The sequence below is a fragment of the Sylvia atricapilla genome, chromosome 1, assembly GCF_009819655.1.
Source record: "Sylvia atricapilla isolate bSylAtr1 chromosome 1, bSylAtr1.pri, whole genome shotgun sequence".
Classification (NCBI taxonomy): domain Eukaryota; kingdom Metazoa; phylum Chordata; class Aves; order Passeriformes; family Sylviidae; genus Sylvia; species Sylvia atricapilla.
This window is the reverse complement of record NC_089140.1, coordinates 54,831,898-55,114,563: the sequence shown is the minus strand read 5'-3', so window position 1 is coordinate 55,114,563 and position 282,666 is coordinate 54,831,898. Positions and strand designations below refer to the sequence as shown.

The following is a 282,666-nucleotide window of genomic DNA, read 5'->3' as shown; positions in this document are numbered from 1 at the left end:
TCTCCCACAGGAGAGGCCCCACAGTCTCACAGGGGAAGGTCTCCTCACCCAGAGCAGCAGAACAAAATATCAGAACTGACCAAAATCCCCATGCTCTGTCTCCACGCACTGCTGGTGGGAAGGAGGGAGGGGCTGGGGGGAAATGGTGGTTTATTTTACTTCTCATTATCCTCTTTGGATTCTGTTAGTAATAAATTTCACTTTGCAACCTTAAGTTGAGCCTGTTTTGCCCTTGAAGTGTTTTCTCCTGGTCTTTATCTCAATTCATGAAGCCTTCGTTAACTTTTTGTTCCCTCTCCTCTGCTCAGCTGTGGCAGGGGAGGGTGAGCAAGTGACTCTTGTTGGTGCCCGGCATTGGGCCAGGGTCAAACCTCGACACCATCCCAGAGTCTCCTACAGCCGAGGTATGATACAGAAGCTAAGAAAAAATCCCATATTGAATTCTGAATAATTTTCACCACATCACAAGAGTCCTAGATCTAAGTTTCCCAGTACAGCCTGCTGTCAATGCAAGCATAGAAAGTGGGCCAAGCAGACCAATTAAACTAAAGCATAGATTGAACAAAACAGACTTGTGAGATCAGCCCTGTTTATTCACCTTCTGACACCAAAGAGGGTGAATTTTATCATGGATTACCTGGCTTGCCTCAAATAGCAAGCTTGTATCTGTCCCACACAGCAAACAGCATCTCATACCTTTATAATCTTACTTTGATACATTTCACAGCTTCACAGCAAAAACATGATGAAGGTCATGTACAGGCCATCTCACACCATGTGGCCCAGAGATGGCATTGAGACAACTCCTCCACAAGTCCAGAAAATGAAGGAGTAAGAATAACCCTTTTGCTAAATCTGCATCTCCTGCCCTATGATGAAAGGCTGTCTCTCAAAGAAATTGAGAAAATTAAGTAAAAATAATGCCTAAAAAAAATTATCTTTAAAAGAGTCATTATCTCAGCTACATGATCATTCTCAACTTTTCCAAGAACAGAATAAGGAAACTTGGGTTATATCCAGTAGGCTTACATACCTCACTAGGCTTACATACTTCATAGGTTAAAGTTCTCTGTAGTAGAGCTTCTGACACCAGAACAATTATGAAAAAGGACAAAGGATAAAGAGGGTTCAGTTGTGCCCTGGACAAATTCATCTGCATTTCTGCAGTACACTGAGTTACTACATAGCTCTGGAATGTTAAAACCTAATATGTGAACTACTCATTTCCAATACCAAAGTTAAACTAGACATGTGGGCCACACATGGGCTTAAAAACACTGTGGGATTATGACTTGCCCCTTTTGAGACTAGAATCAAAGACAGGCTAAGGAAGCCAAATGAAAAATCAAGCAGTTGCCTTTCCTAAAACCCTGTTACTGGCATTGAACTAAAATACAGTAGTATTAATAGAATGATACAGCATCTGCTTAAAAGTTATCTCAGCAGAATAGAAGAAAACCTGGTTTCAAGGACTGGGTTGTTTTAAACAGCTGAGTCAGTTGTACATCAACTATATATATTGTTCCTTTGGTGAACTGCACTACTGAAAACTCAGAGCTACAAGATCTGACATGCACTCACATAGCTCATCTGTTTCTCTACTGGGCTCCTTCTTGAATGAAAGCATAAACAGACATAAGGATCAATGAGTAGAAATTACAACTATCTGAAATGTAAATCAATGATCCATCTGTGACTTAAAGGTATCAGAGGACATTTCAAAAGAATGACATGTATCTACTTCAGATATAAGTATTTTATTTGTGCCTCTTTTTAATGTTGCTATAAGCAAAAGAGAATTTGATTACCTAAGCTGCATAAAATTATATGGATTTTACACAGATTGTTTTCATCTTATGAAACTTTTTTCCTGCGTGATTGTTCACCATTCAAACAGCACAAATAAAAATACCAACAGAAAGACTCATCAGCAGGATACCTGAATGCATTTGAACCAGATCTGTGATGTATTTTCATTTCTCAAGCCATGGACAGGAATCAGAAGAAATTCTCCAGCCTATTCCAAGGCACAGTGTAACAGCTCTATACACTCCAGCATATTGCAGAAAAAGGGCAATGAACTACACTGATCGTTGGACTGCTCACCATAATAATTCCTACTGAATTATGAGTTGACACAATGAAACATGTATGGATGTTTTGGATGAGAACCACAATTTGCATAATCTTTTGGCCTCTGGCTTTAGAACGATTCCAAGTGCAGAAAATATTCATGCTTTATATATAAATATCTCTCTATGCTATTGTGTATCAATTCCTGCAGTAAATATTAATTTAAAATATTGGTTTAGTTGACTCCGCCTAAGAGATTTATTTCTACTGCAAGCATCTTTTTGTTTGAGAGCAAATATAGTTTTGTTTTGTATACTGTAGTCCATAAAAATCCTGATCTGTTCCCCTGTGTAGTGTAACAACAGGAGTCCAGACAGATGTGACCCTTGCAAGTAGCAGTGTCTGCAGAACTTAGAAATCTCAGCTTGCTTTCTCTCTGACTCTTAGCTGCTGGAAAAGCTGCTCCCATGATTCTTTCATACAACATTTCAGCCAAAACTGCCAGGCTCTGTAAACAATTTCACTGTAGGGCTCTGTAATGCACCTCAATTTTAACAAGTTTGTTGGGCCCTTGGATATAGAGTTCTACCTATAGAGTTCTACCAATCTGCCAGGGAAAGAAAGAACTAACCAGGGCTGAGAGATTATCTTCCAACTTACTTAGATTCAAGAAAACAGCCCTGCTCATGGCCTGAAAGTTCCTTGTACAGTTGGGCACTCTATCCATCATTTGGTCTCTTTTCATAGCAGAGAAAAGGCACATAGCACATTTCTGCTGCTAAGAACTCTTTAGAAGAAAATACTAAATGCATGTAAAGTCATTCATGTCTCTCATTCATGTGAGAATGAGGTATAATTGTGTCTTAGTGTAAAATTTTACAGGCATACATTCTGAATGATCACATTCAGAAAATTGTACTTCTACAATATCTCAAGACTAGGAGTTCACACAAAGCTTTGTGAGGTTAGCACCTAGCCCTAATCAGCACTATTGCCACTAACTGTCTTTTGCACACCTGCCTGGGCGAATCAGAGCTGTGTCAACACTCAAATGACTGTGTTCCACTACAAATCTATGGGGACAATTATTATATCTATATGTAAGTACTACTACTTTAAGTATTAGGAAAGGAGTTTGCCTCAGCTGACTGAAATAATGTATGTACTTCAGCTCCAATTGTAGCATAGTTTCATAATTATGCTAGAGCTTTGAAACAGCTTCCTGAATGAGTACTATCCACAGGCAACATAATCAAGCACAACAGACACAGCAGAGTGTAAAGGCTTCTGCATTAATTCACACCTACCACATTGTGAAGCTCTGTAGAAGTACTGTATGGCATGACCAAGTAGCACCTAACACTTAAGTTTTTGTATGTATGTGGTCTATTTACTCTAAAGAGATAGTAATATGCAGAGTAGAAAGGAAAAACAAAACAAAACGAAAACAAAACAAAAAACAAAAACAAAACAAAAAACAAAAAACAAAAAACAAAAAAAAAAAAAAAAAAAAAAAAAAAAAAAAAAAAAAAAAAAAAAAAAACACACAACCTGGCAGCAGAGAGAAAGCCTTCAGAGTGGATCTCCTGAGTTTCTCCCAGAAATAGTTAAGATGCAAGTGATCAAAACTGAAGTAAAACTTTCACCACAAATTTAGAGCACCTGTTAACTAACAGAAAATTATATGCATACAATTCTTGAATAGAAAGTGAATATTTTCTGCTAGTCTTTAGCTGAAACAAGGAATTCAATGTATTTGTTTTAAATATGTTAATATTAAGAATAAAATATTCCATGAGGAAGCCCTTTAAATGTAAGAAAATGGAAATGGCATAGCAACTAGAAAAAATAAGCTAAAAGATCAATTTCATACTGAACACAATACAAGAATTAATATTATCCTTGCTGAAAAAAAATATCTCTTGACTTTCTGAATGCCTCTGAATACAATTCAGTCTATGAAAATTTTGTATTTCCCTTTATTTCTCCCCTGCTTGATTTATAAACGAGCAATGCAGAGTTCATTTCATTGTTTCTAAAAACTCAGTGGAGGAAAAAATAAACACTAGTGGTCCTAATGAGTAGCTAATTTCACACAGTAAAGAAACCAAAGTGCATACTTTGAAAATGGCTAGCAACAAATGCTTTGTGAAGATGTGATACAAATAAGCAGCCACAAGCCAGAAAATAAATCAAATAAATCAGACCAGGTAAAAGAAAAAAGATTAAATAAAATGAAATTACTTACACTTCTGGTTACATGATTTTTAACCACCTCAGAGTTATTAGCCTGCAAAAGGAAAAAAATTAACACAAATTACTTAATTCTCCAGATAGTTTAAGTATGTTCTAAGAAATCCCCTCTTAAAGGCACATACATACACACACACACACAAAAAAATCATTCAGAAGTACATATTCATTCTACAGTATTAATAAGCTAACTACCTTTCAAACAGATATGGAAAATTTATTAATTTTGCATTATCATCCTGCATATTCAGGTCTATATGGCAGTACTCAGCTACTGAGAGTGTTTATTCCAAGGTACAATATCCATGAAGACATACATTGCTAACCACTTATTCCCTTTTGCATTTTTACCCAATTGCGAGGATTGTTTGAACCTTCAAGGTTCTTCTCAGCAGATTAAAGGTGATATATAGGGCAAACAACTGTATAACTATAATTTAAGTTACTGTTATTTCAGTCTTAGCATATCCACCACTACTTACAAAAATACACAGACCCAAATAGAAAAAGGCAAAATACAGTTTCTGGATTCACTTGGAAATCTCCATATAAAGAGATTTCATGAGGTGGACCAGCAGAGCACTTGGAAAAACACACTGCCCACCCCACTTTGGCTCTTCACCAGAAAGTTCATACTTTAACTGAACTCAGCACCCACCCATCCACAACAACTAGGTAACCTATTTGTGTAATCGCATATAGAGACATAAATGCAGTTTACATGTAATGTGTGCCAGTTAAAAGCAGTTTTGCCCATGCACTTCTCAGTTTGGCACTGGATTGGTATAGTCTGCAAGTTTTTTCAGATAGCCATAAGGTGGAATGTGGAATAAAAAACAAGAAGCTCTTCTTTTTCTTTTTTAATATTTGAAATTGCTGTCCAGTTTGTCAAGCTTTTACTGAAATGTCTCATATTCTCTCACTAGAAGCAATAGCTCTCTCCACTTTAGTACTGAGAGGAAAAACAGTGCTAAAAGCACAGGGCTTGACATAACTATCTCAGCTTGCAGGATCACACTGTTTCCTTTTTCTTATGACTTAAGGGGAAGACTGCTGAAATAAGTTACACTGAAAGAACCATCTCAGGTAAACAGATGAGTTTGTACACACATAGAGTGTCTGTATAGATGAACATAATAAGGGTTCATACTCAAGTTTTCATATGTCCCCTTCACAGCTTTAAAATGGTTTGCCCCAAGCCAAATAATATTCCTGCTGCCTATTCATCAGCTCTAAGACTAAAATTACAAATAAACTTCTTCGCTGGCTAACTACTGTGGGACATTTGTTTGAGATGTGGACAATTCAGCTTCAAGTCTCTGACTGGACACACATGAAGAGCAGCTTTGAAAGCTAAAGATCTTAACCAGGACTATCAGCCCCACTGAGATTGAAGACTTAAACTTCAAATTCCTAAAGTTTTAGTGAACGCTTGACAGTTCTTTTGAAACTTCAACATTATTTACAACACTGGCATGGGGTGACCACTCTAACCACTCTAAGAGATGCTGTGCCAATTATAATTTTTTCTGGTTTTAAGTCCTAAAAAACAAAAACAGAAACAAAAAAAACACACCAAAGAGATCAAAGAGATCACACATAAATCTACGGGACATCCAAGTGAAAAAAGTAAAGAAACAAACAAACAAACAAAAAACCAGAACTGCCAAACCGTCTTTACAATCCCTGTAAAAAAACTGTGCAAGTCCTCCCTTCCCTATTCATCTCATGGCTGCTGTTTCCAGTTTCTGAGTTCTCTTCCATTTTGAAAACATACTGCTATGGGCAAAAGATCTGTTATCTCACACAGAAAACATCATCATATATTGAAGTATCTCACCACATCATTTTTGGGCTGTTTTTTTCTAATACTATGTGTAAAAGGAGGTTTCCATGGGGAAATTGTGACGTGTATTAGGAGAATTGTTTTCCGCATGTAAAACTAGAAATCAGAAAAAACAGATTTGAGGCCTATCACGTCATTAGCCCCATGTGCAGTCATTATACTTTGACTCAATATAAGATATTGAACACCATGATAACAGTATACTTAGTAAATTATGGTTAACATGCTGTCCTGGTTTAAGGCAAATTTGGGAGGAAACTTCCAAAGGGGTCCCTCTAGAAAGCAGATTCAAGCAGCCCCTCCCCATACTGGTTTGGGGAAAGATTTCCTTGGAGAAAAGTGGAAAAAGCAAACTGTGTACTTCTTTTCTCCCCATTCACTCTCAGAACCTATCTTAAAGGTGCAGAACTTAATATCCAGCATAAACAGAACAGGCAACTGGGGATACAAGCACCATAAAGTCACCCTAGGACTTTATGAGGACACAAGAATAACACGTATGTTTATGACCTTACTGACATCATGGAAATATACTGGGACAACTCCTGTGACTGGAGTTTTGGAACGGAAGGGTATAGGCTCTTTAGGAAGGACAGGCAGGAATGATGAGGAGGTGGTGTTGCCCACTCTGTGAATGAGCACGGAGCTCAACCTTGTGATAGATGAGGGGCTGATTGAAAGTTTACAGGTCAGGATGAAAGGGGAGGGCAGGAACACATGACATTATAGTGCAGGCCCGCTACAGAACACTTGACCAGGAAGGCCAAGTTGATGAAGCCTTCTGCAGTCAAACAGAATGGCCTCAAGGGTCACAAACCCTGGTCCTCATGGGGGACTTTGAACAATCTGTTGGAAGGATGTCACAGCAGGACACAGGCAATCCAGCAAGCTCCTGGAACACACTGATCCCTTCTTTCTCCAAGTGACAACAAGGAAAAACACTATGCTGGATCTTGTTTTCACCAGCAAGGAGGGAGTGGTGGGGAACATGAAGTTCAAAGGAAGCCTGTGCTGCAGTGACCACAATGCGGTGAAATTCTAGATCCTTGGGGTAGTGAGGAGCATGCACACCAAGCTCACTACCCTGGAATTCAGAAGAGCAGACTTGGCCCTCTTCAGGGATCTCTTGGTAGAATGGTGTGGGCTTAAACCCCTGGAAGGAAGAGAGGTTCAAGAAAGTTGGATAAAATTCAAGGATCATCTCCTCCTGGCTCAAGAGCAATGAATCCCTACCAAGAAGAAATCGGGCATAAATTCCAAGAGGGCTGTATGGATGAACAAGTTGCTCCTGGACAAACTCAGACACAAAAGGGTACCCTCTAAAAGGTGAAGGTAGAGACAGATAGCATAAAAACAAAAAAAAAAGTCTGAGCAGCCAGGGGACTGACATAATTAAATCTAGCCAAGAGCATCAAAGGTAACAAAAAAGTTTCCATAGGTATATTGGTGATGAAAGAAAGACTAGGGAAAATGTGGGGTTTCTCAGGAAGGATATGGGAGACCTGGTAACTCAGGACATGGAAAAGCCTGAGGTACTCAATGAAGGTAAAGGCAGGGAGTGGAAGAATGAACTGTCTGCTGAAGGAGATCACAAGGTCCAAGGCCATTCAAGGAACATGAAGGAGCAGAGATCCATGGGACATGATGAGATATATCCATGGGTCCTGAGGGAACTGGCTGAGGAAGTGGCTAAGTTACTATCCATCACATTTGAGAAGTCGTAGCATTCCACTGAAGTTCCCACTGACTGGTAGAAAATGAAACATAACCCACATTTTTATAAAGGGAAATAAGGAACATCCAGGGAACTACAAACCAGTCAGTTTTACCTCAGTGCCTAGCAAGATCATGGAACAGATCCTCCTGGAAACTAAGCTAAGGCACATGGAAAATAAGGTGATTGTTGACAGCCAACTTCACTAATGACAAATCTCATCTGACAAATTTGGTGGCCTTCTATGACAGCCTTACAGAACTGGCACATGAGGGAAAAGTGACTGACACCCTCTACCTGGTCCTGTGCATTGCATTTGACATTGTCCCACACAACACCCTTGTCTTTAAATTGGAGAGACATGGATTTCACAGATGGACTACTTGGATGAAGAACTGGCTGGATAGTCGGTGCTGCAGTCAATGGCTTAATGTACAAGTGGAGACCGATGGCATTCCTTAGGTGGCTATTGGGACTGGCACTGTAATATCCTTGTCAGCAACATGGAGAGTGGGATAAAGTGCACCCTCAGCAAGGATTTGTCAACGACACCAAGCTGTGTGGTGTGATGAGCGTACTGGAGGGAAAGGATGCCATGCACAGGGACCTAGACAGGCTTGGGAGGTAAGCCTGTGTGAACTTCATGAAGTTCAGGAAGGTCAAATCCAAAGTCCTGTACCTGGGTTGGGACAGTCCCAAGCAGAAATATAGTCTGGGCCAAGAATGGATCAAGGGCAACCCTTGGAAGAAGGACTTGGGGGTGTTGGTGAACAAGAAGCTTGGCATGTCTCAGTAATGTGTGCTTCCACTTAAGAAAGCCAACCATATCTTGGCCTGCATCAAAAGCAGCGTGGCCAGCAGGGCAAGGCAGATTGCCCCTCTGTTCTTGTGAGAACCCACTTGGAGTGTTGCATCCAGCTCTCGGGGCCCCAATACAAGAAAGATGTGGACCCACTGGAGTGGGATTCAGAGGAGGTCTGTGAAGACGATCACCTCTTCTATGAAAACAGGGTGAGAGAAATGGGGTTGTTTAGCCTGCAGAAGAAAAGACTCCAGAGAGACCTTAAAGCAGCCTTCCAGTACATAAAGGAGGCCTACAAGGAGACTGGAAAGGGACTTCTAACAAGTTCAAGTATGCAGTGATAGGACACGGGGGAATGGCATTAACTGAAGTACAGTAGTTTCAGATTAGTTATTAGGAAGAAATTCTTTACTGTGAGGGTAGTGAGGCACTGGAACAGGTTGCCCAGAGAAGCTGTGGATACCCCATCCCTGGAAGAGTTCAATGCCAGGCTGGATTAGGCTCTGAGCAATCTGGTCTACTGCAAGGTGTAGAAACTAAACAATTTTTTAAGGTGCCACACAACCAAACCATTGTGTGATTCTATGGTTCTACTTCTGCACCTCACTGATCACAGCATTTCACCCCCCAATAAAGGCAGTTCAAAGGAAATTAGATTGACATGGTTAGAAACAAAAAACAGTTTTCCATGGAACAAGCTAAAATCATTCCAAAACAAATTATCCCATCTCTCTTCCCTATCATTTTTAAAGAAAACCATCACAGATTTCTGACAATGACTCCCTTGAAACAGTCTCTCTGAAGGAAAAATAAAGTCATCATTATAGCAAAAGATAAAATGACACCGTTTATAGTTTCTTCACTTTTGTTAACTTTGTTTCACTCATCAGTAGGGCCACCTTACCCTGAATGCTTCTCATTTGGATTGCACTTTAAAGACATCCCAAACCCCATTAATTCCCCCTTTCCACTCTTGAAGTCTGCCAGGTGGTGGAGTGACATTTCTCCAAGAAACAGGCCTGAAGTTTAACTCCAGCACTTAATGAGACATTAAATGAGAAGAACCAAAAGCCAGTTCAGGTGCAACATTTCTGCCACACCATTTTACTTATGAGCAAGTACTAAATTTTTGCACCTATATGAAAAAACTAAATTAAACAAGTATGATTTCTGAAATGATAGAGAACTAAAATTGAATGGGATGCCAGAGGTTGAAGTTTAGTTAAGCAATAAACAAACAGAATACACCATTATACAGCAGTCAGACCAAACATCAGAATTTTACCGAAAATATTGCACTTCCTTCACTGTTGTCTCTGAAGAGAAGGGTCCACATAGACATATGATTCACTGTGCTTATTACAATGAATTCTGACTATAAGAAAAACTGATTTTAAATTAATATTAAAAGATTTGTCTTTTCCTTTTGAAAGACAAGTGGCAGTCCTTGATTACATTGTAATAACTAATGCCACAGTCATTTATTCTTTCAATATTTGGCTAGCATACACTTATATCAGTGGCATTAATACTGTCCTGCCCTTTTACACCTTCCAGTGTTGAGAAAGCATTTTCAAAAATTAACCAGAGGCATTTCCACAAGGGACATAAGATCTGTCACTCTCAGGATAAGCTACAAAAGAACAGAAAAGTAGGCAGATAAGCAGAAAAAATACATCCTGTAGTGGGTATTTCCCTTTTCCAGTGTGAGCTGTCAAGCAGAACCTATGCAAGCCCATTTCCTTTTTAGTGAAGTCAAACATGTAAGGAAAGTTTCTATGCCATCGGAAAACTATCAATACTGAGAAATCTGAAACATGGATAATTTTTCTTTAGAAAAAGCTGGGAAGGCAGAAAGAAGCATGTTATACCTTGGAAGAACATCACACTTCTGGATTTATCTGCTATAGTAATTAGTGTCCCACTGCTGAAAAGCAGCTGCCTTGCAAAAGTACCACACTCAGAAACATTTGAAGTCCATTTGGAGAAAATAAACAAGCAGGCAAACTTGGCTCTGGAAATTACCAAATCTTTCTCTCTTGCTGATTCCCTGTTTCTGCAGATTATTCAAAGCAAGCCTGCTGTTCATTTCATTTTGGATGAATGCCTGGAACTGAAAATACTGTATTATAACAGAACTTCATATTCAAATTCCTATTAAATCTTGTATTTCTCTAACATTCCTAGAAACTATGTGAGCCCTCCCTCCTGGCAAATGCAATGACTAGCTTTTGAATTTAGTGTGCCTTGCATAGCTCAATTCAGGATCACTGCATGTCATTAATACAAGGGATTGGAGTAGCCAATTCATGCAGTTTTAGTCTCCGTGCCCTCTTACAACTAAGTCAGACACATTTACAAACACGGCACTGACTGCACTTAAAACAGCATTTTGGAACCCCAACTCTGCATGTCTCTGGGGTCCATGGCCTTACTCTGGTAAACCTGAAATCTAAAACTAAAAACCAAACCGGACAGAAATGCATTACAAAGAGGGCCACACCAGCCCCCTGCTGGAGAACTGGAATCCAAAAAAAGTTTGAAACATAACCATGTCAAGTATTTCAAATCAGGCTCACAGGTTTTTGCAAGAGAGGGTCTCATCAGTCTATTCTTCTGCATATCTACGACTAACAAATAAAGAAACTAAGAAAAAGCAGAATATTTTTAAGCTGAAAGAAAAAAAATAAAGGAAGAGAAAAGCACAGGTCAAAATTTAATAAAGCAAAACTGAACAGCAAGAAAGAGAGAGCTTTAAAAAAAGGTTTCAAGGCACCTTTGCTTCCTTGTGAGTTCAGGAAAGCTGTATGAACCAGAAGTGAAGAAACATCTCTCCATAAACCTTTCTCCAAAGCCCACAGTTTTCATGGAGATATGAGCACTGTGGTTCTGGATGGTGACAGAGCAGGAACTGAACAGGCAAATACAAACCTCCACTGGATATTCCCACCCTTTGCAAACAAGCCAGAGAACAGAACAAGGCTGTTGTATTTCCCTTCCCATGATGTGTAGACACACACACAAGACAGACAGCTATAGCCTGCAGCACCTCCCCAAGAACCTCTTTAGTGACAGCCTTGAAAGGAGTCAGGAAAGTTCATAGCAATGGGAAAGTGTTGGGGGTTAGGTTTTGTTCGTTTTTACTCTAAAGAATTTTTTTCCTCATAAGTTACCAAGAAGAATAAGTGTCATACTTAAGACTATTTAACAAAACAAAGGGATGGTCAAAAGCTCGGAGGGGGGTGGGGGTTTGAGGCAAGTAACGGGCAGAACTTCAGGTAGTCTGTCTGTCTGGTTTTCAGCATTTGAAGAGAAAGCACGGCTGGGTTGGTGCTCCTGCTGGAGGATTTCACTGCAGTCCAGTCTTAGGAAATCTGCCATCATCTGCTCACCCTGGAATTCTGAGCTTCTCTGCCGCCCTGTGAGAGCTGGGCCAGCCCTGCCCTGCCGCCGTGGTTCCATCATTGCTGCTCCTCTGCTACAGCGTGACCCTGCATCCCCCTGCCCTGCCGGGACCCTGCCCCTGCTCTGCCGGGACACCCTGCCACTCCACAGCTACCGAGACTCTTTTTCCACTGTTCCCAGCTTGGTGCTCTGAGGATCCTACAAAGGCACCGAGACCAAACTGCCCTGAGTTTTTGTGAAACAAAGTCCTTGAAGTTCTTGGTACTGTTTTTGTTATCAATGCTGTAGCTGGTTTTTTTGTTGTTGTTTGTTTGTTTTATACATACCAGTAAAGAACTGCTATTTCTATTTCCAAAATCTTTTGCCTAAAAGCTTTTAACTCAAAAAATTATAATTAAAAAAGGAGTGGTGGTAGTGGTTTACATTCTCCATCCAAGGGAAGCTCCAGCTTTCCCTGGCAGATACCTGTCTTCCCAAACCAAGACAGAAAGTCTGATAGATTTAGCATGTCCTTCACCAAATCATGCCTGCTATAAACATATAATTCTTGTTCTGCATGCATCTCACAGGTCCTGTGAGCTAAAATTTGAATGTAGCTTTTAGGAAAAAAGGAAGTTTCTCTAAATAATGGAGCTGGGCATGTTTTGTATTTTTCCATAAGCCTTCCAAGCTATTTCTTGAAAGAAGAAAGACAAGAAAGCATGAGAACTAATTAGCCATTAGTCACAGACACTTACTGCAAACCAAACCCACTTGATAAATTTTTCACGAAAGCTTTTACTGATTTAAGCCAGAAACAAAATTCAGAGCTGGCAGAGCAAAATCATTGTAACATGTCAATTTCTAGCTCAGTTTAGTTACTGTCATATTCCACTGTTTGGAGGTCATGCCTGACTAACCAAATTTAACATATTGTATCTTCTAGTAATAATGAGATCCCACTTAAAATGAAATTGGAGAATGCAATCCTTCATCTACATGCACAGACTTTCCTAATACCACAAACAATTATTCAACTTCCCATTTTGCAAAAAATCTCTTGCATGCCCACATTAAAAACAGATGGACTGTGTTCCATGGGAACAGCAAATCGTCTTAACAAATCGTTTTTCTCAACATGTGTTTAAAAATGAATGCAGTAGGGATAAAAATTCATTTTTTCATATTCACTGATCTTTCTCATACAAAGCCTCTGGAGAGGATTGCATTCAATAGCATGAAAAAAAGGAAGGAGGGGGTTTTTTGCAACAGGAGACAAGCATTCTTTCAAACTGTTAAGAGTACTGAATTTTCTTGAAGTTTCCTGTTCTCTTTCTCGCTTTACTCATACATAGCTGGGAGTTTGTATGTATCAACATATTTATGTATCAACATATATTTTCAGTTCTTAGTTTTTAACTTTGTTATTTAGAAAATATTGGTACTAGTTTGAATGTATGTAGATGTATATATAAACTACCATGGATTTCAAGTAAAAAATGAGATAGGCAATTAAAATGAGGCCTTTGTGACTTCACACTCACTTCTTCTGCAATTTTTTTCAAGGTATGCTCCTGATCCTTTTAAAAAAGCAAATGAAAAACTCACATATCCAAAAAACCCCCCAAACAAACAAATCTCCATTTCTCCCACAATTACTTTTATTCTGTTCTCCTCCTATTTTGAAACAGTACAGAACACAATCTGACTCACTGTTCAAAATCAGATTTTAGTTTGTTAGGAGGGGCCTGAATGTTCAAGTCTTTTATTTTTCTCTCTCCAGGCAGAAAAGAGGCTTGCATAATTAAGAAGAAGGGGGTGGGAATCCAAATCATTGATAGTCTTCCCTGGTTTCTATCAAAATTATCAAACTTCCACTCAAGACTTAGCAAAACAGCTAAACAAATTTCAGCTTGAAGTGACTGTTATGGTAAAATATACATTACAGGTAAGTGCCTATTTAATCTGTCTGCATTATAACAGCCAGTTATGAAAAGTGACATTTAAATGGCAGACTAGAGATACGCAGAATTCTTTGGTAACCATTTGGAAAAAAAAAAAAAAAAAAGAACAAAAAGGGAAAGAGGAAAGAAGAAAGGCTATTAAAGTTAAATCAGAAATTACTGTGCTGAATCACTCTTTAAATGTGTCTTAAAACCGACAAGTCATGCTGCCATTACTTCATTCATCAATGAAGTAATTTTAAGATAAGAATCCACATACATAAGAGTTTTAGGTCTTCACACAACATTTCATTACTGCAAGAAAGTTGGCAGCATAGGTGATGGGACTCTGAGGAATTAAGATTTAGTTTGCTTTATTCTTTTCAAAGATACACTATTATGAAGGACAAAAATTAAATTCAGTGAAGAAGACTAGCTTACTGCCCTTTTGAAGCATCTTAAACTACCCTAGACTATTTCCTGGAATCTAAAAATTATCTCTGAAATAATAACCTTCCACTGGCTTTCCTTTTAATTTTTATCTTTTTTAAGTAATAGATGAAACAAAAAGTATTCAGAGCTTTACAGTTACAGAGTCAGTTGGGACTACATTATCAGCATTTCCCCATGTACACATAAATGAAGTTCAATCAGAATTATTAATGACTAGTAACATATCCCACATATTGCTGTATGTTTAATTATTTTTTTCTGAACCACCGGTTTTAACTGGTTTTCCATTTTTAAATAACTGGTTTTCCATTTCAGAATCAATACTTGGGCTGTGTGCACAGCACAAAAAAAAGCAACTGCAGTTGCGAGTACACCCCTAATACTGTGAGCTGCAAACAAAAGAAAGGGTTTCTTTTCTACTCATAATTTTAGCAGCGATGCTATACAAGATCCTCAGACTCTGACATGGGTTAATTTATGAAACTACTGGGTCAAATCTAGGAGAGACTTCCAATGAGTTGATACATTCCTCATGATACCAGAAATTACTGATTTAGGTTCCCTGGCTTTGCTTTACAGGATAATTTTGAAAGCACCTTTTGACTTCTGTGGTTCATGACAGGAAAGTACCATTACCTCTGTCTTTCCAGCAGGGAAATTAAGACACAAAAAATGTACAAAGTGACCTGGCCAATTCACACAGCAATACAGAAGTGAGATGTAGGATTCCTAATTGCCAGTGGTTGTATCACTTACCTACAATACACAGAACTCTTGGCTGACACTTGTGCATCAGCTGTTGGCTGCTTAGTCCTAGTCATGACACTAGCAGCTGCCAGTGCTGGCTCAATAAGTAACTGTTACAATCCATCTTCCCACCATCGCTCATAATACCCCTGGAGCTAAAACAACCAAATACAGTCATGCAAGCCAGAAAAGGCTTAAGGTTTTCCTATCTTGACCAAGTATGGGTTCAACCAGCAACAAAAATAAAACAGGCCCTAAACAAATCTTACACTACTTGTACTTACAAACTGACATGAGACATCATTATGTTGAAACAAATAATTACTGAGGATTTTTTTATTATTTAAAACACATAAATAAAAGCATAGAATGTGGTTTCTTGCATAGGACAGGACACAGTAACAAGCTTCAGATCCTTAATTTGCCAAGCCTTCAGGGAGGAAAGGTGGTAGCACAATACTGAAATAATAAGAGGTTATAGTAGACTACAAGAATCATCTAACCTATAACCTAATAAAACCTGATGGATATCAGTAGTGCCAAAAATACTAACCAGCTTATGGCTGAATAGAAAAAAGCAGGATGTCACAACCTGGAATAAAAAATTAAAATAAGATAAGGAAAAAAAGATACTACCTTTGGAGATGTCCCAGCTGCATTGTTTGAGTTGCATTGATTCTGTCCAGTCAAAGAGGCACCAATCAGATCAGGTGCAGAACCTGAGTATCTACTACTGCTCTCAGCTGTATTATCTACTTTCAGCTCCCTAAAAAGTTAGCACTAGCTCAATGCAAACTCAAGTGTCCTGCTCACATATTCTAATCACTGAAACAGGTTGAAGAGTAATGCCTTCACTCACGTCACATATGCAGGGAAAAATTAAGGGTTTTGTCCTTTCCTCTATCCTTTATAACATTCTTTAAGCATCACTTTAGTTTTAGTTAATGAGTAAGTATTCTGCATTTCAAGAAATCTAGAACTTCAGCAGTTCCCAACACCTTACCCTTGTTCTAGAACTGACCCTGGGTCATGAGTTTAGCAGACCAATGAGAATAGATATTCTGTGGACTCACGTATCTTCAGAGATTTGTCTGCAAATTAAAAGCACTTCCTATGAAGAACACAGTCTGTATAGATCACAAAAAAAAAAAAAAAAAAAAAAAAAAAAAAAAAAAAAAAAATCCAAACCTTATTTTGATATTCAGAAACCAAAATATAAAGAAGGCCAGGAAAAGCATGGCTAACTTGGATTACATGATGACCTAGGGGAAATCAACTACTGGATTATTTCTACAATCGCATATAGCAGGCACCTTCAAATCTCACACAAAAAGTCATAAGACTGTGGGCTCATCCATTTTCACCACTTAGTTAAGCTTCAGTAGTAATCATGCATGCTCGTTTTAACAAGTACCTTTGAGGTTAACCCCAGTGAAAACTGTTTCATTTAACATGTTCACCTTCAAAATGATGGCTCTCCTGGACAGATTTGCCTCTCAGCCAGTAGAGTGGACCCAGAAACTCTGCAACAACACCTGGAGAACAAAGGTGGAGTTCTCTTTTAGAACAGCAGCTGAGTAATATGATGACTCAATTCATGGTACACAGACTGGCTTACTGAGTAGAGGAAGGCCTCATGCCTCATGTCATTTGTAATCCTTAGAATAATAAAAAGAAGATGCAGCCTATGCTACAGAGCAAGCTGCAAGAACAAAAAGAAACATCAGTTCTATACACAGCACAGGCTGTGTCAGAAGGGCTACTACCTGATTATACAAGGACAACCCACTCCAGTTTAAACACTCAGAAACAGCTTTTAACCACTAACATGAAAGAGACAGCATTTTCCTCCCTAAATAATTATGAAAAAGATCTATCTCCAGTTCTCAATGGTTCTTAAATCATAAATTACTTATCAAAAGGGGAAAAAAAAAAAGTAGCACATTTTTCCTCAACTCTCAGCTCGCTCATGACAAATAGACTACTCCTAAAGAAAACAGGACAGACTGAACTCCTGCAGTTTGTCTGCTCTACCCTCTGACCCCTCAGTGGGCTTGCAAGTCAGAGGTTTTAACATGTTGCACCTCTGCAGCTCATTTTGTGACTACCACTCATGATTCACTACTCTATCCAATCAAACACCCATACTTCCATACATGGAAGATGTTAACTAAGCCATCATAATAGCATGCCTACTGCTGGAAGGAAGGACATCATCTGCCTTGGTGCCCTCTTGCCAGACATAGCATGTAAAACTTCATATGCCACCTTGAATTACAACCACCAACTCTCCTTTCAAGCCAAAGTGACAAATCACCAGGCAGAACAGTGCCCAGCTGCAAGAATCAAAGCCACATGCACCCTGCACCACCACCACAAGCAGCAAACACCTGCATCTAGGGAGGAAAGACTGTCCTCAGTTATCCTGACCATGTAATTACCTCATAATTATAAACTGATATTGCAAGCGTTCTCATTAGCGACACCTAAGGTTAAAGTGGATAAACATGAAATTACAATTACTTTCCACTCACTGCATATACTATGAAGAAAAAATTAGTGGAAGGACCAAAGGAGTTGTCAGGCTGGCTGAGTGGTGCAGTGGAAGAGATGAACTAACATGCTCATGTAATTAATAACTGGAACCACTGGGGAATAAAATTGTCATCACTGACATACATAAATATAATCTCTGCTCTCTCCCTTCCATCCACTGATCAAAACTCTTGAGGAATCAAGCATATCTTTACCCCTTTGGCTTACTAAAGCACAGTTCTGCAGCAATGTGCTTGTTAATTACAGCTGACTCACTGCCTAAGAAAAACCCCTTTTTCTAACACAAGAACACTGGAGACATCCCGTGGACAAGAATTTCAGAAGATAATTGCAGATCTCTGCAGATTTGTGGCATCTTATTCAGGCAACCTGGGACTGTGAGAAGATGAGAGCTAACACTAAAAAAAACACTTGAATTTTTTCTTCCTTGAGCTCCCCCATACCTGAAACAGCCATGTATAGCAAACTGACTTCACAAAAAAAATTCATCTTTTTCTGGTTCTGTGTCTTCTGCACTTCTTTTTTACAGAAATCAAGACCCATGTCAAAGACTGTGATGTTCTGCTGCTGGTTTTGAGCTACAAAACTCAGTGAGCCCCCCAAGATGCACTGACACTTTTTTTTTCTTCTAACCCCATATACAAATAGAATATTTCTTCCCAGATGAAGCAAAATATTCAAGATCTTGCTGTATCGCTACTTCAGTTCTCATGAACAGTTGAAGCAAGTTCTTCCACTGTTAATCCAGACACAGGCTAAAAGCAAAAGTTTTTTAACCTGCTAACAATTAACAGAGGATATTATGACATCCAAACAATCTAAGCTGAGAATTTATGAGTGGCTCTAAGTCTTTTTTGCTAGTTTTCAAAGGTCTGGGACATACTAAAAAATAAATTTTAGAAAAAAGTATAGAGCTAAAAAGCAAAACAGCAAGACCTAAATCCAGTGACAATGCAGAGATAGAAAACCAAGTATAAAGGTCTCAGTCATTGGTTTAAAAAGTTTCACACAGTGTACCAACTGCACAAAACAACAAACTTCAGAAAGACTCTTCTGGTCCACCTACTGAAGCTACAGCTAATCTTAAAGACATCTACAATAACCTAGTGTGTCAGCTTTCTTTATTATTTTAAGAAATGTACTGCATATGTGTTAATGTATTATTTCACAGCTCCACACCAAGGTGGATTTAGCCTCTGTACATTCATGTATTAACAAGCAATACCAGAATGTACAAATGCTTTGCCTACTTTCAGAAATAGTTGTCTCTTTGGTGCCCAGCACATAGACATAGAGGTACATTGTTAGTTATTCACAAATAATTGAGCAACTATTTTAAAGACAAATTACCTATTCTTGCATACACAGTTAATATGAAAACATTTCCCTGGCGTGGTATTTCCTGCATTGAGCCTTAATTTGAAAAAGTCCCATATTGATTAAAAAAGATTAAAAATATTTTTTAAATGAAGAATTCTGATTCCAATGAATCTGCAGGTAATTTTTCTTCATATGACTGTAACATCAGTCACATCAGTTAATGAGTGACTGACTAACATGAGATAAATGTTAAGTCAAACAAACAAACAAAAGTCAACAAATGACAGGATACCTGGTGCTAGGGAAATAGGATCTGTCCCCACTTGCCCTTAACAGGAACACAATAATGCCCCAACACACAACAGTATATTGGCTGGGATAACCAACAGTTACATTTCGATGATTTTTTTTTCACTTCCAGATGCATATTTAATTTTAATCTTCCTTCCTTTTAATTCTCATTTTGCAAGAAGTATGTGATTTTTCAAAGGAAGAACCATCTTTTAAAAATTAGGCAGTTATTACAAAAGCTGCATTTAAAAGTCCAAATCTCAAACACTATTATATTGGTTTTGCAAAAGCAATTTAACCATGTAGCTATATAACTTCCTTTCAGTGAAAAGTGAAAGGTTGAAAGAATCACTTTCTTTCAACGTACAGTTTTATCAAGTAAGAAATTCTGGCATGCTTGCCACAGGTTATGTATAACAAAAACTATGTACAGGGGGAAGAATCTTCACCTATAAAGTAACCTACCAAAAAACCTGTTCTAAGTTCTAGTAGTGAAGTCTAGTTCACTAGTTCACTATGCTACAAAATTGAGGAGAAATGGTGAAAAGACCAGCAAAATGAAATCACTCACATCCTATGAATAGCATGAAGTTCTAGTCATGTTAGGAGATTTTCTGAATGTTACAAAGATGATTGTCAGAAGCCTATATGGTAAACTCATGGATGCATTTAATATGAATTTGTATATACATGCATACACACAGACACACATTTCTACATATACACATTTTTTTTCTTACTTTTTCTCTCTCTTTTTTTTTTTTTTTTTTTTTAAAAAAAAACACACACCTATTTATTCTAATCTACACCTTTGGAGTTAAGCCTGAAAAAAAATATTTCCTCTCAGTTTTCTTCTTCTGGCATGCCTGTCAGTTATTGTTCCCCTTCTCCAACCTACTCTCCAAAACACTCATAAGAAATGCTGGCTTTCTTTCATGCTGTGGCATTCCATTTTGCAATGTCACAGTCCTGACCTACCTCATGAAAGTTCTTCGATTCTCTGAAGAATACATACAAGGTAAAGACACTTGGTACATAGGTTATTTGTGGAAAAGATTTTTAAAAATACTATAATGAAAAAGAAGGTACTTGGAAGTAAAAAAATTGATGAGTTTCCTTTGATAAATGTAAACTAGTAAACAGATGAAGTTCCCTTCTTCCTCAAATTATGGGATTTGTTCCAAATGAGTTCAGAAGCAAAGGAAAAGAAAGTCAGAATTTCTGTGTTGCCAACAGGGGTTAAACCAGACAGCAGGGACCTTAAAACTAGATTGTACTGGACTTTGCACTAGCCCTCTGTACTGTGGTTTAATTTGCCAACCTGAACTGTAAATACCAGCTAGTGCCCCACCTGATTTAATCTGTGTAACAAATGAAAGAGCTTTATAAAGTAGATTGAAATTATTTGACAGAAATAAGTGCAAAAATACAGTATATTTGCTCAAAATGTCTCCTTTTGCTGCTTCTTCAGAAAAAAAAAATCCTAATTTTGACAATTGTATGTATCTGTTTGAGACTTAACTTCTCCTTTCTTTGTATCCAGTGTGACATCTCAAAGCTTTATGAGGCATAGATTATTCAGGGAACTATGCTACCCATTAGGGATTCCATGTGTATGTATTTTGGTACAATCTCTAAGAGAAAACATTCTTCATTTGAAAGCCAAACATAACTTGCAGCATTACCAGATAGGGAGTGGGCCAGGAAGCAGAGGGGTTCTTTGTTCTGCCAAAATTTTCCTCTCCCAAAGAAACAAACTACCAGCACGAATTGAATTTTCTTGAATGGAAACAAACTGCATACCAGACTGGCTGTATCGCAGAATTCTGGACCAGTAACATAAGTATCGGTCTGGTTTCTTAGGGTTTCAGTCTGCTTCCAACATCCGAGTAATAGTGGTAAGAGCTACAGGCATTATGGTCCCTATTGCCATAAATGGCACTTCAGTCAACAGTATCCGAAGTTTTAGGGTGAGGAGAGAGGAGTTTTGTCACAACAAACTGCAGATATCACTGCTCAGCCCACAGATTTCACTGCATTTAGTGTACATCTGAGACCTGGGATAAATCTATGCCCATCGAATAAAAGGATGAAAGATAAGATGAAAGCAGTATTTAAAAAGTAAGCACAGGTTAAAATGGGGGAGAAGTGTGGTCTGGTTTTCTAGGTTTTTAATACATATTACAGGGAAGAAAGGAATGTGGTAGAGAAGGGCACCAGATGGCAGCAATTTCAGTCTTTTCTGCCCTACATCACAGAAAGATATGAAGGGAGAAGACACACATCAAACTTGATGGTGAAAAAGCAAAAACCAAAAATTATTTTGGGGGCCATTTTGGTTTTTTGCTTTATCTCCCTACAGTTGAAAACCATCCATCAACAGGACGACTGTTTGCATCTCCCTAAGGTAAATTCAATGCTTAAATGTATTAAATCATAAGAAGGAAAAATAGCAATTTGCATCAGGCAATACTAAGATACAAGATGCATACAGCAATTTAGCACAGACCTAATTTCAGTCTGTTACAGAAGGTCTGCAAGAATCATGCCAGAGGCAGTGACATCTCCAGCAGGAAGTTTACAGAAAACATTTGCAAACACTTCTGGAATATGCTGCTTAGCAAGCCAAAGGAGGCTAAATTAGCTCAAAGAGTTGTGAACAAAGCAGGACCCTTCCACTTCTCCACAAAAAGCAGGAAAATGCCATGTTGTAAAAACACGGTTCCCTCTATGAGGACGCAATTTGCCCCATTTTTGAGATTGAGAGCATTTTGTTGGAGGTTGACATGGAAACACTTGAAATTCATGGCATTATTTCTAACTTTTATATATCACAATACTGACTTAAATAGCTCTCTAGTAATTTTTAAAAACTTCCCTTCTCTCATAACACATTAGAATAAAGTCATCAACATTTACATTCCAAATGTATCTTCCATTTTCCACCTATTCAGAAAAGAGATAATGCAAGAAAATGGTACAGAATGACATTTAAATACATATTTTATCATCAAAACTAACTCTCCCAGACTATGAACGAATTTGTTTTGTTATGTTTTAACAGTAGGAAGTATTTTAAATGCTTTCCTCAACTACTACCAGGGTAGCAGCCTTTTAGAAATAAATACTAGTAAAATACTATTAAATGCTGTATTATCACACAAAAGTAGTAAAAGCAAATTCTAACAAAGCTCAGATATTTTAGCTTGATGATAAAAAAACAGGGATAAAGCTGGGATAAAGCTCAGTGTTCATAATGGATAATATTGTCATTCTGTTTCCACCAAATTGTGGTTATCAGGATGTCTGTCATTCAGTTTTCAATCTTCTATCAGGCCAGTAAAGCAACTCCTTGCTGTTGGAGGTTAGAATTTTTTTTTTTTTTCCGTTTCTCTCAGGGAGTTTTCTCCTATGTGTTGCCTAAAAGATGGCAACTACAACACTTAAAAAAGATGTGGATGGGAGGAGGAGGGGGAAGGGTGAAGTTTGCTACCATCTCTTAACTGGGCAGCTTTCTCTTGGGATTAGAGGGGAGACGGTCATGGTCTTAATGTGGGACTGCTGCTGCAGGGAGAATTCGCTGTCACCATGGAATTCTGTCCTGCACAGATTCTCCTTACTGAGAGTGAGCCTTTCCTCGTAAGACCAGCCGTTGAACTGGAACCTTTTCAACACCTGATTGCACTGAAAAGGACCCCTCACCATCAGCTCAGGTGCCACAGGGGAAAACCTGAGACCCTGACTCCTCCTACCTCCGGTGGGAGTGTCTCCCATCTATCTGCGGGAGCCCAGCAACCAGCACTGCCCAACCCCACTGTTTTCTGCCATTGCTTTGGGTTTGTTTGGTTTTGGTTTTTGTTTTGCTACACTTCAATCCAACACCCTGCATCTGCAGGGACATTCTGTGGCTCCTGCTATGGCTTCAGAATTTGCTAGACTTTGTTTGCCACCCTGGGTGTGCCTGCCTCTGCTGTTCCAGCCTGCTGCTCTGAGGCTCCTGCTACAGCCCATCCAGAGGGGCACCTGGACCAGGTGCTCCTCCTGTGAGACTGTAAAGAAAGCCCCTTATCTATCTTTCCTGCTGACTGAGCTGTCATTACCCAGGGAGTGAGAGGGAGCTGAGCTTGTGCACCTGTGGACGAATCATTGCACCTGCCCTGCCTGGCCAGGGGCCACAGTGCCCCTGCCAGCTGTGACAGTAACCACACCAAAGGGGAACATGCTTGATGGCCAAGAGAAGGCTGTCAATGGGTTCCTGGGGGGATTTTCTGTTTATTGTTGCTGCTGTTGTTATTGTTCGAATTCTTATGTATGTACATGTGTGTATACATGTGCATATAATTGTATACATATGTGTGTGTGTGTATATACTCTAAAAATGAACTGTTATTACTTTTCCTATATCTTTGCCTGAAAGTTATAATAATTATAATAATTTGGAGGCATGGGGGTCATATTTTCCATTCCAGGGGAGGTTCCCACCTTCCTTGTCAGGCACCTGTCTTTTAAACCAAGACAGTTGCAATATCAGGCTTGGGTGGCTCCAACTTTTTCAAATGCAGTACTGCAAGAGGAAATTCAACCAGTTTCTATGTGTATGCATGCTTCATCAAAATACCCTGCAAAAACAACATAATAAATAAAAGCAGCACAGCAAAAGCAATACAGTATGACACAGCAATGGTGCAAAAGGCTATACATCACCAGGGCCCAGTACATTTTGCCTGTTACCCAATTACAGCCACTGCTGATGTTCAGAGTACCCTTCAAGATGTTGCTATTGCCTTTAGCTGTAATAGTGGATGTGCAGGCAATGCCTCTAGTAGAAGCTAGGAGTACAACATAAGTATGGGCAAACAACTTTTTGTAACAGAAAGTGAAGAAGAAAGAATCGTATATTCTTGTAAGCTACTTAATTCCCATTTCCCAGAAACAAATGTGGCATGAGCTACCCAATACAATCCAAGGGAGCATTCCAAGCAGCAGCTATGTAAAATGCATCATTCATAGGTTCTTTGATCCCACTTTCAAAGTCAAAAGCATGTCTTTCTAAATAAAAAAAAAAAAAAAAAAAAAAAAAAAGTTACACAGCAAGTCTGTGTGAGAGCTCTTGCATCTACACAAAAAGGATCAGAGCAACTCAACAAATAACTGGACCAGTAAAGAGGTTCTTCCCCAAATCATGCAGGACAGGATAGGTCATGGGAGGATAAAACAACACCAAAACAAAACAAAACAAAACAAAAATGCCTCTTAAAAACATTCTAAATTATACTAAGATTTCTAGTGGGAAGTTCACATCCATCATGAAAAAGTAACTCATCCATATTTTGGTGGAGAACAAGGACAAGCAGAAATAATTTTGTTTCTTTTCCTCACTAATATCATCTCAATATCTTTTCCCCTTGCCAATAGATTTTATTTTTAGTGAAAATCAGCAACAAAAAAAACCAACCTCAAAGTTATACATGTATGCTGGAGGTTAGTATTTTTCCTTTTTTTCTTTTCTCTTAGGGAATTTTGTCTCATTTTTTCCCTAAGAGATGATAATGACCAGTACCTAGGAGAGAGAAAAGATGTAGCCAAGGAGGGGGGGGAGGATTGCAGCTGGCTGCACTTTCATAGCTGAGGGTTTTTTTTCTTGGGAAAGGCAAAGATAACAGCAAGATTTTGGCTGGGGGTGAAGGGTTGGGCTTGGCTTCTCTCTCTCGCTACCAGGATAGGAAGTGAATGGTCGAGTTCTTGCTATCATGGGAAGAATTCACTGCCGCCATGGAATGCAGCCCAGCTCTGCTTCTTCTTTACCATGAGTGAGCCTCTGCTCATAAGGCCGGCTGGTGAACTGTGACCTGAGTAACACCCAATCACACTGGAAAGGACTCTCAGCATCTACTCAAATGCCTCAGAGAAAAACTTGGGACCCCTCCTTGCTCCCTGAGGGGCACACCTCACCACTGCCTGTGGCAGCTGCTACCGAGAAACACAGCTGCCACTGCCAAGCCTCACTGCTTTCTGCTGCTACCTCAGTTTCTGCTACATTCTAACCCAACAGCCCAGGTCCTCCTGACCACCCGCCCCCCCACCCCAGGTGCCTGCTAAGGCTGAGGAATTTTCTGTTACATTCTGTTTGCCACCCTGGGGTGCGCCTGCCTCTGCCACTCCACCAGGACGAGGTGCCTCCGTGAGGTTGTAAAGAAAACCCTCTCTCTCCCTCTCAGGCACACCCCCCCATTACCCACATGGAGAGAGGGGCAGCTGTGCTCGTGCCACAGTGCCCCCTGCAGCCGTGGGGGACTCACCGCACCTGCCCTGCCCGGCCAGGAGCCACCAGCGCCCCTGCTGGCTGTGACCGTAACTGCACCAAAGGGGAAAGTGCCTGCAGCCGAGGGAAGGCTGTCACTGGGTTTCTGTTTGTTTGTTGTTGCTGCCATTGTGGTTGTTTGTTTGCCTTGTTACACATACATACATATATACATACATACATACATACATACATACATACATACATACGTAAAGAACTGTTATTCTTTTTCCCATATCTTTGTCTGAAAGCCCTGTCAGTTTAAAGTTGTAATAATTTGGAGGGGAGAGGGTCATATTTTCCATTCCAAGGGAGGTTTCCACCTTCTTTGGCAGACACTTGTCCTTTAAACCAGGACAATGTACCAGCTGAGTCCTACACTACACAACCAACTACCTGAAACTACATACACTGATGGGTGCAGAAGTCATGAGCCTTAGAGAGTAGTCAGAGAAAAATAAAGACTCATAGAAAAATTCTGAATGTAAACTATGTGCTGACTGACTACTTCTCTGAAAATCAGAAAATAAACATCTTGTATGTATATTTCTTTTAAGAAATAACTGATTCTTGAATTTGGTCTTATTTTCATAATTTTTAAAATTCTATAACAAATGCTAATGATTTTAGTTATTCAAAAATCATAAAACATGCCCGTCAGTATCTTGAAGTTAGGCTACTATATATTTTTGGCACTCCACATACTACTCTTTTCAACAGTCAACACCCAAATGGCTGAGAGCTGACATAAGAGTTTACTGTTTTAAACATAAGGCACACATATGAAATTATTCATCTCCAAAACAAGTTTAAAGAATGATAACAGTTCCCAGAATCATTTAAATATCATCATTTCTAGAAACTCTAGTTCTATGTAGCACCTACCCAAGTAAATCTGTGAGCTACCAATGTGATCTACAAACCAGATTCTTTCTTATACGTATAACTGGCAGAATTCCTTACTGCAAGTACTATCTGGAGAACCAAAACTACTGTGCAAAGAGGGATCAATTATATCATCTGGTCTAACAAAAAGTACATCTTTCTACTAAACTGCTTTGCTTCAACCAATAGACCACCATTATTATAGTATTATTACTAATCATTATTGAATGTATATAGGTGATTAAATCCTTTAAAAGGTAATACCTAACTTAAAAATTTAATTACCACTGTGTATTTTATCATCTTACCTCATTAAAAAACCCAGAATTCTGCATTTACCCAGTATACCACACAACACAGCAATTTTCAAATGCACACATACAGCATCTTTACTCAAAATGGGAGATGCTCAGCCAACTGACATTTGTATTTACTAGAATTTCCCAAAATGTCCTGAAAAATCTCTTGAGTCCTTCACAAAGGAAAGATTCTTCTCTTGAATTTAGCTATACACCTTGGATGCTCTGAATCAAACAAATGCTTGCAAACATCAAGGTAACAACACAGATATTAGGTCTAGATCTTTGGTCTCCAGAAGAGAATATAAAATAATATATTATATATAAATTAAATATATATATAAATAAAATAATATATTATAATATAAAAAAATATAAATCTGTCTTAATAGATAGCAAGTACTAATCAAAAGTTTAAGTTAAAGAAGGGAATATTACCCACAAAAGTTATTCTGGCAAAATAAAGCCCTCCAAGACTGCTAGATTTAGACTGAACCTGTGTTTCTGATTAACACAAATCCAGCAATGGGAAAAGTAAGTCATGTGAGACCATGGAACTACTGCTCTCATGTGACAGGAACTTGAAGATTTGCTAAAGTAAGAAAAATCTAGTAATGAAACTGAACTGGGGTAATCTATATCAATCACTAAAAATTAATAATGTGCTTATACTTTTTATAATCCAATGTGAAAAGTTTGCCTTTAAATCTCTGTTGCTGTACAAATTTTATATATTTGTATAGGTGTGTGTATACACACATGCATGGGGGCTGATATACAAGTGTGCATGTATCAGAGACTGAAATATTATAGATTTTGACTTAAACATTTTCATGAAGGACTTTTATAACTGTATTACAAAAGCTGCACAGAATACCACCACAACCTGAATAGGCCTTTGGAGTGAGGCCCTGGACTGTTCCTTGATGCAGATAAGATAAAGGTAAAACTCAGGAACAGGGACATTCACAAAGCACAAGGTTAGCACCTTCAGGAGGAGACCACAGCCCCAGGGCCACCACCTGCCATGCTCAGACAGACCCTCACACTGAAGGATGTTGGAAAGGGCTTTGGTGAGAGGTACAGTGACCACTCATCCTCCAATGTGCAGACCAGCTCAGCTGAGAGGTCCTTCTCCAGGGGGAAAGCTTATCCACAACAGAAAGGGGTGACACAGTTCATCAAAAGGCCCACTCAGGGGTCCCCACACCCTGCACCAGAGCACCAGAGATGATGCAACACTCAGTGTTGCAAAGGACAGTGTCAAACTGGCACCCTGCGAGGGAGGCACGTGGGCATTCCCACCTGTCCCAAAGCATATATTAATCCACAGAATTTTATACTCTTCGGCATGGTGACGTGGCGTGGGACCCTAACCACCAAGAAGACCAGATAGAAGGGAGCAACAAGACATCACTGGGACCCTCAGATGGGTGATATGCTTCCACCTAATGCCTGTCTCTCTCCCCCCCCCCCATACACACTTATTTTTCTATCTTTCTCTCTGCCTCTTCTACTATTAAATAAACTACATCATTTTTTTGGCACCAATATCTAACCTTGTAAGATTTTAATCTCATTTTTGGGTATATTTTGAACCTCTCAAGTTCTTTCCAGTTTATAAACAGAGACTTAGTGTTCTTTGCTTTTCTGGGTTTAAACTGGATCATAACAGCATGCATACCTTATTCATTCAGATACATTTTTTTCTTTTGGCAGAACTGTGTGGTTTGTATTTCATCCACTTAACTTGATGTTTCAACTTAAACATCTCTTCCTGTGGGAAGAATGAAAAACTTAACCACTGGTGCAAATCTTTCAACTATATTGGGAATTTTTTTTTTTTTTAATTAATGGCAAGGACAATATCCCAGCTAGCCATCTTATTCTTAATTAGTTCATATAGATTTTGTTGTCTCAACTTTGAATACATGTAGATCAACAGCAAGAAGGAAGGCAAAAAAACATACTTACCTTTTCTTCACATTTCCTGTGGCAGGCATATATGCAAACTTAAATCAGAAAAAACACACATACACACACAAAAAAAGAAGACCAAAAGAGTAGATGGATTGTCCCCTCCTTTTCTTTTGATCAGGTTTCTATAAGAGATGTGGCCAAACTCAAGTCCGTATCTATAAAAAGATTTACAAACTTCAGAACAAAACTAAACTAAACATTTAGTTTTCACCCATTTCTGAAAGATTAGTTAACTGCAGCAGTTACCAGATTTGTGCATTCTATCAGCTCATGATCCCATATGTCTGGTTAAATATCATGGGATGAAGCTTACCTTTAAAGGTAGCTTCACATATACCAGAAGTGTTACCATTTAGATAGCACAGATAGTAAGATCAAATTGTTCCTAGCGTAACCTCTCAATCTTAGTCATATCAGCAGCCCCAGAGATTTAAGAAAAACAGATTGACTTCAAACTCACAGGCAACTAGTACTGGCCAGACTGTTATTTCTGATTATGAAATTCAGGTTATACAGTCTTGCAGACATGACTTTCAAGAGGTAAGCACTTGATTTCTTTTAAATTCCTTCTTCCTAAGAGCAGGAAAGGATGAATTGTACCAGCAATTTTAGATTCAGGAAACAGCATTTAACTTAAAATGCAGTCAGATGAGCAGCGATGCAACTACGATGCGAAGCACAATAGCTAGAATCTGACACGACGGTTTTTACTTGATTTTCCTCCTTTACTCTGAAATTTGCTTTAATTCCAAGCAGTGTCTATCCATGAGTTAACCATGAGCTAACTTGTATTATAAATTCAGGAAAAAATTACTTAGTCAGTCTCTAAGATCAGTAAGCTGCAGAATACCACAGAGGTTTGACTGGAAGATAAACTGGAGGGTGTAACCTCAGACCACTAAAGTTGAAATCCATGCTTGTTTCTTGGTGCTTCCACAGCAGCCTGACCCAACAGGAAAGATACAACGACCAAGGTGTGAGGTCAGCAAATTCTCATACTCATTTCAGATTCAAGCGCAATAACTGCTGAATGAAAAGCCCTCATGCTCCAGTCACTGCTCAGAGGAAACAAAAAGTAAGGCTTGCTTTTCTATCTTGTACATGCTATGTTCACTTATTTTCCCAACATGTAAGTTAGAAGCAAGTTCTTTGTTCATAGTGCTTTACAGGATCAAGTTTCTTTATTCTCAAAATACATTTGAATTAACGTTCACACAAATATACCATTAGCATTGATAATGATCTACACAACTTAAAAACCCTATCAACCTTAAAGCAAATGGAAGACTGCTTTTAACCCATGAGGAAAAACTTAATTTTCTTGCATGACAGCATAGGAGATGAATGGCTACATTCATTAAGTGATTTCACATACCAAAATTGTCTATTTAGTAGAATCCATACTTTAAATCAGTGTGATCAGCTTTAATTTTGCAAAAGGTTAACAGATGCTCTAAAAATACACATACTGTCTGTTCATTGTGTAAGCTACCTTAAGATATCCTCCAAAAACAAAGATAACCACAAAAAAATTAAACAATAAAATGGTAAATCTGTCAGAAAGCCCTGATACTACAGATATCATTTATTTTATAGATGCTTAAACCTAAATTTCTGTGATGCAAGATGAAATAAATACAAAACAGGTTTCATTCCATGACTACTTCCATGATTTTGCTACTGGTTCATGTCAAACCAAATCATAAATATGATCAAAACACAAAAACACTATTAAAGATGTTGATAACTGTAAATGCAAGCATTGATTTTTTTTCTCTTTTTTTAATAGTTTTCATGTATAAGAAAATCAGTGTTTTCCATACTTGTGTAACGCAACGGTTCTTACAAATTTTCTGGAAACAAATCACTCAAGTCAGATGTGAACTCAGCTGGACAATAATTTGTTGCGGTGTGAAATTTAGTTTAGCAAATTTCTATAAAGTGGTTTGGTCTACCCTACCCCCTGTTCAAGTCCGTGGTCTTTCCGTGGTGGTGGGTTTTGTCAATCACCCTGTAATCCTGCCCAGAAGCCTGGAAAATTCTGGTGGGGCTGCACTGTGATTTGGCAAGGTCTCTGTTACCCTTCCCTGTTTTATGAATAACGTGTCCTGCTAATTGTCTTCTTGTTCTGGTCACTCCCATTCTACCTGTGATGGTTCTAGATCATCCCCTGCCCCTTTCCACACCCTCTGTACTTCAGCTGAAACCCAAAGCCCAGGAGCCACTTTTCACATGGGCTTCCTGGGGACAATAAACCTTCGCTCCAACCCGCGTGGAAGTCCTCCTTTCTTCCACGCGATTGCCATGCTTCTGCTTGAGGCTCAGACCTACCAAACAAAAAAGAACAAAGCTGCACCCCTGTATGCGGACCCGGTGAGTGAACAAGCCAGTAACCCGTCCTGGACACCCGCATAACAACTTTCAGACTCAGTCTTTCAGGAACATCTCATTCAAATTCATAAGCAACACAGAAATACTGCATAGAAACTCCATACATAATTAAAGTGAGAACACTTCACAAAGCTATACTGCTATATTTATGAGATTCAAAGGATACAAAGACTAAAGCCTCCAGAGGTAATTAGTTAAATACAGTCAGGCAAAGCTCTCTGACTAAAACAAACTGTGTATTTTTTTCAGGTTTTTAGATTTATAACATTCTGAATATAGAGATCTGATTCATAAAGACTGCTTCCATCCTCCTCAGCATCCAGAAATATTCTAATAATATCTAAATTCAGTACTTGCATGGATTAGACTGAGTTAAGTTATTACCTTCTCTTCTTCACTATCTAGAAAAGCTGATTATGGTAACAAAAATGGATAGAAATAAGTGCTTCAAAATGAGATCACTGACAGTGCAGATCCCGGGAGCAAACAAAGCATTCCTTTGTGCTCAGATGCAGAAAGGAGGTTCTCCATCTTCCCTCTTAAGAGAACTTCAAACTGCTCATACGTTCCATACATTGCTTCTAAAAGGCACACCAGCTACATCCCAACAACAGAAACAGATTCCCAGGCATAACTGATCCAAACTCTAATTCCCTTTTCTTGACAGGTCTGAATTTCACTAGTTACTGCCCAAAACAACAAAACTTTAAATGACTGGGTCGATTTTAATGGACTGTTCTTTGCATTTACCAGATCCTCAAGTGTTCAAAACATAGTATATAATTTATGTACTGAGAAACAGCAAGCATCACAAGTTTTTCTTTGCTGGTAAGGTACTATTCTTAGGAATATAAGGTTCTATATATGTGTCTGGATATATTTACATATATATATATGTGTGTGTGTGTGTGTGTGTGTGAACATATGCACACAAATATAGAAACACATACATACACATACTCCAAAAAGCACAGAAGTCTTGCTTATAGTAAACATACACTCAGTGGCTAAAACCAACCTTGGCAAAACAGCTGAATGTCTGCATCCCACACACAAGCTCTCATCAAATACCATACTTCCAAATTTATGTTCAAGGATTCTGGCATTAGCTCCAAGAACAACTGTCCTAGGCTGGTTAGTAGTAACATGGAGACCAAGCCATATTTAGTCACTTTACTGCACTTCAAAACAATACAAGTTGTTCAAAACAACAAGTTCTTAAACAATAGGGAGAAAAAGGCAGTACGGGTAAGATATTTCTTTGTGTCAAAATGAAGATGTATTAACACCTGCAAGTTACAATATTGCTCCCAGGGTAAAGAGAGAACAGTAAGCATAGTGAATCATATTTTTTAGAATTAAGACCCAAAGATTTTGTAAAATGAAAGTTCTGCTTCTTACATTCTCGTGTTTAAGAAGCTCTCTGAAAATCAGAAGCAATGTGTTTACAAAGTAAGAAACTACTGGTATAAACTAACTGCAGAATGATTTATGGTTTACCAGGACAAAGAGCTTAACCTTTTCTCTATCTGGTAAGTGCTCTGCACCTTGAGACATTTAAGGATTTATAGAACATAGGTTATGGCAGTATGTTTCATATATTCCATCACACTGCACACATAGTTAATATGGCTGGTTTATAAAGACAACCTTGCACTTAACGATAGCTTTTATCAAGGGATTCTCTGTGACAGGTTTTTGTGTGTTTGTTTTTAAACAACACCATGTATGGCAAGGGTAGAAAGATGATAATACAGGAGTACTCTTGGGCTAGAAACTTGCATATAAACAGAGAATCAAAGATATGTAATCCAGTATAATGCCTTTTTAATCCCTAAGAAAAATTACTTGTTCCAAAAACACACACTGGATATTAATTTTTAACTTCCTGGTGACAAAATAAACTGAGATACCAGATCACAGGCTTAGATGTTTGAAAGATGCTTTCTTTCCCTCAGATTTTGTGAAATAGCCATGGGAAAGGCAACATGATATGGGAAGTTCCACGAATGCAGATTCTTCTGGGCAGGCTGCTTTTCTGTGAAAGTTACCAAACAACAGGAGGGAGGAGGGACTTCTCTCTCTCAAAGACTGAATGAATGACTGTTTTATAAGTGGTACTGACCTGGAGTTCTGAGTTCTGCCTCTTTACATTGTTTGTAGAAAATGAGCAGTTTGTGGTGGGAAAAAGGGTTGGTTTAAAAAAAAAAATCATTTGTGTTTCTTTTCTTATTTTCCTCTCTTAGTGTATGTTAATAAAATCGATCTGTTTTTACTTTTAAGTTGAGCCTGTTTTTGCCTTTTTCTTCCAACATCCTATCTCCCAGTTAGTGAACGAATTCAGCAAATGCAAAACCACCACATAAATGGTGCCATGACTCGGATAAGCAAACCAAAACCACAACACCTGCCAGTCAATTAGGAAGTTGTTAAACCTTACTCCAGTTTAGAAACAAACATTATTTTGAGACCTCCTCCCTCCAGCTAAAAAGATAACCCCATGCTGCAACATTTCATCCATAAAACCATTTCAACCAGACTGTGTTTTACTGTAGACAGCAACCCACATGAAACCCAAAAAATGGCTGGACTGTCTCCAGATTTTTCTTCTATCTTCAGCTGCAGACAGTGTAAGATCTCAAGAACTTGCCGGTCTGTGATGAGACTTGAAAACATATCCTGCATAAACTATGCTAAGAGCAAGGATCAAATAAAAATAAGAAGAGATCAGCTTAAAGTGGGTGATCTCCAAAATGAGTAAGAAGGCAGATGTTGCTAGATTTTGTGAGTAAAACCTTATGGGCCTGAAAGTTCTGATTCAGAGCTCCTTAAGCTCCTACAGAAAATGTAAGTGACAAAGACCATCACCAGATGAGAACATAATATAGATTATGAAAAAGAAATCATTGATATGATCTGAATATCGTCAATATGATATGAATAAGTACTTAGTTGTAGGCATGCTTTCTAAGTGTATTTTTTAAATCTCATTAATGACAATAGACGGAAATGCTGCACAAAATCTGTTAACAACTCTTCCTCTTATCTATTTATAGGGTTCAGATCCTGGTTGTATCTAGGAGTTATGCCTGCAACCTGCCTTAGCATCTTGTTTTCTTCTGGCAGTTGTTCCTCCTGCCCCACCCCTTGTTTTGAAGCCAATTAGAAAGATGAAGTTGTTTCTGAAATGCATCAATATTTACTTTGAGGCTCCTCTCCTCACATAGCATATCAATTTCATCACATTCAAATTATATACTCTAAAGATTCTGGCATTTAATTTCAGATTTTCCCATTAGAGCAGATAATTCTAATTTCCACATACCCTTAGGAATTTTACATTTCCTTCAAGTGGACTAAGCTTATAAAATTGCAGGAATATCAGATGAAATAGCAGTCACTGGCTCTGCTTGCAAAAACTGTAGGGTAGGGGATCAAATTTACTCTTTATGTGATTATTTATTAGCCATAATAAGGAGAAGTTGCAGCTTTTTAGAAACCTTAGGAGCACTAAGGTTAAAAGTAAGATTTAAATGCTAACTTTAAAAATCACAGATCAAATTCTGGTATGATTAAGTTGGTGCTTCTGAGGTAAACAAATAGGGAACTCAGGTTCTACAGACAACTTTCTGAAACATCTTGTAACAGCTGTGAACATTAAACATTCCATAGAGGTCTTTGCCTTGTGTTGTAGCAATGGGGAACAAAGGCACAGACCTCCTTGTGCATGCCAAAGGGAATCACTTTACTGCAGAAGATACCCTCCTTTTATACCTTTAGTCTCAACCAGACAAAATCCAAACATAACAGGAGAAGAGTATCCACTGGCTGGCTCAGCTGCAGTGCGCTGTCCATGAGTCAGAAGTATCTCTCATCCTCCACCTGTCCAACCTGCAGATGTGCCTTCTTACAGGGCCTTCTATAAGCCTTAATAACTTTAACTATTATAGTCCCATATCCTACACTGTGCATTTTTTATTTTTAGGTTAGTATTACTTTACTTTAGAGATTTCTGCCAATATTTCTCCCCTCTCTCCGAGTTCTAAGGTAACAATATGCCATCAAAGGATGTCAATTCTACTGTCTCGCTCAGCTCCAGAGTGGGTGCATTCAGCTAGAATGCTTATGTACCAGTTGTGTAATGCCCACTGATTACAGTGGCCTCTTTTGTATCTCTATATGCTCCAGTAAGTCTTAATCATCCTTCCCTTAAATGTCTTTGCTGTTGTTATGCACGTAACTCCCATGATGCACATAGTTTCCATGTCTCACTAGCTAGGTTCTGCACTGAAACATTAATGCATATCTTGTAGAGTTGTGTTAGAGTACATTTCACTAATCCAGTGGAACTTGCTATTTACTGTGTGCACCTTTTGTCTAGAGAAGTGGGGCTCACAATCCCAAGGTTCCAATGCCACAGATGTGCTGCAGTCCACATTTCTTTTTCCACTCTCCTCCTTTCCAGGACAGCACACCCTGTGTCACTCATATCCAGGTAAACATCCACCCATTTCTGAGGAGTCACTAGAAAGACTTCTCTTTTTTCAATTAATGTAGTCTCACTTGGGCATCCTCACAAACAAGACTGACAGTCAAATTAAATTTTACACCAAGAGCCTGGGTCCCTACCTAACTCAACCTTGCTTAGGCAATTTTTAATCTCTTCCTTAGAGTTCACCAAAGCTATAAGTTACTAAACTGTCCTAGGGACAACAACAGACCATGCCATTTGATCCTATAACCAGCATATCCTGCTTTAAATTTGGAGCTAATTAGCAGTGAATTACTTGGGAAAAATAGTATAGTTTTCTGGTTTGTTTTCTGCTGTTTCTTGGTGAGTCTAAACCACACATACATGAGATTCAAAGCCATCTTAAAACAGTCCCACAGAAGACAATGATTTGCTGGATCAGTCCTCAAGAGAACATGTAAGTGTACAAACACCACACAGAGAGTAAATAGTGATATGATGAAAATCCCCTTTAATTTGATAACAATTTTTCATTCTTTCAAACATTTCCCACGTTATAACATTGACATGAGTATATGGGTTTTGTTGCCATAATTAATGATCTTATGGTTAATCTACCAATGCCCATTGCCATAATTAACTAGAACATAGTTATAACATTAGTTATGTTGAACTTACAGTGTGTGTATATATATATATATACTAGATAGATTGATCTCATAATACAGCCATGTAAGCACCTTACAGGATCTTATTTCACAAGAATCACTCAATGGAAATCACACTGACACAAACACTCCTACTGCATTACACTCTTCGCCATTTAGAGCCAACTGTAATGTCACTAGCCCAAGCAGGATAAAAATTCTAGCTTTTGAATTTGTCAATTCAAATTAAATTTCAAGCTTTCTAGTTTGTCTGCCAGGACTGTAACAAGAGACATGCTTTGCACATTATGAAGATGCTCATAAGTTGTTACTGGTCTTAGCACTTACTGAAAAAGAGAGTATATAAAATCACCTGCAATATAATAATATAAAGTTAAATATGCATATATTTACACACACAGTATACCCAAACAATTTGTCATCCTGTCCTGGTTTGGAGCAAATTTGGGAGAAAACCTCCAAATGGGTTCCTCTGGAGAGAAAACCCTACCGGGGTCCAGGAGGACCGGCTTTTTTTTCCTCAAAGAAAAGTGGAAAAAACTATGTATTTGACAATCAAAATGCCCAGAAGCATGAAGAATGAACAATATGAAAAAATAAAACCTCTCGCTGCTCCGAAGAGAGATGGCAAAACTGAGAGAAGTCCTTGCCAGGAGTTAGCTCGGCTCTCTCAGTCTCTTATCAGCCCCAGTCCCTTCAGCACTGGAAAATGCCGAGGTCCAGGCCCAGTGGGCTGCAGGCATGAGATCCCAGTGTCTCTCTGAGTTTTTCAGTCCACGACAGGTTTAAACAGTCCCGAGAAAAAAGGAAAGAAAAAAAAAAAAAAAAAAAAAAAACAGTCCAGGGAGCTTCTCTGTCTCAGCTAGCTAAACTAACTAAAAGCAAGAAAAACCTCTCTCTGGCTGCTGTCCATGCATCCAACAGACACATGGTCCTGAGGAAGAGGAAAATGCAGAGGAGTGAATGCTGTTTTTCAAAACAAACTGTATGCTCCTTCTTTCCCTGCTTCACTCTAAGAACCAGTCTTAAAGGAACAGAACACAACATACAGCACACATAGAACAGACAACTGGGGATACAAGCACCAGTCACCCTAGGACACATCTCCATATGAGTCTTAAGATAAAAATGTATTTTGACTTGCCATATGCAATGAATTTGATTAAATATAGAGGGTTTTTTCAATTGAGTAACTCCAACTAACCCAAAAGTGAGATATTAAGTGGATCACTAAACAATCACAAGCACAGTCACAAAGAAGCAGGTGACTTTCAAAGGAAAATACCAAACTTCTTAAAGAAGAAAAATAGGTCCAATTGTTTTCAAATCTTGATCTATGATCTGTAAGCATGTGAAAACACTTGATTAGACACAGATATTTCAAATTGGTAAGAACACAAATTCTATCATTAATCTGCTCAATAAAACAGTCCAGGAGTTAGTTATTCCAAGACAGTTAACTGAATGAAACATATGCTAACACAATTTACAATTTCTATTTACAGATGTGTAATATCTTACAAATAAGACAAGAAAATTAATTCTATTATTCATTACACTCAGCTTGCACATAATACCGTGGTAAGCAACTGTTTGATTAACCTAGACTAACAGGAGTCAAACATTAACCAGGCAGAACCAGAGGATCAAAAGGCCTATCCCTGGACAGCTTGCAGAAAAGACATATTAAGCTTTCCCAATATTTAATTTTATCACAGGTATCCCATGGAGAAGAGGAAAGGATGTGCAGTTCTACACAGCAAAGTAGAAGAGTGAGGGAAAACAGCAGTAAGGTGCAGGCAGGAATGCCGCAGGCAGAAAATCTCTAGTCTGTGTTATCCAGGAGATCTTTATTCTTTCTGTGAGTGATTAGATAGAAGGACTAAGGATCAGACAGAGTATAATGCAAAATGAAAAAATTTAAGTACATAGACAACTGCTCTTGTGATTTTTTTTTTTTTTTTGCAAATTATCACAGATAAATCCTTCATGCCTCAGGAGCAAGGGTCATACACTTCCTCATTTGTAGACTGAATTCCAGAGCCATGTGTCATCTACTGTGCACACACCATTCATACGCCCCTCACAGATCTTCAGCAGGCACTGCCTTATTCTGTCTGAATAGCATAGTAGTAAAAGCACATGATTATGCAAGTCCAATTACCTACTACATCCTATTACCTGACAGTAGCAGGGAACATAATTGTAAAAAGGAAGGAAATAAACCAAAGATAAGTTAGTTCAAGGGGAATTACCAAAAACATGTATTCCTAGAAACTTCAATGTTAATATAAAACTAATTTACTTAACAAAGCAAGAAAGGAATACTCACCTCTGCAGGAAATTCCTTGGCTATCAGTTACATTTTTGCAGATTCCACATATACTGGATTTCTTAGAATACTTATATTTGAAGGTCTGAGACCTTGAAGTCTCTGTTTCTTGCAGCTGGAAGCAAGAATAACATCAGACCTTCACTCAGCTTTTGAGTCATAATTTTAAGGGAAATATAAATAATTTTAACATAAAAGTAACAGTGTTGTTATACATAGTAGTATATATGTATAAATTAATTTAACAGTATACTTTTGTATATAGTACAATTTAACAGTCATGTTATATTCAGCAGTATAATAGTAGTAACATGAAAGTGCTCTCTCAGCCTCATTCTTGTTCTATAACTAAGCTTTCCACTCTCAAGTGTGGGAACACTTGAGAACAACAGAATGTGAGGAGCCTCCTTCATATCAGGACATGGCCACCGCAATTCGTTTTTAATCATAATTTCACAATTCAGTCTATAACTTATCTTTTAAGAGGAAATACAAAATAATGTCTATGATATGATCTAGCAGTCTTCCAACCTATGGTTTTATCTACATAAAAACTAGCATTGGTTCAGTTTAAACTGGTTAAAAATATCGTACATACTGCCCTATCACAATAGCCAATTTAACTAAAGCTAACTGAAAAATCCCTTTGTTTCATTCTTGCATGAGAAACATACACTAGTTTAAAGTAGCATTATTTCCACGGTAGCTGAAATATCATAATGAAATACAATGCAATTATGTAATTTCTAACTGGGGGCAGAATTCAAAAAGTTAATACCATCTTTGCAATGGGTATTTTATAGCTTCTACAACTTACAAAACATTTAGGTAGAAAAACAGAGGAAGTAACCAAAAGCCTTTACAGCATTTATCTGTTTTAAAAGGTACAGAACAACATTCATGTTCATTGGCACACTTTTGGGAAATACCAGTTACCTATACAGAAATAAAAATACATTTCACCAGACCATGAAAACTTCCAAACGCTCTTCATATTTCTTCATTTTCATTTCACATTTGCACTTTCCTGTCCTTAAAATACTGCAAATAAGCCTGCATTCAACACTAACACCTGTGCTGAGCTTTAGCAGCAGAAGTGTCTAAGAAGCAGAAAGCTGTCCCATGGCTGGACCATTGCAGCATCAGATTTCCACCAGTCTGTCAGCTGAGAACGTTTCCCAGCATGATGCGATTCACAAAGTAACATGGTAAAGAGGTATCACAAGATTTCTTTGTGGCTTTAAGCAACTCGGCATGGCTCTAGGCAAAAGGTTTACTGACTCCAAATATAACTACAACACTGCTAGCTGACAGGCACAAGAACATCATAAAAATCTATTACATTTTTCAAGTACAGCCTCCATAAGGGCCTATACAAAACTCCACAAAAGCCCCAAGGAACACAAATTGCAGCAACTGACCACACTGAGCAGTCTAGGGGCTCAGAGTCTATGCTCATTTGGGGTTCACAGTCAGCTTGATCTTAAGAACAGCTTCAGGAAATATTGTTGATCTTACCCACAGTGTAAAGCCAAGATAATTCACCTATGTCCATAAACAATAAATTAGAGACTACAGGAATAAACCTTAGTCTGGACCTTCAGGACTTTCCAACTGTAAGGTGTATTAATCAGCAGAAATTAGTGAGAGAAATAATATACTAGTCCACATCCTTGGAAGTCTGAAACGGGATGAAACATTTGAGAAATAAAACTGAATTGCATACATTGCTTCATAGTGTATTGGGTTTGCATGACCAGGTTTTGGTGGGCAGGGTGGCTACAGCAGTAGCTTCTATGAGAAATTGATGGAAGTTTCTTCCATTTCCAGTACAGTCAATGCCAGCCAGTTCCATCACAGCCACTGCTGGTTAAGGCTGGGCCAATCAGAAATGCTAGTAATGCCCCTATGATAACATTTTTAAGAGGAAAAAGTTATTATGCAGATATAATTTTGGCCAGAGAAGAGCAGGGTGAAAATACGTGAAAGGAATCACTCTGCAGACACCAAGTTCAGTGGAGGAGGGGGCAGAGGTGCTCCAGGCCTGGGAGCTGAGATTCCTCTACAGTCCGTGGTAAAGACCATGGAGAAGTGGCTGTCCCTATGCAGCCCATGGAGGACCACAAGGATGCAGAAATCCACCTGCAGCCCTCAGAGCAGACTCATGCTGGAGCAGGTGGATGCCTGAGAGGAGACTGTGAACCTGTGAGAGACTGTGCTGGAACAGGCTCCTGGCAGGCACCTGCAGACCCATGCAGAGGAGGGAGCAGGTTTCCTAGTAAGAATTGTGACCCCACAGACGACCTGTTGGGAAAGATGAGACAGGAAAAGCTTACAGACATGATTGCTTGGCAAGAGATTCTGAAAGTATAGAGCCTGTGAGTGAAATAGAAATGAAAGCAAGCTTTGAGATGTAAGCATGGCAGGCAGGAAGACAGTGATTAGCTGGAGGTGGGTTGAGTAATAGCAAAGGGAAACCTAGGGGCCCAGGGGAGGAGCCCCACCAAGGCATCAGGGAAAAGGTAAATTAGGAAGTAGCCTTTAAGGTTTAGAATACAGAGTGATATGGTAATATAGCAGTTCTCATAGGCTGTATGTAAGTTGTGTAGGATTTGTCTCTCCCAACGATTAGTTACCGTAAATTAGAATATTCAACACAAAACGAGATATAATGCATTGTAACAAGGATCTAGCGCTCTCTTTGGGGCAACCCCTCAGCCGAGGCTGGTGGCTGAGGGAAAGACTCTTTCACCCACGACCTATGCAATAAACCGCGTGTTCCAAGAGCCTCCCTGGTCTCCAGAGATCTCTGTCCCTGACATCGTGGGATCTTCCTACAATGACCCACACTGGAGCAACCTGTTCCCAAAGGAGCCATGGAACAGTGACACACATTACAGCAGTTTATGGTGAACTGTAATCTCTGGGATGGATTTACATCAGATGAGTTTATGGAGCACTATCTTCCATGGGAGGGACCTCATGCTGGCGGCAGAGGAAAAACTCCGCTCCCTGAGCAGCAGCAGAAACAACTTATCATCAACTGGTGTTAATCCACATCCCCCATCTCCCTGCACTGCTGTGGGGGGAGGAGGTAGGGGTGGGGAAAGGTATTTTTAATGTTTAACTTTATTTTTTCATTAGCCTGCTCATTTTGTTAACAATAAATTCAATTAACATCTCTAATTTGAGCCTGGTTTGCCCGTGATGGCATTTGGTGAGTCATCTTGCTATGTCCTTATCTCAACTCATGAGCTCGCCCCTGTCCAGTTGCAGAGAAAAGTGATAGAGAAGCTTTGGTGGGTGCCTGTCCTCCAGTCAGGGTCAACCCACTGCAGTCTTTTTGATGCCAAACCCAGAAAGAGGTCTGCTGTGATTTAAGCCCAGATGAAAATCAGCTACCACACAGATGCTATGTCCCCTCTTTCCCCATCCTGAATGGAATGGAGAGAAGAAATGACGTGAGGCTTGTATGTTGAGATAAGAACAATTTATTAATAATTACTATTGAACTTTACTTTCTTTTCAAAGGTAAATAAAAATGATTATAAAAAAGAAACGGTAAGTGATACACGATGCAATTGCTCACTACCTACTGACTGACGCCAGTGGGCAGTCAGTCAGACCACCCTTCCTGAATGCAGACTGACCACCCTTTCAGTAATTCATCCCAGTTTATATATATAGAACATGATGTTTTATGGTGTGGCATATCTCTTTGGTCAGTTCAGGTCACTTGTCCCAGCTACACTCCCTCCCAGATTGTTTTGCTTACCACCTCACTGGCAGAGCATGAGAAAAAAGGGTGAGAAAAAAGTCCTTGACTTAGTATAAACACAACTTGGCAAAACACAAAACATCAGTGTGTTACCAACACCATTTCATACCAAATCCAAAACACAGCACTGTAACAGCTACTGAGAAGAAATGAACTCTACCCTAGCTAAAACCAGGGTAATTAGACACTTCGATCACTCCTTGCAGAAATCAAAGACACAGATTCCCCTGTATGACATTTGCAGCTTGTTACTTCAGGTTAAATTGGAAGATGTCGTCAAATGTATAATTCATATCAAAAATAAACAATAAAGAAAAAGAACAGCTGAACTCTAGAATTACATAAGAACATAGCTGATGGGAAACAGATCAAAGTTATTAGTTTTGAAAAATCTCTGTCATGATTTTTAATTTTGCCTTTGAAACTACAGGAGATGCTTTTAAGGAAAGAGGTCTAGGAGGAAGAAGTGTCATTGCATACAGGTAACTTCTTTAATCCAACCCAAGGAGGTTCTGTGCCATACTGGGTTTGGGCATTGTTCCCAAAAAAGCTGGGAGTCCCTCATTTCCACAGCCTCTTCTATATTATTTTTTAAAAAAAAGCAATATCCACTGGTTGCCGCAGCTTTTCTTTGTAAACTTAGAAGCAAAAACCCACAATTCTCATTTTAGATTTAACCTCCCCTCTTCCCTGCAAAGTTCCACTTTTGAGACATATTTGTGACTATCTCTGAAAATGAGTTTAGCAGGGCTTGCACTTTTGAAGAAATTAACGGATAAACTGTGTTGTAAATTTATTCTGTAGCTAGGCCTGCTTCTCCTTATTTACTACCTAACAAACACTTCTCTGCAAACTTTGGCACCTACATTATTACAAAGAAAGACAACTGTCATAATTCACAGTTTATATACTGGAGTACAGTGTAAGTAGGTCTTAACATTAGTTAACCAACTGGTCAATCTGTCCATTTAATTTATAACATCAATATGAAATGCAACTTTTCTCTGTGGCATTTAAGAAATACTCTGCATTGCAGCCTTGGCATCTGCATTTAAAAATATGTGTATTTTGTTCTCTACTGTTCATTCTAGGTATATTTTTCTATGGGCTCTCCAAGCAATTCAGTTACACAGTTCATCTAGGAAATTCAGTATACCCACAACTTACAGTCTCCTTATACAAGAACTCAGCATAACCTTCTGTGAAATCTACAGAAGTCTAAACAAAGATTTCTTTGTTGTCACTTGGTATAGCTTTAGTGGAGAACCACAAAGAAAGACACCAAGGAAAAAGCTAGGAGGAAAAACCTGGAAGAAAACAGTGCAGAACCAACAGGCTCCAGACTCAGGTTTTGCCCAAAGAAAAAGCTGGAATTACATGTGATGTCAGTTGACAGCATTATGAAAATTACTCTGGAAATACTTTGCCATGCTGTGCTCTCTGTCGCACACAGAAATCTAATGAAGCTGGAACTCTGTCCCAGACTTACAACAATGTAACTCTGCAGACTGTGTAAAAACTTACAGATGCATCCTCAGTTATGATGAATTTCAAATACTACTCATGACAGAGCATTTTCATTAGGTAGCTACAGGCTAAACACCATCAGATGCAAAATTCACAACAACTCTGCCAAAGGCAGTTTACAAAAAAACTCTTCAGACTGAAATTAAGCCAATAGAGATTAAAACAGTCAAGATCCACAACTTTGTTTTTGGCAATACCAATACAACAATTTCTTCTTGACAGAAATTTAGCACTGGTTCATTACACCTATAGAAGAGGTATTTCTAACACTATTCCCAAATATCATACCACAACATAACAGTTAATGTTTCAATGAATAACAGACCTAAGCAATATTAGTTTATTTCAACTTCATGTTTCCAACATGTAAACTGCAATTGTGATAACAGTTCATTCTTTAAAGAGGCAGCCAGAGGGTCTTGATCTTTTATTAAATAATCAAGGAAATATTTTAAAATAAACCTTTTCAAATAATCTTCAAGAAAACCATATAAACATATTCACACACATACATGCTCCACTAAAAACAAACAAACAAACAAACGCACTTAGCTGAACAGAACTGGTTCCCTACAAAGTCATTTAGGCAGTGACTAAGTTATATTTATGAGAAAATATAAGCAAAAAATTATTACTTTTGAAATTAAATCATTTATTTCAGGTGTTACTCTGTGATGATGAGGAAGCCAAAACCTGTTTGTACATTATTTCTCCATTTCCAAAATTTTCCAAAATCCATGTCACATTCCAGCTAAAAGAAAATTATACATACAAATCCCTATTAACTTTCCCTATGGCAGACTCTAGTCCTGCTGAATTTTACATGGCCTCAGCATAACAGCAGAATCATATAAAGCAAAAATATGTTTTGCTCACTTCCCACCTGTGGTCATACAAATTCCTTTTCCTTATGTTCTAACTTACCAACAGCCTATACTGCAATTTCCTAGGACTCTCGTTGTGCATTCTTCTACTCTCCAAGGTAGCTTTACATGGACTGGATGATACAATGCTTACAACTATTATTTTAAATACATGGAGGGAGAAGCTAGCAATGTATTAGCATAATAGGCATTTCTCCATCTTTTATAAGCTATAGAGATGTCCATAGGCGATAGGATCAGATAAGTATTTCATCACCTTTTATAGGCTATAGAAATGTCCAGTAGAAAGGTTCAGATAAGGTATGACTGAAAGAAGTCTTCATGAAAAAGCTCAGCCCCAGTTCAAAAAACAAAATCCATGCAAAACTGAGCTATATAAATAAATCACATGACTAACGAAGAAGCAGCACACCGAACAGAGGAATGTCATGTCTCAGCCCTTTCTGTTAAGTTTGCTCAGTGTTACTTCTGTTACTTTCCAATTCCTCTCTTCCTTCTTACCTGAAATGCACCACAGAAGTTGCAAGATTTCTGCCCAGTTACTTAAAGATCCCAGGGAAAAATCAAATTATAAAATCCCTTCAGGTTACTCACACTTCCCCATAGCTAGCATTCCTCAAACAAATACTGACAAGAGCTGCCCAGAATACAACAGTTGATATTATACCAATGAAACAAAATAGTTTTGTGTTTCTCTACTTTCCATGGAGTAAAACAGCATTTTTTAACTTTCCTCCTCCTGAACCGGTACTGCAGGTTTCATTTACAGAAAAATATTTAACAATGCCTACTGTGCATACAGACCAAGTAATATACTATCCATCTCCCCCTAAACCTGGCTTTTAGAACAGAGCTGACCACAACTTCTTGGTGACTATAAAAAGTGATTATGTCAAAAGCCTCACACAAGTGTAACATGAACATGCAATGAAGAACTTCCCGGAAACAGCAAAGAGCATAGCATATGAGATTCTCTGTAGCTGTCATTTATGAGAATCTCTTGGAAAACATATTATTGCTTCAAAAGTAGCACTGCATTTTAGCCAAATGACATCAGCTAAACCTATCACTCACATTTAAGTACATCCACAAGTACCACCAGTGAATATATAAATATTGCAGAACCTATCTACATAACAAGAATATGGGATGGTGGCAAAAGAATTAGAACACCAAAGTATTTTTATACTGGCTGAAATAACTTTACTGCTTCCTAATAGAAGAGAAGATCTATGCCTCATGTACTATTCTTTCATGCACATTTGTTCTTTGTAGACAGTTCACCTCAGAGGAGGTCCTTCACCTAGGCCAACTAGGTTCTTCATCAACTGCAGGTGCTTGTCTCAAAGTTCTAAATTCTTGAGACAAAGCTCTATCAGCTTTCTTTGAAAAATGATTTCTACAAGATGCAAAGATGATACAAGAAAATAAATTGTTTTAAAAAGACTGATAAATTTCTTTCCTCTTTTTAAACTTTGAAGTTGACCACCTCCAGCTTTGCCAACAAATAGAAACTTCATCATGTTTGCAATTTTCCAAAAACAACTTCTCCTTATGATCTGGCTGAGATTTCAGCCCAGAAAATAGTAGGTCCAGATCTGAATGGAGGTGGGTAATACCTGCTGAAGAAAAACAGCAAGCAGGTTTGTCTGAATACATGCCCATTAGTAGCCCAACATTGCTTCCAGCAGACTGGAGGCAGAGCAGCAAGTCTGCTGGAGAGACACAACCTTCTTACTTTTCTCCAGCCAAATCCTCATTGCCCTCTTTTATCCTAATATCCCTAGGAAACAGTCACCTGTACAGAGCAATGGTTCACTCCCTCTCCTCTCAATAGGAACAAACAGGGGAGCCTGAAGTTCACTCCTCTTGCATAAAATAGCAGCAGATCTCACATCTTTTCATTTCATCACTTCTTTGCATTTTTTTCAACACCTCCATTGTTGGTGCTCCATTTCTCCCCTGCTCATGCATCTGTATGAGTGGAACAGCAATTAGGAGACAGATGGACAGTCCATTAAGACAATCATTACTTCACCTACTGAAAAAACTGTCTATTTTATCCTCTTCTTATTGGTAAACGAACATTTTCTTTTGTATGGGAAAACACCACAGAAAGGAAATGTCTGAAAGCAGTAAAGGACTGTCCTTTGCATTTCACAAAAGTCCAGTGTTTGTCAGTGGCTATTTTTCTTCATCAAATGAACTGACCTTGTCTTCTCTAAGACTATAACACTGCTTTTATTACATAATACCTGGAACTCCCACATAGTTGGAACTAGACAGCTGAAGACTAGAATTCAAGTATTTAAATAACAGAGAGAAAAAAAAAAAAAAAAAAAAAAAAAAAAAAAGGCTATATCTGAACATACTTGGTTTATTCTGTTCACAGAAGAAAAAAATGAAAAGCCTAAGAAAAGTTAAAATTCCGATACATCAGGCATCTACCCTCAAAATGCTGCCGGCGAATGTTTTGGGGTTTTTTAAATTATCTTACGCAAAGAACCTCCAATCAAATCTTTTCCCCCTGCAGATCAATTTGCGCAGGTACACAAACACATAGTGTGCCTGTTTCCAGAAGTAACAAAGGACTGCAGCAATGTGCAACCTACCCCTCTTGTGACATAATGCAGATACAAGGCCAAATACCAAAGAGCTACCAAGAGTTCTCTTGTAGCAATTTCTGATGTGCTAAGAACCAGATATTAAAAACCAACAAAACAATAAAAAAAAAAAAAAAAAAAAAAAAAATTAAAAAACCACAAACAAACAACAACAACAAAAAAAAAAAAAAAAACCAGGACATCTACCAATGAAACAACTAGGAGCAATCTAACAGGAACAAACGAGAAATTTACCAAATTCTGCAAAGAAAGGAGAGAAAGCAAAAAAAGAGGTCAGACCTGCACTAGAAGGACAGACAGAAACAGCTATGTGTAAGAACACTGGACAGAAAAAAACCAGCTGAGAGGAATGCAGATGTACGTCACTAAATCAATCACTAAGACATAGAAGAAATATTACTAATACTAATGCAGTGAATATTTTTACCCATTTCATTTAGGCACACAGCCTGAGTTTTCTCTCCTACCCTGACAATCCTGCTTCAGGCAAGTGTGCTGCTTGTTGAAGTTGATCAGTAACATGAAGTTACTTAGCACTTCAAGCAGGTAATGTGTGCAGCACAGAAGCAGTATCTTTCAGATATATCTTTTCTACCCACTATCCTCCAGAAAAAAATCCACATCCAAGACAGAAGTACACAGGTAAGGAAGTTGACAATTGCACATTGCATATATGTGTGCATTCAGCAGCTACTGCACTAAGGTAAGGAAGCATAAACACTGGAAGTGCATTTGTCAAGGAGGTCATCAGTCAGGTTATTACATCTTGAAAAGCAGAAGATAACAAGCTTTTCAAGTCTGCAGGAAGATCTCACTAAAGGTATTCAGCAGGATGAAGAGATGGCAATCTCAGATCAGTTTTCTCCTCTCCTGACACACACCCTTACGTACCTACTTTATTTTAAACCAGGCTATCAGCATGGCTCATAGGACCTAGTGAAAAAGACATTATTAATGACTGCATGAAGTCTACCTGGCTGTTATACTTTGAAAGGCTGGAGTTACAATAAACAAGGAACAGAGTGCAGACCAGCATCTATGCCCAAAACCTTTTTAATCAACATCTATGCTCTCCACACCGAAGCAGGTACTTCAGTTTATTGCTCTAGGTCAGAGTATGGTATGGTATATGGTATGGTGTATGCTATGGTATGGTGTATGGTATGGGGTACACTATGGTATGGTATGGGTTATGATATGGTGTGGTGTGGTGCGGTATGGTATTCCAAATGCTCCCGTTGCAGTGTGTAAACAGCTGTAGTTAATTACCATCTGCACCAATGATAGTAACTCATATCGAAAAGAACACTCTGTGTATGCCTGGAATGATGTCCTTATCTATTTCCTCTTTTTATAAATTTATCTTATTTAACGTAGTGGCAACTGTTCCAAACTGTAATCTAAACCAACATATTTTATTATAACAACTTAACATAGAAATACTTTTGGCACTTCATCAAGCCCGAGGACTCAAAATTTTTGGCATATAAAATTTTGTATTCAGTAATTTAGGAAGCAGGATAAAACCTCATGTGGAAAATTAAAATCTCCATTGCGCACTTTTGGGTAAAGCTTAATTTCTTTCATAACATCTAGTTTCACTTTTTCCTGCTCTTTTACTGAAGCTTTGACAATTTTCTTCCATAAAGTGATAATCAACCATTTTCAAGAAACAGAATCTAATTAGTATTACACAGACTTCTACAAAAAAATTACAGGATAAGTGCCACTCCAAAAATCAGAAATGTTTACTCAATAATCCTCCAGGATGCAAATTCATTAGTCTCACTTGAGAGCAGACAATTTGTGGTTAGTAATTTATTTTGCATTTATTCTGGTACTTTTGTGTGGTCTTTGAAAACATAAGCTGATAAAAAACATGCTACTTGCAACTGTAGATTTTGCATATCTTCTGTATTTTCATTTTTGATGTTATAAAATTGGTGGTACTGACCACTGAACACATGTATTTCATATTAAAGCAGTATACTGGATCAAAGCCTTGATTATTCCCTTATTGCCATGAATTACGGATAATATACAGAACCCATACTCACCACATAAACAAATCAAAGGAGACTTTGAAATAGAGCAGGTACTAGGAAGATTGTACTTTTAGTGAAGAACATGAATAATACACACACACACACACCAAAAAAACCCACACACACCCCAAAATACACTAAAACAAAACAAAACAAAACCACACAACCACCACCACACTCAAACAAACAAAAACCAGCAAGCACTAGTGTCAAAACTTCCTGGTTAAAACTATCATTGATATTATGACAACATTTTCATGATGCACAACTGTTTTTAAAAATGCAAAGGGAGAATCAATGTTCACCTGATGGTAACAGACATATCGCTCACAGTGACAAACAGCAAAATAAGGCTCCTCTTCCAATCTGCACACTGCTTCCAGCTCTAACCATCCTTTATACCCTGGTACCTCAATCAGTACTATGGAAAGTAGGCTGTTCAGGCTTTGACTGACATACCGAGCACAAGATGCAACTCACGCTTTGCCATACAGAAACGGAGAGCACTTGCCATGTCAGGTTTAACCTTTACCTCCATTTCAGAGAGCAAATGTAAGAAAAATTTAGCAGCAAAGCGTACCATGTTATGGTTAAAGAATGCCATCAATAGCAAGCTAATAATCAAAATTATACCTACTTCTGCTGAATCTCAAATTTCTATACATAAAAAGATTTTAATTAAGTAAAACTTATTCCCACCTTATTAATAATCATTTTCACAGTCACTTCAGTCACAGGCTGGAGATAAGATAACAACCTTGCCAGCCTGTCCAACTGGTTTCCACCTTTTCAGTTAGCTATTCCCATTCAAATGTTTACCTCTAGCAAGAGTACAAGAAAATAGCCATCTTGACAAATTTCATAAATTCAGGTCACTGACTAGTGCAGGCTGCAACCAACTGGGACCATTCTGTGTTCTCAGCCAGGAAAAAATGTTGTTGCTACTGGCCTGAGGTTTGGAACCTCAATTTCTCTGCCACATGAATGAACCAGAACAAGGTAAAATGGCGTAACTACAAGGATCACATTCAGCTATAAGACCTAAAGCTCTTCTGGAAATGGAACTCAAACACAACAGATGCTTATGAAGTTATTATATAATGCCTGCTCTGTAGCTGATTAACTTGGACACTCACCCAAGGACAAATAGTTAAACTATTACAGCAAGAAAAAACTATTACATAAAATGCAACTGTTGCTTAACTCAACCTACATGCTCTTTCCTTTTGGCTCGAAAAGCTATGCACTTTAAACTTCTAAATACCTATCCTAGCTATTTCTGTTACTAAAATTAGAATCTGTCATCACAGCAAGTAAAGAAAAACTCACCGAACACATGCTTAACTTGATTTTCATTATCCTTTTCAATGGCCCAAAGAATCCACTTGAAACATCAAACTCTTCCTTCTACCAACCACAAAGCTCCACAAACTCTCACTCTTCTTATAAAATTCAAAAGTATCATCCAATTTCATCAGTATCACTTCATCAGGGATTTTCAGCACCATGGGTACTTTCCTATTGGCATATTGGAAAAGTACTCTGTTTTTTTACTCTTTTCTCAGAAAACAAGTTTTCTTTTAAAGGCTTCACAATTTCTACTTTATCACAGGTTAGATTTTTTTATCTTGCACTTTTAGAGGGTTTTATTCATTACCAGGTTATTACTACTCCTTCTCCCCCACAGAAAAGAAAAACAGAAAGCACTTCTAGATGAGATTATTCAAGTGAAGTAATTTTTTAGATCACAGCAATTTACAAAAGCAATAGCCTCATGATACATTTACCAAAATCTGAAAATTCATGGAAATTTCTAACAAAAAACATGTGAGACCATAGAAAGATTATTTAAAAGGCTTAGTTTTGACATACAATTATTCCAGTAACATTTTCATTACTACAGAGTATATCACGTAGTGTATCAATATTGCTGTTGAAATCAACTAAAACTTCTGAAGCATCTTTATTGACTGACATGTTTGTTCACAGGTCTGTTGACAAGGCAGGTCTGCAGGCTGGTATTTTTATAAATGTTGTTAATGGAAAGCACAAATTTTGTTTTATCAAAACCTGCAGTATGTCTGCAATCATCTATTAATGAAGAAGAGGTAATCTTGGGGAAAAAAAAAGCTACCAAGTCTTAGTCCAGCCAAAAGTATCAGCAGGTCTTCATCACTCAACAGATTTCACCCAAAATGCTGGATGGTTAGAGGTTTTACTCTCTCAAAATATTTTTATCTGGCAAAGTAGACTTCTTAACAAGCAGCAAGCCATTTGATAAAACCAAGCAACTAAGAGCAAGCAGTGATTCTGCAGTATTGTCAAAACACCACCTGGAAGTGTAAAGTTAGCTACTCAAGATTTGTATGCTGACCTTTCTTTGTATAATGCAGTTCAGGGTAGGAAAATATGTAAAATTTTTCAACTGTCACTGTATATCAACATAGGCCCTGTCCCTTGCTTTACAGCAAAAGTAGAATTTCCAAACAAGAACTCACTTTCTACAAACACATACAAGCATATCAAGCAAGAGTGTACATAAGAGAAAGGGAAAAATAGCGAACTCCCTCTTCACAATGCTCTTTCATCAAAGATTTATAATGCCTTAATGTTGCCAAACAAACCTGATACTAACAGCCAAAGAGATCCTACTGACTATATGTTTGTTTCATTTGTTAATTTTCACTACACACAAGATTGCAGGGCAGAATTTTTTTTTTTATCAGCTGCAAGGCTGAGCAGTAGAGAAACCACAAGGAATGCACAGATGTGATTACTTTCTTCCAAGTCAAAAGCATTACTTCAGGAACATCAGCATACAAAATATGTTGAATCACTGATGAATGAATATACCTCAGTTTGCCCACAAGCCAACTCTCCAGATGAACTGCTGTGAGCCTGTTTTAAACAAAGGGTTGTTTTAATTAGTGAAATATTATTAACTCACAAGGCAAATTCCAAAAATACTTCACTACAGTTAGAAAACTTCTTCCCTCACTAAAATAACACTTAACCACTATACGGCCACATAGGTATGCTGTAAGTATATCCATTTCTCCTCTGTACATCAAAAAAGCAGTTAAGCAAGAAATAAAAATGTTTGCCAAAGCATCTGAAAAAGCTTCCCAATATTATAATCAGAAATTAAGGCAACATTTCATTTCAGGCCTGTATCAGATCCCACTAGGCCTGAATTTTTTTACAGGGAGCAGAAGGAAGGGTGGTGGCACAGGGTAATGTGTAAAGGAAAACAAAATGTCAGGCAGCTGTTCGAATCAGTTTTCAGTTCAGCTTAAGTTCAATTCACAGCCTGTTATTACAATGACTGCAACTGTCACCTTCCCCTACCTGCAATTGTCTACCATTTTGCTTTCCAGTTATTCTTTCACTACCTTAACAACCTAAGACACCACAGTTCACCATGTGCACCCAAAACTCCAACCTGCCCCCAAAATGTCCTCCATAAAGTCACAAGCATACTGTGTTTATATCTGAGGGCAACCTGGACTCTGGAAATCAAAATGTACTGCTGTTAGAGCAGGCAGTAAGACATAAATACGAGCGCAGATATTTTTAAACAAAGAAGTACCATTTTGCAAGCAAATAAAAATGAAGTATTTTTCTTAGAATAAGTGATAAAATTCTTTAAAGTTAAGCCAAACCAAATTCTGCAGTTTAGTAACCTGAACTACTGTATTGTATTCACTCAACTGTGACTAATTAACCTTTTCCATGCAAACCGTGTACATATACAAAACCTATTAATTGTAGAATTCCTGTACCACAGCATACAGATTCCCTTTTTGCTCTTACTGCTTGAAGGTGCTGCAAGTACAGACAGATGTCTTCAGACTAAATGATATGTCTTGTCATAGTAACATTTTGCAGAAAATTTATTATCTTTCTATTAGTCTGCCTCTTGAAGGATGGCTGTGTTTAACTGTCTCTCTGTGACTGAATGAGCTTTGTGAAAAATAGAGAACCCCTTAAAGACTTCCTGGTTTATGTGAAGTATTCTCCAAACATCAGGCTGCCTGAACTAAGATTAAGATTTCATTCATGTAACTCAGTGTTCCAGTGAACTCAGTCTCAGGAAAGCAAGGTGATCCTACAAGGATCCTAAGTGAAAATTTCTAGCAGAATCAGATGACCTGGAATTCAGACTTCTAGTTGTCCAACTCTTGTCATCATTTCAAAGCATTCTAGTCATCAGAAGCTTGTATAGCTTATAATATACTGCAATGTATAATGTACTGTAATGCTTACTTGCATTACGACCTATGCTAAGACTTCCTCTTCACCACTGACTGACATATCTAAATCCAGAAGCAAATACTTCCAACAGAGACAGCAACAAACAATTAGCTTCCAAGGTTCCCCAAAGGTCCTCATATAACAGGTTCCAATACCTACCACAATCCTCAAAAAACAAATAATTTTTACACGTATTGCCCAATTCATTATCTTCGATTCACTCAACTTCCTTTAGTTATCAGCTTCTTTTTTAAAGAAACATTTGTTAAGAAGCAATTCAATTACTAGAAACCACTCACTGCTCCTGAAAAATGGTAGTAGATGGCAGAATTGCTAGGTTTGGGGTTTTTTTCACTATTGTATCATCCAAGATCTCTCAAACACAAGAAAACCCCAAAAATTTTTTACACAAAAAAATTTTTACTCAAATTTTTTACACAAAAAATTTGAGTAAACTGCTTTATTCAGTTTACTCAAATTTAACCTCAAATACACAATCTCCAGTTAGCAGAGGCCCAGCTACCAGCAGGTGACAGTCACTGTGAGTTCAGGAGGTTTCAACTGCCCCTGCTTTCTTTTAAAAAGACCTCTGTGAGGTGGGCGAGAAGAGTGTTTAATATTCTTTCCTTAGGACCTCAATGCACCTAGAATGAGCCACAAACTATGAACGCATCAAGGTAAGTCACCTAATCTGAGCTAGACAGACTACATTTATTCATCCTCAAACACAGCATTTATCAAACATACTTCTGAACAAAATTCTGTGAGATCTTAAAATGATCAGAGTGATTCCAGTCCAAAGAAAACTCCTAAAACCTTTAAATGTAGAAGCAACACTGAGGGAAATTCCGCTAAAAAAAGATTATAAGCTTATGCCAAGACTGTAGCCCTGGTTCGTGCCTGAGTTGGTTTTCTGAAATTCTTTTCTCAGGGAATTTTCTGTAAACAAGAGAAGTGTTTTTGTAACTGTTTACATTCTTTCCCTAGGAGGGACTTCTTCTTGATATCCCTCTGGTCTGACCAACGTGATTGAAGAGGTTTGTCTTGGTTTCACCAATCGGACTGGTCTGTGTAGAATAGTATATAAAGGAGACACATCCCAAAAATAAAGGAGTCATTTTCAGCCTTCTGAAGTCGGAGTTTTGTGTCATGGTGTACAACAGCATCACAAGGACTCTGATTTATTTATTGCTAGTTTCTATCTTAATAAGAAATAAATACCCTCAGAGAGACAAAAAGTTCCAAATTACTCATGTGCACATACAAAACTTTTCAAAATGTCTTCTGGGGTGCAGAAGAGGTAGGGGGTTAAATATCTCTAACCAGACCATTGCTATCTTACCTGCAAGATAAGCAGCCAAGCAGAATTCTGAGAAAATACAATGCAAAGAAAATTCTCATTCTTTTGGAAAATCTTGACTTAAAAGAACAACTGGAGAGGAGGCAGGGTAAATACAAGTTCAAAAGAGAACAAGCTTAACAGCCTTTAAAATGTTTGGTTGAGAAGCAAAGCATAAAATTCGCTATCACCAGCCCCTTGACTATTTTCAGGTCACCTAAATGTATATGATCCCTTCTACCCATATTTAAGAGGTCTGAAGTTGAAATAAACAAGAAAAACATGTTCATGAGAGTGAACTATTGTGGATTATCAATAAATGAAATTTTCCTAAACTTACTAAAGTTTCTTGCAGTAACCAAGTTCTACAGACAACCAAAACATTATACACTGAGACACAGAGGAGGCTCAGAGTGCTACTGAGCAATTTTTCTTCCCTCATCCTGCAGAATACATGATGTTGTTCTGGACAGTTAGTGAAAATTCCTTCAAGAGTTGTAGCTTAGGAGTTGTGCAGCCCTGCTTCCCATCTACATTCTTCTTGCATTCCCTCTATCTAGTCTGGAACTCCATGTCAGCAGACAGAAAAATGCCTTCCTGCAGGCAAGAATGAACAATCTCTCCCCAATTACAGAGTCATGTGTGGGCTACAAGCAATTTTCCAAACATAAAAGGAAGGCGAGAACTTGCTATCCCTGTATCAGCAAGCTAAAACAAGCCAACCTGCAGATGGAAAGGATCAAAGCATCTAGGTCACCTCAAAATTAATCCCCTCTAGGAATGTTAAACAACGTCCCATCCACACATACTATATCCTCCAGTCCCTCCCAGGGCAAAATGTCAAAGTCTTTGAAATTAGAATGATTATCCAGAATACTGTTGTGGTTTGACACTGGCCAAACGCCAGGCACCCATGAAAGCCGTTCACTCACCCTCCCCTGCTATAGCTGAGCAGAGGAGAGAAAAAAAATTAACAAGGGGTTCATGAGCCGAGGTAAGGACTGGAAGAAGACACTCCAAGGGCAAAATGGCTCAGCTTAGAGGTACAAGAGGGGTGGAGGTTTTGGTCTGTTTGTCACCCCAGATCTTCTTCCATTGCTCAGGGAGAGAAGTCCTTCCCCTGTAAAACCTTGGGGTCCCTTCCCACAGGAATCAGTTCTCTGTGAACTTCTCCAATCTCATGGGCAGCAGTATTCCCAAAATCACTGCAACGTGAGTCCCTCCCACAGGCAAACACTCCTCCCAAAACTGTAGTGGCATACAGCACTGTTCCACAGGGTGCAGTCCTCTAACATCAGGCTGCTCCAGCCTGGAAGCAGGGACCCCCTCTCTCCACCGTGTCTCCCACTGGATCACAGCCTCCTCCAGGCATCCACCCGTTCCAGCATGAGCACCTCCTCCACAGGTTGCAGGTAGATCTCTGCATCCCCCATGGATCCCCATGGGCTGCGGGGGCACAGCTGCTTCACCGTGATCATCACCATGGCCTGCAGAGGAATCTTGGCTCCAGCACCTGGAGTACCTCCTCCCCCTCCTTCTCTACTGACCTTGGTGTCTCCATGTTGTTTCCCTCAGATGTTCTCACGTTCTCCTCTTCTCTGGATATAAAAACATTGTGCCCCCACTTTGTTTTGATTTTCTTCTTAAATATGTTATCACAGAGGCATTACCATAATCTCTAATTGGTCCAGCTTTCGCCAGCGACATATCTATCCTCAGACCCATCAGGGACTGGCTCTGCTGGACGTGGTAGAAAGTTCGAGCAGCTTCTCATAGAAGGCACCTGGGTGATCACCTGCTACCGAAAATGAGGCCATGCACAACCAACACAACTTTATTCACATTTCAGTCCAGCTCAGCCTAACCAAGTTTTCTGCATTAAGCAAAGTAACTATGTTTTCACAAAATCTCATAGTCTCACTTAAAAGCACACAGATAAAGGCACTAACCTCAGTCTTTATATGAAGCGTTAATTCACTGAACTAGGGGCTCCCTTCTTCACAGCTGAGGACAAGCCATCAGAAAACAATTCTCAAAGATTCTTATGATTATTTATCAGTTCCTTCTAGCAACACATGATCTTTTACCACATGATCATTGACCATTTTTAATCTATTGTCTTAATCTAGACTGAGAAGCAATGTTTCAGCCCTGGTTTTCCGCGCAAGTACTGTTCTGTACTTGTGGATTCAAGATGTCACAGCTGAACACAGACGCTCTTTCCCAATTAGCCCCCAAATCCTCTTTCTTGGTAAGTGATATACCATCTCCTGCAGGCCATAATGAAAGCCAGAGCACCTCATTAACTAGTCTCCAGCTTTCAGGAAAGGTCAGTTTGTCGACACACAGTATGACCCTAACATACAAAGAGAACAGCTATTTTCTTTTCACGGCAGAATGAGCATCTGCATTTCAAAACAAAATAGAGTAACAGCATGTATACACACAGGGAATAGTCAAAGTGTTTCACTGACACAGAATTAGAAAGCTAAAACTGCATTTTTTAAAATTCATTTTCTTCAAAGTACCTTTGCACAGCAGAGAGAGCAGGTATTAAACAAAAGGATACTCCCAGCAAAAGCAAAAAGATTTTGACATGAGACTTGCACTTCCTAGGGAATAGAATTTTAACCAGCTTCTGACATAACTGCTCTAGAGGTTCTTTTCCTAGATGGAACTATAAATCCCATGATGCACTTTATCAACACTAACAATAAAACTATTATGCTTCAGCAAAGATACTACTTAGAGCAAAGTCCAGTTCTTATCAAGGCTGGGGGTGGGGGAAGGGGGGAGAAAATATCACAAATTAAGCACATTCCAGACAGCAGCACAGAAGTAAAAGCAAAATATTAGACTGAAAAGGCAGAATTTTTAAGCTGCAAAAGGCAAGAACTCTATGGAAGAATATTAAGTGTCAAGCCAGAACTAAATCTATTTCCTCCTCTACCCTATCATTAAGTGTCTTTAAACACATACATAACTTAATACAGACACACAAATCTTAACATAAGATTCAAGCTAACACATTTAAATATACTTTTGGAAGGCAGGCAGCAAAGAAGCGGTAGGGCAGCACCAAAATATTCTGTGTAACCACAGTACATAAGACAGAAAGAAATTAGGCAAGTAAAAGAATATTAGCATCCATAAAATACTGCAGAACACAAAAAGCTCTCAAAATAACACAGAACATAACTGCAGCAAGGCCACTGCTGAATACCTGCTGAAAGGGAACACCTGCAAGGTTACAAAAAACACAAAACATGCAACTCCTTTGAAAACAGCTACAGAATTGTCAGTCATTTCTTTCCAAAGTAATAAAGTGTGTAAGACTTGCCCATATTTATGTGCTATGTTTCACTTATGGATTGAAGATGCACTTCTAAAACATGCATATTGCTGATATTTAAAAGATTTTTTTATTTCAACAAACCATATTCAAAGAGCAAGAGCAGCTAAAATAATAGAATAGCAGGGGTTTTTTTTTTGATGCTTATAACCTTACAGATAAAAAAATCCAATAGTGGGGCTAGACCAGACAAAACAGAGAGAAATTTTAAGAAACAGGCTAATAACAATCTCAGTGGTTCCACTGAAATCTAGTAATCTAAACATTTATTACTTAAAATCCAGTCTACTACTAAAAAACCCTACTTTTTCCCCCAGAGTTTGATCGTAAACACCCTAACATACTGAATTTGCCACTGGAAATGCCATGTTTCCCAGAACCTGCAGTAACAGGCTGTACTTGACTATTCATCTTCCAAATGAAATCCATCTCAACTGAAAATAAAAATAGTCCTGAAGACTGAGTCTGGCTGACAACTGCAAGAATAATTGAATGACTGAAAAAAAAGCATGCCTCAGAAATGACTTATTTCTAACTTAGTGAAATACTTTGTGTTCTTAAAGGAAGTGTTTTCAGAAGTTTTTCAAGCACAAATTAAACTGATTACGTACTAAAATCAACAGCAATTAATTAAACCACAGACCTAGGTTATAATTTCTTGACCACTACAACAGTCTATGTGTTTTATTAGCTATAATCAGGTAACAACTCATTCATCAAAGCCAGAGGGAACAGTTTGTTACCAAAATCCAGGCAGCTAAAGTTTCTTCATGTATATATAAAAAATTAAAAAATGGCAAATCACCCATAACCTGGCAGATGTACAGTATCAACCATTTGCTAAAAATCACATTTCAATTGCAAACACTACAGAAAAGTTCAGATCCACCAGGTAAACAAAACCTAGCACATATTTTCAGAAAATTAGATGTTCCCAGAAGTACACAATACCCACAAAGATATTCTTTATAGCTACTACTTCCAGGAACTGTCAGAAAAGTATCCCGTAAGAAATCACTATCACCCATTCATCAAAAGCTTTCATGCACAAAGGCTGTATTTCCATGACTAACTCATTTACAATTAGGGGAAAAGTCACACCAGGCTGTGGAACAGGTCATGTCTCCCTCTTCACTAGCTCCATGAGAGGCAGAAAACAAGGATGCTCATGATGTGGTACAGAATTTAACACTGCAAAAGCTAGGCATTACAAACCACCCAGCTCTGAAAGAAACCTCTAATGGAATAATCCACTAGCTTGTGGTTGGTATAAAACAGCTAGGAATGCCTGACCTGAGCACATCTCAGTCTCTCCTGTGACAGCAATTGCACTTAATCCTAAAGCACTGAAGCAGGAAGGGGATAATCTGCAAGTACAGCATACTAAGAGGCAAGACTGGAAGACCTCTAAGGTCTCCACTGTTCCCTGATGGGAAGGCTCATCTTCAAGCTCCTTCTCACCTTTTCTTCCAGACTGCAGATGGGCACCCCAAACACAACGCTGTGGTATCTGTCTCTTCTTGACCGTCGGTATACTGGATTATTTACCACAATGGTCTAGTCTCAGATTCCATCACTGGTTTTACTCCCACTTCTTCACAGTGGGTTGCCCTCAATTCCCCCTATGCTACTAAACTACCAGTTTAGCTGTCTCACAGCAGCAAGCTATATCTCTGCTAACCGCTACAAACACAACCACAGCCCAAAAAACAGGAAAAAAAATCAGTATATCAGAGGATTGAGCTACCGACACTACTGCTGCCAGAGGAATGGAGAAGGAGGATATAGCCATTTCTGCAAAACAAGAAGCAACAGAAGCATCCTGAATAGACCAGCAGCATGAAAGAAGGTACAGAATGCAGATCACAGCTCTCTGGGCCCACCTCATCCCCTCCAGAGAACAAGTGGCAAGTCAGATGGAAGTCTCCCCTGGGTCACTTTCAACCGCAGCAACTTGCTGAATCACTAAAATAAGAGATGGAAACCTGAGTGAAAAAGGCCCATAATGCACTAATCAAAATGAATAAGGATGATCAGGACACTAAAATGTCCTATTCTGGCAACCAAGAAGCCTTGCAAAAACCTGAAGTTTTTATCTGCCAAAAGATATAAGGTGCAACATACTTTATATGGCCCAAAGAACCACTGATAGAGAAAGTATTTCAGCAGAGACCCTGGTATCCAACAAGGCAATATTACACAAATAAAAATATCCCTCTTCATATTACACACTAGTGATCTTTTCACCTTATCTTCTCAAAACAATTTTAGTAGTACTAGCTGCAGAAAAAGAATAATTGCAGAATAATTACCTATGGAAGAAGGAAGGCCACCTATTTTACTTCAACTAAAAAGACAGCTGTAAATACACTTCTATTGATCAATAATAATGTGCTTACAAAGCAGAGTCTGAAAAATGGTATTCAAGGTACACAAGGTAGTATGGTACATTGAAAATTTTATATATAGTCTAATGTATATTCTTCCTTGTATTGAAAAGAGCTCAAACTCACATCACAGGATCCCAGTTTCCCCAACTAAAACTATTTCCTTCAAGAAAAACCATAATACAGCATTTGAACTGAAACTAAAATCATGTGTCTACAATCACCTTTTCACTCTGTCTGCAAGCATATAGATTTGACCAAATGGGGAGGAAAAAAGATGGCCTCTACTCTGCTTTTTTTTGTTTCTGTGGTTAAGAAACAAAATATATCATCACCAAAGTTTTGGTTTTTCCAGTAAATTATTTCAAGACACAAAGTTAAATTTCAAAAGCTAAGCTCTAGAAGTTTCTCCTGAACATTTAAAACCTAATAGACTGTTCTCCAAACACCACCATTCTTTTTCTTATTCCCCAAATCACAAATAAATACATTCCAAAACGGATTCACATCCTCCTTCTGCCATACCCAAAGCTAAGACAGTGTCTATGCAGCTCACAGAACTACAAAACATAACAGCGTCTTCCCTTCCTCTGTCTCTGAGGCTGCTTAACTTTCTCTGATCCTTTTCAGTGGATGTACACTGAAAGCAGCCTGCATCAACACAACTAATCATTAGATCGCTGCATATCAATCTGCCACCTTATGCCTCAAGCAATTAATTATCTCAATTCTGTTACCTCGCAGGTCTGTACCTGCAGGGTAATTAAACAGTAGCATGGTGGGGTGGGCAAGATGAGAGAGGAAGCAGTGAGCAAAAGAAAAAAGAAAGGTGGACACCAATGCCTGTGAAGCAAGGCAATGTTAATTTCCTATCACTGGCAGATCGCTACAAGAGACCTTGCAGACTATGAAAATTCTGGCTTAATATATCAAGCACAGAAAAGCTATACTCTTTTCCAGAAGTTAACAAGTTCTGACTATGCAAATCCAGTTATATTCCTAAGCTGTGAAAAAAAAAAATAGTGACTTTAAAAGCACAGTTACACTGTGAAATGCATCAATACAGAAGACTACCAAATCAAGTGGGATGAAAGGGTGAGGGGGCACTTACATGCATTAAGTGTATTACCACTATCACTGCATACTCTTTCACACTACCATAAACACAAGAAAATCTCAGACTCTCATTTATCAGAACAGCAGGCTGCTTTATCCCTAGGAGTAAAATATGATATTGCAGATTGTTTTTCTAAAACTCAGTTTTTATTCATCACCAAACGGCAAGCTTCATTTTGGGGACATTGACCTGCCAAAACCTTTAACAGCTTTGACATTTCCCACATGCTTGTTTTCCCTACCCCTCACTAAAATAATCTGCTGACAAACACCTGCAAATACTTATACAGGAATCCCATTACAGGCCTGCTGTGTAAGAAATAACTAAGCAGGAACCAAACTTTCAGAAAGGCTATCCAGTCACCTCGTTTGCTTCTCACTTTCTACCCACAAAGGTTCTACTAAGACCAGGAGAAACAACAGAACAAAAAATCCAAAACACAGTCCAACCAAAACAAAACTTAAAAAACAACCAAAAAAACAAAGTTTAAAAAACCCAAACCTGAATCACTTCACTCCCTGCCTTCCACCTCACATATCACACATATTCCTTCTCAGCTGGAGAGTAAATCAAGAGATATTTTCCAAGAGACTCTTCAGCAATAGCTCAGGTGTGTAGCTGATACATAGACTGTCATTATGGTAAATTCTGGTTACTTTCAGTCCTGTATTTGAGCCCTCTGCATGGAGGCACAAGAACTAAGGTTAACTTGATCTGCAAAAGTTCTTCTTTTCTAGGCTTCACTTCCTTGTTGCTCATCAGGCTTAGCCTATAGATCCACACTTAGAGCTAAAAATATTGGACATTTCCAGATGGTAAACAACAAGAATTGCTCTACACTGCCATTTCACTCAAGCAATACATTTTCACTCTCAAATCACCAACATGAGTACCCTACTAAACATAGAAATACTTCCATTGTGGTCTTCCTAATTTTGCTCAACACCAGATGTCAATGCCAGTGCCAGAACTAGGACACAAACTGAACTGTGCAATATTTTAAGTTGCACTGAAAGGGCAAAATTGTGGCAAATAAATAAAGCTGTAAATTTCTGACAAGTTTTGTGAAGCTGATACATAAGGCATATTCACTGCCGATTGCTACAGGAGAAATTGGATAATCTCAATAGGTACTCAGTAAGGATCAGAAAATACTTCCAAAATGCAAATGAGTTAACAATCCTGTTCTGCAACTGGCAGAAAAACACCACTAGACATTCTCACCAGGAATAAAACTGAACTGTAAGCCCTAAAATTAAATGCCAACCAATTATTACATTTCTATAGTATTTTTATTAACTTCTAAAATAGTTTCCTTATATTGGTTTTCCTTCATTACACCTATTCTGCAATTTCAGAACTGCTCTATTTCAGTTACCATCTCTCCTTTTGTTAAAGAGCATATTCTAGGAGACACATAGGCAATTCTACTAACAAGGTTTTACCCAATTAAGTGCCACCCATCTCTCACAAATACCAACTCATTCTCTGCCATTACGGTCACTTCCAGAGATGGAAAGTCAGCCAAGAGAGATTAAGACACTCCCCATCAGCTTTGTCAAATGCAAAAGAAATTGCTGTATTTTCCAATATTCTGGATTATTATATCTCTATCTCTGTGGTATCTTCTGATCTGCTAACCATAGAGCTTATAGTCAGAGGCAGATAAACCTGAGGAATGGACTCACATGCCACCCTGCAAGCAGCCCAGAGAGAGAAAAAAGATCCCTTTTGTGGATTCTGTGTTCCAGGTATAAATATTTTCTGAAGGACCACAAAACAAGAGCAGGCTAAAGAAGTTAATGCCAATAGTGATGATATCTCAAAACATCACAGCTGTTTCAGTAAAACAAAGTGTGACCTGCAGAAAGATACTTTGGATTACATTAGAGATTGCAAGGAACACTGATTAATCTCCTTGTTGCCACTGCCTTCTCTAAATAATAATTCCCTGGGACACACACAGAGTCTAAACTGAATCACGTATAATTATATAATTAAACCTTCCAATAAACATTAGGCATTAGAAATAATCAACTTAGTTACACACAACCTGCCCCCCCCCCCAAAAAAAAAAAAAAAAACAACCAGGCAACCAATTCTGGCTATGTAGGATGAAAAACCCACTATTTTCAGTACCTCAGAGGTTCTCTTCCACAGCTTCAAACTCATCAGAAATCTCATTAGTTTAAGCAAGTCCTGCTTAGCCTAGACTAATTGTAGCTGTTTCTTTTAAAAATTAGCCAGCTTAAGGCATGTGTAACCAGTTGAAGTAGAGCAGCATACAGAAACTTCTTATCAAATATACATAATATACATATATGCATTATACACATATATACATAAAATACATATATATAGAAAATAGTACCAAAGCCCTTGTAGCTCTCGCTACTGTTTCATTTCATATCTAGCAGAAAGTAAACACGGCAATTACAAGTGTAATGACTACCACCAAGCACTTCTCAGTATTAAAAAAAAGGTGGTTGAACATATAAGCAGCATTCCAAAACAAACAAACAAACAAAAAAAATCAAGTTACAGAAAATACTGTCGTTTTCACCTAATCCTAGGCTTGGAAATTTGACTATTGGTTAAGGTGCAACTCCTTAACATTCAGGAGACCACTCTACATGGAGGATCACAGCTGTGGAGCCTGAGCCATCCAGCCTGCGCTATTGCCCAGCACCAATGCCAAAAGCTGTTTAAAACCTAGAGTTTGTGAGAGGACACGCGAAGATCCTGAATCTCGATCCTCAGTAAGGATAATTTATCTACAAAAAGCACCAGAAAGCTTCGAGCAGCTGGAAATTTTAGCCAGCGATGGCAAGACACTGCCAACAGTTATATAAATCTGGGCATCGGAAGAGATTTCCTGGGTGGGTACCAAAGACAACACCATTTATCATCCACACCAAACCAAGAGATGTGCTGCAGAGCAGCCTCAGCAAGGGCTGCCTGCGGCCGGCGAGCGCAGGAGCCAGCCGTGTGGAGGGGGCTCCACGCCCGGCCGACGGGCCCCAGCCCCACACCGGCCGTCCCCCTGCGCGACAAACCCAAGGCTGAAGAAACTTCCTAAGAGAGAAGCGCGTGCCTGGCCACTAGAAGTTGTCCAGCATGGAGAGAGCTGGCCCGACTACGGAAATACGGCGGTGCCTGCCCGCCCCCTCGGCCGGAGCCTGCCTGCGGACGGCACGGCCTTCAGCGCCGGCGCCATCCTGACTTCCCTGCGGCGAGGGCTGCACCGCCTCTCCCCTCCCGGGAATAGGGACCCGCCAACGCTGTCCCAGTGCACGGCGCTCCCAATCCTCCGGACTTCCCGAGCCCCCGCCTGGCCCCACCACCGGGAACCGCGCCCCTCCCGCCCTAAGACGCTCCGGGCCGAGCGCGCAGAGGCGCGTTGCCCGGTCGCGGCGACTGTGGGGGCCGCCGCACGTCCCCATCCCCTCCGCGGCCCGCCAAGGGCCTCCTTCACCTCCCGCCGCCCGATCGCCTCCGCTCCGCCAGGAACAAAGCCCCGCGCCGCACACCGGCCGGGCGCCTTCCTATTCCCGTGGATCACGACGACCGACAAAGTTTACCTAAGTTTTCCCGGCTCCGCGGCTGGACGAGGCGGCTCGGCCGGTGGGCGGGAGCAGAGATCCCGCTCCCCCAGCGCCACGCACCCTTGTTTTTATTCCATGCGCTCCCTCCCGTCGTGAGAAGCCTGCAGCGTCTCGATCAAGGCTGAGGAGGAGGCGGGGAAGAGGCCGTGGCGCTGCTCCCGGCCTGGGGCGGGGGTGCGGGGCAGCCCTGCCGGGCCGCGCTGCCCCTCAGCCCGAGGCGGTGACACCGGGCCCCTCCTGTGTGCTGCCGCCTGGCGCCATCTCCCGCGGCAGCCGGACCGCCTCGTTCGGAGGGCTGCTCTGCTTGGGGACGGGGTGGGGGCTCTTCAGCCCAGGAGAGCGCCGCCACCCCTAGGGCTCTGCATGGCTGGGCTTTCCTCCCTGTGCCTCGGCGGCTTTGAGCTTAAGTGCTGGGCTAGGAACTGCAGCTTCTGGAACAAGAGCATTTCCCTCTCTCCGGGCCGGCTTGGCGTGGCTGCCGGCAGAGGAGTCAGGCTAACACCCGTGAGCAGCACATGCAAAGCGGCCACAGTAAGGAGAGCAAAGTCAATTGGGTGCCGAGAGGTCTGCACCTGTTACTCACTCAGCACGGCACCAGAGACGCAAAGATGATCCCTAAAATCACTGCTTAGATGCTGCCTGAGGCTGTAGATTCCCTGTGTACATTTGTTTATGCAAGTGCAGTTCTTTACTGCACTGATATTTATGCTGTTTGCACACCAAGAATTACCTTGCCCTTGAAGTAGCTCAAGAAAGGGCAGCTCCACACTTGGAATCCCTGCAGGACACACACACGGCGCTGTTCTCTGTACTTGCTGGTTCATAGCTGCTGCCACTTGCATAAGGAGTAACTTCCATGACATAGCACAGCCAAAGACAAGGGCAGGGTGGAAACAGAAGTACTACTGTCCTTTTGCTCCACATTTCAGAAGGTTTTACCCCAGATGCAAAAAAAAAAAAAAAAAAAGAGAGAGAGAGAGAGGAGAGAGTTTTTGTCTTTCTTTTGGTGTAGAATTTCACCTCCAAAGGTACCCTGAAATTTAGCTGAAACAGGTATAACTTGAGGCCATTCCTTGCATATATATATATATATATAATAAAATATTAACTGAAGCAAAAGGGAATTTAATTAATGGGATTGGGTTTGCTAACACACACCACACTATGAGATGGTAACTGAGGCCTCTCTTGAAGTGAATGCATATTACTAGTGACAAAGAATTTGAACATGCTTCATATGACTAGGACCCAATTGTAAACAGTGTCCACACTGATGTGACCTTGTTGTAGCTTGTTCCAGAAACTAGCTCATAGAAGTGATAAGCAATAATGAACACTTTTGTTTATTACTCTTAGAGGCTAGATTTACATCCAGCCTATTCTAGCACTAAGCACTTCTCCTGGCTGATTTAGGCAATACAGTTGTTAATATTTGCAATTCTACTGCATTGACGACAAAGGACCACCAAGAAACAGAGATCTCTAGAGATCCCAGAGATGGGTTTCAAAGTTCAAAGCTAAGTCTGTTTTTTGCAATGCTTCATATTATGGGAATAGACAGTCAAAGTGTTTGCAACACCAACAAAACAAAAGCAGAATTACAATTACCTTCTAGCTTTCAAGCAAAAGTGTCAAAACTTGACCTCCAAGGAGAGACGGCAGAAATTACTACATTTTTCCAAATTTAAACTATCACGATTTAGCACTCTGACACATGGTTTTGAAATGCTTGCACTTAGGCAAACTTAGGCAACTTCACATATATGCAAATACCAGCTTACAGATGCACATATTTTACATATGACATTAGCCAAAGAAAAAAGTATTTTTGCATGACATCTGCAATGTGAAGGCTCAGTGCCAGGAAGTTCAGTGTGTAAGGTTAACACTACAGTGTTAGCCTAACGTAAGTGTTCTTTATATTTTATAGTATGCCTGTAGTAAATATCTTCTTATATGTTTACAGTTGTAATTATCACCTCTGTATTGTGCATTTCTCCTTTCATTGCTTTTTCCTAGGAATAGGGAAGGATAGGAAAGGAGAAAATCTGTGTCTGTGTTTTAAGGAGGTTTCAGTGGTTTTGAACCTGCCTAGTGATGTTGCCACTGACCACATTAAACATTCATCTCAGACACAAACTTGATGAGTCAAGGAATCTGTTGTGTGCTATGCTAACCTGCTATCAAAATAGCCTTGCCTTCTACTTTAATGACACTATGAAATATTCCAAAGAATGGAGTAAGAGTAGTTAGGGTAGTAACTCAACTTTTACACACTGTGTTACCATTTGCCCTGATGTGCTTTATTCTTACTGTTTTCTACAGAAGCAACCAAATTTGAGTAATGTATCAGGTGAATAAATAAAGGTTTTCTATCAGAAGAAAAAGGGATTGTTTGATCAGTTATTGCTGTGTTGAAACTAACCGTCTATTCTTACCAGCAACCAAGAACTTGGAGAGAAAGTTATGCAGAAATCGGGGCACAAAAAAATTATTTCAGTCCTATTGCTATTTTGCTTAAATAACACAAATATAAATTAGTAGTCTTCCATGTGCATAAAATACATATAGTGATGGTATATGCTATAACCACTCATAAGGCATATATATATATCACATTTGCATCAAGAGTACTTGATAGTAACCAAGTTTCCCTTGAGCAAGCCTCCTAAAACTTGGTGCAGTCTTTCAAATGAGGGTATTTAATATAATTTTTTAATCTGACTTCAGTGTTAGAGATCACTAACTTTAACTAGCTCCAAATGTAACATAAACAGTAGCATAAGAACTTACAGTGTTTCATAAATATCTCTTCAGTAGCTCTGTATTCTAGCATGAATAGAACCACCACATTTTTATTTGCAACAAGAAAAAAAACAGAGTTCTCTGGTAACTGGTTTTATTGTTTCTTTTCATTTTTAGCAAAACAAATCTTTATAGCTGCAGTGTTGTACAAGTAATAATAATCTCATTCATGTACTGTTGATAGAACTGGTGATCTGTAAGGTTCATCACAACCCACACCATTCTATGATTTATGAATTGCCCTGTCATATGTCAGCTTTGGGCACTAAGTCTCCATTTCATGAATTTTCAAGCTACCAAACCAACTGACCATATTTAACCCCATGTTCTGTGTTCTAGGAATGAGCCCAACTGAGGTATTTTCCATCACTGACTTACTAATACAGAAGATACATGGTATCTGTGGTGGTTAAAAAGTTAAAGTTAAGTCTGCTGACTTATCAAACACACCCATGATTGCGTCACAAGTTGCAGCAATGAAGCATCCTTCATTAACCGGCATTAACAGGTTAATTAAGAGGTTCATTAACGTCCTGCATTAACCTTCTGAAATGTTCAATTGGTACAAAATCAAAAGAAATATACAAAATCTCTAAACTGTGAATAACTTCAGTCCACACCTACAGTGTGCTGCAGAAAAATCTATCAATTATCTGATTCTTATTGGTACTCTGATTCTTTAATAAAAAATGGACAAGAACAAGAATCTTGCTCAGTATTTATAACATTTTCTCCCTGTACTGATTTATCATGTTCCCAATGAATTATTATATTTTTGCAGGTTATCAGCTTTCAAAGCAAGCCCTTGTAAATGCATGTCTACCTTGCCCACTACAAGACAGTATAGGCATGCTGAAAATAATTGTATGGGACTGTGCACTTTTAAGGTTGGCTCATTTATATTATTATGACACAATTAGCACTGTATGTGTATTCATGTAATCCAATACTTGATACCCTGTGATGTAAGAAAAAAGGGTACTTTACCATTCCAGTAAACATTTTGCTATTCTCCAGTTTCCTAGAACTGCTCCTTGGTTTTTTTTTCTTGCATTAAGTAGCACGAAGAAGAAACTAGAGAGAAACACTGCAACTGGCAAATTTAAAAGTAAAATTCTGAAGGCTGCAGAAAAGCCTCTAATATACTGTGTAATTGATGCTTTTTTTAACATATACTAGCACAACTGTAGCCCGAAAAGAAAACACCAGCTCCAGAACTGCTTTCAAGGAAAGTCTGGGGATACTGAGTGAGTGAAGTTGTGTTATTTGATACAGAGGAAAAAGAACTAAATAAAAACTAAAACAGTTGCTGCTTTTTACTCTTCACAAAACTCAAATCAGTTCTTTCATAGGACTCAAACAGAAGTTCCACACACAGGGATCAATTGCACAATTCTTCAACTCCTGTGATGGGAGGCAACTGAATCAAATGCCATGTATCATATACTTAGTGCAACATGACTGGAAATTCAGTGCAGAACATGCAAAAGTTCCTGTAACTGGCTACATAAAGTTAAAAAAAAAACCCAGAGTACTTAGAGCATGATGTTTCAACATGCCTCCTCAAATCTCAGTGCATTGCTCCATGTATTCTAAGCATTGGTGACTTCTGGGATTTTTTGATGGCACAGGAGCTTCAAAATAACGTATTTCTCTTCCTCCACCTCCCTTTTTCATACAGTGAAACAGGGCCCAACAGAACAATCTGTAGAGATACCATTTCTGAGACAGGATCTGCTGTACATGTTGAGTGTCTATGAATAACATTAGTGTGTACTAGTTACACTAGTTATTAGTGGAGATGGCAGGATTTCCTTTAACTGAAGAGAAAGCAAGCTTTTGTCAAGCCTGTGCAGAGCATCCTACCTCCTAGTTATGGTCCAGAAGTATCAGCTACCAATTACCAGTGAAGTCATACAACATCTCACAGATGAGTAGCCATGAGTTTGCATGTCCATTTAAAACCTTCATGGACTGCAGGTTAGCCACCACTGTTTTCTAGAATATGGAGACAGACAACTCAGGTTCCAGCCCTTAATTTGACATTGAGATTCTTTAGATAAGGGTAGATAGAGCCACACTCTTTAAATACCTGTTGTGGTTTAGGAGTGGTATTCCCCAATTTAGTGTTCCCACCAAAACCCAGGCACTGCTCTACGCAGTCCCACTCCCCTCTCCATCTGGCACCTGGAGAGGAGAACTAGAAGCACAAAAATAAATATCAAATAAGAAAAATTACTGGACACAGCAATGAAATAAGAAAACAAACAGTAACAATCCTAATAACAGAAGTATACAAAATAAAGAGTGATTCAGAGAATTCCTTCCCACATCCTAGGTGATGAGGTGGTATTGAATACCACATGAGATGGTACTGAATAACCTCATGCCCTCTCCTGCCTACTGGAAAAATTAGCCCTGTCTTAGCTGGAACCAGGACAAACTATAAACAGGAAATTTATTTAATGAAATACAATAATAATTATCCCTTCTTTTACATATTACAGAGACATAGCATAGTATGCTATGTCTCTGTAATATGTAAAAACCAATGGCTGTGCCCCAAGGAGCCAAAATTTTTGTCCAGTGATTCAACTCCTGGCTGCTTTTTACAACCCTACATACCATCTCCAGTTTAAGGAAGATCCCTAAACTTTCATTACAATGTCAGGTGTACAAAAATCTTTAAAGATTTGAATGGCTCATCTATGATTTACATAAATCTTAGGTCTGGTAGTTACTCTTCTCAAGGAATATGATGTGTTCTTTTTAATTTGTAATGACATGATTCAAAGAATGGAATCCAAAGAGTAGAATCTAACCTGCAAATGTATATTATGAAAGGGAAATGCAGCAAGACAAAATTTTTTTATCAAACAGCTTTCTATGAGTTGAGACATGTCTATGAGTTGAGACATGGCTCCAGGTACCGAATTCTGTTTCAAACTCCTGTATCCTTTCCCTTCCACTCCAGTTATAAATCAAGACAAGTTTTTTTCTCCCTAGCTTGAATTATATGGGGAAAAAGGAAGACACAAATTTTGAGTTTGGTGTGAGTTTATGCTGTCCAATAACATCAGAAGATTTGCAATAACATAACTGTAGCCACATGAATTAGGAAAATACATTTTTGCTATAATAAAACAGAGGAACAACATTGCTCTTGGTGAACACGAGACACAAATCAGGCTGTTGTATTTTCCCAAAGCTTACATTCAATTCTGCTTGACAAACCAAAACTATAATTGCTGAATGAGGAGGAAAACTTTTAGATAGTGGCAATTATAATGCACATGAAAATCACATTACTTACTTATTCAATACCAAACCTCAGCATAGTATCCAGTCAAGAAAAATCTAGGATAAAACATAATGAAAGACTTCATTGAAATCCATTATAGGGATAGAGAATGTTCTAATAATTCCTCTGCATCTTTGGTGCTCAAATTGTCTTATTGTTCCCACTGAAGACAATTTAAAAAAAGACCAAACAGAAACCTTACTATTTGTCATTTCCTGTAGAAGTTTCTGAAAAGTTGCTTTCTGCCTACCTATTAGATTATGCCAGTTTTACACAAGTAGAGATACTGGTAAGTTATTTATGACAAGTGGCAAGAAGCACTAGCATGAGCTGTTTCTAGGTTCACTCAGCCACCTGTAAAAGCCCTTAACTTTTTGAGCGGAGCTTAGGAACCACTTATTGGTGCTGTCCCACACTTTTCACCCATTTATGTTGACACAGCTTTGTATCACAGACTTACTTTGCACTGGTCTACAGGATGTCTTTTTCGACTACAACCATCTCACCTGTTCAAACAACATGTACCACACACAGAGAATTACCCTTCTGCTGGGAGGCCTCCATCTCCACTGAGGCTTTGTCAGCAGTGTTCGATCAATTTAGAAAAAGGTATTTTCCCTAAAAGAACCCCCATCTGACATGGCTGAGCCAGTCCAACTTTGCAACTTTAAAATGTAGAGCAGGACAAAATTCTGAGATTAATTCCCCTTTATCCATGATAATCTTAATTTTAATTCTCTTTCTTTGCTATCTGTTTTGTCAGCCTCGAGATTTCACATTTTCAAGCCTTTATCCTGAACCAGGAACTTCCCTTATAATACAGAAAATCAGGATTAATGTATCATATACTTTATATACATTATATTATATATATATACTTTATATACAACAGCCAGTGTTTCTGCTGCTGTCACAGGTTGCTGTCCCAAAGTGGAGGAGTGGGGAGAAGAAAGCGGACCCATGGAGCACTAAGAAACGGTGGCCCCAGCCCCTACAAGTCCCATCTTGGTACGGCAGCTGCAGAAAGGTATTCACTCTGAAAGAGTTCAGGATTGCAAAATTCAGCTTCTCTGATTTATAATCAGAGACCTGCCCAAAGCAACTTCCTTGGGAGCCCAGAGAGTGACAAGAGAGGTCTCTGTGTGTCTGTTAGTGGTCTTTAAAAGAGACCTCGCACCTCTCCTTTTCTGTGAACCGGGGTAAAACACATAGGTTCCATTTTCCAGGTTGTCGGCTCTAAGCGACAGTAACATGAACTGTGCAGATGAATGTAGAGGAAGTATGGAATACAGTACACATTTTTTGGGTCACCTAGGATACTACCATGATGCATTCTAGAACTAAGTTACAATATGAGCAGCAAACATGTCTTCAAAGTATGTTAGTTAGCACCTCAACAGACATCAAGAGGACTCTTCTTTCACATTCAACTAGCTTATTGGAGTGAATGTAACTAGGAAAACATCATTCCTTGGCTCATGTGTGCTGGTTTGGGCTGGGTGGGGTTAACTTTCTTCACAGTGGCTGGTATGGGGTTATGCTCTAGATCTGTGCTGAACACAGAGATGACAGACAGAGAAAAACAAACAAACAAACAAATAGAGATGTTTTTTGTTTTGCTGAGCACTGCTTACGCAAAGCCAAGACCTTTTCTGCTTTTTGTTCTGCCATACTGGCATGGACGTTGGGGATAGCTGGGAGGAGACACAGTCAGGATAGGTGACCCAAACTGACCAAAGGGATATTCCAGACCATATGACATCATGCTCAGTATATAAGGTGGGAGGAAGAAGAAGGATGGAAGGGACATTTGGAGTGATGGTGTTTGACTTCCCAAGTAACTCTTATGCATGGTGAGGCTCTGCTTTTCTGGGGATGGCTGAACATCTCCCTGCCCATGGAAAGCAGTGAATTAATTCCTTGTTTTGCTTTGCTTGTGTGCATGGCTTTTGCTTTTCCTATTAAACAGTCTTTATCTCAAGCCACGAGTTTTCCAGCTTTCACCTTTCCAACTCTCTCCCTAGTCTGGCTGGTGAGGGAGTGAACAAGTGATTGCATGGTGCTTGGCTGGGGTTAAACGATGAAAATGTGTTGAGTTTATATTTACCCCCCCCTTAAAAAGTACCTCTCAGTGACATCAGAAGTGCCTGAGGTTTTTAAACATAGCTATTACAGAGCCACCGTCATGCAAATTTGCTAGATTTTTCTGACTCAGCTCTGGCTGGAGATGTTCATGTATTCCCAGAAGCCTCATGTATTCCCAGAAGTAACAGAAAGAAAATAATCACTATAAAACACATTCTTGTTTAATTCTTGATAAGTTGAAAATTCACAGCTAGGTGTAGTGTGAGGCAGGAGATCTAACCAGGAACTAGGCTGTGGTGGCCTCACATAGTGCATTTGTCTCTGCTTTATTTTTATCTTGGTTTTATAACTATTATTTGTGAGTACAAAAATTACCTTGTTTTAGATCTCAGTCTTAATAATTTTTCTCTAGTAGTTTTCCAACGCAGCAACTTCAGTCCTGGATAGTTCATTCAGATTTCCTGAAAACAGGAAGTAGCTGAAGGATGCAAACTATGCTAATGTCTCGGTTTGAAAAGACAGGTGTCTGCTAAGGAAGGCAGGAGCTTCCATTGAAATGAAAAACGTAAACCCTCCTCCCTCTGAATTATTATAATTTTAAAATTAAGCGGCTCTCAGGCAAAGATATGGGAATAGGAATAACAGTTCTTTACTAGGAAAATTAAAATAAAAATGCAGTAGGACAAAAAACTACTGAAAGAATCAGAATACAACCTGACACCTTGTTGGTCAGGGTGTTGGTAGTAGTCCAATTAAATCATGACTGCAGTCCTGCTGGAGTGATAAATGTGGTTCTGTTGAAGCAATGATCCTATATAAGGGTGTAGTTTCCTTCTGGAGGTCCAGTGGTGGTGTAGATGTGTCCAGTTTTCCTCTGGGAATCCAGTGGACACAGGCTGCTGTGGTGTTCCAAATCTCAGATTTTTATCTAGGTAGGAATGCTTGGCTAGCATCCCCCTGGATGGGGCATCTTACAAATGGATGATGTAATTTTATCAGTCATGCAGTGATACTCAATAGCTGATTAATAGAAGATGTCCCCCAGGAGTTATGAGGGATGATTATGGAAGAGATAAAGATCACTGCCCCACCTGGTTTTAACAGATGGTAATAGAATACATACTTTTGGTTACATCTTGCATTGCAACCTAAGACAGATAATGCCTCCTGAGAGGGACCAATCTGATTTTTATTCATGCCTCAACATATGTTATACATGACTGGAGAATTCCTATAAGGCTGTACACGTGCTGGCAGCCATGTCCCAGGGGAGACTTTGCTTGGCAATTAATCGGGAGAGAAGATTCCATGACTGGGCTGCAAGTGACCCCCCACTGGCCAGTGGAGCAGATGCCTGGATGCTTGTCTTGGATTGTAATGCAAGATGTATTCTATTCCCATCTGTTGAAACCGGCTGGGGAGGTCTTTTCTTTATCTCTTCTACAACCCATTTCTCATAAATCCAGGGGCGAGAGGGGGCAGGTGTCTTCTGTTAATGAGCCAGCTGTTAAAACCAGGTGGGACGGTGTTCTTTATCTCTTCCATGACCCATCCTCCCTCCGGGGGATATCTTCTGGTTTTGGACCATTAAGGCTCACTGCATGACTGATAAAATTACATCATCCTATTGTGAGATGCTCCACCCAGTGGGAGGAGCCAAGCATTCCTACTTGGATAATCCTGAGATTCAGAACAGCAGGATAGCCTATTTCCACTGGATTTCCCAGAGGACAACTGGACCCATCTCATCACCACTGGACTTTCAGAAGGAAAATATACCCTTCTACAGAATCATCCCTGCTCAAACAGAACCACATCTGCCAATCCAGGAGGACTTATTTGGACTGCTACCAACACCCTGACCCAACAGGGTTGTATTCTGACCCTGTCAGTGTTTTTTAAATTTTGTTAGCGTTTTTTTTTGTATTACTACATTTTTATTTTTAAATATTCCTAGTAAAGCATTGTTATTCTTATTGCCATATCTTTGCCAGGAAGCACCTTAATTTCAAAATTATAATAATTTGGAGGGAGGGGTTTTACATTCTCCATTTCAAGGAAGGCTCTGGCTTTCCCAGGCAGATGCCTGTCTTTCCAAACTAAGACAATGCCCAGGTAAAAAATGCCCTGGGAAAAACGGCTGAAAAATCAGGCTGTGGGAGGAACCTTGGAACATAAAAGCAGTTTAGCGCGACACAACTGTGGGCCATTTCTTTTGGTTTTCCTGGAGGGATCTGGGGTTCGCTTGGCAGATCAGCTTGGCTCTCCTCCCCCTTTATCACCTTTTACCCCCTTTATCACCTCCTCCTCCTTTATCACCTTTTCCTACCTGTTGCCCTGCCCTGCTTTGCCACCTCTGTGAGGCAGCTCGTGGCCACGATGGCTGGGCACTCCACTGCTTTCCCAACGATGGAGCAGACACCACCTGCATCCAGCCACAGAGGCCGCAGATGCCACCACGTTTCCAGTGTTGGCTGCTGCACCAGCCTGCTGCAGTACCAGCCCGTGGTGGCCAGACCAGCAGCCACTCACAAGAGCTACACAGACTCACCACGGCTTGCTGCTGACGGTTGAGACACGCTGTGCAGCCACTTGGAAATCGTGCCCTACCACTCACGAGAGCCGCGTAGGCTTGTTGCAGCTTTGAGCACACGTACTCCCCATCTGCCAAGCTGATGCCAACAGTGTGCATGGGTTCTTGCAGTTTCTGTCTTCTGTTTCTCTCTCTGTCTCTTTTTCCATCTCTGCTCTCTCTTCTATCCCCTTCAGTAAGAACTGAACCCTTCTTTATCAACAGTTCTCAGATATAATTTTGTTGCATTTGCACTTCATTTGAGTCTGAGAAATCTATCAAAAAAGAATCCTCCCAATTTGTAAAATCTCTCTTTTACAGCAGTACGGGACACTTCCATCAATACAATCCTGAGAGCACATCCTTGTACATCGAGTACTCGAGAGACTGACCTCAAGACATTAAAGCTCAGGAAAACAGACCTAGTTAACTTTGCTGTTTATCTTTGTTTTAAATACACTTACTTGTGTTTCTTCCTTTCCCAAACCAAAAGGCATTCACTTAATTGACTCTCCACAGTCCAAAACACAGTATGGAAACACAAGCTTCAGCATCTGGAGTACAAAAGAGAAAAACAGTGTTTGCCACAGCTGAATTCAACATTAATGTTGTCCTTAGACAATAAGAGGGATAGGTATCAATAAAACAGTTCTTTCTTTCACAAACCTGCCATATATTTGGCCTCTTCCTTCCCCTTAAAAATCAGCTGCTTTTTAATCACCCCATTCCTGACGAATTTTTTCCTCCTTACCTCTCCCTCTGGAGGCATGATGATAAACTGGGTGAAAGCCTGGGATAGTATCTTTAAGACAGCTGAAGTCCTCTAAGTGAATCCTGCATTAGTGAAAGTTTTCCTCTTCTCTTTTTCTTCATATTCTAAGCAGAAGTTACCATTAAGCAATAGCTTCTGAAGGAAATCTTCACAACCTATGTGTTGTGTGGACCAAGGGCAGCATCAAATTACAAGCACTCTTGAAAAAATAAGCTTTCCTGTATCTCATTCAATTAATTTAGATAGCAAAAATAATATAACATTTGAGACAAGATTCTCTCCATCAGTGATGAACATGCAACCTCTAATGTATTGCTGCTCCTTTTCTATTGTCAGGGGAATGAAGAACCAGTCAAACCCACAGACATATAAAATGTAGGGATGTACAGAAACCAGCAGATAGAGACTAACTTGTTTAGGGTTAAGCAATGGCCATAGTAGCCCAATGAGAGAGATTAGAAGGAGACCTGGGATTATTCACAGTGTTCACCTCTTCAGACTGAAGAGTCAAAATTTAGAAATGTCACACTATATATAACAGTCAGGCTATCAGAGGACACATTTTATAGAGGTAGCTTTCTTACAAGTTAAAAATCAGTAGGAATATCAATCTGGAAAAGGTAATAAAGGAGGTATGTAATGCTGAATACCTCTATGCTTGCAAACCAGAGTCACTTCCCCTGACTTCCACCTGTGCCATTTTAAATGATTCCAAGTTTGAAAAAAAATCGGTCAGACTCTTTGGCATGATGCATTTAATCCAGTGAGATGTGTCTCTCTGGTGCAGACAGCTTTTAGCACATGTAAAGAAAAGAACATTCGGTATAACCAAAAGTAGAGTATATTACAAGAACAAAAATTATCACAAAACGTTCTGTTTCTGGAAACATTGATTAAAGTTCTTTTCAGAACAGGTTGTGGTCTAATAGATACCAGACTTTCTCTTCTCAGCATTTCCATTTTCTCCAGAGAAATCTTCAAGTTAAATGGACATTTACTTTTCAGGTTACTAATTTATTTAGGCTAACTACAGATTGCAAGATAGTTATTTGTAGGCCTAAGAAAAAATATATTTGCATCTGTTCTTGGTGGTGAGCATGGTTTGGTTTTGCTTTCCTTTGGGCTCTTTGCCTGGGCGTTCTTACTGTTGCCTTTTTTTTACTTACATAAATATTATCTTATATATAGGTGGTTTGTATAGGATTGTTATGGTTTTGCTCTTCTATCTTGGCTACAATAAATAAAATATAGCACAGTCACCCTGAAAAATAAGAATAAAGGGGAGTGCATAAGTATACACAGGGAAACGAGAGGCGTTGATAGTTAATTAAGGAGAGTGAAAAGGATGGAGTAATAGTGAAAGATGATCAAGCCACATAAACATGTACATGTTGGAATACAATTAAAATGAGAGGTTACCTTATTAGTCCTAAAATGACGAGATAGCTTTTTGATGTTCAAAAAAAAAAAAAGCAAAAATTTCAAGCTTTGTCCTGAAACGTTAAAATATTTCCCAGAAATGTGGCCATGCCTCAGGAGTGCCGACGCAGTGAGAGGACTGCAGTGCCCTTCCATGGTGGCAAGCACCCACTAGCAGCCAGCTTGCAGCCAGGGACAACCCTTCTACTGTGCTTCTTCCCTGCAACAGCAGATGACAGATGGTACACTAACCCTGAAAAAACCATGTGCTCTCTTCTTAACACACATGTTAGACAGAGTTCACAATTATTGATAATTAATTAGAATTATTTCTTATTATTAATTAACTGATTGATAACTACTATACATTTTTATCTCCTCCAGGATTAGGTCAGTGCATTGGCATGTGACATATGTTTGTACAAAATTTGATGCTGTTCTGAGCAACAGAAAACACTGCCACAGCTTCAGTCAGCATGAGGATGCTGGCTGCTCAAACAGGACACACGTAACAAGGAGTACTGGAGCATGCTGCAGCAGTGTCCAGAGAAATAGCTACACAAAGCTTCAATTTGGAGGATCAAGCACAAATTCACACATTGCACTTTTTACAGATTTCATAATAAAAATCACTTAGCACAGATGCAGAAAACACAGAAGTTGCATTTGGCTGTGTCAGGATGTACTGTGCAAATTTCATTTGCACATTTCAGTCTTCAGAGATGTAGGGAGGAAGACGAGACATTTAATGCCAAGGCCATCTATTTCAGTGAGCAGTTCTTTCCAATGTGAAACTTTGCTTGCCTACTTAATCCATTAATTTCCCATGGAAATATTCTACATGCTGTTTCTTTATATGTGTTTTAATCCTTCACATATGCAAAATAACCACATTGCTTTTTTTGCCTTTGCTTAGCTGAGGCAAACATTAAAATATATTTCTGACTTTGCAAGTAAGAAGGTACACAACTGAACCTAAATCCTGTGATAGTCCTAAGTGGCCAAGACTATTCACCACATTTTAGCAAAATTATTTATATTCGTTTTCTAGTGGGTCCCTACTCAAGACTTTTTCAAGGAAGCAAAAAGAAAAATTCATAATACTCCACCACTTTGAAACAAGAGGACTGAGAAACACTTGTCCTTACAGACAGACATTTAAACATAGGAAAAGTGTGTGCATGTGAAAAATTCTTCATTTCGCCCCTCAAAAACAATTAGCAGTGATTTTTTCCCACAAGTATTCGGGATTAAGACAACTGAATTCACAGCAATACTTCCCCCTTCTCAATTGAAAGACAAGCCCAATGTTTTCAGTGCTGCTAGATAAGAAATCAGAAGACAAAGAAATATATTTAGATCCTTTAATTCACATTGAATAAGAATAACTCAGGATTCTGTTCTCATATATGGCAAGTGAAATTTTAGGAGATTGTAATTACAAATGTGAAGACTGGAACAGCTTATTAAGAGAATTAAGTTTTATATATAATCACAATTTTTTTTTCTCCATTCTAAGGCACTGTGCTCAGACATCTTTCCTATACTTATATTTACACCTTCACAATTTGGCAAGATCCCTAAAATGCTAATAGAGTTCATTCTGTAGTGATATGCAAAGCAAAACACAAACCAAACACTGTTATAGTCCTTACACATGGGTGAAGAAAAAAAAAGTATGTGTCAAGTTAAATTATTTTGACACAAACAGTTCTTCTTTCTCCCCAAGTAAGTTTGCTGACCAAGTATATTTGATTCAAGTTTCATCCTGATCCTATAAGAATACCAAGTTATTTCTAAAAAAGTCACATCTTTTACTCTTAAAAGAATTCCAGCCCTAATACACTGTGTAGAAGTAATTCTGCCAAATATGAGCCAGCTAAAAGCTGGTCTTTCAAGTTTAAACTGAGCTCCCCCTGTAGTCAGCAAACAGCAGTAGCCAATTTTAGAATGGGTTGAATTTATTATCTTCTGGAGTACTTAAGTAGGAAGCCTAGATGCATAGCTTCTAAATAAACATCTATTTAAGCCAGCACATACATATTACAGGAATTTATGCATCTTGTGGTAAGTTATCTTTTCTTGCATTTTCATCTTTTGCTCAATCTCCCCGTCGCTTTCTCACCACATCTTTAATTTACTCAGCTATTTTTTTTTTCACTTCTCTGACACTTTTCTTTGCAGCTCTTGCCCTCACATCCAACTTTTGGTCCTTCCTGTTCTGTAGCCTTGTGCCTGGAGATACGGCACTTAGGACTCTAGGACCCCAGGGGTTCTGTCGCCTAAGTAGTCACTGCTGGTCAGTGTAATAAGGAGCGAAGTAGGCTTCACATGCAGTCTGAGATTTCTTCATTCACTTGCATACCGTGAAGAGATGAAGACGGGAAACAAAGGCTAGACCACGGGTTTTAAGGGACAGAATCGGGGTGGAGTTTGGGGTCAAGGGGTCAACAGGGAGAAGACCAGGGAGGGGCACAAAGTGACGTTTACAAAGCATAAACACAATGGGAAGGCTAATGTGATGAGATTAAATAAACAGACCAATGAGGCCTCGAGGAATAGGGGATTCCCCCAAGAGGCAGTCCCGACAGGGGCTGGTACCAGGAAGGATTGGCAGGGAATATTTGGGAATAAGGGTAAGTATCAGAGAAGATAGACAACCCAGGCTAAACCACCATCCCGGGGTGGGGGAGGGGGTGGGGAAGGAATAAACCATTGGATACTAAATGCAAAATTACACATGGCAACACTGTTCAAGGTCTCCTTTGCTCTCTGCCTTCCTCTTTGAATTTCTACATACAAAAATGCCTCCTACTTCTGAGTCCCCGCTACTCTGTCCTCTCTCTTCACTACTCTCTCCCAGTCACTGAAGGTTTAAAGTCAAGAGAGTGATCAAGAAGTTTCATTACACACAGGGGTAGGAAGAAAACAGAGGGAACAGTAATATCTGCCAAAGATCAGGTTCTCCTTCTGTTAAGAGCTGAAAGGACAATCAGGACTGAGCCTGCTTGCACAGCTACCAATCAGTAGTTTAATCAGTAAAATTTCTTGCTTGACAGATGGATAATTCTTAACCAAGTCTAATAAAGGTATAATCATAAAAGGTACGTGGCTTTGGATGTGTTCTCCAGTGCCTGATGACAAAAGACATCAGTAAACACAAAACATCTGCTTCTCTGGCATCTTTAGATATATAAAACTTGTTTATATAAATTAAGCATGGCTGGATGGACCAGCAACCAAAATTGTGCCTTTCAGGAGGCACAGATCTGCCTGCAGACTGTTGAGGAAGTCAGAAATAAAATATCCTTCCTGTAGTTACAACAACTGAAAAGGAAGGAAATTATTAAAATGGGTTTTTACAAAATATTCAAGTGTGCTGGAACAGGATGTAAAGAAAGAAAAATTATAATAAAAATTAGTTACAAACAGAGCTACTTCTTTATTCCTCCTGGCTTATTAATACATTGTGGGTTTTGTTCTTCTTCCCTCTCTTAATACAGCAACAGGCTAACTTTTCATAAATTATCACAGTTTCAGTGAAACTTTTCTCATGATTCCAAAATCAGTTTCACAGGGATATCTTTTAACTTCCCATAGCAACTCATTTGTCCATCACAACCAGGTATCCTTTAACAACAATGCATGCATTGCAAGGGACAGGAGAAAGGCTGAACTGTAGGAAGAAGGCACCAATGGGACTAGTTTTCCTTTGCTCTTCACTGACCAAACTGTCACAGCCATGTATTAGAGGTAAGTAAAACCCCGGAAGACTTTCATATTTGTATGGTTATTTCCCTTCATCTCCCATTTCATAGGGTTTGGTTAGAGCAGATTTTATCCCCCAAATGCTGAGAAAACAGTACTATCTTAAGCGGCCCTATTTAACCATAACTCTGCTGTTCACTTTTCTTCTTTTGATACTTCATCTTAATTATGATGTCTTAATCATGAGCTGAAATGTTGGAAAACATATTCTTGTTAGGGTTTACTTGCTTTCATCCACTTGTAAGGAGAAGGTCTTTCTTAGAATTAATTTGCTGTTTTCAGCTGGTGTTTTCTAGTACCATGTGCTTCTAGATGGATGGTCACAGAATTGGCTCTTAACTCACCAACTCCCTGCTACATCTATCTGAAATCTAATGGAGAAATGGGAGAAAATATATTAAAAATATAATTTCTGCATCATGTAGTAAGAGGCCATATAATACATAAAAGTGTCCCAGACACAAGCGTGTATGGCAATTCCAGATGGTTCCATGTGGCCATATTTGGTTGCTTCCTGTTGGGGAAGATGAATCAGGGAAACCTTATAAATATGATTGCTTAGCAAAAGAATCTGAAAATATGAAATATATAATCGAAATAGAAATGAAAGCTTACTTTGAGTTGTAGGATACTGAGTCTTAATTACTATATAACCTGAAAACAATAGCCTAGCTAGCTGAAGGAGAATCCCTTTTGATTGAACAATACCTTTCTGCTGGCTAAGGGATCCAAAAGTCAATGTAGCAAAACAGAAGTCTAAAGAGTAGTTTTTACAGTTTAAAATATAGCACAGTATGGTAATATAGTAGTTCTTATAGGCTGTATGTAGATTCAATAGGATTTTGTGTCTTGTATTGGTTGGTCACTGTAAATTAGAATATTCATCACAAAAGGAGATATAATGTATTATAACAAGGACCTCTCTTAACCCTTTTACCTCTTACCTCTTCCTGCTCTCCTTCCTGCTACTCTTACCTCTTACCTCTTAACTCTTACTCTTACCTCTCCCCTTAACTCTTACCCTTCCTCTTCCCCCTACTCTTGCTCTCTCTTGCTCTCTTCCCCCTGCCCCCTTGCTCTCTCACTCCCTTCTCTCTCAGCTCTCACCCTGCTGTTCTTTCTCCCTCTCTCTTTGGGACTTCCCTCCAGCCCAGGCTGGTGGCTGAAGGCAAGGCCCTTTTACCCACGACCCTTGCAATAAAACCACATATTCTAGAATATACAGGTCATCAGAATTCCTTGTCCCAGCCGTCTGTGGATTCGCCTACAGCTTCCATCTTTAGCCCTAGTGCTGGACCCATGCTGGTTAAAATTGCTGGTTGCTGCAAATACCACATCCCTCTGGTTTCACAAGGAAAACAGCTTTCTCAATCCATATCTCCTTCCTAGCAATGCAACACTTTCACTACTAATGATGCATGTTGCAAACAGGTACCACAGCTATTGAGGGATATCCAGATCTCTAACAGTGGCAACAATCAGAAGGGAGAGGACAAATTATGGGGTTTTTTTACCTAGTGAAAGGTCTAGGGTTGATGTTACAGGTCTAGCAACCCAAGCAGAGATGTGCAGCTCTGGGGAGGAGTCAGGATTTCCTGCCCTGGATATTTGTATTTATCTTCTAGCTAGTTTTGGAAGAGGCTAAAAAATAATAATAAAAAAAAAATTGTCATCTCCTTGAAATTTATTTTTTGTACACCTATCCTTTCAGATGGTCACAACACTAGAAGAGTGTATGCAATATGCGCTAAGGCAGGAAAAGTCAGAGGAGAAAAGCCAGAGCATTTCTTTGCTGATACCAATTATTCAGCTCCCAGGCACAGGGTTTCAAGAATATACAATAAACACAGAAAACCAAATTGCTGCACCAAATTTTGTCTTCAGTCTGTCTGAAAGCATGACATGATGCTAACTTTTGCAGTTTTTGCGATTGACGGCACCATATAATCTTGAAAGCCTGAACTCTACTCCTGATAAACACTGCAGCTAAAGCAGTTATGTTCATGTTGTTTGCACAGAATGAAAATATGTCCCTGTGAACTTACTTTTGGATGCACTCTGCCAATTACATTTGCAATCTCTGATTTCTGCTATGTCCTGAGAGCTGTATATATCTGACATTGTAATCATCAACTTTTCCTCATCTTGCACATTATTCTGGTATCTCAGATGTCATCTATTTGGCTCAGAAGACATCTCTTTCTATGGCAAACTTTCTGGTTTTCCCACACTCTGCATGCTATTCAGCTATGAGAACTAGGTTCACACATATTCCACAGTTCATGGTGTTGTGTCCCAGTTAAACATTTATATGTGTGATTAAAAAGAAAACCAAAACAAGTTACAATCCCATATGTTGCTCTGTACCTTGTCCTAAAGTAATTTGTTTCTTGTGTAGGTCTCTGCATGACATCTTTCCAGTGGATAAAAAGAGGTCAGACAATGAAAGTCAGAATAAGTGTGCCTCAAAATATAGTCCAGCAGCCCATAAGATGGCATTATAAACAATACTTGGAGGTGCCTCTCCAGTCACCATGATATCATGGCCAGGAAGCCATGGGTACAATATTACACTGGGTACAATATTTTTTCTCAATCCCCCCAATCTCTGAGTGCCTTTGAAGAATATACAGCCAAAGGGAGAAAGCTCTCTCTTATGCAAAAAAGTCCTGTATGAATTTCTTGCCCATGTAAGTAAAAACTGTACCCAAGAGTTATTCCAGTAATGATATGGACAGTACCAGATCTATTTGATCTAGCCACTACTAAGAATGGATATACTGCAAAAACTTTGAAGGAAGCACTCAGTGAGTCCAGCCCTCTTCAACTGTAAAGCAGCCTTCTAGCAAGACTTTTAGGGAACATGTATGTTGACATCCTACCTCCTTAAGATATATACCTGAAGTTCAAAAGTTGTTTGAAAAGTTTCTCCTGAAGAGTAGGCTGTAAACTAAGCAAGATGGACAGAAGTGGTAACTGTTGTTGCAGCTAGCATTTTAATCTGCAGATCACACACAGGGATAAAAGATTTTCTTACCTGGTTGGACCAGAAGATGGATAGTTGTATTTCAAAATTATTGGTATTATCAAGCATAGCAGCAAGAACAACTTATCAGGTAAACTATACTTACATTTTTAAACCATTATGTCTTCAACACCCAAACACAGAGAAAGAGTAGCATTTTCCTGTAGTTTCATTGAAGATTAAGATACGAAGTCCAACGTCATGATTCTGGATGTTGATGCTGAGGTTTTTGGTTAGTAAGTCTGATATTCTGGTGTGTAGATATTATACACCATGCTATTTGGAACATATCAAAAAGCCAAAGCCAACTAGCTGTGAGAACTGGAATTATCACTTTAATACATTGCTATTCATTGTCCCACAGTCAGTCATGATCAGCCTTTATCCCAAAATCTATATGGGAACCAAAAAGATATATCCTGCTCTATATGTGACAACTCCTGAAAAAATTACTGACTTCAGTCTGTGTGTAAGGCAGCATATCTAACAGCATAATTTAACTCTTAAATATCATGACCTAAGGAAAGGAGCAGCTCTGTGGTATGCCCAGAGAAGATTCACCATCTTCATGATTTAATACTTAACGCTGCATTATTTAAAACTAATACTCCACCAGTTTAGCGATGTGTTAATATGCATTCTGGTGTTCAGAAGTAACTTGAGATATGAATAACAATCAGTGTGAATACATTCATACATGTGCTCTCACATAGAGATTATGTGCTGTGTTTTGTGAAAACATATGCATTAATTTTTTTCAAAATAAACTCTTGCTACTGAAACTGCTTATATTCATACACAGGCAGTAAAGGTACAATTAAGATTACTATTATAATCTAAATGTCCAAGAAGTAACAGAGAGATCCTAGCTTTGGTGACTTTGAAAGGTATCTAGGACATAAGTACCTTTTCTTAAAGACTACAGGGTTGAAAAGTGGTTTAGAAAACAGAAACTTGTCTCAAGATCACTTTTATATAATCACTGCTCCTTATATTATCAGATGGCTGAAGTTGGAATCAAGAAAAGTGGGGTCAAGTAAGTGTTAACCATTTCTCAGAAAGGGGTCCATGACCAGCTGTATGAGGGTTAATGGGAAAATCTACAAACCAAGTACAGCAGCCCAACAAATACTTGGATTAACAGCAGCATTCTCAAGGAGCAAGTCATACTCAAGGCTGGTCATCACACGGTGTTTGGCAATAAGCTCTGCTTTTAAAAGCCAGTTCAGACATACCAGACAACCATATCCTGATCATCATGATTTAAGGTGGTCATCCTTGTTAGAGCAAACTCCTGAGGTCTAAAGGAGTCCTTACAAGAAAATGAACTTTTTGGCTGAGAATAAGTATAAATCTCAAAGACTTTGATATAAACTTCACTTTACCCTATCACCATGAAAATTTCTTTGCTTAGTTTTATGTATATGCTAGGAAATTAAACAAGCCAGGAAAGAACGAGACTGCCTATTCACTTCAGTTAGCTAAATTTAGTTAGGTCTGGCATTATCCAGCTTTTTCTCCCCGGATTTTAAACAGCTCTGATAAACCATAGTGGCAGTTGACTCTCTAAAGCATTTCACTGACTGAGGACACACAACTGGCACCAAGAATTGTTTCAAGCATCAGCACTTGATTATTCCCCAGTACAACATTTTATACCATATCTCACACATAACACCTGTGTGTCCTTTTACTCTTTTGTGATTGGTAAATACGCATCAGCATTCCATGCTTCTTACCCTTCAGTGCTTCACCTGTCTTATACAGTTGCAATTTATGGGGGGCAAGATTGCCTGCAGCACTCTCTATTCTTTTACAATCCATTCTCCCACAACTCCCCCACTTTTCTTTTAATTACAAAGTTGCAGTATCTCCAGAAAGACATTATGACACATTCACATATTTCAACTAGAACTAACAGTTATACAAATCTTTGGGCAACACATCACAGTAAGAACATCATAGAGCTCATTTAAATTAATCGGATATTCACCTTTCTTCAGAACCAAGAGTGTTATTTCACTACTTAAGTTTTTCCTCACATATGAAACTATATTGTATGTTAAAACTCTCTTGGCTGCCAGGTACTCTTTATCTTTCTTCAGATGGGCTACCTGTGTCATTCAAAATGTAGACTCTGAGGGAAAGTTTACAGTAGCATAATAACCTTTTCCAATTCCTTCTGCATTCCTTTCTCATTAATTGTTAACACTATCTTTTTGTTTGTTTTGGTTTAATTTTGCTTTTAACAATTTAGAACATCAATGATAGGCCTTTCATAAACCATTCCAAATAACATGGCTGAACCAATCCAGCTGCTCAGACATCTTCTTCCCACATCTCTCTAAATGCCATTCTCTGCAGGGCCCTTTACAGAAGATAGTAAACACAGTACAAGCATCTCTTGTGTAGCTTTGATTTATTTCCTAAATTCACACAGCACACATCATCCCGATCTTCACACTTTTGCCTAGGACATATTAAAAAACACGTATCATCAAAGTCTTTACACTTATACCTATGGAATATTAACCTTTACACTTATGCCTATGGAATATTAACAAAGATTAATAGTTGCAATTCATAAATACAATATACATGTTTCACCAGCAAATAAACACCTTGTACTGAATAATGGAGCTACTCTGTCTCCAGCTCCCACTGGTGCCTTAATAAATTCTCTCGGTTTTTTTTTTTTTCACCTTTTGTTGTTTTTGTCTTCTGCAATTTCAGTTCTTCTATCTGCTGATGCAACAACTCTGCTTTCTGCTTCTCTCCCTCTTGTCTTATTCTTTTCAACGCTTCCCCTCGTGCAGTTTCACACTCGTTTTCATAAGGTTTCTGCTCTTTGAGTCCAGTCAGCTTTTTTTGTTTTGTGCATTAGTTGGTTATTCCAAGTTTCTCTTACGTGCCTTTTGTGCAGCTCCGACTCCGCCTGTTGAAGCTCTGCGGTGGTTTTGTCCCAGCGCTGGTGCAGCAGTGACTCAGCCCTTCCTCCCGCACTCTCCGTGGGCCGTGCTGCCCCATGAAGGCTCTCCTGGCGGCCCGAGCCACCACCGCTGCCACAGCTCTCGACAGAGTCTCGCTTCTCATCTAGCAGCCTCTCCATCTGTACTGCTGCTCCATCCGCGCCAGCCGCCTCCTCCGTGTCTTGTGCCACCGCTGTGCACACTGGCGCTCCAGAGGAACCTGGCACCGCCCGCGGCCCCCCGCCGGACTGGGCAGAGCTCGCTCCACCACGCCTGCAGGGAGCAGCGGGCAGCGGCATAAGCGAGAGCGCAGCCAGCACTCTCCCACATTTAAATAAAAAAGGCAGCTCGTATGTTTGCTCCCAAGCCACCTCCTTTATACCAATAAGCAAAGTGTGCGGCTTAACCCCGTCTTCTTTACACCAAATAAAGAGGGTGCGTAGCCTCACTCTATTTCTTTTCTTCCAAGTAAGCGAAGTGCGCAGCCTACCGTTCTTCGGCACTGAACAGCTGCAAGGCTGGTCGGGGCAGCCCCCTCTGAAATGCCTTCCCTGACCACACCGAAAACAACTCTTGGAAACCTGCACAAATTCAGTGACCTGTCCCGCAAGCTGCTCTAGCTGATATTGTGTCGAAACAAGCTCAAGTAGTGGACAAGATTCGCCAGCAGCTTCTGACCGTGGGGAGCCCCACTCATTCGTCAGGGGCCTCCGGGCAGCCTTCACCACAGCGGCCCGCGGGCTGCAGAGCGCAGCCGGGGGCTGCCCGAGGATGCTGCACAACCCACCAGGTCACCCTGGGGCCTGGCAGCGCCAGCTCCGTCTGCAGAGGCAGCGGCCGGGAGCGGCCCTCGGTGAGCCCCACGCCACCCCCGCACAGGCAGAGGTGGCTGCCTCCCAAGGGAAACTGCAGCAGCCAGCAGCGCCTCCCCAGCAACCCGCGCAGGCTCCCGGCCACCACTGCACATCTCTGCGCGACGCCACGCTCGTGCAGGCGAAGGGGTCACAGCAGCTCTGGGCCAGCGCCACTTCCTGACACCTTGGAATTTCGTCATCGGTATCCCAAGGAAGAGGGCAATTCTCCGGCAATGCCGTCAGGACAGGACCCTTCGCAGAAGGAGCAGTCACGCAGAGAGAAGACAAAGGGGGCACGGCCACAGCCGGGGTGTCGGCTGCTGGAACTTTTTAAAAAATATATTTTATATAAAATATATTAATTGATATTAATATTAATTAATATATAAAATATATAATATCTTTTATTTTATATAATTTTTATATATATTTATATTGCGGCCGGGACTGGGGAAGCAGCAGCGGCGGCGTCTACAGCTGCCGCCTCTCTATCAGCTTGTACCTGTTGCAATGAGCCCCAAACTAAGCACCACATCGTAAGCAACGCTGTTGCTATTTCGTCCCCCTCACAGCTGCCTCCCACAACACATGCCCAGCTTCTTCCCATGTCTCGCCAACGAGAGACTTGTCTCAACAAGTCTGTGTGTTTGCTTTCATGCCATTATTTTTACACCAAATGAGCAAGGTGTGTAATGCCTACTCCTCACACTTAACACCTTTCCTCTGTAAAATTCACAGCAGAATGTCCAGAATAGATTCCTCTTCTGATTTGAGCCCCCATTAGTATGCTTCCCAGTCGCTCACCTAGGGCTGATGTCTCTATTGTCATAAGTAGTCCGGTCGTTCAGGCTCTCTGGTCCACCTCTTTCCCTAAAATAGGCTCCTCTAACAGCTGCTCTCTAGTCTGCAGTTCTCTGCCCAAATCACGACAGGCTCACCATTTGACGGAAGATACACAACTGATGCCAAGAATGGTTTCAAGCATTAGAATTTTATTCCCCACTACAGCCTTTTATAGCTTTGTTCTTACATGCATAACACCTGCATACTCTTTTACTCTTTTGTGATTGGTCAATATACATCAGCATTCTGTGCTTCTTCAATGCTGTTCACCTATCTTATTCAGCAGCAACTTATCAGGGTGAGATTGCTTCCAGCACTATTTCTATTCTTTTACAATCTGTTATCTCTCATTTCACATCTACATTATTTGGGATAACCCAAGAAAGGAAAACCCACAAGGAACAGGTATTTTGCTTTAATTGCAAAGAACTCTGAGGAATAAAAAATAATTTTAAAAAAGCCATTAATCCTTTAGTGCAGAAAGCAATATTGCCTGACAGTTGAAGCAAAGATAAACTGCAATTACTGGCAGTGCTAGCAAAATCATGTGATCTATGTACACACATTAGAGGGAAAAAAAAGGGCAGTGAGCAAGAAAGCTGGTTTTGTGAGCCTCTCTGAGAGAGCACAACAAAGCAAAAGAAAATATCAAATAGGTATTTCTTTGGAAGAAGAGAGATCATAATGCTAAGTGTTGCTATGTTTGAGTAGAAAGGAGGCATTTATCATGACCATACATGTATCACTCGGGGATTAAACAATCCTAAATTTAACTCATCTTAAGTTATCTTTAAAATTCATTTTCATTTTCTAGAGATGTCATAAGATCACATAAGCCTGTGTTTTATTGTATAGGAACAGACTTGACAAATTTTTTGGCGTCCAAGTGTTTTGTTGAATTAAGAACCCAGTGCTGCTGGATCTAAGTAAATATCCAACCATGGCAGATTCATTATTACCTTTTACGAAAGTAGAGCTGAGTGAAGGGGGAAGGGAAATGCTGTGAACATTTTTTTAATGAAAGAAGCCAGGACTGCTCAGGCACCAGTTTTACTCTGGTAAAGTTCCAGAGTAAAGTTCCTGCAGAGAGCAGGAACTCTGCATTCGAAGGGTCAAGGGATTTGCATCAACCTTACGGTCAGGAGGAAGAACCAGCTAAAATAAAGGAGAAATAAGAATAGGGTTCTCATCCGACATATGATAAAACCTCACATGTTTTTACTAACAATTATGATAATTTATTAATTGGTTTTGATGATTAAACACTGTGCATCAGTGATCTATCTGCATTCTGAGCCACTGATTCAAAGAAACAGCTTTATAAAATGGTGGTGTGACCAAAACTAACTTCCTTGCTTTTAAGCAGATAGATTTAAAGCAGATTGTACATGCTTACATTTTTGGATTCAATACATTCATTTCTCCCTCACTTTTCTCCAAGACACCTTTATTCTATCAGTTTTCTGTATAACCAAAAAGGCCATCAAAGATTCAGGAAACACTCATATTTAAACTTTAAAAAAAAAAAAATAGAACCATCAATGAAGCATTTCTTAGAATAATATAATTTATTGAACAGAAGTAAAGTTTGTGGAAAGAAAAAATCTGGAATTATAAAGCAACAGCAATGCTCAAAGTAAACCACATACTCTAAAACAAAAAAAGTATTTTGTATGCAAGCATGTAAATTTCATAGGAAAGTTGTTCATCTTACCAAATAACTCTTGCAAGCAGTAACTCAGCTGTTGGGGCAACTTTCTTTTTCCTACTTGTACTAGTTTGAAAGAAAACCAGTGGGAGATCCTAAGTTAGAAAAACAATTTAGTAGGAAAATTAAAATAACTGCAATAATACAGAGTCATAATACAACCTGACATCCTGTTGATCAAGGTGTTGGTAGCAGTCCGATTAAACGGTGACTGCAGTCCTCTTGGAGTGACTGTGTTGTGGATGTGTTGAAGTAATGATCCTGTGGAAGGGTTTGATCTTCCTCTGAAGGTCCAGTGGGGGTTATGGAGCTCTTTTCCTCTGAGAATTCAGTGGATAAGGCCGCTTGTGGTGTTCCAAACCTCAGATTATATGTCAAGGAAAGAATGCTTGGTTCCTCCCCCTGGGTAGGGCATCTCACTGGAATGATGCAATTTTATCAGTCCTGCAGTTATACTCAATGGCCCATTAACAGAAGATATCCCTCTGGAGGGAGGATGATTCATGGAAAAGAACACTGCCTCACCTGGTTTTAACAGATGGTAATGGAACACCTACTTTTGGTTACATCTTACATTGCAACCTAAGACACTACTGTTCACTTAATGTTCTTCTGGAAAATAATGTGTTTTAAATCCTTCTTCACTTACCAGTTCCTCTTAAGTTTTTGGGGGTTTTTTTCAAGTTTTGAGGCTGCATTTATTTTCCTAAAATAAAAAAAATATTTCCTTTTTGCTATTGAAAACCGCTATTAAACTGGATCCTACAGATTGAAAACTAAACATGCTATTTTCCCCAGGACATATTGTAGCCATCAGACAGAAGGGTGGATACTGAAGATGTATGTAATTCTTTCAAGTAACAGCCATCACATGTTTCATTGTACTTCACCTGTCTGAGACCACTTGGAAACTTAACAGAAAGAAGCTAAAATTACTTGAAGTTTTAAAAAGCTTTTCCCCCTTCTTGGTCATTAAAAACATGATAGACAACTTGCTTTTAAGGAACCAGGCATTGTGCTGAGGACCTTGGAAAGAATTCCAGCTACATACTGCTTTGTAATCTGTATTAGCCTAACTCTCATTTTCCTCAAGATTGTCATGTACTCAATAACATTAGTAACAGGTACACAATTACATTTATTAACCTGACTTGTTAAATAATAATAATAATGAAGTCTCAGGTATTTCCTGTCCACATAAAATAACAAAACTTATGTCACTTTCCTCCAAAATGCATTCATTAAATGAAAGAACACATTTAATAACAAAATGGTGATTAGCCCACAGGATTCTTCAACATCTTGAATAGAATATGACTACTAATGACCCCACTGTCTTCTACAGTTGTCATTTTGGCCTGCAATCTGTGAAGAGGAGTAAGCACAGGCAAAAAAAAAAAAAAAAAGAATTATTGCTGGTTTATTCTAACTTTTCTGTTGCAAAACATGATACCATGAAAAGACTTATGGAGGTGTGAACATTTTGAGCCAAAGCAGCTATTTGCTTGTTATTCAATGCATAAACCCTCTATTTTTTTTTCCCCTGGAAGAACTACTTTTCTTCCTATTCTTTCTACATGTACAAATAGGTTATCCATACTAGAAGTCAGAATATTGCTGCAGGGAGATTATGGGCTGCATAATATTGGTGACTGCACTCTAATGTACATGTCATGGGTTGAAACAGTATCTCCCTGCTAGGACCTTAGAATTCTCTGCAAAGGACAGGGATCTATGGAGGGACAGGTTTAGGATTTCACATGCAGTTCTGACAATTCAGAAAACAGAAGGCAACTTTTGCTAATACCCATATAAAAGCTGAAGCTGGGTTGGAGATTTCCTCTTTCTCCCCTGTCCGGCGAGCAGGAAACACGTGGGCTGGCTGAGGGGAGCCTGGCTTAGGCCCTGGCTGCCCCCAGGGTGTCCGGGGCTGGCCAGGACTCCAAGAGCTTCTGCCCACAGAGGAGGACAGGCTGCAGTCCAGCAGGATCAGCTAGGACTCCAGAGCCACTGCCCACAGAGGAGATGAGGCTGCAGTCCAGCAGGATCAGCTAGGACTCCAGAGCCACTGCCCACAGAGGAGATGAGGCTGCAGTCCAGCAGGACCAGCCACGTGTCTGGGGCCGCGGCGGGGATCAGGGTGGGTCATGGCAGGACAGTGTCCCAGGCCTCCCTGGCTGCCAGCACCCCTGGCCCAGGGAGAGGGTAGGATCTCTCCCTCCCCCACTCTACGCTGGGCCTTACAGAGCAGCTGCCAGTGGCTGGTGCCATCACATCGAGGAGCAGAAGACAAGCTATCCATCAGCCTCCCCTCCACCGGCATGCCTTTGGAACATTTGCAGCTGGCGGGACAGAGATCACCTGACCACCACAGGCCTGGGCAAGCTTTAACTCTTTCCTGACAGAGATTGAGACTTTAAAACTCTACCCCTTCTTGGAGGTGAAATGTTGGGATTTTTTTTTAGAGAGTGTTATATTTGGATTGATTGAGGGTGAGCATTTCCAGACTGGGCCCTTTGGCCTGCAGAGCCTGTAGGCCCCTGAGCCCACAGGGCCTGCAGGCCACAGTGATGCAATTAGAAAACTCACAGCTTATATTAAGGTGTTCTGGGAAGTAATGGGTTTCTAAATGTAGAACTGTAGTTCTAACAGTTTAGCCACCTTGAGACTTAGATAAATAAGGGTTGTTTGCATTCTTTGTATAGCCTGTGATTGTAAACTATGTAGTGAACCTATATAACTCGCTGTGGGCTGATAATAAAGGGGGGAATTCGACATGGAAGCCGTATCGGCTAGGTGTGTCGTCTGTTCCATCCGATCTCCTAATAGTCAGGGACCCTTGCTACAATGAAAGAAAAGGCCAAGTTGGAGACATTTAAAGGGACAATATGGAGATCTCAAAGTCAGTGAAGGAAGAGTGATTCTTAAGTGGTAGAGATGATGAGTTGCTTTGGTTCTAGGCTGAAAATCTCCTATGGATTTTGGTAACAGGATAATCTTTTAAATCATGGACAATATAATTTGGGAAGATGATTTGTGGATTTGAGCAAAGGTGTCTGTGATGAACTGAGTGAACATTTTTGTGCCCTCATGAGAGGTTGAAGAGAGAGAGGTGAGAAGAAGCCCTCTGCCAGTGAAGAAGTGAGAAGACCATCTCTGTCCCCTGAGTTGAAAAAGATCCTTTCTTTTTTTGAAACAGCTCATTTTTTAAAGGTATCACCCCAATTTTGTGAGATCTGTGGCCCATAGGTAGTCATGGGAAAGGCTACATGATATGGGAAGTTCCACAAATGCAGATTCTTCTGGGAGGGCTGCTTTTGTGTGAAAGTTACCAAACCACAGGAGTGACTTCTCTCTCTCAAAGACTGAATGAAAGACTTTTATAAGTGGTACCGACCTGGAGTTCTGAGTTCTGCCCCTTTACATTGTTTGTAGAAAATGAACAGTTTGTAGTGAGAGAAAGAGTTGGTTTTAGAGATTAATTTCTGTTAGTTTTTTTCCTTTTCGTATTTTCCTCTCTTAGTGTATGTTAATAAAGTTTATCTGGTTTTGCTTCTAAGCTGAGCCTGCTTTTGCCTTTTTCTCCCAAAATCCTATCTCTCACTTAGCCAACAAATTCGGCAAATGTAAAACCACCACATAAATGGTGCCGTGACACAGATAAGCAAACATAAACCACAACAATATAGTATTCACATTTGCACATTTTCTTACAGATGGAGATACTAAGTTACAATACAGAAGCCTACTGTACAAGGGAAATTGCTATAAGGATTCATCTAGACTCTTCCCTTGCTTTGCACAAGTGATAACTCTGTAATTAAAAAGTAATGTGCTTCAGTTAAAAAGCATTACAATGAGGATCAGAAAACCTAAGGTCTTTTATGTATTTGCTAGGCAACTCTGAAAAAGTTACTTTATTTGCTTTACTTTGCACTTCAGTTTTCCCTCTTTTTTTTTTTTTTTTTTTTTTTTTTTTTTTTCTGATGTAAGACAGCAGGACTGATATACCCTTTTTTTCTTTCAGCAATACAAAATGCAGGTGTCTATTATCATAAAATGTTATGAGCTAAAAAACACCAGACATTGAACTGAAGTTATCAGAAATCATATGTGAACAATTTCCTGTCTCCTACAGTCAACTTCCAAGGGAAAAAAAAAAAAAACCCAAACCAGAAACATCACAAAAATGGCTTCTCAATAAAGTCTGATCTCACAAAAGGTTGTTCAGAGAGTTTGATCTCCCTTACAATATTACACCCAAAGAAATTACTATTTAAAGAGGAAGTTAAAAGGTAAAGATTTAAACAATGAGTTTTCAGGTAACATTAGGATGTGCTGAGGAAGAATTACCTACAGAAATTGAGTCACGGCTGGTCCTTGCATTCAGGCCTCTCACAGAAAGCTGATAAAACACTCAAGGATGAGGCCTAACAAAATATCATAACTGCAAAGCTCTGGCATTAGTGGTAATTTTAAGTAAATTTAATTCCATTTTTTCCAAGAGAAAAATACTTGTCTAATGTAATGACACTGGAAAAACCAACCACTCCACTTGAAAACATAAGCAAAAACAACTTAAGTCTTTCAAACATTTTCCTGGAGTCAAAATCATGCTATTTTCCCTTCAGATATATATTAAGACCTTTTAGCATATTCTGAGGCAGAATGTCTAATGTTACAATTATTTCAAAAACCCAGTGATAGAAATTCAGATGGCCTATTGTATAATTATATATTTTCCTGCTGGAAAAGAAAGATCAAGAGCAACATAGAAAGCTAATTTTTAAGCCATTGCTTGTTGCCTCCTTTTTCATGTTCCAGAGGCAAAATAAAGCCACTGATATTAATGCATCTTGCCCACATGTTTTCTATCCTATAATAGCAGCATGGAGTCTATGCCAGCTTTTTAGACTATTCCACCATCTGAACTTATTTTATAACTAATAATTTGAGAATTACTAGCTCTGCTTCATCACTCATGCTAATTTAAAACTGATGAAATGCAACTGGTTCTTTCAAAGAAGGAACTCTTGGTTTATAATGACATGTAATAAGAGAAAAATGCAGACCACTCGTTTCATGTAAACCTTGTATGAGGGTGGTGAGCTCAGCTTACCCCAGCTTGTAGTAAACTCAGCTTAACCCCAGCGAGCCCCTGCTACATCCCTATAGACCAGAGTGTGGAGTCCTTTCAGCCGCTCAATGTAATACCCGGGGTCTGGCCTTGGCAAGACAGACCTTAGCTACCCCTCCTGCCTTAGGGGATGCTTCCAGTGTGCTCTGTACACAATGGTTTGGTCAGTTCTGCCCCCCCTCAATGACCTTGGCCTTGTGGTTCCTTCCCCCTCGGTGTGTCTCCATTGGCTTCAGGTCAATGCCCTTACCTGCCCTTTGCCCTGCCCCCAGACCCTCTACTTAAGGGGAGACAGAGCTGGGGTTCTCTCTCTTGCTCTCACTCTTTGCCTTCCTCTCCCTCCTTGGCTCGGGGTGGGGGAGTGGGAATAAAATGGACTCTCGTGCTTAACCGAAGAGACTTGTCTCATCTGTTTCCCTGCCGGTGGCTGTACCTCCCTGGACACAATGAACACTGTAGCCATGCAAGGCTACAACCCGCACCAAGGCAAGTATGAGATTTCATTATCTTCTTGTTTGATGTTACTTCCCCCTGTCCTTTTAAATGTGACATAAAAAGGACTTGTTCTCTTGCAACTAGGTTCGCTTGACCATTCAGGATATCTTAAAAAAGGAAAAGAAGAATCAAGAACAAACATGAAAGCAAAACCTAGCTTAAAAGGAGTAACATTAATACCCAGAGAGCCATCTGAGCAGCAGATTCTCAATTAGCATCCCCAGGCATCCACAAAGAAAAGCAGCTAAGTACAGTGGGGCAAAACTGTCATGGTGAACAGGTACCCCAGCAGTGTGACAGGGTTACCCATCCCTCACTAGGTTCTAGCAATATAAGTGCTGGTATGAAAAAGAGAACAAGATCTTTGCTCCCAAAGTCACATAGAGAGATGCCTTCTCTCAATGTGTTTCAAGACCATCCAGCAAAATTGGGACCCTGGTGCCAACTGAGTCACGGTGCATGACTAAGGGTAGTCTTCCCCCTACATTCATTAAGATTCTAAAATCAGACCCACAGTGATGGAGCGAAGAGTTACTTGAAAGTCTATATTTAACAATCCCGGAAAAAAGTTTGTTGCATTAATTTTTCTTTCAAATGTAGAATTATTTGTTTTAGATTTAATATTGTGCTGATGCTTATCAAGAGATCAGTGGAGATCATTACATATGCTTTCAAATGGAATCACACTCATTCTTCTAACTCTGAGAGATGGCAAAAATTCAGCCCTTTAAAGGACTCACTTGTCTATTATGAATAGTCTCAGAGGAAAGCAACTCTGGCAGAAAAACATACACTCAGAAATTTCCTTGGCAATTTTTTATAATACAATGGCTATTTGAAGCTACTTGGTTGAAATGTTAGATACAAGACTGACAGAGATATTTTCACAGATACAGTGCACACATGAGATGGTCAAAGGAAGCTTGAAACCAGTAAAGATTACTGAGTGTGTACTATATACCTGTGTGACATATTGTTGGTTAATTTCTGGGAAACTAACCCTAAAAGGGTACAATAGAAATGGGATGTTTTTCAGAAAGAATTTGAAATTAAAGGGGTTGCTTCCTTAAACATGCAAAAAAAGAGAAAGGCTGCTAAGCTGAACCCAAGTCAGCAAAAATATTTAAATGTGTGCTTAAAATTAATTTAAGTCTGTTGTCGAATCCAACTTTCAGAAGTAACCCAGAAGGAAGTGCATGGAACTTCAAAGGTCCAGAATTTTGCTTAGCAAATCAAAACCAGAGATGATTGAATGAACCTCTGGAATGAGTTGTGTGGCTTGAGACTCTCAGATAATGCTCTACAGATTTCTGGTAAGTTCCTATTTTCAGTTGTGCCTTGAATCTGCTATTCTGTCGGTTTCTCTGTTTTTGTCCATTGTCATAAGATCAAAGGGAATCCATCACTCAAAGTCAGAATTATTTAATGTTGATCAGACTTTCATACCCATTAAAAGCCAGTATGTGTACTTCAGGACTGGCAACCTATTCTCATTTTTGGACAACAAAAAAGAGACAAAGCCCCCCAAAAAAGAGCTTTAGATTCATATTAAAGGCAACCAGGAACATTTCCAAGACTAGGCAGGCGAACACGTGCTGTGGCCAGCTGCAGTCTGTGTTACAGGAAAGCAGCACGCTGCTGCTCCAGCTCTGCGGGCACAGCACCCATCATCGGAGCAGCGACAACCGCGAAGTTCCGCGGACGCGCCCCGGAACCGAGCGGAGCTCCGGGCCCCGCCGGGTCAAACTGGCCTCCAGGAGGCCTCCAGTAGGACTTGAGGAGGCGGCTAAGCCGCCGCTCCGCAAAGCCCCGCCTTGGCTTTCCTCGCCACCGCCGAAATAACATCGCAGTGGTGTTGCCGCTGCCACGTACAACCCGCAGCGCCCCGAGAGAGGAGCCCCGGAGCAGAGCGGCCGCCGCAGGGAGCGGCCCCGGGCTCGGCAGTGCCAAAGCCGCGCCGCCGCGCCTCCGCGGCCCCGTACCGGAGTCACTGTCACGGCCCGTGCCGACGGGGCGGGGGATGCACCTTCCTCCCGCGGCACTTCAACTTCGCCCTGCCGCCCATGGCACAGCCCCGGGCACCCCCCGCCTCGGCGCGGCCCCGTGGCTCCCTCCTTCGTCCGCTCCTCTCCCAGTATCGTCAAGCCATGAAGCCTCCGCCCCTACGCCGCTGGTGCGAGGCTTCCGCGGCCTCTGCGAGCTCCCCTTGCCCTTACCAGCTCGACTGCGCTGCAAGCCCCTTCCCTCTTCGCTTTGCCTTTTGTTACCGGGCTCTAGAGCTGACCACAACGTGCCCCTTCCGTGGCCAGGACGACAAATCAGGGAGATGCTGCGGAAATCTCGGTCTCCAGCTGGAAAAATTCAGCCTTCCCTACTCTGCTGGGAGGGCTGTTGGATCACTGAGTAGTATGGATTCAATGACAACGAAATTAGTGACTTGCAAAACGGTCTGCTTCGGAGGGTGTGATGCTTTTGTGCAGAAGAAAAGCAAACTTCCCAGCAGTCTGCCACTAAAGTGAGCTGATAGTACCCGAGTAACTTGAGACTGAAAACCGGGTAACGTTGACACCAAGAATGACTTTGAAAACAGTTTCAGAAGAGGAGAACCTACAGGAATTTCCTGCTTTTTTTGTGTAATCTGCCTGTGTAGATTAATTTCAATTTAGTTTTTAAGAGACTTCCTGCGTGTGAAATGATGCATACTGCTAAGAAGCAGAAAGGATAACCATGTGATGGATGTATGGCACTGTAAACTTAGTGACAAAGACTATGTTTCTTTCTTTGTCAAAAAGTGTTTCTGGCCCTGTGCAACGTAAGTTAGCAGAAATGTGCTATAATTTTACATGTTTTAATTCTTAGATCTCCATCTTTAGGAAAGGGACAGCTGCTTTACCCACGCTGCTGAGAGTCTGTAATTGCCGTCAGAATGTAAGGCCATTACTCTGGTTAACTTGGTTACTATAATTAAGGGATTGTGGGCAAAGCTTTTCAGCTGTCCTCTCCTTGGGTTACAGAGTTTCCTCCAGTGCAACAAAGGGAAAGGTATAAACCAGTGCTACCCTGCCTCTGACGCCTCCTGAGAAGTTCAAGGCACACTTATTTGCCTGTCATGCTGTAAAATATGTCTGAACAGCAGAGACTTCACCACCTATTTCCAAACATTTGAATTTCAGTGTTCAAGCAGAGGCATTTTAAAATAGGTTTAGAGGAACTGGATCAACCTGTTTTGGTTTTCCTTAAGCAATTCAAGAAATGAGAAATAGTTTCTAAACCTTTGCGTTAAGATAGCAGCTGGCATGCTATGATTTAGGTTTAAAAAATGTCTTTTTTGAAAAATAATAAAAAAAAAAAAAGGAATGGGGTTTAACACTACTATTATTTATTTGTACAATTTGAGTGTTCTAACTGTGTACTTGGCTGCCATTATGCCAAGCACTTAACTTCAAGAGACTTAAGTTATTTTACTTCATAAAATGAGTTGATCTTGTGTTGGGAAAGATGGGACAGGAAGGGCTTATGGATATGATTGTCTGGTAAGAAATACTAGAGATATAAAATCTGTGAGTGAAATAGAAATGAAGGCCAGCTTTGAGATGTGGGCATGGCAGGCAGGAAGATGGTGATTAGCTGGAGAAAGGTTGAAGGACAGAAAGCAAAAGGACCCAAGAATGCAGCCCGTCTCCACCTTGCCAAGGCATCAAGAAAAAAGTAGATAAGAAAAGTAGTTTTCAGAGTTTAGAATATAGGATGATATGGTAATTTAGTAGTTCTCATAGGTTGCATGCAAAGTTTGTAGGTTTTGTATCTTGTGCTGGTTGGTCACTGTAAATTAGAATATTCAGCACAAAAGGATTCTGTATTCTAACAAGGTCCTCGCTCTCTTCTCACTCTTTTTTCCTCTTGCCTCTTCACCCTTTCTCTTGCCCGCTCTCTCCCTCTTTTTCTACCTCCTTCTCTCTTACCGCTCTGACCCCTGCACTCTTCTTGCCTCTCTTACGCCTCGTAGCTTTTTTACCTCCCTTACCTCATACCCCTCTCTATCTCCCTCTCTCTTTGGGGCTTCCCTTCAGCCGAGGCTGGTGGCTGAAAGCAGCCCTCTTTACCCACGACCCTTGCAATAAAACCACATGTTTCTAGAATATCTCAGGTCTGCAGAGTTCCTTGTCCCTGCCATCCAGAGATGCCTCTACAATCTTGTTCATGAAGGAGTTCAGATATACACCAAGTAGCAAACAAGGGGTAATTTCTGGATTACCAACTTAATTGCACTGCATAAATCTTCTCTGCTTTTCCCCCTGCCCTCCATTGCCTGAACCCTGTGTTCAAAGAGTCTGAATGCACAAGCGAGTTATTTCTTTAGGGTGAGAAATTGTTTTCAAACCACAACACAGCCCCGGGCCAAGCTGTGCGGCAGTGCTGCCGCCGTGTGGACTGAGCGCAGTACTGCAGTTCTAGCCCGCGGCAGCCTTTCCTGGGTTGTAGTTTAGGATGTATTCTATCACCATCTTCAGTTAATGGCCCATCAATGCCTTGTGCATGACTCATAGATAACCCCCTCTGGGCGTTATCCCTTTTTAATGGGCCATCAAGGACCTCCTGGATGACTCATCATCCCATTGTGAGATGCTCCGCCCACAGGGAGGAGCCAAGCATTCTCACCTGGATATAAGCTGAGATATGGGACAATACAAGCAGCCCTCGCCCACTGGATTCCCAGAAGACTGGAGCTACCAGACCTTTCTACGAGATCACTGCTTCAAGAAGACCACGAAACCTGTACTGCTTCCGTCACCCTGATCAGGCTGTATTTTGAATCTGTCAGTGTTTCAGTGGGGTTTTTTTTGTATTGTTTTGGTTTGGTTTTGTTCTTTTTTTTTGTGTGTGTGTGTGTGTATGTTATTGCATTTATTTTATTTTATTTTATTTTATTTTATTTTATTTCATTTTATTTTATTTCCTTTTCTTCTCATTAAATTGTGTTTCTGACTTGGAGCCTCTCCCTTCGTTTGTTTTCAAACCACACAGCCCCGGGCCGAGCTGTGCAGCAGTGCTGCCCCCGTGTGTCCACAAAGCGGTACTGCACCTCTAGCCCGCGGCAGCCTGTCCGGTAGTAGTTAGGATGTATTCTGTCAGGAAGTGGGATAATGCTGCAAGCCGGTTTGGGGGGCCTTGGTAGGGGCTTCTGTGGCTTTGATCAAAACAGGAGCCCTGTGTGCTTTCTGTGCTCTCCAGGCGCAGAGAAAGCTGTTGAGCATCGTTCGTGCCCGTAGTGGCACGGGAAGAGGGAGAATGTTGCAAGCCAGTTTGGGCGGCCTCGGAGGGGGGTTGTGGGGTTTTGCTCGAAACAGGAGCCCTGTGTGCTTTCTGTGCTCTCCAGGAGAGAGCAAAGTGAAAAAATACTAAGAGGTAGAGATCTTTAGCTAAGTGATGGTTAAATATAGACAAGCTCCCTTCCTCAGTGGACAGATATTCGCTGGCAGTCAGAGTCAGGAAGAGGAAGAGCAGGAGAGAGACATGAGCTGGGGTTCCAGACCTTTTGGAACTCTGGCTACAACTAGAATTGAGAGCAAGAATTTAGATGTTGCACCTGTTCTGCTGTATTCCTTTGGAAAAAGAGGTGTTAAATTAAGATTAGATTATATAATACAATGTAGAAATTATATGGACTTCCTAGAAAACTTCAAAAGCACCACAGAAGAAACAGCTTCTTTGGACCAAAGGTTTATTTTTAATGACACAGCACTGGAAAACATAAGTTACAGATGACTTTTTGATAGAGGATACATTATATATATCTTACTTTAAAAGGTTCTGTGAAGGTACACTGCATAAATACATATAGTGAAAATATATTGTGTTTATTTATTCTCAGAGATTAGTTCTGGTTTTTTTTTTTTTTTTTTTTTGAAAATGTGTTCAGCCAATTAAATAAAAAAAGTATAGATTAGCATCATAACAACTCTCCCCTCCAGGTTATCTCATTGTAGCTACTGCAGCTGGAAGAGGAGACCGAGCCATGCCTTCTCAAAGGTTAGCAGCTTTGAACATGGTGTTATTCATCATCTAAGAATGAAAATTTCACATTACAAACACAGATATTCTATCATGTTTTGGCAATGGAGCAGCTAATTTTGCTTTGAAGAAAACTGTTCCCTGTAATGCCAGACAGTGAAAGAGCAATGCATGTACTGGATGACACTACACAGCTAAAGAACTACAATGAAGTTGTGAAAATGCATATATAGCCATATGCACTTATATATACACAATGTGTATATATATTATACATGTCCAAAAATAACACTGAAAAATGTTGCAGTTGTTAACTACCTTAAACACATGAAACTTATAACAGTTTGACCTCATAACTACAGGATAATTAATTAAATCTTCTGCAGTGCAACGGAATACAATACACTCAGTGCAGAGAAGTTAAGGTTTTGGTATTGAGGAAACTAATTTCAGATTTCATGGGAAAGGATCAAATACAGGATCACCATAGCTCTGACAAAGCACAAACAAACCTGTTGCCACATACTTGTGAACAAATAAGGACATTTCATTTTTATCTGACTTTTTTTTCCCATGTACTGCTTCAGAAATTACAGCTTAACTGTTTTCATTCATGCTCATTTGATATGTTTCAACTAGCTTTGTCTGGCACCAGTCTGTAAACCGTTAACAGCTTAAACTACAAAAAGATGGGCTCCTGTGTTTCAAAGAGGTTAAAAACCTACTGAGTTGAGCTTCATACTACATTTATCTGACTGGGAGAACTACTCCAGACGGAGTGTGAAGTTCTCTGGGAAAAGTCCTTTATAACTATTTGCATCTCTGTACTGAAGCCACTCGGATTCCTTAATGCCAGTCAACCAGCCAGCCTCCTGCAAAGAAAAACACAGTGTCTCTTAAATTTCAGCTCTCATCCCATTCCTCACTATAAGGTTCAGATCTGAAGATGTTTCAGAATAACATGGCTAAAAGACTTGGTGTTTTGGTTAGAAAGCAGCCTCTAATTTTGCACATACCATCTTCTCTGTTCTGCCAGACCACGGTTTCATGAGACCAGGTGATGGCAAGCATGCAATACAGTTTTTAGCCCATATATCTCCTGGCTGAACCTAATGTTCTAGGTGGGGGAAGAACAGTTCTGAAACCTAATTTTTTCCCGATATATATTTTCTCTCATTTATCTCATGTATCAACAGTCAGAAGAAAGAACATTCTTGCTGTCTCAGGAGTTACTATCTCAGTCAAATATATAATTTTTTTTCAAAAAACTCTCGGAAACCTAAACCAGGATTTGCAAGCAAAATATCAACAAATCACCAGTGGTCCAAGCAAACAAAAGAGAGATTTCTTATTGGAAAGTACTGGATTCTCTTAAGTGTCATAAATTCTACCTAGAATAAAATAAATTTGATATTTTTAAAAGTGACCAATCTACTCTCATCTCACTAACTAAGAAACTCCATATCTTTTTCCTTTAAAGAAAAGGAACTGGAGCAAAGCTATAGAAAATAGAATTTCTAATGCTGCCATATTAATATTGCACAGACTGTACAAATGGAGACAGAATAGCTTGAGCAGATCATCACCTACACCATCACATCATGATTGTGGGGTGGCTGCATGTGCTGGTGGGGGCTGTCTGCCCCTAAATAAGTATCATTAAATGCAGATCCAGCTTATCTATCTTACTATCTGTGTATATTTAAGTGGGGTCATGGTTTTGAACCATGTGGAATATCTAAAAGATAGAGGAACTTCAGCTCTTTAGCATATCCAGGTTTTACTGGATAATAACTTAAACACAAATCTAATGGAAAAAGTCACTGGCTTGCTTCAAATGGAGGTTGATGTTACCAGGTGTATTGGAATTACAGCTTTAGTCCGGTCAATTTTGAAAGAGAATAAAGAATAACAAAGATAAGCCTCTACAGAAATCAACAAAGTACCTGGCAAAAGATGAAGGTATTTACCTTTATGGTGATGTTAAACATGAACAGGGGAAATACGTAACACACAATAAATATTGAAAAGAATGGCATCAGAAACACAAACACATAAAGGATTTTTAGGCATTTTCTTCATCACTGCGCACAATTTACTTCAATTAATGCTAATGGGAATTTTAATGTACACCAGAAGAAGAATTATATTTCATGGACTCACCAAGCATTATCTTCCCTTTAACACCTAATATCCTTGCAAAACCCAACTAAAGTCAGTGAGCATATTTTGCTATCCTTAAAGTAGCGTGTTATTCTGCAAATACTGACAATGAAATCAATTGAACTGCCTGTGAGGTAAGACAGCATAATTTGAGCAGGGATAATAGATTTCATTCCAATAAAAAGAGCTATGTACCTACTGTAGTATAAATAGTTTGTTCTGAAATGACTAAGAAACCCCCACTCACAAAAGCCAAGTATTCTTCTTCTTGAATTAAAACAAAGCACAGCTGAGAGGACTGATAATTACCTACCTTTGAACAGCATCAATCAGCAAAACAATTTCAATCACAGCTCTCAGGACATACATGTGCTTAGAGCATTAGTATTTAGGCCTATTTAAGAGATATTTTTCATTCAGAGCAGTGCTTTTAGCAACCTGATCAGGCAGGATCCAATCTCCCACTTCTCAACCCCCAAATCAACTGGGAGACTTCTTAGCAACACTACAGGCACTGACAGATGCCCATGGGGTGCTAATAGTGTACAGTACAGTCTTCTCTTTTAAAGCAGCAGCCAAAATCAACATACTTCACTGCAATTCAGTTTAACATATGGAATACAATTGTTTAAAAATTCACCTGAAATGCAATGTTAGAACAAAATTAGATGCCTTAAATGAAATTAAACTGTTGTTTAATTCAGGTCCAGGCTTCCAAGGGGCAAGTTTATCAGAGGCACATAACACAGAGCAGCCTCTCTATACTTTTAGGCTATAGGACACCACAATTTGTGTGCATTCTCAGTGCTCTCTGTGTGTGAATTTGCATTATTTCTACAAATCACACATAAAACTCTGAACATCTAGGGAGCATGTAATCAATTCTACTGGAATGTTAAGACAACATGATATAGAACAACCTAACAGAGTTTGTAGGTCATCCTCTGCATGAAAACTTTGTGTACCTGTGTGTCAGTATAAAATCCACTGCAATGTGCAAAAAAAAACCCCCAAAAATCCTAAAAATTTGCTGAGGTCAGATCCTGCTAATAACATGTATCTGTGACTTCAGGTGTAGTCAACTGTGCCATTTAGTCTCAAATGAAACTACAAACAAAGACATAAGTAAAATCTTTGTGTTTTCTTACAGTAATTTAATTTTGAATACACATTTCCATTAACTATAATCTGTAGGAAAAAAAGGTTGAGACAAAGGAAGATGTCAACAAAGCAAGAAACACATGTCTTTACCTGATCAGCTGTGGTCTCAGAAGGAATCACTAGCACAATATCTCCTCGTTTTAAATCAAGCTCATCACTGTTAGCTGCCTCAAAATCATGTAGAACTTCAACCTGAAGAAAATAATGAAGATGCTTTCTCAACAAAATAATCTGTTAAATCTGGATCGAAAAGAAATTGGTCTTTATGCTAACATATGGCTATAGACAAGTACATTCAAATTACCATAGAATCATGGAATGCTAACGGGTTGTAATGGACCTTAAAGTTCATCCAGTCCCAACATCCCCTGCCATGGGCAGCGACACTTTCCCTTACACCAGGTTGCTCAAGGCCAGCCTGGCTTTGAACACTGCCAGGGCTGAGGCATCCACAACCTCCCTGGGCAACCTGTTCCACTTTCTCACCACCCTCACAGTAAAAATTTCTTCTTAATATCAAATCCAAATTTACCCTCTTCCAATTTGAATGCATTACTCCTTGTCCTACAAGGAACTACAGCTCCTGATGAAGAGTCCCTTCCCAGCTTCCCTATAGGTCCTGTTCAGACACTGGAAATTTGCCATGAGGTCTGCATGGAACTTTCTCTTCTCCAGGCTGAACAGTCCAAATTTTCTCAGCCTATGTTTGCAGCAGAGCTGTTTCAGTCATCTTATCAACCTTGTGGCCTTCCTCTGGATTTGTTCAAACAATTCCATGTCTCGATCTTATGCTGGGGACACCAGAACTATATGCAGCACTCCAGGTGGGATCTCACAAGAACAGAATCATCTCATTTGATCTGGCATGAATTTGTAATAAAAGGCATTGAAGCAGGGACAACATAAGGATAGTTTCCTTTCCTGAGACTATCAGAAGAAACTTAAGATCCTTTCCCAAGATTACAAGATCTCAAGGACAGATGATACTGCAACATCCCTCAAGTCCTACCTCTTGGACAAGGCCTGCCACTGTCATTCCTCCCATGTAAGGAACTTTCTTCAATTACTCATTATGTTTATGAGATCTGTGAGAGGGGTGGCAGGATTTTACAAATGAAATTGAGAAAGATTCTCAGGAACTTTATTCTCTCATTCTCTTTTTGTGGCCAGTGTTGTATTACACTTCTTGTGAACATCTATAAAAATTTGTGTCAGTCATATAGTACCCATTGCAACAGGTAATCAATGAGGTGAGTAGTGGGAACCCTACTTAATGATTGCCTTGGAAGAAACTCCCACTTCCCAGAAGATGGGTATGCCAAAGATATCTGTTTTTCAAAGGGGTGAGCATTTAAACATTGGCAAGATCAGCATGTCACTGTGAACAGACCATTTTAGGTAAATGGTTTTATCTCCTAAAAAGATAGCTAATCTAATTTTCTCAAAGCAGTGACAGTTTCATTATAACTCTGCTATTATGAAAGAAAGTGGCACTGAAAACCAGATTGCAAGCATATATTCTGCTCTCCTTTTCTACGTTTGACCCAAGAGAATGGGATGAAAAGCAAAAGATGAACTATGTCAGCATGTTTGAGTTGCATGATCCTGATTACCCTACTGTTAACCATAAAGTTTGCAGAAAATATTGAGCAATGAGAATAGACAAAAAATAATCCCATACTTAGAGAGTGCTATGGGACAAATTAGTCTGAACTATGCAAATTATAGTAGGAAGCATGTAAAGTTCATCCATCCTCAAGGAGCTTTTTTGCTGCTTAGTGATTCTAAATGAAAAGTATTTTCAAAGAACCTTGTGAACCAGGAAACCCTGGGGTTTTTGCCAGTCAAGGAAAGAATTTCTCTTATGCCTCTTTAAACTCTTCTGTTTAACTATCTTTATTTTATTACTGAAGTTACTGAATGACATTTTGGCTTCATTACCATTAATTGTAGCCATGGGTTTCGATAGAATCAGTACTTCCACGACAGATTTTCAGGCCAGAAATAAAGCCATTTTTTAAAATGATCATAGAATCATAGAATGGTTTGGGTTTGCAAGGGACCTTAGAGATCAAATATATATTAAATATATTGTTAGCGTATCAGTTTTATCATCAGCATATATCAACAATATTCCTGATTAACTACGTGGCATTGCAGTTTAATTCAATATATTAATTTTCAGCAGTCATTTGGTGAAATTCAAGGGTTCTTGTACTTCAGTGAATCTTACAGCCACATAAGGATATGCACAGCAAGCATGCAGAAAATATATCTTCTCAGACTTTATTCATGAAGCAACAACACTATTACAGTTGTAGTTGCATGTATTTGTGTGTGTACGTGGCTGATAAACTAAGAATCCTTTGCCCTCAAAAACTAACGACACTATCTGTGCAGATAAGACTCATCCACCGGAGCCAGAGATATCTAAAAGAAGAATGGAGAAGCAGACCTTATAGAGGAAACCAGGTGGCATCGCTGAAGCTGCATCTTCTGCTGGAACAGGCTGATCCTGAGAAAGTACAGCCTGGATTTCTTCAGCAGGTTTCTGACCATTTCCAGCTTGAGAAGTTTCACTGAGAGAATTGTCAGTGACCTGAGCGCCCACCTCTATTGTGGCATCTTTGGACTCATTCATGACGACCTCGTGTTCTTCTCCCTCCCCCTCATTGTTTGAGGCTGGCTCTATTACTACTGAAGGGATGCTGCTGACCTTTTCCTGGGGAAAAATAAAAAGAAAAAACAAACCCCCTTCAGAAAAGAAATGCAAAACTATTTAGTACTTTATTTCAAGCAGGAAAACACTATTGCTTGTTTATTGCATAGGGCATATATGGTCACGAGAATTTATTTTTTTCTCTACCATGAATTCTTAAGACAGAAAGCATATTTGTGCAAGAATGTCAAGGAATAATCCTCTCCCTTAAAAATTCTCTGTAGTTAGCTTTGGCTTCATTTTCAGTGTTCCTGGAAATTACCAGACCTTTTTCCTTCATTCTGCTCTTTAGTTTTAGCAGGTTTGAGTGAAGCCAGTAGTTCCAGTCGTCACTGTACTGTTTTTATTTGGAAATCGAAGTCAGCAGGATAACAGTGGTAGAAGGTGATGAAAGAACGAAATATGACCAATTTCTTTGACTGAAGGGATCTCTCCTGACTCACAACAATGTAACTGGGAGCACAGAATGCAAAGAAAATCTAAGTAGGATCTGACCAATAACGAATTCCAGTAAAAAAAGCATTTAACAAAACTTGTTGGAGGACCAAAAATGAACAAAACACGTTCACTCTTTCAGACAATCTTATCCTGAAGCACAGATGAAACAGAATACACAATGAAATCAGGTGGTAACTGTCAGTCCAGCTATATAGTCTGCTCTAGCAGATGTTTGCCAGCTCCTCAGAGGTTGCAGACGAAAAGGCAGCAGGTCAGATAAGGATACATGCTTGACTGCCATGACTTACAAAAAACAAAGAAATGCTATTGATAGGATATGCTGCCAGGATATAAAAAAAATCCAATTATTTCTCTGCCTATTTCTCTGTTAGAAACCCCTGCTATGTTATGTGATAAATTTTATCTCCACAGAGGAGCACAGAGAGACAACAGTAGGAGACAGCCCAAACAATATACTCTCCATGCTGCTCACAGGGCCATCATATGCACCATCATGGGGCAATCAAGTCTCATCTTCACAAGCCTAGGGGAGTACAGCGACACAAAGGCAGGCACAACCCAAAGAAAGGACTTAGAAGAAAGGATACCCTGTGTGTGGATACCTTCCTTGGGCCACCCCAACCATGCTACTGGTTGAACCTCTACTGTTTGAACCTGGGGAGACAGAGCTGCAGTAGCCTTGCCCCTCAGGCTGTCCTGTCTCGTAATCTGTCCTGATTCCCCTAACACACTCTCCCATGCACTGATATGAGTTACCTGAGACATATCAGCCTCTTTTTCTTCTCCCTGAGGTTTGTCACCTTCAGCAACATCCTCCTGCTCAGTGGTGGCAGCTCCTGCTGCCACAGCTGCACTGTCTTCTGATGCTGCAGTCCTCTCACCAACAGGTGCCACCTAAAAACAACAGAAGGGAGGGACCTTCCAGGATATGAATTACAGATACTTGCTGGAGACCTCTGCCCTGTGACCTCCCTGTGTGATGCTGACCTACAGTCTTGAGCTCACTGGTGTTCCTCTTGATTTATGGAGAAGAGCAGTGCTGGGGAAGAAGCTTGTTCAGAGAAGCTGATTAACAGGTGAGAGAGACACATTATGATACCTCACCAGGCAACACTTAGCAGAGTCCTCAGGTGTTATTAGTGGAGTAGCTGTTTGCCAAAGCTGTTTTCCTTCCATTGTCTTCCAGCTATATTGTGGAAGAAATTTACCACTGGTTTCTGCAGAGGAGGAGGAGCTTGCAAACTGTCCAGGGGTCCACAGCACCCCACTAATGGAATCTGTTCTTCAGAAGAGACTTCAAGCCTTCAAGTCACCTACCTCACAACACTCCTTCAAGTCACCTACCTCACAACTGCCTGGCTTCAAAAATCTTGTAATCTTAATTACACATTCCTTTCTAACAGAGAGCCTTAAAAATCAGGCTATGTCAGGAGAAGTAAATATATTCTACATCTGGCTAAATAGAAGAAAAAAATTAACCACAAAGATCCACAGTTATGTCAGTGTAAAAAGATACATAAAAGCTTATTCAGTCTGGCTGTGACTGAATAATTTCTGATCAGTCTGTGTTGAGAAGTTAATGCATCATTTATTCCATCTCTTGAAAGAATTGGAAAAGCACACAGGAGAGAAAGAAAGCATCATCCAGTATAATGAGGGGTGTGATAGAACCACAATTTCGACTGTTTCAATTGCATAGAGAAGTACCTGCCTACTACTAGACCAATGTTTAATCCTTCATACAGCAGCAACTGCTACTGTCGTGGGTAACTCACAAGGTTACTCTATTCCCTGTTTCCCAAATCGTTACTGTCTCTTTAAAACCCTGCAGCTAGAAAAACGGGCAGGATGCTATTGTGGGCACTATAAAGTCTGCTCTAGCCAGCAGACTGTCCCCTTTTGCTGCATGGTTTTTGCTTTGCTGGCTGCTTCATCTTTTCTTAAGCAGAGGCTTTTTCCTTTCTGGGTTCTCTTTTCATATTTTTGTCTTCTTCTTCCTTGTCTTGGAGAGACTAAAGTTGGAGGCTTTGAGCTGCCTTGGGATGAATACTGCAGGTGCCTCTCTGCAGTCAAGGTATCGCACCCACAACAGTGGAGCAGCCCTGGTTCTGGCCTGGGTTGCTGTCAGCCGTGAGTGGCCCCTGCCCAGCTGCTTTGCCTGGCCCTGCCTCCCCTGCTGTCTCCTGCTGTGAGAAGGACACTGACCTCAGAGGGGCTGCCAGGTCTTCATCTGCCACTGGAATTGCTCCATGAGCTCCTGCCTTCCTGGAAGGGATCAGATGCCATCTTGACCCTTTGTCTTTCCTATGTAGTTGCCCCTGTTGGGCGCTATCTCAGGAAAGGGGGTTTGCTGGTATTTTGGATCTCTCACTATTCTCACAGGTTCATAAGATTTAGCTGTTTTATATCTAGCAGTTATTTATTGTTAGCTTTTCCTGTTGCTGTTTCATTTATAGGTAAATTGTTATTTTTTCACTTATATCTACTCACATTCATTTCTTTGTGGTGGAAAGGGATTGGTTGAACCTATAAAGCGAGGCAGCTCATTCCAGAGTGTTCTCCTTTTAAACTGTCTTAAGCCAAGGCAATTGTGATCTAAGCATCCTCCTAACATTTGCATTGCTATATACTGCCTACAGTAGCATATTTGGTATATACTTACAATGGATTAATCTTAAGGTTTGGACTGTTGAACATAAATGACAGAACTCATTGTTTTAATCTAATTTACTTCAGTTAGTGGAATTTTTACCTTACAGCAGATGGCTCAAGGATAAAGAAAAAACACTGAAGGAAAACTCTTCTTGATATACTACCAATGTCCAGCCACAGTTAGCAGAAATCTCTCTGATCTCCAATGAACACTCTGATGCTCTTTGTTTCCTCAGTTAGATCTTTCCCCCGTGGATGAGGTTAACTCCACTACCTGAACTTAGCAACTGTTCAAGGGCACTCTTCAGGCATTGTTTTTTAGCAACATTAAATATTCACCACTACTCCTATTTGCTGCTATTAACTGATGTGATAAAGAAATCCTCCTGAAATCTGTGAAGACAGAAAATATTATATGGATTTATAGAAAACACTGGGGAAATTTAATTTGAATTGAAACTGCTGCTGCTGAAGGATGCTCTATTGTAAGAGGAAATAATGTCAACAGATAAGGTCAGATGTTGACATTTTCTCCTATAAGGCATGCAAGTCTGCCACTCATAGTATTACCGATTTCAGCAGTCTTGATCCAGGAAGATATACAAACAAATTATCAATGTTAAAGTCCTGAAAGAGGCTAGAAAAGTGTGGGAATACAGTACGCATCAGACTGATTTTACACCATGCATTTCTAAGAGCATGCATCAGAAACTGGTCTTGCTATCTATTCTGATTAAGATCAACAACTTTTCTATTTACTGGATTTGTATAGACCACTTTATTTTACTGAGGAGAATACCGAGAATACTAACTCGCATGGATCAGCTTACAAATGCCCCACAGCGAAAGGATGCCATGATATTCTCACAGCCTGCAGTCATGAGTTACTAAATGTATCTGTGTTAATCACAGTTACTAAATGTGATTAACACAGATACAATAATTTTTTCTTGTGTCCTAGAGTACAAAACCAATAAAATCTAGATGATTAAAAAAGGTTTTTATAAAAAGGCATGTGAGGTAGCACAGAATGAACCTCACTATCAGCTTCAAGTATCTGATTAGTACAGAAGAGAAAAAAAAAAAAAAGCAGGAGGTTGAATTCATACCCAGCTATGTTGAACCACATCCTTGCAGATACAGCTACTTGTATTACCTGAATTCATACTGAAAATCACTCCTACAAATCTCTTATATATGTAATTAATAACATTAGGCAGTCTAATAGTATTCCAAATTAGCTATGTCTAGCAGTATTATTGAAATTTGGACATCTGTCCCATTACACCAAGCACACAGGAGAAAGCAAGAATCATCCAGTATATAATGAGGGGTGTGACAGAACCACTCCACTGTTTTAACTGCACAGATGTGAATTCTTCTTTAGCCAGGATGTAGCTGATCCACACAGCTGTACTCTCATTAATGCTGGTCTCAGATCAACACAATGCCACAGATTCAGTAGTAGCAACAATGAGCCCAGAAAGAGGAGAAGGGGTACCAAGCCTGCTGCTGGGGTCTGCCAGAGGAGCTCCCTCAGATACACTCGTCTTCCAGAACTGAAGCTCTTGCCCCATGGCTGGATTTAGAAAGGAATGGATAATTTTTATGGCAGCTGGTTATAATCATAGCTAAGATAGCTAATGTCGAGAGAGACCAGTCATCAAGCTTTAGGGAATGCATCAGTAGCAAAGTCTTGGATTTCTGAAGAATTTGTATGCAACTTACAGAGTATCAAAGGGACCACGCTCCATTAATAATCAAATACTGGCTTAGCAAATAGCCTCATCTCTTACGGCAGCTCTTCCACATACAGTAATACTGTTTTAAACAGAACACAGGCAAATTCACTCTCAGATAAGAGAGTGAACAAGTAGTATTAGAATAAAGGGGGAAGATTTCAAAGACTTAGCCTTGGTGCTAGCACAGTGAGGCATTTCTTGGATATTTCTTGAACCAGACTTGTTGGGAGTGACAAGGCAAAGCCAGAGGAACAACACAACAGTCTCTTGCACTGTGTCCACACCAAGCTGGGCTTGATCTGCCACTCCCACTCTGCGCTTTCTTCCTGTGCAATTCTACTGGCTTCCACGTGGATGTGGCAGTGCTGGTGAGGAATACAGCACCAGTGAGTCTCAAATTCACTTCCAAATGACACTGATATGCCCTACAGCCACAGATAAACCCTTGGCTCTAGAAGTTCTAATGCTGTTTTACAGTAAGGTTATGAACCTAAGCCTGGACAGCTGAACTTAGCATGTTCTGAAACCAGTTCATTACCTTTTTGTATGTATCATGGCACCAAAATGAGTAACAACAAAAAAGCAGGTTGCTAGCACCTTGAGATACATATCCTGAGTGATTAGTAACTCGGAGTTATTTCCCAGTCCGAGATTCTATCCCTGATTCTATCCCTGAGTTTAATATGCAGCTATTCCTCTTGTGCTGCCCTCTGTGTACATTTTATACATTGCAGTTTCATTTTAGTATACAAGGATTCGGAGTAAGGACTTTTATCATCCCTAAAGAAATACAAGCAATATGCAATCATTCAAGTCCACATATGCACAGCCTAAAGTATGTCACTGAGCTTTTAATTTGCTTTGTAATTTGATTGTAACTGTATCTAATGATCCCAGACAGTGCTTTAGCAAACCAATTAATAACATGATTATTTCCAAGTATCCCTTCTAGCTCAGGGCATATTGTGCTAGGAAAAAGAAACAATTAATCATAGGGTTTTTTTATAAAGAAATTTACTGGAAGGCTAGGCAAACAGATATACAGAAATTGTAAAAGCTACTGGAAATCGATGCAGTGCATTTCTAAATGTCAATAGAAACAGCATTATACCTCCTTTAGCCATGAAGCTGCTTTGTCTGCTGCCCTGAAATATCTATCACTCTATACTGCTGCAACAGGCAGTTTCTAAGATAAATCCTGCATTGAATGAGAGGTGATCTGTTAGAATATGTGCCATGGGTGCAGATATATCTGTGCAGTGTAAGACTTAGATACCACAGATAGGTGACAGTTGCAGTATTGGGCTGCCTATTGATGACATGCAAATGGAAAATTTTTTGCAATGGTTGAAAATATTAAAGTACAACCATACTTGAGTATATTCATATGTACCTCGCTTTCCTTCTCAGTAACTCCAGTTGTCTCCTTTTCTCCTGCCTCGACACTCTCCTGTTTAAAAAGGAAATATAGTCATGACCTTACCTTATTTATGCTTAGACAATGGCTGCAGAGAAATTGGTATTAATCATGCTAATAGAACCATGCCATGTATGGGATGCAATGAAATGAATGACTAAATGAGCTAGTATATACTATCAAGCAGAAAGATACTGCCACATATAATCAGAAGTATTCATATACTAAAATGAATAACCCTTTACATATGTCATCATCATCACACTAGAACTGTTAAGGACAATTCTACTGACTTTTACTACCAATATTCTCGTAAAACCAGCTTTGAAGAATTATTTAGTAAGCAACTTTGCAGTTCCCACCAAGTTCAAATTTCTCCCACCTGTTACTCAAACTGTTTCCATTATCACCTGCTGCTCCTGCAATTCACCAGGGGCCTCAGTGTAAACTTCATAAAATACTACTTCCACTCATGCTGGACTGCAGCTCATTTAAAGGGGCTGTTCAAAATATGTTGGGTCACAAAGTTTGTGGGTTTTTTTGTTTTTTGCAGAATCACCTTACTATAGGTCCATATCCAGTGGTACATGCAGCAGGTGCCTGACATTAAAAAAATTAGACATCAGTGGCTTTCCAAATATGACACCCATTTAGGTGTTCAAATGATTGCATGCGCTGACCAGCAACAAGCTTCTCCCAAACAGTACTTGTCACCTGTTACCAGTACCTTTTCTACAAAAGGTCAACAGTCAAAATCACTAAAATTCAGGTTTGGTTTGGAATAGTTGGAAGTGGTTTTTTAGCTGTTCAGGTCTGACTCTCTGCAGACATGACTATTTCTAAAACAAGCTAAGCAAAAACAAGTCAAAGCCCTGTTATGGAAATCAATTTTGCTAATAAATTTTGACACAGCTAGGTCAGATTTTTCTGCAGAGCTGTAAGGGTTGAATAGGAGTTATGCAAGCATACTTGAGGGCATGGTATACTGGAGTGTCTGCTTTGGCAGTCAGAAGCCAGGAAACCTCACATACTCAAGCTCCAGCTACCTGCCTTCACACACACAACTGTCATGGTAGAATTTCTTAAAGTTTCAGCTGAAATGATTGCATGTTTCTTTTTTTATAAAAGAATGCTGAGTTACACGCAAACTTCATGTCACCCTTTTTTTTCTTTTTCTACTCTAGCCTAATATTGTTTGCAGTCAGTCATAAGCCCCAAACATACCCAGATGACAGGACAGGGCAGTTGCTGACAGAAGGGTTGCCACAGAAACCTCTTACAGCCTTATCCCTCTTAAAACTGCAGTGTTATATAACCTTTTAAAAAATGATTAATTTGTTGGGTTTAAGTTTCCAAGCCTCTGCTATGTGGGCTTCAGTTTAATAGTAAATTTGAGAAGGCTGTAGAGGGTCTTAAATAGGAAACACCACATATCAACAGCAAGATATAAGTATTTCACACTCTAGTGATGTATGCATGCACAGAGCCACCCAAAGAATTTTTGTTTGTTTGTGGTTTTTTTGTGGGTTTTTCGGTTTTCTTTTTTTGTTTGCTTTGGTAGAGCAGAGGTATACTGTTGCCCATCAAAGCTTTATGTGCAACTGGAAGTCAGTACACAGATGACTTCCTACTGGTGCTATTAAAACGTGCTTAATTTCTACCAGCAGCTGTAGTTACAATTTGCCTTCAGAGATTAGTATAATCTTGCGCTTCAAAGCCAGGAACGTGTCGGCCTTTTCCATTTTCTTAATAATTACCTGGCAATATTTTCTGGTAAGAATCCCATCAGCCCAGCTTTGGGTATCTTTGCACAATGATTTAATATATACATATGCATATTTTAAAATAACAACTGTTTTCTTATTACTAAAAGCACAATTTTGGTTGGAAAGGTGAAAGTAAGGAGAATTTCTCTTATTTCCAAAGCTTGAGCTTTCCTGAAGCTAATTTGATTACTGTGTATTAGTCAATTTAGTAGCACTTTGCTTTTCTGATTAGCTGGAAGTTGGGATTTTGTAGGTAATGGAGTTTGAGAAGAGAGGCATCATAGCATAAACTGCGCCATTTTTAGAGCATGAAACCCTAGTAGAAAGGATGACTGGAATAACATTAGGAAACTGACATCCTGGTTCCAGAGAAAAAAATCTGCTTCTGGAGACTTCAACAGAAAGACACTATTCTATATCAGTTATCTCCTGAGAGAACCAGAAAAGAGAGCCATGTATTCCTAATGGCCTTATGCTCCCATTTTTCACCTGCACTTATCTTCATGCTCAGAATCCGCACACAGCTGACTGCTCTTCTGTATGTAACCATTGTTTTGCTCTCCCAAACTACGTGTTCCACCATCTGGGCACTGGGATTAGCACCTACAGTGGGACTGAACCCTAATTAGATACTCCTGGCTGCAGGCTGTTCCCTGGCCTCTGCTGTACTCACTGCAAAGAGCTTATCAAGAGGTAGTTTTACATATGCTTATATACTGCTCTGAAAACCACAGTATTTAGCAAATATCTGACTGCTTTAATGGAAAAATATCAGAGTCCAGGCAGGCATCAGACCCAAAGCACTGAGAAGCTCTTTCCAAACTAATAAGTGCAGTGGAAGCAGAAGAGCTGATCTCCAAGCACTATGTCTCACAAGTAGGAACAGAAGAAAGGGAAACAGCAACATTTCATAAGCATTTGCTTTATTATGATGTTCTCATGTCATCTTTGTTTGAATGTGAAAAATTGATGTGGTGATAGGGGCAGTATTATTTGAAAGATAAATAAGCCAGTAGTTAATGCATTATATCCTTCAGACTATCTTCTGGATTTACAGCTGCCTTTGGGGATGCTATAGAAACAGAAAACCTGCTCTTTCTGTGTGAAGAATTCCATGCATAAACTGTTCAGCCCATGGTTAACCTTTCTTCTGTTGGCACACAGGGTCATCCTGTCCCTTCATTACCAGACATTTTACCCCCTCCCCAAAAAGATCAAGTGTAGAGAGCTATTAATATAAACCTTATTTTTTCTATGGCATCAAAGATCTGAAGGACCAAGTCAAAAATATGAAATGAGATCCTAGGCAGCAATTCTGACAAGCTCTTCTAATGAAGTTTTGGCAATCTTGATCAGGCGGACTATGAAACAGCAAGTAACTGAATCTAAAACACCCTGACAGGCAAGTCCCTATCCTCTGGACCATTTTCTCCATAATTTAAACGAACACCCTACCACAAAATTTACTGTCAAGTTCCTATAATGAGGAATTCATGCCATAAATTTTCTAGATTGATGGGATGTGACAGGAAATTAAGCACAGAAAAACTGAACTGAGGACTGGCTATCACTCAAAACTGGAAGCAATTAAACTTGATAAAAATTCCTGATGAAGCAGTATCTATTAATATTTTACAGTTCTACTGGTAAGGAAACTGTCACTCATAAAGCAAATGAATGTAGAACTGCTGCTGGAAAGTTACATTTTCATCTTTTGCAATTCAGTGTACTTTTCCTTAGCTTTCAACATATTTCTTATTAATCCTAATCTTCAAAATTCTTCTTTGCAAGTCTTAGAAAACCCTCTCTAAAATAAAAACCTTTCAGAATCAAATGCAGTCACTCCATTTCAGGCATTTTTAAAATCAACACTTTGGTTTTTTTCCCAAATTAGTAAGGACAACTTCATTTTGAATTAGTAACAAAACATCAAGAACAAACCCTAATAAACTGTTTAACTTCTATTTACTGCCTACACTTGTCCTCTGGGGCTGGTCTTAAATGGTCTGTCTCTCGCCTTGTTTCTCTCTGCCTCTCTCCCATTAGATCTGCACTCCTGCAACTCAGCCAGAGCAGCTGACAACAGACCATGGACTAAGAACTCCTCAGCAGCAGAATGGATCAACTGGAAAGTCATGTCAGCCTGCAAGCCAATGAATGGGACTGTTGACAGAGACTGTTTAATTAGTGCTTAAGATGTGCAACAGGCTTCAGAGCATTGCTTTGTCTCAGTGCAGGACAAAAACGTTTCTGTTTGGAAAAATGGGGTACTTTTTTTTTTCTTTTTTTTTTTCTCAAAATAAAACCACCTTTCTGGCTTCATTAATATTTGTTCTTCCCCATTATTCCCTGCCATGCATTTATGGGAAAAGAAGAGCACCAGATCAATGACCGATTTCCCATTCCTTCTCTGTCCACCTTCCCTCCCACTTTCTTTATTTCAAACCATCCCATTTACATGAGGCATTTTTCCCAACAGTTTGACAAAACAATGTGCCTCAAAAAGCTAATTTCATTTTTTGCCTTCCTATAGACTTGAAAATATGAACTGAAAACACATAGAAAGGGAGAGCCTTGGTCTACACAGACCATGAAGCTTTCTTCATCGAGTTATGTTAGTAGAAGGGCATGATCCTGAAATAGTTTGCTCCAGTGTGTACCACAGAACCAAGCAAAAGTGAATTAAAATATGAAGCACATACTTAAAGCTCATGCAAGTGTAATCAGAACTAAGCCTAAACATAATTCTGGGGAACACACTGTGACCACTTCCCTCCATAGGTCCAATGCTGCTGGGCATCCTCAGAGAACAGGTAAAGTTGGACAGAGATAGCTATTATCTGCCCTTTCCCCTAGAGTCCTGCAGAACAGCCCATCTAGCACTGCCCACCTTTCCTCACACAGTAGATTATTTTTCTTATGTTAGGAAGAGCTCATTAGCTTGATATCTGATAATCAGACATCTATGCATGCTCTCTGTTGCCACATTTATACGTGCATCTATAGACACTTCCACTTTCTTCAGCTAATTTGCACCTGCATTAGCTTAATATTGATAACCATATGGCAGTATATCAAGTGCTTACTGAAAACCACCTATTTTTATGGTAATTTGGGTATCAGCATCCCTGCTTAGCAGCATAAGACACACAGGGTCTCCCCCAAATTCATGTGCAGCTCAGCAAGCTTAAACCTTCTCTTCTAAAAAAACTTACTGCTCCAAATATGCCTGATAGACAAAGAGCACAGCTATGTATCTTCCACCAGCTTCTGTGGCAGAAGAACCAACCCACAAAACAACCCCTTTTTTCCATCTAGTTTTTCAGTGGTAATCTTCATATTCTACCAGCAACTTGTTAGAGCCTTTTAACATGTTATTGTCTTGAGGAAAACATGAAAGATGTCGACTACAAAAACAGATGCAGTTTTCCTACAGAGTTTCTTAGCCTGTGGGTATCATCCACCACCAAGACCTTCTGATAATAGTGTGTAGGAGAGGAACTTCAATTAGATAAAAAACTGAGCTAGCTGTATAAAAAAGGATGCTAGTCAGCAGATAAAACCCATGCTTATTGTCTCAGATTACCTCTTAATTTGCAGTGATATTGGATGCCCTGCTTTTTTCATGCAGAGCTATAACTTCTTCCTTATTTCCTGAATGCTGACATGTAAAAAGTCTCCAAACTGGTGTTTGGTGTTCCCTCTTTGGCTCACAACTGGCGTCTAAAACTGTGAGCCTTGTAGACCTATTACAATAACTTTTTTTCTGGAATTTTCATGCTCTAGTAAGGACCATACAAGATATTGACTTAGTGCTTGAAATGAAATGAGAAAACTGAAAATAACATAATTTAAAAATGGCACTAATTCTTTCCCCCTCTGAAGTTCATCTGGCATCAAACAATTTGTGAAACCACAACCACTCAGCCAAACTTCAGTCTAAGATGCCAAAAGTAAGATGAATGACATTTTAGGGCTGAAAGGAGAATGTGCTGGAAAGGCATGCTGTCACACAACCCGGCATCGGAGAAACTAGCCATGGAGGATGACAGTGGAAAGGATGGCTGAAATGCAGCAAGCACATTTACCATAACAAAAGGTGGCTCTGATGAGGCCTAGGGGATGGAATGGAGGACAGATCACTCACCACAGCCTGCTCTGCTGGCTCAGCAGGGGCAGCCTCCTTTTCCACAACAGCAGGAGCAGCAGCAGCAGGTGTTTCCTCAGCCTTAGATTCCCCAGGTGGAGTTTCTTCAGCCTCATTCTTTTGTTATTGTTTTTTAAGTAGATAGTGAAAAAATTGTTGAAGAGCATAAGATGTGGGGGATGAAGAGGGAAAAAGGGAACAGTGCCTGGCACAGCGTTGCTTCAGGCTCAGTCTTGCCAGGCTTTGTCCCCAGTAAAAGACAGCATGCAAAGGGCATTTTCATCATCAATGTCCACTATGCAAAATGAGCCAGTACTACATGCCTCCCTCACAAGTAAAGGAAGCATAGCTTTCCTGAGTTATAGTGAGAGCTAATGGAAGTGGGGGGAAAGCACTCAGTCTGCTAAAAAATGCTCCAGAAACTGCTGGCAAGGCCAGAAATTGAAACTGGCACTCATGTGTATCAACCCTAGTCTTCCAATGTAAGTTTTAAAAATTACCTCCTCCTCCCTGGTTCTGTCTGTTCTCAGACAATATAGTGCCTCCTCCATTGAGGGAAGAAGTAATGAACAGAGAGTGAGACTCAAACAGTTTTCACATGCACAAACTGATTGAATTCTAGCAATGAATTTGAGCAATCATCCCTGGTTTCTCATTAAAATGCATTCCCTCTTGAGCTCTTAATCACCTACAAGGCACCCATTTATCAACCTACTATTGGGATTTCCACCCTTTTAAATTCTGGCCTCAGCTTGTTTTCCAACAAGAGGATCTATGAAATATCACCAGCCCTGCAACACATTCAGTCTTGTGGCAAAATAGCTCACAGCAGAAGTGCAATCTCCAACGGAGACATTACTCTGCAAATACATGCACATAACAAGGGAGAGCTCCAAGCTCTGCTCAGCATATTCGATTTATAAAGATGGCTGACTCAACCAGATAGAATAAACCAAATAAATTAATTTGCCACTAATAAATTGCTCAGCATAATATGAAGCTCAAAAGCAATTGCTTTGCAGTTGTTAATAGGTTGCTGGCCAGCATGTGATATCTCCTGTGATCAAGAGACAGCTTCTATGAAATTCTTTAAGATACTAAGACCACCTTCTCCTGATATTTTTCAGGAAAAAAAACCCCATAGCCTCTCAATTCTTTGCTCATATTTTCTTTAAGCAGGCTGATTTTTAATGAGGTACAGAGAAGTTTGCCTATGCAAGACCTTCGGGATTTGGCACAGCATTAAGCAGCATACACTCATTGTATATTATACCATACTGTGCAAAAATTTCTCTGTGCAGTATATTAATGACAACTCTAGAGAATTTCATAAGAAGAAATAGGACTGAAATGAGAAACAAAACTAATGAGTTTCCTGAGGTTTAATGCTGGAAGATTATTTCAGACTTCAACACAATCTGCTTTATGTTATTTGTGATTTTATGTGCTTCAAGTCACTTGTTGAAAAGCATACTTCAGATGAGATACCACATTGTAGCTGCAAGTAAAAATACTCTCACAATATTCAGTAACCATCAGGGGCACAAACATGACATTATATAGCATTAAATATCACCCTGCTATTAAGTAACTATAGCATTCACCCAGCAATGCTGTTATTCTGATCCTTGCTCCAGGCTAAGCAAAGACTGTAAGAGGAGCTAAGAAACTGCCCAGGTATGGTCACGTCCAAAGAGACTGTGCCCTCCTTAGAAGTAGACTGTGCCTACTATTAATATGGTGGTGAGTAGATAAAATTACAGCAATTTTGGAGATATGTAACAGCCATCACATACTATCATGTCCTTGCTGTACGCTACACCATAGTACTCATTCTAGTAATTTCTTAAATGCAATAAAAACAGTTTGACTACGCCTTTATAAAATAAACACACCTTGCAATATTGGGGTTTTTTTCTTTTGCTCTTTGCTATTCTTGTGAAAGGTTTTTCAGTGACTATGGATTTACAACTACAATTATATCACCCACCAACTCTTCCAAATGGAAGAATTGCATAGTGTGGTGTGATTTAAAGGATGGGAAACAAAACAAAACAAAACAAAGTGAAAATATTATTGAACAAAGGAAAAACCGTACCCTTTTTGACATGACATTTTAAAAGGAACCAAAAGCCACCACTTACCAAAGGCTCTGCCACATTCTCATTTGATTGCACTGCAAATGCAGAGATATCCTAGATAGAGAAATTAAAAAAAAAATGTAAAAATATTTGAGACAGGATATTTGCAGGCATCCATCAAAAACCTCATTTTTATTCAGGTAAAGTCACTAAGTACATTCACATAGAAGAAGATGGCAAATGCAACTTAACTAAAAATTATTTTTTATATTTATTTAGATTATCTGAGTACTATTAATATTAAAACCATTGTTTTTTCAGTTTTACATTCAATGTTTCTAAACCAATATTTTTCACCTCACTAAAGGTAGTGAATACATGTGATTCACACCCTTCATTGAATACATGTGATTCACAAGGACTTTGTTTAAGGTGCAATGCACTTCTAAGTTGTGGAACTCCAAATCCTTTTTGCAGACTATACATGGCTGTGCCTGGAGAGTATACCAGCTCTAAGCTACTTTCTTCTTGATCATGGGGTTTAATTTGAGTGATAACTACAGTAATTACAAATCCAAAATTTTACCTGCATTAAGAAAGTAGAAAAATGGAGATGTTTTCCAATATCTCACCCATTCAGAACCAATTCATCTGCAAAACACTGCTGGGCCAAATTATTCTTCTACCACAGAGGAGACAGAAAAAACTTATTTTCTCCAGATAAACATTTGGCCTTAATTATTAGAGCCTTTTTCTTTTCCCCTTCCATCTGGATCCTCTACTAAACTAAACAAAACTGGAGCAGAACAGTGAATCATGTGAAGATTCATTTTCATCCTTGTAGAAGCTGGACCTTTTTGGGTACTTTTAAAATTTGGTGTACAGTGTGTGCTGTGGTTGAGCCAGTCTCTAAGAGAACACTGGAAAATAATAAGGCCCCAGATTATCCACCTGAAATTTGGGATCTTGTCACAGCCCTGGAATCTGAAAGCATAAAAATGGTGTCTTTACATGCTGTATCTCTGTGGTGCATACCACAGACTCACCATCAGCACCACAGCAGATAAATAATTTAGGTTAAACTTTGAGAGTAAAATATAGCATAACTGAAAATGAAGAAAAAATAAAACTCACTACATATTTATACACAGAGTTACTGAAAATGGGTGAAACTAAAAACGTGCTTTACAGGATTTTGGGATTGTGAGGAAAATAATCCACAAAAGAGTACAGTAAAAAAGCTAGGCCAGCCATTTTAGGAGGAAATAGCTGTCCCATTAAGGTAGTCAGATTTTTACTAGTCACATTTTTACTAGGTAGTCAGACTCAGTCAGCCAAGGGTCCTAAGGGTATTAGAATCTTTCTAACAACATCTAAGAATTTCTGACAACACACAAGGTCTGGATTTGAGACAATATGATGCTGCTATGCAGCTTCTCTGTAGAACAGTTTTTCTGAATTTGTATAGCCAGTTCTAATGCCTTCCTAATAGCACAGAAAAAAATTACCTCAAAACCTGTTTATTTCTTACCTGTCCAAATCCATTAAATGCTATGGTGGAGGTGGATGCCTAAGTAGAAGTGAAGACCAGAACAAATTATCATTTGTTTACTAAATCCATACATGAGTCAAAACACTTTTATTTGCAAAATAAAAATGTAGGCCAGACATTAAAAAAAGGAAAAAAGAGAAAAAAAGAGAGAGAAAAAATAATAAAATGACGAATAAGGCAGCAAGAAATTTTACAACAGTGCTATTTGATAACAGACATCACAGGCTTAAAGAAAATGACAAAAAGAAAAAGCAGAGTACCTTAAATATTTTTAAAAACCAATAATTTAAAAAAGACCAGGTGCATTTAAAGATCTACAGATAAAACACAAAAGCTGCCAGACCCAATGCGTTTTCACAGTTCAACGCTTCATTCATAATTTTGAAATGTATTTCTGGCAGCCTGCTTGAAGGGCTGAACAGCACCACACCATGAAGAGTTGCATGGCAATTTTTCAAAAAAATAATAGCATGGACTTAGGAAGGGCAGTAAGAAACACACAAATGGAATGTTTTTAAATAACAAGATTATGCATGGCCTAAGGAACTCTTTTTCTAGACTAGGCTACACACTGGGGTAGGTACCTCTTCTTTATCAGCCTCAATTTCCTGGTACAACAATCCATATCTCCGGTTAGCAATTTCATCTTCAGATAAATCTGAGTTGTTGGTCTCATTGTCTTTAGGACTAGTTGAACTCTCGGTGCTAGCATTTCTGGAATTTCCCATTTGAAACAGAGACAAGGGTCTAGATGTCTCCTTGCTCAGGCCAGGATTGCTAATGCCTGCCTGCTCCCCAGGCAAACCTTGTTTTACTGGTGTCTCCTGAATTATGTGGCTTGTGATTCCACCTACTTCCCCCCAGTTGTTATCAGTAGTTCCTAGGTCTTCTGTAGACCATTTACTACTAATGCCAAACCAAACATTTTCCATGTTACCTTCCTCTGAGTTTTGCTGCTTGGGGAAAAAGGGCCAATTATCCAGTCCATTGGCTTGGTTATCTGACAGACTAGAAAAACCCCAGGAATCATTAGTAACTGTTGGATCCCAGTTTGCCAGCCAAGGCTCTGTTTCCAAGGCTTCAGGAACACCACTGCTAATCACTTCAGTGACTGCTGTTGCTGTCCTACCTGTCACTTGGTCATCTGCATCATCTAGGTAAGGATTATCACAGCTTGTGCTAGCAGCATTAGCTGCCTTGGGCAGCAATGCCCCCTGTTTTTCAGCAGCAGCTTGACCTTTAGTTCCAGTACTACCATTTGAGAGGTGGCTGATGCTATTATCTTCCGTTCCTTTACCAGACTCTTCTGCACTGAATAATTCAGCATCACACAGATCACTTCCAGTATCTGAAGAGTACTTTCCTGTGTGGTCAGTTATCTCTAGGTCAACATGTGCCCTCATGTTTATACACTCCATGGATGTACTCTGTCCAGTACCACTGTCAGTTTGGTCTAAAGCCTCAAGTGTATTTTCATGGTCCTCATCCCAGATACCAAGGACTCTCTCAGGTTCAGTGCTTTCTGTAGTCTTACAGTTGTACACCACTATTTTGTCCCCATATTCCAGCCCTGTGCTTAACAACTGTGTTTCTTTATCGGTCTCCTCAACGAGATTGACCTGTTTGAATTCTTCTTCTGTAGAGTTTTCTAGGTTAGCACCACTAGCTCTCCCAGTATCCCCATAATTATCTTCAAACTCATGTAAATTTTCTACCTCTGTGCTGACTAAAATTTCAAGATCTGATTTGGCTAAATCCTTATGAAATTCTGCCTCACTGTTTCCTTTGGTTGTTTCACAACCTTGCTCTTCCAGTTCCTCTGTATCTTCTACCTCCTTGTAGTTAGCTCCAGTCTCTACCTTTTTACTTGGCTTGACACCTGCCCACTCGTCTTCCTCAAGTTCTTCCTCTGCCTTTTGCACATCACATGGGAGAGGTTCATCCAACAAGCTATCAGTTCCCAGGATGGGTGTCTCAAAACTGGTTATGTTCTCTAAAGGCTGATTGGTCACCACATCTTCCCACGTGACATTTTTGGCATCCAACTGGTCCTCCAGTGAAGTCCTCTGGTTTTCGCTTACAGAAGCTGACCCTGGTGCAGCATCCTCCTGCTCACCTACTGCAGGCCAAACACTAGCAGGCAGAGTACCTGTGGATTCACTTGAGGTTTGCTCTGCCCTGGGGAAAAGCAAAGAACTGCCTGCAGTAATTTCCTGGCTGATACTGGGTGTGCTAACATCTAGGCCCCAGTTGAGTGAACCTAGATCAGTTTGAGATCTGTTAGTATCTTCTGCTGACCCACTGTTTGGGGTTTCCTCCATGATCAGGTTACACAGGGAAAGACTTTTTGAAGAATCAGGCTTTAAGCAGACAGAAAAGCAAAGAAAAAACACAAGATGAAAAAGATAAAGGTGGACTTGATGAAAAAACACAAAATTTATATTTTACAAGAGCAATTTTAATCTAAAGAATGAAGTGACTAAAGCAATTTAAGGAAAAGCTATGGATTTGCAACATCTAAAGGCAATAAATTCTAATGCAAAGAGCAGCACTGATACACAAAACCAGGAAACTATGTATTACACCACAGTGATTTAAGAACTCTCTAGATTGGCTGCAATTTTGGGGGGAGGTTTGCTTACCGGCTGCACCAATTCGCTGCTTGTCTGTACAGAATGAAGCCATACACATAAAACACAGAAAAGAAGAACATGATGTACTTTGATACAGCAGCAGTTCATTAATTATCAGCTCTCTAACCAGCTGCAGATACCAAACTGGGCGGGGGGTGGGGGGGAAGGAGCTGTGGCTTGCTCTTTCCTGCCACTCCACCCAAGACTTATTCCAGGCCTGTGAATTTTAAACCTCTGAATTACATTATAAAAAAAAAGTTCTTTATGTATGTTGAATATTGATCACCTCTTGCTTTCCCCTGTGAGTCACTGACATTTTTATTTCAAATGTTTAGCTGTGCAATACACTGGCATTTTTAAAAAATAGAGCAAAGATGAAAATAATTATAATACAGAATACATACATAACATTAAAAAACTATAAATAAAACTGTGCAAAAAGAAGTCATTGATAAAGCTATCTAATCTAAGTTTAAAGCAATACATTGTCACCATTTCTGGGTCATTTTACCTAGCTATTTGCAGCCTTGAAATTTTGGCTAGCCTACATACATGACTGTTTTTATCAAGCTTTATTTAACCTCACTCAATATAAGGAGATAAGCATTTAATATACATCGTATGTGGCATGTGTTCACAAAACTGTGCTGCAAATCTGAATACATGACAAGCATTCACAGATTTCTGTGCTGACTGAAGATACAAAAGGTCAAACATGAACATATCAGGGTCCATGTCAAGTCAACCCAGCTAACTCCATTACATACAGTCAAAAGAAAGCTCACAAAAATGGGTTGTTTAATTCCTGCAGATCATTTTATCTGATTTGGCAACAGGAGGAAGAAGGAAGGATTCATGCAGTTTCCTACAGTAGCAGGTTTTTTGTGAGTAACTCCAGTTCACTGTCTTGCCCACAAAGACAAGCTAAATTCTGTCTTTACACCTAATTTTGAGAAAATGGCTGTCCATTTGGTTAATGGACACCTTCAGATATTTAAAACAAGTGACTTACATCCATTACTATCTTCTAATAGCTGCACTTCAGGCATATTAAAAGCAACACAGCTGCAGTGCTTGTGGATCTTTTAGCCTAGATTTCTGAAATAATTTAAGTCTTGTAGGCTAACCAATAGATGTTTTTTGTTGTTGTTTTTAGTTTTAAAAGATACTCAGTGGTCTCATATACTTGAAAGAGTTTTTCATGGTCTGTGAATTCTTTACCTCGGCTTTTGGTTAAAGAATTGTATTTAAGTTGTTACAAAATCACAGGCACAGAAATACAATTATGTATGTCAAGCTTACCGTCCATAGATCCCATGGCAATGTCTGAAAAAAGTAGTGGAAAAAAGAGCTTGTCAGAAAAATACCATTCCCTGTACTGTATGTCCAACATGCTACATAACAATGTTCATTCAATAAAACAAGAGAACTTATTTATATGCATACTTACAGTACACACATATTTTATATGTTAGCGCATGCGCATATCTGTGTGTATGTATCTGTATGTATCTGCATCTATGTGTATGCATAATACTTCTGGTTATAAAGGATGGGCAGTATACAATACATGGTGGTATTTCCCACTTCCAAGTAGGTGTTGCTTTACAGCAAACTCAACTTGCTGTGTGCATGACTAATGGTCAGATTCTGAGCTGATGACTGAATGACTTTCAACAGGTAAATGAAACTCTGCAAGCTGTCAGCTTTAAAGAGCTTACAAAGTTGGGTTTTTCTAGCCAGTTAAAAATGACACAGCTATCCACTGAGAATAAATGGCTTTCTCACAACACTCACACTAGAAAGGAAAATGGCATACTGTTTGGAAAAGGAAATAAGAAAGTTGACCAATATTTTCTTTTTCTTGTCCAGTCTGTTAATAAATGTTAGTGACCTCTCAACAGAGGAGCTAAAATAGACAAATGAAAGAAAAGCAGCAGACTTCATACCAAATATTTATAGCCCATCACATGAGACAGAACTCTGCTGGTTCATATCAAAACACAAGAAAACCTGGCTGGTTTAGAAAGATCCCTTCTAACACAGCCACAGAAACAGAAAAGCAGTTGAGGACGGACAGACCAGGGCTCACATGCTGTGGTTGAATCACCCTGGCAGAGCAGTGGGGGGAGGTAATTAATTAAATTAACAATAGACAAGTCATGCCAGGCTTTCCAAGGCATCACACACAGATGACTACTCCTGTCTTCACATCTTCACAAACTTAAGCTGTTTGCTGAATGGAAAATATCCATGACTGAGGCAAAACTACACAGATACAGAAACACCACTTAAGGCTCTCTTCTTAATCTCCCTGCAGGCACAGGGCTCTGCAGCCACAGGTTTCATTCTCTCTATACTGGCATAGTAATGACCCTGTCAACTCCAGTGACACCAAGACCCAGACTGCAGGGCTGTCTTCCCTTCTCAAATTACAGTGTTCTGACTCATTCACATGCTCCTGTAGATGTGGACCATCCTTTCTCATATGCTTTTGTTCTGCAGAAAGATGAAAGAAGTGAGTAAAGGGGCTCAGTGAATGCCTCCTGTGCCCCTAGATGAAAAGTTACGATGTACTTTTCTACATAGAATTATATTTTGGGTTTCATGGCATAGTTGAATATAAAATAACTGTTTTTCACTAAAGTAATAAATTTTTCTACAATCTATACAATATAATGTCAAAACAAATGTGTTCTGTCATAAAAGTTAAGTATCTTGTTTAATGATCCCACTGTTCTAATCAGCATTACAAAAAAAAAGCTGAAAAAGTAGTAAGCAAAGTTACACTGAGTGTTTTCTGTCACTGCTGAACGCTATGGAATTACATTTGCCTTCCCCTTCCTTTTCTCTGTTTAGAGGGAGGAAAAACTAATAAAATGCACAAAGCTTCTGCTAGAATGGAACACTTCTTGTAGGAAATCTCAATGAGAAAATTCAGCTAACGTTCAGAGTGCTGACAGCGCATAATTTTTCTGACAGCACGTATCCTGTCAGAGACCACTACAGATCTCATTACATAACTAGGGCTCCACACTGAAAAAGAAATTAATTAACTGAGGAAGACATCAGCAGAGAATCAGGACCATCTCAGCCTTAAAGCTTCTTGTCTTCCCACTCCTTTCCCAGTGCTGCCTTTCTGAACAGCTGATTAGTCTTCTCATGTCTCACTGAACAAGCCAGATTAATGATAGGTCTTACTAACAGTGTATTAACATCGCTTCTTTGTGTACAAGACCAGGATACAGACATGCTGGCAAAGAGATCTTCCCTACTTTCATACCTGCCTTCTCAGTAGTAAGGGTGAATTCTGGATTTTAAAATAGCATGTCCTGTAGGATAAGCCAATGAATATCAGCAACTTGATATATTAGCCCTTTTTAATTTTTTATTTTTTTAATATATTGCAGCAAAAAACTACCATTACAAATATTACTATTGAATGTAGACTTTCGGTAATACAACATTCTACAAGAAAACACACTATTCCATACTCGTAATTTTCCTTGAGATTAGGTCTAAAGTAGATTAGTAGCAAAATCACTCAGATCATACCACTGCTTGATACAGAAACTCCATCATAGTAAAGCAACTGTATGCTGATTCCATGAGACCTAGGTCCCCTAAGGCAACTTTCCAGACATGAAGAATCAAAGTCAGGTCAGAAAAGTTGTCAGAAAAACAAGCACTAGAGAATAATAAAATTTACACTAAGAGTTTTTCTAAAAATGGAAAACAACAGCATGCTAAAGTCAAGGCCAAGGTACCAGCAACAATTCTCATCTGCAGACATCTCCTTTTAGCACCTAACAACTTCCTCTCCTTCCAGTACATCATCAAGTACAGGGTTACTGAGGCAGAATATACCAGGCTGACTTGTGCTTCTCAGGAAGATAAAGTTTATCAGGAAGATAAAGACACTTCTTATTAATACATGAGACAAACCTTTTCTACCAAACACAGTACATGGCATTCATATGCTTTGCCTATGTGTGGAGGCAAAGCGATACCTGAGACATGGGTGAATGACTAACTCCTGTTGATACAGCTTCTGGCTTGAAAGGGTCAAAATCCAAATCCAGTAATGATTCCTCTTTCTTAGCTTCAGGTACTTCATTCTGTTAGAAGAGAAATATAACTCTTAAAAATCTTATCTTTTAAAAGCTGTCCTGGGCAGTAAAATATTAAAATAATCAAGAAAAAAACCCCAAACACCCCATAGATTTACTAGCTGTGGTGCACACCAGAAGGAGAGGAAGCTCTGAAGATTTTCCTGAGCTTTACTCTAAGTTTTATTTTTATGAGATTCACTCTTATGATGTTTTTGGTTTCTCTGTGTTACACTTCTGTCTTTTCAGGCTAAGCAGTCACAGCCCTTCAGAAAAAGTGTTGAGTGTACACCACTTGAGAGGGAAAGCCCTTCTAAAGTGCTTTGAGACAGACAGCAAAGTCAAAAATTACATAAACAGCATCCAATGTCCATACATTCTAGTAAGTTTAACCTCTCCCCAAAAACAAACATTAGTAAAAAAGCCAATACAGAAGGATCTAAATGCATTTGAATAAAGTTTTAATTCTGAACATGTATACCAATTTACAATTAATGTTGTCTTGAGCTCTAAACTTTAGGAAACATCTGATAGTAAGGCACTGGAACAGGCTGCCCAGAGAAGCTACAGATGTTCCATCCCTAAAAGTGTTCAAAGCCAGGTTGGATGGGGCTTTGAGCAGCCTGGTCTAGTGAGAGCTGTTCCTGTGCATGGCGGCGGTGGGGGTGAACTAGATGATCTTTAAGGTCTCTTTCAATCAAAACCATTTTATGATTCTATGATATGCTCTTGTTAAACTGGATTTCATGGTAGAGCCTTTTTGGTTGGCAATTAATAAATTAGCCAAGGCCTCTGAGGTCACTATAAAAATATATACACCTATTTATGTTCAAGGGGCTACAGGTCTGTTCTGCTGTAAAATAACTGAAAAAACAATTAGTCTGCTTCAACATAAAATACTAATTAGTGTGAAACTGCAGCTAAAATTTAATTATTATTAATTATAAATATTCTAGGCAAGCACCTTGGTCTTACAAGGCTAGTACTGCCTACAACTAGTGGTTCAGAGAGAAGCTTGTACAACAGGGCAAGTCTACCACAATACAGCAGGTATAAACTCAGCAAAACCACGAGACAATAATAATGATGATGACAATGATAGTAAAATAAATGAGCAAAGACTTTCTATTAATAAAACATTTAGAAGTATAAACCTTCCAAATTAGTGTTACTATTGGTAAATAGACATTCAAACTTAGGTGATTAATAGCTTCCATTATGCCACAAAACACCTTAACTCTCTGTGTCACCTGCAACCATGGTCAAAATAGCTCCCCAGCTCACGTGTTAGGAATGACAGACCTAGAACTCTTCAGTCCATAAGAGGTGTGCTAGGGGTGATGTGAGAAAGGACTATACTAGTGTGAGTGGCACAGGGGTTTGGCTGCTCCCTGATTCTTCTACAGCAGAAAGGCAGTTGGTAGCAAAGTTGATGGGGGCAAATGTGAAATAAACAAGTGATGCTGCTCCGTGTGGCCTAGGGTCCTGGGAACCTCCTTGGCTTCAGGTAGTGAATGTGAAAAACATACAAATGCTGAAAGACAATAAATTTGTGGCAAAGTAGTCTGTTGAGGCTTACTAAATAGCTAGACATCATGTTGAGGAAGCCCTAGAGCAGCAAATGACTGGAGGCTGAGAGACTGTAGTAGAAGGGGGTGTCAGGAGTACCAACTTTGCTTGCCTTAATTTATCTTCTTCCTTTATCTCCTTCCTTCTGCAGCACTAGTGATGACAGATAACTGGTCTGACACACTGAAGCCAGTGTTACAGTCTCACACTTTAAAAAGTCAAACCTACTATTCCCACTAGTAACTAACATTACATTCATGCTCTCATGCCTTCCATCGAGTGTATTTGAATTTCATCATGTATATTATTGAGGCATTAATACTCATATGGTCATACAACTTGATGAAACAGCATTTGCTGGCATATAATCAGAATTGGATGGAGACATAAAAGATAACTACCGTTCACTGAGGCTTGAGAATGAAGTTGCTGCCTTTGAGGACTGAATCAAATGAGCAGGAGGCTCACTTAGGCCATGAGTGATGACAGCTAAGGTATTGGAAGTGATAGGGTACTGATTACTGATAGCGGAAGTTATCATGTACCCATGACCCTTGGACCAAAATGAAGAGAACACTCAACTTTAGTGACAAAGGCCCAAATAAACATACAAGTACCTAAGATACCACATTACAGGGAGATGCATGATTTACAGGAACCTCAGGAAATCCCTCAATAAGGGAAAAAGCTGTGACAAGAAGGTCTGTCAAATATCCTGTATTTATTCCACCACAGCATGATGAAACATGAATAAATTAAATATTTGAAAGAGGCAGGTGTAGCAGAAGCAAGGCTGTACCTCTCAGAGGTATGTACAAGGAATGAAGAAGGCACAAGAAACCTTCAAAAACTACCAGAACTGGTACCCTCTCTCTGTACACAGTCTATACAAGTCTTAAAATAGCTTTAGCAGTTATGGAGCATTCACTGTAGAGCTTTCAGGCACACTCAGACAAACTATGTATCTGTAGAGGGGATATAAAGGCCTACAAAGCCCAAGGTAGAAACTGGGCACTGGGGAGAAATGTGAAGTGAAGAAAAGGAGAAATAAAGTGAGGAACACACATTTCTGAATGATCCTTCCATCTAGTCACTTAGATATTTCATCTTCTCACCTCCTTTAACTAGGCAGTAATTAAATCCATTTTTGACAGTGAATAACCTGGATGTGTGAGACAATTTGTTGAATCAGTGCACAAATATTCAACAGCACAAATATTCAAGTAAAGCTGTTTTTTAGCATCTTGAACTAATGCAGCAAATGCATCAGTACTGCTTGGTAAAGAAGGAGGAACAACAACAATTACAGGATATTCATGTTTCAGGAAGCAAAAGTGTTTGGCATGATTGTAATCCTTTCCAAAACACTGTATTAAAGCAGCAAAGCTCTACTCATGAGAATGTTTGCTTTGTGCCTCTGCATGAGCAGTGTCTGGGACACCAGTGATGGTCCCTTGAGAAGTCCTGTACCATTGGCAGGCTCCGCAGGCTTAATAGCTTTCTCCATACTGCTAAACAAGGGCTTTGGGAGTATAGGAGAAGCCATAAACACCAAGGGGAATATTTCCTGTGGATTTCATGCTATATATTTTCCTTAACTGGTTCACAAACATGAAGATAAAAAACCTATACATCACATTGTTTGTACAGATTGTACAAGACATACATACTCAGAGATCTCAGACACAGTAAGGATGCTTTAGTGATAGGGGTGGGTTTTATGGAGGGAGAAGTGCAGATGATTGATGAGAAGGTGGTCAGGAAACAGCTTAGGATAGTCCCTGGTCATTGTCTGTGGAGGAGGGAAGGACATAAATCACTCACTAAAGGGAGATCCATTTTCCTTGAAAGACAAGGAAAAGAATTCAGTTCTCAGAAGCATGCCCACTTTTATTATGCCATTCCATTTCTAGGCCAATCTCTCATAGAAAGGTTATAAGGATTCTGGAAATGTGACTCACACTAATTTAAAGCCTTGTTCTGGTGTCATCTCTTAATGGAAAAGCAAACTAGCTCAATTTCTGCTTCCCTGGATGGCCTGAGTATGCCTGTTAGTTGGATACAGTATTTAATGCAAGGGGCCATATCTAGCACAGCTTACACCAACTCTTAACAGGGATTTCAAGGCTCATGCTCCTTGAGTATTTAATTCCTATGAAGGTAGGGTACAGTGATGCAACACACCTGCCATCTCCCTTCAGAAAGAGTGCTTACCAGCAGCTGCATTCTGGGAGTAGAAGTAATTCTTTACTTACATGGAGACTTAACCATAAATAAATCTTTTCCAAATAGATCCCTATACACTACAATGCCTGTTTCTCCCTACCACAAGAAAACAGAGCATCACATGCTCAAATTGTATAAAATACATTTTTCATTGCTGTGCCTTCATTCTCCTGTGTTGTCAAATTAATTAGAACAAAACCAGTAATTCAAATGAAAACAGAAATTCGTAAATACAAGCTTCAGATCTCCATATTTCTCTCCAATCTATCAGATGCAGGCCCAGATTTCAGAGTTGTAATTACCATGAAAGAAAGGGTCCATTATTGGACAAAACCGGCAATCACTATAAATATGTAAGAGCTGAATAACTGAATACAAATTTTATGGACTTATTTTGCACAATTCTGGCTTTTATGTTTATTATATGCAACTTCTAAAAATATCATAATAATAAGATAAAATTAATTTTGATCCTTTGTCTGCTGTGCAGGCAAAGCCAAGTGAATGAATCATCTAGCTGAAGCAGTCTTTTATACCTGTAAAAATCAGACAAGATCTATTTTTAAAAAATCAGAAAGAAGGAATACTTTTCATGGTTTTGATGAAAGAAACAGAAGTAATGAAGGATCTCTGTAAAGTTCCACTTGGGATGCTTAGCATTCAAAAAAACGCATCTTAGATCAACTCTCAGCTAGTAATGCAACCTGGATGCATTTAAATCTCAAACATGACTGTATCACAGTATTTTCAGTCAGACCTCTCAGTAAATTGCTCTTTTTTTCAATATGTTAGCAGTCTTAGCCCTTTTGAGTGATTATGTGTGACCTGTTCAAAGGCAAAATACCATATGTATAATTCTTTCAAGACAACAGAAAGTGGTAATTGTGCCTCTGCCTTCTACCTGCACCCTCCTCCTCCCTCCCCACGAAAATCAGCCCCAGGGGCACTATCTTGGAGTACTGAGGGTGATTACATGGTTTGACCTCTAAACAATTCACTGAAGCTTACCTGTGATGGGGTTGTCACATTGATTTCTGGGACAAAGTTGTCGTCAAATAAGTTAATTATGTTCTCTTGTTGCAACTCCTTCGTGGGTGTGAGTTTAGGCAGTGGTGGGACTGGCGGACCTTTTCTCAGCTAGGCAGACAGCAAAAATGTCACAGAGTAGTTCAGGGATAAAATAAAATCTTTAAGCTAGGTCTAAACAAATTGTCTAAGGTTTTTACTTTGGCTGCTTCACCCAAAATAAGCCATGGGAATAAACCACGTATTGAAAGGAACTGTTTAGCTGTTCACCACCAAATGCCTTAAAATAAACCTCATGGGAAGAGAAAAACAACCCTATGTTTCAAAGTCATTAAAACTCAAGGTTTCAGATTTGATACAAAGGCAACCCTTGATTGTATTTTTTCTGCTGTGATAGGCACACAGTGCAAGATACTAGCTCCTCTATATAGCCATTGGTTGGAAGGGTGATACTGCACAGAAAAAATGCCTCTGCAGCTTTTTGGTTTCTTAAGTTCATTTGTGTTTAGCTTTGGGATTTTGGCCCTGCCCATCTGTTGCTAGCCTCAGAGTGTACTTAATGCTAAGAGCATATCATTCCAGGAACTATAGCTCTTCAAAGGTGCTTCATTTACTATATTCCTCCTCCTCTCCAGCAATTCACATAACTATGACAAACTTAACTGTTTGGAATAATACCAAATAGTATTGCTTAATTTTTAAATCTAACAAAACCCCAAGAAGATAAATACACAAAAAAAGATCCTCAGGTGGTATAGTGATGTTTCGTGCCATTTGTACCAGTGAGGCTGAATCCTACTCAGGCAGTGAGTTCTCAGATTTTGGGAGACCAGAGAAAATAAGCATGCTCGCTAGATACAAAATTAATTTTCTTCTGATATGCAGACAGCATAGAAACAGCAATCAGCACAGAAGCTATCCCAATTCCAAAAGATCCATAACATCAACACAAGACTTTGATATGCATGTGAAGTATCATATACAACTCACGCTACAAATGGAACTGATGGATGAACTGATGAATAAAATAAATTATTTTACCAATACCTGGAGAATACCAATACCAATACAATGGAGAATAGAAATCGGTTACAACAGTGTTAAACTTCCCAACCAGTGTTCAAAGCAACCAATAAGACTTTAATTATCAGTAATTAGCAGAGCAGTAGTTCAGCTAGCTTTATTTTTCATTGTTTTAGAGACTGGCCAGACCACTAATACTCACTGGCTAATTCTACCCAGGGTAAGCATAAATTTGAAGATGAATGAAGAGCAGATATATATAACGTACTTGTAATTCACAAGGAGGTTTTAGAAATAGGCTTTCCAAACTATCACTGCTGGTAAATGGGACCTTAGAGACAATGCAACTTTTTAAAGAAGTGTTTTGCTTTGTCACTGCAAGTCCCAACAATCCACCAGGCACATAAAATTTTCTTCATTCCCCTAATATAAAAAACATTTCCTCTTCATGTTGTGACACAGGGATGAACAACTGATGAACACAACAGATTGCAACAGAACCAGTGGCTTCCCTCCCATTACTCCGTTATAGCCTAGATGAAAAATCCACCACATACATCATCTCAGTTACCTTTCACTGCACAACAGGTCAATCTCTCTGCTAGGTATCTCCTTACCTGTGTGGGTGACTTAGGCCGGGCTGGTGCTGGAGATGCTGGTGCCAGCATATGATTGGGACTAGCAGTAGGGCTGGGTAGGGGAGAGACCTCCTCTGGTGGTGACGGTGTTTTTGCAAAGCGGAGTGGACCTGAATCACTGGACAAAAGCAAAGGAATGGCAAGGACATATATATCTTGCTGACTTATTACCTTGAAAATCTGATGCAACATTTGAACTGCATCCCTGATGTAATGTCAGTGACCACAAAAGAGAGCACACACTGGAGATGAACGGAGCCATTATATAGCGACTAAAACTAAAATTGCAATTAAAGACTAAAAGTGCAATTAAAATTCAGTATCAAAGGAAGTTTTAATTTTGAATGATCTTGATTTTTGGAACATTTGTTTACCTGATCATTGTAACCTGAAGAAAACAGAGTACCTGCATTTTTTCAGATTCTGTACTTGAAATACAATTTCACTTATAAATTTATAACTATCATAAAATGTGAAATGGATTTACTGTCTTCATTTCACATGCTTCTTGGAATAAAAGACTAAAGATAAAAACACCCACAGGAAGGCATCACAACTAATAATGCAAGTAATTTTAAAAACTCAGCAACTTCAGAAAGGTTTCAATAAAACAAAACAGTCAAGATTATTATAAAGTTAGAAAATAATATTTAGAAGGACAAATCACAAAAATTATAAACAAGCAGCAGCCTAGTGACTTCAAGAGAGCTCTGCTGATACTAAGAAAAGATCTGATGAAGTCGTAGAAAGCATCTGCCCTTCTCATGAAAGTACCTGGTGCAAACACGGAGAAAATACTCAGCCACCTAGATACGCCGAAAGCTTACAGTGAGGGAGGCTATGAACTACAGAACTCAACAATCACAGTACTCAGTAAGAGCAACTCCTACACATTCTCAGGGAGAGCGGAAGCACTACCTGATTGAGACCACAGCATTAACATAATGCTAATGCTAACACAAGAAAAACTGTTCTTTGGAAGGACAAACTTAGCTCGCACTCACCACCTCTTTCTGTGGAAATATCAAAAGAGAAAAAATAAGCAGTCATTAAGAAAATTATGTTCCTAGTACAATATTTGCCTTCAGGATAGAGTATTCAGTAGCATACAAGTTTTTAAGAAGTTTCTTTTTATTCAGTTCTTTAAAAGAAAGGCTAGATACTGTACTTGTCTAGTATTAACTTCTTATCCATCTAAAATGGAAAGCTGTTTTATCTCATGAAGAACCATTTTTAAGTCTTTTAGAATATCATCACTAGTAAGGCAAGTCAAAATCTATCCAGATTTTCACACAAGGCTCTGCAAACAGCACAGCAAAAGACAGTAACAAAGTAACTGAAAAAATGGATTTTTAGAAATCTTTTTCAAAGTAAGTTAACACTACATTAATGACATCTAGTAATTTGCAGCCAAAATAATTTTTCTTTTTTCTCTCAATGATGGAATGAGTAATTCAGTGGGAACATGTGCATGTTGGACATGGTCTAAATGACACAGGCAGAAAAAATACCTGCTGTTTACAAAAAATTCTCTAAATCTTCCAACACATTATTTTACATTGCATAAAAGTATTCTACAAATCCTTTACAGAAACATAATCCAGTTTGTGAATCCATCCTAAATGGGCCAAAGTTAAGAGCTCCAAAGGGAATATGTAATATACAAGCATGATTATCACTAAAATAATCTAAAACACAAATTCTAGTGATGTCCTTATAAGATAATTCTGAATTTTGCATTACGTCAGAAGTTTCATTTCATTCTTTGTTCTTCTGAAGTGAGATGAAAACAAATGTAGGAATATCTGCCGTATTTTTGAGGCAGATATTAGGTTCTTTAGTCAGTCTTAATTGTTGCTAATCTATCTCCATCTTGGGGACAAATTAGCAGTAGCTACGTGAGAAACAAATTTATTTTTTATTAATGCGTCAAAACTATCCGGCTCTTGTGCGATAAACCGATTTTCTGACATTGGGTGGTAAATTTCTCCATGGGCTGAGCCCTAACACGCAGCACGTGCAGAAGGCGGCTGGCACACATCAGGGGGTGGAGACCGCTGATAGTATAGCCCCTAAGCAGGCAACCCTTTGGAGAACAGAGACTTCGCCGGGCAGACAACTCCCACACTGCGCTGAAAGAGACTCCCTCTGCAGGCGGGGAAGCGCCTGCTGCCCAAGTAAAAAAATTCCCCTGGCTAGCCAATGGTCGTCCTCAAAGGAGCGGAGTATGGGGGCTGCCTGAGCACATCAAAGCATTTAATCGCGGCTCAGCTGCTCCCCGCTGTCTCAGTTTCTCGGCCGGAGGGTTTGTCTGGAGGCTTGGCTCGGTCGGGCCCCGGCTCGCCCGCTCTCTGCGGTCCTGCGTCTCCCATGACCGTCTGTCCCGCCCACACCGGCTCCGTGTGCCCCGCCCACACCGGCTCCGTCTGCCCCGCCCACACCGGCTCCGTCTGCCCCGCCCATACCGACCCCGCCCACACAAGCTCCGCCCACCCCTCAGCGTCCCCGCAGCAGCCGCCCCGCCCCCCCGACGGCGAGCTCCCGCGAGAGCTGCGCAGCTCCGCCGGCAGGGGGCGCACGCATCACCCGCCCATGGATGCCGGCGGCGCGCCCGGGATTCGGGATGTCACGTTCTGACCCTCGCCTCCTTTCTCTCCCTCCGTCTTCCTTTTCCCTTCTCTGCTTAACTTTCTATTCCTCTGCAGCAGGGACACATATACTTCTTTATCAATAAATAGTTCTCAGATATAATATTTGCCTTTTCGTCCTTGATTTTGTCCAAGAAATCTATTAAAAAGAATCCCCGGCAGGTTCCCGTAGAGTGTAAAAAGCTGTAACATTGTTCGGATTGCTTATGACTAGTTGGGAGTCAATGGAAATTCAGGCTTTATATATTAACTGTAAATATCACTGTGTCTTGGTAAATCTTACATTTCAACCTTTTCTGCACATCAGTGTTAGAAATAAAATTATGGCAGAAAGGCTACATTTTTTGAAAGCAAAAAATCAGAAATACCATACTGGCATCCACTGACCTTAAGAAAACACCATCTGATTTTCAACACCTTTTGGTTTTGTGCTTTAAAACAAGATTTCACTTGAAGGTCTTTAAAAATATGGTGTTTTATGACATTATCTTTATTTAAGCTTTTCTGCTTTTATGATGCACCCTTAGATCTTTACTTTTCCCCTTAAGTAGAAGAGATAAAAGCTGACAAAGGCTGGGATTCTCATCTAATAATCGGAGCTAAAAACATATCTCAATATTTCAAGGCTTTAAACAAATTATGAGAGTTAGCAACATTGCTGTAAACTAAGCATCTAAGAATAAATGAACTTAGGGTTAGTGCAAAGCTTAAGTTAGTGCACTTAGTGCAAATTGATATGTCTACAATGAACTTGGCTAAATTAAAACAGCCTTCATTCTTTTTCTGTTTAGGAAAGGACTTCCTAGAAAAATAGTCAGTGAAGAAGGAAGCTTTCTATCTTTACTTCCTGTTGAGAACTTCATTCCAGATACCTGCATCTACCATCCTGAACAAATAATACCATTTTGTGCAGCAATCACTACACATGGTGTAGGTGATTACTACACATGCTGAAACCTGCAAAGTCTACATCAATGTAATTCATTAAAAAGGCAATAAATTCACCTTGGTGCCCCTTGAATGGTGAAGGCCTTGTCTGCATGCTGATCCCCCAGCTTTGTCATCACTTCATATAGTTTGTGACATAACTGTGAAAAGAAAAGAGTTGCCTGAGTTTATGTGAACAACTATAGTCATGATTAAAAATGTAGGCGATAAATCTGGTCTGATAAATACCTTGATAACTTTATGTTACAGTATAAAACCTTGCAAAAACTTTCAGTGCCATATATAGCAGAAGTCTAAACAGAAATCCATCAAAACCCATAGAAACAAAGATAATAGCAGTTCTTCAAAAACATGAGCCAGTTTTTAGAGAAAAAGTTCATAAGTGTGACTGACTGCTAGTGTGAGCTCTGATGAAGGAGGTTATCTGAAGTTTGAAGCAACATGGGCAGCCAAGAAGATCAATGTTTTCTCCTGAAAAATCTAATCCAAATTTTCATAGAGCTTTAGTAAAGCAAGTTTTCAAAAAAAATTTGGTTCTAATTTGAAGACTGGTATAGATAATATGCTACTGTTTAGCCAGGTACATTCAAAAGACCCTCAGTATAACAGCTTGATTTGCCTTACAGTCACAGATAAAATATTGCATTGCTGACAATGTATACAGCAGACTTGAAGGGAAGGTTTGACACGTTTTTCTTGTACTGATTAAAACAAGGAGGTGCTTAGCAATTGGACACAGCAAAAATACTGAAGGCAACAGTAATTATCAAAATAGAAAGTGAATTTAGTGCTACAACTGATAATGCACTGCAATCCAAAATTGTAGGGGCTGCTCCTTCCTTAAGGTGAAAACAAATATGGCAAGTAGAAATGAATATGATGATTATACCACAAATCTGGGTGTATGGCAAATTTTCATGTGTGCCTCTGCTAGATTTTTACTCTAAGACATTTTTAGCTGTCATGCGTATCATAATCCATTATACACGAGATAGTCAGTTTTACTCACTAAAGCTATTTCCTTGTGAAACTTGGCTTCAAGGCTGGATACATTTTTGAAGGTGTTCACATAGAAGCCAATTCGTCTATGAAGGATGGCACAAAGAAAGGAAAAAAAGAATAAAAGATATGTGTAGGAGGGCCACAAAGACAGATTAATTAATTGTTTTCTGGACTACAAGCAACATTTTTGACTATTACTCTCAGCAAAGCAAATGATGAAATGTCAAAATTTCAGACTAGTTTGTTCATGTTTATTTCCATTAGTGTTAAGATATGTATTTCACACCGTCCTATCAACCATGTTGAGACTACTTCATGTCAGATGTCTTCAGCCTTTTTTAAAGAAGAGTGGAAGAGGATGGTCACAAGTGCAGCACAAGCACAGGGAAGCAAGATGCTGTGGGCATCCATCTCCCACCAGACAGCACACAACCGTTTCTTGAAAGGAGAAAGGTATTCCAGCACTGTGAGCCTCTGTGACCAAATCTTATGACAGCATCAAGGTGATGCACTTGGACCTGGAATCAGCCTTAATGTATGCTCAGTACAGCCCGGGTGTGGGTGTCCCAAGCTCCGCTCGGAAACACATGCACGTGTATGTAAGAGAAAAAAAATTAATATAGCCTAGACATTTCTGTGCATGTAGTCAAGAATCTGCTTATTTGGGGTGAATGATTACATACTTCTACACTAATAGTAGAAGCTGTTTTCTTAGGTTTTGTTTTACTCTTTTTCCTATTTAAAACTTTCATGTATAATTTCTCCCAACTTTTATTAACAAAAATTATCTTTGGAATAAGGATAAGCCTACAAATTGTCAACTTGATAGACATTTTGCTTCCTGAAAAATTGGAATAATGAAAATAAATGACTCTGAAAGCAATTGCTTTCTGTATTACATGTATTGCTCAAATTAAATCTACCTTTCCCTGAGAACTGGATTCTGCTTTTTTATACAAAATTTACTGAAGTAAAAGGGCCTTCACTCTAAGTCATTCATATGCAGTTTTACTTTCAGTAGGCCCATAAAACAAGTATCTTGAAGTGCTAAGAAGGTTTACACTGAAATAGGCAGAAACACAGCAGGAAAATCCTCTATTGGTCTGAAATTTAACAGGATTTAATTTAGAAGGCAGAGAAGACAAAGGATACTTCACATTTCCACTCTAGATTGTCAGTTGTTAAAGAACGTAACACACTAATGAGATGCTTATTTTTCTACTGCTTTTGTTTTCCCATTCACATTGTCTGCATTTTCCATATAAACACAATTCATGATTAAACATCATAAATGACCTATGCCATCAAATCATTTAACATCACAACATAATCAGTGCAAAACTATAAAATGTGTCTTCTGGTGTAGTTAAAATAAAAAATTACCTACAAATAGATGCAGATCACCACAAACTACTCTGTGCTCTAGCATAATTATTTACTCACAAAATGGAAACCTTTTTGCATCTCTGAATGAAGATATGGTAATGAATCTTAAGTGCCAACAAACATTGAAAGAAATAAGCATAAATACACTTACAGTACATACATTTTTGGAACACTTGCATACATTTTTCCTTTTATTATTTCAAAAAGGTAATGAATGGGAATCTTCAAGAACCCAACAATCCATTTTCTATCAGCTCATTAAATTCCCCTGATTCCCTTTCCTTACTCCCCATTTAAGGCCTCACATACAGTATCTCCCTAGGCTTACCGTGACCACAGAGATGGCAACTCTTCTTGCAAGTCAGTGTTAAACTCTTCGAACACTTTCTGTGCTTTTTGAAATTCTTCTTCTGCCTAAAGCAAAATGAAACAGGTGACTTCTAAAATCGCTATGACATGACAAAACCAAAATTATTTTTCTGTGGTTTTCTTGGTGGGTCTTTTATATTTTTATTAACAAAGGATGTTACTCAGTCCCACACCATGGAGGCCAATACAGAATTTGCCATCCCCCCAGTCTCATCAAGAGAGCAAGTTAGATCTCAAACAGAACTCCTTTGAGAAAGATGCTGAGCATGCCTACCACATGAACCAAAGTACTCAGTACACATTTAGGCTTAGAGATATCATTTCTAAAAGAGCAAAAGCAAGAGAAATTTTCTGCTTTGTCTCTGTACAGAAAAAAATGCCACCCAATCTCCCCAAGTTTTCTGCCAACATGTTTCTGATTGCTACCTTAGTGATTCTGCCCTCATCTTTTCTTTTTGAGCTCTGCAGAGCTTCTAGATGATGTCTTGCACTGTCGTAGTCCACTAGCTTTCTGCTTCGTTTTGCAATGCGAGTCTGTACAGGGGTAGAAATGAAAGTAAATATAAGGAGCAGTTTTTAAAAAGCAGTTTTTACTTATGTTGCAGATTTAGTTTTTGACACATTTTTATTCTCCCTTCTCTGTTGTTCATATCTGAATTATTCTATCAGGTAGGAGGAACATGGAAATGGTAAAAAAAGACAAACTAATCACATTATTTTAAATAAGGAATCAATTGACATACAGTTTGGAAAGGGTTTTCATGGGTGTACAGATTACAGGGCTTAGAGGTGAGGTATCAGTGTTACATAAAACTTTCTTATGTCTTAAGTCACATTTTCTAGAATCAGTGAACCTGTTAAACTCATAGTAACACTATCTTTTCCTCTTACATATAGTGTGAAAATTCAGCAATTAATGCAGTTTTTCTAGAGTTGGAAAAATGCTAAAATATGCTCTATATAGTTGTTCTGACACATACCTAAAATACTGGAGCTCAAGACACAGATATGAATATATTTTGATACAGACTTTACAAAACTATATACTATATGTAATATCCACATACTGAGAGGGCATAAACCCAGTTTGATTGTAAAGTGAGTTTTGGACTGTACATCACTAATGGTATTTTTTGATTATTTTTCCTTAGTCCTTGATGTAAATTACAAAGGGGATGACTGTGCATTACCTACTCAGTTATAAACCAGCACACACACACACAAATGAATCCAGTTATGCCCATACAGTTATATTCAAATATAAAAGCATCTACCTCTCACCCATAGTTCTTCATTATCCTCACACATTTCATTTAGCAGTCATCTCTCTGGACTGTACCCGAGATGGGCATTTGGCAGAGCCTAGAATCTGTATAACATTCTCTCGTGATGTGTATTACAAAATCTTTTTATAACTAATTAAAAGACAGGAACCATGGCTTAGATAAAAGGAAGATACTCATGGGTACACCTAACCAATAACAGAAAGCCTGCTTTCCATGTGATTTGTCTGGCATTTTAACAGCTGAAGAGTTTAATGTGTCCTTACTGAAGCTGGTTAAAATTATCTCATACCAAAGAAACAGGAGCAGAAAAAAGCATACAAGTTTCCGCTACAAAGCCTAATTACTTACAAGGACTGCTGCATGAAAAATGTTTTTGTTCACTTGCAAAATCAGCCCTGCCCAATGTCAGGAATTCACTTACAGAACAGTATCTTGTACATTACAGGAGAGCTTGACTTCCACCTCCCACTCTTTCAATTTTTTTTTTGCTTGTAATCTAATTTTCAATTTATTTTACAACTCAACAGAACTTTAAAACTTGTTTTTTATAGAAAACCATTACTCTACTTTGATATCAGGAAATTGTCCTAGATATGTATCCAGCGTTAACAATGACCCATCCACCAGTTTTTGATGGAAGTCTTCCCAAAGTTCATCACATTTCTGAAAAGGTAGAAAGGAGAAAAATGTACTTAGTAGTTTAATGCCACTCTCAACCTAGGACAAATACAAATGTAATTGACGAAGATTAATCTTTCTGAAGTTTTAAAATGTTCTTTACAGAAATAAATTATACTATAAACATAAGGTGAATGAAAAGGAATACCTTGATGTTTCAAGTTCAATTTACAACAAATTAAGATTAAACTCAATAACTAGTTTGTGTTTTTATTATTTCAAATAGTAACTGCTATGTAAAAATAGGAATGCTATGGATTCAAGATGTTCCTCAGAGTTTCAGGTCCCTGAGGGTCAGTAATGCAGAATCTGAACCTGGCCTAGCTCTTGTGTCTAGGTATGTTCACTGATGATGAACCTCGCTTACAGAGAAAGGAAGTACAACAAAAAATAGAAGTGAAAATAAAGGGAAAGATCTTTCCATCTCATTCTTTTTGTGCCATTAAGATACATTTGATGAAACGGCTGATGCGGACAAGAACTCTACCTTGTGCTGCTGGAGAACTGGAATGACAGATACAAAACATCCCAACTTCAGCTGGCAAAATAAACAAAATCCACACCCCCACCACCCTCCTCTGCCCTGAAGGTACAGTGCTTTTCCCCAGTCCTCTTTGGAGCTCTGGGGTAGTGATCAGGAGAAATCCCCTGTACTTTTCTGATTTTTATGAACATATCAATGCAGCTCATGTGACAAGGACTAAATGGGTGAGATTCCTAATTAGAAGCTAATTCTGTCACATAGTGCTGTTACATAGACATAGTGCTTGAGGTCCTGGGTTTTCTACTGAACAAATCAGTAGCATATGGTAAACATCCTGATTCCCCCTTTCTTTGCACATTTCAAAAATCACTTAACATCCTTCCCTCTGATGAGAGGGAGGCTAATGGGTGTAAGCATGGATGTTATCCTCACTGACAAGCCTGGAAAACTATTTCCAAGTGTTTGTTTTATCATAACCTACTATACGGCATATTATAAATGCTGTGTGATGCCAATTTTCAGTTCATTCATTTCCTATTCTAACAGAGTCCCTAATGAATTATTAGAATCTATTAAACATGTTTAAAAGAAATCCCTCATTTATTAACACAGCATTTAATCACAGTGGTCTACAAAGCACCACAGCATTAGATCATAGAAAGCAACTGCCAGTTTTGTGTGTGTGCCTTTGTATCTTGCTGATATGTATTTTGAACAAATAAAACAATGGAGATTTTCTGAAAGCTAATGGACTCAAACAACATTGTGGAAGGACTCTTTAAGCTATCATGTTTCCTACCATACAGAATAAGATCTTTTAAGTGGATCCCTTTTGGAATGATCATTTATATCCCAAAATGAACAGATACATAATTCTTTTTTTACTTAAGGCTGAGATCACAGAATTACAGAACTATCTTGAGATCACAGAATTACAACTAGCTTGGAAAAGACCTTTGAGATCATCAGGTGTAATCTATGACCTAACACCATCTCATCAACTATAACAGGGTACAAAGTGCTACATCCAGTCATTTCTTAAACACCTGCAGGGACTGTGACACCACCACCTCCAATGTGCAATCACTCCTTCTGTGAAAAAATGGCTGGACATTCTTTCTAATGTCCCCTAATGTTCCTAATGACCCCCACTTGGCAACAACCACCTTTCAGGGAGCTGTAGAGAGTGATAAGGTCTCCTCTGAGCCTCCTTTTCTCCAAGCTAAACAACCCCAGCTCCCTCAGCCATTCCTCACAGGACTTGTGTTCCAGACCCTTCACCAGTCTTGTTGCCTCCTCTGGACATGCTCCAGCATCTCAACACCCTTCCTAAGTTGAGGGGCTCAGAACTGGACACAGCACTCGAGGTGTGGCCTCACCAGTGCCATGTATAGGGGAAGAATGACCTCCCTGCTCCTGCTGGCCACACCATTCCTGATATAGGCCAGGATGCCATTGGCCTTTCTGGACATGTGGGCACACTGCTGGCTCATGTTCAGCTGCTGCCAGTCAGTGCTCTCAGGTCCCTTTCTGCTTGGGCACTGTCCAGCCACACTGTCCCCAGCTATAGTAAGGCAGAGGGTGGTGGTGGCCAAAGTGCAGGACCTGGCACTTGTCTTGTTGAACCTCACATTGTTGGATTCAGCCCATCAATCCAGCCTGTCCAGGTAGCTCTGAAGGGCTCTCCTTCCCTCCAGCAGATTGACACTTGCACCTAGCTTGGTGTGAATACAAATTTGCTCATAGTAGACTCGATCCACCGATCCAGATCATCAATAACAATATTAAGCAGGACTGGACCCATACACAGATCCTTGGGGGACACCACTAGTGACTGGCCACCCACTGGATGCAGCACCATTCACCACCACTCTCTCGGCCGGCCATGAAGCCAGTTTGTAACCCAGCAAAGAGTGCTCCTGTCCAAGCCATGGGCTGCCAGCTGTTCCAGGATTATTGGTACCACAGGCTTGTGGACATAGAAGTGGCTCAGCAGGTCACTAACTGCTTCCTTCTGGATTACAGGGGATCTATTCTACTCCCTGTCCCTATCTACATCTTAAGAGGCCATTTGTAATGAGGAACAACTGTCCTATTGTTGACAATTGAGGCAAAGAAGGTGTTAAGTACCTCAGCCTTTTCCTCATCTTTGGTAACTATATTCCCCACTTACAATAAAGAAGGGAGGTTTTGCTTGGTCTTTCTTTTGATATTATCGTATTTATAAAACCACTTTTTATTATCTATTACAGAACTGGCCAAGTTAAGATCTAACTCAGCTTTTGCCACTCTAATTGATGCATAAATCTATCTTTGTGATTATGTACCAACAATAATCAGGCGATTTTGAAATATTACCCATGAGTCTCTTTTTAAGAAACCACACCTAGAATTTATCTTTACATCTAATAGAGCTTAAGAGCTAAATTTTGGTCCTTTCACACTCAACTACAAATTTCTGAGTGCAAAATCTAATAGTCTATAGATAAAAGATAAAGTGCTACAGCAAGATGCAACATGAGGTTTTACTGCTGTTTAACCTAAAACAATATGAAAAAACCTAAACCAATCAAACACAAAATATGTATCTTAAATTAGGCAGTGTGGAAGTTGAGTGCTTTTAAAATCAAAACCCTTTGCAGCAGGGAAGGGCAGGAGGAGGCAGTCATAGAGAAAAAAAAGCAATCTGTACGCTGCTCTGTATTCAGGTTTACTGTTAACTGTATTATCAAGGAGGCCTTGCAAACTGAATGCCAGTTGGTTAAAACCTTCACTGATGACCGTTTGCACTTTCTTGTCACTACCAACGCATTTGCTGACAGACTTCCTCCAGAACTGAGGCTCTTTAAGCAGCCATTTACAGCACCTCATGTTAAATTCCTGCTGTGTTGTCTGAAAAAACCTATTCTTCTCTAATCATTGGAGGAAGGTAAAAAGTAAAAATAAATAGTGTCCTGAACTCTAATTTGCCTTTAAATTCTATGCTCTTTTCAGAGAGAGGTGAGTGTCTCATAAGATATCTTGTTTAGTACCACCGGCACAGCACAAAAGGATAAGCAGATTTGGTAATTTTTAACATTCTTTTAAACTGAGAATCCTGACTGTGAAATTGCATGTAAGATACCTTTTACAAACTTGTCAGTCAGATGCTGTCAGGACCAATTCTGCTCACACTGATGTTGTGTCAGTGGGAGCTTTTATCAGCTAGTTCATACAACAGACACTGCAAGTGCTGCATTTGGCCAGCAGGAGCTGCTTTTCACAAGATCCATAATTTGTATGCTGAGAAAACAGGATTTAACATGACATGAAGGATTAAGGTCAATTTTGGATGCACACTTCTCCTCAACAGCTCAGATTAATCCATTTGCATCCAAAATACTTTTTCCCTCTTTCCATACATCTTACCTCTCCAATCATTTTCACATCTTCACGTCCATACCAGTCTGGCTCATACACTTCATGGAGAGACTCTGTAAGCTTCTTTGAGGCATCTTGCATTCCTGCAGTTAGTCAGAAAGAGGAACATAGAGGTGCAAACTACAAGAAACAGTTGCTGTATATCTTTTGCTATGTATCTTTATTTCAGTCACGTGTACCCATGATGCTACTCCCTCTGGCAAATTTAGAAAAGAGATACCTGAACTTGGGGAGAGTGCTGTAATGGACGTGGTTTTATGACGAATCTTGTGCGGTCACCCAGTAGGTTTAGAAGTTTGTGGAGCCCAGTGCTTATTTATGTTTGCAACAGGCGGATGCCTGTAGAGGATTGTGTGATGAGTTACCAAACTGATCAGTCAATTTTGGAACTTTTGCTACCACAGCTGGAACGAGAACAGAGACTATTGATGGTTATCACTCTGTAATACACAGAGGAGCCGGCTAAAATGTAAAATAGCTGGCTTAAATGTAAAATTCAATGATATTATGAGAAAGGCCCTAAATTTATCCTCAATGAGATCAGTTTGACTCCCAATAAATAAAAAACACCCTCAGTGAATCCATTAGATGCTGAATATGATTCTCAATCCAGTGAAACCGTACTCATATCACCTAACTTTCTAAGAGTTCAGAATAACTAATTTTAAAATGACAACTTTTATTTCAACTTCTTTTTCAAAATCTCAACAAAACTTGAATTTCTTACTTAGCATTAACTTTTTGTTTAAAAAGCTCATTTTCTTCTCTAATCAAAATGTTTGTTATCTTGAAAATATCTCTAAATATGATCTGCAGATTTAGCTGCTCAGTGAATGAATTTAGGAATAACATAAATATTTTTGGTTTTTGCACAAACATTCACAAGTGGAAAAGGAAAATTAATTTGAAACTTGAATGTGTAGAAGAGCAGATTTGATCTAGTCAGTTGGTATTCCATCATGCACTCCCAAAATACATGCTATAAACGTGATAGGGAAATAAATGCAGGACTGCACACTTCCTAATAAGAAAATGGTGGTCCACGGAATGGCTAAGATAGGAAAATCGGATACTGAAAAAGCTGGAAGTACATGCCTGTTTTCAGTCTTTGAGTATAAAAGAGAGAATTGCATGGGGAAGAACAAGTACAAAGGAAATATTGGTGTTTAGAGGGTATATATGCTTTCACCGTTAAATCAAACTGGTACTGAGTACCAGTTTGGTACTGAGCCAAAACAGAATATTTGATCTCTTCAGAAATTGTCTTGGGGGTGGTTTTTAATGACAGAGCACATATGAGGCTATTAGGATAGCACAGGAATTTAGATGTATTTCTTCCTTTTCTCCTTCATGATTAATTCTTAGAATGATGTATCTGCAGCTGAGAAAGTGTTCCCATGAATAAAAAGGATTTTTTTTTGCCTTAGAAGATACCAAATTACAAATACAGATGATCTTCATGTATATTTTCAGGGAGGACTCATTTAAAATCTTTATTGTCACTGCAAATGAATCAACTCAAGAAGTAAGGCAAACCCAATAGAGCATCTCTTTGCTTAAGAAGGCTGCTTCTCTCCAATCAGGGTGAATGTACAAACCAGGAGGGTTTGTCCATCGCTGCTCACACTTGATCCTTTCTGATACCTGAACTTCTGCCCTTAAGCACTCTGTGTGGTAAACCTGTGACAGAGGTTCCTGTGGCAGGCAGGCTAGCACAGCTGCTAGACACACCCTCCTGACGCTTGCACTCAGCTTGGTCACAGACCACACTGACACCTTTTCCTAGACTTTCTTTCTTAAGTATTACAGGACTCAGGCATACATCTGCTTGAGAGAATAAGAAAAACACACCTAATATGCCATGCCTGAGTCATATCAAAACTGCATCAACTTTTACGCTTTTTTCTGTTTTGAGAATTGGATAATCATTCATTCCACCAAATTCCTGAAAAAAAAAATCAGTCAAATCCAGCTGCAGTGTCAAGCAAACGGGCAGTAAAGTATTTGGCTTTTTCAGTCAGGGGCTCTAATCTGAAATTTCCAGTCTAAGATCATCCATTCTATTCCCTCTGACTGCATCTATACCAGGTTTAGTGCAATACACCAAATGAGTGTAGTGGTAAATACCAATCAAGTGAATTCTCATTCTCTTTCACACGTCTGGACATAAACTTTCAGTGTCCAATGATGTTTTATTTGGCTGGTTTTCACATAGAATTATTTCTTACACACTGATATCTTTTATGCATTATTCAGCACTAAATTTAAGAGGATTAATGTCTTAGAGATTGCTCTCTCTCTTGGCGGTTTTTAACTGCTATCACTGAGAAAGATAAACTGTTAAAAGCAACTCATTAAAGTACTAGGAAATATGAAAAGTAGTAAGAAATTTGATTTTTTACTGCTGATGAGCAGCTAGAAATTTATATTTAGTATCAATTGTTCCATTTAGTACTACTTGTTGGTAATTGGGCCCTTTATTTAATAGCTAAAAGTGCCAAAATTTTTGAGTCACTTAGGAAAAAATGTTTCTAAATAATCCAGTAACTGAAGACTGAGCTTCTCAGATTAAATGATCTCTAGCCTCCAACTCCTCCAATGAGAGGTGGTATGAGAAAGAGAACACTTTCTCTTCTTTCACTGCATACAGTGCTCTGTTTAGTGCGTCGGAATTACAAATGTCTAGTAGGATTTAAATGACTGATTACTTATCTCTCATATTTAAGCACTGGTTGGTGAACTTCTGCTGCTTGGATTTTCAATGTAGTATCAGGAGACATCATATTTGACTTTTAAACTTAATATATATATATATTAAGTAGCCAGAAATAGATGAGAAATCACATTATGACAGGGAGCATGGTTTTGGAGGAAGCTCGTCATCCAACTAGTAATAACTAGTCATCCAATGAGTAATAAGCAAGAAATCCCTTGCCTTGCATGAGGTACTTCATATTCTAGCATTTGCAAAGATGAATAACAAGGTGTGTAGACTTTGTGGGTGCTGAAAATGCATGCAACATGAGAATCTGGGCAGTGGAGGATGCACACAAAGGACAGTCAAGGATGCAAGACTGTACATACATGAGTTGACATTGAAGGTGCAGAATCCCTATTTTGGATTAAAATCCAAAATTTTAAATGATTAGGTTGAAGAGAATCTTACTTGTATTTGTCTTCGTATACTTTAAACAAGCTTTTCTCAATTTTTAAAAAAAGTTTGCTTTATGAAAGCAAGATATAAAATTTAAAAATCACCTTTAATGGCTGCTAAATATCCTCTCAGTTCTCTCTGGAGTCTGGAACCCTCTGCCTGAAAAAGAAGGAAAAAAACCCATGGAAGTGAAAACACATGTCAGTTATTTTTAATGCCTTGAAACATGCATGCAGTATGTCAAACAACAACTAAAAGCAATTTAAGGAGCTACCTGATTCATAGTGTCACATGTTGCAAGCATGCACAGATTCATATAAAAAGGGGACCTGGAAAAGAAGGCTTGCATAGTGTACTCCTTAGGCTAGAATTTCTGGGTTTATTTTATCAATCATCTGTACAGGGAAGACTCCACCAAAAGAAAGACAGCTATATTTCACAGCTAAAGTGCAGTTCAAGTCAGCTGGGCCTATGGCCTAATCTGAAACACAGGAAGTATAATAAAAAATGGTGAACTTCCACTGGAAACCACTCAAATGAGGTTCCACTCAAACCACTCAGTCTACACCTGAAGAAAGTTCTACCCTTACACAAGTTGCTTACTAAATTTGCAAGCAATTTCCCAAGTATTCTAGAATTATAACACTTTGCAAGTAAATAACTACTGAACTGCAACAACTTTAGTTACTTTGTTTTGCTTGATTAGTGCATTTTGTAGTCTACTGTGAAATCTTGACTGTTCCCTTGGAAAATACACCACATTTATCTTTCTTTCTCTTATACCAACAACCTTTGAAATACTCAAAGAAAACAATGGATTTTGTTACTTTATCTCTGACTGTTTGACAAGTTGGACTTGTGTCACAGTTCCTAGGATTTGCAAAGAAACTTGTGCTACACACATTATTGCTAAAAATACACTGTCCAGGACACCTTCAATCACCTGAAAATTTTTGAAACAGTCCACATTTGCCAGTTTCCAATATCTTTCAAATTATTTATCTAAGCAGTTGGAAACAACAGGAATATCAGCTTGCAGTCACATTTTCTCACACACAGCTACACCATATGGAAAAATCAGCAGCAAAATATGACTGATGGCTTCAAAATATGACTGACTGTTTTGGAATTTCTCTCATATTTTTCATGTGAAAATCAGAACCTAAAGTGTGCACATGAATAATGTGAATACTTCAGAAGGCAGAAGGTATAAGCTGTTATAACTACACTTAACTCGAAGGACGTCTGATCTCAGTAAAGGATTTGCCACCAGCAACTTCAATGCTCAGAGCATTCAGACACAAATGATCATAAGAAAATCAGTTTGTTAGGGGTTATCTGATGCTTAAAATCCATCATAGCTGCAGCCATGTTAAGTCAAAATTGTGGTTCTGAAAAAATACTTGTCTCACCAGTACACACAATACAATCCAGATTACACCCACCAAACTCACTTCTCCCAGCTTCTTGAAGGGAACTGTAGGCCTTTAGAATGGGATCATCAGCAGCCCCCACCCCCATCTCTCAAATTGTAGTGCACTATAAGAAGAGAGTAAGTCTTTAACCTCCTGGAAATATTGAAGTATTTGGAAGGTAAAAATGCCTGAGTGGGCTTAGAAAGCCGACCAAATTAAGTTTATGGATTCAACAAACCGAAGCTTGCTTTTACACTAATTTGATTGTAATCAAGTCACTTACAGCTCTAAAGCCTGGGCACAGGAATAGACCCACCAGTGTGGTATCTGAAAAGCTGCTGGGTAACAGCAGGTGTGAAGGAGCAGCCAGCCTACCAATCATTTTCTGGTTTGGAACCATATTCACTCCAAGGAAAAGACTCCAAGGAAAGGCAACCTCTTCCTCTGCTTTGGAATCAAAGCTGCATATCAAAACATGTACCAGATAGGTGCAGGGTGAGTATCAGTGGATTTAACCTCAGATTTAATTACTTATAGAAAACCAGAAAGTTCTGGAGCAGTAGCTTGATGTTATTTCCTTTAAGAAAAAGTGTCATTACAACACATTATTTCATGCTACATAACACAGCAGAAGCTAACTTCATTCTGTGCTCAAGTGGTAGGCAAGGGGATGACAGATGTTATCTGTTTTCTGTGGACCAAGACATTAAGTGGTCAATGCTTCCACAGAGGAAAAGAGATTGTACCCAGAAGCAAATTTCTTGATCTCATGTCTGAAGAGGAGGATCAGCAAATACTCGGCAGAAACTAGATGAAAGTTCCCCTTTTATGCATGTCAGTCTGCTCCTGGGAGGATCACTTGTACTGTGAGAAGTAACATTAAGGCACAGAAGTTATCTTTTCACTTCATACCTTCTTTGGCCTGAGCTATTGTTGTTATAAAATGTTTTAAGAGGGGTTCCTGTAATTGCTTGTTGTTGTATCTGTTTCAAAGTTATAGAAGGGAGAATTGTTATGAAACGTTTCAAGAGGAGGTTCTGTAATTGTTTGTTGTTAGTTGTATCTGTTTTAAAATTATAGAAGGGGAATTGTTATAAAACGTTTCAAGAGGGGTTTTTGCAGTGAGTCGCCGTGACAGCATAGGGGTATAAAGTGCTATGTAACAAGGAAAGGGGGAAACCGAGTTCACACAGGTTACATCACCCTGAACCATGACTGGTGGACACGAAAGACCAATCACTCGACACCCTTGGGAAATGATTGGACAGGAGTGACTCTTGTTAACGACCAATCAGAGCCCTGACAACTAACCAATCAGGGTGAGAGCCAAAATGCACCAATCAGGAGGAACCAAAGAGGATAAAAGGGACTGTCAGATTCGGGGCGGGGGGAGTTTCTTCTTAAAAACCTGGAGGGTCTGAAGGAGCACTCTGTGTGGAGTCACACTGTTGTTGGATTTCTGGCTTGCTGAGAGGAGCCTGGGCTTATCCTGGGTTCCTGCTCCCAGTGGTCAATTACAGTTAAAAAACCAAGTGCCTTTTCTCATCATTACATCCGAGTCCTGGTCTCATAACGTGGTAAAAATAGAAGGCACAGAAACTTGGTTCTTCATCATGGTTCATCTGAACAGGTGACCATATGGTAACAACTTTTAGTTATTAAAAAATCTCTGGTGTTCTGAAAGAGGCAAACCACAGGAGGCTGAGAGCCTCCTTAGCTGATTTCACGTCCAGTTTTATTCATACACATGATGTTTTGTCGCTAGGACTAAGCAGCACACCACAAATGTCAGGGAAACACTTTGCTCAAACATTGTTTATAATTATGCTACTATATAGCTTTACAACTCCTACCCTAAACCACTGCTAGATCTGTTGTGCTTGGTTACCATTGTGCATCATCAGCAACTGCTGTTGAGGGAAATGAGAAATAAGAAAAAATGAGAAATACAAAAAAGTCAAAGTAGTAAAACATGATGTGCTGCTATGAGTTCTGACACTTCATTCAAATGAGTAATTTTAATATGCATCTCCCACAGTCTAGGTTATTAAACATTTTTAATACAACCATTAATGGTGGTAGTAAACCACCTGAAGTAAACACCTGAAGTATCTAAGCATGATAGAGTCATATGATTTTCCCTCATTATCAATTGTTGTGTGATGTGAGACTGAAAAATCCATGAGCAAGGCCCAGCTCCTACCAAATTTGAGAGAAAACCTCTCAGTTTCAATGACAACAAAATCAGACATTTCTAAAAATACCACAGAAAAAATCAGCATGAAAAGCCCTCAGCCCTGTGAATTCTGAAAAATGTGCATCTGGTGTATACATTTTCTATAGTAAAGCCATTATTAGTGAAGACAGATATACTTTTGTCACCTAACAGACTAATTAAAATTCATAAGATGAAACTACTGCACTGCTGACTATGCACATCTTGCAATACAGGTTTTAAAAAGTACTTTTTAAAAGATCGTCATGTATTTAATGCTTTTAATGTTTTTAATTTATTGTTGTCCCTTTAGGGTGTTTACTGGTGCACTCCTACTTTCTGGTCTATCAAATTAAAAGTGCCAGTAGCTCTGAAACCACTACTCCAAGTATCTTCATTAAAGCCATGAATTTTGTTAAATGAGATGCAGCTTCTTGAGGAAGAATGAAAGGTAGGTGCCCTTTCACCAATGTTGTATCCCTCTGAAATGAAATTTCTCAAGACAGCACTGACACTTCCTTTATAATTTCATAACCTTTTCCATTTATTCAACATAAGTCAGCAAAATGAGTCAGAGTTTTATAAGATGTAAGAAACGCCAGAGGAAAATCTCAATAGCAAACTTCTCACAACCAGTTTGTTTGATAACACTATGCATGTTCTATCAGACTCCAGCACAAAAAATCAGTGTTCTTAGCTCACCTGATCAAACTCAATACACAAATCACCAAAAATCTATTACATAATCCTGTTCAATTTCGCGTAAGAGCAAGGGAGGCATGTCAACAACCCAAACCAACATCCATTTTGGGGAAAGTCAACACAGCTCTTCACAGCAATGTCCCAAATAATAGTCTGTTGCTCTGAGCAGTGTAGCCTATCACCTTTCTACTCTCTGGTCTCATCGTATGGTCAGTATTATAAAGCTGTTAAAGACACATGCAGTCAGTGAGATAAGAAGGTTCAGTGTTTCAGGATCTAGCAATCTACAGCCACAGGCCTTATATACACTGACAGCAGCATTAGGCCTTTTCAGCACTACTGATTCTTGGGTATGTTTAGTTTTGGTTTTCTTTTAAATTCATAGCATTTAAGCGTATCTTAGCACTGGAAGTAAGAAAAAAGAGAGCCATAGCACTGTTGGCTGTGAGACTGATGAGACCTAAAAAAAGTTAATGATGAAAACTAAAACTCCATAACTTCTGTTTAACCAGCTTTTGCTTCCTGATGGATTAGAAAAACGGTTGCACCCACTCAGAAATTAAAGACCACCTTGCCTCCACGAAAGTTGTAACTGGATGATCTATTTGCCAGGAATCATGAATTTACAGCTTTCCAGTTAGAAGAGTTTGATTTTTCTATCATGTCACGTACAGGATGTAAACACAATACCTCTTTCCAGGGAAGGTCAGCACATGAATAACACACAAAACCCACATATATCACTCCAATTTAGAGAGAGGCAAGAACATCGAAAATTTTGAACCTGGAGCACAGGGTAATTAATTACAAATATAATAATAATAACAATACAACAATTAAAAATTAAAATTATTAATGCAGCTCTAATTGATACTAGAATTTTGTAATTCCATTTCTAAGACATCAGAGAAATAGCTGAAAAGGAAACATTTTTTGTATCACCTGGAAGACATTCTTTATTGTAATGTGCTGTTACTTGTCACAGGGTTCAGCAGTGCTGTCTCTTTATTCCTAAACACTTTAGGTACTATTTACTGGTCTTTTACAGAACTCTGTAGTATGAATGAAAATAACTATTACATTAAGAGAAGCTTAACATAATAAAATGCTTCTTGGACCAATCTGTAATTCAATATGAAATCTATCTGCTTGTCAGAGTACTCTATTTTACCATTTATCAGTGTCCTGGTTATATATACTGCCTTGGAATGGAGAATATGACCCTCTACCTTCCAAATTATTATAACTTTGAAATTAAGGGGTTTTCAGACAAAGATATGGGAAAAAGAATAACAGTTCTTTACTAGTATATATATAACAAGACAAACAACCACAACGGCAGCAACAACAAACAGAAACAGAAACCCAGTGCCAGCCTTCCCTCGGCTGCAGGCACTTTCCCCTTTGGTGTAGTTACAGTCACAGCCAGCAGGGGCGCTGGTGGCTCCTGGCCAGGCAGGGCAGGTGCGGTGAGTCCCCCACGGCTGCAGGGGGCGCTGTGGCGCGAGTTTCAGCTATCTCTCTCCACACGGTAATGGCAGATGCAGCTGGCAGAAAGAGATGGAGAAGAGGCTTCCTTCACAAACTAATGGGAGCAGCTGATCCTAGTGGCCCCTCTGGATAGCAAAAAGAGCTGTAGCAAGGGCTTCGGAAGCAGCAAGTTGGAATGTCAGGGATGAGCAAGATCCCAGGATGCTAAATGAGATGTATCAGAAACTCCATAGCTCTAGCTGGAACTGTGGGGCATCCCACCAGGCAAGAGAGTGTGGAGCCACAGCAGAAGCAGGACAGTGTTGGGCTCCAGCAGTGGCAGCAAACTCACCTACCCCAGTAAGCAGCAACTTGACCGTTCTCCTTCAAAGCCGAGAGAGCAAGAGAGGTAGGAGCTGTGCCTGGACCCCTTTTCCCCGGTCCAGTTCTCAAGGTATCTCTGCCCCTCCAAGACAAACCCCCCCAGCTAAGAGAGTAGCCAGCTGCACCTTTCCTGTGGCGACTTCTTTTGTCTCTCTTAGGTATCGGTCATGACGGTTTCTTAGTGACAGATGGGACAAAATTCCATGACAGAAAGAAACAAAAAGAAAAATCCTAAACTCCAATAATCAGGTTCCTTATATTCCCTAGAACTGTCTCCCAAATTCTTGAATCTTTTTCTTAAAGAAGTGGGTTGCCTTTTTTCTTTTTAAGCTCTAAGAGATTTGGGTTTTGAAATATTTATCTAGTGCATCACTTGAAAAAATTGGGTTTGCAACCTTCTCTGGAAACACAGAGGTTTAAGGCATACCAGTGTGTTATAGAAGGGTAGTGTAGTGATTGGCTCTCGAAAATGAGGAATGGATATTGTGTGTGTTGTGGGAGGTTCTGTTGGGGTTTAAAGTTCTTTTTATGTGTGATTCTGCTGTTGTATGTTGGTGATCCAGGTTGTTTTTAGGCCCTTTCTTGTTCTCCCTCTAGTCCCGTCTTCTCCCCCCTGTACTGTTGCCACCAGACAACCCTGGCCATCAGGGCTGTCAGAGACGTGGGAGGAGGATGTGTACACATTCTCCTTGCAAGGGGAAGCTTGTCACTGGAGAGACTTGGCAGGGCAACACCTCATCTCCAATAATGTTGCAAAGAAGGTCTTTGCCCAGTGGACGGCAAAGAACTGGCAGACTTTGGGAGGAGCAGTGTTGGCTAATGCAATATCCAGAGTATATAAGGAATGTTACTGTTATTGGAGTTGTGCCTCTGCCACGTGCCTGGCTGTGCCCCTGGCTGTGGCTAAGCACTCTTTGCCTTGCTTTGCCCCTTGTTGTAGTTTAATAAACTTCTAAAAATTTTAAGGAGTCTCATTTCTCAAACAGTATCTTCCAGGAGAGCATCAAATTTGTGGCCCAGCCACTAAGAAGGCTGAAAAATAAGAATTTTGTTATTCCAGTTATTAAGTAGCATGTTGAATTGATGTAAACTGCATCAAATGAAACATGCCTCTCAGATAATTTACACTAATCCAAAAAAAAAAAAAAAAAAAAAAAAAAGAAAAAAATCAACTCTAACGGCAAGAACCTGGGAGCTCTGCCTTGTGTTAATAGTGATGTCCAAGTTAAGAAAGCTCTGTGCCTGCAGAGACACTAAACCAACCCTTTTACTGAACCATCATTTTCTGTTTCAGATGAGGACTAAACAGAAAATTATGTGGCACTCACCTTAAGTGAAATTACAACCTTCCCTCATAACTAAACCTCCCCCTCCCTAAGCAGTTCTTCACAGTTACTACATCATCCTTTAAGCATACTCATGTCCTCAAAGTAGGGCCCAGAATGCTTTTAATTAAAAATTGGAGTCTGCAGAGGAAGCAAGAATCTTCCAAGTTCTATGGTTAAAAGTAATCTATACACATTTCACGTCAAGCTAGTCTTTCTGAACATCTGCTTGTGCCTCTATGCCTACAGCTCCATAGCCATAACTACATTTGTAAATAATGTACACAAGCTCTGTATTACCAGATCATGTAGGAAACTGTCCAGAACTGTTTGTTGTAAACTGCATCATGTCTAATCCCATGTCTTAAATCTTTGAACTGCGCTATGTTAACTATCCCCACGGTCATTTATCCCAAAGGGGTTCTGAAGAAACATATACAGGTCTCCTTTAAAAATAGCCAGAGATAACTTTGAATATTCAACTACACTAGGGAAAAAAACAATTAGTACAGTTACTAAAGCTGCAGAGGCATAATAGTTTATATCCAAGGGGCAATCAAAACATGCACAGAGTGAAAACAGTTTGGACTCTGGAATTGGAGCAATCAATGGTCAGAATCAAAAAAAGAAAAAACATTGCATCAGCTGCTCTCTCTTTTTTACTGAGGAATCAGTTCAAGTGCATCTAGGCTGTCCAGACAGTGATAATTTTGTAGCATAAAACAGAGGGCCTCACCTTCTTGAATATCTTGCCTGATTGGAAATGAATGAGGTTGAGATGAGATTTAATGGTACATTATATTTCTTCTTGTCTTGGGAAAAATGGCCCTTAAGACATAAGGTTAATTAAATTATTAAACACATATTTCAGGATGGAATGGAATAGCAGAGAAATCCCTCCCATGATCTCAAAATACATTGTACCTTTGTGTACATTGTATATATAAAATGTATAGAGTGTATTTAGTTTAGGGATCATCCAGCATCTGAAGTACACTCCTGGTTTACCCCAAATGCTTGTCAGACTCAGTCTCCCTGAATATAAACGCTTGTTGGTTCACAGAAAAAAACTCCCTCCCTTTAGTCTAGACTGTGTTTTCCTATGTTGGGTTTAATGTAGAGTATCTACCAGAGACACTTGGTATCACTTTTATTTAGCAAAAGAGTCTTTTATGGACAGAACTGTACAGAACACGTAATAGTTGTAGTTTAACAAGTACCAAGAATCCCCTGCAATTTAGTATTAGATTCTACAGACAACCAAGAAAATCTGCGCATCAGCTAAGGAGAAAGTGTGTCACCCATTCAGAGTCATTTTAAAGCTCCCATTTTTTGTTTACTGCCTGGATTCTTTAATCCATCTGTAGTGGTTTCATGTTCGCCAAATTTAGTGTTTGCTCTTTTTTACCTTGGGAGATAGGATTTTGGAAAAAAATGCAAAACAGGACTCACTTAAGGTAAACAGATAGATTTTATTAACACACACTAAGAGAAGCAAAAAACACCACACAAATAAAATTTCTAAACCAACCCTTTCTCCCACCACAAACTGTTTATTTTTTACAAACAATGTAAAGTGTCAAAACTCAGAACTCCAGGTCAGTACCACTTATAAAACAGTCATTCATTCAGTCTTTGAGAGAGAGAAGTCTCTCCTGTTGTTTTGATAACTTTCCACAAGAGAAACAGTCTGCTTGTGGCTTCTAAATCACACAAAAGCAGCCTGCCCAAGAAATTCTACAATCGTGGAACCTCCCATATCACGTAGCCTTTCCCGTGACCACACATATGGGCCGTAGACTCACAGATTGGGGTGGCACTTTTAAAGATAAACAACTTTGAAGGCAAAGAATTCTTCATCCCAGAGAACAGAGATGTCTTCTCACTTCTTCACTGGCAGAGGGCTTCTTCGCATGTCTCTCTGTTCAAACCTCTTACGGCATCACCAAATCACAACTTCTAATTCAATATTCACTCAGTAAATCACTGATATCTTTGCTTTAAAATCCACAAATCATCTCCCCAGTTCATATTATCCACGATTTGGAATACTTTGGTATATTCGGCATATTCGTATTACAGTCAGTTACTAAAACTCCCAGGAGATTTCAGCCTAGGACTCAGGCAACTTGTTATCTCTTCCACTTATGAAGTCACTCTTCGTTTATTGACTTTGAGATCTCCATATTGTCTCTTTACATATCTCTAATTTGGCCTTTTCTCTCATCTCTGAGAAGGGTTAGAGTTTAAAAAAAGTCTCAGTCTGTGCCAGGAAAAGAGTTAAAGCATGCCCAGGCCTGTGGTGCTCATGTGATCTCTGCCACAGCAGCTGCAAAGATTTCAAAGCCATGCCCGTGTGGGGGGAGGCTGATGGATGCCTTCTCTTCCACCCTTGATCTGCTTGCAGCTGCTGCCTGGGGCCCAGCATAGGGTGGGAAGGGGATCCCATCCTCCCTCCAGGCCAGAGGTGCCAGCAGTCAGGGGGTCGGGGCACGGTCTAGCTCAGCCCCCCTCCACCATGGCCCCAGACACGCGGACAGCGCTGCCGAGTGGCAGCCCTCCACCTCTCCCCCGCTGGCAGCCGGGGGAAAAGGGGGCTCAGCCAGCCAAACCACTCCCCCTGATGGGCAGCAGCTCCTGAAGGCCTGGCCAGGTCCGGAGCAGCGAGGCCTAAGCCGGGCGCCCCTTCACTGCCCACGATATTACCTGGTCACCAGGCGGGAGGAAAAGGAGGGCTTGAACCTAGTCTCAGCTTTATATGGGTATTACCATAAGTCACATTCTGTTTTCTGAGTGGCCAAAACTACATGCCAGTCCAAGAACCAGCCCCTGATAGATCCTTGTCCTTTCCAAAGAATTTTAAGGTCCTAGCAGAGCAATATTGTATTAACCAAAAATAACAAACTGTTTTAACCTATGACACCATCTCAAGACCATGTACAAGACCTGTAAAATGAAGGGGTTTTAAATGGGGGACATAAGATCGGTTTAAAGTTGGTTATGTAGATATAATTAATAATTCCTAGAGAAAAAAGGATTTTGCAAAACACAGATTGAATTTAATGTTGTTATTTGTAATATACATTGAAGCTCCCTGTCCTGGTTTGTATTTTAGGCTGTATTCTATCACCATCTTCAGTTAATGGCCCATCAATGCCTTGTGCATGACTCATAGATAACTCCCTCCAGGAGCTATCTCTCTTTAATGGGCCATCAAGGACCTCCTGTATAACTCATCATCCCATTGTGAGATGCTCTGCCCATGGGGAGGAGCCAAGCATTCTCACCTGGATATAAGCTGGGATTTGGGACAGTAGAAACAGCCTTGACTCACTGGATTCCCAGAGAACTGGAGCTACCAGACCTTTCTACGAGATCACTGCTTCAGGAAGACCACCTTGTCTGGACTGCTTCCATCACTCTGATCAGGTTGTATTCTGACTCTGTCAGTGTTTTTTTCTTTTTGTATTGTTGCATTTATTTTATTTTATTTTATTTTATTTTATTTCCTTCTCATTAAATTGTATTTCTGACTTAGAGCCTCCCACTTGGTTTGTTTTCAAACCACAACACTCCCTTTATTAATCATTTCCTTCATCCAGCTCTAGATTAAGACATGACTGTCTACATGAGTTGACTGTCTCTTCTTGTCACAGAACCAATGTAGATCTCTTAAGAGCAACCTGTGGAGTCAGGAGAGAAATTAAGAAAATCTAGTAGTCAAAACCATTCACTCCAATATAGTTACCTAGTGCTGTTTGTGATACATGCACAAATAGCAAACACAACCGGTCCTTAGAGACCTACCAGCTTTTCTGAACAGCAGCTGGAAACCAGGGAGGACACGCTAGGGCCTTGCAAGCGGCAACAGATGCCAACATTTAGACAACTAACCCAGAACACTCACAGTTGCTGGGATTGTACCAGGAGCCACGAGTTACTCCAGTGGAGGCTATGCCTCCTCCAGAGTCTGGGACAGGTGGGCAGAGACAGTGACCCTAACCCGTAACATTATGAGGGTTTGGACCAGGTCCAGGGTTTGTCTGAGAGATCCAGATGGGAGCATCAGGAGATACAGCTGAAACAGGGATTCCCTTGGCATGGGAATGAGTCTATGGTGTAACTTATGCCAACGGCTGAGGTAAATTTGGATTCCTGGGTCTATGTGCAGGATTAGGGGACCCAGACAGGACTGATCAGACATTAAGGCCCACAGATGCCCCTAGGAAACTGACGGGTTTTTGCTTTGCCTGCTGCCCAGTTCAGCACAAGCATTGAGGGAATACCCAACTTCTGGAAACACAGTCTCCCATATTCAGGTGTGGCAATCTAGAACTGGATCACTCTCTATGCACAAGGTTCAGCTGCCAAAATATATGTGTCTGTTGCAGCTGGAGATGCCACATGGTATTCAAGACAGCAGGTATTATACAGAACTGTGGTCAAAGCCATACATCTTTTCCTGGAGCAATGTCTGGGGGCCAGGTGGCACACTGTAAGGCACATCTGGCAACTATGTGTAGGTGATGAATCTCATCTTGGGTATTTTAATTCATGACTAAGTTTTAAAAAAATCATTGGCACAGCTGATGCAAAAAGAACACTTCAAAAATGTTAACTGTCTACAAACCAGCTTTTAAACAATGTCTTGACACAGCTGTAAGGCAGCCAAGCATGCCTGTGTGAAAGAAGATTTGGACAGGATAAGCCTTTTCAGGAACCATAACAATTGCACCCAATGAGCAGCTCTTACAATTAGGTGCACATTAAGTAAAACAGTTCCCAGAAGCAGATTCTGATCACTCAACAACAGTTTAAAAAAGCTCTTAATTTTCACCTAGTTCTATAAACTAGCAACAACAGCCTTTGACATTTTGCTTTTTTTCTGACAACATGACATGGGAAGCTGGCTTTGTAGTAGTAACTGTTATATCTCCTCTGTGCACATACACAGTACATAATATTTATGGGTTTAAGCACTAAAATATATTTTCACTGTGGTATGTGTGATATATGGTATAAAATAATTCGTGCTTAAGAATTAAAGATTTCAGGAATTGTGAAACCACAGGCAGCAGCAGGGGAAGAAACCGATTTGCAATAGAAAAGAGGGTGACATCGACTGAGGATGAGCCTCCTCCAGGGATGGGCCAGAAAATGCCCCCGTGATAAGCACTGATATGCATCTGTGATAAGACAACCTGCGTTATAAAAGGCATGCATTCCAATACCAGATTCCTGTAAAAAGGAACCAAGTATTCATCCCTTCCTGGAAAACTTTTTGACAGACTGGCAGCAAGAAAAAAAAGGACATGATTATGTTAGAAGAACAAGATGGACAAAATAATGAGAAAACACCTGCCCAGCCAAAAAAACCTGTATAAAAAGGGACCCTACGAAGGCAGAATTTGTGAACAGTGGGAGGTTCAGGGCGATAGAGACTGAATCCAAAGTTCATCCAGTGCCGATCCTGGGCTCAGCACCATTTGCTTGTGGCTTTCTCAAAATTTATACTCCAATTATTCAATTATTCAATAATTTGGCTAATCATTTATTACAGTCTGTGAAGTAAAAGAAGTCTCATAACTACATGTAGAAAAATAAAGAGAGGTAAGTATGCATATACATGAAATAGAATATTGCTCTCTTAGAGCAATAAAGTGTGACTTTTAATGGCTGTGAGTCATTAAAATATGCATGGGGATAAAGGTAATTGCTACTGCATTTCCTGTAAAGAAAAAGAACATGCAAGATACAATTGCTTGAAAAACAGAATACAGACAAAATTTCTGGTAAATTCTCACTGGCCTTTGATGATAATTTCACAAGATAAATGAGAAAATTGTGCAGAAATTCTCTTTTTTTCTCTCATTCTGAACTTCAGAGTCAATTAAGAGGCTGAGCATATTCACAATTAGCTGTGCAACACAAATGTTTAAATCCCAAGAAATTTCTTGCAATACAATGAAAATCTGTGTCATACTGTCATATAAGTTGATAAATTTTCTTTGTTCCACAAGAACACTCTTAATTTAGAGTGGCAACTTTCAGTTTACAACTTCAGTGGAAAATGAAAAACTGCTGTATTCATTGTTACAAATATAAATGCTTTTACTGTTGGCATCAGCTGCAGGAGCTTAATCATTTTGACAGAGAAAGTCCTGAGGCTCTGCAAAGCAACTGTGCTCTGTTGTCTCTGGACATGGGATGACTCAGCTTCTCCATGGTGATTCATCTGGGTAATCCAGCTCTGGGTTGTTTAGTCCAGAAGAGGCTCTTATCCAGCTACACTCAGAAAGAGATGGGAATGGATGACTGGGGAAACTAGATGATGGTTTTCTCCAGATAGATCTCTGCACTGTGTTGGCTTTTGCATGGCCTTGTTTTTGTTAGCAGAGAGCCACAGAGGTGCCTTTGTGAGAAGCTGCTGGAAGCTTCCCCCATGTCCAGCAGAGCCAATCTCTTGACGGCTCTGAGGATGGACATGCTGCTGCCAAAGCTGGGCCAATGAGAGATGACGGTAATGCCTCTGTGATAACATATTTAAGAAGAAAATCAAAACAAAGTATGAATGCGCAGTTTTTTGCTAGCCAGAGAAGAGGGGGTGAAAACATGTGAAGGAAACAATATGGAGACACCAAGGTCAGTAGAGGGCAGGAGGTGCTCCAAGTGCTGGAGCCAAGATTCCTCTGCAGGCCGTGGTGAAGACCATGGTGAAGCAGCTGTGCCCCTGCAGCCCATGAGGATCCACGGGGGATGCAGATATCCACTCACAGCTCATGGGGGAGGTGCTCATGCTGGAGTGGGTGCATGCCTGGAGGAGGCTGTGATCCAGTGGGAGAGCTGGTGGAGAGACTGGGCCCCTGCTTCCATGCTGGAGCAGCCTGTCCTTGGGGGACTGTACCTCGTGGAAGAGTGACCCACACTACAGCAGTTTTGGGAGGACTGTTTATTTGTGGGAGGGTCTCACATTGCAGCAGTTTTGGTAGGAGTGCTGCTCATGAGATTTGGAGCCATGCTGGAGAAGTTCACAGAGTACTGTCTCCCGTGGGAGGGACCCCACAGTGTAGCAGGGATGGACTCCTCTCCCTGAGCAGTGTAAGAAAACCTTGGGTGATGAACTGACCAAACCCCCATACCCTGTCTCTGCTATTGGTGGAAAGGAGGGAGGGGTTGGGGGAAAAAGATGTTTCTAAGGGCTTATTTTACTTCTCGTTATCCTCCTCTGACTCTGTTAGTAATAAACTCACTTTCTACTTCTAAGTTGAGCCTGTTTTCCCTTGGAGTGTTTTCTCCCAGTCCTTATCTCAACTCATGAAGCCTTCATTAAATTTTTCTCTCCTCTGCACATCTGTGGCAGGGGAGGGTGAGTGAGCAGCTTTTGTGGGTGCCTGGTGTTTGGCCAGTATCAAACTATGACATGCACATATTACACATAGCCTTCTTCTGAGTTTGGCACAGACCCACCATCTAATCTGCTATTCAGGCAAATATTTCAGATTTTCAATTTTCTGTTTCCTGGATAATCAACACTATGCTCTTTCCTTTTTCCTTTCAGCGGGCTGAACTGGGAATCCTCATTTATTATCTCTAGAGAGTGTTAATAAAAAGATCATTCTATACTTAAGGTTAGTTGACCTCTCAAGGGTTGTTGCAGGCTCAGTAATGCAGGCAAACAAGATAATCAGACCATTTTCCCAACTTGCTGCTTACCAGGATCCCCAGGGCACACATAGCATCACCGGCAACAAAGAACTTGCAAGGAAGAGAATTAGAATTAGAATTGAAGTGATAGTGCTCCTCAGAATGAACTGTGGGTAGGTGAGGTGGCCAGGGAACAGACAAATCATTGCTAAGTGAGATTGCAAGAAACAAGGTAAAGCTCAGACCTGCTCTCAAACTTCCTCTGCCATGGCCTTGTTAGGTCAATGACCACCAGAGGAACAAATAATCCTGGAGGGAACTGAAAAAAATGGGGCAGACTCTAACAGGGTTGGTTGTTCTTGCAAGCCTCCTGAATGGCCCACATCAACAGTCTGGTGAACCTCAGCACAGGGATAAATCTACCAGACTGCCTTTAATATCTAGAATTTGACTTTTATCTAAAGCCTTTAGAATTGCAGAATGAACTTGACAGCAGGACTGAATGTAAACCAAGAAAACCAAGAAGAGATGGCTGCCTGAGTTCACAGAAGGCAGCAGTTCTGCATGGCATTAGTCAGTAAGAATGATAATTCCGATATACATTGTAATGCTTCATACCTTTGCATTGCTAATAAATTGTAAATCAAAGCATGGACAAAATTTAGAAAATTTGAAGTATTTATATGCTTTTTATTTGTGAACATGGCAGAAACAGTGCTTTTGCAGCATTTCCCCCCTTGTATTTGAAGACTTGAGTGCAACAGAACTCCTTGAAAACACAGTAAGCATGTGTGAGTAGTTCAGTAAATATACAGCCTCTCCCCTTTGGTGTGCCACTGTGTCACTTAGCCCGATCTGATGTGACCATCACGGTAGTTGTAGTATCTCCTTTTGCAGTCACTCCTCCCTACCCAATTCCCTTTCTGGTCCCAACTCACATTTGCATTTAGGATTTAGCATCATGCAGTTCCTGCAGAGTCTTTACTGTTTATTACTACCTCTATATACATCAAAGAATGAGGAAATAAAAAGAAAGGAATGCTAATATCCTCCTTAGCCCTAAGCAAGATTTTCAGCTTAAAATCACCATTACAGTAAATTCTTGGTAAAGGACAGAAAAAAAACCAATACTTGAGACATAATTTTGCTTAAAAGGACTTTTTGTCTTTCCCCTCCTTTTTTTTTTTTTTTTGTCTGAGAATTTTAAACTAAAAGAAAAAAGTACCACAAATTCTGTTTCTTCGTGGGGATGCTCCATTTGCTCCTATACTGAAGAAACCCCTCAGTGATGTACCTCATTTCTACAAACACAGTTACTAGCTGTGCAAAGAGCTGGGATATGGACAACAAGAATAAGCAACAACATCAATTAATCAAAAAGTCAAATCAAGAAAACTTTGAAAAGTGGAAAGGGAAGAAAAGGGAAAAGCAATACAACATCTCTGTAGGGTTTCAAAACTTCTATTAAATCCCACCATCTTCCTGACCTCAAGAAAATTGGGGAAGGAACTACCCTTCTCAGAGAAACAGATTCTTTCATTTCCCAGTATTTTCTCCTTGGTGAAGAGGAAAGCTCAGTAGCTCTTGAAACCTCCCTCTCTTCTACACTGACAGGAAAATAAAGGCTAAATGACAGTAAGATGCAAAAGAGTTAATAAGCATTCTAGCAGTAAGGATGCAGGCTTTGTGTTTACATAGAAAGGAGGAAAGTGCTATTCTTATTCCAGTAGGAAAGTTCCTATTGGTAGAATAGGACTGATCCAGAGCAGAAACTGTAAACACTGACATAAGCCAAATTTTACATTGTGTAAAATCTGTGGGAGTAGTTCTCACTCTCCAGTTCCTTTCTATAGGAGCTCTAAATAACAGCTCACAAAGACAACAGATACATCAGTTCATAGTTATGTAACAAGAGTATTTTCTTGCTGGTATTACCAAGATATTATTACAGTTCATGGTAGGCATCAATTTGTACTAGAGGTACTATACATAAATTGCAATTCATCACCTCAGAGCCAAAAAAGTCTGTCCACCAAAGAAACAAGTAATTGGGGATAGAATTTAGGATTGCATTGGGAGTAGATTATAAACTCCTTGAAGCACCTTTGCTTTCCTGTGTTGCGCTTTTAACACTAAGAGTAATTGAGCACTGCTGCCTAGTTGTGCTTCATCAGCACTGCCACCACAGACCCCAGCACCCACAGTGAGCTTTACAACATGTGCAGTCACTCTTATAAATCCAATATTATTATATAGCACCAATGAAAGTAATCCACAAAATGAAACCATGGAAATACGTCTCTTCTTTGTAAGAAGGAGACTACAAAGCTGCATTTAGTTGAGGTTGGTTCTATCCTCAATTACTGGTGAAAATGTACTGATACTGATCTCAAGTGGTTCAAGCATGATGATGTTACATATGACTACAAATGTCCTTTTATTTTCAGCCCATATTTTAGCACTCTGCATGCACAAATGCAACTGTTATCTCCTTTGAAAGCTGCAGAACAAAATCTTGTACCCACCAAAAATTAAAATCTTACCCTTCTTAAAATCAGCAAGTTAAATATCATGCATTCTTAAGATACAATTAAAGCAACTGAAAAAGTAACTGACCTCTTGCCGTTTGAAATTTTGAACATATTCTTCAAACTGTTCATCTTTAGTTTCATCTGCTTTTCCTAGTTTTTGAAGTACCTGTAGTGAAAAGAAAAAGGAATAATTTAATATTTATGACACAAACCAAAAGCTACTTTCAACACTTCTGTTCTTGCAGTTAGGCGTAAATAGCATAGGGTGTTTTGTGCTCTGCAATTTCCAGAGTTCACACAAGAAACTATTTTGTCCAAAAAAAGAGAAAGAGAGAGAAAAGCAGGAGTATGGCGTGTGTATATGTGTGTGTATGTAAATATACTTCCAAGTAGGGAGTTCTTGGGGGAATGTTGCTTGGGTTTTTTTTTTTTTTAGTGAAGCAGCTTTTCTTCTAGCAAAGAATCCCATGGTTTCAAAGCAAGAAAGAATGAGGGAATTCTGCTAGCACTACAAGTTGTCCTCCAGTTCAGACAAACAAAGAAAAAAACCTCATTAGGTTTTTCTTCTGATTACATCAAACAATATTAACATTATTCTTATCTGCATTGTTTTCAACATAAATTCATAAAATTTAAAGAACTATAAGGCTGATGCTTATTTAAAACATGGCGTTCATTTTGCTCCCCTCATTAAATTCATAAGTAGATGGTCATCCACCAGATAATAAGTATGCTACAATAATTCAGCAATAAAGGCTATTCAATCAGCAATCTCAAAAGTAATTTATACTTTATACTGTATTTAACTGCATTCTACTATTAAATCCCATTGCTATCTGTTCATTATAATACTGAAGACTTAAATATAGCTGCAAATAGGCTTCATCCTTCTTCTAAAGCAACTCCCAAATCTTTATAGAGTAGTTGCTAGAATACTGTGGGAAAGAACCATCTCATAGATTGATATTCAGATTGCTCTCCCATTACAAATTGACCAAACTATTTATTTGCACAGTTAATGACAAAACAAAACAAATTAAAACAAAGCCAAAACAAAACCCAGAAGCCCAAAATTGAAACAGTAGCAATCAGCAGATACTATGAATAAACATATAAACATTATAACCAATTTTTCTCAAAACAAAGAATGTACAACTCCAGTGCTACCATATTCTTTCTGGGATCACCTTCTTCCCCCAAGCCCAGCCAGCTTCAAAATCAGCACAAAATCAGGCTACATAAAGGGGTGGTGAGCATTGCTACTATGGAAACTAGAGGTCAAAATAATCATGAAGCTGTCACAACACTACCTGTGGACATGGCGTGTGAAAGGAACTTTTGACATAATTACAGCAGAAAGACAGAAAGAATGATATCAGAGAAGGAAAAAAAGACATAGTCTAGCCTTTTGCTGCCAATAGCTATGTTCATTTTTCTGGCATATGTGGGCATTTTTGGTTGTTTTTAAGACAGTTAACTAGTCCTAAAACCCTTATACCATACCTCATACCTCATACTCTCATCACCAACCTCTTCATAAATATTAGTAAGTATCACAGAGAATTTTAAAGAGAAATAATTTAATTTAGGATATGGAATCATCACAGGCCTTCACACTGGTCCTTGCCACCAATGAGCCAAACAGTCTGCCCCCAGCTGTGGCCTGGCTTTGATCCAGAACAGGGGACTTTCTGAAAATTCAACATTTCCTTTTCAAAGAGGTGGCTGTCAGGTAAGCCTCCTGATCATGGCAGTACATTCAAACCATGTTTGAAACAAGAAGCATGTTAACTGTAGTATGCACACTCATAATATAGGTAACAAACTACAGCATCAAAAGTTGTCACGATAGACTCTTTTTTCCATATCAGTGGTGCACATCCACATTTTCAAATGTGCACTCAGGCTCAGTAGTGCAAGGCTCAGAAGGGAACAACCTCCTATAGCATCTGCCTCCTATGGTTTGGGGATTTTTTTATCCTATTTCCAACTTTTCATTTATATACAGATGTTTAGCTGAACTAAAGTACAGTGTTACAATTTAGCCTCTACAAACACCAATCCTAATCTTAATACGGATAATTTGTAACCGTTTCTCCATCTTCCCAATCCAAATCAGAAGTATAAATATGTCATATGGTTGGATATAAAAGTTCCAAGTCAGAGGCTAAGGAAACTTATCCTCATGAAAGCCCTGCAGCTCATGCCATGTACACACATAACTGGGGTTCACTTACTCATTTGCTAAAAGCAATCATCATGCCATCCCTGCAATTCCATACAGAGACAGTGGAGCAGACTGGGGCTAAAATAAAGTATTCCTCACAGGTTCTTTTAGATGCCACCCATATAACTCCATGGACTACTGAATGTGTAGCTCAGCCTTTTACAACCAACCTATTTGCAAGTTTATCATTGGTAGTCTAAACAGAAAAGTGGCCAGGCTGAGAGCTGTAGAAACTGGCCTACCTTTCAGCTCTTGTTTGTGCACTTCTGTATCAAAGTGGAAGTCTCTTGTCAATAGAAGTCTATAGTTTATAGTTTATTTTTGCTCAGTTAGGTCAGCACCTGTAGGGTGTTTTTGAGGTAGAGCTAAAGATGGATGAAGGCTTGTCTGCCCTACATTTGGATTACTCTAACTTCACCACCCCCACCTCATGGACAGGCTGAAATAAATTTTAAACATCTTGTTTATCTTGTTCTGTGGAATATCTGGGTTAAAGTCAGGATTAGGTATATGGCTCGGGTAAGGAAATGGCAAGTAGCACTAGGTTTAGAACAAGAGAAAATAGACTTGAAGCACACAGGTTATTGGAAAGCATCTGATGGTTCTTAACGGTAAAATGAAGGCTATGCTCAGGAGCAGGGAGTGCTTAACCTCCCCCTTAAGCCTCAGTTGACCACCCTTCTAGATAAGAATTAACTTTAGCAACAAGAATAGCTCAGTGTATTGGTGGCCCATGTGGACAGGAGAAGGGTAAATGGATTGTGTTCCACAGAAGCCTTGGAGGGCTCTACAACATGCTAAAGAATGGAAATCTGGACTGTTAAGTGGCTAGTATTTTATTTTAGGCCCAAGTGGTAAGCAATCCATATATAGATTTGAATTCAGGTTATGAGAAAACAAAAGAAAAAAAGAGCAGAGAAATCAAAGATCTTGAACATGTGGTGGCCTGAAGGGCTTGAGTGAGTCCAGAATGTAGTGAAGGCAAGTGGCTAGCATTTTTTTTCTTAGCATACCCATACAGAGAAATAACATTTGAGGTTAAGTTTGAGAACATCTATCAATGTGTATGAACAGTCTGTATCATTTACAATAAAATAAATTTTCAAAACTAAAGGAATGAACACAAACTAGATCTCAGTAAATGTTCTATACTCATGTTTTTTGTAATCTTCTGAAGACTGTATAAAATAGTTGATGAACATGTTCAACCTAATAAAATAAAACAGGATAAAAGCTACCTCATTTCATATAATTAAACTAACCCAGCTACCACTAAACTTCCTCTTCAAATGACATTAAAAGTTTTTTTTTTTAAAGTATCTAAAATAAGTACCGCTGTTGACCCAGCATGTTGCTAAGAATATATGAACTAAATATTTAAGTCCAATTAGCATCGAGAATGAAAAGCTAAATTTAATAAAATGGTAAACTTAGATCCTGTCAAGTAATTACAAGTAGAAAGGAATTGCCACGCAATGTGGTACTGACATAACATATGGCAGATTCTACACTAACACACAAAATTTAACTAAGAACATCATTCATGTCTGATGTAATTTATAAATGTCATCAAGAATATTTCCATTTGGGGGTGCTGCATCTTCAGTAAAACTTTCAGATGATGTAAGCGCTGAATACAAGGGGACCATCCTCTCAAGTTGTTTGAAGATCCTACCAAAAAACATGATTAATAATTTAACTTCTGATGGCTGTATTTACCTGGTGATCAGCTAGTTCTTTTGTTGTCTATTTACTTGGTAGTCCTAGTCCTTAGGAATGAGGAAAAAAAAGGCTTAAGCAGCCACTTGATAAACTTTCTTCCACTATATTTCCAAGGAATAAAACCCACAGAATCAAATACAAAACAACTGCCATTGACAAAAGTTTCAATTTGAAACTTTTCAAATTAGCTTTGAATTGTTATCTAAAAAATAAGGGATTGCCTAGATTGCACTTCTTAAAAATATGCTTCTGAGATCTTGTCATAGGAACATTAAAAATCAACTACAAAAACATTCAGCGTGATTTTTTTTAAGCTGGAAGCAGCCACAACACAATAAACAATTCATTCTCCTGTATAGAAGGGTCACTAAGGCTCATCCTTGAGTGAGACTGTCAACTAAGACAGTTTATTGTACCAAAGTCCTCTACAGTGATACCTAACAGACACTGTGTTAATTTTAAACTATTTTTTTTTCTGAGCAGAGAAGAGATATGCCAAATATAAGTTTCTAATTTATCTGTAGCTACCACAGTTTCATTTCTTAATCAAACATTTAAATTCTACCTGGGAAAAGACAACTTTGTCCTTTAGAAACAAAAGATTTTGGATTTATCAGAGCAAATATGTGATGTTCTTCTTGGCTGCTGGCAGTTGGAAAAAAAAAATCAAACAAAAAGCTTTTCAGTCACATGGCCAAATAAAAATATTTAATTCAATAATTCAATATAAGAGACCTTGAAGTGCATATGCATCTTCCTACTGTTCAGCTCCACAGGACAGCAGTCTCTTTTATTTAGCTCTGATGATATGATTTTAGTGGATCACAGATTTTAAGGAAACCAGGCTTTCACTTCCAATAATGATGCTTTTCAGGCTATTTCCCCTTATATTCCCACTGCTGTATCTGATTTTCTCAGATCCAAATCAGTGAAAATATTTCCTATGGGTCTTGATTAAAATAAAACAGAACCAATTTTTAATAAAATAGATGGATTTTGGCATTAAGTAGGTAAAAAACATCAGTAGCAAAACATGTCCTTTCAGTAGAATGATATAAAGTTGCTAAGTCTCATTTGATAGCATTATAGGTATTTCTAGGTTACTTCTCATCACAAAAGGCAGGCAGAGGAAATTTGTGAGTGACAGCAATTTCTTCAATGTGGAGGAAGAACCAGATAAAAATGTTTAGAGAATTTGTTGGAGTTGCTGCTAAAAAAATGATCAAAGAAATATTTTGATTTGATATAATCCATTTTCCAATGATTGCCTGTAAGATTATAATTCAACACAAAATTACATTTACGTCAGTAACTATGCAGAGATGATGCCAACTAGAGACAACATTACAGCCATTCATAACGTGGGTAAATTAACAGAGCTTACTTATTTCTCATCTCACAGTGTCAAAAAGCCAACAGGTTAATTTTTTTCCTTCCACTTCCATCACTATTTCTACAAAACAGGCTACTAGTATTTTTGTGTCTTAACAGTTTGGCTTCTAAATTAGTCCATATGCTCAAAGTACCAATACAGATGTCTAATCCTGACTGCCTCCTCCAGACTGATCTGTGACATTTCCACAGATACCTCCTGGAAAGGAATTGGCTGGAGCCAATTTGAAAGAGACACCCACATTTGATCCAGCATGCCCTAAGGTGAAGATGCTGCCCACTCAGAGGCTCCTTTATGTCCAGCAAGGATGGGACTTCTCTCTGCAGACTCAGATCAGCCTTCACTACAGAACTGATATAATGGAGCCCTGGGGAAACAAAACCAAAAGTTTCCAGCATGGTTTGGTAGCTTGCCAACAACATATTTCACCACCTGTTAAGACAGTCTCATGTCATGCTACACATACCAATGCAGTACATGAAGATAACTTTGTCTGGTGCTTTGCAGAACATTTTCCAGATTTCCAGATGCTCGTCTACGAAATTTACTGTTTCTTGACAGATCGTGAAAATATTGTACACTAAATATCAGTGATGTGCCTGACATGGCAACAGTTGCTTATGAGGTACTTTTCACCACTGGGATGCTTGAAACTCCTCTCTCCTCATCTGGAGGCAGGCAGTGACATTGATGGAACACTTCCAAGTAAATTCTTTCTTCTCTAGATGGAATGATAAATAAGGTTTTTTTTTAAAAAATTGAGCTCCCTAAAGTATGAAAATTTAGATAAAGCATATATACTTGGTTCAGCAAACCTAACAACTTGGGAAACCTTTGAAGCCAGCCAGGTCCGTCTTTCCTTTTTAAAAATAGCTTTGTCAGAAATGTATTGATCCAAAAGAGATTTATTTCAGACTTATTAGAAGAACTGGTGAAGGCATAGTCTCCTAAAAATCATAAATTTCCCAAGATCATCTCCATAAAGAAATAATAAAAATGGCATAATATGGCTAGCATTATGTGCTAGTCAGATATTTCTGAAGGAAGTTACCACATTTCCTTCTCATTGCTTTTCAAAATTACCCAGCATTTTTGCATTACTGAAGGTCAAACCTTGTAATGTTAAAGTGTTCTAAGGCTGCTCAGCTAACATAGTATATTTCTATTTTTCTTGTTCAGTGCTATTAAGGATAAGCTTGCCTGTTCTCAGGAGTTTATGTGTATCGTTTCTTCCTGCTCACCCCACATCATGGACTTTTTGTTACTGAAAAGGAAAACACTGAACTGATGCAAGGACTACCAACAGTGGTGGTGCCAGTGCTCCAGCTTTGATGTTTGAGACACTGTAGACAAGTAGAACTTCCATCTCCTCCGATGGAACTTGGGGAATGCAACTCCAGAATTAGCCTTCAGAGCTGCTCAATGTGGAAGTAGATGTGTTGCTCAGATCAGCAGCATGCAGAGTACATATGGGGTCCCCTTTTCAGGAAAGTATTTTCTTTGCCGCCCCTTTTACTCAATGTGCTGCTATGAAAACAACCCATTTAAGAGCTCTCTAACAGTCAAGCTTTCCAGGCAGAAAGAGGTCCAGAAAAGGAGTCTATCTGCCAATGATGGAAAATAAATGGTAGGAGGAACACTGTTTTATTCCAAAAGAAGCAACATTCTTCTGAAGATACTGTTCATCTGGAGCAACATTCTGATGCCATTAATGGTCTTTACTAAGATGAACAGCAAGTCAGAGGAATATAACAAAGTAGGATTAACAAGGAGAAAAAATCAGGTTCTGGACAAAAACCTTTTCAATACAGAAAGAGGATTAGGACAGGTAAGAAAAAATATCACAGACTCGGTAGGTGCAAGGAGATTTGGAAAACTGCATTTCCACAATTGAGAGAAAATAAAGTAACAGTGGAATGCCGTGGCCTTATAACCTGTTAGTGTAGTCACCAAGGCATGCTGGAGAGACAGCAGCAGCAAAGACAAGCCTTAGAAACCCTCATCAGCAAAACTGGTGCTGCAAGGCCTGTTATACTTACTCTTCAGAAACAAACTCTTTCCACTGATGCTGAAGCTATGTGTCAATGAACAGCTCAACAGAAATCTCTCATCACACATAAGATAGAAGTAAACTGGCACATGCTAGAGACTATGAAAGCCACTGGGAATATGGTACACAGTGAATTCAGCTGTGGGGGAAAGAGAAAGCTAAGTTGACAGTCATTTACACATTAAATTTCATGGAACAGCATGGGAGAGTGGCAAGTAATTCTAGACTTTCTCTTGTTCTCATGTCCTGCATCCAGTGGTGAAAAATTAAAAAAAATTATCACCATTCTTTTTTAAAGAGCGTTGTCATTCCTGTCTTCAGTATACACTTTTCTATACCAGTCAAATGCTCTGACTTCAGCCTAACATTGTGGCCAAGTTTACTAATGTTCAACTCTTTTCTTGGCTTTTGTCTAGATTCTTTGCAGCTTCTCTTATAACAATATGCCTAAAACCTCTTGATACATTTTAAATCAGTGGCAGAAGAAATGTGTTAAGCACTGAAAATCAGCTGACACGTGAAAATGGATCAGAAAATGCTGTCTGACCTGAAAAAGAGATTAAACTTCAGAAGTTTGATATTCAGGACAAAATCCTATGAAAATAACCCACTGGACATGTCTAATAAAAAAGTGACACATTCCTCAGTGTCTCGTATTTGGATCTCAAATATACAGTCAGCCTAAATACTCCTATGATCACTACCATGATCACTAGAATAAATAGCTATTTTCCAAGCACCTTTAAAAATCCCTTCAGGACTGGATTATACCACCTTAATTTCTGGAGAAGAAAATTGAGGTACAGGAATTGATTAAGCAGCTGTGCCAGCCTTTAATTAATTGTTCAGTACACCAAAGGGGCAGCCTTAATCTGAACATGTAGATGTTGTGCATCAACACTGTGCCTAAACAACTACTGAGCAACAAAAAGATCTAAAAAAGCAAATATAACAGAGTAAAAATATATAAAAAGGCTCACAGCTCATTTATTTCACTCAAGTAATTGGATTTGTGGATCTGAATGTGTGAGAAAGAGAAGCAGGACTACTTTTTCTATCACTGCCCAAAATAAATTGATACAAATGGCAACTACTACTTAATATTGTCTATCATATCTGCTCAAGCTGTCACATTTCATGTAGCAAAAAATTAAAATTTAAAGATACTAGTTCAAAAATAACTTAATCAAAGCTTACTGGAAATCATTCTCTAAGCGTAAAGACTGATTTTATATTCTTTTCCTTTGGCCCTGAAACTTTTAGCTGTGTAAAACAGCTCCTGCAGCAAGTAATTTCTGAACAAAGACATGTTTTAAGAGATTTTTATTAAATGTTTTCATTAAAGATGCTTTTCACATAATGAGCTATAATGACTTTAAAAGGCAAGTTAAATTGTAGGCATTTATAAATATAGATTTAACTTCTGTCAGCTACTAAAAGATTAAAAAGGTATCATGCTCATAACATTTTTTTCATTTATATGAATATAAATGAATTTTTCTAGGAATACAGGAGCACTCCACAGGTACTGAAGCGTGTTGGGAGCACGAGAAAACTCGTGATGTTCTTAGGTGACTTTAAAAACATACTGGTTTTGTTATTTAAATGTATAGAGGCATTGTTTCTGACTAACAAAGGTGACTTCATGCATTGTAAGAGCACAGCAGCTTGTTTAATAAAATAACTGAAGTTGCAGGGGTGAATTGTCTGTCTGGAAATATTTATCGCAGGTAGCTTCAGGATTCTCCTGACCAAGGAGATAAATCATATATTGCGACATGTATTACAGTGTTTAGGCCTCAGCACATGTGCAGCAGAATCAAAGTATGCCAGGCTTGTAGGGAGGCTTCTGGAAAATTTGGTCTTACACCAAAGACTTGGTAGTATTCCCACTCAGGGTGAATATTCTGATTATCAGATGCCTTATTCTCTTGCAAGTCAAGAGGAAGATGAACAACTTTATACAAAAGGAAGGAAACTTCCTTCTAAAACCTGCAAAACACAAACTGAAATAAGATCAGAGATATGTAAGTCTACAGTAACACTGCAGACTGATCCACACCGTAACACTCTTTTGCCTGCCTGTATGGTGCAGAGAGCTTTTCAGTTTGGGTATCAAAAGGTCTTTGGACTCCCACTCTAGAGGTCCCCTTCAGCTTTGATGGAAACATCACCCTTTATAACCAAACAGAATTGCTATCTTTATCTGGCATTTTACTCCGTTAACCAGGTGCTATGAAGCATAGTCTCAAGAGGACTTGTGAGACGTTTGATGAACTGTTTTTAAATGCCAAGGTGAAGACAACTATCAAGTCAGTCTCAATTCATCTAAAATATCTGTATGACACCACACTTGAGGCAGCATGATATACAGAGCAGTCAAACATTAGATCTGTTCTTTGAAAGCCAGCTATTCACAGCAGAAAGTATTGATGGCTGGCTGCTGCAGAATGCAGAAGGGATGGCTATGAAAGAGAAAGGTATGCTGCTCCATGGTGTGCAAAGACATGTATCTGCGCATGATACCCAATTTTTATAACACAGGAGAGAACACCTATATATGTACATATACATATATATATACACGTAAATACCTATACATACATTATATGGTATATGATTATAGACCTCTTCTTGAGTCAACTAAAATGAAGTACTTTAGTCTGAGTCTCAGTACATTTCTGTTGCTGAATTTCATATGTACAAGATGGTTAGGATGGTAGTTGAGGGCAGCAGCTCTAAGGAACACTATAGTTTCCAGGAAAACAGATTATTGTTTTCAGGATTCTCTTATCTACAATAACATTAATGAAATAATCTAATAGAAAGATTTAATGCATTCCACAAAAAAAAGGTCCCATAATAGCTGACATCTAGAAGTTGTGGAAGTTGGTCAATAGTTTGCATCTCTTACAATTTATCTCTGAGTATGATATTACTATACTATAAAATATACTAACCCTATAAGATGCAGTCTGATAATTTTTCCCAATGCTGATAAACCTAAAATAACTACAGTAATCTGTGGGGATTATGGGGGAATAAAGAATTACACCTATGTCTATGAATTTTAAAAACAAAAGTCTTTAAAGGCCTCCCTAATCCATTGATCAGTGGGACCACGGCACATTCTTTGCCAGATCCTGTCTTTGGGAGGAAAAAAGGCCAGGTATTTGCAGTGATGCAATTTCTTACTCTGGAGGAACCCTTAAGATCATGGATCAGAGATCTCAAGAAGTTGGAGGCAAGCTCTTTCCTCATGAGGTAAAGGTGCAAAGTTGTTAGTGTTGGATTGGATTTTCTCCAATTAACTAATCCCTGCCTTGCTCATGAAACAAAAACTATTGCAGCAGTACTCTGCAGCAGTACCCAGTTTCCCTCAAAACGAGCAGTATTTGCTGCCTTTCTGTGTCTTTTCTTCTCAGTAAAACAGCAGTTATTTTAGATAGCTAAAAGTTTGCAAACTTTAGAATGGAGCCATTACATAGATTTCTTGTCACAGGAGCAGCTTAAATATTAAACAGTTAACATTTATACTTTACTACAAGTCCCTGTTCTAGATTAAGTTTCTAGGATCACCCCCTGCTTTGACCTTGCATGTGGGATGCCCTCTGTAATCACAAGGCTATAAATCTGCAAAGGCTGGACTGCTGCAATGGATGGTTACAAGCTCTTCTAAAGGGACAGGTGAGGAAGGAGAGGTAGGTGGCTCTGTGTATTAGGGAGAGTTTTGACTGGCTAGAGTTCAAGGATGGTGAGGGTAATATTGAATGTCCATGGGTAAGAATCAGGGAGAAGTCCAGCAAGGCAGACTGAGAGTCTGTTATAGACCACCCAACCAGGATGAAGAGGCAGACGAAGCCTTTTATAAACAACTGGCTGAGGTTTCACTATCTCTGGCTCTAGTTCTTTTGGGAGGTTGCAGAAGGTTCCTTGTTGGAATATATGCCTCCCTGGGAGAGAGAAAGATGCACGGGTTGAATTAAAGCCTTTAGAGAAATTAAAATATATTCAGCCACGTAAATATGAAGTAGAAGTTTAGATTTTAGTTTTAAGTAAGTACACTCTAAGTGTCTTAAGAATTTGTCAGCCAGCACAGGGCCCAGAGCCCTAAGGCCTGGTAACTTAGTATTAGCCATAACAAAAACATAGTAGAACATCGCTTGCAGTACTAGACAGAAACGGTACAATCTTTAGGTGAATAAGATAGAACTTTTTTGCATATCTATTAGGTAGGTTTTGTGTAAGGTTTGATACTGTCCTTCGTAGTTTTTCGTATTTTAGGTACTTTCAAAATTAGGTTTAGATTGGTCTAGAAAGAATATTTTGGAATTGTGTTCTTAGCTGATTGAGTAACCTATAGATAGGGACATGATTATGCTTTTATGTCTTTTAGATAAAAATCCCCTGTTTTGGGAGCAATGGCATCGATTCATCGATTTTTTGATTGATCGATCCATCCTCCTGCCATCTACAACAAGAGAGAACGGGGCTTTGCCAGGGAGCTGATGCCAAGAAGCCACTGCCAGGATTTTGTCAGGTATTTTCACTTGGGCTGCTGCTGGGGGTGCTGCCACTGCTCCTGCAGTAGCTTTTGCCGTTGCGGCCACTGCCACTGAGAACGCTGCTTGGGAACGGGAATCTGGGCTGGGAATCTGCCTCTGCCCCATTGCTGGGACTCTGTCAATCTGCCTCTGGCTGGCACTGGGAACTTAAGCCTTATTGCATTTAGTAAGACCACATACTTAGAACTCTTTGCCTTCAAGACTGATGCATTTTTATAATAAATAACTTTGTAATAACCAGAAACTGCTCTTGGCTCTTTAACACCATATACCCATGTACAGCTCAACAGTTCCTGGATTGTGAGGAAAATAACTTCCAGGCACAGCCTGGTAAGTGAGCCTAACAAGGGGTGGTGCTCTGCTAAAACCAGAGAAGATGGCTGGTGACATATGTGGTGGTTGGAAGTGTCTTGGGCACAGCGCCACAAAATGAGTTTCTAATTCTCAATCAAGTAAGGAAGAGGTCAACAAAATCTCTGCCTTTGTGTTCCAGAGGGTGGACTTCAGCCTGTTCAGGGCACTGGTCCTGAGAACCCCTAGTGAAACAGCCTTTAAAAACAAAGGGATCCAGGAAGGTTGGACATACTGCAGGGAGGAAATTGTAGAGCTGCAGGAGCAAGCCATCCCTATGAGCCAAAAGGCAAGTTCTCAGGGAAGACTGGCCTGCCTGAACAGGGAGCTTTTGCTGGAACTCAGGAAAGAAAAAGAGACTTTATCACAAGAAAGGGCAGGTAAGTCAGGAAGAGTTCAAGGATGTCATTAGGTCATGCAGAGAGGAATTTAAAAATGTGAAAGCTCAGCTAGAACTCAATCTGGCCACTGCTGTGAAAGATAATAAAAAATGGGTTTTTAAATACATTAACAACAAAGTGACGGACGAGGAAAATCTCCATCCTTTATTGTATGTAAAGGGAAACATTGTAACTAAGGATAAGGCTGACGCACTTAATGCCTCCTTTGCCTCAGTCTTCAACAGAAAGACAGCTTATCAGCCAGCTCCCTGAGCTGGTAGATGGGGACAGGGGCAGGATAGAACCCCTGTAATCCAGGCGGAATTAGTTAACTGACCTGCTGTGCCACTTAAGACGCTCATAAGTCTACAGGGCTGGAAATCCACCTGAAGATACTGAAAGAGCTGACAGAAGAGCTTGCCAAGACACTCTCTGTCATTCGTCATCAGTCCTGGTTAACCACGGAGGTTCCAGATGTTTGGAGGCTAACCAGTGTGATGCCCACCTACAAGAAGGGTCTGAAGGGGGATCCAGGAAACTACAGGCCTGTCAGCCTGACCTTGGGGTCTGGGAAGGTTCTGGAACATATCTTGCATGGGATCACACCACACATGCAGGACAACCAGGGAAACAGGCCCAGTTAGCACAGGTATAGGAAAGGCAGGTCTTACCTGACCAACCTGATCTCTTTTTATTACCAGGTGACCTGCCTGGTGGAAGAAGGAAAGGCTGTTGGTGGACCTTGACTTCAGCAAAGCCTTTGATACTGTCTTCCACAGCATTCTCCCAGAGAAGATGGCAGCCCAGGGCTTGGGCAGGTGCACTCTTTGCTGGGTTAAGATCTGGCTGGATGGCCGGGCCAAGAGAGATGTGGTGAATTGTAGTACATCCAGTTGGTGGCCAGTCAGTAGTGGGGTTTCTGAATACTCAGTATTTAGGCCAATTCTGTTTAATATCTTTATTGATGATTTGAATGAGGGGATTGAGTGCACCATCTGTAAGTTTGCAGATGACACTAAACTGGGCAGCAGCGTTGATCTCCTGATCTGCAGAGGGACATGGACTTGCTGGATAGAGGAGCTGAATCCAGCAATAAGGATTAAACAAGGCCAAGTACTGTGTCCTGCACTTGGGTCACAAAAACCCCCTGCAGTGCTACAGGCTGGGGAGAGAGTGGCTGGAAAGCTGCCTGCTGGGAAAGGACTTGGGATGTGCTGGTTGACAGCAAGTGAACAGGAGCCAGCTGTGTGCCCACATGGCTAAGATGCCACCAATGGCATCCTGGCCTGTATCAGCAATAGTGTGGTCAGCAGGACCAGGGCAGTGAGTGTCCCCTCTTGTACTCAGGACTGGTGAGGCTGCGCCTCAAGTACTGTGTCCAGTTCTGGGCCCCTCACTTCAAGAAGAACATTGAGATGCTGGAGAGAGTCCAGATAAAGGCAATGGAGCTGATGAAGGGTCTAGAGAGTAAGTCATATGAGGAGCGGCTGAGGGAGCTGGGGTTGTTGAGCCTGGAGAAAAGGAGACTGACACTTCCTTTTACAATGCTAAGAACTCCATTTGTACTGAAATCTGAACTCTGACATTAAGGAAATGTAACTTCATGAAGCACCACACAAAAGCCTCTTTTGACTCTATTAATAAATTCAAATGTGGGAAAAGCTGTATTTAATACACCTTATAAACTGAAGGAATCAGCTGTTAGTAAATGTAATTTTAGAGATGTAATTTCCTAATTCTTAATAAAAACCTCAGAGTTGGGAGACAACGGAACTTACATCGACTCATGATCAAATTTGTTGTGTTATGAAATAGAAACACACATTAAAATCTAGTGCTCCTTTTAGACTTCATGCTGCTGAATGATAAACTTTTAGGACAAGACTTTTATATCAGTACTCCAGGTTTATTTCCATGTGACTCACTAATGTAATCCATGCAATGCTCTTGACTACTATCATTGCTATAGGCCTGCAGGCAAATCAATGAAAATAAGGGCAAGTGATTATGTGAGATATTCCTGAACTGTGACAGTATCAAAGCAACAGTATCAAATCAATAGCTGAAAACATGCACCCTAAAGAAAAGGCTGCCTGAATAATGACTCTATTCCTCCAAGCATAGTCCTTGCCAAGTTACTCTGATGCTCCTCTTTATAAAAACCCAAGGCTCTACATCAAAAACTCATAAAATGAGAGATTCATTACTTGTAGCTTTGTGTCCTTTTATAACTTTTATCCTTTTGTTTTCCTTGAGAGGAATTTTATGAACAAGATACCTACTAAGGTTGATAACTACGATGGAAATTCTGGATGTTGCAAGAAATCATGTTAGCTGTTCGGTAGATGCCATTGCTTCCTCAAATTTAAATTAATCTCAGCTCCTCAGCAGATTGTTAGGAGGCCATCAGAGATGTCTCTCTATAAAAGTAGCGAAACTACATCTTGATAATCTCAGGTATTCTTCACAGATTTTTCACAGCAGTAAGAATAAAATGGTTCAAGTAGTTCTGTTCTACCTTTCTTAACTTTGTCCTCCTCTTCCTGCCCTCAGCCACTGTCAGCAGTGCTATGGACTATGATAGATTTGCCACGTCCTTCAAAAGGAAGTTGAATTTCAGAAGTGCCTGAAATGGTGTCCGCATAAAGCACTGCAGTCCTTACAGACAATAAAACAATATAAACCCAATGCTTATGATTAATGTAAAATTGTGTAATTGAATGCAAGTTGTGCTTAACAGGGCCACAAATACGAGTCCAATGCTTTCTTTTCCCATAACCAACCAAATTGTTTCTAAATCTGCTCTGAATTTAGGATGAGAGGACATTATTTAAAGCAAGTTTTTCAGATTCAAAGTAGGATGTTGATATAGAGCTTCTCATTCTGACCTTCAGCTACTTATACTTTTGTTTCAGAATAAATTTGCATCTGTGAATGCCTGAAGATCTCTCTCAGTGTCACCGTGGCCGACTTCTGGGGAAATCACTGTACATGATTACAACACTGATCTAAATATAAACATTTCAGGGTCATGTTTGGGTAAGAAAAAAATAGACAGTTTTACCACAGTGATACTATGGTAATACTCCTTGTGAATATGGACAAGGAATATTTTTCCTTACCAACTCTGAAAGCAACATTTGAAAGTGTATGAAATCTATTAAAAATCACAGACCAGAGCAAGAATTTCTCAAACCCTGGACAAAGACAGGGAAGAATCCAGCCTGAGTGTTCAGAAATCATATAAATAGACAGACATGTACTGCTCGAAGCAGCATCCTTCTAAAAACCAATTATCTTTAACAGGAATCAAGCTTGGTCAGTCAAAAAGCCTTTTTTTAATATTATTCTTACAGCCACCTTGCTACATCCACCAGGCTCTCCACAGAGAGAGAAAACACTGACAGTTTCACTAAAAGGTTACATTGCTGCTGCAGGCAGCACTGGGCACCACTCTAGGCTCTGCATTCACATGATATAAGTCAGAGGCAGCTTTGCTGCGCACAAATGGCTGTGGATTCAGCACCTTAAGTAAGGGCATCAAGTGACCTTCCCATTGCTACCTGCTCCCCCTCATCACAGCACCCACAATCAAGTATTAATAGCCCAAACCCAATAGAAAAGATCAGTGGAATGCAGAAATATAGGAGAGATCCCAGGAGATGCTGCCTTTCCCCTGCACACACAACCCCCCCCGCACCCCCCCCCCCCCAGTGATATACCCTTTTGTTTTGGTGTTTTCGTGGGTTTTTTCCCTTCTCTCTCTCTCTCTTTTTTTTTTTTTTTTTTTTTTTTTTTTTTTTTTTTTTTTTTTTTTTTTTTTTTTTTTTTTTTTTATTTGCTTCTTTTGGGAAAAGAAATGTGAAAATAAGAACAATTTACTGTAGAATTTGGGTTCCAAAATCAAGCACACCACATCCAGAGCACCTAGACTACATTATCTGTCTCAAATTCAGCCTAAGCCTGGTCCCCAGATGGGCACTTTCTTGAGTGAGGTGGCTCCTGTGCTATCCCACATTCTGTATGATGGCTCTTGTGCTGTTCAGCAGCAGCTGGGAAGTGCTGGGCATATTCCAGGATATGATAACCCCTAGGAAATCTGCTAGTCTCTGGTAAGAGCAGATTTTTCCAACAATCCCACACCTCTCCTTCCTAGTATGCAGTGCACACGCAACACTATTATGCTTTGAAGTTCTTGTCAATATATACCCTTTCAGAAGGAAAAAAGTAGTTCTGAATATTTTTATAGTAGTGAGTCTGTCCATTCTAAGAACAAAACAAACAAAAACAAAACTACTAAATCAACCGACAAACATATTTAAAGGGAAAAAAAAGTTTGAGGAATACAACAACTTGTGTTTAAACACAAGAAAAAAACCCCACAAACCCCCAGCAAATGCATTTTTAGAATAGAGTGGACCCTGCAAAACTTCACCTCCACATGAGAACAACTTGGAAAGCCATCACTATTACATTTAAGGGATATCATAAGGGAATCAATCAAGTAATCAAAGATGTTAGGAATGTGAATGCAACTCTGCCAACATGGTAATTTAGAGAAGAATTTGAAGCAGCAGCAGAGAAATTTACCCTGTTAACTTGTACAGGATAGAAAGTCCAGGAAGAAGTGGAGAGATTATTGCACAAGTGAAAGGATGAAATATTTTTTCCACAACATGTCATAAAATGTTGAGCTTTAACTTTCCATCACTTTACCCCATCTAATTTCTGCCCAACTATGCAATCACTGCCAGATAATTTCAAAGCAATTATTTCTCCTGTGAGCAGATTCTACATTATAAAAAGATGCCAATAGAGTAAAGGGACCAACAGAGAGAGAGGAGAATTGAAACATAAATACACATCTACACGGCCACAGTTCAGTGATGCAAAGTTGAGTAGCATTAATAAATATTTAGACATTAAACTGCAAGGTAGCTTAATCTCTAGTTATCAAGAGAAAAACCTGATAAGAAGGTCTGAAAGACCTTCAGATAAACTGGAACCCTTTACCCTGTTCAAAAGGTGTAACATGTTTTTCCAGTTTTCTGTGTCACGAGGTAAACTAAAAGGATTTTTTTTATCAGTTTCAATCCAGAACATACTTCAGTAAGCCTTTCTTCAGCTATGAAGAAAGTGAATAGTCTGTGAACAGAGATTTTTAATCTGAAATAACAGAGCTGTTCGAAACACTCCCTTCAAAAAACTTACTATCTGAAGGATTTTCTTCTCTCTTCACCATACCATTCCAAATTATAAATCTGGAAACTTATACACAGCTTTCAAACAGTTGAAGAACCTCAGCAGTAGCTGTGATATGAAAGGTAATGAACATTCAGCTCTTCAGAATTCACTTTTTAACTTGCCTAACTGAAAGGAAATAGATGTTCCTCAAGAGAGTCAGGAGATGTCCATGTCAGGAGAATACATTGTACCCTATACACAGCAAGGGACGGGGCAGGAAAAACTCTAGCTTGCCCCTTGTTCACTAACAGCACTGTTGGTTCTTCCAAGCTTGCAGGACCTAGATCTCCTTTTGTAGCCAGAGTTCCTCTTTTCTCTTCCTGCAAAGTACTACAGTGCACCATAGATCAGATATAAATATGCTGTTACATATCAAGCAAATTACAGTCCAAAAAACTCCTTAACCCCAAGAATAGAACAACTTTCAATAAGTCAGAAAGACATGATGGATATGGTACTGTCCTGAAGTACCAACTCGCACTGCTTTATTACTGTGTGTTATAGTCTTTTTCTGTGGGATTCAAAGAACTTGATCATTGTATGCTGCACAGATGTCATTATGGTAACATCTACAAATTTTAACTGTAATTTGAGGTCAGAGCTGAGTAATTCAGGGATGATATTCTTTTGAGAACAACAAATCCATTCAGTCACTGTTTAGTAATCTACACAAAAAACTGAGCAAGAGTCCATAATTAAGGATAATCAGGATTCCCCTATTCAATGTTGGATATTATTTTCTTTCTTATCTACGAAGTTTGCACTTTTGAAGTCTACTTTTGTTTAAATTGACCTTTTAGTCAGTAAATACAGCTTCCATGTGATTAAAATTCATTATAATAAAGGACTTCCTTACTTTGGAGAACAATTTCCAATGCCTTTCAAGAAGTGTGTCTAATGTTGGCCTTTTAAATGCATCATACCTCATTTTATTAGAATTGCTGTGCCAATAAGGAACTGCATTGTATTCCATATTAAAATTCCCCATGGACTTCAAAAGATAAATTCTGGTTGAAAAGTCTATTTTTTCATCAGTGAGTATGATAGCAAGAACTTATTTCCCACAGTCTGGGTTGTGCATATCGATATATTAGACCTGGAAAGTTTTTGTGCTTTTGTTTTCTTGTTTGGTTTTGCCTTTTTTTAAATTGTAAATTCAGACAGTTTACCCTTGAGTAATATGATTAAAGACTTTGCCATTTCTAGAATTTATTACTTGTCCAGAATAGTTCAAATTTATGAGCTTTTCACATGTAGAGGGAGAAAACAGATACAGGAGAATGTTACTGGAAAACTGAAAACACATCTGGGCATACAGTGAGAGCTCTATTATGTATTCTCAACATTTGCTGGGTAGCTTACAGGACTTGTAGCCCCCAGGTTAGAAGGATCTGATACATCTGTAGTGGTTGAGGTGGTATCGGAACAGTGTATCTTAATTTTCTTTATCTTTCCTTTAGAGATCAGATAATCACTTCCCAGATGATAATATAGTCTCTGATAAGAAAATGTTGTTACTTTTGTAAGACAAATGAACGCTTAAAAAAGAAGTTTTGTTGGACTGAAGCATCTGCTCAGTTGTTTTTCCTTTCTGAAAAGTAAGAGAGCTTTTTGTATATAAACATATTTTCCACAACCATGCCCACCCAGCATTTGCTGCTCTGGTGCAGCTCTTCTGCACTGAGCTGTTCTGCTGACTCACTGTGTCCCTGGGCAAGGTGAGTCTCCTCACTGCCAGCTCAGGAAAAGGCTGAGTACAGAAATGGAAATACTCACTGTCACTGTTCATGGAATCTGTGGGAAGGAGGACGCTGCCAGGAAGAAAACTTAAGAGCAGCTGAGCTTAGCTGGAAGCCCTTGCTGAAGGTTACCTCCATCTTAGTTATACTTAATAAAGCATAGGGGAACGTAATATAGGCATAAATTGAGAACTTCCATGCATATAGTTGTACCAGTGACACACAGGGTGAAATATTCACACTGATTTTTGTCAAGAACATAAGAGCATTTTCTTACTGAAAAAGGATACTGGCTGTACTGCTAGCAATTTGTAGCATTCAATTTATACTCATCCCAACTGAGTCCTTGGTTTTCTTATAAAATAAATACCCAAAACGTGATTTCTGCCATTGGAAAGACCAAATTGCTGCAGAAAATCACAATCAAAATACATTTTTTTTATTGCTTATAATGTGATATTTCAATTATCATGCTGTCAAATGTCTACAGTTAACTTAGAGGATTGGAGGCTGTTGCAACAAAGGAAGGAGGCAGATATTACAGCTAAATGAATACCAGATGGCTGATCAGAAAGCATAAGTGTAAGGGTGCACAGAGACACCAGACTTGGGTGGGTTTGTGCAACTTTGCTAGAGCAGAAGCTCCATCCTGACTAATGAAATCCCTCTACAGCTCTGGTGTGCATGCTAACATGGCTATACAGCTCTCAAAGACATAGTTTTGGTATCACTGCACTGAGTTCATTTTACTACACAGGCACACTTGGTTACAAATTTGCTTAAATGCTAGTAATAGAAGAACTTATAGAAAGGAGTGGCAACTTCAAAAATAAAGGCAACTGTAACTAGATACAAAAAAATCCTTTGGAAATTAGTATTTTCTGTTACAACTAGCATCAAGGAAATTATGACTGGGGTTTTAGCAAAGTAACCTTTGCTAACTCAGAAAAATGTATTTCAAGGAGCCCTTAACAATACAGCACACTAGTTGTTCCTGTGAATCACAGCTTTATTTGTTAGAAGTCTTGTTGACAACAAACAGGTATTATACAAGGCTACATCAAGATTTTCTGTTGTTTTATAAATATTCATATGTAAGAATGAAATACTGCATCAAGCCCCTAAAGTATATCATATGAGAAAAAAGTGAAATTAGTCAGCATTTCTCCGAGAAAGCAACTGTAACTCTCCCAAATTAAACAAGCCTACAGATATTAATCAGTGATAGGCAAGGGATGTATAGTTTTGCTCTTTGCCCCTTTTTCTTCCATCTACAGCTCCACTAACAGTTTCCCTTGAAATATTCCCTTTAATTTTTTGCTTTTATTCTTTGTTTTACCTTTTAATTTTAGTTTACCCTTTAATTCTGTAGCAGTGTTCCCAAGATTTCTGTTTTCATGCTCCGTCTTTAGTCCAACTCTTCCTCCCTTCTCTCCAAAGAAGTAATTTTCTCAGCTTGTTTTCCTTTTACCAAGTTATGATCACCTCTTCTTTTAGGATAAGTGCTCTTGACCTCCAACTAAAAATCTCTACCGCACAATCTAGCTTGGTACTACCTCTTAGATCCATTGCTTCAATTAAACAAAAGCTCCTCTCACAACCAGAGACATAACTTTTTGGCTCTTAATTACACATAAAGCTCAATAAACTTCTCTTTCTAGTTTAATTACAGTATATTTTTTCCCACTGATAATTCATTCAAACTACTTTATAAATATTTTTTTAAAAGCTGCATGACCAGTTAAACTAGTTTTTAATTGATTTAAAAAAAAATCTGTTTAAAGCAAGTGAGGGACCACGGAATACAACAGAGAGATATTCAATTTGGAGGTTAGCCAGTCTGAATGAAAAATAATTGAAGATCTTTTTAAAAAGTGCACCAGAGCAATGACTGGTTTGAAAAAATTACAATCTGTTCTAAAACACAAAAGATCAAGAAAATCAGATTAAATTCAGAAATATACATTATTTCCACATGAGTAATTCCTTCAGCTGTAACTAGACATGCTCACACTTTGATATCTACAGAGATCTCCCTGTGCAATCACAGCAACCAAAGCCAGCCTCTCATGAGTGAGAAACACTCCCATATTGATGCAAGAGGTAAACAGTTTCATATAAGTAAGGCCTCTCTTGGGAGCAAGTCACAGGAGGCCTGTATCTTTTCGGGAACAGCCTGCTACTGTTTGATCTGGTTAACTTTAAGGAGCAAAACTGGCTTTAGTGCTTTTCTTGCTGTGCATCTCTCATCGCATAGTGGAACAACAAAGAGGTTTTGGGGAAGGACAATGAAGGCAACTCTAAAAGAAAAAGCTTCAGCGTCAAGCCACCCCCAGTAATAATCAACACATTTGATTCTTAACAGAATCAAATAATAACTGCCTGATCTGGGAACTGCATTACAAACTGTGGTGAAAATTTTATCAAAGAATGGCTTTGCATTATTTTTCATTTCCTGGACCATTCCTTTTTTTTTTTTCCCCTCCTATGAAGTAGAGGCTATGAATACATAAATCAGGAATTCAGGCTCTTTATCTGAACTTAGTAGACCTCAGAATAATCAAGGCACAATGCTTTCAAATCCTTGGTAGCAATATACAGGTTCTAAACTTTGTTAAAAAGTTATGAAGAACTAACTGCTAATTCATCACATGAAATGTTCATAACCAGTGTATAAATCAGGAGGAGTTTGGAAAAAGTAACTCATAATAAATTTTTAAAAATGTTCCATTTAACTTATCTCAATTTTCCTGGCATATCTCAACATTTTACCATCTCACTACTAATAGCCTAAGTTGCTTCTCAAAAAGCATTTATTCCTTTAAACATAACTTCAAACTCAAGTAATTGTTTGTCTATACATTAGTCTCTCACATACTATATTTTTATAAATATTTTTCATGTAATTACATCTAGGGTGCAAGTGATCAGTCTTTTCTGAGAAATGCAGGTATGGTTTCCTGGCAAGTTTTTTTTCCTTCGCATAAACTAAAATTAACAGCAAACCCAACAGGAACATAGCATGGTGAGAGGAGTGTCATACAGGGCAATGCACTGTCGTGGGTAACCCAAAATGTTGTTGTATTCCATATCTATCTGTGCCCAAAAATTTTTACTGTCTCTTTTACATCCTGTTGCTGGAAAAAGAAAACGGGGCCGAGGGAGGCAGGGTGTTCCAGGCCCTCTAAAAGTGGAGGCACCCAGGCAGAATCTCTTGCCTTGCCTCTGGTTTCTTCCTGCCTTTGCTCTCAGTAGTAGTACAGCAAGCAGGAGCTGTGTGGCAATCAAAGCCTCCTGTTTCAGAGCGCGTTCCCATCGTGTGTCCGCAGCCGTGCAGAGCGGCGCAATGGCCATGGGGCACCCCTGGGCACCTCTGGGGCACCCTGGGCACCCCTGGAGCACCCCAGCTGGCTGCTGCTCTGACTGCCCACAGCATGGCCCCCACCAGCTCTAGCCCCCAGCTGGGCACCAGCCACTGGAGAGTGCCAGTTGGATCTGTGGATGGAATTGCCACTGCTGGCGGTCACCTGCAAAGGTCACAATCTTGGAAGGGAGGGATATTCCACCACTTTAGGTTTCTTCTCATTCCCATGGTGTTCGGGAGATTTAAATTTAGCAGTTTGGTATCCAACAATTATTTACTGTTATTTTTGCCTGCTGCTGTTTCAAGCATTATTTTTTTCACTTTTATCTACTGGGATTTTATTTCACTTTATTGGTAGAAAGGGATTGGTTTGAAACACACTTAGAACACTCATTGTAAAGTGTTCCCCTTGGATTCTCTTAAACCAAGACAACATCAGAATCCAAAGTTTTGAGGCAGCATGGAAGAGAGATTATGGAAGACAGACTTGTGACTCAAATTTATATACTTTCAGATAATAGTTTTGCTTTCTAGGAATTTATGGAGGATGTGAGCCAATACTGTAAAAATGTAAGCCTTTTCTCATCAGTGATGGATTATTCTAAGCAGAATGTATGGCAGCTGTGTAACTCCACCCCAATGTTCTTTGGCAAACCTAGAGAACCAGAAGCATGGGTCTCATTGCCATAGCACAGCAGGTTCCCAGACACTTGTAAAGAGAGCTGAATACCACCACACAATGCTGCAGAGCACACAGCAGATATCCCCAAATGGCCCAGTTTACATGCTCCTCCAGTGCAGATCCTTCTTCCAAAGAAACCTGGAAATAAAATCGCTGCTTTATCCTAAAACTCACTGAACAATGTGTTAAAGGCCTTAGGAAAAACAAACAAACTGAAATGCAATCCCAAGCAGGTATTTGAAACACATTGCTGAAATAGCAGGCTTGGACTCCAGTGTTTGGTAGACACCAGCAAGGACCACTTTGGACCACCTGTTCTGGAAACCAGTATATATGAGGATATTGAAGAAAGACTGCCATGAAATCATCTGAATACTATTTTTAAAATTATTTTCCAGCCATAAGCCTACTACAAATGCTTTGACACATATAGAACCCCAGATGGTTTTAAGCTTCTGGGAAAAAACTGATGACAAGATGCCAGATTCAACTTTGGGTTGCCAGGTGGAAAGAACACACAAAATGAGGAGATAGATTGTATAATGTGATACATTCCTCTTTTCTGTTTAACTCCAGCAGCTTTAGTCTTTGTGGTTTACACCTCTTATTTCAGCACAGGAGAACCACAGTGCTCCAGGCAGAGCCATATCACTCAGCCAGAATTCACTGGAGGCTCACTGCTGATTCAAGAGTGTTTATCTGTACATTAAATGCATCCCACCAATGAATTGTTATTCCTCCTCGTTTTCTACTGGAGTCTGAATATTTTCATTTAAAAACAGAAAGAAAACCCACATGAATAAAATCAGTAAAGACCTGCGCATTTGAAGACAGGCATACAAAATTCTTCGAAATTCTTCAAGCAAATATCCTTACAGGTAGCTGTTTCAAGATAAAAAGATACAAGATTTTATTCATATGAACTCTATCAATTTGACTCACTTCCCTTTGATGTTTACAAGAAGGGAGAGGAAGTGGCAAGTACTGTAAACTACAGTGAAAATTAATACTTTCAATTATATTTCACCTCAGAAAATATATATATATACAGTAATGCAAGACTCACAGTGTTTCTATACAAACCACTGCTCAAGGCATAATTGTTCCAGTTATGTTTACTATTTCCACCTGCCTTCTATCGTGGCACTTTTATTCAGCTTCTTTCCCCATTCAGGAGGAGGTCAATAGGGTTACAGGAATGCTGGAAAAATATCTTATGAGTAACAGGCTGCTGTGAAATAAACCTCATTTGTAAGGGGCCTGAGTTAGCAAGACCATACTGGGGTCAGCAAGCAAGCACACCTAGTCCTTAAGTAAGCTGGTACTGGGAAAACATGTTAGTTTAATGTGATAGTTTAATGTCTGGAGCATGTTTTCTATTTAAGATCACAGCCATTTAAGATCATAGCAGCTTTCAACATGGGCTTATCAACTGGATAGGGTGGCACCCCATAATCACATCACACCACTGTGCTTTAGTGAAGCAGCATAGATAATCAGAGCAACATGAGACTCATTACAGGCATATACTTAGTAATCCACCACACACTTTTCCTCAGCTTATTCCATGGTCTTTACAACAAAGGCAGTATTTATTCAATAAATATCTCACTCCTCTGGCTGTGTCTATAGCTTAGGCATTTAGGTTCAGCCTGTTCCTGATGCCCACACACTCCTCTCTGGGAATTACACATTCACTGAAATTAAAACATGTTCCCTGGATTCAGACATTACAACCAAAGCTTGAGAGCAAAGGTGTGAGCAATGAATACATAAAATCATTCCAGCCTTGGCATGGAGACAGTAGTGTTCAATTCAATAAATAATTCATGCTCAAAATAAATAATTAAGGACTATATTATTCTTTGAGACAGTCCCTATCCTAGGAGTAGCTCACAGATACAGCACCAAGCCTGGCACCTTCTGCAGCCTCCAAGGACTGTCAGAGCAGGGCAAGCTGATACCATGCTTGAAGAAGTCCTTTTCTCCTCATTATTGATCTGAAAGCTAGAATCTCACCCACAGTCCAGAACACTGCAAACAAACAGCCATTAGAAGTGCCACACTCTGTTCTGTGAAAAGGACACCAAGTGTATGCCACCTGCAAACTACTGAGGCTGGTTGTAACTGAAGATAGCACTTCCAGCAAATGACATCTTAAGGTTGGAAATTTCCGTTTGGATCCTCCCACTTCCCTCCCTGAATGAATCTTGACATTATTATGCCATGTCACAACAGATCAAGTTGTGTTACATGTTCTCTAGCTTTGTATGTGACAAGTAGTAAGAGGTATTAATATTGCCCAACCAAGCAAAATTTAGGGAGAAATAAGCATTATTACAGTCTGTCTCTAAATGACAAAAATATCATAAATGACAGGGTATTTTATATTATTGTTTTATCCCTCTCCCCTCTGTGGAAGCAAGGGAAGATACAGCCTCCTTGTGGATGCCCAAAAATCCAGTCTAGCAGGAAAGACCATTGCATCCAAGGAAGAAAAGAGTTCAGCAAAAGCCAAAGAACTTGAAAAATATTAAAAAATGTTTCCCTTCGGGCATTAACAATTCCAATGGCTCATATTTTGCCTAAAACTAACAAAAAATGATTTTTTTCATAATCAAATTCATATCAGCATTCAGATTCAAGATTGTGCAAGATAAATATTTATAAACTGTCGTTTGCAACTTGTAATATTGTAAAACAGACCTTCATTAGCAAACCATGACAGTGGTTTAGATAACGAAAAATTTGAAGATTAAGAAGAGAGAGAAATCCCCCCCTTCATTATAATGGGATTTTCTTTATTTTCTGTATTAAATCCATCAAATGCACAAAACCGTTCATGCTATGGGATGAACTCAAATTTCAGTCTCAAATTGATGAGATTTAATTGCGTCCCATTTAAAATCACCTCACTGAATTTAAATGTCCTTATACAGATACCCTAAGGCAAGCCACAAATTATGGACCCAAATTTTAACTTTGTGTGATGATTAAATTTTGCATATAGAGTTCCCATGGGCTGAATGGACACTGAGCTCTCTTTGGACATACCAATTACCTTGTAAGAAGTGTACAGTCAAGGTACCAAACTTTGGGGAGGATAGGTGTGTCTTTTCTATTCTGGTTTAAAAATTGCTTCTGTAAGAAAATCAGAAAACTTCTGAGAAAGCACCATAACCAGAAATACTGTTTATTAAACGAAAATAGTCTGAAACTGATTATGAAAGGAAAAACAAACTTTACAGTGCTCCTAAAGGAGTGAAGAACATGTGCAACCATGCCTCTCAGGAGAGACAGCAAAGAGTCAACACTCAACATAGAAAAACCCTCTTACCAATATCCATATTGCAAATCTTACTGCAATGAATAGGGTGATTCCTTTTTCAGTCAAGGTCTTTTCTACAAGTGGATTCACTGGAGTCTTGGGTGGTGCAAATGAAGGTTTTCTTGCAGGCTGAACTTTGGCATAATCCATCACAACACAGACCAATTAACTGGAACAAGAGGCACAAGCCCACTGGAAAGGAAGCTTCAGTATTTCTGGTGATCATGAGACCCCACAGATCCAATAACTTAATCAGAAAATGTTTTTACATGCATTAAAAGCTATGTTGCAGCTTTGATCCTACCTACATGAGTAGCTTCAGGCTTTGCTATTACCACATCACACACTATTAAACAATAATTAATACATAATTTGATTTTTCTCCCCCAGCAATACGCAAGTATAAATATACATATGTGTATATATGTTTGTGTGTATGTTATGCATATATGTGTATATAAACATCTGAGGTATGTGCAGAAGAACTGAGAAGCCACTGGTGCAAGGCTACCATCTGTGGAATTATGATAGAAGACACTTCTGTGCCTGAACTAAATGGTTTGTTTTGTCCTACTGATATAATTTTGCTTTTTTCCCTGCTTGGTCAAAAGCTGTATTTTCAGGCAATTTTCCCTTTGCAGGGAAAACTACTTATATTTTAATCAAATTTTCAGACACTGTATCTGGTAATACATAGCTCACTTTTGTTTCATGTCATCTAGGTGGCTAAGATTTTGCAGGTGTGCTGCTTTGAAGAAAATAAAACAGCAGGCTGCCAGAGCACATTTATCCTACCTACAACTTGGTCTCATAACAGCTTTTCCAACAGAGAACAATACCGATATTTCAAGAAAAATACAGAAATAAGTAAAAATTATTCTCCTATTATCAATCACAGATAATTCAAAGATTTTGACCCAGTTCCCAAATCTTGTTCTGAATTGAGGCAGAGTCCAGTGATATCTGCCATCCCTCATGTATGTCCCACTAGCCTGATCTTCTTGCCACTGGCAAATATGAAGAATCAGATTTTTGCTGCTAATACGCTTTTTATACCTTATATTATGTAAAGGGTTACAGCATTTAGAGAGACTCACTTTGGAAGAGGTTCTGATCTACCTTCCTATATGGGAGCTTGATCCATCTTGACAGACTGTAGGAAAGGTTTGGTCCTCTAAATTAAATAGTATAAAGCTGTGAAAAGACTTATGTTTAAATTACTCTTATAGCCCTCTGAACTTTGCCTTCAGTTAAAGATTAATTTGTACCTCAAAATCATATGGAATAATAGACCTCAAGACATTTTTTCCAATATTTCTGAACTGAAACAGTAAACACATATCCATACCAACTCTGACACTTTGGCCAGGCCTATTCTATAAATCACAACTAAATAAAGCACAATCTAAATATTTCATTACTTAGTAGCCACTTCAGTGCTTTGTTATCATTAAAGGCAACATTTTTTCTAATAAGCAGCCCAAATCTTTCCTTACAGTAAGCTGTTTACACCTTATCCTACAGCCAGATGAAGACAGTTGATCACCACAATCTTTAAAAGAAAGCAAAAGCAAGTAGTTTCACACTTGAAACTTGCCATATCGGCACTTGGTATTTGTGTTAGCTATGTATCATTTTCCTCCCTGAACCTCTGTACATTTGTGTATTTTCAAAGAACTGTTGCCGAAAGCTATATAAAGGACAATACAGCTGAGATGGCAGTATCTCTGGCTTGAGTAATTTATCTCCTGTATTTTCACAAATATTTCTCCAGTAGCTCTTGGACATGCCAAAGTGAAATTCTTCCTTGACCTCGCCTTGTACTGTTGGCTTTGGTTCATTTTTACTGAATTTGACTTTTTTGGTTCTGTTTGCAAGATTACTTTGGATTCTCATCCCATCCTCCATTCTGCCTTGGAAAACCTGCACCAGTCTGAAATCAGTTGAACAGATTGCCTGCTCCATCAAGAACTGATAGCTGCAGGGCCAAGCTGGCCTGATGTTGGAGATGCTAACCAGATGTTAGCCAGAGACAGATGTATCCCCATCTTATCAGAAATGACAATGTTTGCACCAAGAGTCTCCTTACACAGTCTCCTTTGAGCCTGCTCACTCTCTCCTCCTTAAAACAAGGATTTTCTGATATCCCTGAATTTACCCTCTACCTGTAATGCAGCTGATGTTGTCTTTACAGTTCAATAACCAGCACTCTTTCTTTTAGGCCTCTATTTCACAGGTACATGATGTAATTATTGTTTCTCTCATGGAGCTTTTGTATTCACTACAAACACAAATTCTTGGTCAGTTGTTTTGAGATATGTTCAATACTTCTATACATAGATGGCTTCCAAAGATACTGAAGTGATATTCAGACTCTGTTCTCCTATACACTCCACCTGTCCCTTGTAACACATAACTTGAGACAATTTAAAGTCATCTTGTGAGTATTCACGCCAAAAGTGCTCTAGAAGAAACGTGTATTTGTCCAAGATACCATATCTAAGCTATATGCCATCCAGCCCAACATAAATTAAGACCTTTGTTTGATTCATAATGTTCAACTCAGCATTTGGTTAATCTTTCTTTTTTTCCTGCTTGAAACTCCCTCATAATGTCTACACTTTTCTATTAATTTCCCTCAAGGCTGTACCTGGATTCCTCTATAGGGCAGCAGTGATGGGCAAGTGTCCCTTCTGAACACTACTCAGAACCCTTTCCTAAGCCAAGCACTCTGAAATTCATTGGAAGTGTCAGACAACAGTAAAGACCAAGGAGCTGACCAAATTGCATAGGAAGCATAGAAAAAAAAAATTAATGTAAGACAAATAATTAATAGGGGCAGAATGGCAGACCTTGTTTCACAAAATTACATAAGAAAGCAAAAAAAGGAGAGCTACCTATATTTTGAAGTCAGCCTTTGAGCTTCTACTACTTACCTAACAATATCTCTTATTTGAAAAATTAGCAGCTTTTCTCTGAAACTTTCTGACTTAAAAAGAGAAAATATTATTTTTGTTAGTTTTGAAAATAGATGTTATTCTGGACTTAAATCAATTATGCTGCCGAAGTATTTTGTTTTATGCATAGAAGTTAAATGGAAAATTAACTTCCAGTAGAAATGTTTAATTAAAGTTAGAAAAATTAAATACCTGACTTTTAAATGGAAACTCAAGCTTTTTAAATAAGAGTTAGGGTTAGGCTCACAGAACAGTGAGAAGTAAAATCAGCTTGTTGATTTTGCTGTGAATTAACAGTACAATGAAAATAATTTCAGTACAAGATGAAATAATTGGAAAAATATTCTCAATGCTTTATGCATTAAGGGAAACTTTTCAGCTGAAAACACAGTTTGTTCTCAACTTAGAAAAGAGTTTCAGTGGGAAAAGGTCTACCATCCATAATGATTTTATGTTCCTCACAAATTATACCTCTGGAACTACTTGTAGAATATTCAAATTGCTTTGTCACTGTGCTGTGATTTGAAATTACAATTAAAAATAAAAATTTTTGCACATCTCAATAGATGACCTCCAGAACATTAGAAATATAGAGCTTGGAATTGGGGGGGTGGGAAGAGGTAATAAAGATGAATTTTTTTTTTGAAGTTGGTGAAATCTAAAGACTTCCTGACATCTTTGTCCTGTAAGGGCAAAATTGCTAACACTAGCTTTTTATGATGTGAGCTGTGTAGGGTTAACAGTTTTCTGTTGTCTCTTTTGTTCTATCCACAGAGAAAAACATTGACCCCATGATGAAAAATGCATGCAAGCACACAATATCAAAGGTATTTTTTGATTGTCACTGGAATCAACCTGACCTTCTCATATGAAACTTCAGAGAAGAATTGATGGCATTACTCAAGAGAGGACATAAAAAACACTGGGTTATGAGCTGCCCTAGCCTTAAGGGTCTCATGCCCACTGTTTCCCATCCCCATGTATTTTGAGGGTGGAAAAAACAGAAGATAAATATTAAATACCCAAAAAAACCCAGTTATATGCTGTGTACTCTTTTATGCCTTGACCAAAGCAGCACAGGGACAAAAACATATATTGCATGCTCTTAATATTTCTTAAAATACTCCAGTAGTTTTAACAAATCTTCGAAACAGTTTCAGAGATAATGTATAGACATTTCATTTGCTGACATCCTGAAGATGAAAGGATGCCACAGATTACTTAAATGCAGATCTTCAGATGTCTATGCTGCAGCAGAAGAGAGCTGTACCAGTAGATTTAGAGTTGGTCTCCATTTTGGCATTCAATATGCTAATAATTTATTAAACACTAAAAAGAACACACATTGCAAAGGACATGCTGCTTACAAAGTCAGTTAGCTAAAACTTATTAGGTGAAGAACATATGGGGGTCTGTTGTGCTTCAGAGCATCTGTTTGGTCAAGAAAATAAAGTAAACCAAATTAAAAGTAAAATAGAAGTAAAATAGGAATGAGAGCAAAATACACTGCAAAAGCATGCATATATTTAAAATTTAAAAATGTAAATAGTTAAAAATCTATCCAGGTTTATTAAACATGAAGTCGTACTGTCCGTCAAAAGGAAGTGGAAGTACAAGTGGTGGAAGGGGAAGTACAAGCCTTCTAATGCTCTTGGCATGTGTTTGCTCCGGCATCAAGATCCTCTTAAAGATACATGTATTGTGAGCCATAAAGTCTTGGTTCAGCTAAACTCTTTGGTTTGCACTTAGCTTTAAACTCATCTGATGTAAGCATAGATCGTTTGGGGGTTTTTTAGTATTTTGATTTATTATTTCTAATTTGAAGCAAAGCACATCTGATTGAGGCTATGCTTCAGATCCATATAAGAAAGCAGACCAATATGAATTTTTGCTGCCTCAGATTCATCCTTGATCATGGACTGGAGAGCCTTTCCTCAGACTGGCCCTTTCCAGAGAAGACTTCTCTATAAGAGACTACAGGTATATCAACAGCACCTAGAGTCCTCTGTATGACAATTTCAGGTAACACTCCCTCCTTAGACAGCTGACATGCAATGCACTGCCATTTTGTAAAATATAATCAGTCATTTATCGAGTACCATGACAACTGCATTAAATATTGTAAACGTCTTGTCAAAAAAGAAGCCAATGAAGAGATGGCCCAGAGCCCACGTGGGTAAGATTAAAATAATGCAAGTAGTGGTAGCCACACATGAAAGATGGATAAAAATGTTACCAAAGTCTTTTCTCAGATTTGACTTTGTGAATTACCCTGAAACAATTAAACTTTTTGTTTAGATGCTTACTTTTTGCCTTTCCCTTTTTTTTCACCTGATGCTTTTGGAATCAGAAACAGTGGTTGCCCCAAATAACTGAACATCTGAGTCTATCTCTCAAGGTAGCATGATTCTTAGAAAGCAGGTAAGCAGGTCATACATATAATGATACACGCTGTATTTACCTGTGTGAGGCTTAAATAAATTTTCAACAAGGCTCCACATGTCTGTGGGACTCTCCCAGGGCACAGAAGCTGCTGCAGCAAGAACATTACACTTATGTAGGTAAAGTCACTAGCAGTCAGCGAGGTTTTCACCTGTATAAGATAACCAGCACAAACCCAGTGAAGCCAGCAGCCTTACATGAGCTTACAGCACCTGAGAATACATCCCCGTATTTCCACTTCAGATTGCACCATGTTACCTTCAAATTATTAGTTTTGATATATAACATGCAGAGGAAAAGTTTCCATTGCAGAAATCTAGCATCACAGCAGGTAAGGGCAAGATGTAAAGAAACAATATTTCTGGGTCCTGAATTCCCAGGCAAAAAGGTATGTGCTCCTGAGTTGAATACATCAATACAGCTTACACTTATCAATCAGCCATACAGTACACATAGAAAAAAAAATCTAGCCAAAGTTACTCCCACATAGTAAATACTTGAAAAGGAAATTTCAAGTATAATGCAAAATATCTCTAGCTCTCCATATAAAGTATGTCTGTGTGGAAAAAGTGTATGTGTGTATGTAGGGAGAGCCTTTTCTCCCTGCCATGTGAAACAATAACATTTCTACCTAGTATATCATATGTGCAAGGACATTACTTCTTGTTACTGGACTCTCCAGAAACCTTATGAGACCATAGACATTGCAAAGTTGATAGGTGCTACAAATATGTTGAAGTAATTCTTAAGTCTTCTTAGTCAGTGTGCAAAGCAGGGTACCAGTATTTACTGACCCACCCCATATGGTCCCTCTACTAATTTGGACTGCAGGCTGACTAATTAGGAGATCTGGGTCTGAATCCTGACCTCCTCCACAGAAACGTTACTATGGCCTTGCTTCTCAACAGAACTGTCCATGAAACTATTAATAAAGAAGGACCAACTCAGGGCCTGATTAAGCAAAAGCTGTTATTGAGATGAACTGACATGTTAAAAAATGAGCAAACAAACAAACAGCTCAACAAAAAACCTAACAGAAAATAAAACAAACAAACTAAACTCCCAAACAAACAAAAAAACCCCAAACAAACCACAAACCGTGATAGCTGAATTAATTTCTGTTGTCCCAAAATTATTCCAGAGAACTGGCAAACCTGAGCCAAAAGCTGGGAAAGGGGCAGCACGGACACTTAATTTCATGTAGGCATTTTGGGGATCTTTTTCAGGAAGTCAGACCGAAAATCACGAATGACAAAGAGGTACTGAGGTACCCAGTAGCTTTTTCCCTCCTCCATATTTGTCTCTCCTTACTCTCAGTTCTGCCAACCAAGGAAAACTGCTGCTGTTCTTCACTGCTGAGGATCATGCCCTGAGAATCATGTGCTCCCTTGCAAGGACAAAACTCAGAACTACAGTGTAGACATGGGTCAATGGCAACAATTCCCCTTTGCTGTTTGGAGTTCATGAGCTTGCACTGAGAGTACTGTTGCATCCACTTCTGGGTTGCTCAGTGAAAGAAATACATGGGAAAAGTAGAAGGAAGCCAGCAGACCACTGAAATATTGAGTGGGCTGGAGCATTGGGCATGGGAAGGGAGCTGGGCTTCTTCAGCCAGGAAAAGACAAAGATAAGGGAAGGAAATCAGCTTTCTATTTCCAAATACCTACTAGTCATTACAGAGAAGACTGATCCAAGCCCTACTCAGAGGCTCACAAGAGAGGGGGATAGAGCAACAGTCATAAGCTGCAACAAGGGAAATTTTGAGCAGATATGAGGGGATAAAACAAATCACCATGAGATGATGATGGTCATCATGGTGACATGTCACAACAGACTCCTCAGTTAGGTTGGGCAACCTCCAACCTTGGAGACAGTGAAGACACAACTGGACACAGCCGTTAGCAACCTACCCAAGATTTGACATTGTCCCTGCCCTGAGTTGGAGGTGGATGAGTCACCATCCACTGATGTCTTCCAACGTACTTTACTCTACATTTTACTGTGTTCTAAAATAAAGGATCACTTGCTTGTCTGAGTGACAATAAGAGGAAGAGGCAGGAATAGGAATGGGGACTGTACAGCGATTGAGGAATGCACTGAGAAAGGCTCATCAAAGGGAAAGGAGGAGAAACTAATTGTTCTCATTTTTAAAAAGCCCATGTAAGGTAGTTTTATTTTGTAATATTAAAAAATTCCAGTATCACTTTCTTTTCCCCAAATATGAAAAAATCAGACTGGTACACTGTCCTTTTCTGAATCTTGTTACAATGGTGGGAGGTTTTGTGGGTTTTCTATTGCTTTTAATTGAACAAATCAACATAAACAGTTTACATTTATTCTGAAAAAAAAACAAAGGAGAGGAAGAAAGACTATCTTTTAGGCTGGTAACTGTTTGGGTCTAACCTACATATTGCACATGTTCAGACAGGACTCATGGTAACAGATAAAAAAGGTGTTGATATGCACTAAAAGGAAAGGGAGAAATCAAACTGCATGGCCATTTAAAGTATCAAACAGAAGGTCATTTTAACCATCAAACTACTGTTACAAACAGACAAGAAAAATTTAGGGAGATTAAAACCAGTGACAGCCCCAAACTGATGTATTAAGCCTTCTGTATTTGTGCAAAGGTGGTTGTTGTAAGGGGAGCAAGAAAAACGCTTGAACAAGTGAACCCTTGCAAAATATTGGCACAGGTCAGTGTCACGCATCTCCCCTCAAATGGATGCAGTAGCTTGCAACTTTACTCAGATTTGCTGAAGGAGTTATAATTAGCTACAAAATTCAAAGTATCAGCAAATTAAAAGTATTGATTTATGCAGACTATGAATAGGTGAAACAGGGAAGGTCAACCACAAAATTTAAGATCCCAGAACAGATCTGTTCCTGGCATAGCCAGGCAAACTCTCCTAATGCAAGGAGAAACCCTAGCTTATAGCTGCTCAAGATGCCTCAACCTTTCCTTACATCCTCAAAGTAAAAATTCCTCTTGCCTCAGAATATATGTATACACACTATCACACCTATAAGCACAAGTGGGATTTTCAGAAAGCTATGCAATGAGCTACAATTTAAATCCAGTCCCATGCAGAGCCAGTAAAGAGTATATATGTAGGCATATATGTTGTGTTAGCACAGTGAATTGGATTATATTTAATCTGCAGAGCCTCACCCTGCTGCAAACAGAATTGGCATGAGAATCAGATCTTTAGAAGTAATACATTGCTAATACAGCAATTTGATATCAAGTTCATCACTATTTGTAATAGGAATAAATCCTAAAATACTATGATGGATGTAATTGACATTTCTTAATACACAGTTCTGATCTGAATTCTTAAAAAACAACAGGTTTTGTATTAAAACAAGTTAAAATATTTTTAAAAGGCAAAGGGAATAAATGGAGCCTTAGTGGAAAGCTGGTTTACAGTTTTTTGCACATTTCTTCCTGCTATATGCATAGGGAATAATTTGCATAGTTCCATATATTTCCATAAGATCACTGATAAGAGTAAAATATCTCTAAGTATGAATCACAAGCACTCATGTCAATGAAGGATCATCCCCCTGATTTATCAAATACAAATCAACCACTGCCTTTTATTTTAAGGGGTGAGGAAGGAAGAACTCTATCATTCTTATGTTTGTCAGAGACCAAAGGACCAGTCAGATTCCCAGATGAGAGTACAGGCATTTTCTCATGTCTCTGGTAAAATTAGCTACTGCAGATATTATGGACCAAGCAAAATATACACTCACATATCTAGGTTTAAAACAAACAAAAAAAAAGTTTTGAAATTATTATGCTTTTTAGTATAGCTCTTTATACATAATACAAAGAGTAACTGGTTTGATTTTCTATAGCAGACATACTCTTCTGAAAACTGTGACATAGTAATTGTAAATCTTAAAAATTTCGTCTTTTTTTCCAAATAGAGCTATACAACATTTTATGTCAAACACATCAGTGTTGATTTTTAAACATACTTGAACCATCAGTCATCTCTTTCTTATTTTTTAGAGTGTGGAAAGACACTAAGATGCTTTCCCTTTAATTTTAAACACGTAGCCCCACTAAAAATAAAATTCTCATATGGAGGCACTGGCCCTTGTTAAACCATTTTGGCATTTTAGTCCTGTATCAACACTATCTTGTGGGTATCATACACATGTTCTTCACTGTTTAATAAATTATAAGTGCTTTAAGGCTGAGTTCTTTAATTCTCATAGCATCGAAGCTATTGGTTTGGGTTCAATTTACATTAAACATGAGTGTGCTTACTCTTTATATTGGCATAAAATTATGTGAAAGACATGTTTGTGGTTTTTTATCATAGTACATAAGTAATATGGTCATTGTAGAGGATGTGGAATGTTTTACTGAAACTTTAGATAGGAATTGTATTTTGTTGTGGGAAGACTTACAAAGCAAAGTCTACATGTGTCCCATTTGGGATAGAAAGAACCTCAAGCAAATGTAAAAACGAGGAACTTATCTAGTGGCTTTTTATCTTAGCCATATATTGGTTGTCTACCAGCTTCCCACTCAAAACAACATTCCTTGACAGAGCATTGTTCAGTTAGTTTCCCAATGATTCCAATCACTACTCTCTTTCACTTCAATGGATGCACAGCCTGACCATATGTCAGAATCAAGTTTGCAACTTTTACATGTCCCTGATTTGTAAATGTTAGCAACTTTGTTGTTGTGCATCAAACTAGACTGGCCCTAAAGTCTTTGTGCACAAAAGCATTAAGTTAGGGATAATAAAATTATGTACTTTCAACAGCTTTTTTTGCTAACACTGTAAGGATCAGACTGTGTTCATGGTGCAGATGTGGGTGAATGCAAGTGTAACCCACTCTCCTGCAGTGCAGAGATATACACCTGCTCAGGCATGGGACCTTCCACCCTTCAGGTGAGACCACACCAAATGAAGGCTTGGAGAACGCCTGTTTCACTAGGGGAGACACTGGTTAGAGATGAGATGCAGACAATAGAGCATGCTTTCCCTGAGGAACCTAAACCTGTGCTCTTTGTGTCTCCCCAGAGTCATGATTTCTAGATAACTGAAGGTATAATGTGGAAACTCTCCAAACCACAATTGAATACGTGTTAGCAGCACAGAAAGGTATGTTCATGAATAAGGAACTGACTTACCAACAACTTGAAATTAAATGAGAAGGCAGTGGGAACTGAGCTCTGTTGGAAGTCCTAGAGCTAAAAAACCTTGGAAAAAACTTACTCTATTTTTAACACTTTTTAGTAGTACGCAAGTAATTTTTGATTGGAAACATCCTCCCCACTACTGATATAGCTAAAGCTGGTTTAGATGTAGACATAACCTGTCGGTATGTGATGGTATATATATATCTTAGAGTGGAAATGAGTTTGTGACACTTCTAGAAAGCCTTCGTGACACTTTTAGAAAGCCTTTCTCCACTCCTTTGCTATTTTCACTTTTTTTCAGAAGACTTAACAAAAAGAGACAGAGATCCATCGCAATCCACCAGAGGTGGTTTTAGATTTTTTTGTTTAAATGTAATGCTAACATTTCCTCTGAAGAACTGAAAATACACTGAGCTTCAGAGTGAGAGAGGAGGAATAGCAAGTGCTTGGCATTTGAGACTGACTTCATACTTTAGATCCTTCTTTTTTAGATCCATTCAATGTGCAAAAAATTTCAAGATGCATTAATATGTAATAAAATTTGCTTGATTGGTGACTGCTTATATGCAAGTAAAGAATCTTTCTGTATAAAAGAGGGTAAAAAATATCCTTCTTTGAGTCAGAGAAGGAAAAAGTCTGAGTCAGGTTGATATGACTACTTCAAATCCCACCAACACTTCTGATAACAGATGCTACTGAGCAATCCAACACCAGTATTAATCACACACTTCATGGTAAACCTTTGGTAGAATGGCCTACTGATGGGGATTAGCAAAACAATATTGGTGTAAGTGCTTTGAGACAAACTGGAAATTGGATACTAATGGGAAAAAAAATATTGCTCACAAAAACAGGACCTTCAGAGAAGTGACTTAGCAATCTCAATACTGCACAGTGCCTCTTTTAAAATATTCTTTTCCATGGGGTACACTTTTTGTATTTCTCTTCCAGATAAAACACTGCCTATAGAACACAGCCCTCACAACAGAAACCAGCATGATCCAAGTTGAAATGCTGAGAAAAAATACACTGTGCTCAAGTTTGCATTCATCCTACAGTCTGTAAAAGTGTGTTCTTGATCGAAAATATTTTTACAGTCCATATTTGAACCATATTTGATGGAGCTTGTTCCTCTCTGTCTTCCTATGGAAAGTGCTAAGTCATGACTTTTGGAGAAGTGATTTGTTTAGGAGTTAAGATACCACTCAAATTGCATGTATGTGTTTTTGCCATCTAAGGGTTGCCTGGGTTTCTTCCTGCTTTGCTTCTCAGCTTGGCTGTCAACGTAGATCCTCAGCCAACTTCTGAATTACTGTTTATTTTTACCCTAATACAAAACTTTGCATAAAAGATGCTGGCACTATGGTTACAACTACATTCTTGGATTGATACTACAGGAAAACATGATGCCAGGGTGGTGTTAAGAATAAAACCCTGCTCAGCTCTGCAAAATAGGAGTGAATTTTGTCTTCTCTGAAACAGACTTTTCAGACCCTGGAAGCACAAATCTCATGAGGGATTTTTTTTAGTACAAGAATAGAGAACAGAAGGAAGTTCAAAAGCCCTGGGATACAGCACCTTGACTTTGCTGAATCTGGAGTGACAGCACTGCTGGGCTTGAGGGTACAAGTTGGGTGAAGTTCCTGTGGACTCAGTTGGAGCCCCCAATAAAAACAAAGCTTATGCATGTAGCCCATTGCAGGCTCCTTCAGCTTTCCCACTTGCAGTTCTCACAGTGCCTGTCTAATTACTGTCTTAATTCCTTGGCAACTTGGGTCTCCATTTCACCTGCCCTGTCTTTCAGTTTTTATGCAGATATTCAGCACTGCTAATGTGCGGTGCTGTCACTTTATTCCCATCTTTCCCCCACACAGGGAGGACCTTGGTCAGCCCTGCAGACTCTGAGGGAATAGAGCCCTGTTTCAGCAGCACCATCTGTCCCTCCTCTCATGCACAAACAGGAGACAAATAAAACAAAATGAGCATTCATTATTCTTTCATAGCCTACAACGTTTGGAGGCACAGTACTGATTTTTAAACAATCTAAAGGGTCCAACTGGGCTCACCTAACAAGTAACAGAAGTCAAATAATTTTCTAAATGGCTTTGGTGGTTACATCTGCAACAACTTGTTTGGTGAGATGTGTAAGAAAGAAAGGGAAAGAGCAAGCAGTAAGGAAAGGATGACAGAAGAAGAGAAGCAGAAAAAGAAGAAAAAAGGAAGTTTACCAAATATGAAGATACAACTTTCCTGGTACTAACTCTGCCTACACATTTTGGCTGAGAACTAGACAGAACAATGTTTATAGATGTACTATCAATAAAATCACATTTTGCCAGTTTGCAAGACTGTCTCATCACAAGGAGTGTATTAATTTCTTTACTAATTATTACAGAAACCACTGAAGAATAGAGAAAGAGGTCTGTGCTATTTTTTTAAATCGAAGAAATTTCCTTGCACTGTTAGATTTCCATATTTCTCTAAATCCAAATTCCATATTTCAAATTCACATCGCATCCAAAAGCACAGCTTGTTTTTGGGCCTTCATCTAACCATGGGCATTAACCCTCTCTTGTTGTGCTTGTTTTGTACTTGCTGCTTCACATAGTATGAATCCACTCCATTACCATTTCCTGATTGTGCCCTGCAGTGACCATGCTGTGGTAGCAGCAGCCAACCATCCTTGGCCTGTGTTCAGTTACTACTGTCTACTTTTCTCCCAATGATTTTGACTCCTGACCAAGATAAACCATGGGAATGCCTGCCCTAAGTCTGCCCCAGACCAATCTGCCTCTAGACTGTGCCATGCTCTTGCCTCTCTTCAGGCGTCAGTAAACCTATGAACTTTTCTTTTGATTTTGTCTCCTCTGTGTTCTACCTTTCATCCACAGCTTCTGTCTCTCCTGTGATAAGAATTTGGTTAGCACAGATTTGAAAAACATGAGGCAATTAATGAAATTCTTTCCTCTCTGATTACCCTCATTAACCATTCTTCATGATTTTTACAGGACTAAAATTTGCCCTATAGTTATAATATAGTTAGAATTATAATAATCAACATTATTTTGAAAAAAGTATTTTATGCTCTCAGCAGATCCATTTCAGCACTGTCTCTTCTATCCTTAAAAAGTTCATTCAAACTGCATAGAGTGGCTATACCAGTGTGAAAAGATAACACCCATATAAACTAACAAGGATTTAGGCTTGTTTTGGTTTGAAAGACAGGCGTCTGCTAGGGAGGGGCAGGGCCTCCCTTTTGGAATGGAGAACTCAAACCCCCTCTCTTAAAATTGTTATAATTTAGAAAATTAAAGGGGCCTTCAGGCAGAGGTATGGGGATTGTAATAACTGTTCTTTACTAGTATATATAACAAAACAAACAAAAACAACTACATCATTATTAACAAAACAGTACCAAGAACCTTGAGGGCTTTGCTTCACAAAAACCCAGGGCAGTTTAGTCTTGGTGCCCTTGTAGGATCCTCAGAGCACCAGGCTGGAAACAGTGGAGAGTCCCAGGCTGGTAACTGGGATGGCAGGATGTCCTGGTGGGGCAGGGTGTCGCAGCAGGGCAGAGGGGTGCAGGGTCACACTGTAGCAAAAAGAGCAGTGCCAAAGAAACCACGATGGCAGGGCAGGGCTGGCCGAGCTCCAGGGAAGACAGAAGAGCTCAGAATTCCAGGGCACATGAGAAGATTACGGTAGGTTTCCCAGGGCTGGACTTTCTGTTGACAGTGAACTCTTCCCGCAGCAAGCAGCAGCCTGGCCGTGTCCTCTCTAATGCGATGCTGAGAGCAAGAGAATGAAGCTGCCTCCAGCTCTGTCCTTTACCTGCCCCAAAACTCGCATTATCTCCCCCTCAAAGAGAAAGTCGAAGAGACAAAAAGGAGACCCGCCAGGTGCTACAACTCCTCTCCTTGTTCTGCCTGAGTATCTATAAGCACCCAGTAGTTAGTTTCTTCAAAACTTTATGGGGAAAAATTCTATACATAAAAAAGAAACAAATCTTGTCTTCAACAAGGTTATAATAGCAAGTTGAACACCAGGAAGCCTAGTTTAAAAATAATCAACAGCATTCACACACAGATCTGTGCAGGTTTAAAAGGAATATAATATTTTAATTTATTCCTCTGCATGTCCTACATGCAAATAAGTCTTTAAACAACTTCCTGGATCTAAAAACTAATACATGCATTTTATGTGAAAAATCAGTGCCATTTTTCAGATCTCAAAGACTGATTATTCTCCACAGAAAATGTACTGCCTATATTTAATCAAGCTTCTTCTCTGTATGCAATGTATCATCTCCTTCTACTTTATGCTAAATATGTATTAACCTTTGTACATGTGGGTCATTTAACTGAGCTTTGGTGAGACATAAAGCATGAATCACCAGTATAAATAACTGTTCTCATGGGATTACAGACCACCACCTATCTCTGCTACATACTGCTAACCCCTATACTTTCGTAAAGATAACTAAATGCTTGCCAAGGATCACAATCTAGAAAGGAAATTCAGATTATCTGTGTTCTTTAGCAATTTATTTTTCTCAAACCTCTAGCTCATTAAAAATAAAACATTCAGCTACTCCTAACATGTCTTTCAATTTATCGTGGGAAAAACATGATAGTCAGTGTCCATGTGCAGGCTCATATGTACATATTCTCCTCTTTCATATCATAGATAAAGAGGATAAACTGCAGTTCACAGACTGTAGCACTGGCCTCTGTATCACCACAAACCACAGATTTAGCAATATTGTGGGTACAAAGAAGTGGGCTTAGAGATTTCAGCTTTGATTTGAGTATCAAAGGAATTAATCTGCTACAGAGAGAGGGAGAACAAAGCAGGGGATCCTATCTGGGAGTAAGCAGGAGCTTTTTGTCAGAAAAGAGGTGGTAATAAAAAGAAGACACAACAATAAGTAGTAGTAGCAGAGCACTGGGAGTCTGAGCCCAGAGTCTTGAAGTGTGGTACAGTCGCTGACTTGTTTGTGACCCTGCCCACTGAAAAGTCTCTAAGCATTCCCAGTGCCCTACCAACATTCTGAGAAATTGTCTATACAGATGTCCTGGGTTGTAGTTTAGGATGTATTCTATCACCATCTTCAGTTAATGGCCCATCAATAGATGGGCATGACTCATGTGCATGATTCATAGATAACTCTTTCCGTGAGCTATCTCTCTTTAATGGGCCATCAAGGACCTCCTGTATGACTCATCATCCCATTGTGAGATGCTCCGCCCACGGGGAGGAGCCAAGGCAGCATTCTCACCTGGATATAAGCTGAGATTTGGGACAATACAAGCAGCCCTCACCCACTGGATTCCCAGAGGACTGGAGCTACCAGACCTTTCTATGAGATCACTGCTTCAGGAAGACCACCTCACCTGGACTGCTTCCATCACCCTGATCAGGTTGTATTCTGACTCTGTCAGTGGTGGGTTTTTTTTTTTATTATTTTATTTTATTTTATTTTCCTTTTCTTCTCATTAAATTGTATTTCTAACTTGGAGCCTCTCACTCGGTTTGTTTTTAAACCACAATAACAGAATTTGGACAACTGCTTGTCCACATCATTACTCACTTGTAACTGGGTTTGTCCCCAATTCTGCAGAATCTCACAGGTGCTAATGTCCTACAGATAACGAAGAACAATTTTTGAGACAACAGAAAGAAAGGCAGAGCCACCAGGAAGAGGAACAGGGCTTGGCTTTCTCACAGCACAAGCAGAAATGTGATACATGTGGTTTTTTCTGCATCCTAAGTTTTACTATGCCATCTTAAACTGATTAATAAACTCCAATTAGCAGAGACTCAACATGACCAAACACAACACAATTGCTTTCCCGAGCTGGTCATTGGTTTATCATTCTGACAACTTATTGACTAACTAGCTACTCATTAAGTCTTGAATAAATGCTTTTGTGTTACAGAACAGCAAAGATTTGCAGTGTTGCACAGTGCTGATGCCACAGAACATTTAGGGAAGAGTGACCCACTTGAAACACTCTGGATTGGAGGCTCCAGGCAGCTGAGTTTGCATCGGAGCCAAATGAACTGAACCAAACAATTGCTCCCTAGGGAAAATGCCCTCTGTATTGAAGCAACAGAGCCACTTTCTTCTTCTCCTTCTTCCCAAACACTGCAGTGCCTGAGGCAAGTGAGAGTACTGGTATAACAGGCAGTGACTGCTGCCTGATCAGGGTTTTGGTGGGGGTGAATCCCCCTGTGTATATTTTAGGCAAATGAAAAATCCCCCTGCCATCCTCAGACAAGTTCAGGGAGCTACAGTCCTATTCATGTAGGCAACCGCAAAAAATGTGTTCAAGGGCATTTTTCACCCTTTGTTTGTTTTCTACCAAGGCCAGTATACTGTCCATCATCCCACATTGGCTTGGCAAGCCAGTAAGAGAGGCTCCCCAGAAGTGGTGTGTTGCAGGAAAGGTAAGCACAGGCATGCTGCTCTCCCCTCCATGCTAACATCCATCTTATACGTAGCCTGCTTTTCTCTGCCATTTATCTCCACTGAAATATCCTGCTATGACAGATGCTGGACAGTTTTCTTCACTGTTCCTCCGAGCCAGTGCATAGAACCTGGGCCACTGAGGTGAAAATCAACTTGTATTCTCCTTTCTTGCCCTTACCTACTGCTCTTTTACCCTTGCCATCTACAACTGGTTGTACCAGGGTCCAGTGCACATCCTAAGAGGCAGGCACTGATGATCAATCCAGACCACAAATTCCTGCCATTTCCAGATACACAGGTTATCACCATGTCAACATTTCTCCTCAATGTGCCATAAAGTCACATTCTTAATAATGCCACAACAGGAAGGTAGCAAGCACTGTGGAGCATCTGCAGACCACTGACAGCTACCACGGGGTAGTCCTTGGGTCAGAAATATCAAGTCTTAGATAATATAACAAATGACAAATAGATGATCTGCTAGAGGGGCAAGATGCAGTGAAGGCACTCCAGACCCAAACCAAATTAATTAGTAGTAAATTTTTTAAAAATTTACTTTATTTTTAAGAGAGAGTTTAAGTGAGGTGTAGAGAGAACAGTAGAGGAAGGGACCCATGCTGCAGAATTAAAAAGGAAATGGGAAAGAATAAGAGAGAAAATATGAAATTGTCAAGCAAGAACAGAGGATGAGGCCACCTTGATACTAATAATGCATTGGCCAGTGAACACAGAGCTATGGATCACCTTGAAACTTAAGAATCAGCACTTCCTTGTCTTGTGGAAACTAAGTGACAATGAGAAAGAGAGTGTTATGTAACAACTTACAGGATCATGGTTAATACTGCATATATGGGGAAAACTGGGAAAGGAGAAACAGATTACCTTTCCTTACAAAGCAGGGAAAAATATCATATGAGAACCTAATAGGAAGGAGCCTTGGGGGTTTTCTCTCCCCTTTCTTCCATGCTTTGCACCCAGAAAACAAAAATCTATCTCTACCTTTTAACCTGTAAATTAGAAAGTAAAATAATTGAAAGCAATCAATATTTCATTAAGAGCTACTGTTTCACCTAATTGAGAGAGCCAGGAGTGATAACTCCAGTTAATCAGAGGGAATGCCAACAAAAGATGAAAACAACTTCTAAATTTTGAGGCAAGAAGAAAGACCACATTGCTCTACAAAAAGGAAAGCTAGAACAGAGAATAAAAAACTTGAACTGCAAAGAAGACATTTACATCCTATGAGAAGAGAACTTTCTGACTGGAGGTACCTAAGCAAAGGTACTGATCAATTTAGGGAACCTGTAAAATCTCCACCATTACAAACTTTAAAAGGCTGGCAAGAAAATCATTCCTGAGGTAGAATTTAAAGTACAGTTGATTCGACTTTCATTTAGTAGGATGGGCCAGATAACCACTTGCACTCCATCTTTTCTCTAATTTCTATTAAAAAAAAGAATTTTTTAAAAAAGGAAATTCAAATTTTCATTACATTTTCTATCCTTGAACCTGAGGATAGAAAAATATCATCTGCATAATTTAGACCATACTATTCACATAAGAAATTATTGACTTGTTCTGTTTATAAACTCAGAGATTAAGAATTAGCTCTTCAGAGGTGAGTTGCCTAATTGTGTGTGTTTGTGCCAGCAGGGCCTCAAATATCAAGGCCTGTCATATACTGTCATGACTTCAGTATAATACACTTTATAATATCTGTGGGGCCAACATTCTAAATCACTAGACAGCAGTTTTCTGTTACCAACGTGAGGCTGCTAGAACCATGTCATCACATTGCAAGCAGGTCAGCACAGCTATATAAGATGTAACTTGCCTTTCACAAGTATATTCTTCCACATACTTGTCTCCTTATCCATACTTGTCTCAGAGCAGACGTTATTAATTAAATAACAGAACTTGTACAGAACCACAAAATTCCCTTCCACACGGAAGTTTACTGTTTCCTTCATAGAATCTCCTCCTTTACAATATTTTAAACCTTTGTTATGCCTCCAAAGTTCCCACACACTGCAGTATGTACTGGTGTAAGTTTCAGATGAAACCACATATATTACTGACTTGGACGTTAAACATCAAAAAACGCATGAGCTTGACTTTCAGAAGCTACACAAGAAATGCCCAGGAACAAACTTTACTGAAACTGCATTTTGGAAATGTTGCAAAGCATCAGCTGGGTTTATTACGAAAGGGTGTCAAACCCAGGAAGAGACCTCTTGGAGAGGTGGTCAATGAACCCACGTCTATGTGTTGAAAAGGCATTTGGACAGTGCCCTTAAAGCCATGCTTTTACTTTCAGTCAGCCCTGAAGTGGTCAGGGAGTGGGACTGGACAATTATTGTAGGCCTGTTTAAACCAAACTATTTTATTATCCTCAAATCTATCTTCTCCTACCTGCTCCTCTCCCCACCAGTAAACACTAGGGAAATCTCTGAAGAGAAATCTTCCCAGCCCTGCACTAGCAGAAGGCACTGAATACCCACAATCATCTCCCAGCCTAGGCGCTGGCTCTGTCACCTTGTCAGAAGGAGGCGTGTGTCTTCTGAGGGGGGGTCGGGGCTGTGGATCATCTCAAGATAAAGGGACCATTGCACCAATTTGCAAAAGGCAAGTGTCATGTGTTTTTTTTAAAACTCATCAGTGTTCAACTGAGCTAGGTTTTCATGGGATGGCAAAACCCCACATCACTGACACTAGCTAGGCTCAAAGATCAAGCCTTCTGTCTGGTGCAAGATGGCTCATCTAAATGGCTGCAAACCACTTGGAGATGAGCAATACCCATTCATTTCCCCATATTCTTTTTTGCTCCTTGTACTCATTTCTAGAAATGTCTGGTCTGTTTTCTGTAGAAGAACATACCAAAACACAAGAGCCTGAGAACATCAGCACTCCCTCGGGGCAAGGTCCATCTGACCCAACACCCTGTCCGCAAAGTGTCCAACCTCCCGTGTCTGAAGAAGAGCACGTGAGCACTGAAGTCCAATCCTGACAGGGTCCTGGGGGTGCTCACAGGCCTCAGTGGCTGGGACTGGCCTGCCCTGGGACCTCCAGCCCCACCACATCCTGCCAAGGGCCCTGGGGACATGTCCCACTTGGGTCTGGGACCTTCAGACCCTGCCTGAGCCCTGCTGTAGGTGTGCCTGTCTCTGCCCCTGTCTCCTGGGTGCACTGGCCTGGGACCTGCACTGCATGGAGCTGCTCTCCAGGGTGGAGCCCTCAGACCTGGGTCAGACCTTGTCATGCAGAGCTCTGGGTTGAACGTGACATAACTGCTGTGTTCTGTTCTATTCCCTGCACTCACCTTGAGTCAAATGATGGTGAGACTGTTATTTGTCTGGCACACCAGGTGGTTTTGAGCTCCAAAAAAGACATTCAAGGACACATAACACACAGGTTATAACTGGAAGCAGGATATTACTTCAATTTTTATTTTTCTCCATCCATGTCAGAGCTGATGTTCACAAGCACTAACACAACATGTATGTGTAGCCAGGGGCAGACTGATGCATCTCTTATCTGAAAATACATCCTCTGTAGTCTGGAAAAGGCAAATGACAGAGCTACAGAAAGCAGCAGCAGGCGTAAAGGTCAGAAGAAAAGATGTGTGGTACCATGAGGTATTTTCCGAAGTATGACACATATAAACGCCTTCCAAAACTTGCTTTGTTGCTGTGCTTCCCAGCCAGAGCAGGGATGCATGAAAAGCACTCTTGTGCCTGCCCTTGTGCTTGTGTTGCAGGCAGGAAAACTGAAGAGTGTCAGCTCTGGATGGGGAAGCAAGCCTGGAACCCTTCCAATCACATGATGTTTTGAACAAGCAAGAACCCCATGGAAAATGGAGGCAAGGGAAGAGCAGAGCTCACCCTAATTCCAAGCTTGCAACGGGCAAGAGAGCCAGCAAGAGCCAGGGCACGAGTGGTGCCTTGGAGGTGTGAGGGCAGCAGCGAAGAATGGAGTCACAGGGCCCCAGAGGAGCTCTGACAAGGGGCTGTGCCCAGTGCTACAGAAGGACAAGAAGCAAGCCCCAGGTCACACTTGGGGCCCACCCTGGGAGTTTGGAAAGCTTCCTGCCCGCAGCTGCAGGGCATGACAGGCCATCTTCATGGGGCGTGAGCAGCAGGCAGCAACCCAGCCAAAAAAGGGACTGAAGGAGCCTGGAACAGTGGTCATGCTCAGTGCTGCAGAGGAAGGCAACCCCATCTCTTCTCCCTTGCCCCCATGAACCAGTGTCAATCTGACCAAAGGGAAAATTCCCTCCTGATACCATTGGTGGTAATCAGCTATTCCTTAAGCATGTGAGCAAGGCCTCACTCCTCATCCCACAATCTGGTCATGCCTTCCAGGATATGCCTAAGCCCTATTCTCCCTCAACATGGTATCATCTCAGGGGCTTCCAAGAGTGGCCAAACCTCCTCAGCCTGATCAACCTGAGGATCAAGAATCTTGGCAGGACACCAGAGGGTGTTACAAAGCCCTAGAACCTCTGACAACCTCTCTGCATCCCATTTCTTACAGCAGCTGCCCCTGGCCCCGCAAGGGGCTGAGGACAGAGCTGTGCAGTGCTCCTCAAGAAGGTGTTCACTTGAACTTACTATTGCTATCCAGCTGAAAAGGCAAGACAGCTTCAGGCACCTACAGGGCTTGGTGCTTCTTCTCCTCTGAGGGGCTTGCACCTGTTCCCCAAAGGTTGAGTGACACTGGCAGCTGGCCTTGCCTTCAGTTTTCCTCCCTTAGCCTCCTCCAAGTAACTTCTCTGTCTCCTCAAGGGCTTCCTTTTGGATGTTCGTGGGCTGACACCAGGCCAGCTTTGACAGAGGGACATGGGAGGATGCTCTCTTTTATCCTGCCCCTCCAAGGCACTGCTGCACTGCACAGCAGTGACACTGTGACATGAGGGTGATGAGGTCCTTTCCTATACAGTCTTGCCTCTCACAGACCAGCCATCCCTCTGCCCCGCATTCTTTGGAGGAAGGCCATCCATAAGAGCTGTCCCCTGTCTGTCAGGGAACCATGTCCATGTTGCTACCTTGGGTTCTCCAATTCTCAGAGGACATTGACTGCAGGAACACAAACTTTCCATTTATGGACATTGAAACTGAAAGGGAACAATTATCATCAGCTGAATATTAATAAGTCCATTGAGCCTGATAGGATTCAGCCCAGAGTACTGTGGATAACTGTAGCGGACACTACAACACAACCACTCTCAGCCATCTACAAAAGGTCTTAGGAAGCCCCACCAACTAAAAATTAGCCCAGGTTACATCAGTTTCCAAGAAAGGCAAGAGAGAAGACCAAGCAAACTAGAGACCTGTAACCTTAGTACCTGGAAAAATGTATGGAGAAAAATCACGCTGGGTTCTATTAAAAGACATTTGAAAAACAATGCAATCACCAGACACAGTCAACATGGGTTCATAAAGCCAAAGTCCTGTTTAATTTAATAACCATCTACAATAAGGTCACCTGCCTGGATAAGTAAAGACAGTGGATTTAGAAAGGGTTTTAATACTGTCCCTCAAAGCCTCCTTTGAAACAAGTTTTCCAACAGTGGGAGGAGCTGGTATGCAGTGCACAGCATGAAGAATTGGTTGAAGAGCAGGGCTCAAATTGTTGCAGCAAACAGGACGTCTGGCTGGTGGCCAGTGACCAGTGGTGTTCCTCAGGGCTCAGTTCTTGAGGCATCTCTGTTCAGTCTCTTTATCAGTGCTCTAGAGGCTGCAGTTGAATGCACAGGTAGTCAGGTGATGATACCAAACTGGGAAGTGCTGCTGACTCTCCCATGGGACAAGAGGCTTTGCCTTGCAGAGGGATCTGGATCGATTGGAGTATGGAGCAGCCACCAGTGATACAAAGCTGAACAAGAACGACCAAATGCTGGATTCTGCACCTGGGATGGAGTAATGCTAGACAGGAGTCTGAGTTGTGGGAGTCTGGAGCAGAGTTTTGGGAGTGCTGGTTGGCAGGAAGCTCAGTGGGATCATCTGTGTGTGTCCCCTGGCAGCCAAGGGAACAAATCTCATCCTGGGGTGCATCAAACACAGCATCACGAGCCAGTCAAGAGAGGTGATCTGAATTCAGCACTGGTGCAGCCTCATCTTGAGGACTGTGAGCAGTTCTGGGCTCCACCATTTAAAAAGGACATGAAAGTACTTGAGCATGTCCTGAGAAGGGCCCCAAAGCAGGGGATGGGGCTGGCAGGGATGTGCTCTAGGGAGCAGCTGTGGGCTCTGGGTCTTGTCTGGTTTGGAGAGGAGGAGGCTGAGGGGTGACCTCACTGCTGCCTACAGCTTCCTGAGGAGGAGAAGTAGAGAGGGAGGTGCTGAGCTTTTCTTCTCGTCCCAGTGCCAGGACACTGGGAATGGTTCCAAGTTGAGCCCATCAGGGGAAGTTCAGACTTGACATGAGGAAACATGTCATGACTCCAGGGACGGCCAAAACATGGAACAGGCTTTCTAGAAAGGTGGCCAATGCCTCCCCCAGCCATGCCTGTCAGTGCTGAAGAGGCATTTAGACAGTGCCCTTAAAGCCATGATTTAACTTTGGTCAGCCCTGAGCTGGTCAGGCAGTGGGACTAGATGGTCATTGTAGGTCTCCTCCAGCTGAACTCTTCTATTCATTTAGAGTTGTTGGGTTATAGAAGGGAGGACAAGAAGATAACTGATGTTATATGCTGGGATATCAGCTTAAATGGAATGTTCCAGAGAAACCTGGGGATACAAATTCAGCCTTTTCATTCAAGTAACCTTGTCCTTAGAATTGACTCAGCCTTGGTTAACAAATCGTCTATTCTGGTTTCATTTTTAACACATTGGTATTTCATTAATTTTTATGGCTGGGATGTAGTCTCCTAAATCGATCTGGTCCTTTTAAAACTTTAACCCATGCTGCAAGCTCAGCATGTCCACACTTCCTGCATTTTCGGGCAAAAGTAATTGAAGAAATATTATGACCAGAGGATTTTAATAGAAGGCACACTCATGGATTCAAAATCAGGGTGCCAGGGCACATATGCTACCATATAAAGCACCATCGCCTGGATGATGTGAAAAATAGTGGCCAATTATTACTTCCATCTAACTCTCAGATTAGCACTTCTAATGCAAGATAGAGATCTGCCCAATATGAAATTTTCCATCTGTTTAGCTTTTGTCATATGAACAGTAACGAGATACACACACTACCTACACTGTACAACTAAAATTTCTTCTAGGCAGCAAGGAATTGAAGATAATGATGGCATTATTAGAAAAATAGTTTCCCTAAATGAATCAGAGAATCACAGAATGAATTGAGTTGGAAGGGACCTACAAGAATCATTGAGTCCAACTCTCAGTCCTGCACAGGACAATCCCCAAGAGTCACACCATGTACTCAAAAGTATTGTCCAAACACTTCTTGACTTGTCAGGCTTGGTGCTGTGACCACTTCCCTGGGGAGCCTAGCCTGCTCCTGTGCCCAATCACCACCCACTGGGGAAAAACTTTTTTCTAATATCCAGCCTACACCTCCCCTGACACAGCTTCAGGCCATTCTTTTGGGTCCTGTCACTGGTCACAAGAGAAAAGATCACTGTCTGCCCTTCTCCCCCTCATGAATAAGTTATAGATTACAATAAGATCTCCCCTCAGTCTCCTCCAGGCTGAAGAGACCAAGTGACCCCAGTTACTCATCCTTGAAGATTTCCCTCAAGGTCCTTCATGACTTTTGTTAACTCTCTTTTAGGGTGCTTGCTAATACCTTTAGATCTTTCTTATATTGTGGCACCCAAAACTGCACACAATACTCAAGGTGAGGTGGCCCCAGTGCAGTGCAGAGGGGACAGTCCCTTCCTTTCCCCAGCTGGTGATGCTGTGCCTGGTGCACCCAGGACACAGTTGGCTCTCCTGGCTGTGTGGGCACTGCTGACTCACATTCAACTTGCCATCAACCAGGACCCCCAGCTCCCATTCCTTTGGGCTGCTTTCCAGCTTCTTGTTCCCCATACATTCAGGGTTGCCCCATTCCAGGTACAGAATCTGGCATCTTCTCTTGCTGAACTTCATATGGTTGGTGATTGCACAGCCCTCTGATTTTCCAAGATCTCTCTTCAAAGCCTCGCTGCCTTTCAAGGGAACCAACAGCTCCTTGCAGTTTTCTATCATCTGCAAACTTGCTTAGTATCCCTTACAGTCCTGCGTCCAAGTCATTTGTGAAGACGCTGAAGAGCACTGGGCTGAGGATGAAGCCATGAGGAACCCGACTAGTGACAGCTCACCAGTATGGTGTCATCCCATTCACTGTAACCCTTTGATACCAACCTCTGAGCCAGTTGCTCACCTCCTGCATGATGTGTTTATCCAGCTGCAGGCTAGACATTTTATTCAGCAGGATCCTGTGAGAGACAGTATCAAAAGCTTTACTGAAATCCAAAATTAAAGTCTATGTTTAAGAGCCACTCCATGTTTTTAATACATTTGATGCATCAATAATAGAAAGTAATTAAAAAATGCTTTATAAAAACATTGATCTATAAGAACACATTCAGTAAACTGAAGATGCACAAATCCAGTATAAGCATCAAGATAAAAACAACTCAACGTATTTAAAACGTATTTATCTCTTTAAGTCAGTGTGATATTACGCAGCTGTCACAATGTCATCCTATTTACACCATCAAGAATCAAACAGATCATACATTTTCAACTCTTAGACAAAATTTACCTATTGTGATCAAATATCCAAAACAAATAAAACTCAATCATTCCCACTTGGGGACTTTTTTTTTTTGAGTAAAGTTTCAGCAAAAATAATGAAGGATTTCATGTTGTAAAGGCATAAATTAACTCAAAGCTAACCAGAAATGTAGACATGGAAGAGTACACATGCGCAGCTCATGCAATAAAAATACATGCCAGGAAGGAGGAGGCAAGGATACAGAGCTACATGGTATTGTGACCTACTGTGTCAGACCAGTGGTATTACGACTTACTCTGTGTAAGGACCAACATCTTCTAAATAACCCTGTATATTAAGTAACTTTTACACCACTGACTGTAAAAAAATTACTACTACAGATACTATAAGGAAGCCAAAACTGCCAGATGCCTGACTGAAAACAAACCAGACAATTTTTCCCCTTGTTAGCATGCTTGATCACCAAAATGGAGGTAGAGCAGACCATCTGTCACAGCCCAATAGCATCTTCAATTTGCACCCAAGGCACCCATCAGACTCAAGGCATCTATCCTGGGGCTAGTGTATGAGCAGTCTTTGAGAGGTACAGGGTATCTCAGATATTCACATTGTGGTGTTCTCCCTGGTATGCCCACACATTTCTGTGAGCAGGATCCCCACACTGGAACAGACACAGCTTGAAGCAGTACCTGCGATTATGACTTGCACCAGTGCTTTTCCAGATAGTTAATCACAACCACACTGACAAAGACACAAGCAAACAATATTTTTAGGCTTCTACTCCAACTACAAACTCAGGTCAACTCATACCATAAAGTCATCAGATCTCTTTGAACTATTAAAGAGGACAGTTTATGTGTTTTACCTGAAAACAGTTACAGTCCAAAACTGCAAGAATGAAAATGCATCATGACTTTGGTGTTGAAAAGTCTAGTACTTTATAACCTGGTGAGCTAGACAGGAGTATTTGGAAGAGAAAATTAATCACAAGTCTGTGACAGTCTCAACTATTACACTCTTAAGTAATAACACCATTATGTATAAGACTTTTCTACATATTAATTGCTGCATTTTTTTCTACCACTGGAGCTCCACCGAATTCAGTGTGGGGCAAAAAAGAAAGTGAGGCTTTATAGGCAGTGACATATAAAAAATATGATCATAAAACAATCTTTCTTAATGCGCCAAAGCCCTATTACCTAAGCTGCCTAACAATACAGCATACATGCTAGAGGGGTATAAAGGTGTTATTAATCCTCAAAAGAGATGATTTACAACACTTGCTGACAACTATGCCTGCAATATTCATGCTGGCAACAGCGCTATTGCAAACTGTACTAACAGCAGACCCGGCTGCTACATATAGTCACACACAAATGCTCTTCTGCTGGGCCTAACATCTGCGTCTATGATGCTGTTTTGAGACACCCAACAGGTAAACAGGAGCTATTTCCGCATAACAGCTTTCATTAATGAACATAAACAAACAGTGGCCCATAAGGCCCTCGTCTTTGGCCAGGAACTCGTCTAAATTCTCCCCGACTTCGCCCGTTGTTCATTTTCGGGCTACAATAACGCTAGAATCGGTACCGACTTTCCCGAGCAGCACACGCTGTCAGCTGCAGAACACCAGCCTCCTGACATCCCGAGGAGCTGCTCAAACCCGCAGCAGCGCTGAGGGAAGGCGCGGGCTGCTGTCATTACACGCAGCGCTGTCCGTCACGCCGCGGCTGCAGCAGGGCGGATCGCCGCAGCCAGGGATGAGCCGGCGCGGATATTAAAGGAAAGGCAATCCTCTTAGGAGGGCTGGCGGCGGGCGGTGAGGCGAGGCGAGCCGCGGTCCCCGGGCCGGGGGAGCAGCGCGGTGTCACCGCCCCGGGGAAGCAGCCGCCGCCGCCGCAAGGGCGAAGGAGCGGCGGCCGCCCCGGGCCTGCGGCAGGTGCCGGCGGCAGCGCGGCAATCCCTGCGGGGAGCGAGCGGCCGGCGGCGCCGGGGCAGCGCGGGGAAATGGGGCAGTTATGTAAGAACGCCGGCCCGGCCCCCGCCGGCACCGAGAGGGGCAGCCGCAGCGGCGGGCGCTGGGGGCGAGCGGAGCCGCATCCCCTCGCCGACCCCCGGCATCGCCGCAGCACCCTGCTTCCCCCTCCGCCCCTTCCCAGCAGCTCCCCCGCCCCGGAGCGCACCTTCTCCTGGGCGCGGTTGAGGCGTTTCTGGACGTTTTTGGCGAAGATGCCGGTCTTCATGTCGGCCATGGTTGGCGGCGGGGATGGGGAGGGTGGGGAGAGAAGGCGGGCGAGGCAGAGCCCGGCGGCTACGAGCGGCAGCGCTGAGGCAGGGATGGAGGGATGGAGAGGAGGAGGAGAAAGAGGAGGAGGAGGGCTTTAAAGACACAGCAGGGAGAGGCGTGGCCACCGCCGCCGCCTCAGGTGAGCCGCGGGCTCCCCCGCCTCCGTCCGCCCCCGGGGAGGCGGCTGCCGGGACCCCGCAGGGTGGATAGTGTTGTTTCCTGCCGACGAGGCAATTCCTCTAGAGTATAATACGTATCAAGAGAGATAATGATGATGATGATGATTTCTAGAAGCACAGCTGATGGCGGCGTCCACTGCTGGCACAAGCCCCCTTGTACAGCCGGAGAACCTTAGACGCCTACTTACTCCCCTAGAAGTTTCCACCAAGTCAGAGTCACTCTCAAGTCCAAACTCATTTAACACTTTTCACTGGTTTGGGGGCTGCACCATCAAGCAGCAGATGGCTGCTGCTGTTAGGAGACCTGCACCCCCCCAGCGCGGCCGGGGCTGGGTTTGCTGGCCCAGCCATCAGCTGTTCTGGGGTTACCTTGCCCGTGCTGCTGAATGTGGTACACTTGACTTGCCACTGTGCTGCTCTCGACGTCCTCCTCCCAGTCATTCCTCACTCCTGTCTCAGTGCAACAACCAACAGCAATAAACTGGTTCCAGACTGGTTTTGTGGTTTTGATCTTATTTCTGAAATTACAACTTTAGGCCAAAATTGAAGGGCAGTCATATCAAAAGTCTCTGTCCTCCCCTGATACTCAAGCGCCCCCAAATCTTCTAAGGATCACGCTGCACCAGTCACTCAAGGCTGGCAAAGTCATCCTTCCTAGATACCAAGCCCCGAATTCACTCCTGGTGTTTATTTCTGTTCTTTGGCCATGGGTGGAGTTCCCTGATAAGGAGAGTAGAAATCCAGCAGCAAACACAGCAAAGCAAGACAAAGCAAAACACTGGAACTCAACTCTCTTAGCCTGAGCCTGTGTCCTTCTATAGGGAACTATCCTACGTTCATAATACTTTTTTCTGAGTTTTCAGATTGGTACAAAACACGAATCAGAAGGTCTTCTACCTGCCAAAAAAAAAAGTCTCATACATTTAGTAAGTCCAGCTGTGCTTCCTGTGTATTTCTGACATCTGTTCAGTCCCACATGTACCTGACACATTTTTCTATACTATTAAGAAGTTGATTTAACATGCCAACTGCTGCAGTAGTAATGTTTAGTAAGAGTAGGTAATTCTCACAGTAAATATTATTAAAAAAAGAAAAAAGCAATCACACAAAACCCCCCAAGCCCAAAACAAATGCAGAAAACAAAAGAAAACATATCACAGCAACCAAGGAAATTAATATGTCTAAGATTTTACAGTAGTGTCTTTTACAATGCTGTTAAACTGGTGAAAGATCAAAACAAAATCTCAGTGTGCATAGGGCTCCCAAATTCTTTGAAGTAATTTTTCACATCTTCAGAGTATCTTTTTCTGGCCAGTTTGGCTTCTGACTCCACCACTTCAAGAATGATTAAAAAAATCACGAAAAGAGGTGGTCTTAACTGATTATTCATGCATTTTCTTCACCAAAGGGTAAAGGTTACCAAAGGGTAACACAGATAGGAAGTATCAGCAGAACAGAGTGCATTTGGTTGCCTTTGGGCTACGAGAGGGAGGGAGGACACTCTCTTGTGCCCTTTAGATCCCTGTTGTCTGCTGTAGTAGTAGAACCCCTGTCACCAAGCCCAAAAATGCTTTTTCATGCCAGTGGACGAGGAGAATGAAGATGAGTTCTTAGTCAGTCAGCCAGTCTCTTCCTCCTCAGTCAGTTGACCTGCACTGGCTTTGGCCCATTTAACAACCTTGGACAACAGCCAATGCTTTTTCTCTGGCTGGTTTATCAATGTATGTGTTGCTCTCCATCAACTAGATTTTGGAAAGTAATTATCAACAAATGATCGGGCTAGTCCCTCCATACTCTCTGTCTGATGCATGTAACATTTATTGTAATTAATACTTCAGAGAAAATTTCTCCATCAAGATGTATTTCAAAGCAAATTTTTCTCTGTGCATTGCTCATGATTTAGTCTAAAATAGATGATATTTAAAATGAATAATCCTTAACTACAATCTATCCAATTTTCTCACTGTTTTTTGTTGTTGTTATTTGGTGTTATTTTAAAACAAGATTTCACTTCAGTTTCCCACCTGAATAGCAGTCATTCACAGAAGAATGCTCCTAAGGGAGTGGTGATTTTTCAACACAAAATTCCTTCTAAAAGGAAAGGAGAAAGTAAATATTAGTACAACTGCTATGTCACCACTTTTTGCAGCTGTTGATCCCTGTTGACCCAAAATGCTAGTCAGAAAAAGAAGAAAAAAAAATTGGCAGGTATCTTGTAGCCATCTCCATTGCATCAATAATTAAAATACAGATATCAGCTGCTGTGGAGTAACAAGTGACTTGCACCTCTACAAATCACAATTCACACCACAGACATGGCAGATAAAAGACATCTCCATTATAAGAATACTACTTTAATATTCAGTGCAGTGAAAAACTGGAGGGGAAATGAAACTGCAGGGCGGCGTGGGAGTTGAAATTGCACTGCAGTGTGGAATTGGTAAGGCAAAATGAATGGACAAAAATACAAGGCAAGGTGGGACCAATAGAATAGCAAACATGGGAAAACAATATGAGAAAATTAAAGGTTTCATGTGTACAGGATTTGAATTTTGAATCTTTTTTTATGTGTGACAGCTTTGTACTATACTTGTGGTATATTCATTTCAGTTTAGGTCAGCATGTAATGAGCAGCAAAAGACTGTCTAAATTATCTGGGCAGTTTCTTTAGGTCTTGCTGACTTTTGGATGTGGGCCAGAGAGGGGAGAGCTCAAATAAGTAAGGAACACAGTGGAAAACATGCATCAAAAGAAAAATGTTTTCATAAAGTAAATGTAGTTTAAAACCCTGTAAAATTAAAAAAAAAAAAAAAAAAGTTTAAAAATTCTGCAGTTCTAAATCCTGTAAAAATCTAGGAAAATTTTAATAAACACCTTAAATTAAAACACATGTTCTATATTTTAAGATTTTCACCCCTATGTTTAGTTAAAATTCTTCTTATTAAAGACAAATACAGTTGCTTTTTGGGTTTTTTGTTTGTTCTGCTTTTTTGGAGTTTTTTACATTTTCCTTTATTGCCATACCCTCAGGTTAACACCTCTCATCCGTTAAAGTGCTAACAAATGCTGAACTGGTACTTACATTCTGGCACAGAACACCAGTTCCATCCCAGGGAAGCTTTTTATCTGAAAGGTGCCCTTTGATTTCAGCTTCATTATTTGAATCTATCTGGCTTCACAGAGATGCATACTGGTAGGTGGTGTCCAGCAATGGCCTCACTTTATTACACTGGAAAGTCTGTCCTGCTGACTTCAATCAGCAAATTTCTGTGTTGACACCACAGGCTCTGAAACTATGTAAAATGAGCTTTACATGGGAAAGTATGACTAATGAAGAGCTGCGGAGCTTGCTCACAGAATAAGTACCAGTGAAGTTTCCGTAGGAAATTCACTCCTGGATAGTACCCACAGAACATGCTGGACTTCTAGGGGAGGGGGATTACGTTCCTTCCATTCTCCAAGTCCTCTTCCCTGAAAAAACAGACATTAGAAAAATTAACTTAAAATAGAAACAAAACAAAACAAAAAAACTTCTGGAGAGAGAATTCCTGGAATTACTGCTGCCTTTGGGTGAATCTTTTCAGGTTTGAGGCAGTGCAAATAGATAAGAAGACATGATAAAAGATCCAAAATCCTTTAGGATTGGCAGGTTGGAGTAGGAAGACTAAATAACTAAATATCACTTAGTTAATACCAGGCTTTTTTACTTTTTACACCGTTGGTGTGATGTGTCAATAAAATACAACCTTAAGGAAAAGATTAGTGTGATAAAAAAGGGCAATATTTCTTGAGATCCAAGAATGAGTTTCAGCGTGGTCAGAGCTGCATGGATCCACAGCTCCCTCTCTCAGCGAGGATAATTGGCAATTTTGACCTGTTGCAAAGGGTCCTGCGCAAAGAATTTGGTTCATCATTTAGATGGCAACAGTGCCTTGATAGGCTGTGTATACAGTACTGATTCCAGCATTAGGAATGAATGCTGATCAGGATTCTTGTGGTCTGGTTGGCCTCCTCCTGATGATCTTTGTAATTAAAAGTACAGTGAGCTGCACAGAAGAATAATTTTGGATAATTATACTAATAACATATGAGCTGTTTCAACTAAATAGGAAAGACTCACCACACAATAAGTACCAACCACTTTTAGGCAAAATTCAGGCTCCTTTAGTCTATCTGGGGTCAGCATCAAAAGATCATTGAAAATTGCCTTTGAAAAATCTGAACTTTATTGTGCTTGGCACATTTCATCATCTTGGTCAGAGGGACATTGGCCAGAAACAGAAATATCTTTCTTTTTACCTGTCAGGTAAAAGAAGACTTTCTGTAGAACATCCTTTGGATCTTTCTGAAAGAAAAGTCAGTCTCAGTTTAAAAGTTTATTTGTCCATATGCAATTTTTCCCTCCTTTTCTCTTTCCCATCAAATATATTTACAAAATACCTAGTATTTACAGTATTATAGAGAAATGGGTACCTTTTGGTTTGCATAACAATACAAATTAATAAAACATTTAGTATCTCTCTTTTTTCATTTTTTCTTTAAAGTCATTCCAGCACAATCTTGCCTTCTCTTTGGGGAATGCCTCACCAGTGAAGAGTTTCTCACCCAGGTTAGGCTCTTGTGAAGGGGTCTTGGCATGCATAGCACCAATATGATTCACTAAATTATTCTTTGCTCATAAATTGGCTGCTACTAGCATTATGCACACATCACATAGCATCATCTAGCCTCTCTGCTTTTATTCCTCGTGCTAATACACATTTACACTGTGCCATTGCTTCCACCTCTTACATGGGTTAGAAGGAAGGATGAAGCAAAAAGATGTGCAGTCCTAATCCTGAAATGTTTGAAATTTGGAGAAAAGCAACTAGCTGTATCTATTCTGTGTGTGCCCCTACTTTAGAAGGGCCATGAAATGCAAGGTAATATATACATGCAAAATAATGAATACATTGATGAAAGTCATACAATTTTTTTTTTCTTCAAGAAGATAGATGCATGTAAAACACTGTAAGTTGATTGTGCTGGTTTAGTATCTGACATGTCATTTTCTAAATATCATGATTTTTTCCTTCCTAGTCAATTGAAGCTAGACTATGGAGGCTAGAGGCCTTCTTTCCTGCTGCTGTGGCAGTTGTTCTTGCCTAGACACTCACTGCTTTCAAGGAAGCAATAACAATTTAGAGCAACCAGGGATCTGCTTGCACAGATACAGAAGATGGCTTGCAAAAGTGTCGCGGTCGGCGGGAGAAATTGCCACAATCGATACAATTGAATCAGCAAGACTCAGTTTATTAGAAGCGTTTACAGAATATATAGAACACCTAATAAGCTCATGCATAAAACTAGAAGTAAGCATACTATTGGTTAAATGAAGAAGCGCGAATCTGACTCCCACCTCTGCATTCCTATGGCTTCTGCTACACATTTGATATTGTCCAGAAGCACCCTCAAGGACACAGTCTCTGTCTAAGGATAAAGCTGTTTGTAAAGATAAGGGCTGCTAGCATGCTGTTGCTATCCAGCTGCAGATTGTTTATATGACCCCTCTTAGATAGCCACTTCCCTACACAAAAGCAGCACTGCCCAACTCTTGCTACTAGTCTTAGATGTATCAGGCATGTTCCAAAAAGCTGTGATCTGCAGGGAATAATGTGACTTCTGGCCACAGGAGAGACACTTTTATCATGAACACCATATAACATAGCAAATAGCTAATCCAAACTTCAGAAAGGTGCCCCTGGAGTTCCTATCTGGAGACTCTGTCAAGCTGTAGGTTCTGCTGTTTTAAATTGTGTAGTCAAAAGTCAGATTTTAAACCTATGGACTCTCCAAAGATGACCCTAGCTTTTGATTATCAAGGATCCTTATTCAACTATCTCCACTCTTCTTTCTTAGTACATGATTTGTTCCTGATTGAGCTAGATTTGTCCTGACTTCTCTTACCATAATCCATAATTTTTTTCAAGGAATTCCAGACTGAATTTGGTGCCAACACTTCCCTTATCAAAATTAGGAAGAGTGCTGAAAAGTTGCATCATACATTTGTCTTTACATAAAGAAAATCTTTCATTTACAATGTCTCCAGCTGTATTATTCATTCCAGTGGTGTCCTAGACAGATGCTTTGACAAGCAGTCCCTGGAGTCAGTTAAAATAGTCTTACCTGTAAGTGGCCAGACTTCCTTAAGAGATTCCTATTTTGCTGTGGCTAGTGTATTCTTCAGCATATATGAAAAGTTGTGTTCCTCTTCTGTCTTGTTTTTTTATGGTTTGTTTTGTTCTTTTTCCCCAGAAAGTTTTCTGCAGCATTTAAAAGAGCTACAAACAAACAGCAGAGATTGGAGGCAAAATAGTCTTTGCATCCAGATCACAGCAAAACTTTCTTTGGTGCTCCCCCAGTTTCCATTTCTGATCTGTTTCATCTTATTGTAGATGTGTGCATGACAATAAATACTCCACTCATCCAGCGGCTGTCTCTAGAAGGAAATTTGAACTATTTCTATCATGAGATGAAAAGCCATTTTGGATGCTAACAGTTGCTGTAACAGTCACTATAGGTACCAAACTCTTCCTAGTCCTTGGCATGCAAGACTGATTTTTCTCACAGTGTGGGGAAAAGAAGCCTTTAGCTAATAATGTTATGTTAGTCTTATTTTAGATGCATCTTTTTACAGCTTCTTGCAGCTTTTATCAGAGACAGACTTGGTAAAAATGAAAGTTAAATTTCAACACCTTCTCTCTTCCTTTTCCTTTCTTCAAAACAGTATTGAGAAATGTTCACACATTGCTACTCTTCCCTCTGTTGTATCTCAGAAACAACATGCAGAAGATGAGAGAGCTAACTACACAATAATGATATCTCCTGACTGTAGGTCTCAAAAATGTGCTTTCAGAAGGAAAACTTTTAGTAAATCTTAATTACCAATGAATTAATAACTTTGACATATTGATTAATTTTTTTTAAGCTGCAAATGTCTTTAGACGAATGCATCTTGTATAATCAATAATGAATGCATTGCTGTGTAGAGAGAGGTCATGGACTTCATATACTACTCTGTACTCCGTGAACACCTGTAAAACAGGGAAACTAAAATAAAATCTAAAAGAAAACTAAAATCTAGGGAAACTAAACTAAACTAAAGTCATGCCAAGGAAAATGAGGAATGGTGTTAGCAAGAAAGCAGACTGAAGGCTCAGGCAGCTCTTCTTGGTGCTTTTCTAGGATAATGGTTTTCTGTAGATGAGGTAAGGATTTGTAGAAAATACATGAGCAGAACCTGCTGGAGTATTTTTCACTGTGCCCATGTTTCTCTTCCCCTCAGTGTAGCTTTGTTCAATCCCAGGATTTTCAAGTACTGTCCTACTTTTCTTTTGAAGTAAAAGATCTAATCATGTCCCCTTCAATTTCAAGAGAAGAATTTTTGATCAATATTACTGGAATAGTAGATGAGCAATAAATAAACTTAAAAGTGTTAGTAGACTGAGTGCAAGGTGTCAGTAGTATCACTGTGTCAGAGCTGACATACACCAGTTGACATGCACCTTAACAAGGAGAACAAAAGGACTGATGAAATGGTGCAGAGTCATGGGTAGGAGCAGTGATACATACAAAGCTAATTGTTGCAGTGTAGTTTGCATCTAACCATGAAAAAGTCCTTGAAGCCTTCACCTGTTCTGTATGTCAAGGGAGAAACAAGTTTCTTCTGATCTTTCTCTACATGTCTGCCAGAAAAAAGCCATTCTTTCTGTTAGCCAGCATCTGCTAAAATGCTTATAAAATGCAAAAACAAGATTAAAAGTTAAGGGTATTTTTTAAAAGGAAGAAGAGGGATTTTCTTGGGAAATCTTTTTTTTTTTTTTTTCATTACATCACCTCAGATGTGGTATAAAATTGACTTTGTGTTACTCCATCTTGCTGGCAGCAGAGAGAACTGAACTGAGCTGTTTGGAGCTCCATTTTGCAGGTAGAAGTCAAGGTCTGTGCCTGAACCTGCCATAAGACCCACCTTGAGGTACTCATGTGAAGAAATCCAGAATGTGCCCAGGCACTTCTGTCCATTCAGTTTAAACCCTGGGGCAGAAATAGGAAGAAAAACTTGGAGGAAACATTTTAGGAATTCATGGGAAGGTTAGAGATACCTAACTTAATTTGCTTCACAAGAACTAAAGCTATTAGACTGCATATTGAGTTTCCCCCAAAATGAAACCAGATTTCCGAGTATGTAAAGCTTACACTGTAAAACTCAAGAAATTCCAGCCTGATTGCATGTTTTAGGTCTATTTGCAGGATTTCACTGGGACTATGGGGAAGTAAGGTCTACCTAATGCCAGGAGACTCCCTCGTAGTCCTCACCATAGCCCTGTAGAGAGACATACTGGGGCATGGCTTGTTTCAAAGCTGTTCTTGAGCTCTGACAGAGCAACCCTATGTATGCAGCCACCTGCTGAAAATCCAGGAATGGCTGTTGCCACAGACTGCAGAATAACTGCCCTCCAGACTGCTGCTTACAGCATTTTCATGGATTTAGAGACAAGGCTTTAAGCAAACCCAATCCAATACCTCATACTGCCCTTTGTAGGGTAATACTAGACCAGTGGGTGGTAGCAACCTCACCTCCTCTCTTCCCACCTAGAGAAGAAAAATCATGATTTAAAGGATCAGGTGCTGAGTCCTGGTTTCACAAAGATGCCTTCCTACACCTATGTTCTCATGAGAAAACATCCCGATCTTCAGAATTTCTTAGCAACTGATGGAAGTGCATCCAAAGTGAGAGTTTCTCTGATGAGCCTGTTTTCAATCCTCATTCCCAGGTTGGGGCCCTGCGTGACCTAAAGGCTGAATATGATAAAGTCCAGCTGGACAATCTGGGCTCAGGCTTTTGAGATATGAAGAGACTGTGAGAAAGCACATTGGCTAGAGATATGCAGAAGAAAACATCAGGCAAAGACAACTTTGTTGAGCCTAGGGTAAAGAGCAAATTGAGGGAATTTCAGGAAAAACCATGACCTGAAAAGATATTACAATAGAAGGGAAAAATATGGACTCAGAAAAGCCAAGTGAAGATTCCCCTCACAAGGCAGATTGGAGGCCTATCCTTGGCCTGCTAAAACTCATCCAGAGGTGGTGCCTCAGCAACTCCCCAGTGTCAGCAATTAGACAATAGTGAACTGTTTTTGCAATTTGCCTCTGTGTGTGATATTCTGTATAAACCTTGATAGTAGTTTCCATCTGCTTATGGTAAAAACTCGTTTAATAAAGTGAGGGAGTGTGGGGTGCATAGTTAATGGATTTCTTTCTCCCTTTTGCACCCATCAGAGCTCAGGAAGCTTCACAAACTGTCTCAGTCCCTCTAGATCCAACTTTGCAATGCAGCGTAGGATTTGCAGGATTGACCTGCTGAGGTTTTATTTGCATATGGGCCTACTGAAAGGCAAGGGCAACATGGAGATGCAGGATTTTTCAGGGAAAAATGGAACATGATAAAGGTAAGGAGAAGTAGAGTGAATCAGATTGGTGTAATATAGACTTGAGAAGATATTTTAAGTCATGCTTTATATTATATGACTCATCAATATATTGCTCAACATGTAGAATTCACATGACACATTTCTACGTGTTTTGAGATATAACTCAAGCCTTGATCCAAAAATGCTGCCAATTCCAGGGGTCTAAATTTAGCCTGCAGATGTCAGAAGGCCAGTAAGATGGGATCATTTATCATTTAGCACAAACCAACAAAACCTCTCTGCTGCCATAACCTTTTGCAACATTCATTGCTTTGAAAAACTCTCTATGTAAAGAGTTTGAAGGTTAACAGCACTCAACCAGAGAGAGGGAAAAGTTGTCTATGCTATTACTGAACCATATCATGATGCAAATGAACATGATCTGCTTTCTATTTTGATAATAATTTTTCTAATTTCTAATAAATTTCTAATTTATCTTTGGTACAGTACAAAAAATGTTTTAGAAAAAATAAAAAGTGAGGAAAGTAACTTTTTCAAAAGCTTTCACAGGGAGTGAAAATTAAAGGATCACATGAATGAGTGTTAAGAGTGCCAACCCTACTGCCTGATTCTCAAAACCAAATCAATGCCCTGTTAATGTTGGTCTCTTTGTAGTCTGAAACAATCAAGAAGCAGCCGTTGGTAGAGGACCAGGTGGAATTACTTACACTTTTCATGTATTTTTAAGTACAGTCATAGGGAACTGCAAAACTTCTTTGAAGTTCTGGGGCTTTGAGTACTGTCCCAGTTGCTATCAAGGTAAATGAAAACTTTTGTTTGTCTTGAATATGCTTTGTTTTAGGATCTCATTTTCTGAGGCAGAGGATTCATCTATCCACGTGTTTTGGCTCTGTGCAACAAAATCCACTTTACTTTTAACATAGGCTTTGGTACTACCCAATCTTAATGCCTTTGCAAATATGATGAACATTTTTTCTTTCAAGTTTCTCTGCAGCTTGTACTTTTAATTTATCTTTAATGTGAGTTTAAAGACATATTTTATTCTGTTTATTTTATACTTATGTGTTAAGGGTGGGTCTCATCTTCCCTCCACAGCCCTCTGAATAGAAATTAGGCTCTGTTTAGGCAAATGGATGGGAGGACAATTCTAAAGCAAATGACAGCAATTGTCGATGGCATATATGCTGTGAACTTTGACTCACCGTTTAAAAATGTTAGCTTCAAAGTCATCAGAAAGAAAAGTCACCAATTCAAAGTAAAACACAGGTTTTGCTGCTTAGTGCCTGAGAGACCAGAGGGTAAAAAAGAAGAAAGAGGAGATGTTGGGATGCATATCAGATGAGGCTATGGTATCTAGTTCAGTCAGCACAGTTCAGGCAGATTGCCAAAATGAATATTTAAAGAGATGTAGCAGGTGAATTGTAATGGAAGCAGAAATAAAACTGATGTCAACGTGAAACCACACAAATTTTGTAGAAGACCAGCAGTTTAGGAGTTTAAAATATTTAAAATATTTTTCATTGTCCCAGGATCTCCAACATAGTTTTGATGCCATGATTTTTACACTGGTGATCCATCACATGTGTTACACCACTGCATTTATAAATTCCAGATATCTTGTGCATCCCTTGTAAGGTAGTCATAGAAGCAGTCCCAATATTCTACTGTAATATCTTAATAAATCAGGTTATGACTATAAATAAATCAGATTATGACTCTACTGGAACATCAGAAGTGAGAGGAACATGCTAGGAACAGCCCTGATTAATCCCGAGAGCTGCTGTGCATGACTTACCACAGAAAAAGGAAAGGCAGCTGACCGAGAACTGTTACAATTTCAGAATAGACAAGACAACAAAAGGCAGCAAGCTGATCACCAGTGTTATTTTTCCTATCCCTACAGAGATCCTTCTAAAGTGCATAATTAACTTAGTTAGGAAAATCTTCTTACCAGTCTTTAGTAATTCATCTGTCTATGGAGAAATTGAAAAGTTGAATGATCAGAAAGATTTTATTAGCTATCCAAAATTGTGTGAATTTGATCTGGGGTTAACTGATGGCAGTGAGACTCTCAGAATTACCTTTTCAATAATCCAGTGATTTTTTTTTTGAGTATTCTGCAGATGAGAACATGAGGCATGTGCTGAAAAGAAGTACTGATGTGAATATATTTAGTTGTTGTAGCACTGGTCAGCAGGTAACAGAGGAGAGGATTCTAATGACAAGATAAACTAGAGAAAACAAGTTCACTTTGGAACAAACCCTTTGCTCTGAAAAGACCATGTTATATATTCATTAATGCCAGTAGCTAAAACTGCAGACGTCAGAAGTTTCAATTGAGGGAGGATTTCCTGATCTGAACATTTGGTTTCAACCTGAATTTTACTGAGCATTGAGAAATATAAAATAAAACTAAAACCCTGGAAATTATGACAATGCCTGTACAATGCTTTTCCCCACCCATTTCTGCTTTAATTGTGAAGCTATAAGGTAACTAAATGAAAAATGGACTTATGTGCGAATAAAAACATATCATATGAAAGATGCGTCACCAGAATATTTTTACACATTTTTATTTTTATTTTTTATCTCGAAGATGCTCCTTAAAATATTCAAGTGAAACTGATTTAGTTTGCAAATCAGGGCTATTTCTGCACTCTGGCAGAATACTCACAGGCAGCTTGAGGTATAAGTGCATTGCAGACACAAAGAGGCAATCTCATAAACAGATTAACAGAACATTAAGAGGAGGTGCTCTAGCTGGTTATGCACCACCCTTTTGCTTCCTAAAATGCATAACTGAGAAAAGCAATCAAATATATTTTGAGTAAGAAAATACCATTTTTTTCTGTTGCTTTTCATAGTTAAATTAGGCTTAAATGCATTAAAAAGAAGCATGGAAGCTTGAATGGCTGCAGTAAATTTAACTGTTGCCTTATTAAGGTTCTGTTTTCAAAATTCTTGCTTTACACAGTCCATCCAAATGGAGTCCAGAAAAACAACAAATTGCTGACATAAAACTGAATACATCTGAGGGATAGCATCCTTAAAAACTAAATTAACTATGTTACTATATAAGGTATGAATCTACCCTTACCTTTTTTCCTAAAAAACATTACGAATCTACCAAACCAAGTTCTACCAAATTTAGTTTTGGCTGAGTTTTGTTATCTTGTCCTCATAGGTGGAGAATACAGCCACAGATTGTCACAGATCTGTGTTAGTCTTGTGGCTTAGGCCATTCTTCCATCATGTCCATTCACAGTGCTTCAGTTCATGCCTCAGAGCAGTCACAACATGCAAACTGAATTCCTTTTGTATGTAACTAAAACAGAAAATGTGCTTCCAGAGTTGATCTTTTTTTGCTCCAGTTGGCTGCTGTTGCACAGCCTAAAGGACCAAACCAGGCTGATTCTAAAGCAAGACATGTAAAGCATCTGTAAGGTGGACACTGAACCCTCATCCTTATTTGCTTTGCTTCACTCACACTATGCTACTCTCTGCTGCCAGTGTAGCTGTTCTCTGTTTTTCAGTATTAAGAAATCACTCCAAAATAGATTTCTACCACCTCACTCTGATATGGTTGCTCCAAGATCAGAGTGCAAGACAGAGACTTTGCTTTTACCATAGTAATGGTCTGTGTTACATCTTTTCACCTGCATTTCTACAATTTATTATTATTATTATTTTTAGTTGTTTCCTGATTTTAGATTACAGTTCGGTCACCTGATGGAAAGAAACTGAACACATAAACAAGGTTGCAAAGAGTTATAGTCACTTCTTTGAAAAACAACACATGAAGAGGAGCTAAAGCCTATGTATTGGCTGGACCCTGTACACTTTTCATGCATTTATTTTAGTCCAAACAGCAAACCATCTTTTATGAAGTTATCTTGACCTTATGTGTGTATCAAGCTGATGCCAAATTGATTTTTGCCTTTTTTGCTTTTATATATTCTCTATATTCTTTACATATATATTTATAGTTCTGCAGCCTATTATTGTATTCATAGCTAGCCCCAGTACTTTTCCCTACCCTGACAGGCAGAAAGACAAAACACATCCCGAAGGCTCCAAGCCAAGGGATCCAGGGCCCCTGTCCTACCTTGGTTCTTCCTGGGAGCCAAGGTTGAAACCAGCTCTTCAAGACACATTTTCATAAATGAAGATTAATTCCTATCTAAGTGGGGAAGGATTTAAAAAAGGGTTGAACCGTGTGGGCATTGTCTCCCCACTTACATTTCTAATTGGGGATTTTTCTAAATTACATTAATTTTCTAGGCTTATAAAACTGTTTTCACCCCATGCGGGGGTGAGCATTTTTTGTATCTGCCCCTGGAGGTCTCCAATAAAGACCAGCCTTTATATTACCTCCTATGTTAATATTATCTCAGAAGTGTGTAGTTTCATTTCTAGATCTCTAAGGCATCAAAGCCATTTTGGTGTCCAGGGTTCTCAGAATTAGAACCAGCTAATTTTCTTTCCACCATCCTTCTGAAACCTAACTATCTATCATTTAGTGAGTTTTACTGGCCATTTTAAGTGAAGTGGAAATTGAACCGTTGACGTCCCAGGATTGCAGCTATATTAGGTATGGGCTTCTGTTGTACCACCCAGTAGCTTGAGTAGCTGAAAGTGTTGCAGTGACATTCTCAATGAGAGATTTTGGCTGAGTGAAATAATTGATTCTATTTGCTCCCAAGTTAATGACATTTCTTGTGCCAATTAAAGATTAATAAGAGTGGAGCAACAGTGTCTGTCTCAGAAGGACTGCAATGCTGTCTTCTAGTGCATCACCTCCATCCTTCATGCCTAAAACCTACTATCAGCCAGCCAGACGCCTGCCACAGTGAGATCTAGTGGGGGAGCAGAAAAGAAACAAACCCAAATTTTCTACGCTCAGTGAATGAAACGAGGTATTGTGCTTCACATCTCCATGCTTCTAGTAGGAATGCTAAATTGCTTTTACTGGCTCCTTCATCGGAGAGAGTTTAGCATCCTGGCACAGCTGGTCCCAAATGAAGGAGATCAAACAGCTTAGGGTAGGGGACCTGGTGCATGGGCAAGGCTGGCATGTGTTCCTTAAGTGAGCTGTCATTGCAATAAATGGGACATCATGGGGAGGGAAGGGGAGCCTGCTACAGTCCTGCTCTGCTCATGCAGAACCTGTAAGAGACACACACAAATGCAGGTTTTCTGCTGACACACCAGCCTGACACCAGTCACTACCAGAGAGTCCCTGAAAGCTTCATGCCTAAACACAGGAGACTCATCCTCGTGTCAGAATTCATTGAGGTTCCACACAGGAGTTATTTCAGATCACCTTCCTGCTTCCTCAAAGCATTTTAACTGATGTTAAATCAACATAAAAACAGATCTGCTACCTTACAACAAATTCAAATGGAAAAACATTCAATCTGATTCATTAACCCCAAACTCTCCTTCATTACAGGGACCATGGGAAAAGTGACTGTGCCTGATGACTGCACATCAGAAGAGGAGAGTCATGAATGCAACTTTGAATGAAGCCATTATAATCCCATCTTAATTTCTCTTTTGTTTGTGAAGTTTGTTTTCAAGTTAGCCGAACATTTTCTTGTGTGAAGTAGTAGTGGAGATAAACACTAACAAAAATTAAGGGCTATCTTTTGAGGAACTAAATACTGTAGCTGTCTTGTGTCCACAGCAATTTCAGCTGCACAGCTCAACCTTTTGTGGAACAAATCTCTTTTTATCATATGAGAAGCAAAAAAGATGAAAGGCATTCACATGCTCAGTGTAAGTTTTAAATGTCCAGTATGATCTACTAGACCTTACATGTAGACCTTCAAGGAACCTGTAGGATGCAACTCTGAAATATCTAAAACAAGGTTCTGGACTTTTAGTCAGCATGCACGCTGGTATTATGTTACTTTAAGTGATTTCAGAGCTGAAAACCTCTGTCATCTATAACAGTCTCATCATTATTCAACTCATGGTGAGCATAGGAACAGAGTAGAGTAGAGTAGAGTAGAGTAGAGTAGAGTAGAGTAGAGTAGAATAGAATAGAATAGAATAGAATAGAATAGAATAGAATAGAATAGAATAGAATAGAATAGAATAGAATAGAATAGAATAGAATAGTTCAGCTACAACGACCATCTAGTCCCACTGCCTGACCAGCTCATGGCTGACCAAAGTTAAATCATGGCTTTCAGGCACTGTCTAAATGCCTCTTCAGCACTGACAGGTATGGCTGGGGGAGAACTCAACCACCTCTTCAGGAAGCCTGTTCCAGGTTTTGGCCACCCTCTGGTTAAAGAAGTGTTTCCTCATGTCAAGTCCAAACTTCACATGAGAGACAGTTTGAGTTATTCCTGCATATTCTGGCACTGTGTACCAGGGAGAAGAGCTCAGCACCTCCATCTCTACTTCTCCTCCTCAGGAAGCTGTAGGCAGCAGTGAGGTCACTCCTCAGGCTCCTCCTCTCCATACCAGACAAGACCCAGAGCCCACAGCTGCTCCCTAGAGCACATCCCTGCCAGCCCCATCCTCTGCTTTGGGGCCCTTCTCAGGACACGTTCAAGTACCTTCAAATCCTTTTTAAATGTTGGAGCCCAGAACTGCTCACAGTCCTCAAGGTGAGGCTGCACCAGTGCTGAATTCAGATCACCTCTCTTGGCTGGCTCGTGATGCTGTGTTTGATGCATCCCAGGATGAGATTTGTCCCCTTGGCTGCCAGGGGACACACACAGATTATCCCACTGAGCTTCCTGCCAACCAGCACTCCCAAAACTCTGCTCCAGTTCAGACTCCTGTCTAGCATTACTCCATCCCAGGTGCAGAATCCAGCATTTGGTTGTTCTTGTTCAGCTTTATATCATTGGTGGCTGCTCCATACTCCAATCAATCCAGATCCCTCTGCAAGGCAAAGCCTCTTGTCCCATGGGAGAGTCAGCACACTTCCCAGTTTGGTATCACCACCAAATTTACTTACCATCCATCACATTCTGCCTTCAGGTCCTTGATTCTTTTATATCCTGTTCAAGGATTTTAGCATGAGCTTTTAGAATTTTTTTTTCCGAGTGTAAAAACACTGTATCATTTGAATCAGTTAATGACAGGTTCATCAGGTCCTTCTAGAAATTCAGATGAATGGGAGGTATAACTTCCTTCTCCATTATCCATGTTCAGTTTTCCCCAATGTAAGATATAAAATAGATGTATCTATGTGTTCTTTTTTAAAAGTAGAACTTCTATTGATTCATCCAGAAATGCTGGCAGGCACAAGAGAGAGTCTGCTTGGGTGTCCTGACCTTTTGTCCTGACTGCCCTGCGATTCTGGTTCCAGCCATGCTGCTGGGCCTCAAAGAGGCTACCATTTCTGACACAGATAGATATAGCATACAATTATATTTTGGGTTAGTCAGGACATTCTATATCCTACAAGGACATTGAATTTGATCACATAAAGACTCTCTTACTAGGTGCCCTTCAGTTGTAGCATTCAGGTTCTGTGCAGTTCCCAGGGCAAAAGTCAAGACTCCACCTCCTTTTGTGCTCCTTGATGAGGTGCTTTGAGGGATAGTGTTTTGTAACACTGCAAATGGGGTTTTCTTATGATGCTCCATCGTGATTTACACAGGTATGGTTGAAGTTGGAGTGTTACTGTGCTTTCTGTCCCTGACTCCTTTCACTCTGTGCCACCATATTGGTCAAGTGCCTCAAAGTATATCCCTATCCCAAAGTATATTATTATGCTTCATATTTAGGCATAATATTGAGCATTCTCTATTACCTTTTGATAGTATTCATTTATTTATCTCCTTTGATGCTAATTTTCCTTAAACAGCACCTGCCTTTTGCTCACAAGGCTCTGATATTTCTACATAATTTTAATGTTGGTACCATGGTGTATTAGTGATACCTCCTTCTCAGCAAAGCCTCAAGCCAGAACTAGATGACCTTCAGAGATCCCTGCCAAAAAGCACGTCTCTGAACACATTACGTTTTACTCTGAATCTTATGTTATCAAATTATAGATTTTAGTTTCTGCTTGTTTTTTAATATTCCCTGTGTGAAATTTATCAAAAACTGTCTTTTTGCTTTATAGAGTTTTTGCAGCTTCACCCTTTGAGTCTTCTGGGTAAAGATTAACAAAGTTCCTTGTTAGATTTTGGTTTAAAACACCTTTAATGTATTATAGTATCAGGAACTTAATTTCATACCAGTTTAGGTGGAACCCACCTCCTTATCATCACAGAATCCCTTTTTGCCACACTGTTTTCTCAAGTATCTTTAGGGACTTTGCTTTTCTAATTTTCATGCTTCAGCTACTGGAAATATTCAGAAGTGTTAGATCTAAGAGTTCAATATTTCAAGCTCCTTTTAAGTTATTTCTCATATGATCATGTCCTAGCAAGTTACTGTGAATATACTTGAGATAGTAATGCCATCATCACAATGGATAAAAATGGAAATAGGATTTTTTGTTTGTTTTAGGTTTAGTTTTCTTTCCCCTCAAAAGATATACAGAATTTTGCAGTACACCAGAATCAAAAGATAAGAATTAATCACACCAGAAATTAGTGACCAGTTTTGGAATTCATTTGCTGGGATTCATCCCTGTTGGTGGTTGATGCTGGCTAAACATCAGCGTACCCACAAAAAAAGTCATTCATTCATTTTTTTCTGCTGTAGTTGAGCAGAGGAGGTGGAAAGAACAATTTAAAAGTCCATGGAGTGAGATAAGGATTAGGACAAAAACATTTTAGGGGCAAAATAGGCTCAAAATTTAAAAGGTATAAAGAAAAATTTATTAACAGAATTAAAAGAGGATGAGAACTAAAACTTTTAGAATACCTTCTCCTTGCCCCAACCCTTCCGCTTCCCCATACAGCCCTTCTTCCTTTTCCATCTACGGCACAAGGAGACAAAACCGTGTGGGTTTTAGTCAGTTCGTAATTTCTAAAAATTTTTCTTCAGTTTACTTAGAGAGAGAAATCTCTTTTGCTATGCCATGGGGTCCTTCCCACAGGAGACAGTTCTCCGTGAACTTTTCCAATGTGGTTCTAATTTTCACGAGTAGCAGTTACCCAAATCTGCTGCAAAGTTCCATGGGCAAAACAGTCTTCTCATGGTTGGTTTTTTTTTGGTGGGCCATTTAGTTCATGGGGTTTTGTTTATAAGGATGAACTGTTCTAGTATAAAAGCAAGGGTCTTCTTCTATCTCTGGAAGCAAGGGTTCTCTCACTCTCTGTTCAAGCCTCACACCAGATGACAGCTTCTCAGCATCCACACGCTCCAGCATGAGTGCCTTTTTCTCATGGGCTGTGAATGCTGCATCCCCCCATGCACTTCATGAATTACAGGGAAACTGTTGTATTTTAGTCCTCACCACGGCTTGCAGAAGAATCTCAGCTCTGACTCTCAAAGCACTTCCTCCTCCCCCTCCCTGTTTTGCACTGAACATTAGTGTTGCCATATTGTTCTCCTCACGTGTCTTCACTTTTTCCTTTTCTCTGACTCAGGAGAGAATTGGTGTACGTAGGTTTGCTTGTTCTCAAGTTTTATTAATTGAAAAGATTTTATAGGGCTCTAGAGCACTGAAAAATTGATCCCATCTGGGCTCTGCATTGGGGAATTGCTTGCCATGCCTCTCACTGCTGGTCATGTGATCCCTGCTGGCACCATGTGGGCTGCACTGGCTGCTGGCTCAACTCAGCATCTCCCTACATGCAGAGTGCTGAAAAGCTGCTGCCACTGCTTTTTGCCCTTCTGTTCACAGTATGGCTGGCTAAAAGTGGCTAAGCAAATAAAGATCATTGGGAACCATGCCAAGATAGCTGCAGCCACGTGGCCCTGTCCTGGCCATCCTGATCTCAGCTGCACAGTCCCAGCCACGTGGCCGCTCCTGGACTGAGACAGCAGTGGCTGCTGCATTTTTACCACTGCTTAGGAACTCAGTGCTGTTTCTGTGAATAATACTTCTGCCCGAGCAAAGCATTTAGGAACATCTGGTATTTGGCTGGGAAACATGATTTAGCCCAACAGTAGTTAATAGTGGCTTCATGTTTGGAATAGACTGCAATATTATAAAATACCCAGGCACAAAGCCTACAGCATTAAAAAGACGTTCTTGATTATCTTTGAAAGACTATGTCAATCAGAAGAGGTTTCTGAAGACTGGAAAAACTCTTCAACACTCTAGTTCTGATTTTAACTGTATTATCAACTTTAGACAGCAAGAAGTAGGCTCTGGAAAACCACAGGCTTGTTAGACTCAATCAGTCCCTGGGAAGGTGATGGAGCAACCAGTGCTGGAGCAGGGGAACTGGATAAGATGATCCTGAAAGGTCCTGTCCTATCTCAGTGATTCTCTTTGTACCACTGAAAATTTTGTCCTGGAAAGTTCTCCTCTGAAGGAAAATGTTTCCCTCTGAAGGAAAATGTTTTCTTTAGCTTGACACCAGTTAATGAACTCCCCCAGGAACTAAGGATGAACAAAGACCTGGCTATCTTCCACAGGATATACAATGTACATGCTTTAACACATGCACAGCACAGTGTGTTTGCAGATAATGACTGAAAATCACTACTCAATTAAAAAATAGGGACTCACTCCAATGCATATATTCAGAGGGGAGTGGAGAGTGGTGAAGTGGAGAAGGAGAATAGAGAGAAAGAATGATTATGAAATAATGTAAATGGAACATACTTCTCTTAGCACATCACTGGAAAGCCTTTTGATACTGCAGAGAGAATAAAAGTCTGTATAGCATAGAACTAAATCATGCCAGAAATACATTCTTGACTGTAATGTTCAGGGAAACACAAGGAAAATGCTTCTCAGGTTTGCCTTTGCTTAACTAAAGACCTCCACAATTTTGAAGAAATTCCAGATGAAGACTCAAGAGACACACTAGAGTTGGACACACTGAAAAGTGCTTTCAGTGATTCTTGTGCCAGCATGTGCAAAAAAAGCTGCTACCGAACGGGTCCTAAACAATAAAAATACTGTTGTCATCTGCACCTTCCCATACTATTGCATTATTGCAAGCACAACATGATAAAATGTAAGACAATTACTCATTGTTAAGAACATTAAACTGATTTTTGAAAAATCCACAACTTATTTATGGTGGCTCCCATCCATTGCTCTCACCAGAAACAGATAAATTTGTCTCCTATGTGAACACTATTTGGAACATGTCATCCAGCTGACATCTTGCTAAATAGGATTTTATGGCTATCAGACACCAAGATATTACTACCTTGTCAACCTAACTGGACTTAAATTCTACTGGGATCTGACTAAAAGGGCTTAAAACCCCTACCAACAATTCAAGTGCCCTTTGCAGTTCCTGCCACTTCCTAGTCCTTAATTATACTATTACACCTCCACCTCTGGCAGCTCCTTCAGGCTGAAGGGGTATCAGCCTCCACTCAGCACATTTCTGACTCCTGTATCATGACTGGTCCTAAGCACAATCCAGGAGCAGAGGCCACTGGCAACCTTGTTCATTCACATTACAGACTCCTGGGTCAATGTTGCAGTCAGAACTTACCAGAACCTCTAAGACCTGCTCTATTGCAAAAGCTTATTATGATCCCCATTTATGGAAGGCTTTTAAGGCTAATTTTAGGTCGCTTCTACTATGACGCATTAACTTCTCTTAGAACTTCTCACACACTATTCTCTTCTACATTTGATGCCTCAGACACTTTGTATGTCCTGTTTTCTGCATAATTTAATATCTGATTACAGTAGAAGAAAGCACACTTTGTCTTGAAGAACAAAAAAACCCCCATAATCTAGGGGTATTTCGAATGCCAAAACTAAATTAATCTTTCATGGCACAATAAAATAAGAAAACAGTCCCAAAAGCATATAATTAAAGAGTCATTCTCTAAATGAGGTACTTCTTACTAGTCTTGCTTAAATTGTTTTGAAAGTACAGCAGTTGATTTATAACAAGTATTTGGCAAAGATGCACTTGAGGGGGAAGCTTTCTAGAAAGGAAGAGACCCTGATGTTTAGCATTTACAAACAGGGGTAAAGGTTATACTGCCTGAATAAGAGGCCAGAAGTATACAACAGGAGACAGAAAACTAGCTTCTCAGAGGTATTTTCTCATTCAGATAATTGCCCTTGTTTCAGCATTAGGTATGACTTTTCCTGCAAGTAGTTTTCCAAACTGCTATCATTTAGCACAGGCAAGGACCAGTGCAACCAACCTGCAGAGATGACACTGTATTTGGAAGGTGACTGCAGACATACAATATTGAATGCTAAATCACAACATTTCAGAAGCAGGAAATCCAGTGTGACCTTTTTATTCAAGAGATTATTTGTAATTCCAGCTCCCTTGAATTACAGTCAGGAACTCTCCTCACCAAGCAGAAAACTACTGTGGTAGTCTACTCATTCTCAAAAAATGAAACAGTGCCTGCTTAAAAGACTCCAGCTGAATAAACATTAAGCCCAAGGTGGAAAGTGATTAAATTTCCTATGATGAAAATTTGCTAGACTAACCTGTGCATTCTATACAGAATACTGACAGCCTCCACCCAATTATCAGCCAAAATGTATGGAATATGATACCATATGGAATATGAGATGGTTCCAAAAATGAGGAAGCAACTCATTTTTTCTTTCCTCTTGCTTGGTAACACAAGATCAGTGTCAGATGCTGAACTTATATTCCAACAAGCAATACTCAATGTGTTCAAGATTTCCTGTAGTGCAGCTGTAGAGAACATACCTTTGTATATAGAAAACTTCTTGACATATTAACTGAATCATATCAGGATGGGCACCAGACTTTTGCCAAACTGCCACACACAACTTATTCAATACATCATCGATCCAGTAAGAACAACTAACTCCTCCTTCTGCAGAAGTCAACTTTTATCCTGATGCTGTCCACTTTAACTGAGCTCTCAGCAGGACTAAATAGCCTCATGCTTAGCAAGCACCTCAAGCTCCCCACTCTTTTGCCCCCCAAAATCTTCAGTGTAGCCCAGGATTTTCACCAGGCCTATCACATGGCATTGCAGGTTTAAAATAATAGAACAAGGACAGGTAAGAAAAATCATCTGAAGACTCACTTTAGTCTGTCACAGGATGAGTGAGAGCTTTAAACAAGCACTGCCTTAGGCTCAGATTTTGGTAACAGTTTGAATTTAAGAAATCACTTTGGCAAGTTCTAAGGATGGCAGATCAGGTCTGTTTATAAAAATGAATTATTTATTAAACAGAAAAGAGACAACAGACGAAAGATCTTACTCAGAATTACTACACAGTATAAAAGTAGAGAACTACTAGCAGATTACAGCATAGCATATAACACTGTACTATAATAAGGTACCTATAGTTAAGCCACCAAAAGAAATAGTATTGGTTAGGAGTCTACTGTTACTTACTGCCAAAATGACAACAATGTACATAGACTCCTTCACTTAACTCCTGGAAAGTAACTGCAAAGCAGGCATCCCTACTGATGGGAAAAGCTCCATACATTTCCAGGAAAATACATAGAAGATTTCTGCTTTGTGAAAGTTTGGTGTGGCTTTTGTAGTTTGTAAAGTGAGTGTCTGTCAGTTAGAAATCCAACTTACCTCGCTAGATCTCACTTCAACGACAAGATGTTGGCATTTGGAAGATGACAGACCAGTATTAATTCCAAGACACGAAAATAACTCTTTACAAGACAGCTTGTCCTCTTTGAGTTATCTGACTGGTTAACAAGGTAAGTTCTTGTAGTTCCTGCTACAAGCCAAAATGGTTTTCATTCTTTTAATATGACAAAGCAGTATGTACTTACTTGATCCATCACAAATCCTTTCAGTTAGCTTTATTGGTCAAGAACTCCCACGGAACTGGATGTATCAGAGAAAAAATAGCTTTTAAGTTTATTTTAAGTTTGCCTTAGAAGCACAAGAACTTTGACTTAATCTGAAGTAAGCGCAGGTGAAACAGATGAAGTGCTACCCTGTACTTTTCTGATAGGTTCTGCAACTTTAGAGTTACTTCTTGTTTTTCTTCAGGAGAAAATTTTTTTCTTTGGGCGAAAAGCTCTTGAGTAGCTGAATATTTTAGACTCAATATCAGATGTTTTCTATGACATAAAGGCTTCTTAGGAAGAAGTCAAAGTCAGGTCTGTACATTTCTTGCTGAATCTTAAAAAGCAAATTTAGACTGTAGGAACATGAAAAGGGTAGTCCCTGAAGTCCAAATGAAAGAAGCTTTGGATTTAGAGAAGATTTAGATTAGATTTTCATACAGTGATTTAAAATTACTTGCATAATGCAAAGAATATGCCAGCGTATAATGCAGTATGATTGCTGATGATGGCAGACTTGCAAACTAAGTCACAGAATGCTCAAATGCTTTAGGGAATTTAAGGCCAAGATAAAGTAAAAAAATATTCCTTCTTGAAATTATCATATGACTCTAAGCTACAGGACACTTTTCCATATACACGTATAGAAGTAATTTGACGTTTTCCTCCTGTAAGTTGACAGCTTATTGCATTCTTAGGATATGAGATAGAAAAGCTGCTCAAAGCCACTGAATGAATGGGGCTTTTAAAAACACTTTCATAGGCATGGCATGCAATAACTCAAACACCATGGTGAAATAACCCTTGAGCTCACTGGAACATTTCATTTACTAGGAATCAAAGCAGCTTTCCTGATCAGTGTAGTGAAGAATGGATAAAGGAACAATATACGTGAGAATGTGTGCTAGCTGCTGAAAATCAACAGCTGCAAAGCCAGGCACATATTCTTATGGGTGAAGCTTGATGCATACAGACTATGCTCTGCACTATAAACTTCCTTCCCTTCTGTTATTCCACCTACTCTATGTTCATAAGTAATTTGCACCATTTTTTATTTTTTCCTCAACTGTCTGTATTAACACAACAGATTACTATGTTTTTGAGAGATCTATTCTTTTAATGATTCTTTTGCCTATGTAATCATGCATAGTAAATCTTATCATTTCTAAACACATAAAATTTTATTCCAGTATTATGAAGATCTGCACAGTGGACAACAAAAAAATCATTCTTCAGATTGCTAGACCAATTTGTCAGAGGATTTAAAGAGTATTATGAATATACATAAACTAGAAATCCAAGTTTCGACAGTAGAAATTATTTTAAGCTGCTCTTACATGGGAATAAAGTACAGAAGAAGATATTGCATTAGAGGGACTGCATTTTCAAGGTTTACACACAGACTGCAGTATATACCATTGTTTTAGAACTTAGTATGTTAACTAGTTTAAACAGTAGAATATGATGGCAAAACAATATATTTTACTTTAAAACTCAAGTTATTAAAGAGTAGAAAAGTAACTTGGGAGTTCTGATTACTTTTCTTAAGGAAAAGATGCTTATATCGAATTTAGTCAGCATCTATTATAAACAGATTACATTACCGTGAAGACATTGTGAAAGGTCACTACCTTTGGATTGACAAAACAGAGCACAGTTCAAATGAAAAATAAGGTTTGTTAACATACAATTGCATTATTTAACTTAGCTGTTAAATTGCTAAGGCTAAAAGAAACTTCTAAAGATCTTACCTTTGAAAGGTCAGATACATTTTTTTCTCTTGCACTTAAATGAAACCATACACTTCAACCACACATAAAATAAGAGTAAAGACATACTGCTGACATTTAAAAATAAAGTTTCTGGATGAGTTGATGTAGTGGTTTCACATTCACCGGATTTCTGTTTTGCCAAATTTAGTGTAGTGTAGTGGTTTGAGTATCTGCTCTCTTTTACCTCTGAGAGATACAATTTGGGAGAAAAAGGCAAAACAGGCCTCAACTTAAAAGTAAACAGATAGATTTTACTAACACACACTAAGGAGGAAAAAATAAGAAAATACAAAAAAACAATTGAAATTTCTAAACCAACCCTTTCTCCCACCACAAACTGTTCATTTTCTATGAACAATGTAAAGAGGGCAAAACTCAAAACTCCAGGTCAGTACCACTTATAAAACAGTCTTTGAGAGAGAGAAGTCTCTCCTGTTGTTTTGGTAACTTTCCACAAGAGAAAGAGTCTGCTTGTGGCTTCTAACTCACACAAAAGCATCTTGCCCAGGAGATTCTGCAGTTGTGGAACCTCCCACATCACGTAGCCTTTCCCGTGACCGCACATATGGGCCGTAGACTCACAGACTGGGGTGGCACTTGTAAAGATAAACAACTTTGAAGGCAAAGAATTCTTCATCTCAGGGAACAGAGATGTCTCCTCACTTCTTTTGCTGGCACAGAGGGCTTCTTCTCATGTCTCTCTGTTCAAACCTCTTATGGGAGCACCAAATCACAACTTCTAATTCAATATTCACTCAGTGAATCACAGATACCTTTGCTCAAAAATCTACAAATCATCTCCCCAGTTCATATTGTGCATGATTTAAAGGATTATTCTATTCTATATTCGTATTACAGTCTGTTACTATGACTCATAGGAGATTTTTCAGCCTAGAACCAAGGCATCTTGTCATCTCTTCCACCTAAGAGGCCACTCTTCCTTCAGTGACTTTGAGATCTCCATATTGTCCCTTTACATGTCTCCAGTTTGGCCCTCTCTCTCACTAAGGAAAAAGTTAGGGCTGTGGAAATTTCATCTGTGCCAAGAGTTAAATTTGCCCAGGTCCTCTTTTCTGCCAGCTGTGGCTGACTTCAAGGCCACACTGATGGGGGATGGAGGACAAACTCCCACTGAGAGATTGGAGCAGCTCAGGCAGTCAGGGATCCCAGCAGCCAGGAACACAGGGGGGCCTCCTGCCCAGCCCCAGCCTCATGGGGGAAGAAAAGGAACATCTCCTCCAGCCCTGGCTGACTCAGGGGTAAGCCTTAAAAGTTCACTAGGTGTTTAACTGCAGCCTCCATTCCCACCCCGGCAGCCAATGGAGAACCCGGGGGCACAGACAGACCAGGGCTGGCTCCTCCTGCACAGAGGGTGAGCAGTGGGGCCTGGCCAGCCCAGGCCACCCCTCAGAGCTCTGTGACCTTCTCCTCCAGCTGGAAGTAAAAAAGGGGTTGGCTTGGACACACTCAACTTTATATGGGTATGACCAGAAGTCCCCTTCAACTGTCTCAATGGTCAAACTACCTGCCAATAGAAAGAACTGCCTTCTGACAGGTCCCTGCCCTTTCCAAAGGATTCTAAGGTATTGGCAGGGCACTATTCCATATTCCTTTTCAACTAAAAACCAAACTGTGTTAACCTATGACAGATGAACATGAGAAAGGCTCACTTTAAACTATTCTATTGTGAAGATGGATTCGGAAATTAACCAGTTTCTAATAAACTAAAAATGTGTAAGCAAGGCAAATTGCCAATGTATGGAATTCACAGTTAACAAATTCGTTAACTCAAGTTGGCACACAACTTCAAGTTCTGAAGCAATTCCACTGAAAAGAGTAAGACTCCTACAGGTCTCAAGGTAAACAGGTCCATAATAGACTAAATCAGGACTGAAGTAGTCTGGTGAGCTGAATTCATAGCAATACATTTTTCTTTACAATACCCAACCGTAAGCCTGATGTGGATCCAAAATGAAAAGCACATTAACTGATAGCAAACACAAATCTCTACATCGTGTGATTTTTTTCTTCTCATTTAATTTTCTATTCCAGAATGAAGTAACAAGCTGAGCAAAGGAACCATGACATATGAATTGCATAACAAAGACTTAACAGAGAAAGATTTTACATTTTCTCATTACCCGAAATATTCAATAAACAGGATAAATTACCAGAACCACTTTTAAATCACAATCAAGATTATATACAGAAATTATGTCTAATGGAAAAATACAGTGGCTCTGCATGGTCCTAATGGATTTGGTGTCACTGACTGACATGGAGAACTAGGCCACTGCTATTTCTTCATCTCCAGGACTGCACTTCCTGGCCCCCGGTGTTTGGCACTGCATATATTGCAGAACTGGACAGAAGATACCTAAATCAAAAGAGAAAACAGAAATCTCTCAGAGGAATGTAACCACATCAGAATGTGTGAAGATGAATGAAAAGTGCTAATGCCCTTCTCAACATTACCGCTCAGTCAGGCTGATCCCAATCAACATAGTCATGGATAAGTGAGGGAAGACAATATAGAAAAACATAGTAAGGTAGGCTGTTCTGGAGTTAAAAGGCAGCACAACTCACCACTCATTCCAAGGGTATTACCATCACCTGCCAGAAGAATAACGTCAAATTTCTTCCACACCAAAATTGCAAAGTACACAGTGAAAAGCATCACTGATTATCTTCATATATAAAGATGAGAGTAATGTCACTTGGTCAGCTCCAATCATCACTGGATACCTCAATCACAGCTCTGTCTTTGGGTAGTGCTCCACAGATTTCCAACAACCGAGATCAGGGCCCAAATACTGTCATTTGACATCAAATATGTGTCTATTGTTACTCTGTGTTTAGCTGTGTGGTGCATTTTATGCATGCACTATTTTCCTTTCAGTATGTCACCAATAACCAAATATCAGTAACATGACTGCTCACCTAAGGTCACATAATACAGCATAACAGGGGAAATCTGGCTCTGTTACATGAAGACACCCCTGTATTTTTATACATACTGTCTATGAATGTATATCATAGAATATTGATGTAACATTTAAAAATCCCACCTAATCATTCACCTGCCCCAGAAAATTGAGAATGCTAGACAAATTTTAAATTATTTCCTGCAATAAAATCTGTGGTAAATATTAAAGAAATATTTACTAGTTGTTGGGCTTTGTTGTACAAATGATCCAGTAAATTAAGCTTTTCTTAACATATCTAAGTATACATCCTGTACCATATGGCTACAAGCACTTTGTTTGTTTACTTACAGATTAAGTGATTCACTAAAGCTATTTTTTCACTATATGTTAATTTTCAGAGAAAGATACAGAATCTTAAAGACTTACATTTATTTTTCTATGTGATTTTGTTACCATCTGAATGATTTAGTTTCTAAATTTAAACCTAGTTATATCTAGAAGTTACTTTTCTGCTTTGTGTGAATTGAACAAACAAAACAACCCCCAAACAACTTATGAAGAAAAACATGTTTTGACCATAAGAATGATTACAAAGGTATTTAAATATTCACTCTGAAATGATGGATTTTTGTCTTCCACATCAGAATCATTTATTATGGTTCACTTGAGAAAATACCTTTACTCTTGTCTTCGAGTATGTTTAATTAAAGTAAAAGGTGGAATGGAAAAGAATTAATTAAAAAATTAGACAGATTGTATTCCCTGTATGTCTCAGAGCTGCATTACATATTCAGATTGCAGAAACTGATAAAATACTGTTCAAACAGAAGTGTTTTCTTTCTACATTGGATGAGCTTTAGTTGCAGTATCCGTAAATTGCCTTTCCTTGGTCACATACTACTATGTGGTATCATCACAAGTTATTACTATAACTTGTAGTTTTGTAATTGTCATACAATTCCTTGTTGTAATTGTCATACAATTCCTCATAGACTACAGCTGACAAGAGAAAACGTGTCACTTTTTCTTTGGCAAAAGTGTCAGATGTATTAAGTTAATTCCTTACTGTGTTGGACACGGGTAGGCACTCTCTGTGAAACATGTGTCTGCAGTGGAACACTACCACACTGAAGGACTTGGATGCATCTGGGAAACAGAAAAATAAATTAATTTCAACAAGGCAATGAAACAAATGATTTAGTGGCTACAGCAATATATGCCCACACTCTATTACACACAGAGAAACTGTAAGAAACATCTTTCAAAATGATTTTCAAATTATTCTGGCTTATTCATAAAAACCATTAAGAGTGATGATTTCAGGTAATGTGGGCCAGTGACGGAATTATAAAACAATTTTATTCTGTGGCTTGAATGCTGTATACCTTTCCCTCAGGAATTTTTCATTTCAATATATACTACATGCTAAATTTGGGCAGGGAGAAGGGTAAACTACTACAAAATTATTCAGCTGCTTTGATGAAAAGTTAGGAGAAAAAAAATCTTGCACTAGAGTGTGAAGAAAGCTAGAACACAGAGCAGTTCTAGAACCTGCACTGCACGCCATGATCCTGAAATTTGGCAACAAGCTGCCTCGGTGCATGACGTGGGTTTTCATTCCCACATGAATATTTAGCCAAATTAAAACCTAAATACAACATCCACACATCTAAAGAATTACCATCTCATTTATGAGCATCATTCTCATTCTACTTTTGCTCTTTTTTCCTCAACACACATACCTGAAAGCATTAGCACATTCAACTCTGCAAGATTGTCTTCGTCTGTATAATGCTGCATGTGATCCCAGAAGAGCTATTTTTATTTATTTAAGTGAAAAATGATAGAAACCAGATAAACTGTAAGTGATTCTATCAGGCTGTTAACACTTAGAAAACAAGCAAATGCCTGTACATATGCTTCGTCATTATATATTTTTGCTTTAACAGGCCATGACAGATACTCTCTTAGTAAAACCATTTTTCAAGACACTCAACAACTGCAGTGATATTTCTGGACTATAATTGCCTTGAAGAATGTTCATCTGCAAAATAACATCCCGAATTTCTAGTTTCACAACTAACTTTAGAAGGTGTTTTAAAGCTAGTCAGTTTTAAGATGTTTCAAATGTGGCACCCATGACTGAAGCCAAGAACTCCACCATTCAGACAAAAAGTACATTCCATAAAATTTTATAATCTACAAATTCAGTGTGAATAATCCAACAGAGGTGGACAAGATTTGGTGGCAGCAGCTTAGTTTTGTGGTTCTAATAATCTTTGAGAATATGTATGTTGATGGAATTAAAAGTTGCCTTGAATTCTGTGTATTCAAAACAGAAAGTAAGGCAGTCAAAGTTGAATAAGAAAGAACATCTAGGTCTACTGCAACAAATATGTTCAATTAGACTCCACTCCCATGTCAGAATTCAAAAGCAAGCTTTGCATAGGAGAATGAAATTTATACAGTGATCATTAAGGGAGATTACACATTTTTATGAATAAAAGCAAACAGTAGTTCCTCCTAAACTACTACTAAAAAATATTTACAACCTCTTTTTTTTCTCGAAAAGCATCCTACCTGAAGGAAGTATTGGAGACAGACATGATTCACAGATATTCTCCTCTGAAAAACAAAACAGAAGAAAATTAACCTTTGTTAACAAACTCCATGTTTACGTTTTTAGTAAAGCAGGCATGAACATACCACTATTACAGAAATGGAGCTTGGTCTGAAACCATTTACTTAAGATGCCTAACAGAACCTATTAAAAATTGAAGAGCAGTACTGAAGTAGCATTTCTAATAAACACTGATGATGGTAGAACTGCAGGATTGAGGCTGTTTAGGATCAGTACTGAAGAAACAAAAGGCAAAGTGATAAAAGGAGCATGGGGTGGCTGTTAAGTCTGCAGCATTTTGGAGCAGAAGCTCTAGCATTCTGTCCTGTCTGCTTTTGTCTTTTGCTATAAACACTCGGCTGGTGTGAATTACAGCACTGCTCACATGCTCATTAGCACCTTGCAAAAGATTTTCAACTGTTTCTGACAACCTTCTTGTATCTTTTGCTTTGGTTGCAGATTATTACCATCTGACTGTCCATGTTGGCACTAAACAGCATTTTCAGCTTTACAGACAAACTGCAGGTCACAATACATTACTGGCTATGCAGAGATTGATGAAGACAAACAGCTGCATGCTGAGTCTTGTAGTTTTTGAGATACAAGTAGTTCCCTTGCAAAGGGGAAAAGCATCTAGTATCCTACTACACTGTACAGATAAGGTAAATAAAGCAGGCTTTTGGGCAGCTTCCAAAACAGTCAGGTGGTATTTAAACCAGGCAATAGTCTTTACAACCTTGAAATTCATCATGTTTCCTTTGTACCCACCATCCACCAGAACACCCTTCATCTGAGTTCTATGCATTTTCTTCAACAAAGAAAGAGAATCGGCAACAAGAATCTTTTTGCAACCTTCCCGCAGCAAGATCTGTTGGTGCAAAGAACATTAAAGAGTGGTTGTTGAACAGACTGGCATATCAACTATCTTGACAAGTCACTACTGAGTTTCTGCTGCCAAAGTGAGTGTCAGGAATGTTTAAAACTTTTCAAGGTATTATAAAGGAGGCAAAGGAGGAACCTTTTGTTGCCATCACCTCTACCTAAATGTAAAGCTCACAATAAAAACCACCCCAAAACCCCACAAAACAAAAACAAAAATCTAGAAATAAAATTCTTTACAAAGATATTATCACAAATTATGAATGTCTTTCTATGAGATGGTGTTAAAAAATTACAACAGAGAGGAATTTTTACAGTGACCTTCACAATTAATTTACAAACCATTTCAAAACTCCTTCCTGTATCTTTCCTGTCTTAAGAAAAGATACTAGATAAAACCTTAATAAACACTGCAATTCAAAATGTATTTTATTTAAACGTATATCCTGCTGAGGTGTCATTTAATAAGCACTATTATATACCTATGCAACTAACCAAAGGTCCCTAGCTCATTTCTCTTTAGCAAAAGTCTCAGCTCCCTTTTGACTTACTTGGTATTTTTCATTAGACTGACATGTCATTGCCTGATATGGTTGAAGCACAGAAGAAATAAGGGCATAAAAATTATGAAGAGCCCTACTTCATAATATTTAATGGAGCAAGTTTGGAAATACAACTAATGCGAGTCTTTTGGAATTTTTTCTTCCTCCTCTTAAACTGATGTTGGGAAATTTGTTTTCCAAGACAATTCCTTTGAAAAGTGCTTTCCAAAAATACCCAAAGTCAATTATAATTTGATCAACCCTACTAAAAGACAGATATAAAGAATGCCTTTCTTTTCATCATTTGTATTACAGGAGATATTGAGCATTCTAAGATAGTGAAAGATACAGCTAATGTAAATACCTAAGAAGAAATAAAATAATAGGTTTTACAGCCTGTTGGACACTGTCCAAAACTCTACCTTTTCGCATAAACATTCTGACGTAATAAGAATACACTGCTAAGAATGACACGTAGATAAGACTGCAAATCTGAAATACATTAAAAAATTAACACTGAGTAACACTATGAGCATTTTGAATTGGGCATACCAACACGTGAATGACACTTTCCCAGTTCTATAGACATTGAGATATAAAACATTTCAGAGCACCAGCAACCGAATGCAAATCTACAAGACACTTAGAATATCAGTCATTTTTATCTGTTGATAATCTCAGGAACAATCTGGCTATGTCCTTCCCTTGCCAACTTTATCCAAAGACAAAAAAGAATGCAAAATTTTGTTCTAAATCAAGAAAAATGTTGGTAGGTTTGAAAAAAGTGATGCTAGGTTTAAGAAAGTTTGAACAAACTTTTAGCAAGGACAACTGAATGAGACTGTGTTTCAGAAAGAGTGCTTACCTGATTCAAACTATTTTCAGTCAACAAATTGTATTCCAAAAATAAGTACATAACTTAGAGGGGATGAGGTTTTGGCTATATACTAGTGTCTCTGCTAAGTGCACTCAGCATAGACAGATGAAACCTCCCCATGTTGAACTAAAAGGAGTAAAACAAGCATAGAGTCATAGAATATCCTGATCTAGAAGAGACCCGCAAGGATAGTATAGTTCAACTGCCAGCTCTGCACAGGACAGCACCAAGAATCACACTATGTGTCTGTGAACATTGTCCAAGTGTTTCCTGAACTCTTGGTGCTGTGACCATGTTAAATGAAAGGAGCAGAACAAAGATAAAATGCGAAGATGGAAGTGTGTCCTAGCATTTTTCAATTAAAATACAGTGTCCTAACAGAAAAAAAATCATTAAAAAGAAAGCAAAATGAAGATGGAAACAACAGACATCACTAGGTTACTGGAAAACTTCGATAGTGTTTGATGCCTTAAAATCCAGGAGTTAACAGAAATACCTGATCAAACACATCTTTTGAGAAATATGCACTTTCTTCAATTATTTAAACACCACTAAGAACTTTCCATACCACATTTAACAAGTGTCAGACCTTACTGTACTAGAAATGGAATACAGTTGGCAGCCGTATTATACAAAAGGAAAAATCATAACGTAGAATGTAAAATGTCTATTCTCAAGTAATAAATCTCAACACTTCAATAGAAATTGATTTGAAGATCTCAAAATGGATAATTTAAGAGTTACAGAAAGCAAAGGAAAGGGAATTTGGAGTCAAGAGACTACCTGGTGTTGCCTGCAGGTGTGTTCTCTGGACCAAGGAACTGGCATGCATTCCCATCAGAACCCATGCAGGAACAATGGGCAGGTCATGGTGGACTGGTGTGCTTCCTGCCAGACTGGCCTGTCCTGTACCTGTTCCCTCAACGGACCTCGTACCGATCTCCCCACCTTTTGGCCAACTGCTTATTGTTTTGGAAAGACTATGAACAGACTTCCTAGGTTAATCAAGACTTGAGATCTCCCCAATGAAGAAGATGGATCTATTCATGGATGGCTACAAGGACTTTGTATCATCTGCTGGTAGCTATTCCCCTCTCTTTCTCTCTCTCTATTCTTTATCTCTCTCTCTTTCTCTCTCCTCTGTCGCATTACCTTGCTGTGGGCAGTCAATAAAGGTGCATTGTTTTGAGTAAAACTGTAATTTTCATGCGTTTTTTGCATTCTGAGATCAATAAACGAACCATCACGATCACCGCTTGTATTAGCGGATCGTGACATCCATTCACCCAAAGTCCCAGGCACGTCCTGAACCACACGCTGAATGCAGAAACAGTCCCTCTATAAAATTTTAGCTTGATAATTGTCTACTTCAGCAAGTGTGCAAGACCAGCAACAAGATCTCTAAATCTCAATGTAGATATACCATCTGTTCATAAACAGTGCACTTCACACTGCCAGTAACACTTAAGGAACAGACTTATTTTAAAATATAACTTGCATTTCTCTAATGAAATATTGCCTTTTTTGGGCTATACTTTTTTCTATCATACAAGCAAGCCAAACACAAATAACATTAAGCTTCCCTAATTACTATGACCCCTGTGAAATCTAAATTTTAGCTCTAGAGCTATGCAACTCTACTTCAAAATCAATTAATTTGAAATCCATGAATCATTTCAATGCTAACAGTAAATAATTTTAGATATAATTCTCAAGGTTAAATACATGCTTTTAATATAAAAGTAATTCTGTTAAAGGTATTTGAAGAAAAAATTATACTTCTATCCCCAAAATATGACCAAAAGATGCCATCAGCTTTGCCTGAAGACACGCAATGTACTCTGTATATGTAAAGCTGAAGCTATGCTTACAGCACTTTCTCAGTCTGCCTGCAAACACAACAAATATTACATTTTGATTTCATGAGAATGCAGGAACAGGATGATCAGTGGTAGGTAGTACTGATAGCAACAAGATTAACGTCCAACTGTTGAAATGCAGCATGGTATTTTGCTAGTATCATTTTGGAAGGATGCTAGCATCTGATGACGTCAAAGTCTGAAGTAATGTTATGACATGCATTAAATGCAAACATCCATCCATTTACCTGGGTAGGTTTCTTGCATATAACAAGTGTTGGGAGATGAAGAAATGTAAAATGCTTCTTTGAAATAGCCAAAGTCACAATCTTAAGTTTATATAAAAATAAAATAATGGAAAAGCCTTAGAAAGTCTTAAAGCCAGCCCTGATGGGAGATACTGGTTTTTACTGGCCTGGCAAGATACCAGCCATGACCTTAACTGTATATGGGGTATATGTAACTGTATATGGGGTAAGAACTCCCATAATCCAGTGAACGGTGCATTTTTTTTAAATGCATAAACAGCAACACATGCACAGAATATTCTTAGTTGGAAGCAGCACTGAGTGCAACTCTTAGGTGAATAGTCCATAATACAGGAATCGAACCCACAATCTAGGCATTATTAAAATCATGCTCTAGCCAACTCATTCTGCATCATTGACATGAATTTGATTTTAAAAGTCCATCTTCCTTAAGTTAGTGTGATGGTTAACATATGGCTCTAACAACTGATAAATGTTTCAGTGAGGTCATGTTGCATTCTGCCTCTATTTTGCCTCTGCATTCATGTGAAACAGAAGGAAAAGTACTGGTCACGAAACTTTCCAATACTGGACAGTTGGGCAGTGTAAAATAGGCTGAATCACTCAAGATGCTTCCAGTTCTACTTACCCACCAGGCTTTTGACAATATGGATGACATTTAGAAGGGTTAGAAGCCATCAAGAAATCTTGGCAAATTTCCACTATTTCTGTCACAGTTTTGTATTGGCCCACAGTGTCCATAACTAATGACTGAAAAAATCATGACAGCAATTTCTTGTGCTGTTCAGTGACAAAAAGGTTTGCTGGCTCTCTGAAAATTAGTATCCCATGAAGAATGCAACATCTACCTGCAAGTTGTAGTCCTGAAGAATTTTCACTAGTGAGTCTCTCAAATTAGGAATCTCCATGCCTTCCTTAATGCGGTGGATCAAAAGAATAGGATCAACATGGGTTCCAATATTGTTCAACAGGCCAGTAATAAAAGCTGTAAAACCCAAGAGGCAAAGAAATTAGGAAAAACAATTCAGCAAAATACCTGATTAAAGGATACTTTGATGGCAAGCTACAAGCTTTGGCTTATTCCTTTATAGTTCTCTACTAAGTGAAAAAAGCTAACTCTTTTAGAGTCTTTGTATGTATCTTGCAACTGTATTTACTTGAACACAGGCCTTTGGGAAAGTGAGGAAGATAGAGTTTGGCAATGTACAGAATTTCCAGCCTATCCAGCAAAGTGGCAACTGAGTCTCCAGCACAAAAAGTAAATAATGCATTTTGATTCAATAAAAAGAGCACTCAAGCAAATAGAGTGAAAGTATTAACTACTTTATGTGGTAATTCCTTTCCCAGTTCCAAGGTTTAAAAACAAATGTTCAATCACCTAACCTGATTTCAATGTGTTTTTAAACACTGGTGAGAGTGACACCATAGAAGTCTTGCTTTTTGAAGAGCATCTGGCTAAAAATCCCACTAGTATGATGACTCAAGGGTGTGTTTTTTCTTCAACCCCCCCAACTGATGAGTATCATTAGAGCTGCTCTGCATATAGGCAGAAACTGTAACATAAAGGAACTGAGAGAATTCTGTATGCTTTGAATTTCTTTTGCTCTAAAGATGTCACTGACGGTAGTATCACTTTTAGTGATGCATTCAAGTAAGGGTAATTTGAGAATGCCGTTCTTCTTGAGAATTAACAGATTCTGATCACTTCTGTCAAAATTAGCAGCCAAGGGATGAAAAGATATGTATTCTGACATTAATTCTACAAGACTCTCAATTTCCCAAAAAAGAGGTCCCAAGAGAGACTTTAAAGTCTTGATTTAAAGCCCTAGAAGAGTTTGCAAAAAAACTAATGAAGTCAATAGTTGAGAAAATTCTCTGTTTTCTTAGTCATTTGAACTTTTTTGAATCTGCCTCCTTGACAACACTGATGTTTATGTTTCTGAGTCCATCTAACCTTTTAACTTGGAGTAGCTATTCTTATCATGAAAGGAAGGCAAAATGCACTCATTATTACCAATCTTACATCTGTAACACAGAAACAAAATAAATTAGTTGTTTTACTGAGGGGAAGAAAGGTGTAGGCTCTTCACTTTCAGAATCTCAAAGGGAAGCAGTTGTAATAACATAGTATGCAAAATCCTCATCAAGGTTGCAGACTGTGTTTTGAGGCTGTCTAAAAAGAAAATCTCATTCTGCTAAACTAAAGGCACACCTGTCCCCTTGATTTGTCATTAAGGACATAATTATGCAGAGCTTTTTCACTGTAAAGTCTCCAAGTATTCATTGTGTAGTACACCTTCACACTGCCTTACTGCAAGTTTTTATGCACAGTAGACAGCTGTGTTGTGCTTCACAAATCAGAACACCTCCCTCACCATACATGAATGCCTTCTCCAACGTACATGTGAATAATTCAATCCTTTAATTGCAGTAGCATTCCACACATGCAAGGCTTTACAGAAACAATTCCACTTACGTGGTTTGTCAATAGAATATAAAATGAGATCTTCCCAAAGTTCTCCATCATCTTGTTCCTTGGCAAATTCAATAGCTTTATCTACATCTTGCAATTCTTCCATTATCATCTTCAAGGCACTGCGGCTATTACCCATTCTGCCTGGAAGGAAAAATAAAGAGATTTCAAATGCTAATTGCTCATCAGTGTTCAATGCTCTTTCAATAAGAATTTTGTGTGAAGTTTACTCAAACTAATTCAACTAAGACTAAATCTAGTCTATTCAGATGTAGAAATGCAAATCAGTATAATCTGAACAAGAGCTTGGAGCAGTTTGCTGGACTGGGACCTGGAGGCTTTCTCAAGGATATCTTGGGTCATATCTGGGGTTCTGAACTGCAGCAACATCTGACATGAGGGGGAGTGTGTGTATGTATATGGTTGTAAACTATAACATGAAATACCAGCTTTAAGGGCCCACATGAGCCCTCTTAATTTGCAGTAAGTATAGCGCAGCTTATGCCCACGAAAATAAGAGGAAACAGGAAGAAGTAGCAGAAATTATGAACTATTCTTTGAACAAAATCATTAGTAAGTTTTACTCTACACTGAAATGACCAAAATATATTATTCTTACTGAACCAGAGATTGTTGTAAAAAATGCTTACTATTCTGTTCATGGCTAATACACAAACATATATATAAATCTTCCAATGCCTCTTATTCAGAGGTAGAATTCTTGGCCAGCTGAAGGAGTCAATTTACAACTAATTTTATGGAAAACAAAAAGACAGAAAGCAATATAAGCAAATGTTTTGTCTCAGCATAAGATAATACTAAGCTTCTGATATGTACTCAGAATAAAACATTTGTTTAATTTCTCTTCTCTTTTCAAGACTGACAGTAAAACTCTTCTCTTGGAGATTGTACCAGAAGTACCTCCCTGCCCAACTTGTTCCCCATAGCCTCTGCAACCCTTTCAGGAACCCCAGAAGAACACCAAGTAAAAATCACAGTAACACAACATATGAAGCTAAGTCATCACATCCATCCAGTGCTTTATTTTCTAAATCATGTTATTTGGTTTACATATTAGACACTATATTTTCACTCCATAAATTTTAATACGAGTTTATAAGTGTTGTAATTGATCAAAGTTATTTATTCAGAGTTACTTACTCAGAAGATAGACTGTCTCTTCTACAAAGTTCCTCTGCTGGCAGATCTCAAGAGCCTTGATTGTAAGAGAAGAGAAGAGAATACAGGAAACCATACAACACGGAATTTTACTGATCACAAATGCTGCAAGAAGCCTGAAGTGATTTTTCCACAAAGTTACATTATTCATTTTGACAAGAACACAGCTCCCTTAATAAGCACTGCCAAGTCCTCTGGCCTTAATTAAGAAGAGAAACTCCATGACTCCCATTACCCTCTTTAAAATTCTTCTCTGAGACTGAATAAATCTGGGGACAGAACAGGTATTTTAGTCTGGACTGTGTCAATCTCTGCCTTTAATTCTACCAGCAACTTCTTTGTTCTGCTTCCAAAAACTGGTTAATACAAAACATTAAGGTTATCTGCTATCAAGACTTTCTTCCTGTGGGTGGACTTACGTGGTCTCTAGTGATGGAAGTCTGCTTAACATTCATTAATAACAAAAGGCTGAAAACCTCTTCAGGGTAACCAGAATGGTTTCAGGAGAGAGAGTGTCCTCCAAATTTTGTACCAAGAAGGGAATACAAAATAACAAATATGAAAAAATATGGAGGAAGCATTTCTTGTAAATTTGGTTTAAAGGCCTGACGGCTAAGTCTCTTTAGCAGCTACAGAATATGTGTGTAGTTGGAAACGAGAACAATTATCAAAACTACCAAAGTGATTACCAATGAGTTTGTAGTAACAGGAAATCAGCAGGGCTGGTATGCCATAGACAATGCCATGTCTGTTTCCAATTCGGAAACAAAAAGCAAACTCAAGATTCATAGCATTCCGGAAAAGACAACTATTCTTTGTTGTTACTATGAAGATTAGAGATATGAACAAAATTTGGGCTAGGGATAAGTGAATTACCAACCAGATACTTCAGGTGAATGAAGGCATGAATGATACTAGTAAGTTACACACACAGCTGACAGCTTTCTTTTTCCTCTCCCCTTGAAAGGTAAACTACAAAGCACCAGGTATTCAGTAGTTCTAAATACTGCCATTTCCTGATTGTCATGCTCCCTCTAGAGGAAAACATGGAGCATTGCTACTTCTCTTCCAGTTAATTTTAAAAATGTTTGCTAAACTGCACTTGAATAGAAGTAGCTTACTTCTAGAGACCACAAATTATTTCTTCTTGATTAGTTTATAATTTCATTATAGCAATAATAAGAGTGGATTTTTTCAAACAGAAATTTCTTTTTACAATTTATACACCATGTTGGAACTTGCCCAACAGAAACTGAAAATAGTAGTAACTGGGAAATTCTTAGTCCTCTTTTCATTTTCTTAGAACAAAGATCTGTATGTAACAAGATGTGTTAATATACGACATGCATGGTAAGAAGTGTAATTACAGAATCAGTAATAGTTTCTTTTCCTCTCTTCTTTAGCTTCTTACTGAAAGATGTTAACATTTTAACATTAAGGTTAGAATGACACATTTTTTCTGCCAATCTTCTCTCCTGACATTGGTGATGACTGCACCACACCTTCCAGAAGCTGATGGGTCTCTAACCTATTCTTGCTCATAGCCCATATCTCCAGCAAAGCAGTGCCAGCAATGAGCATCAGTTTCGCACAGCACTTTTCTGCACCACCTGCCATTAAAGATAGGAGGCTGGATGTGCAATAACTAAAACTAATTTGCTTCAAAATTTTTAAAAAATACAGGTAAAGTTTTATACATAAAGCCATGATCACATGAATAAGGCAGAAACTTAACAATCAGAAAGTTAAAAGCCAATATTGTAGACCAAAGTCTCTGTCTGGAAACCTCTCAGGCTTACTGCCTAAACTAGACAATCTAGTTTCAGGTAATGGTTTCAATAAATTCCAGTTCTCTAATCCTAAGAAGGTACTTTCCAGTAGACAAAAGCATGCAAAACAAGAGAGGTACCAGGAACAGTACTAGTTTTCTTTGGAATGTTAACCACTTAAAATACAACATTCAATACTACACTTGAAAACTACTCCACTGTGTCATCATTATAGCTGCATATGGATAGGCATCCTTTCACAAGGTCTCCTCTGCTCAGCCACTAACAGTAACAAATATAAATAATAAAATACTGACCCATCTACATTGGAAAACTTAGAATTTCAATTCATTTCACATTTATTCAAGCAGGGCAAAGAACTCAAGATTTGCCTTACCTTTCTGCATTTTGTAATTTGACAAGAAAGAGCAAGGAAGGAAAATGGAAAAAAATATACTAGAAGATAGACATCTGGTACTCTGTAAAATCTCAAGTGTATTAGCCAAAGTACAAAGACAAAATATTTCTAGCCCTGTTAGTTCAGTAACTTATATTGTGTGTATTATTAAAGAGAAACCTAAGGCCTTACAATAAAAAGGTAGAGTAACTACAGTTACAGCTACTGGTTTTTGAAGATCTAACACTGACCGCTCCTACATTTGGCAAAATGATTGCCAATTTCTTGAAACCATAGCCTACTGCTCAGTCAGGCTAAGCGCTGATGAGTAGATATGTTGTAGCTACGTATCAAATGTGAATTCAGAACTTCCACGTTAAAAATACCCATCAATTCTTGCCCTGTCAGCTGAGAGAGGAAAGTCTCAGGTGTCATCAGCTCTGCAAACTAAACTGCAGGTGATGGTCACAAACTCAAAGGATGCCTCACATTGGCAGTAGATGGAGGTAGAGGGAAGTACCAGACACAGATTGAAATCACAGGACTACAAGCCACAGACCAGACATAAAAATCAAGGACCTATGCTTAGATTTTTGAGGCTTACCTTCTCCAGTGGGCAGTGTGTGCTGTCTCGGAGAAATGGAAGTAAGTTTGGTCGATCATATTCAGCATAAAGGCTGATCTGTTTCTCATGATATCGTTGGCCTTTATGGTGGTCTCTTTTGAAAAGCTTGTGTAAATACTAGGAATCAAAAAGAATCAGAATTCAAGCCCACTTATTCAATATTATTAATGGAATAATAGTTGGAAGGGAATCACATAGATAATCAAACTCCAACTCCTAGCCCTGCACAGGACAGTGCCAGGAATCACACCATGTTCCTGAGAGCATTGTCCAAATGGTTCTTGAACTCAGATACTCTTGATGCTGTGACCACTTCCCTTGAGTGGAAGCCTGTTCCAGTGCCCAGTCACTATAGTGGGTAAAACCTTTCCTAATATCTAACCTAAACCTCCCCTGACACAGCTTCATGCTGTTTCCTTGGGTCCTGTCACAGGTCACCAGAGAAGAGATCAGTGGTTTGGTATGATGCTTCCCTTGTGAAGAAGGTAGAAATAGCTCCCCTGCGAAGCTCCCCTCAGTTTCCTCTTCTCCAGGCCAAACAAAACCAAGTGACCTCAGCTGCTCTTTGTACGGCTTCCCCTCTAGACCATTCATCATCTTCATTGCCTTCCTGGTATGCCTCCCTTCTGTAAACTGACTGTCTGTTGCCTTGCAAAGTTCTTGGGCTGTGGACTGCACTTTTCATAGATCTGCTTCACATAACCAGATCCCTAACCCAAAAATCACCTCTTCACTAGATGAATACCTGAGCCCTATCTTTAACTAGCAGCAAGTTAAACTTCCCTCTCTAACACAGCCCAAGCCCACAGTCACACATTATGTGGAGTCACACATGTACTCCACTGGCAGCATGTTCAAACCAAAGAGGAGCTTTTGGAATAGCAGTGTGGAGCAACAGCCTTTACAGTGATACTGTAATTCTGTAAAAATAAGAACAATTTGACAGTGTATGGAAGTTACAGCCCCAGAAAGACAAGCAATTCACTTTCTCTATGGTTCAGCAAAATGTATTTTAGAGCTGCACCCACCAACCAACTCCATTTTTGGGTACGGAAAAAGGGGGAAGAAAAGCAAGGAGTAATTGACCAGAAAAGACAAGTGCCTACAGTGCAGTGCAAAGGAGATGTTAATAAGCATGCATTATGTTATCAAATTCTCACAGGTACACATTTTAAGATCATTTAACTACTGTGAAGATGCTATGGCCCTGCTCAAGAGGAAACTGGCAGAGGAAGCCACTTTGCCTCTGATGGTTTATGACATTTCAGTGTCAGGTGCACTTTGACAAGATAAACACACCTGTAAAAGGTATGTCCAGCCAAGAGCTTATTCAGCTCAACTTGAAATCAACACAATACAGGAATACTTACCACATGCTGCAACTCAGGCCTGTTTTCTAATTCTTCGACAACTCTGTCAATCTGAAAGAAAACAATAAACATCACATTTACATATGCTAAACATCACATTTACAAGACTGAAAGGAGGACAGGTAATAAAGGCTAGCATTGGACTGCGCTGCCATGAACTTGTTATACTCACGGAAATTTTATCTTCATTATCCAAAAGCATGTCTACAGCTTTCTACAACAGAGAAAAAACTCATGTGGAAACTGGTACACATATTTTCTCACACTCTATATAGTATTATGCTTATTCACTGATGGGTGTCAGATGGCTATTTTAGACCTACTCTTTACAGCAAAGAAATTCAGAGAACAATTTACCTAATACTAGCATATCCTGACAGCACAGCATTGCAGTGTTCTTCCAGAATACTTCTCCTAAGTTTCCTCACTAATAGTGATAAATGCTGTGCACCTACACTGCAGGTGAAGTATGCCCACTTAATCATCATCAATCACAAAAAGCCACTGCCAAATGATGTAGAAATACTATCTGCTCCATTGCAAAAGGGAACTGCAGGATGATGACTATGTAAGAAACACACAATTCAACCTGCCTCACAACTGGACTCCTCCAAACTACGTGCACATCAATACCATTAATCAAGCAGACAAGACCATGTAAGCCAAGTGGCCACCAGGTACAGTGGTGGTGTAGAATACAGGTCCACTTCCTCTTTCAAGAGCAAACTTTTGCTTCACTTCCAAAAAATACCAAACCACAGATTCCTGGTATGACTTACTCTATTGGAAAAAAAAAATACTTGTTTTTCTCCATGTAGTTTAGAATGGGCATACTAAAGATGATCAGCAACAGTAGAGATCCATATTTTAGCTGCAGTGCTTAAACAACTACTGTGCTGAAAAAAGGAGATCTACTTGATTATCTTCCCAGTGATCACACCAAAACTTATGTGCTCAGGTTTTATAGCCAGCTGAAAAGAAAGAAGATAGAATTCTGCGTGTAAAAACACTTCCTGATTTTTGGAGTTTAGGTTAATAACCTTGCAAACTTTCAGAAGCACATTAATGGACTGTGGTGAAAGGCAAATGGCAAGTACATTAAATATATTCCTAAATAAATTCACTATCTCCTTTCTTCGGCTTATTAATACCATTATTTGATTCAAAATACAGAAAGTGTGACATGGTGAAATCATACTCTGTGTGAAATGATATTTAATATTGTAACTTAAGAATCACAAAAATGACCTCAAATTATGTGGACACTCAGTTTTCTCACTGAGAGTGACAAATGGAAATGGAAAGGAAATACAGATGGAAAAATGAAGGAAAAAAAATATTCCCTCGGTCAATTATTTTGCAATCTAGGCAAACAATCTTCCTCATCTCAGAATGTGTCCAGATGCAGCAAACACACTCTCTGCCTCAACACCATCTTTAGCTCATCTACTTTTAGACTGTTAAATTATATCTAGAGGAAACTGAATATAAAATCATTAAGATCACCATACCTCTGAATCAAAATCCATGAGCAGAACAATTTTGTCCCTGATAGAACTGAAGAGATTGTGCTTGTGGATCAACTGGAAGACATCTTTGTGCCTCAGAGTCAGGTAGATTTCCAGGGCTCTGCCGTAGCGCTGATCATAAGTGTACCTGATAAAAAAAGGATTATAATACATGTAATGTTACATACTTAAGTGTAGGAAAATCACTTATGAGAGAAAATATAAACACAGTCTAGTATGCAACACATGTTAGGATACTACTTGATTTTATAAATATCTAAATAGAGCTGTGATCCATTTTTGTAAAGGGAAATAAACACCAGGCAACATTAATTTCACCTCTGTTTATATTTGCCTTCATTTGTGTTCTGACCTGCAGTTTTCTGCATTTTCATTTCCCATTTTTAACTCACAGGGAAAGACAGACAAAAGATAGCCTTTCAATTCTTGGAAAATGATGGGAACACTCTTCAGAGCTAAAAAAACATTCTCTTAAAACTTTTGGGCAGATTGTAACATAGCAATAGACAGTAACTCTTCTTTCTTCAAAGAAGCAGTATGAAAACAACACAGTCATCAGGCTGATAAAATCGAAGAGCTTTATCCCTGTAAAAAGTGACCAAAAACCAGATCAGTTTTGGCACGTTTTCCAGTCGTATATTTCCATCCATGCAGTAAACCTAAATACACGACTTCTTAAATAGTGGGCAAAACCCCCCCCCGATTTTTTTTTCACATGGCTAACTCCGAAATGCACACTTCAGAAAAGAGGTTTCCTCTGACAGCATGAAGAGGAATGCTAGTTATTTACTTTGGAAAGAGGAGTAGGAAATCCAATCTCATGCTTAACAGTTCGCTTTCATAGTCAATGTGAACTTTACAAGGAAGGGTAAAGAATTGCTAAACTGTGCAATCAGCTCAATGGAGAGAAGAGAAAGCCAATACCCTGTAGACTGCAGCAAAGAAGATTTCTGTTAAGAGAGCTAAGCAAATATGAATAAATTGCAGTACACTATTTTAAGTGTACTTTTTGTAACAGGAATTTAAAGCTTTACTCACAATTCTGCAAGTGTTCGCAGCAAAGTCCTGTTCTGTGGATCTTTCTTCAGATGATCCACTACAGCTTGAACTATGATTGTGTTGTTGTACAGATCTCCAGGCCACTCTTTTATTAGGGTTGCAAACCCCTAAAAGTATAAGAGATTGTAACAGAAATAGAAAGAATGGCCTAAGGAGCATTTCAAAACATCAAAGTTTCAGCTAAACCTCTGAGATAATAATACCTGCTGTCTTTAACCCTTAAGGAACTTTCATGTGCCCACAAACAGGCACAGTGCAGAACACAGATCTTTTCTTCTCAGGGCAATATTATTAAGATTCATGAAGCTGAGTTTCTTTCAGGTGCTGTAGGCTTTGTGCATCACCTCAACTACTTATGCTACATTAAACAAACTAAAAATAACAGTCTAATAAATAATCAATCTCACAGTATTTGCATGCTCTGAAGAATATTCTATTTATTCTCCTAAAATTAAAATTCAACTTTTAAATATCGTCATTACTGTGGAACTGTCCACTGATAAACTGTTTGAATACATCTGAGAATTTGCTGTTAGAATTCTGCACTGCTAAGGATATTTGACTGGCAATAACTATTGGACACATCAATGTGGACACATAAGTACCTCATAGTCACTTTCCAAAAATTCATGCAGGACCATTTCATAGATCAGAGGTTTCAAAACTGGATCTCGTCTTGGCAAGTAACGACTAATTGACTATAGGAAAAAAGAGAACAAAGTGTCAGATGGGAAATGACATGTAACATCCTGGTATATTGATAGAAAAAAAATTGTTGTGAAACAAAACAAACAAAGCTATATGCAAAACATGCCCGCTGGTAATCACCTGGAAGCCTTATAAACTCATGCTTATAACCAGCACCCAGAAGTTATTTACTTTAGGATTATACATACTGGAATTGGGTAACTCATTTGAGAGAACTGTAATTTGAGAGACAGGTGGCAAGATACTAATTAGAAAGGGAGAATCAGCCTTTGTCCTTATGAGACCAGCAGTCATTTAGAAAACAAAACCCATAAAAGACTCCTCAAAACAAGAATGTTTTCAAAATCCATTTTGTTAAGTCTTGACCTTGTAAAGAGGTATAAGGATTCATTAGCTGAAAAATGTGTTGCAGTGGGTTGACCCTGACTGGACACCAGGCACCCAACAAAGCCACTCTCTCACTTCCCTCTGCAACTGGACAGAGAAGAAAAAATGTAACAAAGGGTTCATGGGTTAAGGTAAGATCTGGGAGGGATCATTCACCAAATATGATCACAGCAAAACAGATTCACATTTGGGATAGTAATTGAATTTATTAATAGTCAAACCAGAGCAGGATAATAAGGAGTAAAATAAATCTCAAAAACACCTTCCCCATTCATTCCTCCTTCCTGGGCTCTACCTCCTTCACACCAGAAACACAGGGAGACAGGAAATGGGGATTATGGTCAGTTGCTTCTCTCACTGCTCAGGTAGAGCAGTCCTTCCCCTTCTCCAGTGTGGGGTCCCTCCCACAGGGGACAGCTCTACACAAACTTCTTTAACATGAGTCCACCCCATAGGCAACAGTTCCCCATGAACTGCTGCAATGTGGGTCACTCTTCCATTGGGTACAGTCCTTCAGGCACATCCCGCTCCAGCATGGGCTCCTCCACAGGCTGCTGGTGCATCTCTGCATCCCCTTTGTCCTCCACAGGCTGCAAGGGCATAGCTGTTTCACCACGGTTTGCACCACGGTCTGCAGAGGAATCTCAGCTCTGGTGCCTGAAGCACCAAACTTCTCTTCCACTGACCTTCATGTCTGCAGAGTTGCTCCTCACTCACATTATCACTCCATTCTTCTCTGGTCGCAAGTACCACTGTGCCAAGTGTACCAAGTACCACATTTTTTCTTTCTTTTTGAATCTGTTATCACAGAGGTGCTCCTATCATTGGCTTGGTCTTGGCCAGCAGTGGGTCCTTCCAGACACTGGCTGGCATTGGCTCTGATGGACATGGGGGAAGCTTCTGCCAATCTCCCACAGAAGCCACTACTGTAACACTCCCACTCCCAGAACCTGATCACACAAGCACAATATACGTGTAATTTTGAATTATGACTTACTCTGGGGTCACCACATTCTATGAAGCACTATTTTTACATACCCAAATGAAAATTAATTTGAAAATATCTCTTCATGGAAAGGGTGAAGAATGTGATCTGTAACTGTATAGAAGGTGTTAAGGAATTGCATTCCAGCAAGCAGGAGATGAGAAGCTGCCAGAATAAATCAGCTCATACCCTGGAATTTCAGCACAGCATCTAATTAGCATTACTATTCCATAGTAGTATAGTGGCAACTAGAGGCGAAGATTATTTCCTGCCAAAATAAATCCTACTGCTGCCAGCTGTCTGGGGTTTGTAGCTGAGTTAGGTAGGGTTTTCAGCTAAGGGACCAACGACCAGGGAAATTCCTCCAAACACCCAGAGATGTTGTTGCCTGTTGCCTGCTATTGGCACATGGTACAACAGCATTTTGTTACTGAAGCCACTTGAACGAAGTGGAAGAAAAAACACCTTATGACATTTTTAGACCTTTCTTCTCTCTGTGCTGTTTGGACTTGGCTAGCTTTTGAAATGTAGTGCTGCCAACATCAGCTCCCACCAGCCGTCACAGAATTTATCAGTTAACTCAGGGCACAGTCTTGCCAGCTGCTCGAGGGTATCATATTCCTGACCCCTTCATAAAAAGTCTCTTTTGACCATAGAGAAAGCAAGCTGGACAGTAACTGGAGACTCAAAGGCAGAAGACAATCTCCAACGGCTGTTTTCACTCCCACTTTCTACCTTCCCGCTACCTCCTGAACGAACAACCTCCCCCAAAAGACTGTTGCAACTCCTAGCTGCAGTTTGGCCACACAGGGAGCTCTGGAGAGGTGCAGTTGCCTTGCTGTGTGTGAGCCAGACTGCTTCATGAAGGAAATTTCTCTTGCCTTATGTCCCACTGCTTTGAAGAAAAATTACAGACACCTCCTGCAGTTTGACCACTATGCTCAGGAAAGGCTAAACTTACAAGAAGCGTGTAAGAAGTATACAAGTTATTTTTAAGCCTTGGAACAAAGGCTGGAGGTTACATACTCTTCCTATTTTTAAGCAGCAGTTAGAGAGTAGGGTCAGACAAAAAAGCTTCTGAATCTGACTGTCTTTGTACCAATCCTTGAACTGTGTGATAAAGTGACTTTAAATAAAGAAGGGGATACTATGCACAGGAATATTTTCTTCCCTTGTTTCTTTTCAAGATCTCCTTTCAGACCTTTCATTGATAAATGTAAGGATGAGGTATACACAAGAAAGCCCATATAAAAGTTGACATGAGACAGCCTAAATCATCTCACCAGTAAGCCAGAACAACAATTACTTATTCCTCAAAGGATTTCTAAGAGATGAAGAACCTGTCTGGATAGTGCTGCTCTCTGGTATGCCCACTACAGTCAGATGAACTCTTTCAAATCTTTAAAGTCTTTCAAGTCTTTAAAAGCACTGCTGCTGCTAGCTGATCATCCTGCACCACTGCTGAAAGTGACTGCTCTCAGAGCAAACAGAATACAGTGTATCCCTCATGCCACAACAGTCAGCACTCACTTTCTTTTGAATCCGTTTTTTTTGAAACGTTTGTTTTTGAAACATTTTTTCAAACCTTCCTTTGAATCCATCCACCTTCCTCAGCTGCCTGAGCTGAGACATTAGATTTTATACTGAAGTGACCTAAGCACAAGTGATGCCATTTTGGTTTTGCCTTTTTTTCTTTCCTATGTTCTCTGTATTCACACATATATTCGTAACTCTGTCACCTATTGTATTAGTGTCTAGTTTTCCCAGTACTTTTCCACTGCCTTTCCCTAAGCAGAAAGACAAAAGGAATTTCAGAGGTTCCAGTGCTGTCTTGATTCTTTCTGGGAACCAAGGCCAAGAATAACTCTTCAAAATACATTCTCATGGACAAAGTACAACTAGCGCCAATGGGGGGGCTCAGAGAAGAGGCTTGACCTGAGGGGGGAATTGCATCACCACTTGTCCTCCTAACTGGTGCTTTTTATCAATTATGCTAATTTCCTAAAATCTATACATCTCTACTCATCCCTGTAGGGGTGGGCTTTTGTGGACATCTTTCCATAACTGCTCCTGAAGGTCTTCAAATAAAGATCCACTCTTATATTACCCCTCACTAAAATTATCTTGAATTTCATTTCCAGGTTGGGCAATAGGCAACAGAAGCACGAAACTCCCTCAAGCCATCACTGCTGGAGGAGGAAAGGAACAGATCACTGCAAGGCTCTAGAATCTTGAAACTGCCCCAACTAGGTTTGCTAGAGGACATTCACTGAAGACAAGAGACATCAAGGTATCAAAATGCAGCCTTTGGTAGCCAAACAGGACCTCTTACTACAGAACACTCAAAAATCCCCTAAAATCACATGCAAACAAACAATACCCACCCCACAGACTTTGACACTGGGGTATCATTAAGTCCTCTGGGCAAGAAGGAAATTTCAAGCCTTTAGTTTATTGTCACCTTAGTTATTGGTAAATCATGCTAAATTTGAAACATCAGATTTCAGGCAATAACTTATATTCAGTGCAAATTCTTCCAAGACAATTCTGTTTTGAAATAAACTCTGTTTTCACATCTCAAATAGGCTTCTCATCAGGGTTTAAGACCATTATAGGCCAGTTACAATATGGGGTTTAATATGTGCTAGTCATGTAAGTAGTTAAGAATTTCACACAAGTGATCCCAAGCATTACAAGGACCCCTTAATTTAGATCTGGCTTAATTTATGAGACATTAATTTTAATTATCATCCTTTAAGTATCACCCTTTATGATACTCAGACATCTTTGGAAATCTGGAAAAAGTTATACCTGATTGAAATAATGAAATAAGGCAGGCATTTTCTAGAACAGCAACTTGAAGCTGAATAATGTAATGGACTGCATCTCATGTATTTACGGGAATTCCTGGGCCTAGGCTCTAAGAAGAAAAACGATATTCTAAAGGCGGAAAATAGCCAACTGTTTAGAAAGGCAGTAATTGAGCAGAGATTTTTTGGAACAAACCTGCAAATATTTTTATATTTTACAGTCTGCTGGATGATGGAAGTGGAGACAAGACAAACATCCCTTCCAGGCATTTGCAGCTAAAAAATAAAATGCACCCAAAAGGACTATGAAGCAGTGTATCAAAAAATCACCTGTACCTGCATACAAGTCCTTTATTGGACTGAAAAAAAAAGAAACAGAAATATAGGATTTCATCTTCCAAAGTATTAAAGAATGCACCAAACCACAAAGAAGTCATGCTAAAGGTAAGGCTGGTTTTTTGCACCAGAGCAGCTCTGAAACAGAAATCAGACATTTCTGAAATTCATATTGCTGAATCACTTTTCATCTTTAAACAGAATTAAATAGCTCAAAGCCAGCAAAGGACTGGTTTTTCTCAAAGCGTGCTGTGAGATCTTAATAGTATGTTCTTTTTGGCTCATTGAGTTTGAATAGGAAGACATAGAATTCAGAAGTAAATGTACACATCGGTACCAAAGGGAGTGTGCATAATGTTTTCAGCTGGTTTAGCAGTGACAGTACTAGGCTTTATGTCCTGTGCAAGTTATTAACTGGGACTCTCACATTAAATGTGTACTGCTATAGTAGCTGGCTGGTGTCTAGGGAAAACACCAGACAGCGCAAACTGTTTGTCTTTCTTACCACCATTTTTAGCACACAGCACAGTCTTCAATGTTGCTTTGCAACTCTTTGACACTTGTGTAACTCTTGCAATGGACCTGCAAACAGAGTCTATTTTCCTTAATACTTGATGTAGGATTTTTAGGACATACTGCAAATGAATGAAAAGTAAATTGGAAAGATGTATTTAACTGTGAACATCTTTGCAAGTAAAAGCCTTGGGGCTGGGTCTTTCACATGGAGACTGCCAACAAGTAAAATATGTAGCACTATGCCTCCAATCTTGTTTTAAGACATATACACATAAATCAGAAAGACAGCTGTCTAGAAACAAACAGAGATCTGGGGCAGCAATATCAGAACAGGGCCATTAAATGTGGTGGTTTAGATACTTGGTCTATACAAACAGTAAGTACAACATACAAATTACTTGAGTGAGGCAAAGAAATTAACTTACTTTAAGCTGACCTATTTCTTTGAACTTGTAAACTTCAAATTCCCAGAGTTCTGTGTTTTTGCCAAGGATTTTCTGGCACTTTCTGGAAGGAGAATGAAAGAGATGAGAAAGAAAGTAGGTAGAGTGACAGCGTTACTACAGGGACTCCTTTCTTCTTCTCCCTAACATGACACTCGCAAAAGTGACTTATTTTGGCAATCACCACTTCAAGCAGAGTATGCCAGGTTCTCCTCCTTTCAAACCTTAAAATTTTATTGCATCCAACAGGACTTAATGGTTATTATGCATTCATCCTTAGTGATTAAGGCCATATTAGCTTGCATAGAATCATAGAAAGGTTTGGATTGGAAGGGAGCTTAAACATCATCTAGTTGAAATCCAAACACCATAGGCAGAGATGCCACCCTCGTGGTTAGCTTTGTAAGTGAAGTTTCTAAATCTGAGCTGAGAAAAACTGAACACTTAAACAGATATGCTTACGCTTACATGTACATAAAAACAAAAACCTTGGGTAATTTTCCATCCTTACTTTAGATTCCCATATTTGACATTTTTGTTAATACCTATGCAAAATCAAATTATTTTCTGATAGCCTTATGTGCAATGACACACTAATAAACAGAGTTTATCAAAATTCAAAGAAAATCTTAGTTTAGAAAAATCTAGTGTGACTTTGAAAAGTCAAGGCTTACTTTCAAAAATATATGTTTCAATTCTAGTTAAAGTGTACAGTAACTTTTAGCTCACTACAGACAAAAAAAATAGATGGCACTGCAATACACCTCTATGTTCTGAAACTTCAGAAACTCCAGAACACACAGAGAATCAACATCTGCAAATATTCAGAATCAATAATTTGTTTTTGCTTTCCTCCACACAGACACATTTCAGCCAGCAAAGAAGATCTTTAATACTAGGTTACCGAGCAGCGAGGTCATACTCTCCTTTCTCCATCAGGTGATTTATATAGGCTAAACCAATGTCCTAGAGGGAATAAAACCAGAGAATTAGTTATAAAAGCTTGGAAGTGAACTACTTGACTGCTGCAAGAACTACCATAATAACAGTCCATACAGCTGGAAAATCAAGGCTCTTAGAGCATCCTGTGATTCTCCTTTACAAGTAGGGCCCACAGAACAGTCAATACAAAATACTTGCACAGACTGCTCAGAGGTTCAACTGAAAGTGCTCTTTTAAATAATTCTCATAACCTCACTGATGCTAAGAAGACTACCACCTCTAATTATTAAGGACTGTTTGAAATGCATACCTGATCTTGCAGTCCTTGAACTAGTTCAAAAAGAAAACCACCAGTCATTGTATAAGACATGCTCTTTGTCAACACAAAATTTGCAGAGGAGGGCAAAAAGTTGGTTGAGAATATAAATCCTAATGCTGCTCAATAAAATGCTGAATTACTGAGAACTTAGCAAGGTTATTAGTTATTACATACTAAATTTCCTTTCTCAAAGTTCGTCACACAGGTCAGTTGTAAAATATTTCTGGCAGGCATTTAATATATATTAAAATTTTGGCATGACCCTCCTAATGTAATCTCAAAACTCATGTCCATTTTCACACAACCCAGTGTACTCACTGCATAACTTAAGAATCATATCACTAAAAAAAGCACATTGTCTCTAGAAAGAAAAAGAAAAAAGGAAAAAAAAGAAAAAACAAAGTTGTATAGTGAAAAAGAAGTCCTTGTTTCTTACAAAAAATAAACACTTGCATCTTCTGAAGCACATTTCTTTGATAAATATCAAAGATAGTACTAGTGCCCATAGCAGAATATGAACAGGGGTACGCAACAACTTCAACTGGTCAATCTACTACTAAGCTAGGAAAAAAAATGCACATACATAAGATTTTAGGATTTCATTACACTATAGGAACCACCTTCGTATGTTCAACTTCACCATTCTGAAGAAAGAGGCTGACAGAAATCATCATTCTCCTGTGGGCCAGCTTCCCAGTGAGCAGAGAAGATGTATAAGGAGAAGAGATGCAGATGTGGTTGTTTAGGATCTCTGTGCTCTGCTCAAGAGCTGCAGAGGAGCAGTGATAATTACTGCCATCTAAAAAATCCCCAAGGCTACCAGACTTGTCAGGTATCCTGAGTATGGTGTTATTAGTGAGAGCATGAGTTGTTTTAAATCAGTGTAACACTAATCTTCCACTTAGGGCTTGATGTCAACATTTTGTTTCCTCAACACATTCTGTTGGCTTTTGCTCTGGAGACCAAACTCTCAAAAGCTGCTTGGATTTATTTCACTTATTGCAGAGCAAATTTCTGTAAAGCAGAAGAAAAGTTGTGGATTTGGGGGGTTTTTTTGTTGTTGTTTGTTTGTTTGGTTTGGCTTTTTTTGATTTTTAATTTTTTTATTTAGTTTGGTGTTTGTTTGTTTGTTTGTTTTCCCTCCTAATGCATTGCCAGGACCCCCTTGAACAATTCTTTACATTTTTTGCAAGGGTCACAGAGCAGCTTTGTTAAATGCAAATTCTGCGATAGGTAATGGCATACCATTTAAATCCTGATTCTACTTCTGGACAACACAAGAATAGAAGTTTTTTAAGACATACTGATATGCTTATTACATCAGTAATCTGGCCAAAAAATTAAACATATCCTCGAACACTTTGTACAGATTTCAATTTAAAGCAGCATCAGTATTAGTGAATTTAAACAAAAGTAAACAAACAAAAGCTAAAATTAGTGACACTCTTGTGTCTATTACACCATTCCTCCTATTGTTTTAAACACTGATACCCTTTGTTGCTCTGTGAAAGGGACTATAAACATGTGAAATAAGTACATGGGAGAAAAGGAGCTTCTCTTGTACATGTGACAGGGTTTTGTAAAGAGTTTAAGGTGTAAGTTAAGAAGAAATTTGTCACTCCTGCCTGCAGTCTCTAATAGTGCAATACTGTGTGTTACTTCAAGCAACAGTAAATTTAATACAAAAATAAAAGCAAAAAAAAAAAACCCCACCAGCAGTCAGAGAAATGGAATTCTCTTCCTTTCAATGCCAATAGCACCTTCATAAAATGCAGATCATCTCATGTTTCACAGACTAACTCTCCTGTTCTGCAGCTGAAACCAAGAAATCGGATGCCAGTCGGAATATACCTAACAGTTATTGCTTGGTGCTATAAAAAACAGGGAATTTATTTGTCGCACCTAATAGCATTCTAAAAGAAAGAAGATTTTTTTTTGAGTCTTACCAAAATCTTGTGCTTTTTTATGGTTTTCTGACTGATCTCAGCTGCCATCAAAGCCTCCTATATTCAAAAAAGAGAAAACAGAGATACTAGTCAAATACACAACCTTTCAATACAGAAAGCTCTAGAATTGTATAAATCAACTCTTTTTCAGAGTAGGTCATTGGAAGCACTAGAATATTTAATGCCATGGCTGGATGAACAGCTTTGAATTCATACTCAAACAAAACCAGTGAAGCAAAGAGAAAAGTACTTTTGTTTCCATCTGGGTTCACTCCACATTATTACATTAGGATCAAATCACAAGATTACAACAAAACACACAATGCAGTCACATTTGATCATTTTCAAATGAGACCCTTCCACTACCAAAACCTGTTAAAAAAAAACAAGAGGAAAAGGGGCAAATGGGCGAAGGCTACCTACTAGTTCCCCAGCCCAAATGTCTTCTTCAGTCAGAATTATTTATATTTAAGTGTAATTTGCTGTGCTTCTACTTCTTCTACTTTTTTTAAACATACAGAAAAAGCTGACACTTTTACTAATAAAAATGAAACCTTTAAGATACATCATAACACGCCTGTCTACTAACTTGAATGGCTTTCATAAAGGCACACACACAGCTGCCACTTGCAAGTTACTGGAATCTTCAGGGACCAAATGCTGTGATTTACATATATGGCAAAACTGCACTCATCATACAAGTTTGTTATTCAAATGCAAAAGCACCCACATGACTTCAAACAAATCTGAATGAGAAATATCATGATTATATTAGCAAAAGCAATACGTGCTGAATGGCTATTCCATGTTTTTTTCTTACAATGGGCACACAACAAACATAAATAAGAATTTGCAAGTTAACTTTATGCATCATAACAAATGTTCTATGCCAATAAATGCAGGATATTAGAATTCAGAACAATGTGTGCATGTTGATATGGTATGTAAGAATTTATTATTATTGTTTTAGGTGTTTAGATGTACATACTCATACACCAATATTTATGCAATCAAATGCTGAGCTATTTTTTCCATGAGAGCTGTATAACCTTGTCTTTT

The 282,666-nt window shown here is 39.4% G+C and overlaps 2 protein-coding genes across 6 annotated transcripts in view; both read right to left on the bottom strand.

Moving 5' to 3' along the window:
* Positions 1-103,087: 103,087 nt before the first annotated feature.
* Positions 103,088-226,607, bottom strand: AMPH (amphiphysin). Its single transcript, XM_066323100.1, has 23 exons — positions 226,494-226,607; positions 171,616-171,696; positions 153,949-154,003; positions 150,679-150,773; positions 146,676-146,771; positions 145,249-145,356; positions 144,782-144,867; positions 143,075-143,150; positions 142,123-142,205; positions 138,449-138,587; positions 136,791-136,919; positions 131,889-131,996; positions 129,181-129,204; positions 127,888-127,911; positions 127,105-127,605; positions 125,225-125,263; positions 123,757-123,807; positions 121,613-121,729; positions 115,676-115,732; positions 110,645-110,782; positions 109,166-109,432; positions 106,801-106,902; positions 103,088-104,258 (listed from the first exon to the last, which is right to left on the bottom strand). Exons 1-23 carry the CDS (start codon positions 226,560-226,562, stop codon positions 104,151-104,153), a joined length of 2,553 nt encoding a protein of 850 aa, XP_066179197.1. The 5' UTR covers positions 226,563-226,607; the 3' UTR covers positions 103,088-104,150.
* Positions 226,608-250,113: 23,506 nt separating this feature from the next.
* VPS41 (VPS41 subunit of HOPS complex) overlaps positions 250,114-282,666 on the bottom strand; it is a 109,583-nt gene continuing 77,030 nt past the window's right edge. For all 5 annotated transcript variants that reach the window (XM_066322994.1, XM_066323002.1, XM_066323019.1 and 2 more), the window contains 16 exons: positions 281,608-281,664; positions 279,305-279,366; positions 278,383-278,464; positions 272,821-272,913; positions 272,195-272,322; positions 271,139-271,283; positions 269,800-269,841; positions 269,628-269,678; positions 268,237-268,374; positions 265,449-265,503; positions 264,291-264,431; positions 262,663-262,799; positions 258,157-258,256; positions 257,349-257,393; positions 255,835-255,914; positions 250,114-254,218 (listed from right to left, as the gene is read on the bottom strand). In XM_066322994.1, coding sequence (XP_066179091.1) covers positions 254,138-254,218; positions 255,835-255,914; positions 257,349-257,393; positions 258,157-258,256; positions 262,663-262,799; positions 264,291-264,431; positions 265,449-265,503; positions 268,237-268,374; positions 269,628-269,678; positions 269,800-269,841; positions 271,139-271,283; positions 272,195-272,322; positions 272,821-272,913; positions 278,383-278,464; positions 279,305-279,366; positions 281,608-281,664 — 1,437 coding nt within the window. In that variant the 3' untranslated portion in view covers positions 250,114-254,137. The remainder of the gene's footprint in view (positions 254,219-255,834; positions 255,915-257,348; positions 257,394-258,156; positions 258,257-262,662; positions 262,800-264,290; positions 264,432-265,448; positions 265,504-268,236; positions 268,375-269,627; positions 269,679-269,799; positions 269,842-271,138; positions 271,284-272,194; positions 272,323-272,820; positions 272,914-278,382; positions 278,465-279,304; positions 279,367-281,607; positions 281,665-282,666) is intronic.

What these genes read in the sequence shown, in the direction of transcription:
- AMPH (XM_066323100.1), bottom strand. Translation starts at nt 226,562, where the DNA reads ATGGCCGACATGAAGACCGGCATCTTCGCCAAAAACGTCCAGAAACGC. An exon ending in TTGCCATCTCTGTGGTCACG is followed by an intron (nt 143,151 to 144,781) that starts GTAAGCCTAGGG and finishes CATCCTTCATAG; the next exon opens with ACGAATTGGCTTCTATGTGA. An exon ending in GCAGCGAATTGGTGCAGCCG is followed by an intron (nt 127,606 to 127,887) that starts GTAAGCAAACCT and finishes GTCTGCTTAAAG; the next exon opens with CCTGATTCTTCAAAAAGTCT.